Below are 288,358 nucleotides of genomic sequence, written 5' to 3'. Positions count from 1 at the left end.
AAAAATCATAAATTTAGCTTCAAAAATGCTTTCAAAATGAAATATTGTGATAAACTCGTCGTACCCAATTTCACCCGCTACGTACTTGAACTTCCAAAACACTTAAAAACTATTTTTTTTCTGAGAAGTGAAATAATTGTTTCCTTTTGCGTATAGAAATTATGTTCATTAGAAAGTAGTTCAACCTTCAGTTCCCGAACGTCTCGCAAAAACCGATATTTTGTATCCGGTGAACCAACGTTCGAGATCAGAGGCATAATATAAAATACCTGTGAAAATAATATGCTGGCACGCAAATTATGACTGAGTCCTTAGATACGTTTCTGACTAGTAGTAGTAGTAGTAGTAGTAGTAGTAGCTTTATTAATCTGTAGATCTCTTTTTACAAGGATATAGGACATGTCAAAGTATTTACACGTTTAGGTTAATTTAAAATAAGCTAATTCGTATACATACATACGTATTTAAAGACTTCTAGTTAGACATAATCATTGGATTTACTTCTGGTACACAATACTTTTTTTACAAATAAATTATTAAATAATGTAATGGCACACCGTTCACTCACATCTCACTATCAGTCTCTACACACACTATACAGACGTAGTTTCGTAGCACTTCACTCACTACGGCCGAGCGGTTCTAGGCGCTACAGTCTGGAACCGCGCGACCGCTATGATCGCAGGTCCGAATCCTGCCTCGGGCATAGATGTTTGTGATGTCCTTAGGTTAGTTAGGTTTAAGTAGTTCTAAGTTATAGGGGACTGGTGACTTCAGAAGTTAAGTCCCATAGTGCTCAGAGCCATTTGAACCATTTATAACTTCACTCACTACACACACACAAACACCCACCCACACACACACACACACACACACACACACACACACACACACTGGTGATCTCTGGGCATTTTCTGTACCGGAACTTCCCATTTGGTATCCTGAAAAACTGAATCAGTATCTCTCCATAATGAGTGAGATATTGAAAGAGGATGAGGTGCTATGCATAGCTTGGCGGTAAGTATTTCTAGGAAGCAAAAAAAAGCAAGGAATAAACATGAAGTAAAGGTTTTATGTGGAATGTTAGACGTTTTATAATGATTATTATTTATTTGTACAACATTTTTTTTATCAAACCCCTACTGTGTTTTATCTAAGTAATCCTTCAATGTATAAAATGTATTGCATAGCTGCCTTTTTAAATAAGTGTATTTTGGCAATTTCTTTAATCTCCTTTGGTAATTTATTATACAGTTTTATTCCTTGGTGGAAAATGCTGTTGTTGTGGTTGGCAGGAGAGCCGTGTTACTAGAGGGGGCCGAAATGCACGCGTTTTAGCTCACGCAGGCTGGCGTGAGGTCTGGAACAGGACAAGGAAAGTAGAATTTAGAAAAACGGACGTAGCTGGTGGAATACTTAACTTTAATCCATTAATGATGAGCGTCGCTCTTCACGGTACATGATTCACAATATCAGTGGTAACTGAATATGGCGCCTTGCTAGGTCGTAGCAAATGAGGTAGCTGAAGGCTATGCTAAACTATCGTCTCGGCAAATGAGAGCGTATTTTGTCAGTGAACCATCGCTAGCAAAGTCGGTTGTACAACTGGGCGAGTGCTAGGAAGTCTCCCTAGACCTGCCGTGTGGCGGCGCTCGGTCTGCAATCACTGATAGTGGCGAAACGCGGGTCCGACGTATACTAACGGACCGCGGCCGATTTAAAGACTACCACCTAGCAAGTGTGGTGTCTGGCGGTGACACCACAGCTGTTTTGAGTTATAAGAATAATAACCAAAAATACTAGTCGAACTCACTGTAAAGATCTGTTCAAAACACTGGAGATTTTAATTGCTCCATGTGAATACATTTACCAGTCGGTTACACACATCAAAAATAACATTGGTAATTACTGCACAAATAGCTCTGTCCATGACCATGTAACAAGAGTTGGACTCAACTTACATTTACCAAGAAGAAATAAACAATAAACTCAGAACAGCATTTTCCACCAAGGAATAAAGTTGTGTTCATATTTTGTGCGTTTGTTCCCCAAAAAGGAATTCCATTGCTAAGAATTGAGTGTACATATGAATAATATGTAACTAAAAGACACTACATGTTGCACACTGACGATAGGATTCTAAGGGCATAACATGCTGCATAACAAAATTTGCAAATCACCTCGACAATCAAGTTCTGCCGTGTCTCATAACATCAGACCCTGTTAAAACAACACTGACAAAAACAAAAGAGAAGCGTTTAGAAGACATGGTCAGCTATCAGTGCAACTTCAGACACGTACACTCCATTGGCGGGTATTTAAATAATTCAAGTTGCAGTTCGCGGTGACAGGCAGAACACCCACCGGAGTGCATTAGTGTTAATAACAGGTTCGTGTGCGTGGCCATCCTCCGCAGTAAGCATAGGAATGCTTGTTTTGTAAATAAAACCATCTTTTCGTGCTGCCATTTCATCTACTTTTCCCAAACGCGTTTCGCCTCTTTCTTGACCTTTGGCATCATCAGCGGGATCTATAACGATACAGTTTTGTTATTTTTAAATTATCAAACAGTTCACGTCACGATTTTTATGTAAAAAAGCATTTACTTACATCTGCTGTGATCTGCGTCTCCTCTCATCTGGTCTGGAGGTCGCGCTACCACTTTATTACTGACATATAAGCACAGTTTAACACTGTTCACCGTGTTTCTCCTTCTTTTCTGTGGTGTACGTACGTACGTATGTATGTATGTATTAAACCGGGGACCTAGAAACATCGGAGAGGCTTCCTCACGCCGTAGCCCTCAGCGGTTCGCAATCAACAACAGGCCACAGCAGTCCACCCACACCACCGCCGCCCCACACCGAAGCCAGGGTTATTGTGCGGTTCGGCCCCCAGTGGACCCCCCTCGAGAACGTCTCATACCAGACGAGTGTAACCCCAAATGTTTGCGTGGTAGAGTAATTATGGTGTACGAGTACGTGGAAACGGTGTTTGCAACGCAATCGCCGACATAGTGAGGCGGAATACGGGGAACCAGCCCGCATTCGCTGAGGTAGATGGAAAACCGCCTGCAAAACCATCAGCAGGGTGGCCGGCACACCAGACCTCGACACTAACCCGCCGGGAGGATTCGTGCCAGGGACCGGCATTCCTCCCCGCTCGGCTGGCTGCGCAGGTCTTCTATGGTGTGCTATTGTTCTTTTGCCACTCGATATAACTATTCCTTCGGACACTGTGCTTTTAACAACATAAATGTTGCAACTTCATTACGTGTTTCCTCCTCTTTGGTGTGTTTATCTACTTGTTGCCAACCTAACGAAGTATATGTTCAAAACCCATTTCTATTCACGATGTTTATATAGTGCGTGTTTATGAGAGAGAGATTGAGGAGTATACATGTTTGTATATTTGTGTGTGTGTGTGTGTGTGTGTGTGTGTGTGTGTGTTGGGGGAGGGAGGGAGTTGATGCTTTGAAGTTTAAATTGTATGGTGATGAATATGAATGTACTAGCTGTTAGCGAGCGGCTGAAAGCTATGGTGACAGCTGATTTGAGTTTTCGTTTCATTGTTGTGTGGAGGGGTTTATGGGTAAGTGAGTGTAAGGATATTGGGTGGTATTATCATTATATGGGATGGTATTATTATATTAATCCTCTTTGCGAGCATTTTTCTATTATTTTGTCTATTAACAAAAACAACGAACTGTTTGGCATGTGCACTTGGTCATTCAACAGCTTTTCCCTTTCCGCTTTGGATTTTTGTGTGTCGTAATTTTCTTGCAGGGTTAGGAGGTTCTTTTTATTGTTGGGTTGGGTTGTTTTTGGGGAAGGAGACCAGACAGCAAGGTCATCGGTCTCATCGGATTAGGGAAGGACGGGGAGGGAAGTCGGCCGTGCCCTTTGAAAAGAACCATCCCGGCATTTGCCTGGAGCGATGTAGGGAAATCACGGAAAACCTAAATCAGGATAGCCGGACGCGGGATTGAACCGACGTCCTCCCGAATGCGAGTCCAGTTTTTTATTGTTGATTCTAATTATTTTCATCAGGAAATCCTAAGTAATTACTTTTTTACAAAAAAATCGTGATGCTAATTGTTTGATAATCTAAAAATGACAAAACTGTATCGTTATAGATCCCGCTGATGAAGCCTTAGAACAAAAAAAAAAAAAAAAAGGCGAAACGCGTCTGTGGAAAATAAATGACATGGCAGCAGAAAAAGGCGGTTTTATTTACAAAATAAAAACTTACATTAGTGTTGTTCGTTCGTAGGCAGGCCTAGTAGGGTAGATAAGGGGCGCTAACAGCGTCAAGTGCTGAGGATGACCGTGTAGGGCATGGAGTTGCCACGTACTCGTGTGAGACAGCATTGTCAGCCGCTGACAGAGACTGATAGGAGCCTTGTTGTGGATCTCCACTTGTCTTTGGTCGAATCGTGCCAAATCCTGATTGGTGGCTGTGTCAGTGGCAATGTCGGACTGCGTTGGAAAGTGAGGGCAGGTGCACTCCGGTCAGAGTACCGGTCGACCGTGTCTGACCACCACGAAAGAGGATCGCCGTGTGTGCCCTAAGCGCATCGTAGCCTCTCCACATCTGCGCCTGCCATCCAACAACCAGTAATGGCCTCCCGCACCATCGGTAGGACACCAACAACAGCCGGCCTGGTAAATTACCGTCTCACGCATAGCATGCTGTTACCGCAGACGAAACGTCTGCGTTTGGAACGGTTCCATGACTGGGAGACATGGACGACCGAAGGATGGTGCCATAGTTGAGGGTCCACCTTGGACGAACACGTTGGCGAGCGTGAAGGCGACCTAGTTAGGGGCCCTTTTTTCCAATGTTTTGGAGAACAATAGCAGTGTTATTCTTGGTGTCATCGTCTGAGAACCATTGGGTGGACTTCAGGTCACGGCTGATACGGTAATGATCGATCAGGAAAATCGTGCGTCCGCACGTGTTACCTCGCAACGCGACAGCATCGTGGTGTTATTTTTCAACAAGACAATACTTGTCCGCGCTTTGCACTTGTCTCTTCGTGATATCGAGGTGCTACTGTGGCCATCAAGATCCGCAGATCTGTCACCGATAGAATATGTGTGGGACATGCTTTGTCGTCTGCTGTCACAGTGGCAGTAACCAGAATAGCAAGGACGAGTTACAACAGCTGTGGAACGGTTTGCCTCAGGAGAGAATACAGTGGCTTTGTGACAGCTTACCCGATCGAATCAGCGCACGCATCCAGGCCGTAGCGTGCACAACACCATACCGGTAACTGGACTCGTACTGCCCAAGTTCCTCGTAAATTCGACTCGATTTTGTAACCACTTCAGTAGCATCACATAACCTCTAAAGTCGCGAAGTGTAACTTAGTTTCCCGTATCTGCTTCCGGTTGCTTCTTGTTTTCTTTTTTCTTTTTGTAAGACAGTGTAAGAATAAATAGTTCTCACAAGTTCATACAGCAAAAGAAACAGCACACCCTGCAATTAATTGAAAATTCGTAATCACACACTCATTCATACCTCCTCAGTATATAAAAGAAGCGGACGGATTTCTCAGAACGCCCGCATCTCGTGGTCGTGCGGTAGCGTCCTAGCTTCCCACGCTTGGGTTCCCGGGTTCGATTCCCGGCGGGGTCAGGGATTTTCTCTACCTCGTGATGGCTGGGTGTTGTGTGCTGTCCTTAGGCTAGTTAGGTTTAAGTAGTTCTAAGTTCTAGGGGACTGATGACCATAGATGTTTAAGTCCCATAGTGCTCAGAGCCATTTGAACCATTTGTTTTTTCTCAGAACGAATAAATTCTGCATATTTTCTCTAAAGAATAGCATAGCCACTGCGCTCCGTCGGACTCTGTAGTTGCTTTTGAATCAGCCTCAATAGTTGCTGCACATCTGTGTCGATAGGCTCAGAACGGATACCCTATAGTGAACGCCGGAATATATTTTATCAGACGTTATATCTCGCCGAATTGGAATGTCCCACGCATCTAGCTCCAACTACTATTCAGCGTCAGAAATACGTTAATTCACATCGTCCAGTCATAATTACGCCGGAAATTTTTCCATATGGATCACATCAGTACAAATAATGTTCCGACAACGCATTGTCCTTTTATACTTTGTGTACATTATATTACCGCCATCTTTATACGCGCATATTGTTATCCTATGGACTCTGTGGCTTCAGTGCGTAAATACTTACAGGGTGTCCAGAAAAGGACTCCCTGGTTTCAAAATTAAATATCTCGAAAACAAAGATCGATAGAGGAATGCAGTAAACGGTATGTTTATTGTGAAAGTTGTAAGAAGTTTATACAGCAGTTTGAAATAATAGTTACAATAGTTGCTAACAGATGGCGCTGTAATCGCCATACGTAATGCCTAGTATAAATAGTGATCCGAAGCCCAGAGCGATCAGTTCCACTATTGAAACGTGAAAGGAGGTTAGCGTACCGAAGTAAGAGATTAAAACCATGTACTCCATTGAACAACGCGTTTTTCTGGTGCTAGAGTACCACAGGTTAGAAGAGAGTCCTACGGCAACAAGACGAAGTTTTAAATGTTCCAAAAGGACCCGATGCCAAAACCATTCGTACGCTCTTCGCAAAATTTCAACGAACAGGCAGCGTAACTGATGATCTAGTGGGGCATGTTGGCCGCAAGCAAACCGCAGTTACGCCTGAAAATATCGCCACACTTTCTGGAATTATTCAGCGAAATCCACTGTCATCCGTCCGTAGAATTGTATCTGAGACTGGTTTGGAGCGTTCCAGCACGCAGAAAATACTGAGAAAGAGCCTACACATGTTTCCATTCAAAATTCAAACGCACCAGGCCATACCCGTACGAGCTGTGCAACAACGGGTTGCCTTTGCTAATCAGATGCTCACAATGATTGATAGTGAAGGATTTGATGTTGGCTGCATCTGGTTTACAGATGAAGCACACTTCCACCTGATTGGATACGTGAATAAGCAGAACTGGCGATTTTGGGGTTCCGAAAGACCATATTGGTGTGAAGCGAAACCCCAGTATTCTCCTAAAGTTACTGTGTGGGCTGCAGTATGCAGCAGAGGCATTATTGGCCCTTTTTTCATTCCAAAAACGGTCACTGGTGCACGTTACGTTGCAATTTTGGAACAATTTGTCGCCACACAGCAAGCGTTAGAGGATCGACCAGGTACTGAATGGTTTATGCAAGATGGAGCCCGACCACATGGGACCGAACAAGTGTTTCGCGTTCTTGAGGAATACTTCGGGAATCGAGTCATTGCTTTGGAATATCCCAAATTTAATGGTGCAGGCATGGATTGGCCTCCATATTCGCCGGATTTGACTCCCTGTGACTTTTTTTGTGGGGCACAGTGAAAGACATGGTCTACCCGAAGCATCCCGCCACGCTGGACGAGCTTGAATCGGCGATCTCTGTGGCATGTGAATCCATTTCGCTTGAGACACTACGAAATGTGATGGCGAATTTCATTCTTTGTTTTCGCCACCTCTGTAGTGCCAATGGTGAACATTTTGAAAACATGTGATTGTTTGCAAAGATTGTTTTCATACGATTATTTCACTTATGTATGCTGATATGAGCTGTACAGCGTACAGAGCCATCTGTTATCAGCTTTTGTAACTATTATTTCAAACTGATTTATAAACTTTTTACAGCTTTCACAATAAACATACCGTTTACTGCATTCCTCTATCGATCTTTGTTTTCGAGATATTTAATTTTGAAATCAGGGAGCCCTTTTCTGAACACCCTGTATATTCCATTTCTATAGAGTTCGAGTAGGTGTATAAAAACACATGGGTATTCGAACGGAATGTTGTGTCAAAGTTTCAAAGCAATCGGTGAAGAGTTTTCGGAATTTACGATTTTGTAAAAACGAACATCTACATTTTTATTTACAGGGTGACAGTTATTGAACGATATGAAATAAAATCGTCATAACTTCTGAACGGTTTGCATTAAGAAATTCAAATTGCACGGTTGGCCGAGGGGCATGACGGGAAGTAGTATCCACTGTATGGTTTGGTTTAGCGACGAATGGATGGGTTCGTCAATAAGCAAAATTGGCGCACTTGGGGGACTGGGAATTCGCATTTCGCTACCGAGAACCACTTCACCTCAACGGGTGACTGTGTGGTGTCCACTGTCCAGTAACGGAACAATCGGTGCGATATTCTTTGACGGCACTGTACGTGAAGGTTTTGATTTCCTCCCCATTATCCAGAGTGATCTTCATTTCGACAAAATGTGGTTCATGCAAGACGGAGCTCCACCTCATCTAAGCATGAGAGTGTTTGATGTCCTGGAGGAGTACTATGGGGACCGCATTCTGGCCCTGGGGTACACACAGGCCGCTGGTATGGGTCTCGATTGGTCGTCATATTCTCCGGGTCTGAAGAATACGACTGCTTTTTATTATATTAAAGACAAGGTGTACAGCAATAACCCCAAAACCTTTGCTGACCTGAAAACAGCCATTCAGGAAGTCATCGACAGCATCGATGTTCCGACACTTCAGCGGGTCATGCAGAAATTCTCTATTTGTCTGCGAAACATCATCGCCATTGGTTCAAATGGTTCAAATGGCTCTGAGCACTATGGGACTTAACATCTGTGGTCATCAGTCCCCTAGAACTTAGAACTACTTAAACCTAACTAACCTAAGGACATCACACACATCCATGCTCGAGGCAGGATTCGAACCTGCGACCGAAGCAGTCGCGCAGTACCGGACTGAGCGCCTAGAACCGCTAGACCACCGCGGCTGGCATCGCCATTGATGGCAGACATATAGAAAATGTTATAACCTACGTAAGTAGGCTGTTTAGGTTTTTATTTTGGTAACGCCATGTAGCCCTCTATATGAAACGGTAGGCTGTTTAGGTTTTTACGTTGGTAATGCCATGTAGCGCTCTATATGAAAAAGTAGGCTTTTTAGGTTTTTTTATTGGTAACGCCACGTAGTGCTCTGTATGAAAATCACTGGCTGTGCTGTGATCAGTCTGTGGCTGGTTTGCATTGTTGTTTGCTATTGTAGTGTTGGGCAGCTGGATGTGAACAGCGCATAGCGTTGCGCAGTTGGAGGTGAGCCGCCAGCAGTGGTGGATGTGGGAAGAGAGATGGTGGAGCTTGGAGAGCGTATGATCTGGACGTGTGTCCATCAGAGAGAGTAAATTTGTAAGACTGGATGTCATGAACTGCGATATATATATTATGACTTTTGAACACTATTAAGGTAAATACATTGTTTGTTCTCTATCAAAAATCTTTCATTTGCTAACTATACCAATCAGTAGTTAGTGCCTTCAGTAGTTTGAATCTTTTATTTAGCTGGCAGTAGTGGCGCTCGCTGTATTGCAGTAGTTCGAGTAACGAACATTTTTGTGAGGCTTGATTCATTCTTTTGTAGGGATTTTTGAAAGTCAGATTACGTTGCGCTAAAAATATTGTGTGTCAGTTTAGTGTTGATCAGAATAAGTAAAGAGCGAAATGTCTGAATGCGTTCAGTTTTGCTCAGCTGTTTGAAAATCCAATAGCGTAAGAGTTCTATCAGCACAGTAATTCATAAATTTTTCTAAGGGGACGTTTCACCTAAAACCGAATATCTGTAATGACGTTGACATGTTGAATAAAGTGTGTGCACGCCGCAGTTTGTGACTAATTTACGTTTTTCTCATATAGTTCAATAATTGTCACCCTGTATATAGGCAAGATTGAAGCAGGATTGACCCCACGCTAATGAACGTCACAGCAGACGCTGAAAATGGCCACCGTTGATGCCGACGCACTACTGTTCTCGCTTTGTGAGACTCTGAGACACGCGAAGTGGCTTTGCCTGAAAGATAGCAGCTGCGTTTTCACTGTTCTGCGTAGGTCTTCCAAGGTGAGCAGATTATCTAGTACGCCTGACATTTCAGTTTTCCTCGCTAGTAAAACTCACGGGGAGATAAGATCAGGCAATCGAAGTGACCAGAGGACTGCACTGTCTTTACTGATTGTCCTCTCCTAATGGAACACATCATCCAGTAGTTACAACGGTGTCAGAGCGGTGTTTGATCTTTCTCCATCTTGTAGAAATTTATCCAACCAGTGGTTCAGCTTCTGTCAGCTGGTCCACATATCCGATCACCTGTTCGCTAACAACGCTTGAGTCTTATATTTTCTCGGCCCGTCTGCATTTATTATTTACTTTGTCCAGACAGTGTACTTGTGAAAGAGTGTATTCGCAGCTGACTTCATCGTAAAATATGTGTCGGCCTAACAATTTTGCTTCGGAAGTTGCAGTTAAGAAGTGGAGGAATTTTTTTTGAACATGTGGTTTTAATCTTTTCTGGAAGTTCTCATCAATATAAGATTCTATCATGCGGCGTAATGGACGTTTATGTAATGAAGGCTGTGTAAAGTACCCTGCAGTGCGATCGGAAATGCCAGCCAGAAACATACTCTTACGTCTGTACTGCGACCAGTCCGCAGAACGTCGGTGCAATTTACATACTCGTCCGGTAACTCTTCACGTTACGGCCACAGAAATTTTTATTTCTTCAGGTAGACACTCACACAGCGAAATTATACACGGCACCAATAGAAATAGTACATTTACCGTTAGGATAGTCTGCGTGAATACTTACGCGTCTTATAAATAAGTACATACATGAAATAATTGTAGATCCTAGAACCACTCGGTCACAGCGGCCGGTTACTTCACTGGTCATAGGAGCTCAGTTGAAACCTGAGTCTCTTTTCCAACGTAAAGTCCCGAGAGACTGGAAAAAAGCGCAGGTGACGCCTGTATATAAGAATGGTAGAAGGACGGATCCTCAAAATTACAGACCAATATCCTTAACATCGGTTTGCTGCAGGATTCTCGAACATATTCTCAGTTCGAATATAAAGAATTTCCTAGAGACAGAGAAGTTACTGTCCGTGCATCAGCACGGCTTCAGAAAGCATCGCTCCTGCGAAACGCAACTCACCCGCTTTTCACATCATATCTTGCGAACCATGGATGAAGGGTATCAGACGGATGCCATATTCCTAGACTTCCGGAAAGCGTTTGATTCGGTGCCCCACTGCAGACTCCTAACTAAGGTACGAGCATATGGGATTCGTTCCCAAATATGTGAGTGGCTCGAAGACTTCTTAGGTAATAGGACCCGGTACGTTGTACTCGAAGGTGAGTGTTCATCGGAGGTAAGGGCATGATCTGGAGTGCGCCAGGGAAGTGTGGTATGTCCGCTGTTGTTTTCTGTCTACATAAATGATCTTTTGGATAGGGTGGATAGCAATGTTCGGCTGTTTGCTGATGATGCTGTGGTGTACGGGAAGGTGTCGTCGTTGAGTGACTGTAGGAGGATACAAGATGACTTGGACAGGATTTGTGATTGGTGTAAAGAATGGCAGCTGACTATAAATATAGATAAATGTAAATTAGTGCAGGTGAATAGGAAAAAGAATCCCGTAGTGTTTCAATACTCCATTAGTAATGTCGCGCTTGACACAGTCACGTCGATTAAATATTTGGGCGTAACATTGCAGAGCGATATGAAGTGGGACAAGCATGTAATGGTAGTTGTGGGGAAGGCGGATAGTCGTCTTCAGTTCATTGGTAGAATTTTCGGACGATGTGGTTCATCTGTAAAGGAGACCGCTTATAAAACACTAATACGACCTATTCTTGAGTACTGCTCGAGCGTTTGGGATCAGTATCAGGTCGGATTGAGGGAGGACATAGAAGCAATCCAGAGGCGGGCTGCTAGATTTGTTACTAGTAGGTTTGATCATCACGCGAGTGTTACGGAAATGCTTCAGGAAGTCGGGTGGGAGGCTTTTGAGGAAAGGAGGCATTATTTTCATGAATCGCTACTGAGGAAATTTAGGGACTCAGCATTTGAGGCTGACTGCAGTACAGTTTTACTGCCGCCAACTTATATTTCGCGGAAAGACCACCAAGATAAGAGAGATTAGGGCACGTACAGAGGCATAAAGGCAGTCATTTTTCCCTCGTTCTGTTTGGGAGTGGAACAGGGAGAGAAGATGGTAGTTGTGGTACGAGGTACCCTCCTCCACGCACCGTACGGAAGATTGCGGAGTATGTATGTAGATGTAGATGTAGAAAACGGGGCTCATCACTGACGATAATTCTATCCCCGTCAGTGAGACTCCTCGAAGTCCACTGAGTGGTCACAGATGAATCACGTTTCGTGCTCCATCGGACAGATGGCCGTTGGCGTATACGGCCCTGCAACCATAGCTGTAAAGGTCCAGCCTGTAGGATGGAGCGTTATGGTCTGGGGAATTCTAATGGTACTCCCTAGGGGACTTCATCACTGTGGAAGGCACAGTGGATCAACACAAGTATGCATCTGTCCTTTGGAATCATGTCCACCCCAACTTGCAGTTTGCTTTTCAATGGCACGATGGCATCTATCAGCAGGACAGTGCGACGTGTCACACTGCTCGCAGTGGACGTGCGTGGTTCGAAGAGCTCCCCTGACCATTAAGTTCTCCAGATTTAAACCCAATTGAGAATCTGTTGGACCACATGCGCCCTGGAATCTCAGTCGAGAAACCTATCGTAACTATCCATTACCTGAAATAGGCATGGCTCCACATCACCGTCAGTACCTTCTAGAAACTCATTGACGCTCTTCCTCCACGTCCGTGCTGCAAAAGATAGTTATTCAGGATTTTCGCAGGCGGCCACATTAATGTTGCTTGATTGTCTATTTAAATATTAGCATTGACTTTTTCTTTTAAATTTTGACACACCTACTAGAGGTGGAAGCGTGTGTTATGTCTGTGTGCTGTCTGTCGCGAGTTAGTGGTTACCAATATATTATAATGTCATTTTCAAACAATACGTTTCTCACTTTTTTTTTCTAGCAGCTCGTAATCGTGTGGTCAGCGTTGCTGACCCTCGAATCGGGCTGCCGGGTTCGTTTCACGGCCAAGTTTGGCGATTTTCTCCGCTCAGGACTGGATGAGTGTGTTGCTCTCGTCATCATTTCATCATCATCGATGCGCAGGTCGCCGAAACGACGTCAGTTAAAAAGACTATTACCAGGTGGCCGAACATCCCAGTCGGGACCCAGCCGCTTCTTACTGTAATAGTGTAACGCTGGAATTATTCATTTTCCTTTCATTAATTTGTACGCAGCTCTCACCTTCCACATATTTCAGGAGGCCCCAAGTGCCAACTGCTCTACTGATGCTCCCTGGCATGTACCACAGCTCCGCTTACTGTCTACGTGGGACACCAGTGTGGAGACCTTCACAGCTGATTACTTTCATTAAAGGAAGATATAGATCGCTACTTTTCCTAACACTCTTTCAAAAATTATTGACTTTTCTTGTAGTTTGGATCGGTACTGCCTCTTGAAGAAATAGGTATCATTTTTTAGAACACTCTGTGTGAACTGCTGGTTTCCACGTAAATTCCTGGATGACGAGACGTGGCTGTAATTTTTGTGATCTTTACCACGGAGATTCTGTATATGAACTAGAATATAGAGAGTTACCCTTAAGCCGACAAAGTGAAGCCCGCTTCTGCCATACTGATGACTCTCGGTGAAGTGTTCCTACTGCAGTGCTGGTCTTCGAAGTCACTTAAAACAGGAATAAAACTTCGGCTGTTTTGCCGCGGTGTACACCAAGCTCTACGAGTGGGAATTGGATATAAAAGATTAAATTTTCTGTTGTCCGATTACTATCAAGTCAATGCATTAACTGTAAGAGGGTATGTTTAACACAGGGCTTTAACGGAGTAACGGACTTTTAAAACTAATCAAGATGGGGCACAGGCTTCAACTGATGTCTGTGCTCGGCGTGAACAACGCAATCTCCCTTTTAGTCTAACCTCCTTGACATGAGCTCATCGTGTGAGTACATGGGTGGAAGAAATCTCTTTTGCAACCAGTGATTCTGTTGTCACGTGTAGATGACGTCACTTGCTTATTCCCCGAGGCCTACGAGAAGAACAGGCCGCGGAGCTACGTCACGAAGGTTGGCCAAGCCCGCTCAACTCAGCAGACAAACGGCGCTTCTACACCTGCTAAATCGTAGCTTGGTATGTATGTACAAACAAGGGCATGAATAACGTTGCACGAGTATACTGCAATCTTACTGTTATTATTCCCACAATGATAGGAAGTCCATAGGCCTACTAATAATCTGTTACGGCTATACTGAAGTACAACACAATTCATCATACGAAAATGATTATGGTTGCAGAAGACATCACCTCTTTTATGAAATGAGGTCTGTTACTCATAAGAGACTAAATGCCATTTACTTTGAGAATTTATTTTAAATTTTGTTGTATGACCGGTAATTAGTGTAATGCACCTCTTTCTCCGGGGGACAAATATTAATTATTATCAGTAGTAGTATATTAAGCTACAAATTATTGTTTTAAATCTGTGTGGTCTCCCTGGTGTGCCTAGTCTACCACAAGTCCCCGACACGCTGTTCACTCTACCAACAGACTACATACAGGGCTGAAGACATGGGGAAGGACAGGTATCAACACAATTTGAATTTAGAGTAATGTAACTTTCTTACCTTTATTGGTCGTTGTTGCACGCTCGTGGTCCAGTGATGAATCTCGTCATCCGCTGTTTGTTAAATCAATTTGAGGTCCAGGATGTGTATTTTGCTGTGTAAGAACTGAAACATATTTAAACTTCCAACTTTTATTTTATAAATGCTGATCGTGACGGTATTCAATAATTTTCAACGTAACAGCTTTTCCATTACATCATTTCGCTCCCTCTATCCTTGACCTTCTCAAAGCAAGCGTATTACAAGACGCCTCAACACCCATTGTCTCTACACCCGCCAACAAAAAATTGGTTCAAATGGCTCTGAGCACTATGGGACTCAACATCTTAGGTCATAAGTCCCCTAGAACTTAGAACTACTTAAACCTAACTAACCTAAGGACATCACACACACCCATGCCCGAGGCAGGATTCGAACCTGCGATTGTAGCAGTCCCGCGGTTCCGGACTGCAGCGCCAGAACCGCTAGACCACCGCGGCCGGCACACCCGCCAACAACCGACTCCTGTTCACAGAGCTTACAAACTGTGCAGTACTGCCAACCTTGGTTGTGTATCGATATTTTACACATCGCACGTATACATATACACTCCTGGAAATGGAAAAAAGAACACATTGACACCGGTGTGTCAGACCCACCATACTTGCTCCGGACACTGCAAGAGGGCTGTACAAGCAATGATCACACGCACGGCACAGCGGACACACCAGGAACCGCGGTGTTGGCCGTCGAATGGCGCTAGCTGCGCAGCATTTTTGCACCGCCGCCGTCAGTGTCAGCCAGTTTGCCGTGGCATACGGAGCTCCATCGCAGTCTTTAACACTGGTAGCACGCCGCGACAGCGTGGACGTGAACCGTATGTGCAGTTGACGGACTTTGAGCGAGGGCGTATAGTGGGCATGCGGGAGGCCGGGTGGACGTACCGTCGAAATGCTCAACACGTGGGGCGTGAGGTCTCCACAGGACATCGATGTTGTCGCCAGTGGTCGGCGGAAGGTGCACGTGCCCGTCGACCTGGGACCGGACCGCAGCGACGCACGGATGCACGCCAAGACCGTAGGATCCTACGCAGTGCCGTAGGGGACCGCACCGCCACTTCCCAGCAAATTAGGGACACTGTTGCTCCTGGGGTATCGGCGAGGACCATTCGCAACCGTCTCCATGAACTGGGCTACGGTCCCGCACACCGTTAGGCCGTCTTCCGCTCACGCCCCAACATCGTGCAGCCCGCCTCCAGTGGTGTCGCGACAGGCGTGAATGGAGGGACGAATGGAGACGTGTCGTCTTCAGCGATGAGAGTCGCTTCTGCCTTGGTGCCAATGATGGTCGTATGCGTGTTTGGCGCCGTGCAGGTGAGCGCCACAATCAGGACTGCATATGACCGAGGCACACAGAGCCAACACCACTGGTGATCGTCGAGGGGACACTGAATAGTGCACGGTACATCCAAACCGTCATCGAACCCATCGTTCTACCATTCCTAGACCGGCAAGGGAACTTGCTGTTCCAACAGGACAATGCACGTCCGCATGTATCCCGTGCCACCCAACGTGCTCTAGAAGGTGTAAGTCAACTACCCTGGCCAGCAAGATCTCCGGATCTGTCCCCCATTGAGCATGTTTGGGACTGGATGAAGCGTCGTCTCACGCGGTCTGCACGTCCAGCACGAACGCTGGTCCAACTGAGGCGCCAGGTGGAAATGGCATGGCAAGCCGTTCCACAGGACTACATCCAGCATCTCTACGATCGTCTCCATGGGAGAATAGCAGCCTGCATTGCTGCGAAAGGTGGATATACACTGTACTAGTGCCGACATTGTGCATGCTCTGTTGCCTGTGTCTATGTGCCTGTGGTTCTGTCAGTGTGATCATGTGATGTATCTGACCCCAGGAATGTGTCAATAAAGTTTCCCCTTCCTGGGACAATGAATTCACGGTGTTCTTATTTCAATTTCCAGGAGTGTATGAGAAACTTAGTATGAAAAATGAAAAGTGTTTATAATATAGTTTTGTGGCAATATACCCCATGATTGCCCTCATATTAACAGTTTTGTAACAAAATAATAATATGTCTATGTTTACGTAGTTAAACTTCACTTGTTCCTTCATGCTGATTGACGTCACCGCACACCTCGCCTGCCGGTGGTATCGGTAGTTTCAGTAGTCCGTTACATTATATCAGTAAGACTATATAATAGCAGATTCCAGTAGAAATACAATTCTCGTTGGTAGGTACACACCCAGTTGCGAATTAACAGTTTTAGAAACGCATTTGTCTGCTGAGTTCAGAGAGCGAGCGAGTTCACGCCTACGTTCGTGGCACACGCGCCGCGTCCTGTCTTCTCGTGGGCCTCGGAATTCAACGCCTCGATCGTTACACGGCTCCCTGCTGCCGTAAGTCATAGTGTGGAAGTTATTTTCGGGATTCTGTCTACCCAGGACTGTGTATGTGGACTAAGGTAACAAGTGTCACACAGTTTTCATTTGCTGCGATCGCTAACACTTGTGCAAAATGCGTAAGACTTATCGTATATTTTGCGAATTTGTAGATGGGGACTAAATTTATATGTAGCAGATCTACGACCTGGTTACCATCTCACGACGGCCACGTGTATGTCGAGGAATTTATCTGAAGTTAAATGCGCTAAATCAAAGGATTTTTTTTTCTTTTTCTACTTAATGTTATACACTGAAGAGCCAAAGAAAGTGGTACACTTACCTAATATCGTGTACAGCCCCCGCGAGCACGCAGAAGTGTTGGAAAACAACGTGGCACGGACTCTGCTAATGTCTCCCGGATGGAACTGACACCATTAATCCTGAAGAGCTGTCCATTAATCCGTAAGAATACGAGGAGGTGGAAATGTCCTCTGAACAGTACTTCGCAAGGCATCGCAATAATGTTGATGTCTGGGGCGTTTGGTGGCCAGCGGAAGTGTTTACACCCTGAAGCGTGTTCCTAGAGCTACGCCCTAGCAATGATGAACGTTTGGGGTTTCGCATTGCTCTGCTGGAATTGCTCAAGTCGGTCGGAATGCACAAAGGACATGAATGGATACCGGCGATCAGAAAGGGTGCTTACATACGTGTCACCTGGCAGAGTCGTTCCTAGACGTACAGGGGTCTCATATCATGCTAATTGCACACGCCCCAAACCATTGCAGAGCCTCCTCCAGCTTGAACAGTCCCCTGCTGACATACAGAGTCCATGGATTCATTAGGTTGTCTGCATACCCGTACACGTCCATCCACTCGATACAATGTGAAACGAGACTCGTTCGACCTGGCAACATGTTTCCAGTCACCAGCACTCCAATGGTGCTGACGGGCCCATGCACACGCGTATGTCGTGCAGTCATCTAGGATGTACGAGTGGGCCTTTGTCTCCGAAAGCCTATATCGATGGTGTTTAGTCGAATGGTTTGCACGCTGACACTTGTTGAGTTCCCAGCACTGTAATCTGCAACAATTTGAGGATTCTCTTCAGTCGTCGTTGGTCCAATTCTTGGAGTATCTTTTTCTGGCCTTAGCGATGTTGGAGATTTGGTGTTTTAGCGGATTCCTAATATTCACGGTACACTCGTGAAAAGGTCGTGCGGAAAAATCCCGACTTAATCGCTATCTTGGAGATGCTATACGCCGCCTATCTTGTGCCGACTGTAACGCCACGTTCAGCCTCATTTAAATCTAGATAACCTCCCATTGTAGCAGCAGTAACTGATCTGACAACTACGCCAGACACGTGCATAGGCGTTGCTGACCGCAACGTCGTATTCTGCCGGTTTACATATCTCTTTATTTCAATGTGCACGACTATACCAGATTCTTTGGTGCTTCAGTGTACAAGAAGTACATGCATTAGTTTTATTTTCCATGTGTGTATCCAAGTGATTTCAGTCTCAACATTGCTCAGCAGAGTCACGTTCTCACTTTCAAATACTAACCTTTTAATGGACTAAGTAATTAAAGACATTAGCTGTCAGTGAGCACTGATTTATATCAATGGGATAAGTAGAAAATTAGTACAGGACTGGGATTCGAACCCGGGTCTTTTGCTTACTAGCGAGATCCGCTGACCACTATGCCATCCCGACGCAGTGATGACTGTAGCTGCATAGGTAGCCTTCCGTGCAAGTCCTCATCTTATGCCACACAGTAGTAACGTAGAGCTACCTCTCGTTAACCTCTGTCGGAGAGAACATACACCACATGTATCATTAAGACAATGAGAGCCCCCTCACTGCAGATGTACAGCAAGGTCGAACTTTTATGGGAATCGGCGAGATGCCGCGAGTAATGAGGCAACTGAACAAGGACACTACAATAGTAACGTGTGGAATAAGCTTGGAATTTGGGGCTGACGGGAAGCGTACAAACGGAGTCCGTGCAGTCAGCACGGGTGTTGCAATGGTCAGCGCACTGCCTAATAATCGGAAGACCTGGTTTCGAATCTTGGTCTGGCACAAATTTTCATATTGCCCCATCGATATAAAGCAATGCTCTATCGCAGCTAATGTCTAATGGTGTCTGTTCTTTCGGACATCTCTGAAAGAGTAGAGACCACATATATTAGCTTTTCAACCGTCCATGCTTTCTTGGTTAAAACCGCGCGGAATTAGCCGAGCGGTCTAGGCGCTGCGGTCATGGACTGTGCGGCTGGTCCCGGCGGAGGTTCGAGTCCTCCCTCGGGCATGGGTGTTTGTCCTTAGGATACTTTAGGTTAAGTAGTGAGTAAGCTTAGGGACTGATGAATTTAGCAATTAAGTCCCATAAGACTTCACACACATTTTAACATTTTTTTTGCTTAGTAAAATTGTAGGAGCTAACCTGAAGCAGTGTTACATTCTTTTGTTATACTTTATTTCCATAATTCCTCTTAATGATTAAAAGCTGCTGGCCGTTGTGACGGAGCTGTTCTAGGTGCGTTAGTCCGGAACCGCGCTGCTACTATGGTCGCAGGTTCGAATCATACCTCGGGCATGGATATGTGTGATGTCGTTAGTTAAGTTTAAGTAGTTCTAAGTCTAGGGGACTGATAGCCTCAGATGTGAAGTCCCATAGTGCTCAGAGCTATTTGAACCATTTTTTAATAAAACCTTACTTAATATGTCCATTGTCATATGCATCCCAGACATGGTCGGTCAGTTCAAATGGTTCAAATGGCTCTGAGCACTATGGGACTTAACATCTGAGGTCATCAGTCCCCAATAACTTAGAACTACTTAAACATAACTAACCTATGGACATCACACACATCCATGCCCGAGGCAGGATTCGAACCTGCGACCGTGGGAGTCGCGCGGTTCCGGCTTGAGGCGTCGAGAAACGCTCGGCCACCGTGGCCGGCGGTCGGTCAGTTCTTAAACCTTTATGTATCCTTCCCCTGGATTACACTTGTCAGGAAACGTGTACCCCCACATTTGAGTTTTACCTGCCCAGTGTAGGTGGCTTTCATTATGCCTATAGCTCTTTCCGGAAGGACTTTAATCCGATTGACCACTTGCCCAGGCCACAGTGGTGGAGGCTAGGTCCGGTCATTGTCTCCTGTTGCTGTTGTTTTGTGCGGCTAGTCACTCCCCCCCCCCCCCCTTCCCCCGTCAATACGGGGCTGCGGAGAACGCACCATCTTTATGGCTGCCGCAGAAGCGCGATGTGCGAGTAATGACAAACGCCCCGTTAGCGATGCGGTAACAGCCGCGCCGAGGGTCACCGCAGCAGGCACGCATTCATATGCAGACGACGTCGCGGTGAGGAAATCTACTAATCGGCACTAGTGTTTGCAGTCCAAGACCTCACCAACCTACGTAGCCACCACATGCTAGTCAGAGCCGATTACTTTCGCCCCGGAAAGGATCCGTCAAAGTCTTTTGCGATAGGAGAAAGGCAGTGGATCCTGGATTATGAAGAGAATAGATTCTAGCCATGTTAAGTCGGATGAAATGAAATTATTACGAGCAGTCAAATATGACACTAAGACATTAGATAAACACCTAATATTTTTTGCAGTAAATGACAAAACAGGAAGAACATTAAAAGCTCTCTGTTGGATTCATTTCATTTTAATTTCTTAAAACTGTTGTCATTTACGGCATACATTCCACTTCTAAATTTACAGTGGTGTTTCTATCTGGGAGGAGACTGGGCAGTGGAACGTGTTACTTTTACACATAATCAAGAACGATCTGTCACACTACTACACTTTAAAACACAGTTTATACGTAATTCATGTCACACAGTCTCATACGGAACTTACATCCGCTTTCTTTTATATTCTGTATATGATAAGATACTGTCATCCCCCTTCCCTTCTGTGTGAAAGGATGAATGAGGAAATGTATTTCTAGTTGCATGCTTGATGGTAGCAGACAAGTCCGTCTTCTAGAGAACAGTAGGACCAACGTCGGAACAGGTAGCTACGCTTTCTAAAAGCAGAGATTTTTCTATTCTTAGTATGGTCCTGTCCGTCCCTTGTCATGTTGATATTGGAAGCTGCCTCTCTGGTCACTTCCGTTTGTATCTGTGAACCACCCCTTGGAAGGGGCCCAGGTCAGTCTGTCCGCGGCGAGCGTCTGAAGTGGTAAGATCTCCGGCTAAGCGCGTCACTGTGAAGTCCATAGGACAATGGATTTCTTAAGTTCAGCCTAACTGAAAATTTAATCACCTTTATTTCAGGTTTATATCTAAAATATCTTATGTTATCTTAAATTGCAACGCCGTGTAATTCGAGTGTGAAGTTTAGAATATCTTCCAGTAGTTGCTTTTTCACTACTTTGTGAGTAAAGTGGAACCACGTGTTGAGGATCCGTAACTGTAACTAAGATCATCTGTCTTAAATGCGAATGTGTGGGAGATTACCACGTCTCGTCTTTACAATATTTTCCAATACAGCAACTTTTCTTTATGTTCAACCTACGTGGGGTGTACTTTGTGAGACCAGTACTACGTGCTTATACAATTGTTTGACCCATCAGGTTAATAGTAAGACGATAGTAACCAGTTCGAGGTTTTTCTTTTGTAAATTGCTTTTCGATGTAATTTATTTTAATTATCAAAATTACTGTGGAGTTACGCTCTTTATGTAAACCAAGTTGACCACATGTAGCATGTGGTGTAATCATCAAAGCAGCCCGCAGCTATTCTTTTCGGGAGGATTTCACAGAGAGTTAGTATGAATTTAGTATGCCAGTGTGTGGTAATTTCATGACGGACAGGATTGCGCTGGAACGTAACTTCTTTGGGTGAAAATTGAATCGGTTGGTTGTGGTTAATTTCCTCTTGCATATGTTTCAACGTTCTTCGTGTGTTATTTTACGAATACAGTGTTGTATGCAGTCTCCCAATCTTGGCTCCATATTTCATGTGTTCCGTAAGATTTCAAACTCACATTTTCACAATCCTAAATAAGGCACCAGTTTAGTTATGAATCAAGTTTAATATGCTGAAATTTTAACGGAACAATGATCAATGTTAAAATAAATGTCCAAATATAGACTGATTTGTTTCTTTTTATTTAAATTCTCTTTATATAGATATATATCAGCGGTTGTCGTGAGATGACTATTAAAAGATTATAATTAATGTAAGTGTGGTTGGGAATTTGGTAAGCTAGACTGGATACCTAGTGAAACAGTTGCTCAGTAATGCAATGTTAACTAACCCAGATAGCTCACAGCTTTTAACCCGCTTTTATTGCCTTGAATATCAGCACCGATTTCAGAACAAATTAATGTAACAACATTACAACATGATCCACACCCATGAGAATCATTTAATTTTGGGGTCTATGGAACGAAAACTGGATCTAATCTAATATAATAAAAGGCAGAATTGGAAGGAACATATGGAACGAGTGGAAGAAGCAAGAATTCCAAAAATGATCTTGCAATACAAGAGATGGATAGACTAATCTGCGAAACGTGGAAGAAGAGGAAGGACACTCGTTTTTGTTCGGCCGCGTGATAGTGAAAGCATTCCGTGGTGGCGTCCAGCTTGATTTCGTGGCTATCGACACAATTCGGCGATATTTTGTTCAAAAATGTTTTTGAATTCCTAAGGGACGAAACTGCTGAGGTAATCGGACCCCAGGCTTACACAATACTTAAACTAACTTACACTACCTTATGCTAAGAACAACACACACACCCATGCCCGAGAGAGGACTCGAACTTCCGGCGGGAGAGGCGATATTTTGTAGCTGTGATTGGTTTGATTCGGCTCTCCTGTGCCAACCTCCTCATCCCAGCGTAGCAAATGCATCCAACTCCTCGATTATTTGTTGCTTTAATTCCAGTCCCAATAGAGTGTCTACCGTCTACAGCTCCTTCTAGCAGCACGGAAGTTATTCCCTCATGTCTTAAGAAGGGTCCAGTCATCTCCTCCCTTCTATTTGTCAATTTTTTTCACACATTACTTCCCTCATTGATTATGCAGGGTGGTCAGAAACAGTCTAAAATCCTTGTATGGGTGCTGCAGGGTAGGTTGTGCTGAGAAATAACTGTTAAGAAAAAAATTCGCAACGCTGCGAGTTAATTAGAATTGAACTTCGCCAACCAGGCAATTGCGCGAGCAAATTCAAGTGAGCAACCAGAGACGCGGTAGCCAAACGGTTGAATTCCCAGCACTTTTCCCAGGTTTGCTTCGTGGTGAAAATTTGAGCGGTGGTCGATCGTCCTTCCTGGAAGCCTGCCTGGTACTCTCCTACAATGGAAATGGAAATGGAAACTTCTTGACAGAGCGTAGGGGGACGATGCGAGAGACCCGCACCGCCATACTAGGTAAGGTGCTAATGGAGGAAGTTTGTCGTTGCCTTCCTCCAACCGTAATGGGGATGAATGATGGTAATGAAGACGACACAACAACACCCAGTCATCTCGGGGCAGGTGAAAATCCCTGACACCGCCGGGGATCGAACCCGGGACCCTGTTCTCGGGAAGCGAGAATGCTACCGCAATATCTTTTGCAAATTCCTTAAGTTCTTCAAGTATTATTAAAGAGAACTTTATAAGGTACACTTAGGAGGAAAATGCCTCTGTAGTTGTTACAGTTCCTACTACTGCTCTTTTTATGCAGTGGGTTAATGACGGCTGATTTCCAATCTTCTCGGATTTCCTCTTTTTCCCGTATATCTTTTATGAGATTGTATAGCTCTTTCTGAAGTGTTGAACAGCCTTGAACATCTCTGAAGTTATCCTATCTTGGTGCCTTATTATTCTTTAATTTCGTCTGTTGTGTTAGCAGAAGAGCCAACACCGTGTTACTAGTGGAGGCCGAAATGCACGCCTTTTATCTCACGCAGGCTGGCGTGAGGGGGGAAGAACTATACTGACGTGTGGTCTGGAACATGACAAGGAATGAGAATTCAGAAAGCGGACGTAATTAGTTTGATACTTAACTTTAATCCATTAATGATGAACGTCTCTCTTGACGGTACATGATTCACAATATTATCTGTTCAGAATACATTCTTGAAGTAATTATAGTAACTGAATATGGCGCCTTGCTAGGTCGTAGCAAATGACGTAGCTGAAGGCTATGATAAACTGTCGTCTCTGCAAAAGCGTAAGTAGACAGTGAACCGTCGCTAGCAAAGTCGGCTGTAGAACTGGGGCGAGTGCTAGGGGAGTCTCTCTAGACTAGACCTGCCGTGTGGCGGCGCTCGGTCTGCAATCACTGATAGTGGCGACACGCGGGTCCGACCGCGGCCGCGGCCGATTTTAAGGCTATCACCTAGCAAGTGTGGTGTCTGGCGGTGACACCACATCGTCCTTGCTCTTTCTACATCTTGTTGAGTCACTTGAATGTTTGTGGCTTCTCCTTCACTCTCGGCATTAATCTTTACTATTTGAAAATTCATTCACTTGTATAAACATTAACGTACGATGTCGTGAATAGCTGCACCGTTTTTTCCCGTTACCGCTGGGGTTTGCTGAAGACAACAGAGATGTCAGAGAAGACCTACCACGGGATGATGGAGGTCCGCTGATGCTGCAGTAAAATCTGCGACTGTCGTTACAAGAACATAAAATTCACGATCTAGGTAATGGCGTGTGTTTAATATTCGTAAACAGTAATTTAAAATCCAGGAGTTATGGGGTTCTGCACTGTACGTCCACCGTTCGACGGTTTACGACATGCTGAAAGTATCAACAGTCGCGGAAGGACGCTATAATGGGAACTTCAGTTACTGCAAAACACGGCTAATACATTCAGCTGTACACGTCAATACACAGTTATCGTAGCGTGAACTTTTATTTTCTTCTACACGTATGACATGTAAAATGCGTGAACTGCCCGTTTAGTTAGTCAGTTACTTTCTGTTTTAACTCAGTCGATTAAATAAAGTCTTATTCTCTCCATAACACAATCCTGAATAACGTATCACAGTTCGATACACCAGCGTCTAATTAACACAGTTCACAGTTCTAATCACGTTTTCTCACCTATTAAACTTCCACTTCCCACACAATTCAAATTCACCAGCGTAACGTCTTAATAATACTCGGGTTTAAGCCACCAGTACCTCATTTTGCTTAGTAACGCAGCATTCCAAACTGCTATTCTATATCCTCCTCGTCGCCTTCTCTTATCCAAATGCAACGAGGAGTGTCTCTGCGGAACATTTCCGAAAGCACTCAGAGTTCAATCTCACATCCGTAACCAGAATGACTCACATAGAAATTAAATCGTCCACACATCGCATTTGTAACAAATCCTCGCAGCACGACATTCCCGTGTCAACAAAATGTCTTCAGTTTTGACAATCTATGTAGATACAGTGTACCCCTAACTGTGGCATCGCATTGCATTATATTCTGAATAGCATTTTCAGGTCATATTATGATTGCAACTTTACAAAACTTAAAACGTCTGAACAACGTAATACTATTCTAAACTTTATAACAAGGGGTATGTTAACAACAGTACTGATATTTTACAAAACAACGTTTGTAACAACGTTTGTAACAACGTTCCCCAGTTTTACCAACGAAATGTCTTCGATTTTAACAATCTACGTTGATCCAATATACCCCGAACTCTGGCACAACATTACCTTACATTCTGAATAATGTTTTCAGGTCATATTATGATTACAACTTAAAAATACTTAAACGTTTGAACAACATTATACTATTCTAAAATTCATAACGAGTCGTATGTTAATTACGGAAGCGATATTTTAAAAAACAAATAGGAGTCTAAAACTGACATGGCGCGACCGTGGCTGTGTACAATTAATACAGGTTAATTCTTACAAAGAAGAAAACAGCGACCAGCCACTATTAACACTGCTACTTATTTAGGTAAATAGCGCCGTTACCGGTTTCGAACTGGCAAGTTCATCATCAGACGGCTGTTCACATGATTTTCAAGAGTCCGCAGCTCGTGGTCGTGCGGTAGCGTTCTCGCTTCCCACGCCCGGGTTCCCGGGTTCGATTCCCGGCGGGGTCAGGGATTTTCTCTGCCTCGTGATGACTGGGTGTTGTGTGATGTCCTTAGGTTAGTTAGGTTTAAGTAGTTCTAAGTTCTAGGGGACTGATGACCATAGATGTTAAGTCCCATAGTGCTCAGAGCCATTTGAACCATTTTGAACCATTTTCAAGATACACATTACAATATCGTCCGTTTTCGATTATTATTATTCCACTGTGGCGAAGTACTTTTGGTGTGCTGTTGCCGTCGAAAATTCCGCGCGATTTTGTTGCGAAGTTGCAGGATTGTATTTTTCGCATATGCCTAAATACATCCAGCACTTACGTAACTTGTACATCACCATATTGCACAAAGTACCACACACACACACACACACACACACACACACACACACCAAAAAGAATTTGCCACATGTGAAGTTATCACAGAGATTGCAGATTTGTAAATCTGCAATCCAAGTTGCAGGATTGTATTTTTCGCATATTTTTGTTGTCCCTGCAAACCATTAGTTGGGCAATCTGCAAGTGGACCCTCAACTATGTGCTGGGTCACCGCTTTAGTAATATACACTCGTCAACCAAAACATTATGACCACTGCCCACCACGACGTTGGGTGCCATCTGGTGGCGTTGCGGCACGTGACGTAGCAACAAAAGTACACTCCTGGAAATGGAAAAAAGAACACATTGACACCGGTGTGTCAGACCCACCATACTTGCTCCGGGCACTGCGAGAGGGCTGTACAAGCAATGATCACACGCACGGCACAGCGGACACACCAGGAACCGCGGTGTTGGCCGTCGAATGGCGCTAGCTGCGCAGCATTTGTGCACCGCCGCCGTCAGTGTCAGCCAGTTTGCCGTGCCATACGGAGCTCCATCGCAGTCTTTAACACTGGTAGCATGACGCGACAGCGTGGACGTGAACCGTATGTGCAGTTGACGGACTTTGAGCGAGGGCGTATAGTGGGCATGCGGGAGGCAGGGTGGACGTACCGCCGAATTGCTCAACACGTGGGGCGTGAGGTCTCCACAGTACATCGATGTTGTTGCCAGTGGTCGGCGGAAGGTGCACGTGCCCGTCGACCTGGGACCGGACCGCAGCGACGCACGGATGCACGCCAAGACCGTAGGATCCTACGCAGTGCCGTAGGGAACCGCACCACCACTTCCCAGCAAATTAGGGACACTGTTGCTCCTGGGGTATCGGCGAGGACCATTCGCAACCGTCTCCATGAAGCTGGGCTACGGTTCCGCACACCGTTAGGCCGTCTTCCGCTCACGCCCCAACATCGTGCAGCCCGCCTCCAGTGGTGTCGCGACAGGCGTGAATGGAGGGACGAATGGAGACGTGTCGTCTTCAGCGATGAGAGTCGCTTCTGCCTTGGTGCCAATGATGGTCGTATGCGTGTTTGGCGCCGTGCAGGTGAGCGCCACAATCAGGACTGCATACGACCGAGGCACACAGGGCCAACACCCGGCATCATGGTGTGGGGAGCGATCTCCTACACTGGCCGTACGCCACTGGTGATCGTCGAGGGGACACTGAATAGTGCACGGTACATCCAAACCGTCATCGAACCCATCGTTCTACCATTCCTAGACCGGCAAGGGAACTTGCTGTTCCAACAGGACAATGCACGTCCGCATGTATCCCGTGCCACCCAACGTGCTCTAGAAGGTGTAAGTCAACTACCCTGGCCAGCAAGATCTCCGGATCTGTCCCCCATTGAGCATGTTTGGGACTGGATGAAGCGTCGTCTCACGCGGTCTGCACGTCCAGCACGAACGCTGGTCCAACTGAGGCGCCAGGTGGAAATGGCATGGCAAGCCGTTCCACAGGACTACATCCAGCATCTCTACGATCGTCTCCATGGGAGAATAGCAGCCTGCATTGCTGCGAAAGGTGGATATACACTGTACTAGTGCCGTCATTGTGCATGCTCTGTTGCCTGTGTCTATGTGCCTGTGGTTCTGTCAGTGTGATCATGTGATGTATCTGACCCCAGGAATGTGTCAATAAAGTTTCCCCTTCCTGGGACAATGAATTCACGGTGTTCTTATTTCAATTTCCAGGAGTGTATGTAAGCGGAGCAGACACGGACGGGGGATCATCCAAGCGAAGATATGGTCTGCAAATGGGCAAATCAGTTGAGATAAGCGACTTTGTCAAAGCACAGATTATTATTCCACAGAGCCTATGAACGAGTATCTCGAAAACGGTGAACCTGGTCGAATGTTCACTTGCTAATGTCGTGAGCCTCTACGGAGAGAGCTATAATGACACTGAAACTACCACTAGACGCTAAATGTTGGAGGTCCACAACTCTTCACTGAGCCCGAGGTTCGGAGACAGATGGTGATCTTCGCCATGTCAGCCAGAAGAGCACAATGCTGGTGCGCGCATAAGTGTTTCGGAGCGCACCGTACATCGTACACTGTTGAACATCGGGCTCCGCAGCAGTCCATCCCTAAATGGTCGCATGTTGACCCGAGGTCATCGTCAATTAGTATTGCAGGGGGCTCGGTACCATCGGGGTTCGACAGTCGATCAATGGAAACGAGTCGCTACACTAGCTCGATGGTCGATTCGACAAACGCCGTCCTCGAGGTGATCGGCGGCTCGAAACGTGCATTCCAGTGAGAGCAGTATTATGCTACGGGAAACATTCTGCTGCACTTGCATGGGGCCAGTGGTAGTAAACGAAGACATGCTGACAGCTGCGAACCACATGCATCCATTCTACATCTACGTCTACATCTACATTTATACTCCGCAAGCCACCCAACGGTGTATGGCGGAGGCACTTTACGTACCACTGTCATTACCTCCCTTTCCTGTTCCAGTCTCGTATATTTCGCGGGAAGAACGACTGTCTGAAATCCTCCGTACGCGCTCGAATCTAATTTTACATTCGTGATCTCCTCGGGAGGTATAAGTAGGGGGAAGCAATATATTCGATACCAGAAACGCACCATCTCGAAATCTGGCGAGCAAGTTACACCGCGATGCAGAGCGCCTCTCTTGCAGAGTCTGCCACATGAGTTTGCTAAACATCTCCGTAACGCTATCACGGTTACCAAATAACCCTGTGACGAGACGCACCGATCTTCTTTAGATCTTCTCTATCTCCTCCGTCAACCCCATCTGGTACGGATCCCACACTGATGAGCAATACTCAAGTATAGTTCCAACGAGTGTTTTTTAAGCCACCTCCTTTGTTAATGGACTACATTTTCTAAGGACTCTCCCAATGAATCTCAACCTGGTACCCGCCTTACCAACAATTAATTTTATATGATCATTCCACTTCAAATCGTTACGCACGCATACTCCCAGACATTTTACAGAAGTAACTGCTACCAGTGTTTGTTCCACTATCATATAATCATACAATAAAGGATCCTTCTTTCTATGTATTCTCAATACATTACATTTGTCTATGTTAAGGGTCAGTTGCCACTCCCTGCACCAAGTGCCTATCCGCTGCAGATCTTCCTGCATTTCGCTACAATTTTCTGATGCTGCAACTTCTCAGTATACTACAGCATCATCCGCGAAAAGTCGCATGGAACTTCCGACACTATCTACCACGCCATTTATATATATTGTGAAAAGCAATGGTCCCATAACACTCCCCTGTGACACGACAGAGGTTACTTTAACGTCTGTAGACGTCTCTCCATTGATAACAACATGCTGTGTTCTGTTTGCTAAAAACTCTTCAATCCAGCCACACAGCTGGTCTGATATTCCGTAGGCTCTTACTTTGTTTATCAGGCGACAGTGCGGAACTGTATCGAACGCCTTCCAGAAGTCAAGGAAAATAGTATCTACCTGGGAGCCTGTATCTAATATTTTCTGGGTCTCACGAACACATTAAGCGAGTTGAGTCTCATACGATCACTGTTTCCTACAGAGTAGATTCTGGGTTTCCAAAAACGACATGATACGCGAACAAAGAACATGTTCTAAAATTCTACAACAGACCGACGTTAGAGATATAGGTCTATAGTTTTGCGCATCAGCTCGACGACCCTTCTTGAAGACTGGGACTACCTGTGCTCTTCCCCAATCATTTGGAACCTTCCGTTCCTCTAGAGACTTGAGGTACACAGCTGTTAGAAGGGGGGCACGTTCTTTCGCGTACTCTGTGTAGAATCGAATTGGTATCCCGTCAAGTCCAGTGGACTTACCTCTGTTGAGTGATTCCAGTTGCTTTTCTATTCCTTGGACGCTTATTTCGATGTCAGCCATTTTCTCGTTTGTGCGAGGATTTAGAGAAGGAACTGCAGTGCGGTCTTCCTCTGTGAAACAGATTTGGAAAAAGGTGTTTAGTATTGCAGCATTACACGTGTCATCCTGTGTTTCAATGCCATCATCATCCCGGAGTGTCTGGATATGCTGTTTCGAGCCACTTACTAATTTAACGTAAGACCAGAACTTCCTAGGATCTTCTGTCAAGTCGGTACATAAAATTTTACTTTCGAATTCACTGAACGCTTCACGCATAGCCCTCCTTACGCTAACTTTGACATCGTTTAGCTTCTGTTTGTCTGAGAGGTTTTGGTTGCGTTCGCACTTGGAGTGAAGCTCTCTTTGCTTTCGCAGTAGTTTCCTAACTTTGTTGTTGAACCACGGTGGGTTTTTCCCGTCCCTCACAGTTTTAGTCGGCACATACCAGTCTAAAACGCATTCATGCTTGATGTCTTGCCCGACTGCGATGTCATCTTTCGGCAGTATGATTGTCCGTGTTTCGGAGTCAGAACCGTGCTACAGTGGTTTGGGGAGCATCATAGTGAACTCACTTTAACGTCTCGGCGACCAAATTCGTCTGACGTAAATCCCATAGAACTCAGCTGGGTCGATCTCGGGCGTCATCACCGCTTACACAGGTCAGCGGCCCGTTAATTAGGCGAATTGCATGACATGTGCGTACACAACTAATCCCACTTACCTCTGCAAACCAACCAACAATCCATCGGATCTCTGATATGCAGAATGAGTGACGTATTTCGTTGCAAGGACGGACAAACAATCTCTTAAGCAGGTGATCATCTGTGTAGACAAGTCTGTATTCCGCTCTCCCCGTCGCATTTGCTGCGCTTTTATTATTCCTCCCTTCATGATCTAGAGTCAACCGCAAAGACTGGGTGTCGGGAGAGATGGTTAGGAGCGGCTGGGAGTGCAGCCTATGCCACTGCGGGGTCGACGAGCGCGGGAAGAGCAGACGGCCTCGTGGCGTGTTGCGTGGGAACGCCGGGCTGTGAGACCTGCGGTCTGCGGTTCGAACCTCGCCCAGCGCACGCCGTCCGCCGTGATGAACGGCCGCCGGCCTGCCCGGCCCGCCACTGCGTATCGCGGGGATCTGTTCCTCCCTCCCTCCCTCCCTCCCTCCCATGTCCTGTGCCGCGTTCTTCCCATACCTCCTTATCTGTCTGTACTTCTCTCTACTCATTCGCCTTAATTTGCAATTTGTAAAGTAATGTCCGATAGGTCGCGAAATGAAGCACCTACAACCGTCCTGTTTTATTGTACGGCTGCCAGTTTCGATGCCTGAGTGTACCATCTTTAGGATCTAGCTGATGCTGAGGGGGTTAACAACACCCGTATACACGATGTAAAAGTGGCCAACATCTACAGGGTGTTACAGAAAGGTACGGCCAAACATTCAGGAAACATTCCTCACACACAAAAAAAGAAAATACGTTATATGGACATGTGTCCGGAAACGCTTACTTTCCAGGTTAGAGCTCATTTTACTAATTCTCTTCAAATCTCTTAATCATGGAATGGAAACACACAGCAACAGAACGTACCAGCGTGACTTCAAACACTGTGTTACAGGAAATGTTCAAAATGTCCTCCGTTAGCGAGGATACATGCATCCACCCACCATCCACCGAATCCGTTGTTGAGAAGCGTACGAACACTTAGACTGAAATGTGCAGGAGCTCCATCGTACATGAACCACTTGTTGTGTTGTACTTGTAAAGGAACATGTTCTAGCAGCATAGGTAGAGTATCCCGTATGAAATCATGATAACGTGATCCATTGAGCGTAGGTTGAAGAACATGGGGCCCAATCAAGACATCACCAACAATGCCTGCCCAAACGTTCACAGAAAATCTGTGTTGATGACGTGATTGCACAATTGCGTACGGATTCTCGTCAGCCCACACATGTTGATTGTGAAAATTTACTATTTGATTACGTTGGAATGAAGCCTCATCCGTAAAGAGAACATTTGCACTGAAATGAGGATTGACACATTGTCGGATGAACCATTCGCAGAAGTGTACCCGTGGAGGCCAGTCAGTTGCTAATAGTGCCTGCACACGCTGTACATGGTACCGAACAAAATGGTTCTCCCGTAGCACTCTCCATACAGTGACGTGGTCAACGTTACCTTGTACAGCAGCAACTTCTCTGACGCTGACATTAGGGTTATCTTCAACAGCACGAAGATTTGCCTCGTCCATTGCAGGTGTCCTCGTCGTTCTAGGTCTTCCCCAGTCACGAGTCATAGGCTGGAATGTTCCGATCAATTGCTTCGAACGTCTTCCTGTCGTGACATCTCCGTTCTGGAAATCTGTCTCGATACAAACGTACTGCACCACGGCTATTGCCCCGTGTTAATCCATACATCAAATGGGCATCTGCCAACTCCGCATTTGAAAACATTGCTCTGACTGCAAAACCACGTTCGTGATGAACACTAACCTGTTGTTGCTACGCACTGATGTGCTTGATACTAGTACTGTAGAGCAATGAGTCGCATGTCACACAAGCATCGAAGTCAACGTTAGCTTCCTTCAATTGGACCAACTGGCAGTGAATCGAGGAAATACAGTACATACTGACGAAACTAAAATGGGCTCTAACATGGAAATTAAGCGTTTCCGGACACATGTCCACATAACATCGTTTCTTTATTTGTGTGTGAGGAATGTTTCCTGAAAGTTTGGCCGTACTTTTTTGTAACACCCTATATCGCTGGTTTATTATTATTTATTTTATGTCCTTCATTGGACCACTCTAGTCAAAAATACAAAGCTGTAAACAAGTTGTTACTCAGGGATGCAATTTGGCTCAGCAATGACTTCATATGATATTTAGGTACTATAATTATTAGAGTCTATTCTTATATGAAAGGTGGTTTGCTCTTCTGTCTGCCCAATATTTCTTCATTCTTTCAGATATTTTCTTTCTTTCTTCATCTGAGACCACTCTCCCTGTACTCCTTTTATTGATTTTCATTTGTAGTCTGGTTTTCTCTGTCTTGTTTTTTAGGTCATCTACTCTAATTTGGAGTTCTTTTATATGTTCCTTAATTTCTGTGATCCATTTAATGTCGCTCTTGCTATTCCACAATTTTTGTACTACTTTTTTTACTAATTCTGTTTTCTGGAGTTCTCATCAGATGTCCAACGAATGAGATGCGTTTCTTCCTGATCGTGCTCATGACTGGTTCTATTTTCTTATCTACTGTTTCATTTATACATCATATCTTCTTTCTATTTTTAGTATTCTGCCAATTTCTGCTGTATTAGTTGTTTTGAAGATAGTTTCAGCTGCATACGTTATTTCTGGTTGTGTAACTGTTTAATACCGTTTTAATTTTGGATCTATAGATAGGCTTCTTTGTTGTATATAGTTTTGGTAATGTAATTTGCATAGTTCAGTTTTTTTATTCTATTCTGCCATGATGGCTTCTCATTTAGATTGTATGTTATTATTTCGCCTAAATAATTAAATTTATCAACAATTTTGATTTCCTGTTCTCCTATTGTAATTTTGTTTGCAATTGGTGGATCAGTTAGCATAATCTCCGTTTTTTCAAATTATATTCTAAGGCCTACTTCCTCTGCTGTTTCTTGTAGTGATTTCACTTGTTGCCTGGCTTCTTGAACGGTGTTGGCTAGGAGAGCAAGATCATCAGCGAATCCCAAGCAGTTTAAGATAATATCATCTTTTGCCCTTCCAGTTCTTATCATCTTTGTATTGTCCTTGACCCATTCTCTCATTATGTATTCCAGTGCACAGTTGAACAGTTATGGTGATAGGCAGTCACCTTGTCTTAAGCCTGTTTTTATGAGGAATGGTTCCGAAATTTCTCCTGTAAACTTCACTTTTGATTTGGTGTTGGTTAGAGTGAGTTGCATTATTTTAATTAGTTTTGGATGGAGTCCTAGATTTCTTAAAATTTTTAATACCGAAGGTCTGTGGAGACAGTCAGATGCCTTCTTAAAATCTACAAATGTTATTGCCAGGTGTTTGTTCCGTTTCTTGTAGTATGCCACAATCAATTTTAAACTAATTATCTGCTCTGCACAGCTTCTCCACGGTTTACTTAGACTACATGCAACCGTAATGTCGTCTCTCCAAGCATCAACTATCAGCTGGTTTTCCAGTCGCCTATGGCCCAGCAGTTATGGTCACGATCTCAGGAGAGGCGCTGCAGGTGATGTCGTGCTGTTAGCAGATGCAGTCGTGTCGGTAGTGTGTTGCCAGAGCCCGTTAACGACAAATTTCACAACAGTGTTCCAACGGATATGTTCTTCGTAGGTTTGACATTGGTTTCTGTGATGATGTCACGCAGTATTCCTTGTCTATATGCACTGACAGCTCTACGCAAACGCCGCTGCTCTCGGTCGTTGAGTGTAGGGCTTCCGGCGCTGCGTTGCCTAAATCAAAAATAATTCCTAAAATTTCATGTTCTCGACATACTCTTGACACTGTTTTTTTTTTCTTTTTTTGGTCATCAGTCTACTGACTGCGGCCCGCCACGAATTCCTTTCCTGTGCTAACCTCTTCATCTCAGAGTAGCACTTGCAACCTACGTCCTCAATTATTTGCTTGACGTATTCAAATCTCTGTCTTCCTCTACAGTTTTTGCCCTCTACAGCTCCCTCTAGTACCATCGAAGTCATTCCCTCATGTCTTATCAGATGTCCTATCATCCTGTCCCTTCTCCTTCTCAGTTTTTTCTACATATTCCTTTCCTCTCCGATTCTGCGTAGAACCTCCTCATTCCTTACCTTATCAGTACACCTAATTTTCAACATTCGTCTATAGCACGACATCTCAAATGCTTCGATTCTCTTCTGTTCCGGTTTTCCCACAGTCCATGTTTCACTACCATACAATGCTGTACTCCAGACGTACATCCTCAGAAATTTCTTCCTCAAATTAAGGCCGGTATTTGATATTAGTAGACTTCTCTTGGCCAGAAATGCCTTTTTTGCCATAGCGATTCTGCTTTTGATGTCCTCCTTGCTCCGTCCGTCATTGGTTATTTTACTGCCTAGGTAGCAGAATTCCTTAACTTCATTGACTTCGTGACCATCAACCCTGATGTTAAGTTTCTCGCTGTTCTCATTTCTACTACTTCTCGTTACCTTCGTCTTTCTCCGATTTACTCCCAAACCATACTGTGTACGCATTAGACTGTTCATTCCGTTCAGCAGATCATTTAATTCTTCTTCACTTTCACTCAGGATATCAATGTCATCAGCGAATCGTATAAATGATATCCTTTCACCTTGTATTTTAATTCCCTTGACGCTGTAGATCGCGTAATACTGAATTCCTGACCGATATCTAGAACGGAACGACCCATGCGTCTAGCTCCGAGTACCATTCCGCGTTCAAAGTCTGCTAATGCCCATCGTGTGGCCACAATCACGACGGAAACCTTTTCATATGTGTCACCTTAGTACAACTGGCAAAGCCCTGTGTACGCGATGCTAAGGTCATCTGCATATCGCTATCCCGTGACATTCTTCACCAGAGTGTACGTGAGAAAACATAGGAAGAGTGGACGAATGGTTCCCGTGAGAAAAAGGCGCTGGCTATGAGACACAATGGCCAACGGCCTTGCCGCAGTAGTAACGTCGGTTCCCGTCAGATCAGCTAAGTTCTGTCGGGCTTGGCTAGCACTTGGATGGTTCACCGTCCATCTGCCGAGTGCTGTTGGTAAGCGGGAGGGCTGGCAAACTGTGGAGCTACTTGACTGAGTAACAGCGGCACCGGTCACCAAAACTGACAATGGCCTGGAGAGCAGTGTGCTGACCACATGTTCCTCTGTATCCGCTTCCGGTGACGCCAAAGGGCTGATGTTGACACGGCGGCCGGTCGGTACTGGTGGGCTTTCAAGGTCTATTGGGACAGTGCTTGTTTGTATGAGGCACAGTCTTACACAAGTTATTCACCTAGGCTCTGCCGGATCCCGGAGGGAGAAACACAGTTTGAACCATCTTTGCTTTTAACATGATCACAAACGAAGTGTAAACGATGATCCGGGGACTCAAAGATACCTTCCAAGCCGCTCACCTCAAAATCAACCTTTTAATGACCAAAGTCATAAGTCCTGTCAGTATTATGGCCTCCATCGAGAAGCGTGCTCTAGATATAGTAAATACGTACATTGATATGGGGCATAAAATCCAGAAACAAAAACGGTATATGCAGCTGGTCCCAGCGGAGGTTCGAGTCCTCCCTCGGGCATGGGTGTGTGTGTTTGTCCTTAGGATAATTTAGGTTAAGCAGTGTGTAAGCTTAGGGACTGATGACCTTAGTAGTTAAGTCCCATAAGATTTCACACACATCTGACATTTGACAAAACCGGTAATCTGACATCAGAGTTCACCTGGCGAATGGATTCACCTGGATGGAATTGAGGACACTTTGCTACATTCCCCATAAACCAATTATCCCTACAAAAGCTGGAGGCTTAAGACAGATGCATCCTGCCAGTGACACACGGGTTCGAAACAATGTCACTACAAACAGTGCAAATCGACTCCGGGTTTGTCAAAGGGCAATGGAGAGTTGTATGCTCGGAGTGAGTCTGATAAAGAGACCATCAGACCTGTTACGCATGAGCTCTGATGTTGCAGAGGCACCTGTCCTAAGTATATGGTAACGCCTTCTATGGTGCAACCCCTAGTTTCCGAGAAAATCGATGATTAATTATTTTGCGTACCTGCTATATACGTTTTCAGAATGAAATTTTCTCTCTGCAGCAGAGTGTGCGATTATATGAAACTTCCTGGCAGATGAAAACTGTGTGCCGGACCGAGACTCGAACTCGGGACCTTTGTCTTTCGCGGGCAAGCACTTGCTCACGAAAGGCAAAGGTCCCGATTTCGATTCTCGGTCTTGCACAGTTTTAATCTACCAGAAAGTTTCGATGTTCGTTTAGTTGAGATGAAGCGAGGGTAATGCAGCGGCTAAGGTTCCAAGGCTATCACGCTGGCGGTACGGATTAGCCGAACCTGTGCTGTTTGCTTTTACAGCAATGTTAAAATCTTCTACGAAAAAATTAAATATTCTCTCAATTTGCTGAAGACAGATAGGGAAATTACTTCGAGGGAAGATTTCGTAAAAATACACTCCTGGAAATTGAAATAAGATCACCGTGAATTCATTGTCCCAGGAAGGGGAAACTTTATTGACACATTCCTGGGGTCAGATACATCACATGATCACACTGACAGACCCACAGGCACATAGACACAGGCAACAGAGCATGCACAATGTCGGCACTAATACAGTGTATATCCACCTTTCGCAGCAATGCAGGCTGCTATTCTCCCATGGAGACGATCGTAGAGATGCTGGATGTAGTCCTGTGGAACGGCTTGCCATGCCATTTCCACCTGGCGCCTCAGTTGGACCAGCGTTCGTGCTGGACGTGCAGGCCGCGTGAGACGACGCTTCATCCAGTCCCAAACATGCTCAATGGGGGACAGATCCGGAGATCTTGCTGGCCAGGGTAGTTGACTTACACCTTCTAGAGCACGTTGGGTGGCACGGGATACATGCGGACGTGCATTGTCCTGTTGGAACAGCAAGTTCCCTTGCCGGTCTAGGAATGGTAGAACGATGGGTTCGATGACGGTTTGGATGTACCGTGCACTATTCAGTGTAGCCTCGACGATCACCAGTGGTGTACGGCCAGTGTAGGAGATCGCTCCCTACACCATGATGCCGGATGTTGGCCCTGTGTGCCTCGGTCGTATGCAGTCCTGATTGTGGCGCTCACCTGCACGGCGGCAAACACGCATACGACCATCATTGGCACCAAGGCAGAAGCGACTCTCATCGCTGAAGGCGACACGTCTCCATTCGTCCCTCCATTCACGCCTGTCGCGACACCACTGGAGGCGGGCTGCACGATGTTGGGGCGTGAGCGGAAGACGGCCTAACGGTGTGCGGGACCGTAGCCCAGCTTCATGGAGACGGTTGCGAATGGTCCTCGCCGATACCCCAGGAGCAACAGTGTCCCTAATTTGCTGGGAAGTGGCGGTGCGGTCCCCTCCGGCACTGCGTAGGATCCTACGGTCTTGGCGTGCATCCGTGCGTCGCTGCGGTCCGGTCCCAGGTCGACGGGCACGTGCACTTTCCGCCGACCACTGGCGACAACATCGATGTACTGTGGAGACCTCACGCCCCACGTGTTGAGCAATTCGGCGGTACGTCCACCCGGCCTCCCGCATGCCCACTATACGCCCTCGCTCAAAGTCCGTCAACTGCACATACGGTTCACGTCCACGCTGTCGTGGCATGCTACCAGTGTTAAAGACTGCGATGGAGCTCCGTATGCCACGGCAAACTGGCTGACACTGACGGCGGCGGTGCACAAATGCTGCGCAGCTAGCGCCATTCGACGGCCAACACCGCGGTTCCTGGTGTGTCCGCTGTGCCGTGCGTGTGATCATTGCTTGTACAGCCCTCTCGCAGTGTCCGGAGCAAGTATGGTGGGTCTGACACACCGGTGTCAATGTGTTCTTTTTTCAATTTCCAGGAGTGTACATTCTTTACTTCTGTATCAATTTAGTGCACCTGCTTTCACGGGAATGCTAAAGTACGCATGGTATACATAGAAGGTGGGCGGAGATAGAAAATTCTTTTTTAATTTAAACGAATTTTCTTTTTTGGTATCGCTTCTAAAATATCCGCGTGGCTGCAAGACCGTAGCAATCATTAAATGTGGGCAGAGGTCTAGCACCTCGCGTTTCGGTTGCTTCCGAAAGAAATGCTATCCACTATTCTATTGTAGTACAACAAGCGATGCAAGCTATGGGGATTAAGACGATCCTGTAATTTATTCTCTAACTACACATTTTAAGGAAGGTTGCAGTAATGTTCATTAATTACATAACTAAAGTGAAACAGAGTACTTTCGAATAATTTCCTATAGTGTGAAATTAAAAAAAAAAAAGCACACAGACAAGACTTGAACCCGTACCGTGAACCTTAACCACTGCGTTACGTTTTCGTTCTCGAATAATGACGAAAACTGTCGATATAAGCGGTAACTATAAAGTTTCAAGATCTATTTCCTCGGAAAATTGGGGCCGTCACATTGAAAGCCACTTACCAGATACTCAGGACAGGGACCTATACTACATATCGGAGACTCATCAAAGTCCGTGACTAACAGGTCTGATGGCCACCTTGTGGAAGACAGAATGCAGAGCCGGCCACGGGGGCCGAGCGGTTCTAGGCGCTCAGTCCGGAACCGCGCGACTGCTGCGGTCGCAGGTTCGATTCCTGCCTCGGGCATGGATGTGTGTGATGTCCTTAGCTTAGTTAGGTTTAAGTAGTTCTAAGTTCTAGGGGACTGATGACCACAGATGATAAGTCCCATAGTGCTCAGAGCCATTTGAACAGAATGAAGAACGAAAATATACGGAGATGGACGTGGGTCTATGACGTCGTGCGGATAGCGAAAGGCGTTGGACAGGACAAGTGGACAGGAAAAACTAGATATGAACCAAAGCGCTGGTCAGAGGCGTCCAAGGGAATCACAGATGGCTGTCAGACGTTCTCTGGTGAGACTGAGAAACGACATCCGCCGAGAACGGATCGACAGATGTGCAAGAAGAAGAAGGAAGACAGAAACTTGGATTATCTTCATCATCATCTATATGTAACTACATCTCTGCCCAGCAAGCTACCTCGTGGTATGTCGTGGGGAACACTTTGCGCACCACCGACACTGCCCCCCCCCCCCCCCCCACGAATGGACATTGAGAAGAGCTATTGTTGGTAAATATCCGCATCAGTTCGAGTTTCTCTGATTTCACCTTCACGGCCTTTTCGCAAACTAAGCGATATATTGGTTGACTTCCGTAAGTGGCATACACAGTCATTTGTAAATGACATCATGGTCGCCTTTTGAGTATAATTTGTACAGCTCAGTACTGCAGTTTCGGCTGAGTGGCCGTGGTCAAGTGGAATTTCTGCAAAATTCTTAAAACAAATCGTACCCACAGAATGACAGATAATGGCAAGTATGTTGAAGTTGTGTAACAAAATAAAATAGCATGAACAAGAACACATTTGATTGCACTTTACCACGTGTCAGAACCTACAAATCATCTGACAGACATGCATGTCACCGTTACCTCCGTTAAGCTAAGTGTTTAAGTGTAAGGATGCTTCTACAGTAAATAAAAGTGAGACTATGTACATCATGTAAATGGCGTGAATTATGCCTACTGTTACCGTTGTTAACATCTTTCACATAAATCATATTAAACCCCTAATCGTGTACATTGTATACAAGACAACTGAGGTAAACTGCGAAAAAAAAACCTTTACAGTTTGTGTTATTGATGCGTCACATAGTAAATGTGATGGCATATTTCATACCATTTTCGTGATTTTCGGCATGTATATGATTAGAGTTTATACAGCAAAATGATATTGTTTGCAGATTAATTAACACATCTGAGGAAAGAAACAATTTGATGAGACTGATAATTCAAATATTTGCAGCAATCAGATGATCCTGACATCTTACATTATTATAGAGTTAGCGTGCAAGCTCTGTAATCCATAGCTCACTCCATGCAGTCCTGATCAAATATTTTTGTAATTTATGTTTTTTTGTCTACACTAGTCATATGATTTCAGAGATACTACAACTGGAAGGTAATATGATGAAAAGACACGTGTATTTGCATGAATTTTTACTGACTTTCCAGTGTTATTTTGTTGTTTGCTAATTTTTGTTACCACAACAAATATTATAACTATCGACAATTAAACGACTAAACGCATAAAAATTTCCTGAAAATGTATGCCTGCCATGATATCCGAAATTCCTGCAGTCGGGTAACGTACCCAGAACAGCTTGGCACCTGGACGCTTCGATCTACAGACACAGCTCCCTAGGATGTGGGACAGGCTTGGGAAATCCAATCAGACATCCATAAATAAAGATTTAAATAACTTTATCGAATGGTACAGTGAGTTACAATACGCCAGAATATGAAGGTAACATAAGACTAATAGTCGGACGTGCTTTCGACATTACAATTTGCAAACTGATATTTTTCGTACAGACACATGGAAGATAAATTAATATGGCATCCTATTACATCGAATGAATGCAGTTTTTCCGCATGTACAAGGAACCTTCCAGGTTTCAAAAGAAACACAATGTTCGGTGACATTTTGAAAAATTCTCTTTCTTCTGACAATCTGGATGCAAAACATTCGTATCGCAACATTTGAATGAATATCGGTGCCGAAAATTGGCGATGTACGACTGAATGTAATGTAATAGCATCTTCATCAGAAGCAATTTGTCTTTCGTTGCCAATCGAATATGAAGAAGCTTGGTAAAACTTTTAACGTGCCTATAGAAATAAAAGTCCCTTGGTATTTGTTGTAACAATAAAATTTGTTGACAGCCAAATAACACTGGAAATTCAGTAAAAGATCAAGCAAATGCACGTGTATTTTCATCATATTGACTTTCAGGTGTAATATACACGAAATAATGTGATAAACGGCGAGAGAAATATAAATTTAAGAAGATAAGTCGGACTCGTGCTTGTAAGATAACCGCCGGCCCAAGTGGCCGAGCGGTTCTAGGCGCTTCAGTCTGGAACCGCGCGACCGCTACGGTCGCAGGCTCGAATCCTGCCTCGGGCATGGATGTGTGTGATGTCCTTAGGTTAGTTACGTTTAAGTAGTTCTAAGTTCTAGGGGACTGATGACCTCAGAAGTTAAGTCCCATAGTGCTCAGAGCTATTTTGTAAGATAACCACGCGATCGCCAGCATCAAACGCTCAGGGTCGCAATGCAACGGTACATCAGTGACGAGTAAAACTTCTCTCGCGATTTTCTCGAAATCGCCTTAGTAATACGCCTTACTACTTACATATTAGCCGGCTGAAGTGGCCGTGCGGTTATGGCGCTGCAGTCTGGAACCGCGAGACCGCTACGGTCGCAGGTTCGAATCCTGCCTCGGGCATGGATGTGTGTGGTGTCCTTAGGTTAGTTAGGTTTAACTAGTTCTAAGTTCTAGGTGACTAATGACCTCAGCAGTTGATTCCCATAGTGCTCAGAGCCATTTTTGAACTTACATATTATTTTGTCAGACTTGAGCGGTGGCGCTCGTTGCTGGCGCGCCATCTCTTGGATGTCAATTATCGATCTTTGCTTGCCTTGTTGTTTTCCGCATTCGCGGGGCTGGTGGCAGTTGACGTTTTCTCGGGCTACCTGCTGAGACGCCGCGAGGTACGAGGTGGGAAGCAACCACGTATTAGTGGAGTTGGTTGTACGCGGTCTGCCGGTTCAGGATGGAGGATATGTGTTGGCTGCCTGCCTGTCTGCTCTCCTGATTTTACTCGCCGTGCCTTGCGACCGCCTAGCTTGGGTTGCTGCCTGGTGTATCCTACACGAGCCATACCGGACGTCCAACAGAAGCAGCCTTGCGTTTCTTTTAAGGAAAAGGAGCAAATGTATAAGACTTTTTGTACCAATTTTGGTGGCCTCTTAAGTGTGGCCTTCGCGTTTACACTGCCTTTGGGGAGAGCTAATTCGTTTAAATTTAAGTAGTTGGAGTTCCCTGTCCTTTATAATCTTTTGGGGGTTTTATTTGAATTTTCTCTTTGGGGTTCCTTCCTTGTGCTTGGTTAAATGTTTACTTGTATAACGTGAAGTGACTCCTGGTTAAAACTCGGAGAAGGTGTTTGATGTTACTGCCGCCTCCGGCATTCCTCTTTTCAATTAAGTGTTGTCATCCCTTCGAGCGACCTGGTGTCACTTCTCCTTAATTAATGCTGGTTTATGTGTACTTAATTTTGAATTGGCCATTTGAATTAATATTTTGGAGCGCAGTATAGCACTAAGGCAACCTCATTGTATACCACTTTGTGCCCCGGTCTAGTACCCTAATTTTCAGTGGCACGAGTTAGCTCCACTACCGGCTTTACTGATTGCTCCCTTCAAAATCTTGTCTTGTACAAGTTTGCCCTATGTGTGTCTGGGAACACAGGGATGAGCTTTAGTGTGACTTCAGTGCTAGTCAGTTAATGGAATCTTCATTTTGGCTTGGCTTCCACTGAAGAGTTTGAGTGGAGCGTAGTGTGTTTGATTTGTTATTCATTTAATTACTGTAAGTTTATTTATTTAATGCGGAGCAGTACATTTAAAGACCGTTGGTATTAACTCCCCTAGTTGCTGGGTGTTGCTAATTCGTTCCAAATGGCCTACTACTTATTCAATGGCAAGGCTTAGTTGGTTACTGTGAGTAAAATTCACGCTATTTATTTGTTACCGAAATTGTTGAAGTGTCTGTGTCGTGATTCAATCACTAGCTACGTGTTTGAGCTTAACTGATATAAACCTTACATTGCCTCCTTAAAATTTGTTGCCAGCAGAAACCCTGAAGACAACTAAGTTTTGTCACTGCTTATGTGAACCTTTACTGGGAGCTATATTTCATATAGTTAAATTTTGTTTTAAAATGTGTATTACTCTGATGTATTAAACGAGTGATAAAAGAAAAAAAGCGAAGGGGCCTGGTCCTTCCCATTGTGTCCGTTTTCTAACACGTATCAGTCCTAATAGTCTATTAAAAGTGTTCTATGTCTGAAGTAAATTCGTGATCTGAACTTTGTGGCCTACCCTTGTAAGATACAAATTATCTAGTGCTGTACGGTTTACGTCCTCAACACTTACCGGTACAAAACGCAAGCCGCTATCTTCCGCACCTGGCTTCTGGAAAGTCTCCTGTATTCCTACTGCCAACGCACCGGCAGACTGCAGCAGGGGTCGACTGCGGAGCGAGTGATGGCGCCAGAGGCCACGCCCCGGCTCCACTGCCCAGTGTCCACATGGAACGCCGCGCATGCGCGCTGCGCGCCGACGCCGCTGACCACTGTCCGGTAGGGGACGCCCGACCGGCCAGGGGGGACGCCCGGCGTCGGCGTCGGCGTCGGCGCACTGAAGCCTCGCGGGGATCCCCCGGAAAATCCGCGGCAGCCAATGAGCGGACTCAGCGCACAACACAGCGCCCGCCTACAGGATCTGAAAGGGTCAGTTCTTCGACTGGGCATCAAGTGGGACAGAGAACGCGTAGCACCTTCCTACAGGGCGTGGATTCAGGAATAACCAGTAGTGTGAAACATAGCGTGCATGCACGACATGAGCATAGCAATAGAAGTAGGTGATCAGGTACATTTCAGCTTGACAGATTTTCCCCAAAGTACTCGACTCTAAACGGAATCTACTTACAACGGAGCACTCTGCGGCAATAGAGAGGCTTAAATACGCTGACAGTTTAAAATATTCTGTCAGACCAAAGACTAAGGACTCGCATGGGTATGACGGCGCATCTAACAGAATACTGAAGTGCAGTTCTGTGTATGTTAACCCATTACTTAGCCTTCTCTGAACTGCTTTCGGAATGGTGAGTTTTCTGACCGATTAAAGTACTCAGTAATGAAACCACTTCATAAAAAAAGGAGAAAGAGATAATGTAGACAATTTTAGACTTGTTTCAATGACACTGGTGCTTGTTACGTTATTGAAAAGCCTGTATATATACAAGGATAACTGATCATTTCAACTCACATAATTTGCTGTCAAATGTTCAGTTTGCTTTTGCAATAGGTTTAACAAGTGAAAATGCTATATTCTGTTTCCTCTATGAGACTCTGGACGGATTAAATAAAAGGTTGTGCAAAGCGTCTTCGTCGTCCGGAGTGGCCGAGCGGTTCTAGGCGGTTCAGTCTGGAACCACGCAATCACTACGGTCGCAGGTTCGAATCCAGCCTCGGGCATGGATGTTTGTGATGTCCTTAGGTTAGTTAGGTTTAATTAGTTTTACGTTGTAGGGGACTGATGACCTCAGCTGTTATGTCCCATAGTGCTCAGAGCCATTTGAACCATTTTGAACCAAAGCGTCTTCTTTGATTTAACTAAGGCATTTGATGGTTTTGAGCACAAAATATTACTGCAGAAGCTGGACTATTATCGAATAACAAGGGGAATAGCTCACATTTGAATCACCTCTTACTTTAAGAGCAGGCAGCAGAAAGTCGGCTTCCGCAGTACCAGGAATGTTTAAGACTTGGACTTTCTATGGAGCACAGTTAAGTGAGGGGTTACCCCAGTGGTCAGCGCTGGGGTCACTACTGTTTCTTATTTATACAAATGATATGCCTTCTAGTATTACAGGTGGTTCTAAAATATTTATGTATGCTGATGACACCATCGCGGTAGTGAAGGATGTTATGTAGTCTGTGACACAGTATCAAATAATACAGTTCAAGACGTAAGTTCATGGCTGTTAGAAACTGAATTGATGCTAAGTCAGGGTAAAACTCAGTTCTTATCATTTATAACGCATAATTCAACGAAAACTGACATTCTGATTACATAGAGTGGGCGTATGATTGTTGTTGTTGTGGTCTCCAGTCCTGAGACTGGTTTGATGCAGCTCTCCATGCTACTCTATCCTGTGCAAGCTTCTTCATCTCCCAGTACCTACTGCAACCTACATCCTTCTGAATCTGCTTAGTGTATTCATTTCTTGGTCTCCCCCTACGATTTTTACCCTCCACGCTGCCCTCCAACACTAAATTGGTGATCCCTTGATGCCTCAGAACATGTCCTACTAACCGATCCCTTCTTCTGGTCAAGTTGTGCCACAAACTTCTCTTCTCCCCAATCCTATTCAATACTTCCTCATTAGTTATGTGATCTACCCATCTAATCTTCAGCATTCTTCTGTAGCACCACATTTCGAAAGCTTCTATTCTCTTCTTGTCCAAACTATTTACCGTCCATATTTCACTTCCATACATGGCTACACTCCATACAAATACTTTCAGAAATGACTTCCTGACACTTAAATCTATACTCGATGTTAACAAATTTCTCTTCTTCAGAAACGCTTTCCTTGCCATTGCCAGTCTACATTTTATATCCTCTCTATTTCGACCATCATCAGTTATTTTGCTCCCCAAATAGCAAAACTCCTTTACTACTTTAAGTGTCTCATTTCCTAATCTAATTCCCTCAGCATCACCCGACTTAATTCGACGACATTCCATTATCCTCGTTCTGCTTTTGTCGATGTTCATCTTATATCCTCCTTTCAAGACACTGTCCATTCTGTTCAACTGCACTTCCAGGTCCTTTGCTGTCTCTGACAGAATTACAATGTCATCGGCAAACCTCAAGGTTTTTATTTCTTCTCCATGGATTTTAATACCTACTCCGAATTTTTCTTTTGTTTCCTTTACTGCTTGCTCGATATACAGATTGAATAACATCGGGGAGAGGCTACAATCCTGTCTTAGTCCCTTCCCAACCACTGCTTCCCTTTCATGTCCCTCGACTCTTATAACTGCCATCTGGTTTCTGTACAAATTGTAAATACCCTTTCACTCCCTGTATTTTACCCCTGCCACCTTTAGAATTTGAAAGAGAGTATTCCAGTCAACATTGTCAAAAGCTTTCTCTAAGTCTACAAATGCTAGAAATGTAGGTTTGCCTTTCCTTAATCTTTCTTCTAAGATAAGTCGTAAGGTCAGTATTGCCTCACGTGTTCCAGTATTTCTACGGAATCCAAACTGATCTTCCCCGAGGTCGGCTTCTACTAGTTTTTCCATTCGTCTGTAAAGAATTCGCGTTAGTATTTTGCAGCTGTGACTTATTAAACTGATTGTTCGGTAATTTTCACATCTGTCAACACCTGCTTTCTTTGGGATTGGAATTATTATATTCTTCTTGAAGTCTGAGGGTATTTCGCCTGTTTCATACATCTTGCTCACCAGATGGTAGAGTTTTGTCAGGACTGGCTCTCCCAAGGCCGTCAGTAGTTCCAATGGAATGTTGTCTACTCCGGGGGCCTTGTTTCGACTCAGGTCTTTCAGTGCTCTGTCAAACTCTTCACGCAGTATCGTATCTCCCATTTCATCTTCATCTACATCCTCTTCCATTTCCATAATATTGTCCTCAAGTACATCGCCCTTGTATAGACCCTCTATATACTCCTTCCACATTTCTGCTTTCCCTTCTTTGCTTAGAACTGGGTTTCCATCTGAGCTCTTGATGTTCATACAAGTGGTTCTCTTATCTCCAAAGGTCTCTTTAACTTTCCTGTAGGCAGTATCTATCTTACTCCTAGTGAAATAAGCCTCTACATCCTTACATTTGTCCTCTAGCCACCCCTGCTTAGCCATTTTGCACTTCCTGTCGATCTCGTTTTTGAGACGTTTGTATTCCTTTTTGCCTGCTTCATTAACTGCATTTTTATATTTTCTCCTTTCATCAATTAAATTCAATATTTCTTCTGTTACCCAAGGATTTCTAAGAGCCCTGGTCTTTTTACCTACTTGATCCTTTGCTGCCTTCACTACTTCATCCCTCAAAGCTACCCATTCTTCTTCTACTGTACTTCTTTCCCCCACTGCTGTCAATTGTTCCCTTATGCTCTCCCTAAAACTCTGTACAAACTCTGGTTCTTTCAGTTTATCCAGGTCCCATCTCATTAAATTCCCACCTTTTTGCAGTTTCTTCAGTTTTAATCTACAGGTCATAACCAATAGATTGTGGTCAGAGTCCACATCTGCCCCTGGAAGTGTCTTACAATTTAAAACCTGGTTCCTAAATCTCTGTCTTACCATTATATAATCTATCTGATACCTTTTAGTATCTCCAGGGTTCTTCCATGTATACAACCTTCTATCATGATTCTTAAACCAAGTGTTAGCTATAATTAAGTTGTGCTCTGTGCAAAATTCTACCAGGCGGCTTCCTCTTTCATTTCTTAGCCCCAATCCATATTCACCTACTACGTTTCCTTCTCTCCCTTTTCCTACACTCGAATTCCAGCCACCCATGACTATTAAATTTTCGTCTCCCTTCACTATCTGAATAATTTCTTTTATATCATCATTCATTTCTTAAATTCCTTCGTCATCTACAGAGCTAGTTGGCATATAAACTTGTACTGCTCTAGTAGGCGTGGGCTTCGTGTCTATCTTGGCCACAATAATGCGTTCACTATGCTGTTTGTAGTAGCTTACCCGCTTTCCTATTTTCCTATTCATTATTAAACATACTCCTGCATTGCCCCTATTTGACTTTGTGTTTATAACCCTGTAGTCACCTGACCAGAAGTCTTGTTCCTCCTGCCACCAAACTTCACTAATTCCCACTATATCTAACTTTAACCTATCCATTTCCCTTTTTAAATTTTCTAAGCTACCTGCCCGATTAAGGGATCTGACATTCCACGCTCCGATCCGTAGGACGCTAGTTTTCTTTCTCCTGATAACGACATCCTCTTGAGTAGTCCCCGCCCGGAGATCCGAATGGGGGACTATTTTACCTCCGAAATATTTTACCCAAGAGGACGCCATCATCATTTAATCATACAGTAAAGCTGCATGCCCTCGGGAAAAATTACGGCCGTAGTTTCCCCTTGCTTTCAGCCGTTCGCAGTACCAGCACAGCAATGCCGTTTTGGTTATTGTTACAAGGCCAGATCAGTCAATCATCCAGACTGTTGCCCTTGCAACTACTGAAAAGGCTGCTGCCCCTCTTCAGGAACCACACGATTGTCTGGCCTCTCAACAGATACCCCTCCGTTGTGGTTGTACCTACGGTACGGCCATCTGTATCGCTGAGGCACGCAAGCCTCCCCACCAACGGCAAGGTCCATGGTTCATGGGGGGGGGGGTATGATTAATGAGACTGAAAGTTCAAGACCGTGGGCCTTCATATAGATAGTTACCTGTCGTGGAAAGCCCACTTTCAGTATCTTGTTCAAAAACCTATATGCTGCTTTATTTACTAATAGAACAACTTCTGAAATAAGTGATAGTTCAACAAGAAAAGTAGTCTATTTTGCCTTTTTTCATTCGCCTATGACGTGTAGCATTATTTTTTTGGCGTAAATATTCTGGGTCAAAAAGGGTATTTGTGGCTCACGAACGGGCCGTTCGCGCAATATTCCGTGTAAGTTCGCGAGCCTCTTGTCGACCCTTGTTCAGTAGTCTGGCAATCCTGACATCGGCCTCTCAAAACGTATTTTCCTTCGCGCAATTTATTGTTAACAATATCAGCTCATTCCCCAGAGTCAGCAAATTTGACTCGAATAATACCAGGCAGAAATCTAATCTGCGTCCTTGAATCTGGTGCAGAGAGGCCTAAAATATTCTGCTACATCCATTTTCAATAATCTGCCACAAGAGTTCAACAATTTTAGCAGTAATCCACACATTCTCAAGTCTAAATTGGAAAGTTTCCTCATTGCTCACTTCTTCTATTCTGTCGAGGAACTTCTGGAAAAATTGAAAAAATTAAGCTGTTTCCCGTGTTATGTTGTTGATTATTTGAAACTTATGGCTTTTCGTATGCATTTCATTTTATCTATTATTACTCTTCTGTTATAATCTATGTACTGACTCGTCGCATGACCACAGAGTCTTGGTCCTCAGTTTGATACTTTGTAACATTTAATATAAAATAAACACTCGCCATCGGCTTTGCTGGTAATACGGAATCATGCTGTCAATAATAACATCAGTCAAATTACTGGGTGTACGGGACTACAGACAAAACTGCAGAATTACAGCGTCTGCGGGTAAGTGGTGCATGGGGGCTTAATTAAAATAAAGATATAAGAATGCAAATATTTTTTAGTAGCTGTATGTCCGATTACGGAACTGCTTGCCGCTACGTCTCAATAATCACTGCCAGTGGAGGCGGCGGAACAATACTCTCTGGCGCGATTTCTGGCGCTGTGGCTCAGTGTAGCCACCTTTCAGTGGGTACCATGGTATCAGGGACAAAGACCAATTTCCTTAACATCGGCTTGCTGCAAAATTGTTGAACATATTCGAATACAATAAATTTTCTTAAGAACGAAAAGATGACGTTCACTAATCAGTACGGTTTTAGAAAATATCGCTCGTGCGAAACTGAGCTTTCTCTTTTCTCGCATGATGTACTGTGAGCTGTGGTTGAAGGGAAACGGAGTCCATATTTCTAGATCTCCGGAAAGCGTTTGACACGGTGCACCCAGAGATGTGTGTGGCTCAAAGACGTCTTAAGTAGAAGAAACCAGTATGTTGTTCTCGACGGCGAGTGCTTATCAGAGACTAGAGTATCGTCAGGAGTGCTGTAATGGAACAGCCATTACTTTCTGTATATGTAAATGGTTGTCATCCGAGGCACCTTTACAGCACAGTGATAGGTCGACGATATTCTTCGCCCAGTTTTATGGCCCTTCATGACAACCCATCCTGGGCCTACATTTCAGCAAGGTAATGCCCGCCACATCGCTCCTCAGTTGAGAACGTTTCCAGCATTAAGGGCTGGGTCCTACAAGCAGCTCCGGATTATGGCGATATAACTCACCTTTTGGACACAATCTGGCACGATATTCTTGAGGAGGGCATCCAACAATTCTGTCCATGAATTCTAAGCGAATATAATGGCTTAAGGGTCAGAGATGGACCAATGCGTTATTGACTTGCTCAAATAAATCATACAATTTTTCTGAAATTGTAATCATTTCTTTGTCTGCACATGTACATCACATCTGCTGATTTCCGCCCCATTTGGATAATTGTTTCGTTGTGCGTCGTTTCTTGGATCATCAATCTCCTGCCGACCTTTTTCTTGGGTCATTTTGAGTCATCAGTCTACTGCCTGGTTTGATGCGGCTCGCCACAAATTCCTCTACTGTGCCAACTTCTTCATTTCGCAGGAGCATTTCAAACTACATTCTTTGCTGGATGTATTAAATTCTCTATTCCACTAGAGTTTTTACCCTCTAAAGCTCCTTCTAGTACCATGGACATGATCCCCTGACGTCTTAACAGATGTCCTATCATCCTGTCGCTTCTGCTTGGCAGTCGTTTTCATATACTCCTTTCCTCGCCGATTCTGTGGAGAACTGTCTCATTTTCTATCTTACCATACCACCCAATTTTTAATATTATTCTGTAGCACCACTTTTCAGTTGTTTCGAGTCTCATATTTTCCGGTTGTCCCACAAACAACGTTTCACTACCCCACAATGCTGTACGTACATTCTCAGGCATTTGATAAGGACAGTGTTTGATACTAATCGAATTCTCTTGGCCAGGAATTTCTTTTTCGCCAGTGCTAGTCTGCTTTTTATGTCCTCCTTGCTTCGTCCAATCCTGGATTATTTTGCTGCCTAGGTAGCAGAATTCCTTAACGTCACCTACTTCGTGATCCCCAATACTTATGTTAAGTTTCTCGCTTTTCTCATTTCTGTTGCTTCTCATTATTTCCTTCTTTCCTCGATTTACTCTCATGTCATATTCTGTAGTCACTGGACTGTTCATTCCATTCAGTTCATCATATCCCGTAGATCTTCTTCGCTTTCACTAAGGACAGCACTGTTATCACCGAATCTTATCATCGATATCCTTTCACCTAGAACTTTAATACCGATGTTGACCCTTTGTTTTATGTCCGTTATTGTTTCTTCGATATACAGGGTGAGTCACTAACTACTGTCACCAAAAATAACTCCGAAAATACGATAGATCTGAAAAATTTGTGGGACAGAAGTTACATGGGACAACGGGGACCATAATATGTCGTTGGTTTTTTTGTTGCTAGGTGGGGTGGCTTCAGATATATGAAGGTCAACTTTGTTTTTTTCAAAAGGCATGCTATATTTTTTTAACTTATTTTCTGATAGCGGCTACCAAGACGAATCCAACGATGTGTAACAGTAAGGTCTTTGAAGGTCACAAAGGTGGCATGAACGTCCATTCACAGAAGGTGTTCGAAGTGATGACAATTGATACCAATACAGTGCTGCAATCTTTTCAGTATGGATGGAGTGGTTTTTTCAGATCGATACGTATAGAAGCACATGCTCTGACAATTCCCTCACGAATATCTTCGGGTCAAGCTAGAACGTCTCTATACCAAAAAAATCCAGAGGCGTCCAGTCTGGCGAACGAGTCGGCCACGACACATCTTCTCCACGTCCAAACCAACGATTTGGAAATTGTCTCTGCAACTCATTTCTAGCCATCAGCGAAAAATATGCCTGTCACCCATAGTGTTGATACTATATTCTGTTCCTTGTTCCTATAGGTATTTCTTCCAATAACAGACTTAATGTTTCTTCCAGGAATGTGGTGTACTTCCAACCATTCAGATTTCATTCGATGTGGCCTATAATTCTGTCCTCCAGAATACTACATCACACATTCACCGACTTCGGTTTTCGGTGTACAACTTGCAGCAGCCAACATGGATTCTGAGTTTCCCAATAATGCATGTTATGCAAATTAACATTTTCATGGTTCTTGAATATAGACTCGTCAGTAAGTAAAATCAAATTAATAAATGTGTCATCCCTCTGAATCTGAAGTTGAGCCCATCGGCAGAGTTCAACGCGAAGCATACAATCCGTACCAGTTAATTCTTGGTGGAGACTGATATGGTAAGGATGATATTTATGGCGATGCAGAACACGAACAACACTACACTAACTCATGCCAGATTCCTTGCGTTTTGACGCGTACTAACACAAGGATCGCGAACCACAGTGGCAAGAGTACCAATTTCCGTTTCCTCGTTACTAACTTTCCTTTGCCGGATATGCTTCCAACGCGTTAAAGATCCAGTTGTTCTCAATTTATCGCACACATATTTAAATACATGACGTGCAGCTCTCACTGAATTTCTTTGGCATTCTCCGTAAATGAGAAGCACATCGACTTGTTCTTGGAAGGAATACATCATTCACATCCGCTTGATACTACGATACTAGCCTTACCGTTCCTATTAGTGTTGTACTGCATAATCGTCGAATGGTATTAACATGTCAGTGGCACGTTAGATGGATACGCCTTATTCGGCGAATATTTACTATTTGCAGGATATGCGAGAGAGAATTGTCAGAGCATGTGCTTCGATAAGTGCCGTTGTGATAAGGAATACCATTCAATTCCTGATAAGAAGATTGCAGCACTGCATTGACACCAGTGGTCATCACTAAGAACACCTTCTGTAAATGGGCGTTCATGCCACCTTTGTGACCTTCGTTGAACTTAAAAGACATTACTGTTACACATAATTGGATTCGTCTCGATAGCCGCTATCAGAAAATAAGTACCAAACTATAGCATCCCATATGAAGAAACAAAGTAGACCCTCATATCTCTGAAGCGACCTCACCTAGAAACAAAAAACCCCATACAACGTTTGCCCCACAAACTATTCAGGTGCTATCATACTTTCGGAGTTATTCTAGGTGGCAATAGTCAGTGACTCGCCCTGTATAGACTGAACAGCAGGGGCGAAAGACTACATCCCTGTCTTACATCCTTTTTATTCCGAACACTCCGTTCTAGGTCTTTGAGTCTAATTGATTTATCTTGGTTATTGTACAAATTGTATATTACCCGTACCTTTTTACACTGTCTAACGTTTTTTCCAGGTCGAGAAATCCTTTGAACGTGTCTTGATTTTTTTCACTCTTGCTTCCATTCTCAACTGGAACGTCGGAACTGCCTGTCTCGTGGCTTTACCTTACTGATCGTCATCTAACGGATCGTGAAATTTCTTTTCGATTCTTCTGATTGTTGTTATCGTCAGCAACATGTGTGTATGAGTTGTTAAGCCGATTGTGCGATAATTCTCGCACTTGTCGGCTCTTGCTATCTTCGGTATTGCGTGTACAGTGTTTTTCCGAAAGTCTGATCCCATGTCCGCATTGTCTACACACTACACGCTAACGTCAGTAACCGTTTTGTTGTCACCTTCCCCAATGATTTTAGAAATTCCGATGGATTATTATCCCTCCCCTTATGTCTTATTTGACGCTAAGTCATGGAAAGCTCTTTTAAATTATGACTCTAATACTGGACCGTCTATCTCCTCCCTATCGACACCTGTTTCTTCTTCTGTCACGTCGTCAGACAAGGGATCCCCTTCACAGAGCTGTTCGGTGTACTGTTTTTACGTATCCGCTCTCTCCTCGGCATTTAACTGTGGATTTCCCACTGCACTCTTAATGGTACCACCATTGCCGTGGGTATAGTCCATACGATTGTGTAAAAAAGATGCTCCGAGAAGTTCAGTGTGAGTTCTTGGAAGGAATAAGACGCAGTTCCTGCGAAACAGATGGATAAGTTTAGAGAAAGTGGACTTGAAAAGACTGCGCGATCATTACGCTGTCACCGAGGTTTATCTCGCGTAATCATTGTGAGAATAAGGTAAAATATGCGTACGGTGGAATACAAACAGCTATTTTTCAATGGCCCAGTACGCGAATAAGGTCATTTCAGGTGAAGCACAAATTAGATAACGTCATCATCATCACCGTCTTCATCAAACCAGTGTAACCGACTAAAAACCAGTCGAGCTCCATCCCTTTCAAAGGAACATTAAGCCGTTTAAAATCTGAAGGGTAATGGCTAGAATTTCCTTTAACTGGCTTTCGGTTGAATAATGAGTAATGCACCCATAGACAGCACAAGTGACTGAATGGCAAATAAACGAAACTCAGAAAGCCTCGTCAGATGTTTCGCTTTCATGGATTACCTTCATTTTTCTACAAATCCACAAAACACAGAGAATCAGTATAGAATGAGTAAAAGTTTGGATAGCCACGACTGGAATGGGTGTATATATGCAAATAAGCAAGTGTAACACTTTTTTGGTGCATGCAATGGGATTATCACATAGGCTCGGTTGTATCTAAGGTAGGCCGCAACATCGGTGCGTTGTTAGGACACTGGGAAAATGTGAAAGCGAACTCACTATTTCATCCGATGACATTCAAAAAACCGAGCGAGGTGCCGCAGTGGTTAGAAACTGGACTCGCATTCGGGAGGACGACAGTTCAATCCTGCGTCCGGCCATCCTGATTTAGGTTTTCCGTGATTTCCCTAAATCGCTCCAGGCAAATGCCGGGATGGTTCCTTTCAAAGGGCACAGCCGACTTCCTTTCCCGTCCTTCCCTAATCCGATGAGACCGATGACCTCGCTGTCTGGTCTCCTTCCCCAGAGCAGTGAAGTATGTTTCTTGGCGTACGAAAAACGTTTGACGCAGTACAATTCATATGCTTACTATGGAAAGTACTAACGTGTGGCGCATCAAGAGATATTTCTCACTGGAGTTCTTGGTAGGGAGGACACAGCATGCTAACTTGGAAATGCATCAATGGGTGGCGCAACTCCTGTCTCTCAGAGAAGTAGGTTGGGAGCATTGCTGTTCGTATTCTAATTTAATGACCTCGCAGACGACATCTATAGTAACCTCAAACATTCGAAGAGGATGCAGTAGTCCATAAGGCACTGCTATGTGAAAAAATCTGCTGCGATATTCAGTCAACTTTTCGTAAGACTGGCAACGCGCTTTAAATGTTCAGAAATGTGAAATTGTACGTTTCACAAAGTGAAAAAATCTTGTATCTTTTAGCTATGATAGCAAAGAGACATAATTGGAATCGGTCTACTCATACAGGTACCTGAATGAGATTTTCACTCTGCAGCGGAATATGCGCTGATATGAAACTTCCTGGCAGTTTAAAACTGTGTGCCGGACCCAGACTCGAACTCGGGACCTTTGCCTTTCGCGGGCAAATGCTCTACCAACGGACCTACCCAGGCATACAGGTACCTGTGTGTAACTACACTGCCGGAAAAGAAATTAAAACACCCTTTTAGAAGTTTCAAACTCACTAAATGTTTATTGTTGCAACAGTGCATATGGAGTACATATACAGGCCAGTAACATGAGCAGCTCTGAGGTACCAGGTATCGAACAATGCTGAAACAAAGATACTAATACACGGCTTAGCCTCCATCGACGGCAATGCATGCGCTGCCGCTGGCATCCAATCGATCGCACAGATGGCGAATATTGTTCTGGGATTCGTTAAGCCACGCCTACTTGACCTGTGCACGTAGTTGTGTACGAGTTGTTGGTTGACGGGGTGCATGAGCCACTTCTCGCTCCATCATAGCCCGCACGTGCTCACTTCGAGACAAGTACGGAAATCGTGCCCGTGCGGTTCTGGCGCTGCAGTCCGGAACCGCGAGGCTGCTACGGTCGCAGGTTCGAGTCCTGCCTCGGGCATGTGTGCCGCAAGCGGTCGCCGAATACTGGCTGTCCGGACCTGACTGGCGCTGCGTCCCGACTGAACTCCCGACAGCCGGCCGTTGTGGCCGAGCGGTTCTAGGCACTTCAGTTCGGAACCGCGCTGCTGCTACGGTCGCAGGTTAGAATCCTGCCTCGGGCATGGATGTGTGTGCTGTCCTTAGGTTAGTTAGGTTTAAGTAGTTCTAAGTCTAGGGGACTGATGTCCTCAGATGTTGTCCCATAGTGCTCAGAGCCATTCGAACCATTTGACCTCCCGACACGCGACAACCCGGAGATACTAGCGGTCGCTCCAAAGATAGTAGGACAGCGCTCTTATCGATAGCGCTGCTGTTGCCACTCACGGGCAGGCAGGCCAGGAACTTAGTGACGCCAGTAAATCGGATAAGAAAAGGGGCTACAGTTCCGTAAAGACAAGCTGTCAAGCAAGACACGGCACGAACACGAGGCGCGCTCGGCTCAACAACATTCTGCACGTACACAGCACTGGTTGACATTCCCTCCTCAAACACCGAAGGTGAACGAGAGTTGTAGCTCATCGCGCCCCAGAGAGTATGGCCTGAGGTTCGAATCCTGCCTCGGGCATGGATGTGTGTTATGTTCTTAGGTTAGTTAGGTTTAAGTTGTTCTAAGTTATAGGGGACTGATGATCACAGAGCCATTTGAAACATTTTATGGCCTGAGGTAGGGGCCATTGAGTCTTGCACGAATGCATTCTGTGAGACAGCACTCACCAGGTCTGTGACGTATGTTCAAACGACAATGACTTGCGTGCAGGCAGAATCTGCTGTAATTGCTGAAGACTACGGAGCGCCATTCCGTCTTCCAACTGATCTGACGGCACCAGATGAGCCATGCAAGTCGATGCTGTGGCGTGAGTGAAAGACGGACTATAGGTGTGGTTTGGTTGGGTTGTTTTGGAGGAGGAGACCAGACAGCGAAGTCATCGGTCTCATCAGATTAGGGGAGGAAGGGGAAGGAAGTGGGCCGTGCCCTTTCAAAGGAACCATCCCTGGAGCGATTTGGGGAAATCACGTATAGGTATGCTTGTCCGTAGTCCCACTGCTAATAATCGGTTCGCAACAGTTGGCGTTGACACGTCCGGTTCAAATGGCTCTGAGCACCATGGGACTTAACATCTACGGTCATCAGTCCCCCAGAACTCAGAACCACTTAAACCTAACTAACCTAAGGACAGCACACAACACCCAGTCATCACGAGGGAGAGAAAATCCCTGACCCCGCCCGGAATCGAACCCGGGAACCCGGGCATGGGAAGCGAGAACGCTACCGCACGACCACGAGTTGCGGACTGACACGTCCGGGATCACAAGCCATCTTCTCTGTGATGTCGAAGGTGTCCGGCCTGCCACAGCTTCCTCTACAACACGGTGATCCAGGCGGACGTTTATGCTGCGTGGCCGTACAGAACCTCGTCTACGGGTGCGAGAATGTTCACGTGACCACTGATACCAGCGTAGTTGCACAGCTGATGCAGCACGCCCACCCTGAGTAACAGCTCTACGAAAGGACAGTCCTGCCACTCGGAAGGCCACAGTTTGACCCCTTTCAACGACGCTCAGTTGGCTGTAAGAAGTACGAGTACGTCACTGTTGGGTGCTTGCCTGCTTGCTTCACACGTTTGCACCACACTGAGCCCTCTCGCTGTAAGAATTCGCTATTAAAGGGTAAACACAGATCGCGCCCTGGTAGCTATGCCACTGCGTTATCTGTTGGCGGACGACGTTGAAACCAGCTGAAAGCAGCATCAGGTGATTTATCCTATCGTCGGATGAGGATCGATGTCGCCTTCCCAGGTGTACTAATTTTTCTTTCCGGAAGTGTATTTGCGGGGATGTGAACTGGAACGATCACATACGAGGGTTGGAACGTAAATAGTGAAAACTATTTATTCACTAACGATACAAGAATTTGATATTTTTGGTTAGGTCTTACGGGACCAAACTGCTGAGGTCATCGGTCCCTAAGCCTACACACTATTTTTAATCTAACTAACTTACGCTAAGGACGACACACACCCACACACCCATGCCCGAAGGACGACTCGGACCTCCGACGGGGGAAGCCGCGCGACCGATCCTACGTGTTTTCACCTGTCACTGTGTAAGTAGGCTGTTTATGTTTTCTTTATGTAAGTAGGCTGTTTATGTTTTCTTATTGGCAACGTTACGTAGCGCTCTGTATGAAAATCACTGGCTGTGCTGTGTGTTGTCTGTGGCCAGTTTGCCTTGTTGTCAGCCATTGTAGTGTTGGGCAGCTGGATGTGAACAGCGCGTAGCGTTGCGCAGTTGGAGGTGAGCCGCCAGCAATGGTGGATGTGGGGAGAGAGATGGCGGAGTTTTGAAATTTGTTATACTGGATATTAGGAACTGCTATATATATTATGACTATTAAGGTAAATACATTGTTTGTTCTCTATTAAAATCTTTCATTTGCTAACTATCCCTATCAGTAGTTAGTGACTTCCGTAGTTTGAATCTTTTATTTAGCTGGCAGTAGTGGCGCTCGCTGTATTGCAGTAGTTCGAGTAACGAAGATTTTTGGTGAGGTAAGTGATTTGTGAAAGGTACAGGTTAATGTTAGTCAGGGCCATTCCTTTGTAGGGATTTCTGAAAGTCAGATTGCGTTGCGCTAAAAAATATTGTGTGTCAGTTTAAGCACAGTAATGTATAATTGTTCAAAGGGGACGTTTCAACTGTATTTCAAAGTAGTCACCAGCGTTGTGTAGAACCCGTTGTCAGCGATGTGGAAGGCGTATTATACTGCTAGCAGAGCCTGTTCTGTTGATGGTACGAATGGAGCGGTCTACTGCCTGTCGAATCTCTGGAACAGTTCTGAAGCGAATGCCACGAAGTGGTTCCTTCATCTTCGGAATCAAATCAAAGTCACAAGGACATAAGTCCGGGGAGTATGGTGGATGGTACAGTACTTCCCAGTCCCATCGACCGAACAGAGCAGCCACAGCTTGCACTGTATGCGCCCGCGCATTGTCGTGCAAAATGATGGGTGGGTTGCGCAGAAAGTGTCGCCGCTTCTTTCGCAAATCTGGTGGCAAGTGATGCTGAAGAAACGAACAGTAATACTGCGCACTGACAGTCTGCCGTGGAGGAACGGATTGCGTTAGGATAACATGTCATCACAGTCGTACACGAGAATCACCATAACTTTAGAGCGCTCCATTCGCACCATCAACAGAACAGGCTCTGCTATCGGTATAATACGCCTTCCACATCGCTAACAACGGGTTCTACACAACGCTGGTGACTTCTTTGAAGGACAGTAAAAGGTGCAAGCATGTAACGCTTTTGTATAGGTTGTGAATAAATAGTTGCCACTATTTAAGTTCCAACTCTCGTAGATTCAGCCGCAGATCATGCAGGTGGCAAGCTTAGGTTCATAGGTGGAATACTAGTCTACAAAAGAGACTGCTCGCTTATGTGACCCATTGCTCAAGTGTGTGGACCCACACCGAGTAGGAGTAACAGGGGATATTGAACGGATACAAAGAAGGGCTGCACCTACAGTCACAGGTTTGTTTGAATAAATGGACAGCATCACGAAAATTTTGGTACACCTAAACTGGCAAACGCAATACAGATGCAATCTATCCCACGAAAGCATATTTAAAAAATTTTAAAAACTAGTATTACATGAACACCGTATATTCTTCACCCCCACGTATCTCTCCCAAATGGATCGCGAAGGCAAAATTGGACTAAGTACTACACCCACATGGACATTCAAGCAGTCATTCTTAAAGCACCATATACGGAACTGGTATAGAAAGTAATCTCAACATCTCGTACCCTGTACATTCTGTCATGCATTTCGCAGTAGTTTGCATGGTATGGATATAGATATGTAGACGTAGATCTGACGGGGTTCGGTAACTCCTTGTAAGCAGTACCTATATAACACGATATTGGAATCCTAATCGAATACTATTTACCATTACGGAGTTATCAATACGTTCTGGACATTACAGTGCAACATCACTCATATCAAAATACTACGCTTTTATTCCACAAACACAGCTGTATAACGGATTAAAAAGCACTCGAGCTCTAGTTTTCCGTGGATTCATACCTGGGTTGGAAATCATAGGGGGGAAAAAAACTGACCGAACGCCTAAGGAAATAAAACTCCCTGCACAAACTGTCTTGTTGGTGAGATGCTGAAGGAGTAGGGAACGGATGAGCAGATAGAATTCCTTTTCGAACAAACCAGATCCGTCAATATTGGTGATGATGACGATGATGATGATGACGTGATGATGATGAGGATGATGATGGTGGTGTTGGTGGCGATGATGATGATTGTGATAGATTTTCTACATTATTCATTTCTATAACATAAGAATTCTTTCCAAATGGATGCATTACATATTTGGAAATTATAGAGAAATATGATTTACGGACCATGGAAAAGGCTTTGAAGGAGACAACTGAGTAGCACTACTACCACTAATGCTAGGAGTACTGCAACTATGAAGAAGGTCTCTTTCTCTCATTTACAACGCTAGAAGAATCAAAATACAATACTATTAATCAGTAATGAGTCATTGTGCTCAACACAAATACGATTCCATAATTTCCACGAGAAATATCTGAGTCTGGCATAGTTTCAAGGGGAATAAAATGAAACAAGAGCGTACTTACAGGCAAAGCATTAGAGCCTTGATCATTACATAGTTTCTCTGGTACATTGTTATTTTTCTCTTTGCTGTTGTCTGGCATATAATTATGATGGCTTTTTTTCCTGCAGTCTCAACTGCATAACATACTAAATACCCTGAAGTTGCAGCTCAAACCCTGTTTCGGCATTGATATATACACAAATAGGAATAAAGAAATCCATCAAACACTGTTCGGTTACCTTACCAGGACCTCATTAGCAGTATTTATTCCCATATGACAGCCACAAAAATTGTATAACAAGAGGAGAGGCGGTTTGTTGTTGGCACACTAGGTGCCGCCCTCGACACACTGTGTGGTGGCTTGGACAGTGCTAGATTCAGGGCAAGGGAGGATGACACGATTAGATTCGAACTGCTATTTGAAAAGGACGGATCAGGCAGTCCACTATGATGATTGTGATCTTCTGATGGTATGATGTGATGTGGTGATATGACACTGTGGTGATGGTGATAATCTAAGTGATTATAAACTCTTTCTGTAATATGGGAATTCTTTCTAAGTGAATATAGTGTACAAGAAGGGATCACAAAGAGATAAAATTTGGCAACCATGACAGGATCTTGAGTGCAGCAAATCGCAATCCCACACTGACGATTAGCCCCATCTCTGTACTAGTTACTGTGAAATAGATTTGTTCCCTCACGTTTAACGCACTTCTGTATTCCAAACTGGGTAGTAAACTTTGATATAAATGTGATCTAGATATTACAGTCTGAGGTCAGAGGTATTACAGTACGAAATTTCTTTCCAACAGTGGCCACTGCAGAACAGATTGAATGTTGTTGAGCTATAATTTAAACCCTCCTTTGCATCAGAAACATAGATATACGTTTCATGCAAACACCTTTCGGTTACATTCCAGCCGTCAATAGATCAGGAAGGCGTGCATGTACAGTCCTGGAAATTGAAATAAGAACACCGTGAATTCATTGTCCCAGGAAGGGGAAACTTTATTGACCCATTCCTGGGGTCAGATACATCACATGATCACACTGACAGAACCACAGGCACATAGACACAGGCAACAGAGCATGCACAATGTCGGCACTAGTACAGTGTATATCCACCTTTCGCAGCAATGCAGGCTGCTATTCTCCCATGGAGACGATCGTAGAGATGCTGGATGTAGTCCTGTGGAACGGCTTGCCATGCCATTTCCACCTGGCGCCTCAGTTGGACCAGCGTTCGTGCTGGACGTGCAGACCGCGTGAGACGACGCTTCATCCAGTCCCAAACATGCTCAATGGGGGACAGATCCGGAGATCTTGCTGGCCAGGGTAGTTGACTTACACCTTCTAGAGCACGTTGGGTGGCACGGGATACATGCGGACGTGCATTGTCCTGTTGGAGCAGCAAGTTCCCTTGCCGGTCTAGGAATGGTAGAACGATGGGTTCGATGACGGTTTGGACGTACCGTGCACTATTCAGTGTCCCCTCGACGATCACCAGTGGTGTACGGCCAGTGTAGGAGATCGCTCCCCACACCATGATGCCGGGTGTTGGCCCTGTGTGCCTCGGTCGTATGCAGTCCTGATTGTGGCGCTCACCTGCACGGCGCCAAACACGCATACGACCATCATTGGCACCAAGGCAGAAGCGACTCTCATCGCTGAAGACGACACGTCTCCATTCGTCCCTCCATTCACGCCTGTCGCGACACCACTGGAGGCGGGCTGCACGATGTTGGGGCGTGAGCGGAAGACGGCCTAACGGTGTGCGGGACCGTAGCCCAGCTTCATGGAGACGGCTGCGAATGGTCCTCGGCGATACCCCAGGAGCAACAGTGTCCCTAATTTGCTGGGAAGTGGCGGTGCGGTCCCCTACGGCACTGCGTAGGATCCTACGGTCCTGGCGTGCATCCGTGCGTCGCTGCGGTCCGGTCCCAGGTCGACGGGCACGTGCACCTTCCGCCGACCACTGGCGACAACATCGATGTACTGTGGAGACCTCACGCCCCACGTGTTGAGCAATTCGGCGGTACGTCCACCCGGCCTCCCGCATGCCCACTATACGCCCTCGCTCAAAGTCCGTCAACTGCACATACGGTTCACGTCCACGCTGTCGCGGTATGCTACCAGTGTTAAAGACTGCGATGGAGCTCCGTATGCCACGGCAAACTGGCTGACACTGACGGCGGCGGTGCACAAATGCTGCGCAGCTAGCGCCATTCGACGGCCAACACCGCGATTTCTGGTGTGTCCGCTGTGCCGTGCGTGTGATTATTGCTTGTACAGCCCTCTCGCAGTGTCCGGAGCAAGTATGGTGGGTCTGACACACCGGTGTCAATGTGTTCTTTTTTCCATTTCCAGGAGTGTATTATTGTTGTACTGTATACTCTCTGCGTCACGCCATGTAGCGGCTTCCTCAGTGGAGATGACGCTGCAGGGACTGGAGAAAGCAGTAAGGGAACAAGCAGAAGTGTATCACACTCGCGAGAGGCAGTTTCCATTCCAGCAGCGTCGCCCACTGAGACCGTCTCCAGATATTGGTTTGGTGTGGGAGCCCCGGCAGGCACTCTGTGAGGTGTCACCTGGAGCGGCCACGCCCCCGCGCCGCCGGGCGGCAGCCAATCCGCCGATGCGGTGCACTGCAGCAGCGGCAGCAGCCAGCCACCGCGTAAGAAGCGGCGAGGCGGCGAGGCGGCCCACCGCCTCATTTCCCCCGGCGCCCGGCTAAGCCCGCGGGAGCCCGCGGCGCGTAATCCCGCGCCCGCTGACTGACAGGCGGCGCCGGCTGTCGAAGGCCTGACAGCTGGATGATCGCCTCAGAGCGCGCCGAGCCGCCTGCCGGCTCTGTCTGCGTGCGCCGCCTTGCCTGTCTGCCTGCCACACCTCCAGAGCGCCTTCTGGGCCGGAGCGGTTCTTGTCCGTCTGCTGTTGTTAACCAGAGTACAAGTTCCTCAGGGTCCCTTACTAGGGCCAATACTGTTCTCGATGTAAGACTGCGCAGACGTGTCTGTCAGCTCCGTCTGTGTGGGCTGCCTATCACTCTGCCTTCCTTTCCTCCAAAATCCTCTTGTTTCCTGTCTGTTTCTTGTTGTTAACCTGAATAAATAAGGTTCCTCAGGGTTGCATACTAGATCCAATACTGTTCCAGATCTACAACTAAGCAGACGTGTCTCAATGGTCTGCCCGCATAGACTACCTGTCTGTCTGCCTTCCTTTCCTCCAAGATCCACTTGTTTCCCATCCGTCTCTTGTTTTGACCCCAAATACCTTAAGATAGAAATTCCTCAGGGTGGCATACTACAGCCAATACTCTTCCTAACTACAACTATGATGAAACGTCTGCCAGCTCTGTCTGCGTGCACTGAATTTCTGTCTGCCTTCTTTCCCTCCCCAAATACTGTTGGTTCGTGTCCATCTCTTGTTGTTAACGAAGATATATTAATGTAAAAGTTCCTCGGGCCAAGACTACCACTATGCACTCCTCCAAAACGCCTTCTGGGCCGCAGCGGCTCTTGTCCGTCTCATGTTGTTAACCAGAGTACAAGTTCCTCAGGGTCCCATACTAGGCCCAATACTTTTCTCGATGTACGACTGCACAGACGTGACTGTCAGGTCCGTCTGCGTGGCTGCCTATTACCCTGTCTTCCCTTCCTCCAAAATCCTCTTGCTCCCGTTTGTTTCTTGTTGTTGTGAGATAAAGTGCCTCAGGGTTGCATACTAGAGTCAGTACTGTTTCTGATATACAACTAAGCAGACGTGTCTCAATGGTCTGCCCGCATGTACTACCTGTCTGTCTGCCTTCCTTTCCTCCAAGATCCACTTGTTTCACATCCGTCTCTTGTTTTCACCCAAAATACCTTAAGGGGGGGGGAGGGGTAGGACGTCAAACGGGATGACTTGGAGCAGGAGAGACACCACTGGACATTTTAATTTGCACTGTCTATACTTTTAAAAATAAATTCATAAAACTTTGTCAGAATGAGCAGAAAGGATTGAGGATTTACACTTACAGTGGTGGAAGTCAAAAAATATGAGAAAATAATTTATTTTTCTACATTTTTATTTCACTTTTTTTCACTTACCATTGGCTGCATTTGTTGCTATAGGTACACTTTTCTTCATAAGTAAGGGAGATTCTTCGATGAAATTTGCACAGCATACAAACCATACTTACAGGTGTATGAAACTCTAGAATTTTCCAAATCTATTAAAAACTGTAGTAAAAATTGAGATAATTTACTATAAAATTTGAGTTTTTTCTAAACATGAAGTTTAAAATATAACAGCACATTCATTTTTTCATAAATTAAATAATTTCTAGAGTTTCATAGACCTCTAAGTATGTTTTGTATGCTGTGCAAAGTTCATCGAAGAATCTCTCTTACTTATGACGAAAAGTGTACCTATAGCAACAAACGCAACCAACAGAAGTGAAAAAATGATGAACTTTCACATGTCAAAAATATTATTTTGTTATGTTTTTGAACTTCCACTGCTATGATTGTGAAACCTGAATCCTTCCTGGTCATGCTGACAAAGTTTTATGAATTTATTCGTAAAATTATAGACAGTGGAAATTAAAATGTCCTGTGGTGTCTCTCCTGCTCTAAGACGGCCAGTTTCACGTCCTACCCCCCTTAAGATAGAAATTCCTCAGGGTAGCATACTAGGGCTTCCCGACCACAACTATGATGAAACGGCTGCCTGCTCTGTCTGCGTGCACTGAATTTCTGTCTGCCTTCTTTCTCTCCCCAAATCCTCTTGGTTCGTGTCCATCTATTGCTGTTAACGAAAATATATTAATGTAAAAGTTCCTCAGGCCAATACTGTTCCTGATTTACCACTATGCCGACGAGTCTTCCGGCTCTTATTGCATAGATTGCCTGCCTGTCTGCCTACCTTCATCACAAACCCTTTTGGTTCCAATCGGTCTGTTGTTGTCACTAATAATACATTAACATAACTTTCTCAGGGAAGATTACTAGGGCTAACACTGTTCCTGATACACAACTATGCAGACATGTCTGCGAGCTCTGTCTGATTGGCCGCCCGTCTGTCTGGCTTCCATTCCTTCACATGGTTCAAATGGCTCTGAGCACTATGGGACTTAACTGCTGTGGTCATCAGTCCCCTAGAACTAAGAACTACTTAAACCTAACTAACCTAAGGAAATCACACACATCCATGCCCGAGGCAGGATTTGAACCTGCGACAGTAGCGGTCGCGCGGTTCCAGACTGTAGCGCCTAGAACCGCTCGGCCACTCCGGCCGGCTTCCATTCCTTCCACAACACTCTCTCTCCTATCTGTCTCCTGATGCATTCGTAAAGGATTTCCTCAGGATGGGTCTTATTTCTGATATACACTCAAGGGGAATAAAGGCGCTCCACGAAGGATTTATCTGAATGGCACTGAAATTAATAGATGCGATGTGATGTTCAGACAAGCAAAGGCATACAGTTTCAGAAAAATGGATGATTCGTTCAAGCGAAATAGCTTCACAACTCGAGCTAGTCATCATTCTTGTCATTGATTGCAGTCTTCAGTGATGAGCTCCACTTCGCATTTAGCCCTGATAACAAACGAAGAAGTGTCTGGATATGCTCCGGACAGCACCGGGATATCAGCCGGTCACCTGCCACGCGGCTGGACAACCAGGACTGACAGTCTGCAGTGCCATTTTTTTCATAGCAGCATCCTTTTGGTTGTCATCCTTAAGCAGAGGGGTACGTCGACTATACGCCGCCTTTTGTTGCCGTACATGGCAAGCCAACCTGGGCATACATCTCAACACAATAATCCCCGCTCGCACACGGCGCGAGTTTCTACTACCTGTCTTCGTGCTTGCTAAATCCTACTTTGGCCAGAAAGATCGCCAGACCTCTCCCCAGTTGAGGACGTTTGGAGCATTACGTTGCGAGGTCCTACAACCAACTCGAGATTTTGACAATCTAACGCGCCAATTGGACAGAGAGGCCCTCGATGCTGGTGTGATTCCTTCTATGACACGAAATACACTACTACAGTACTTCCACAGAGCAGCGTTTTAGGAGCAAATGAGTTTTCCAATAGAGAAGAAAATGTCCTTGGTGACGACCTCAGCACAGGGTGTTTAAAGAAGTGTTACGTTTACTTACAGGAGACAGTACTCATCAAACCTAGGAGAAAAATTCCTATATGTTTGGAAAACAGTACGAGGTGCATTCAAGTTCTAAGGCCTCCGATTTCCTTTCTAATTAGCTACTCACCCGAAATCGATGAAACTGGCGTTACTTCTCGACGTAATCGCCCTGTAGACGTACACTTTTTTCACAACCCTGACGCCATTGTTCCATGGCTGCGGCGAAGGCTTCTTTAGGAGTCTGTTTTGACCGCTGGAAAATCGCTGAGGCAAAAGCAGCACGGCTGGTGAATGTGCGGCCACGGAGAGTGTCTTTCATTGTTGGAAAAAGCCAAAAGTCACTAGGAACCAGGTCAGGTGAGTAGAGAGCATGAGGAATCACTTCAAAGTTGTTATCACGAAGAAACTGTTGCGTAACGTTAGTTCGATGTGCGGGTGCGTTGTCTTGGTGAAACAGCACACGCGCAGCCCTTCCCGGACGTTTTTGTTGCAGTGCAGGAAGGAATTTGTTCTTCAAAACATTTTCGTAGGATGCACCTGTTACCGTAGTGCCCTTCGGAACGCAATGGGTAAGGATTACGCCCTCGCTGTCCCAGAACATGGACACCATCATTTTTTCAGCTCTGGCGGTTAACCGAAATTTTTTTGGTGGCGGTGAATCTGTGTGCTTCCATTGAGCTGTCTGCCGCTTTGTTTCTGGATTGAAAAATGGCGTCCACGTCTCATCCATAGTCGGAACCGACGAAAAGAAAGTCCCATTCCTGCTGTCGTGGCGCGTCAACATTGCTTGGCAACATGCCACACGAGCAGCCATGCGGTCTTTCGTCAGCATTCGTGGCACCCACCTGGATGACACTTTTCGCATTTTCAGGTCGTCATGCAGGATTGTGTGCACAGAACCCACAGAAATGCCAACTCTGCAGGCGATCTGTTCAACAGTCATTCGGCGATCCCCCAAAACAATTCTCTCCACTTTCTCGATCATGTCGTCAGACCGGCTTGTGCGAGCCCGAGGTTGTTTTGGTTTGTTGTCACACGATGTTCTGCCTTCATTAAACTGTCACACCCACGAACGCACTTTCGACACATCCATAACTCCGTCACCACGTGTCTCCTTCAACTGTCGATGAATTTCAATTGGTTTCACACCACGCAAATTCAGAAAACGAATGACTGCATGCTGTTCAAGTAAGGAAAACGTCGCCATTTTAAGTATTTAAAACAGTTCTCATTCTCACCGCTGCCGGTAAAATTCCATCTGTCGTATGGTGCTGCCATTTCTGGGACGTATTGACAATGAACTCGGCCTCATTTTAAAATATTGCGCATGTTTCTATCTCTTTCCAGTCCGGAGAAAAAAAATCGGAGGCCTTAGAACTTGAATGCACCTCGTACTTGTCGTGATAAACAATGTGTGTTTGTTATGAGTAATGTTAATATTCGGCAGTGTAGAATTCTTTAGAGGCAGCTTAGCACATTATCACAAGAGGCACGTGTGAGCAGATGTAAATCCGGGAGTAACTGCTGGGGTGAAGCGTCAGGATAGCTTCGGTATCAGTGTATAGGCAGGAAGTGTCGGCGAAAGACTCCTAAGACCCTGCACTTCAGCATTCAGGTTAACACTTGCTTTCCCTCACCGATTTCTGCGCGTCGAATTACAACTCTGCTACCTTTCAGAAACACCACGACTGTTCAATGCACGTCACAGCGCGACCCCATTCCCTACGAATCGTAAAACAGCTCCCAGCCGCAACCTTTCACGGATGATGGATTAGTCGAGGAAGTCTGGTCGCATTTCCTATTCACAGGACCTGAATCCGTTGGATTGCTGTATGCCTAATCCACCGGATATGTGCAGTCGTAGGATCGTATGATCACATCAGACGCAGTCCAAATAGTACCAGGTGTGCTTGAAATAGTGCGTGATTCACTGTGAAGAAGGCCTGAAGGATCTGACAGGTTGCATGGTAACTGCAGGCAACGTTGCCTGAACTGTCTACTTCTATGTAACAGAGAGATGCTGATGAGATGACAGGTTAGACCTTGCTTCAGCATGTAGCCGGTACGCTAACATATTATACGAACTTTCCTTTTAGTTTTCACCAATACTACTTCTTATAATAATATATGATACATTTTTAAACATCCTGTATTATAGTGAGTGAAGCGAACTCCTTGCAGAGAAAGCAATTGAAACCCAGTTGGAAATCTACTGTAGGTCAACATGCTATTAAGTTACATTGAACATACAGAAAATCTATGATCTCTCAAGTTTTATCGGCACAACTGATTAATAGCGTCCATAAAATGGAAACAATGGTTCATATGGTTAAACTGGCTCTGAGCACTATGGGACTTAACTTCTGAGGTCATCAGTCCCCTAGAACGTAGAACTACTTAAACCTAACTAACCTAAGAACAGCACACACATCCATGCCCGAGGCAGGATTCGAACCTGCGACCGTAGCGGTCGCGCGGTTCCTGACTGTAGCGCATAGAACCGCTCGGCCACTCCGGCCGGCAATGGAAACAATAACTCAGCAGAACACCCGGAAGTAAACTATTAAGAAAATGAATGAGATGCATTTCACTTTGAATAGGAAAATCACAATGTTAAATCGGTAATTAGTACCTATGTAGACTGCTTAACAAACACCAAATTTATAAATTTATAAATTATAGAGCGCAGGAATCAGTCGTTCTCTTTCTTGTAGGTTTTATTTGGCAAATCCAGATTTCGGCTAGTGCGTAGCCATTAGCAATGCACTTTTTCCTGGTCTCGATGCATGTTAGTTCCACGTTGTTCAGGCGTCAGTCACAATTCTTTGAATACTGTGACTGACGCCAGAGCAACAGGGAACAGACATGCATCGTGACCAGAAAAAAGTGCATTGATAATGGCTACGCACTAGCCGAAATATGAATTTGCCAAATAAAACATAATTTATAAATCATATCACAGTCGCTGAGTGCGCACTCTTTACTAATGGAAGGTAACCTGAGAAACACAAAATTTCTAGGAAGGGAAATTGTCTTTCAGTTGAACTGGTTGTCAACAGACATACGTGCAAAGAGAATGCCATCGGACTTAGTCTCGTCATTAACGTATAACAGCCAGTTCTGTTAGGAAAACACTGCTCACGTTTACACTTCGTAGCTGTGGATCTTTCCCGGGGTTTTCAAACTGCAGAAAATAAGGATAATAACCAAATAAGAATATTAATAAAAATGGTAAACGAGCTACTGCTAAAAATCTATCCACAGAAATTATTATTTTAACTAGATTGTATTACACTTAACAGTCATTATGCACATAAAAGGTGACCCTAACAATTACTGCACAAACGGTTTTTTCCATCGTGGAAGAACATATGGGCTGAACTTCGATTTAATAAGACAAAAAATAACTCAAAACAGCACTTTCTACCAAGGAATAAAATTTTAAAATACATTGTGAAGGTGGATTAAACAGATTACTAAAACCAAGTTATCTTAAAAGGCAGTTAAGAAGACTGAAGTATTACCACGATAAAAAAGTAGGTGTCCTATAAACAATCAAATAGAAAGATATATAACAACAACAACAGCACAACAATAATCCGAGAGACGAAGTTTTTTTTGTTTTCTGGAAGACCCTACTCCCAAAACGCGGCAGTGCTCAACATTTCACTCATTACGCAGTGATGCTGACTTAGTTTTTCAGGCAATCAAATGAGAAGTAGTGCTACACAACATGGAAACCATACATTTTCACTGTGATCCTGATGGCAGCTGATAGCTTGTTCCACTACGGGATAATGTGTTACGGTGTGTGCAATAACTGGTAGCGAGAAACCGACGAAAAATATAGTGTTAGGTTTTCACCTTATTAAATAACGAATTTGCCAAACACTAGGCATAGACCCAAGGAGGTGTCCCACGTTCGATCACACTGGTCTTCTATTGGGGAAGATGAGACATCAATCTCATCCCGACACACTAATTTGGATTTTGCGTGCTTTCTATAAATGACTTCCAGAAAATGTTGCGATCTTTCCTACCATAATGCGACAACCTCTTCGATTCGTACCAGATTCAAACTGTCCACATCGAAATCCCTTTATATACACTCCTGGAAATTGAAATAAGAACACCGTGAATTCATTGTCCCAGGAAGGGGAAACTTTATTGACACATTCCTGGGGTCAGATACATCACATGATCACACTGACAGAACCACAGGCACATAGACACAGGCAACAGAGCATGCACAATGTCGGCACTAGTACAGTGTATATCCACCTTTCGCAGCAATGCAGGCTGCTATTCTCCCGTGGAGACGATCGTAGAGATGCTGGATGTAGTCCTGTGGAACGGCTTGCCATGCCATTTCCACCTGACGCCTCAGTTGGACCAGCGTTCGTGCTGGACGTGCAGACCGCGTGAGACGACGCTTCATCCAGTCCCAAACATGCTCAATGGGGGACAGATCCGGAGATCTTGCTGGCCAGGGTAGTTGACTTACACCTTCTAGAGCACGTTGGGTGGCACGGGATACATGCGGACGTGCATTGTCCTGTTGGAACAGCAAGTTCCCTTGCCGGTCTAGGAATGGTAGAACGATGGGTTCGATGACGGTTTGGATGTACCGTGCACTATTCAGTGTCCCCTCGACGATCACCAGTGGTGTACGGCCAGTGTAGGAGATCGCTCTCCACACCATGATGCCGGGTGTTGGCCCTGTGTGCCTCGGTCGTATGCAATCCTGATTGTGGCGCTCACCTGCACGGCGCCAAACACGCATACGACCATCATTGGCACCAAGGCAGAAGCGACTCTCATCGCTGAAGACGACACGTCTCCATTCGTCCCTCCATTCACGCCTGTCGCGACACCACTGGAGGCGGGCTGCACGATGTTGGGGCGTGAGTGGAAGACGGCCTAACGGTGTGCGGGACTGTAGCCCAGCTTCATGGAGACGGTTGCGAATGGTCCTCGCCGATACCCCAGGAGCAACAGTGTCCCTAATTTGCTGGGAAGTGGCGGTGCGGTCCCCTACGGCACTGCGTAGGATCCTACGGTCCTGGCGTGCATCCGTGCGTCGCTGCGGTCCGGTCCCAGGTCGACGGGCACGTGCACCTTCCGCCGACCACTGGCGACAACATCGATGTACTGTGGAGACCTCACGCCCCACGTGTTGAGCAATTCGGCGGTACGTCCACCCGGCCTCCCGCATGCCCACTATACGCCCTCGCTCAAAGTCCGTCAACTGCACATACGGTTCACGTCCACGCTGTCGCGGCATGCTACCAGTGTTAAAGACTGCGATGGAGCTCCGTATGCCACGGCAAACTGGCTGACACTGACGGCGGCGGTGCACAAATGCTGCGCAGCTAGCGCCATTCGACGGCCAACACCGCGGTTCCTGGTGTGTCCGCTGTGCCGTGCGTGTGATCATTGCTTGTACAGCCCTCTCGCAGAGTCCGGAGCAAGTATGGTGGGTCTGACACACCGGTGTCAATGTGTTCTTTTTTCCATTTCCAGGAGTGTATGTACTAACGAACTCGGCAATGCTTCCCAAATGCTGAATGTGTATGCAGATTGGATATACATCTTAATCTCTTTCTACCCCCTCTCTCTATCTCATACACCTTCACCCTCTGTCTCTGTGCCTCTCCTTAACCCTCCTTCTCTGACTTTCACCGTCGCTTATTGCTGCTACAAGTCCGTATACTACAACACTTCTGTTCGCTTAGAACCAGTTTCGAGATATAAGACCACGTGAATTTACATTTTAAACATATATAAAAAGAGAAAGAAAATACAAATTGGAGAAACGAAATTTCTGAGTGTGAGAAAGAAAAAACCACACATTTTCACGGCAGAGCACAGCACAGCATTTTTTCCCCCGGAGTATGGGTTGGTTCAAATGGCTCTGAGCACTATGGGACTTACTTGCTGAGGTCATCAGTCCCCTAGAACTTAGAACTACTCAAATCTAACCAACCTAAGGACATCACACACATATCCATACCCGAGGCAAGATTCGAACCTGCAACCGTAGCAACTGTAGCGCCTAGAACCGCTCGGCCACACCGACCGGCCGGAGTATGGGTTTACCAGAAAACCTGTACATTTGTGTTTAAAAAATATATAGTTCATGTCCGTCTGAATGTCTGTTACAGGACTGTGTGAAAGTTTAACGTAAAACAATAAAGCACTTTTCAAGAATTTTGACAGCGATGTTCCCCCTTAATGTACTACGTATTTATTCATATACTAGCTCAGCGGCAGCTGCTTCGCTCGCGGTGACTGTATGGCCTGCAGCGATTTTTTTTTATTTAATCTAATTTTTATGTTGTTCACAAACTGCAATACGTTCTAAGCTTTCCACGCTAGTTAAGTTCATGGTCTTTTCCGAATGCACTTCTCACCAAACAGCGACTTTGGTAGCTGAGTCCAAAGGTTTTGTTAATCATGCCTTTTTCTTTCTTGTGGAGATAATCCATAGCAGCTTTCATGCCTTAAAAATATCTCTTTATACATAACCGAGAAGTAAAATACCAGTTTTTATAAATTTCTTCAATTTGTTTTAATGTAACGAAATATTATCCTTAAAAAATTTCATACCCAATTGCTATCCCTTACGGGTTGAAACCTTAAAAATACATAAGTAGTCGTTTAGCAATTATTAATTTCCAAAAAAAGTTTCACCCACTATTTTACCCAATTTGTCACTGAATTTCCAAAAATGCTGAAACAAAAATAATTTGTTTTGTGACTGAGAAACCGAATACCAGTTTTCGTAGGTGTAGCTTGAAAATTCATTTAGTAGTGACGTACTTTCAAAAAGCCTTTCATCACCTAGTTCACCTCCTTAGCAGTGAAATTTCAGACAATCCCTTCTTAAACTATGCGCACAGTATGAGATCCATATCTCCAGATTAGTAGTTCCTATCCAAAGCGACCGGCCGGTGTGGCCGTGCGGTTAAAGGCGCTACAGTCTGGAACCGCGTGACCGCTACGGTCGCAGGTTCGAATCCTGTCTCGGGCATGGATGGGTGTGATGTCCTTAGGTTAGTTAGGTTTAATTATTTCTATGATCTAGGCGACTGATGACCTCAGAAGTTAAGTCGCATAGTGCTCAGAGCCATATCCCAAGCGGTTTGTCAGTCAGTCAGTCAGAACGTGGTCTTTTACACACACAGGTTTAAAAATATACAGCCTATGTCCATAGCTGGGCAACGTTAATCAATAAGTTAGCTCCGCTAATCGTTAAACTGTTACCAAAAAAGTGAAATTCGTTAAAAAAATGGTTCAAATGGCTCTGAGCACTATTGGACTTAACTTCTGAGGTCATCAGTCCCCTAGAACTTAGAACTACTTAAACCAAACAAACCTAAGGACATCATACACATCCATGCCCGAGGCAGGATTCGAACCTGCGACCGTAGCGGTCGCGCGGTTCCAGACTGTAGCCCCTAGAACCGCTCGGCCACTTCGGCCGGCGAAATTCGTTAAACTTAGCTCTGCTTTACGGGAGATCTGTAGTAAGTGTAAGTTAATCGTTATTGGTCAACTCGTAATTGAAAACTTTGTGTAGTGGTGTAGTGAACTGAGCAAGTAAATCAAGCGTATTACATTTGCTAAAATAAAACTGTTTTGGTTGTGGAAATTCAGGTACGGCACGAAAGATGAATTACAAATTACCTTAATCATTTCCTTTTATAATTGTTTAGTTATCAGTGCTGAATCAAGGAAGAAACAGAAACAGGTGAATCAAATAGTACCTGATATACGGTGCATATTTCCCTTCATTGAAATCATCATCTTTAAGTTTTCATGCTGGAGCGAGGTTCGTTTAGGAGAAAAAATGGCTTTGCCTACAGAAAAAAATCTTTTGCTTGCATCACCCGAGGGTACAGGGGTATTATTTTTAATCAATAAATTTACTAAAACCTTTTCCCCCAAGAAATATAGCATCGTTGAATCAGTCTTTTGAATTCATTTCCAAATACATATTGACTAGACTCTGAGCTTTCCTTTCCACAGATGTAGTGCTACTATATTTCTCTTTAGATTTGAACGATGGCTGTAAATAAACCTTCCTATTCATCTTCGTTGTTACTAATTCCTCCACGCCCGCTTAAAGTATCTGTGTCCTTTGAACTTCCGGGGTCTTCGTGCCTTAAAGCCTCATACGCAACTTTTTCTGTTCGTTTTCTTATTACTTCCGCACGACTGTTGTCATACATTTCCAGCCATATCAGCAGGAAAGTTGGCATAAACCATCGTCTACTTGAGGCCCAAACCTTTCATCCACGCCACTTAATAAAGCATTGTCTAAAACTGTGCAATTCGCAGGATCCCTAGCCTTTATATTCTTCAATTTAAACACGTTTTCCGCAATTGTGGGCAGGAGTGACTCGATATATGCTTGAGCATTTTGTCAAAGGTGTCAGCGATCGCCGCCGTAACCTGCAAACCAGTTTATTAATGATCCCTACTCGTTGACTTTTTAGGCCTTTACTGGATTCAAAATTAACGTAATCACTTAAATGCGGCCATGGATTTCTTCAGATGTAGAGCTAGAATCCGATTCCATGATTTAATTTCCGCAGTCAGTCCACTAACAAAAAGTATTACTTAACGCAAACCTACTAAACAAACAAGTATTGTAAGTAGGCTGTTTAGATTTTTATATTGGTAATGCCACGTAGCGCTCTGTACGAAAATCACTGGCTGTGCTGTGTGCAGTCTGTGGCTAGTTTACATTGTTGTCTGCCATTGTAGAGGGGCAGCTGGATTGTTAACAGCGCGTAGCGTTGCGCAGTTGGAGGTGAGCCGCCAGCAGTGGTGGATGTGGGGAGAGAGATGGCGGAGTTTTGTAATTTGTCATGAACTGCTATATATATTATGACTATTAAGGTAAATACATTGTTTGTTCTCTATTAATATCTTTCATTTGCTAACTATCCCTATCAGTAGTTAGTGCCTTCAGTAGTTTGAATCTTTTATTTAGCTGGCAGTAGTGGCGCTCGCTGTATTGCAGTAGTTCCAGTAACGAAGATTGTTGTGAGGTAAGTGATTTGTGAAAGGTATAGGTTAAAGTTAGTCAGGGCCATTGTTTTGTAGGAATTATTGAAAGTCAGATTGCGTTGCGCAAAATAATATTGTGTGTCAGGTTAAGCACAGTCGTGTAGAGTTGTTCTAAGGGAACGTTGCATATGGCGACCCTGCCAGGATTATGCAACGTCCCCTTAGAACAACTGTACACGACTGTGCTTAACCTGACACACAATATTATTTTGCGCAACGCAATCTGACTTTCAATAATCCCTACAAAACAATGGCCCTGACTAACTTTAACCTATACCTTTCACAAATCACTTACCTCACAACAATCTTCGTTACTGGAACTACTGCAATACAGTGAGCGCCACTACTGCCAGCTAAATAAAAGATTCAAACTACTGAAGGCACTAACTACTGATAGGGATAGTTAGCAAATGAAAGATATTAATAGAGAACAAACAATGTATTTACCTTAATAGTCATAATATATATAGCAGTTCATGACAAATTACAAAACTCCGCCATCTCTCTCCCCACATCCACCACTGCTGGCGGCTCACCTCCAACTGCGCAACGCTACGCGCTGTTAACAATCCAGCTGCCCCTCTACAATGGCAGACAACAATGCAAACTAGCCACAGACTGCACACAGCACAGCCAGTGATTTTCGTACAGAGCGCTACGTGGCATTACCAATATAAAAATCTAAACAGTCTACTTACAGTATAAACAGCCAACGCTGAGCCACTCTCGCTCGCACTCGTGAGCACCCCGGCGTGGCACCACACACCTGCATGACCTGAACTTGTCATAACGTGATTTCGTGTAAAAGTTTGAATTAAATCGATAAAGAGCATTTCGATTTCTTTGATAACGTTTCCTCTTTATATATCAAACATATAGCTATATATTAAAATATATATCCTATGACCATCCGAAAGTTCAATAGAGTAAAATGTAAAAATGTGAAGTAAATAAGCGAAGAACTTTTCGAAGTTTTTGATAACAACATTTTCCCGTTATATATTAGTTTTATATTTACATACTGAACACTGTACAGGTTATGTCCGTCTCACTCTTCGTTAGGGTATCGTGGAATAACATGAAGTAAATCGGTGAAGGAGTTTTCGAAATTTCTGCCAACAACGTTGCCACTTTGTGTAGTTTACATACACTCACACAACATGAATATTACGGAATATGTAGCATTTGTCCTTTTGACTGTATATTAGAGAATTGAGTAAACATTTAAAGAAAATTGGTGAAGAAAGTTTCGAGATGCTTTCTAACAACCTTTCCCATATGTATAGTACATATATACTTACGTAACCTATTTATTGAAGAAATGTGTAGCTTGTTTTCTTAAGTCCGCACGTTTATTAGAGTATCATATAAAATTTGAAGTAATAAGTTTTCTGCAAGGTAGCTAGTAGTTTCTGAAGAAAAACGCAGTAAAAGATTTTGTAACATTTAGAAATAAGGTGACCTTTTGTCTGGAAATTACTTTATGGCTATTTTCGGTTTAGTTTAATTTTCTGTGTGGTTCTCGATTGAGCTTTAAAATCCTCGATCAAACAGAATATGATTTTATGCACGGACGGGCAAACTTCTGCTATTGTACACGCATTATTTTCCACGTCCAAAGAGTTATCGATGGTTTTAAGCCACTAGCGAACAAAATTTTTAACGTGTAAACAAGGAAACGATTATAATTATAACCAAATGCACCGCTAAAAATGGAAATCATTTCTACGAAACAGAATTTCATGTGCAAACGCGTGATGTTTCCCGCGTAAAACTGGAGCGATGGAAGTCCTTTGGATACGCTTCTTATAATTACCACAATAATATATTTTTTACTATCATCTGTACCACGTTAAACAGAGTCAGCACGTGCGATTCACGTAAAACTGGACATTACGCGCATTTATGTGCAGCTGTAGACCGCTCTATTGTGGCAACGGTCAAAGCTTCTAGAAACCAACAGGACGAACATTAGTTACATGTATTATTTTGAATAAACCAACGTATGATGATGTTAGAGGGTTCAAATCTACCTGGTTTGTTCGGAAAATTCATTTCACCTCACTCAAGAGCAATCGTAGATAATACATTAGACCATTTGAACGTCAAGATGGACGCACAGAATCCGAAATGAATCTCGTAATTTAATAAAACACGGAGCAGTTGTGACCGTAGGCTGTTATCGAAACGTTCTGTGTATTGAATTCAGTCACGTTCACAGCTGCAAAATATGGGTAAAAAAGTGTTTACTGGGAAAAAGTTTACTTGACGCAAAGGACAAGAATCAGCTGAGGAAATTCCAGAATGAAATTTTCACTCTGCAGCGGAGTGTGCGCTGATTTTGAAACTTCCTGGCAGATTAAAATTGCGTGCCGGACCGAGACTCGAACTCGGGAACCTCCCTTTCGCGGGCAGGTGCTCTACCAACTGTGCTACCCAAGCACGACTCCAGACCCGTCCTCACACTGACGTGCTTGGGTAGCTCAGTTGGTAGAGCACCTGCCCGCGAAAGGGAAAGTTCCCGAGTTCGAGTCTCGGTCCGCACACGGTTTCAATCTACCAGGAAGTTTCAAAATCAGCGTACACTCCGCTGCAGAGTGAAAATTTCATTCTGGAAACATTCCCCACGCTGTGGCTAAGCCATGTCTCCGCAATATCCTTTCTTCCAGTAGTGCTAGTCCTGCCAGTTTCGCTGAAGAACTTCTGTGAAGTTTGGTAGGTAGGAGACGAGGTACTGGCAGAAGTACAATTGTGAGGACAGGTCGTGATTCGTGCTTGGGTAGCTCAGTTTGTAGAGCACCTGCCCGCGAAAGGCAAAGTTCCCGAGTTCGAGTCTCGGTCCGGCGCACATTTTTAATCTGCCAGTAAGTTTCAGCTGAAGAAATTGTTAATAATGTCTTTCAGAAAATTATTAAGTGGTTCTCTGCAAATGGACTCTCACCAAACTTTGAGAAAACACAGATATACAATTCTGTACAGTAATTGGCACTACACCACAGATAAATATAGGCTATGAATAGAAGCCTGTTGCTAAGGCAGAATATCCAAAATTTCTGGGTGTGTGCGTTGATGAGAAATTGAGTTGGAAGAAAGACATTGATGATCTGCTGAAGCGCTTAGGTTCAGATACTTATGCTATTAGGGTTATTGCAAATTTTGATGATAAACATATCAGAAAATTTTTTGTTTCACCGCCTGCATATGGCATCATTATTTCGGATAATTCCTCATTGCACCAAAGCGTGTAATCAAAATAATAGCTGTAGCCCACCCACGGTCACCTTCCACACATTTATTTAAGGAACTCAGGGTGCTAACAGTACATTCACAATACATGTAATCATTTAGGAAATTTGTTATTCGCAGTTCAAAAATGACAGCGAAGTACACAGAAGAAAGGATGATCTTCACTATTCTGGTAAATTATGCTGCCACATAAATCTCTGGTCGTCTGCCAAACAGCACTGAAAGTCTGACAGACAGCCTACCAACGTTTAAAAAGAAATTAAAAGAATTTCTGAGTGACAACTCCTTCTACTCAATAGATGATTTTTCAGATATGAAGTACTTATATATACGAGGGTTGGAACTTAAATAGTGTCAACTATTTATTCACAACCGATACAAAAGAGTTACAAGTTTACACCTGTTACTGTCCTTCAAATTAGAAACCAGCGTCGTGTAGGACCCGTTGCCAGCGATGTGGATGGCGAAGTATACCGTTAGCAGAGCCTGTTCTGTTGATGGTACGAATGGAGCGGTCTACTGCCTGTCGAATCTCTGGAACAGTTCTGAAGCGAATGCCACGAAGTGGTTCCTTCATCTTCGGAATCAAATCAAAGTCACAAGGACACACGTCCGGGGAGTATGTTGGACGGCACAGTACTTCCCAGTCCCATCGACCGAACAGAGCAGCCACAGCTTGCGCTGTATGCGCCCGCGCATTGTCGTGCAAAATGATGGGTAGGTTGCGCAGAAAGTGTCGCCGCTTTTTTTGCAAAGATGGTCGCAAGTGATGCTCAAAAAACGAACATTAATACTGTGCACTGACAGTCTGCCACGGAGGAACGTAATGCGCTAGAATAACATATCATCACAGTCGTACACGAGAATCACCATAACTTGAAAACCGCTTCATTCGCACCAACAACAGAACAGGCTCTGCTAACGGTATACTACACCTTCCACATCGCTGGCAACGGGTTCTACACAACGCTGGTGACTACTTTGAAGGACAGTAACGGGTGCAAAGATGTAACATTTTTGTATTTGTTGTGAATAAATAGTTGCCACTATTTAAGTTCCAACCCTCATATATAATATTTTTCCAGTTACTACTCATATCTAAGTAGTGATTTGAATTCCAGCAGGAAAGAGGACCAGCAAGAAAAATTAGAAAGATATGGAGCGGGGATGGGGCTGACAACTAACCAGTCAAAGACAATGTACATGTTAACATCTAGGAAAAGGTATAGTGAAGGAGAAAGAAGCATGACTTTGAAGAGGAAAGAATTTGAATGCTGTGGGAGCCTTAGATATCTTGGGTCGCCGGTAACTGAGAATGGTATGAATGAAGAAATACATGCAAGGACTACAGCTGGCTACACGAGCTACTTCGCACTGATTAAAGTATTTAAAGCAAGATGCCTTAGTAGGAATCAGAAGCTGACAGTGTATCGTGCAGTAGTGAGACCTGTGGTTATTTATGGTTCGGAGATTTAGACAATGACCCAAAAAGATGAGGAGTTGTTGCAGAGATGGGAAAGGAAGATATTTTGGAAAAATCTTCGGGCCAGTGAATTATACGGGAATTTTGGGGAAACAGAAATAGTAAGGACATCAGAGAGTTGTACAACAAACCAGATATCGTGACAGAAATAAAGAGTAATAGAAGACATCTAGAAGACATGTAGAAGACATGTAGAAATAATGGTGGAGTGCACCACAGTCAATAAAGTCAAAGGAAAACAAGGTGGACGCTGTATAAGGGGCAGACGAAGCACCAGATCGCTAGAAAACGTGGAGGAGGACTTTAGAAGAATTGGAGTTCGAAGATGGAGAGCCAAGGGAGCCAGCAGAGAAGAGTGGGCGCAGATTGTCCGGGACGCCAAGGTCCTACATGGGCAGTAGTGGCAAGGAGTAAGTACTTCATATCTAAAAATTCATCTGTTGAGTAGAACGAGTTTTCACTCAGAAATTCTTTTAATTTGTTTGTTAAGGTTGGTTAACTGTCTGTCATATATATATATATATATATATATATATATATATATATATATATATATATGGGGTGAGAAAAAATCTTGCCCTGATTATAACAATTTATTACAGAATAACCGTTTGGCATAATAAGCTACATTTGATGCCGTTATGTAGGATAGTGTTACTGGTTTTTTTAAGACCACTTACGTTAGTAAACCTCAACGTGTGCTCCCTTGGCAGCTCAGAGAATGTTGAGGCGGTATTCCAGTTCCCGCCAGATGTTTCGTAACATGTGTTCTGTCACAGTACCCGCAGCAGCTTGTATCCTAGCCCTCAGTTCGTCAAATATGGTGTGACGATGACTCTGTCCTTCATATAGCCCCAGAAAAAACAGTCAAGGGGCGTAATGTCTGGAGAGCGGCGTGGTCACGGTGTTGGACCGCTCCTTCTAACACACAGATCCGGAAATGTTTCATCCCGCAAATCACGCACTATCATCAAAGCCCAGTGTGTGTGTGTGTGTGGGGGGGGGGGGGGGGGGGGGGAGTGCTCCGTCTCGATGGAAAATTATCCATGGTTGATATTCTTCTAACTGTGGGGCAATGAACTGTTGCAAAACGACTAAGTAAAACTTAGCGGTAATGGATTTTTCCGCGACGAAAAATGGTCCAGAAACCTTGTTATACATGAGGCCGCACCAAAAATTCTCTTTTTCGCTGTCTCGCTGTAACTGTACAGCAGGATGTCGAGACTATGAACTTCATATACGGACATTGTGCCTATTTACCATTCCACTGACATGAAAGGTGGATTCATCGGTAAAGCATATGCGATTTAAGTAATCGTTAGCGCCATCAATCCTGTTGAGAATCTCAGTTGCAAATTCAGCACCTGTCAACAAATCATTCAGTTGCAAGCCGTGCACTTTGTAAGAATGCAATCTAAGCCTTCCATGAAGAATCTTCACCATACTTGTTTGCGGTATTTGAAGTTCACTTGATGCCTGACGAGTTGATTTAGACGGACTCCGGTGAAACGATTGCCGAACACGATCAACAGTTGCATTACTCACACGAGGCCTGCCACAACGAGGACGATCTTCAACGCTGCCTGTTTCGTTAAACTTTGCATACCATCGTTTTATCGATTTAGCGTCAGGAGGGCTGCGTCCACGAGAAGCCCGAAATTTACGCTGAACACTGATGTGCAGGTTCGTTTCGTGAAACCAAAGCACACATTTTGCCTTCTCCTGCTTCGACGCCATTTCGCCAGCAACTAACATGTCCTAACAGACCGTGTTGTGGAGCACTAGCTCCATCTATTGGTCACAACAAGTAGTAACACTAACCTATGTAACGGCATCAAATGTAGCTTATTATGTCAAACGGCTATTCTGTTATAAATTTTTATAATCAGGACAAGACTTTGTGCTCACCCTGTATATATAGTATAAAGAAAACTTATGTTTAAGTGACACTATCCGCATCACTACGAAATGTAGAGCTCATCATCTACGGAACAAGTATTAATGTAATGTAATTGTTTACTTTATTTTGAACAGAACATGTCTTGACAAGTAAATGGTAACCGAGATTAGGAGTGGTCCTCTACTGTAAAAATACAAAAAATAAGGAGAAAACGTCATCAGTCAGACTATACTTTGCAAAGACAGTATGTTGTTTTTCGAAACAATCATATGATTTTTTGTATCATGGATGGCATGTTTGACCAGCTGTGTGGCAGAATGGAAGAGTTTTTAGCAAACAGAACACAGCATGTTGTTCTCAATGGAGAGACGTCTACAGACGTTAAAGTAACCTCTGGCGTGCCACAGGGGAGTGTTATGGGACCATTGCTTTTCACAATATATATAAATGACCTAGTAGATAGTGTCGGAAGTTCCATGCGGCTTTTCGCGGATGATGCTGTAGTATACAGAGAAATTGCAGCATTAGAAAATTGCAGCGAAATACAGGAAGATCTGTAGGGGATGGGGACTTGGTGCAGGGAGTGGCAACTGACCCTTAACATAGACAAATGTAATGTATTGCGAATACATAGAAATAAAGATCCTTTATTGTATGATTATATGATAGCGGAACAAACACTGGTAGCAGTTACTTCTGTAAAATATCTGCGAGTATGCGTGCGGAAGATTTGAAGTGGAATGATCATGTAAAATTAATTGTTGGTAAGGCGGGTACCAGGTTGAGATTCATTGGGAGAGTCCTTAGAAAATGTAGTCCATCAACAAAGGATGTGGCTTACAAAACACTTGTTCGACCTATACTTGAGTATTGCTCATCAGTTTGGGATCCGTACCAGGTCGGGTTGACGGAGAAGATAGAGAAGATCCAAAGAAGAGCGACGCGTTTCGTCACAAGGTTATTTGGTAAGCGTGATAGCGTTACGGAAATGTTTAGCAAACTCAAGTGTCAGACTCTGCAAGATAGGCGCTCAGCATCGCGGTGTAGCTTGCTGCCCAGGTTTCAAGAAGGTGCGTTTCTGGATGTATCGAATATATTGCTTCCCCCTGCTTATACTGTTGTGTCGGCAGATTAGCCAACACAACGCACACTAATTGAGAGAGGAGGCCGAAATGCACGCGTCAACTCACGCAGGCTGGCGTTAGGTCTGAAACAGGATACGTAATGAATGCTATAAAGAAAAGTACGTAGCTGCTGGAATACTTAACTTTAATCCATCATTTGTATACAGCGTTCTTGATGATACAAGTGACTCTCTCTAGAAATGGTTAATGGCGCCTTGCTAGGTCGTAGCCATGGACTTAGCTGAAGGCTATTCTAACTATCTCTCGACATATGAGAGAAAGGCTTCGTCAGTGTAGTCGCTAGCAAAGTCGTCCGTACAACTGGGGCGAGTGCTAGTAAGTCTCTCAAGACCTGCCGTGTGGTGGCACTCGGTCTGCGATCACTGACAGTGGCGACACGCGGGTCCGACATGTACTAATGGACCGCGGCCGATTTAAAGCTACCACCTAGCAAGTGTGGTGTCTGGCGGTGACACCACATATACCTCCCGACGGGATCACGAATGTAAAATTAGAGATTCGAGCGCGCGCGGAGGCTTTCCGGAAGTCGTTCTTCCCGCGAACCATACGCGACTGGAACAGGACAGGGAGGTAATGACAGTGGCACGTAAAGTGCCCTCCGCCACACAACGTTGGGTGGCTGCGTAGAGTGAACAGAAAGCGATACGACAGTGGCATTGCCCCCTGTCCCGTTCCGTTGCGTTCGCTGTCGCCCAGTGTGAGTCGGCCCCCACTGCCGCTGCTGCCCGTGTGGCGGCGCCCCGACGCCCCCGCCGCCTGCTGCCGGTTGTTTACGAGCGGCGGTGCCCGGCCGGGTCCGCCAGCGTGTCCCCCCCTTCCTGTGGGTCAGACCCCTGCGCTGCCACCGGCGTGTGGCCGGCGTTTCCTCATCATTGACACCAGCGTCCACTTCCCTCCCCACTGGGCGCCGACATCCAGCATCCTGTTGCACCCGCGGCGCGAGCGCGCGCGTGCACACGCACACACACATACAGCAAAGCAGGCGACGACACCTCGGCGGCCAGTCATCACCGCTGTGGGTGTGGTACGCTCCTATGTAACGTCACTGCCGTTTGTATGTTTTGCCAGCCTCCTCGGCATTCCTTACTTGATCCTGTTACGATGTGAAGTTCATCCGGTATCCGAAATGCGCTGACTGCCGACTGTTACTAGGGAACCAATATATACACACATCAACTCCTGAAGACAGATATTGACTGTGGAAATTATATCACAGACACAGTCCCTTTGACTGTTCAGAGATGTCACTAAACCCGCCCAAAGACGCAAACAAGCATGCATGAGCAGCACCTATTAGACGGAGGGGGTCCGAACGCCGATCAGTTCCAGTCATTCTACCAGGAAGGAGGTACACAGCTCGTGCTGTCTGTAGTTCAACCATGTCTACACTATCATTACCGCGGTTCGATCGCGTCCGCATTGTTACTTTGTGCCAGGAAGCTCTCTCAACAAGGGAAATGTCCAGGCGTCTCGGAACCAAAGCGATGTTGCTCGGACATGGAGGAGATACATGAAATGCCTCGCTCTGGCCGCCCAAGGGCTACTACTGCAATGGATGACCGCTACATGCGGATTATGGCTCGGAGGATCCCTGACAGCAACGCCCCCATGTTGGATAATACTTTTCGTGCAGCCATAGGACGTCGTGTTACGACTCAAACTGCGCGCAATAAGATGCATGATGCGCAACTTCACTCCCGACGTTCATGCCGAGTTCCATCTTTGCAACCACGACACCATGCAGCCCTGTACAGATGGGCCCAACAACATGCCGAATGGACTGCTCAAAACTGACATCACGTTCTCTTCACCGATGTCGCATATCCGACAATCGTCGGAGACGTGTTTCGAGGCAACGCGGTCAGGCTGAACGCCTTAGACACACTGTCCAGCGAGTGCAACAAGATGGAGGTTCCCTGATGTTTTGGGGTGGCATTATGTGGGGCTAACATACGCCACTAGTGGTCACGGAAGGTCCGTGACACGTGAATGCCATCCTCCGACCGATAGTGCAACCATATGGGCAGCATACTGGAGAGGCATTCGTCTTAGCGGACGAGAATTAGCGCCCCCATCGTGTAAATCTTCTGAAAGACCTCCTTCAGGATGACGACATCGCTCGACTAGAGTGGCCAGCATGTACTCCAGACATGAACCCTATCGAACATGCCTGGGATAGACTGAAAAGGACTGTTTATAGGAGACGTGACTCACCACCCACTGTGAGGCATCTAGGCCGAATCACCGTTGAGGAGTGGGACTATCGGGACCAAAAATGCCTTGATCAACTTGTGGATAGTATGCCACGACGAATTCAGGCATACCTCAATGCAAGAGGACGTGCTGCTGGGTATTAGAGGTACCAGTGTGTACAGCATTCCGAACCACCACCTCTGAAGCTCTCGCTGTATGGTGGTACAACTTGTAATGTGTGCTCAGGAATGCTCATCTTCTTCCAGTGTGGCCCAAGTAAGCTAAAAGGTTACTATAAACCGACACAGTTTTCCAAAAAACTTCAAAACAATGATCTAAATCCATAAAGTACAGGAAACATACGAATCGAGTGAGACCCTTGGCAATAAATAAATAAATAAATAAATAAATAAAACAAAATAAAATGAAAATTACGTCGCAGGTGGTCTGCCAGTCAAGTGCGATTTTACCAGTGGCCACTCTCTCTCTCTCTCACCCTCTCTCGTTCTCTATCTTTCGACTCGTATGTTTGCTGTGCTTTATGGATTTAGATCATTGTTTGGAAGTTTTTATGGAAAACTGTGTCGGTTTACAGTAACCTTTTAATTTACCTAGGTCACACTGGAAGAAGATGAGCATGTTTGAGCGCACATAATATGGTTAACAATAACATTAACCACTGAGAAAAAAGAAAGGGGGGGAAGGCAAGTCGAAGATACATATCTAACACATTAATGTATTATAGAATTTTTTAATCGATTAATTTTTGATTCTTTTTCATAAAAAAGCATGATGGAATTGGCATTTTATATATGAGATTTCGTCAGTAAATTTATCTATAAGTAATTACAAATCATAGAATTGATGTGAGATTTGACTGTTAGTTTGGGAAACTAACGTTTTGTATTAGTATCGGGTTAGACCGAAGGGACTGCAATTCTCGGGGTCTTCTCAGAATGTCCGTCTGAGATTTCAGTCGTGTTATCACTCTTTGTGTGCTTTACTCTTAGAAAAAGGGCTAATCAACACGTATGTGCTTCCAAACAAAAATGACTTTATGACCCATGACTGTGCAGCCAGGGATCCATGTATCTGGGCACGTATGAATTGTAGAAGTCTGACAAAGATACACGGTCAAAGTCTTCTGTTACTTGGATGTGAGACTGCAACTCTATGCATTTCTCCTCAAACTCTTCTGGCAACGTTTCTAGTTTTTTTGTAAAAGGTGTCGCCTGGATAGAAAAATTTTGATTATTCTTCCGAAAATCCTGAAATCGATTTTAAAATTCATTATTCTTTCCAAAATCCGGAAATCGATATTGTAATTCTTCCTTCACATAGAATAGTATGGCTGCTTGTTTCATTCTTGCTTCAGGATTGTGTCTCTAAATCCCTTATTTTGCAGTTGCAACTAAAGTAGCCTAAGATAACAGACCAATGTGTCTGACGGATTCTCCAGTTATAAGAACTATACTCTGGGGGCGCAAGTATAGCACGGGCGGTAATGTTAGGACCAGGATAGACCAATGAGAGAATAGCATCATGTGGCGGGAGTTTCAAAGCGAAAATATTAAGTTTTCGGAATTCTGCACAAACGAAGTTTTTATATCTTTCTTCTTTTTTAATTGATCATGTGATAGATGCTCGCTTCTTGGACCGCACTGATACTTCTTTTGGACCGCATAGGGACCGCGGGCCAAGGATTGGGCAGCCATGGTCTGTAGCATACAACGTCTACAGACTTCCTGCGCTAAGGAGGAAAAAAAACTGACTTCGAAAATTTCTGGACACTTATCTATAGAACATTTCACTTCTTTGTCATAATGTCTGGTGTAGCTCAGTATGCAGCATTCGATATTAAAAGTCGTGCTGTCAGCGGTTCGATTCTCGCTTCCATCAAATTATTTGTTTGCTTTTATTTGAACTGCGTTTATCAAATTAAGATATCAATTAACAAGTCATGGATCACAATCTCTTTGTGTTTAGTTACTAATCGCATGAAAACGCAATTCTTTTTTAACAAAAGTTTCATTTTCGAAAATCAGCTACTGTGGAATTGAAAACACTTTCATTACTTAGAGTTTCTAAACATCCTTACAGAAAGTCTTTTGGATTTTTACTGTATAAGACAGTTTCTACAGCCACAATGATCTCCTCTAACACTTAATAGCTGGGAAGGAAAAAGGTATATAAAGCTCAGAGACTATTGACTTCAACAATGAGCAGCCAAGCCTAAAACTCTGAAATCGTATCAGAGCGCCTAATATAATACAAATGAAAGTTTTTTACACTGATCGATTCCCGTTTTCTTCTAGAACTTTGTAATAAGTGACTAATACACTACATCACGTCACACTTTAAGTTACTCCACACTAAATTTATAGTAGTCATACACTAAGCAACAAGCGAGAATATCTACTATAATATGACTTTCTAATCCATGTCTTGTGATAGTCAACACGCGATAGTATCTCCCGAACGAATTCTGGCAAAAAAATAGTTGCCGCCTGAGCATATTATCTATGGTCTCTCTGTATATAGGTTTTCTGGCTGTTATGAGCTGCTAGTGGGTGGAGACGTGTGGTATTAAATACGCAGCATCTTTCCATTCATCGGTTTAGAGTTCAAAAATTTCGGCTTTTCGTAAGCTTCTGTAGCAAAGGAAACTATATGCTTCAGCAAAACTGGTAAGAAACATTTGCAAACAAGAGCACTAAGAACAGTTGGACGGTTTTCCGTACTGTTACAACAAAAACATGCCGTTTTTTCCACTTCCGGTACTATACACACTTCCACCTTTTTTCTTTCACCATTAAGTTTAAAAGGACGGGAAAGCACTTGCCACAAAATCTGACACTGCACTCACGAAGGGCCCTGACGGATGACACATACTATTTCATACGATGTTAAGGGAATATATCGAATCAATTAAAGGAGATTTATGCCAGTTGTTGAGATCACACGTTTGCGGGTTGACAGGATATTTTCTTTAGTACTTTTACAACGAGATAGCCACCGACAAAGGCCAGTGATGAAAGTTTAACAGTATTAAGCTGCCTCTCTGGAAAAATATACAAACCTCTTTAAGAGCACTCTTGGTTTACAATTTTAAAATTTAGAATTTATTGGTTCTTAAGTATTATTTAAAGTGATTTATTTAGAGGAAATGTAAATTTTACTTTTCCGAGGAGGTGATATATGATTATAGTAGTACTGGTAGGAGCATCGGACAGTAACTGTTATACACACAAAGACACACACAAAGACTTACTTACTACGCACATTTCGCACGTAGCAGTTAGTAAATTGTGTTAAAAATATGAGCAGGCATTTGTACTTTCTCATTGTTTTCTGCCTCACAGTGAGGAGGCCAGGGTTTTGTATGCGAAACTGCTTTTTCGTCCGTGTCTGTGTTGGTACATGAAGATACCGATTATAAACTAATTTTCAAAATTCTGTTCATTTGTGCGCCACTTCGTTCAGGACACATCGGATTATTGGAAGGCTGCTTTTCAGTTTGTCGCCTACATATCGCTGCTTCTGGAATTTTCTACATAGGATAGCTTGAAAATGTGCTGGAAATGCTACCTGTTTTCAGAATCTTTCTTTTGGGACCACATTCATAACCCGCAAACTAATGATGAATTTCATGCCCTGTTTACCGTAAAGTTTGCTCGAGAAATCACTCTTAACTACGTTTTTTTCGATCCTTATCAACTCGCAATCCGTGGCAACTTATGCCACTAGTTTTTTCGTTTTTCATTCTTACAGAACGGCACACAGCAGTAAGGCATCTGTAATGAACAATGAGTGTATTTCAAACTGTAATACATCGCGTAATATCAACGTATCTTTAACGCAAATATTCAAAGCTATCAGCTACTCACACAACTGCTCTACACACTACAAAATAAAATTTTCAACATTATATGCTTTCTGTATTGCTTACCGTCGTTAGAGCATGACTGCAGTTAGAGAATTATCGCCAAACACAATAAATCCAGCAAATCATGTATTACGTATTCATAATTTACAGCCGGCAGAAGCACGTGTGATTTTGACACTTACAATTCCACAGTCTAGAAATGTCTGGGAAAGGAGAGACCGAGCGGTTCTAGGCGCTACAGTCCGGAACCGCGTGAGTGCTACGGTCGCAGGTTCGAATCCTGCCTCGGACATGGATGTGTGTGACGTCCTTAGGTTAGGTGGGTTTAAGTAGCTAAGTTCTAGGGGACTGATGACCTCAGAAGTGCTCAGAGCCATTCAAACCAATGTCTGGAAAACCATCGGATTGTAGCGCCATGTGCGGGAATAATTTCGAATCCCACCGACACCGTCCACTTCTATAGCTGCGTGGTCAGTGCGGCGAATTGCTGGGCGAAGGGGCCTGGGTTCGTTTCCTGGCCAGGTCGGAGGCTTTCTCCACTCGGGGACCAGTATCGTGTTGTCCTTACGTTGGTGTCGTCATAAATGACATTCCAGTCTTGGGATGACGGTGTGCGCACGTCCCGAAGCAATAAATGAAAAAAAAAATCTCCACCAACCCTCTCTCCGCCATATGATCCCGGGAAAACGCTGAAAACGCCATACAGGACGACTAAGAACCAGCTTCCCGTGCAACAGTGCCTCGCAGCGTACCATGATTTACGTAGACACTGTTCGTGTGCGCTTCATGCGTCAGTTTTACTGCATACAGATTTCTGTGTTCCGTATACTGTAGTAATCAGAGCACGAACGGAGCTAGCGAAGGAACCTTGTAAAGGAACTGTTTTGTAATTTTGCCGACAAACCTCGTTCGTTTCGGGGTGTGGAGTTCATATTATGAATATCAGTTAGGTTTTATGAAAGTTAAAAAGTGTTGTGACGTTCGACTTGATAATGGAAGCAGAGCTTAAGAAAAAATCAACACATCTTCGTAGGACAGACCGACGACCCAGAAAAAGCGTTTGATAGTGCAAAATTCTGATCAATGATTAGTTACAGCGAAAGCTGGACACCATACAATATGTACAAGAACCAAAAAGAAACAATGTAAATGGAAGGCCAAAATGGAAGTGCTCGGATTAAAAAGTTTGTGAGATAAAGATGCAGTACCTTGCCACTACTTTTCAATCTGCACATAGAAGAGGCAGACCCGGAAATAAGATGGGTCAAGGTGTGGGATTAAAATTCGGGGCGAAAGGATAGGCCCTAACAGTGATAAGATTCGCTGATGACATTGCCATCCTCAGTGAAAGTGAAGAAGGATTATAGGATCTGTTGGATGGAATGAACAGCCTAACGTGTACAGAATGTGGACTGAAGTAGACCTATGACAGACGGAAGTAATGAAAGCTGCGTAACTGGCAACAGCGAGAAGCTCAACACCAAGATCGTTGACCTGAAGTATACGATGTGAGGGAATTCTCCTCGCACTGAAAGGAAGATAAAACATGGCGGACGATGCTAGGAGGTCACGACTAGCACAGGCAAAAATGGTAGTCCTGTTCAAAACCAGTCTATTACTATCGAACATCGTCTTAATTCGTCGAAGGAATTTCTAAGAACGCACAGCATTATGTGGCAGTGAATCACGGACTGTGGCAAAACCGGAGAAGACGACAATCGAAGCGTATGAAATGTGGTGCTGAACAATGGTGTTCTAAATTTTGTGGACAGAATGAATGGTCAGATTCTCCACAGAAACGGCGAAGAAAGGAACGCACTAAAAAATGGTTCAAATGGCTCTGAGCACTATGGGACTTCACTTCTGAGGTCATCGGTCCCCAAAACTTAGAACTACTTAAACCTAACTAACCTAAGGACATCACACACATCCATGCCCGAGGCAGGATTCGAACCTGCGACCGTAGCGGTCGCGCGGTTCTAAACTGTAGCGCCTAGAACCGCTCGGCCACTCTGGCCGGCCGCACTAAAAAGTTTGACATGAATATAGGATATGAGTTAAGACATCAGGGAATAACAACAAGATAGTAGAAGAAACCATAGAGCGTAGAAACTACAAAGGAAGGGAGAAACTGGAATGCATCGGACAAACAATCTTGGACGTTAGCTGCAAATACTACTCTGAAACAATGAGGCTGGCACAGGACAGGAATTCGTGGCGGGCCGCAACAAACGAGTCAGACTGATGTCCTTTTAAAGAAGATTATTAATGCATATAGTGAAACACCCCATGTCTGCGCTCTGCACTTTCAAAAGGCGCGTTGCGGAAAGAGCAATGTAAGCTTGTGGAAGAGCTTGACTTGCTCCTTGTGACGTAGCTGCTTAGGCGTAGAGGGGAATGTCCTGCAGGTAATCTATCTATATAACCGCCGCCTTCTGTCACATATTTTCGCAGAACTAACCTACTATATACTAAAATATTCTGACCTACTTTCCAAAAAAACACGTTTCTCCCTGGAAAATCTAAAGCTCTTTCATGTGTACAAGCTTTGAACTCCTTCTGCAATGGTGTTTTTTTTTTTTTCCAAAAAGCCACTTTCATTCGCGCTGAGGTCTCTTCATTGGCACATTTCCCATTAGTTCGACGGTTTGGGACTTGTCCTATCACACCATATCTTCTTTCTCTGGTGTCATGTAGCTCTTTTATGCACAAATTGATACAGTAACTCTCTATTAAAATTCTTTCAATTAAACAGATTAAATAGCATGAAAGTTGTAAATATTTCACTGACGACCGGTTTCGGACTCTTGTAAGACCACCATCAGCTCATCCTTGTTTTTCCTGTGTAAACAAGAGTATTACAGAATGATATTTTCACTCTGCAGCGGAGTGTGCGCTGATATGAAACTTCCTGGCAGATTAAAACTGTGTGCCCGACCGAGACTCGAACTCGGGACCTTTGCCTTTCGCGGGCAAGTGCTCTACCAACTGAGCTACCGAAGCACGACACACGCCCGGTCTCACAGGTCCCGAGTCGAGTCACGGTCGGGCACACAGTTTTAATCTGCCAGGAACTTTCAAGAGTATTACATATTGTAAGCTGTCCAGGAATGAATGGAAGCGTAGAAGTAAAGTAACGTAAAGTAAATGGCTGGTAACGCTATGTGACGTGGAGCAGGCCACTCGGAAGACACATGTGGAACACGTGGATTTGCAGCGAAAGCTCCACCCACCGACTCGGCAATAACTTCAATAATAGTCAAAAATGGAGATCCGTTACTGTAATCTGCTAGAACTGTTTGTAACCGTGAATTATTGTAAGTTAACCTCACAGAAAAATCGCGGAAACAGAACAACAGACTTGCATGGTAAATCGTTCCTAAATGGAGAAGAACGTCTCACCCAAAAACACTGACTCATTTGACTGAAAAAAGGCTATTGCACATTTACACTGAAGTACAAAAGTCATGAGGTACCGATATACGTATATGGAGATGGTGCTAGTATCGCGTATACTAGGTACGAAAGGGACGTGCATTGGCGAAGCAGTCACTTGTACTCAGAAGATTCATGTCAAAAGGTGTGCAACGTGCTTATGGCCACGTGAAGGGAATTAAGAGACTTTGAACACGGAATGACACTTGGAGCTATACGCATGAGGCATTCAATTTCGGAAATCGCAAGAGAATTCAGTACTGCGTCATCCACAGTGCCAAGAGTGTGCCGGAAATATAGAATTTCGTGCATTACCTCTCTCCACAGCCAATGCAGTGTCCGACTGCCATCACATTACGACCGAGAGGAGCGGAGTTTGCGTAGAGTTGTGAGTGGTAACAGACAAGCAACAATGCGTGAAATGACCGCAGAAATCAACGCGGGACGTACGACTAACGTATCCGTTAGGATAGTGCGGCTTTAATGGGCTGTGGTAGCAGACGACCGACGCGGGTGCCTTTGCCAACAGCCAGACCTCACCCGCAGGGCGTGTCTTTGGCTCACGAACATATCGGTTGGACCCTAGACGGCTGCAAAACGGCTCTGAGTACTATCGGACTTAACATCTGAGGTCGTCAGTCCCCTAGAACTTAGAACTACTTAAACCTAAACCGGACAGAAGCGCCTAGAACCGCTCGGTCACACCGGCCGGCAGACGGCTGCAAATCCGAGGCCTGGTCAGATGGGTCCCGATTCCTCTAGGTAAGAGCTGATGGTATACTTCAAGTGTGGTACAGACCCTAAGAAGCCATGGATGTAAGCTGTCAACAACGCACAGTGCAACCTGGTAATGGCTTCATAATAGTGTGGGTTGTAGTTACGTGGTCCAACTTAACCGATCATTGACTGGAAATGTTTATACTCGACTACTCTGAGACTATTTTCAGCCAATCGTATACTTCATGTTCCCAAACAGCGTTGGAATTTTTATGGATGAAAATACGCCACCTCATTAGGCCACAATTGTTCGCAATTCTTCTGAAGAACATTCTGGACAATCTGAGCGAATGATTTCACCATCCAGGCTGCCCGACGTGGGACATAATTGAGAGATCAGTCGGGAACAAAATGGTGCACAGGCTGCGCTTTCGCAGTAATGGACGGGTATGACGGCTATGACTCCTCAGTATTTCTGCAGAGGACTTCCAACGACTTGTTGAGTCCATGCAGTGCCGAACTGGTGCACTACGACGGGCAAAAGGATGTCCGTGACGGTAATGCATCACGTGACTTCTGACTCCTCAGAGTATCTACACTTGAAAGAAAGCAGGTAACTCATCATCATCTGTAACGGAAGACAGTTCTCATCGACTTCCATATCGCTCCCGAATGGATGCTGCAAGATCTTCGGCGAACAGCGGAGCATATCGATTCGGATTCGTCACCGTGGAACTAGTTGGCGTCCTGTCAACCATCATTGCCACACTCACGTTGACACAAGCACCCTTTGAGAGCCGGCCGGAGTGGCCGTGCGGTTCTAGGCGCTACAGTCTGGAGCCGAGCGACCGCTACGGTCGCAGGTTCGAATCCTGCCTCGGAAATGGATGTGTGTGATGTCCTTAGGTTAGTTAGGTTTAATTAGTTCTAAGTTCTAGGCGACTGATGACCTTAGAAGTTAAGTCGCATTGTGCTCAGAGCCATTTGAACCAACCCTTTGAGAGCAGCATGTACTGAAATGAGCCTGCTTACATGGAAATATTGTTGTTGAGAAAGGTGGAATGACAATTCCCCGTTTCTTTTTCAGAGTTTTTTAATGAAGAACGTAGTCGCCTTTCTTTGTGCTCCGACATGTTGTATGCATACATGTTCTACATAACATAAACCATAAAGAAGTGAAACTTGTAATATGAAGGGAATAATACTTTAAGTTAATACTTATGTCCTTATATGTTTTATCTCCAGCGACCCTGTCATTAACACAAATGAGAGGTCATCCGTCCACTGATTATTGGAGAAACTCATACTGGAGGAAGACCAGTTTGATGTCCGTGACATTTTGCCAAACACAGTTCCAGACCCAGCATCACTGCAGCTGCAGGCAATGCTTGTCCTCCAGGACAGGTAGTAATGGCCCCTGAATGTGGTGAGTGTCTGTTTAGTTTTCATGTGTCAGCATATACTTTTGTTGCTGCAGTTGCTACTTTTGTCTAATGAGCATAAGCTTCAGTGTCAGTTATAATGTAAGACTACACATGGCAATAAGTCACAGTTAACAGCTGAAGAAATTAAAATCTACTCATGGCCAATTGTTTACTGTCTGAAACTGATGTATACGTCAGATGCTGATAGAGACAATGCACTTTCTGAATGTTAGAGGTCCAATGTCTTCTGGGTGGGCTGGATTTCATTTAATTATGGTGCGTTGTTAAGTTTGTAGATGCAGCTTTAGGGGTGGCGGCAATATTGTTCTTGAGAAAGGTGGAATGACAGTTATTTCCCCGCTTCTTTTTCAGAGGTTTTTAAGGAAGAACGTAGACGCCTTTCTTTGTGCTCCGACATGTTGTATGTATACATGTTATATATACAGGGTGTTTCAAAAATGACAGGTATATTTGAAACGGCAATACAAACTAAACGAGCAGCGATAGAAATACACCGTTTGTTGCAATATGCTTGGGACAACAGTACATTTTCAGGCAGACAAACTTTCGAAATTACAGTAGTTACAATTGTCAACAACAGATGGCGCTGCGGTCTGGGAACCTCTATAGTACGATATTTTCCACATATCCACCATGCGTAGCAATAATATGGCGTAGTCTCTGAATGAAATTACCCGAAACCTTTGACAACGTGTCTGGCGGAATGGCTTCACATGCAGATGAGATGTACTGCTTCAGCTGTTCAATTGCTTCTGGATTCTGGCGGTACACCTGGTCTTTCAAGTGTCCCCACAGAAAGAAGTCACAGGGGTTCATGTCTGGCGAATAGGAAGGCCAATCCACGCCGCCTCCTGTATGTTTCGGATAGCCCAAAGCAATCACGCGATCATCGAAATATTCATTCAGGAAATTAAAGACGTCGGCCGTGCGATGTGGCCGGGCACCATCTTGCATAAACCACGAGGTGTTCGCAGTGTCGTCTAAGGCAGTTTGTACCGCCACAAATTCACGAAGAATGTCCAGATAGCGTGATGCAGTAATCGTTTCGGATCTGAAAAATGGGCCAATGATTCCTTTGGAAGAAATGGCGCCCCAGACCAGTACTTTTTGAGGATGCAGGGACGATGGGACTGCAACAAGGGGCTTTTCGGTTCCCCATATGCGCCAGTTCTGTTTATTGACGAAGCCGTCCAGGTAAAAATAAGCTTCGTCAGTAAACCAAATGCTGCCCACATGCATATCGCCGTCATCAATCCTGTGCACTATATCGTTAGCGAATGTCTCTCGTGCAGCAATGGTAGCGGCGCTGAGGGGTTGTCGCGTTTGAATTTTGTATGGATAGAGGTGTAAACTCTGGCGCATGAGACGATACGTGGACGTTGGCGTCATTTGGACCGCAGCTGCAACACGGCGAACGGAAACCCGAGACCGCTGTCGGATCACCTGCTGCACTAGCTGCGCCTTGCCCTCTGTGGTTGCCGTACGCGGTCGCCCTACCTTTCCAGCACGTTCATCCGTCACGTTCCCAGTCCGTTGAAATTTTTCAAACAGATCCTTTATTGTATCGCTTTTCGGTCCTTTGGTTACATTAAACCTCCGTTGAAAACTTCGTCTTGTTGCAACAACACTGTGTTCTAGGCGGTGGAATTCCAACACCAGAAAAAATCCTCTGTTCTAAGGAATAAACCATGTTGTCCACAGCACACTTGCACGTTGTGAACAGCACACGCTTACAGCAGAAAGACGACGTACAGAATGGCGCATCCACAGACTGCGTTGTCTTCTATATCTTTCACATCACTTGCAGCGCCATCTGTTGTTGAAAATTGTAACTACTGTAATTTCGAAAGTTTGTCCGCCTGAAAATGTACTGTTGTCTCAAGCATATTGCAGCAATCGGTGTGTTTCTATCGCTGCTCGTTTAGTTTTTATTGCCGTTTCAAATATACCGGTCATTTTTGAAACACCCTGTAGGAGCTAGATAATGAGAAATTAGCACAAGAGATAAAAAGCTGGAAGGAAACTGTAAAACAGTAGATTTATTGATGATGTGAAAATATTTGTCCACTTGAAAGAGGGTGGCAAATGCTGAAGACAGCGTGCAGAAGAGGCGAGACTATCCGCGCCGTGACGTCAGCAGCGGGAGCTGACCACACACGCTGGCTCCCAACAAAGGCGGACGGCGCGTGCGTGCAGCGCCCGTCTGTCTGTAATTACAGAACCTGGGTTCGAGCCCCGTGACCGCCACGCCGCGGCCATCGCGGCGCATATAGGCTGCAGCGCACGTCATGTCTCCAGCCGCACCAGACGCGGCTCCATTAGTGGCTGGACCATACCGCTGCGCTCCGCAGCTGACCCAATGAGTCTAATCGTCTGAGAATGTACCTTCAACGCTACATACAAGGACTACAGCTCCGGAGTTGAAACTAGCTCTTTAACCTACGGAATATTCCCTGACAAACACAACTCAAACTTAACCTGTTCATTTATTACCCACAATATACAAGTCCAATGCAATCTGACTGCTGTTCGTTGACAACATGACATCCAATAATTAACACAAAAGAATGACCCGGAATTACAAGAAATCCTAACTATAATACAAATCCAAAAAAAAGAATGAAATTAAAGAAATATGAAACTACCTCCATCTCTGTTAATTACCTAAATTCATTTCAATGGAGAATCCCGATGGTAGAAACCCCATTTTTTTTTTTTTTTATAAATCACTTACCTCACAGAAAATCGAAACACGAACTACAGCAGTTACAGCAAGTAGCAATAACGGCCAGGTAAATAAAAAGATTCTAACTACTATAGACCCTAACTGCTAGGAGGCATTTGGCTATCAAAATGAAAGATCTTGTTGAATATCAAACAATGTATTTAGAAAATTTTACCTTATTCATGTAACATCCAGTTCCAAAAATTATATAGTTGTGAATGATTCCACTACCCAAACATTATCAACAATATTCATCGTGATACATTTCCTCGTATATTTTCTTAAAATCGTTTCATCTCAGTTTACATTGCGTGTCCTACCAACACAGAGTCACAACTTGAGAGGCACCCACATGCCTTGCTCATACTGTGGCATCAAGCAGTCAGGTCTGCAAGATGAGTGGTCTGCCAAGTGAGTAGATTTATTCTTATTTCTCGAGTAACATCAATGACTGATTATGAGCGCTAGTACACACAGTTAAGCTACAAATTATTCTCCTGTTTGAAAATGAATAACGTACATCTGACTATTAGGAATTTACACAACTCTGATTGTCCACTATGCTCTGGCAATACCACATTTTCTTTCTCACCCAATGGCATTGATCAATGTGGTGTCACCGCCAGACACCACACTTGCTAGGTGGTAGCCTTTAAATCGGCCGCGGTCCATTAGTATACGTCGGACCCGCGTGTCGCCACTATCAGTGACTGCAGACCGAGCGCCGCCACACGGCAGGTCTAGAGAGACTTCCTAGCAACCGTCCCAGTTGTACAGCTGACTTTGCTAGCGATGGTTCACTGACAAATTACGCTCTCATTTGCCGAGACGATAGTTAGCATAGCCTTCAGCTACGTCATTTGCTACGATCTAGCAAGGCGCCATTACCAGTTACTATTGACGCTGTAAAACATGTACCGTCAAGAGCGATGTTCACCAATAATGGATTAAAGTTAAGTATTCCAGAAGATACGACCGTTTTTTGCTAGTATAAATTCCTTGTCCTGTTCCAGACCTCACGCCAGCCTGCGTGAGTTTAAACGCGTGCCTTTCGGCTTCCTCATAGTGGGTTGGCTGTCTTCCCAATCCACAACAATCAACACGTGGCCATCGCACTGAATATGAATGGCGCACACATTATAAATTCTGGATATCATGACTACACACTATTCGAAGAACAAGGCCACCAATCTTTTTCTTTACACTATCTTTTTTATTCTGGTAAATTCTATTATGATTCAAAGATAACCTAAACACACCATTACATTTTATACAACAATTTTACACATGAGAAACTCCGTCCAGTGGGCATGGCTTTACATTGGTGATTCTCTATCTCATGGTCCCGTAACTATCTAACGCTACAGTGCTCTTTCTGGATAGGATGGTGGATCTTTTGCTATATCTCACACTTCGACTCTCACACCCATCATCACGAAAATTTACTCCAGACCGAGCGGTACAAAAAGGAACATGCATAACCCACTGCCTCTGAACCTATCTCTCCCATTAAACCACACATAGTTAAATTACATGACATACACCACACTGCAACATGGAATACAACATAAGGAATAGTCACAACATTATAATCACATCACTTTCAGCTTTCCCACTTCAATTAGTATTCATCCCAGTTCCTCACGACACTGCCCCACTTCGTAACTTTTCTTTACTACTACGAACTCTGGAGGATATATGCACGTCTTCCTGTGCAATGAAAGCCAAGTGGCGTTTCTGGATAGACAGATGACTCACCTTGCTTCTCTCTCAGAGTATTGGAGTTTGAATCTAGCGTCACACGGAAACATAACACGCAAAGTAATATTAAGATCATGTTAGTCACACATACGAGTCCTCGACTGATACCTTGGATGAGTACTTCTCTTTATCCTTTGTCTCATGGACAGATTGAGACTCACACACTACTCTCCACGTGGAAGTGCTCGTCTCTAATTACAAGTCTTGCACACGCCATTTGTTAAATATTTCCAACTTATAGTACACACGCCAGTAATTCAGCTTAACTTTAGCACTCAGAAATATTTCAACTTAGTACTAGCACTTGCAAGTATTTCAACTTAGTACTAGCACTCGCAAGTATTTCAGCTTATTGCTACACATGGTTTCATTTTGACCGTTGGTCACTTCGGAAGATTACTACGATCCCCTTAATATTACCTGCCTGTCATTTAATTCTGCCACCAAAAGTTCCTGAAATAGAAAAATAATTATTCCAAACTACTCTTAAGTATTTCACATGCATACCATGTCTCCACTCTTTTGTCCTTACGGAGCACGCCTAAGACAGGTCTTACCAACACTAGATCCAGCGGCAGAGTGCTGGAACATGGCCGTTCTTCATCTCATCTCGCACCTCCGCCGAGGTGGGGGAGCACCATGCTACCGTATTGGTCAGCCACATTTCAGGCGCTCAAAGCTCAGGTAAATTTCGTCTCTTTGCTTCGACCAAAGGTGACCAAAGGACCGTCTCAAAGATGATCATATATTGCACATTCACTATCTGCGGTTAGCAGACGACCATACATTCATTCATTTAACTGATCTCACCAAATTGTATGTAGGGATTTATTTTGTGGGAGTGCACATATGATCAATTAAATGCCGGCCGTTGTGGCCGTGCGGTTCTAGACGCTGCAGTCTGGAGCCGAGCGACCGCTACGGTCGCAGGTTCGAATCCTGCCTCGGGCATGGATGTGTGTGATGTCCTTAGGTTAGTTAGGTTTAATTAGTTCTAAGTTCTAGGCGATTGATGACGTCAGAAGTTAAGTCGCATAGTGCTCAGAGCCATTTGATCAATTAAATAAATGAATTGTCCTTCTTTCCTACACTGGTATCTGGCTTCGGTGTATTAAGTGAAATTGAGTTAGTATTGAAAAAAATATTTTGCTCTGACAGGAATAGCGAAGAATGTTGTACCTATTTTCAATGTCGGGCTGTACTGTACCCTTTCAGTCTATGCACTCGCTAACCGCTAGTCCGCCCAAGCGCAGAATGCTACCTGCATGGCGACGTCAGCGATATTAACACAGTCTATGGCGCTGCCAACATACGAACAGGGTACTTACACACTCATGATATAGGCACAGTTCTGTGAGAATTAGAAGTGATCGACAGCGAGTGACGTCTGGGTGCGGGACACTCCAGCGACAAGCAGCAGCACAGGGAGGAAAGGTCGGGTGTCCTGTGTCCGAGCGACCGTCTACCGGTACAAGGTGGCTGTTAACAGCCGACGAGCTGTTTCTGCAAAACTGTAGAATGCTGTAGCTACAAAATTAGCTTTACTTAGGAAAATAAAGCGGAAAGGAAGGCTGTGCACGAAATTTACAAACGGTGGAATCTTCATGGAGAACTTCATAATTTATATCATCAGAATGAAGAGGAGCATTCGACTATCTCATCAGTAAATTAAAGACGAATGTTTATACATAATCAATAACTTTTAACAGTCGTTAACTGAGGAAGAATGACTGCCAACGCTCAATACAAAAGAATGGGTCAGGCACCCCAGAACTAGCGGTGGTGTAACGGTAGCGTTACAGGTTGGTGATGGGAGTCAATAGAAGGGTGCGATACCGGATGCTACTTGCATTTAAACTAGCTCAGCTACAACGCTGTATACTAAGTTTTATGTACACTGTTCGCAATGCATCGCTATGTACATTTTAAGGTCTTTCCAAAGTACTTGATCTGTAAGCGTATACTCACCTATCCAGTGTATCACACACATTAAATGTAAAAGTAAAGCATACAAAATTTTTGAAACGAAAGTCAAAAGTTTTGTGAAACGATTTGTCTAAAAGTATGAAATAAAAATGTTAGAAAACCGTTTGAGGCACTTCATTTTCCGTTCATGATTTCGAGCATCATTCAAATGTACGTACAATGTTTCTGTGGTCTGTTTATTTCTTTTACACAAATGATTTTACAAAATATTATACCGATTTCTTTCATTCTTTATTTTCAAGTTTTATTCAGAAAGCATGATCTTACTGACACCTTATTTGCTTTCCTAACGTCTTCTGTTCCCGAAAATCCTAACTTTGGCACTTGATTGGAAATAGGCCTTTTTCATTTTTAAATAATGCACAAATGTATCTTTTTACGTGCAACATTTTAACACTTCATTTACATAGCTTAGCAGCAGCTTTTCGTGAAACATTTCAATTTTTCCTCAACTCAGTAATTATGTTTGCCTTTATTACCGTGATTACTTTCAAGCAGTTAAATATTTTAGTGCAAAAGTAGAACTCACCCTGGTCACTTTGATACCTTGTTTGGCTGTTTCTCTCTCTTTATTTGCCTATAAAAATGCGGAGAAAACCTTATGGTGTAATTTATAGGGAATCTTGTTTTCGCTCTGCTCACACGTTTGACAAAACCGTATCGAGTATTAATTATACGATAAATTAGGCCTTTATGTGTGCTGTCAATTCGACATCTTGAACCGTTCATGAGATACGACGATTTTTACGACCACTTGATTCCCGAACAGCAGGAAAGGATTCGAACGCGCCGCGGATATAACAACCAATATCTCAAGAATGAATAGAGATATCATTCCGCTCTCAACTTTAAATACGATTTATGTAACATCCCTTAGAAAAATTTATGAATCACTGTGCTGATAAACCTCTTACTTTATTTGATTTTCAAACAACTGAACAGAACTGAACGTACTCAGACATTTCTCTCTTCACTTTTTCTGATTAACACTAAACTGACACACAATATTTTTAGCGCAATGCAATCTGACTATCAATAATCCCTACAAAAGAATGGCCCTGGCTAACAATAACCTATACCTTTCATGAATCACTTACCTCACAAGAATCTTTGTTACTCGAACTACTGCAATACAGCGAGCGCCAATATTGCCAGCTAAATAAAAGATTCTAACTACTAAAGGCACTAACTACTGATAGGCATAGTTAGCAAATGAAAGATTTTGATAGAGAACAAACAATGTATTTACCTTTACAATACTGAGAAGTCATCATATATATATATATATATATATATATATATATATATATATCAGTTCATGATATACAGTATTACAAATTTACTGTTTCTGATGGACTCACGTCCAGATCGTCCGCTCTCAAAATTCTGCCATCTCTCTCCCCACATCCACCACTGCTGGCGGCTCACATCCAACTGCGCAACGCTACGCGCTGTTCACATCCAACTGCCCAACACCACAATAGCAAATATTCCAACAATGCAAACCAGCCACTGACTTCACTTAGCACAGTCAGTGATTTTCATATAGAGCGGTACGTGGCGTTACCAACATAAAAACCTAAACAGCCTGTTTACAGATTTACATGTATTAGTTACATTTCATACGCAATACTGTATGTTCTAAAATGAACTACACGGAAAGTCTACGCAGTGTGATTTTACCCCTGCAAACTCTTAAAAATTTAATTACTTTTGAATGCATTACGGGAACAGCAGTGATCAATGTCTTGTAAATAATTACTATTAAAAACGGTCTTGATCAGGATTTATTTAACAAGGTGACCGGTTTCGACCACTACTGTGGTCATCTTGAGACCATTGAGTAGGAACCTCTTTATGTTGAGGAATCACTACAACTTCAACAGAAAGAGGTTCCTACTCAATGGTCTGAAGATGACCACAGTAGTGGTCGAAACCCGTCACCTTGTTAAATAAATCGTGATAAAGACTGTTTTTAATAGTAATTCTTAAAAATTTCATGCAGCCATGTACTCAGTTCTTTGAAGCTCAGTAACTATGGCGAATAACGAAAATAAATTCAGACCTTTATCGAGCAAAGATATCAAGATGCGGAAGAATCAAATTGTTTCAGCGAATAGTTTTCTTAAAATCGTTTGATAAGTATGTCATAGCCGACGGCGCGTCCGCTCCACTGCTTTGCCGAGAAGACACGTGGCTGTCGCTCAGTGTCGCGCGTGCTCCAGCGACAAGAATCAGGCACGTATGAATTCAAACGTCGCCAGTTGCAGCGGGAGTTACGCAGCGACACATCCGTAGCCCTACCTGCGGTGGTGTTTCGTCGTCTGCAGCTGTCGCTCGCCGTCGGTCGCTTCTGTCGCTTACATAGGACACGGCCTCAGTTTAGATGACAATTGGAAGTGTTTCCTGGTGATATACACTGACCAGAACCTGTCTGTGCTAAATTTTTATTAATATTAATAAGGGGAAGAGAAGCTGTAAGAGAAGGAGGATGGGCTGTCTCCATCATCCAGCTGCATGTTTCACAGAGTGATACAAGAATGGCGCGAACAGAAACTATTCTTCAAAACTGGCCAACGAATTACGAATTTATCTATAAATCTGTCTAGAATTTGCAGATGATGTAGCAGTCTCAGCTCGTGACATCTGATCGACCCAGTATCACACTGCTCTCTTGAAAGAAACTGCAGAGAAAGTTGGTCTCCAGACATCTTTTGAAAAGACAGAATTCATTATATCTCCAAGCACGAAAACTAAGACGCTATAATGCCTGTAACAGAATCAGAATGCTTCTGCTGGTCAGAAACACTGATTTTGAACAAGGAAACAGAAATTGCTAAATACGAGGGTAAGTCAAACGAAAATCTTAAATTTGTAATAAAAAATCGAAATTTCGTGCCGTTAGCCTGTAAGTTGACAAGCGTGCTACAAACAGCGTGCAGAATGGCCTGTAGGTGGCAGCATAGTGCAGATGCACAGATACCGTCGCAGTATCAGTATAAAGATGGCCGAACCACTTGCGACTTGCACCAGGGAAGAGCAGCTTTCTGTTGGGTTTTTGCGTAGTGAACGTGTGAAACCTACTGAAATTCATCGACAAATGAAGGTACAGTCCGGTGATGCATGTTTGTCACAGCAGCAAGTCTACGAATGTAGTAGGAAGTTCGCAAATGGTGTGACTTCAGTGGAAGATGCTCCTCGTCCAGGTCAGGCACAACGAGTTGTGACTCCACAGAACATTGCAGCAGTTGAAGCCATAGTGAAGGGAAACCACCGAGTGACACTGAATGACACTGCAGCATGTTTACAGATTAGTTGTGGGTCAGCACACCACATTGTGCATGACGTGCTGCAGTTTCACAAAGTGTCTGCAAGATGGGTGCCACGGCACTGGCTCCTGAAATGTGAGAACGACGTGTTGATGCTGTGAAGAACTTCTTCGGCGCTTTGAACGAGAAGGTGATGGCTTCCTTGTAAGAATCGTTACTGGGGACGAAACCTGTGTTCACTTCCACCAACCGGAAACGAAGAAAGCGAGCAAGGAATGGCGCCATTCCTCGTCACCAAAACCAAAGAAGTTTCGAACAGAACCATCAGCAGGGAAGGTTGTGCTGACTCTCTTTTGGGACGAAAAAGGCGTCAGTTTGGAGCATTACATGCCTAGAGGGACCACTGTCACCAGTGCATCACACGCAGATCTCCTAAAAAATCATCTGCGGCCTGCAATCAAATCAAAGCGACGTGGATTGCTGTCAGCAGGTGTTCTTTCACAACATGACAATGCAAGGCCCCACACTGCCCGTAGAACAGTTACAACAATCACAGACCTGCATCTTGAGTGTCTTCCTCATCCACCATACTCACCAGACTTTGTCCCAAGTGATTTCTATATGTTTGGATCACTCAAAGACGCAATTGGAGGAAAGAAGTTTCGTTCTGATGAAGAGGTACGCCACGCGGTGCATGAATGGTTGCGCGGACTACCAAAAGAATTTTTTTTTCTAAAGGAATTTATGCACTTTGTAAGCGCTGGAGGACTTGCATTGAGCGTGGGGGAGATTATGTTGAAAAGTGATACAGCTTTGTACCACTTCTCCACAATAAATAATATTTTTAAAAAATATTTAAGGTTTTCATTTGACTCACCCTCGTATCAAGAAAAAGGAATGCAGAATTGTGAGGAAAATTCTGGGCCCTGCACTTGTAGACGAACAGTACCGACACGCAGACTAACAAAAATCAAACAATACACAAATATCCATAGTGGCACTAGAAAACGTTGGTCAAGATTCTATGAATACATTAAAATAATAAATCCAGAAAGACAACACAAGTAGTCGAATTCTTGGCAACAGGGGTAAAGTGAAAACGGAAACGTTCCAATGGATTGACGAGATTAAAATTGGTCTTCGGTTCGTTGTCGTTATCTGCACTAAAGGCCAAGAGTAATATGTCAACAACAAAACGGAGGTGACTCACGCAAACTATGCCTTCAACACGTGTCGCCTTCTAGTTTTTTTCCAGGTGAATAATATCAAAAGTTTCTCTACGACTGCTGCGAATAGTTTTGATGATGCGGAATGTCCTTCACTATCTTCACCTTCACTTCTTAAATTGTCCCTATCTTCAAAATTTAGTTAGAACTAAGTCAAAGACTATTCTAAAATTAGGAGTTTGTGACTATTTACTTGACGGGATATCTATATCCAGGTAAACATACCCCTTCACAGAAAAAGAATCAGATACTATGCCATGATAAAACTGGCGGTGAATATCAGGAACACCTCAGATCGTTTAACCCCTTCAGTCTTGAAGGAAAAAACATCCTTGCACTTTTTAACGTCTATATGGACCTATTTAATGTATATTTGAACAAAATGAAGATCTGTCATACTTGGTTTAAAAAAATAAAAAATGTCCAATAAATTGGACATCGGTTCTACAAGGTAGTAGAGGATGCGAAATGAGAAGTCAACAGTTAAACATTTTACAGTCTTATCTGTTGTGGAAAATCTATCACAAAGTGGAATTTTTACAAAATGCAAAGATCAATGTACAATATTAGTAATTTCAACTTTTGATATTATAATGTACAGGACAATAAGTAAGTTCAACATGTACAGAAAATATAGCTTTTTACATTCATTTCCTATGAAAAGCCTAAAATCAATTTGTATCCTCTTTTAGGCATATGCGAACATCGCATTTATTTTTGACTCACCTCGGCAAAGTCTGTTTTTACATCTACCTCCATCTTGTTCATATACCATTGGGATGTGGTTTATACCATCGTACTGTATATTTGATGGAGGTCGTCCCTCTGCTCTGCATTTTCTGTGTTCAACGATTCTTTCAACTTCTTCACCTCTTTCTCTCTACCTTTCCTCTGAAGATGTCTCCTACAGTCGGAGAGGAAACGTTAGGAGAAAGATTTATAGATCTACTAATAACTTATAGCCCGGAAGTTTTAAGAGACTTAAGTACTAGCCGTGAAAGCTTGCATTGTATGATTGTTATGCTCATACCAATTTTTCTCTCTGCATTTGCCGCTACGCGCACAAGATTTTCGACTGCACTCATTCGAAAATGCAGTAAGTCGAGTACTTTATTATCTTTAATTTTGTTCAGTGAAGAGTATTTTCGATATTCCAGCCAGCTGTTAACTAAAGCAAAATCAGTAGCATGCATCAACATTCTTAGACTCCATTTTCTGGATCTAATAAAGATTATATAGAGTCCAATAAGCTCACCAAACAAATCTACTATTCCCATTCCTTGGTTGTACAGCTCAACAACTTCTGGGCGCCTGATTGTTATATACGACATTAATGATTTATCCCATCGCTGAACGGTTTATGGTTACCTACCCCCAACAAAATTTGAGCCCAGTACCACAGTTCTGTTATCTGGCCACTTTGTCAGTACTATTGACAAACTGATCAGAAAATCTTCTATCCTTCTTTCCTATATCAGTGTATTATTAGAGTAGGAGAAAAAAAAACCGTTTGCATGAACTGTTCACATGGTTCAAATGTCTCTGAGCTCTATGGGACTATCAGTCCCCTAGACTTAGAACTACTTAAACCTAACTAACCTAAGGACATCACACACATCCATGCCCGAGGCAGTATTCTAACCTGCGACAGCAGCGGTCGCGATGTTCCAGACTGAAGCACCTAGAACCGCTCGGCCACAGCGGCCGGCTGCATGAACTGTGACAGCAGGAAGAATTTTTCTGTGCTTTAGTACTTGAAGAACATGCTAAGAGAAGAAATATTGTCATAATATATTTTATGTCCTTCACTTTTTACTGTGACGCTCAATTGGAGAACAACAGAAGCACATAAACCAAATATTTTCTTGTTCTGTTCATCAAGCTCAGTCGTACTACCCTAGTAAGTTAAGAAATCACAGACAAGCCAGAAAAAAATCTTTTTTATTTCCCAAGTGTGGTACCGATGTCTTCGATGCCTCAGTGTAGTTACAAGTTCTTAGGTTGGCACTACGACACCGACACCGACGACAGCGCCCTCTAGCCGGCGCTGTGCAGCTCTACCAGCGCCGCTCCAGATTCTGCTCATTTGATCAAGAGCAGACGACCAAGAAACTTAGCTTCTACTTCATACGGGGCTAGCCATTACAGACTTAGCCTTTGTTACTTCATTTACTTCAGTGATGGTTGGTCCAACTGCTTGTAGCTGTTAGCGTTGATACCTGTACGGCTTCGCACCTACGTTCTCATCTCAAGCAAAGTTTAGTAACCAGTATGTAATCATAATTTTTACTATAGTAAATCCAGGCGATCATTGTAGGCAAAACCACCCCTTCCTTCCGCCTCCTTGATTTCTATCTCACCGTCTATGGCCGTCCTATCGCCCTCACTCCCACCCTTAAGTACCTTGGCGTCACCCGCGACCGTCGCCTCTCCTGGACTCCTCATCTCTGGACAATCCAAGCTAAGGCACGCTCCCGACCCGGTCTCCTCAAGCTCCTCTCCGGCCGTACGTGGGGTCTGGACCCCTCCACCATCCTCCACCCCTATAAATCCGTCATCCACCCTATCCTTTCTTACGCCCATCCGGCCTGGATCTCCGCCCCCCCTATACTTTTATAAATCCCTACAAATCCTTGAACGCCATGCTCTCCACCTCGCTTATCGCATCCGTCTCCGCTCCCCCACGCGGATCCTGTACGATCTCATCCCCTTTCCCCCCCTCCTTATCCTTGAAAGGATACGGATCCTGTACACCTCCCGCAAACTCGATCCTCCTCATCCGCTTGTTTCACCCATCCTCTCCCACCCCCGCCCGCTGCCGCGCCTGTATTCCCATGTCCCACCCGGTCTCCATCTCTCCACCCTCCTTACCCTCTCCCAAGGTGGCTTCCGCCAGATCCCCCTCCATGATGATGCCCCCCTCCCCTCCATCTACCCCTCCTATCAACTTAGATTCTCCCCCCCCACTTCCTGTGTCATTTCCTTTAGGCACCCTCCCTCCCTTCTCTCTCCTTTTCCCGCCATCCCCCTTCCTCCATCCCTCTTCCCCTGGGCTTCCCCTCCCCCTTCCTGCCTTCCCCCTATCTCGTCTGCCCCTGACATCTCTGCTCTCCCCTCTCCCTCTCCCACTCCCCTTCCTCCTCCTCCACCTTTGGCAGGTCCCCGGACTCGCACACGCTCAGTGTACATTCGCGCGCCGGAGATCATCGCCATCAGTGTCTCGTGTGTGCCGTCGTGTTTAGTGTTCAGTGTTCACCGTCGCACTGCATCGTTCACCTGTGCCATCGCCATCTTCAGTGTTAGTGCGTCGTGACAACAGTTTGTAGTGTGGATTATCGTCGAGTATGAACGGCTCCGTGTTTGTCTTTATGTGTCTACTGTTTTATTGCCCACCGTTCTGTAACTGATGTGTCTTCTCACTGTTTTTTCTCATTGTGTATTCTATGGCTGAAGAGCAGCGTAGAGTGCTGCTGACAGCCTGCCTGTCGTACAGGTTTTAAAATAACAATAAAGAAAAAAAAAGTTTAGTAAACTTGTAAGATATACAATCAGTAACGAAGTACTTCACCTTTTCCTGCTCCTACTCGCTTCCTACATTCGCCCTACCTTTCAGTTTACAGGAGCAGACACACGCGCCGCCTATCCAGGACTCTTTGATTGAAAATTGATGTTTTAATGGATCCCCCTGTTCGTCAGTACAAAACGATTCCTCAAGAGAGAGTTCTAAACATCTACTTATAATAGCATTTGTATAATTTGTCACCTGATCCTACTGTGTGTTCTAAATTGCTGACTATATGCAAAGTATTGTGCAGCTGGAAAGAACCATCTCTAGTCATTGTATCTGACAACATACCTATTCCAACGAACTTCTTCCGGTACAGTCTAACTCGAGGAAATTTAAAGGTGCCTGTCACTATATGCAGGCCAATGAGTGCTCTTACTTCATCAGGATAGGTTAATTTGAAATCTGCACTACCAGACTGCAGTTCATATATATTTGGGTATCTGCTCCATGCCAACCGACCGACTGCCCAGATCTGGAAGCGGTGACGTCGGACGACGAGACAACCAACCAAACGACCAACCAACGGTCGTCCCACTCCAATGTGCCTCCGTCGGACAGTTCATGTGTGTCGCCAGCAGTCGGCGAGCACTGGTTGTCATCGCCTCACCGGCGCTCCGTCCGCGACTTCACTGCTGCTGCGTCCCGACTGCACTGCTGGTCCGCCTCCAACTGACTGCCAGACACACGCCGACCCGGAAGTACTATTGGTCGCTCCAGCGATAGTACGACAGTGCACTTATCGATACGCGCTGCTGCTGCCACTCACGGGCAAGTAAGGCAGAAAGTTAGTGACGCCAGTAAATGGGATAAGAAAACGAGGCAGCAGTACCGTAATAGAAGATGACAAACAACAAATGGCATGAACACGAGCCGTGCACGGGTTCGGACGTCTTTTCTGCAGCTTCTTGCACACGAAGTGTTCCTTTAACTTTATATTGTTCAACAATTTGTCGCTAGCCTCAGGTGTTGCTACTTCTTCTATAAAGTCATTTCGGGTGCTTCGTCCTGTGTTAATTTTAATTTTGTCTACTTTTGGATTTACGCTTTTTTTCTAAATTTTCTTTCACCTTCCGTATGTCCTCACCCTTCTTGGGTTTGACAAAGACGGTCGCTAACGACTTCTGAATACTTTGTTTTATAGTTTCTTGTACTGTCTTAGACGGTATAGCAGCCGTGACTGCGGCGTATATTTTACCTGATTTTTGTATCTCTTTTCTGAGACGCTCATTCTCTGCCTTAACCTCTACCTACAGCCCTTCAAAGCAGGCATGTGCTAAAGCCCAGATCGCAATGGTCTCCTGTAAGACCTTGATTTGTTCAGTATTTAACTTTTCATGTCTCACGCTTCCATCCAACATGCGGAGGAAGCGCGAATGCCGGCCATGGTGACCGTTCGGTTCTAGGCGCTGCAGTCTGGAACCGCGAGACCGCTACGGTCGCAGATTTGAATCCTGCCTTGGGCATGGATGTGTGTGATGTCCTTAGATTAGTTAGGTTTAAGTAGTTGTAAGTTCTAGGGGACTAATGACCTCAGAAGTTGACCCATAGTGCTCAGAGCCATTTGAAACTTTTTTTTTTTTTTTTTTTTAAGCACGAATGTCTCTCCATCAAATCCGTTTTGTAACTTTCTTCTTGCATCAAAACAGGAGCGACAGCGCCGATTCACTCTCCATATTCTGAGTCATAGTTAACTTTTGAAAAGTGAAAAAATATGGTCCATCTGATACCCTCGACCGGCACATCTGGCATGGGGGGGGGGGGGCTTATGGCAGCTCACTCACCGTTCCTGCCTCTGCTGGACCAAGGGCACATACGAGATGAGAGGTTGAGTGTGCCGTTTCCAGCACCCTCGACCTCTTCGACGGCCTCACCATCGAAGATTTCATCCATCCTTTCCTCAGCAAGTGTCCCCCACACTCCCGGAAGACAGATTCACCCTCCGTTCTTCGCCCCCTACTAGGCCGAGGACCTGGCCCTACACAGTAATTCGTGATTACAAACTACAGAATGAAACTTCCTGGCAGATTAAAACTGTGTGCTCGACCGAGACTCGAACTCGGGACCTTTGACTTTCGCGGGCAAGTGCTCTACAATCTGAGCTACCGAAGCACGACTCACGCCTGGTACTCACAGCTTTACTTCTGCCAGTATCTCGTCTCCTACCTTCCAAACTTTACAGAAGCTCTCCTGCGAACTTTGCAGAACTAGCACTCCTGAAAGAAAGGATACTGCGGAGACATGGCTTAGCCACAGCCTGGGGAATGTTTCCAGAATGAGATTTTCACTCTGCAGCGGAGTGTGCGCTGATATGAAACTTCCTGGCACCCCGCTGCAGAGTGAAAATCTCATTCTGGAAACATTCCCCAGGCTGTGGCTAAGCCATGTCTCCGCAGTATCCTTTCTTTCAGGAGTGCTAGTTCTGCAAAGTTCGCAGGAGAGCTTCTGTAAAGTTTGGAAGGTAGGAGACGAGATACTGGCAGAAGTAAAGCTGTGAGTACCGGGCGTGAGTCGTGCTTCGGTAGCTCAGATTGTAGAGCACTTGCCCGCGAAAGTCAAAGGTCCCGAGTTCGAGTCTCGGTCGAGCACACAGTTTTAATCTGCCAGGAAGTTTCATATCAGCGCACACTCCGCTGCAGAGTGAAAATCTCATTCTGGAAACTACAGAATGTCTGGCGAAGTCTTTCCAAGACACTAATGCTCCTCTCATGATTTGCATCTCCATCAGATGGGGGCTGTGTTATTGCATATGAGGACATTGTCGGAGACATTTCGCTATTGTATACCTATGATACTGGAGTTGGCATTGAGCTAAAGACACCGCATGGAACCCCTCCTGGATGTCCAGTAGATTATATTCTTCCGCTAGTTTTTCCAACCCTCTCCCCTCGTATAGACAATGGGACACAGAATTCGCTTCGCCATTGCTGGAGTGTATCAAAAACGTTAATGCTCCCCTTAGGCACTGCATCGCCGTTAGTCCAATGCTGCGCTATTGCATATGGGTTGAGGACATATGGGCTGAGGACACCGACGGTGCAACACACAAGCTGCTTCGCCATCAGACTGCGACAGACATTCTGCAGGTCCTCACCATGACACTATGGCTGCCCCTCTGGAATCGGCTCTCCATCTCATTTGTTGGGCTACAGCCAAGTGTCGCTATGACACTGCTGAAGTCATTCTGCAAGTGCGCTTTCCTGAAACTCCTGCTGGCATCCTGCTAGGTTCATACCATGGAATGTCTTCTGGGTGTCCAGCAGACTTTCCGCAAGAGAAAACAGGAAGCCTTCTGTAACTCTCACCCCATCGCCTTTGTTCTGGTACCAAGTAACTGCTTCTCCAATGCAATATTATACTCATTATGCAGACCGTTATTTATTCCCCTCTGCCCCCCTCCCAACCCCTCGTATGGCATGTCTGCTGTCATGCTACAAGAGTCTCCATGACGCTGTGGGGACGCAGAAATTGGCATGTTATTTCACACAGTAGGCTATCTGCCGAAGCCTCTCCGTGACAATATTGCTGCTCACAGGAATTACGTCTCCAACACACGGGTGCTGGGTTAGTACAGGTGTTTCGTCGACATTGTTGGAGTATTTCTGCGAGTGACATTCCGTGTGTATGCTGCTATTCCGGGTGTTCAGTAATCTGTCTCTCAGGCACAGTTACTAACTTACTGTAACTGTCGTGCCATCTTATTCTTCCTGGGAAATTACTTCCCTCTTGCACTACTAAAATAAATCTACAGATGGATGGCTCTCAATGACACTCTTAAGGCCGTTCTAATAATGCTTCTCCATCTCACCGTTTCTCGGAAACTGCAAATGTCAGTCCATCACACTACAGTGCAACGTTCTCTCCATCAAACCACATTTTGGTGGCCAGTAGTTTGCAACCGATGCACAGCTGAAGACCCTGTAACCCTCGTTCCCTCATAGTGAAGCTGGGACACTCAATTTGCTTCGCCATTAGGCTGCGACAGGCATTCTGCCGACTTCTCACCATGACACTATAGCTGCCCTACTGGAGCCTGTCCATCTCACGTGTGCTGGCCTACAGCAAGTGTCTCTGTGACATTCTTGGAGTCATTCTGCAAGTGCGTTTCTCGGAGACTCCTGCTTGAAATCTGCTAGGCTCTCACCGTGGAACGTGTTCTGGGTGTCCAGCAGTCTTTCCACTAGAGAAAACCGATGGCTTGCAGTAACTCTCTCTTCATCACCATTTTCTGCGACCCAGTAACTGCTTCGCCATTGCAGTATGATACTCATTCTGTAGACGACTGAATATGACACACCCAGTACCGTTACGTTATTCCCCCTCCCCCATGACATGGCTGCTGGCCTGCTACAAGAGTCTTCACGACACAGTTGGAGTATTTGTGGAAGTGCTCTTCTATCCCAATGCTGCTAGCATTATCAGAGGGTATCACCATGGAACCTCTTCTGGGTCTCCAATAATCTGTCTCCCGAGACAAAGCATCTAGCATACTGTAACGTTCTCCCAACCACATTGCTGCCAACACAAACAAATTGCCTCGCCATAGCACTTCTGTAGGCATTCAGGAGTCGCCTCACCATGACGCTAGTGCTGTCCCTTAGGATTAGCCTTCCATCAGACGGGTGATGCACAACAGGATATGTCTCGAAGAGATTGTTGGAGTCACTCTGCTAATGTGTATCTATGATACTGGCGCTGTAATTTGGCTATGGTCACCACATGGAACCTCCCCTGGGTGTTTTATTTATTTATTTATTTATTGCCAAATTATAGACCTGTTACCTGACGTTTAAAACAGGTCGTACATCTTACAGTTTTCGTTTTTCATCTTTTTACAGTTTTCTTTTCTTTTGTTTTATCTAAAACATTTACAAAGAATGATACTTTTCAAAATAACAATAATTTAAGGTTGAAATATAAATAAGATTTTGTTGTTTTTTAAGAAGAATATAAAAAGAAGATAGGATAGATGAGAGATTTGTTAGTACCATTACCGAATGTGACTGACGGTGAATACCTCGGAATGGTTTCTTCGAGCCGTTGACCGGCAGTCGCACACACACACACACACACACACACACACACACACACAAATGGTTGTTAGAAGAGAAATAATGTTGCTTATCCTATTTATTACTAATGCTATGTATTAACTACTTTAGGTGCCCATCCACGTGTAGCATTTTGTGTTTTCTTGGATAGATTGCCAGCACATTTGCTTATTTACTATCACATCTCTGCTTCCTCCTCGTGTTCCTCCTCATTGTCACTATTTTCGTTGTCATTGTGAGTATCACTGTCCATCCTCTGGAGATTGCTGTTACGCTGCACATAGACATGTCTGTGATGTCGTGTCCGCATATACTATTCATGTGTTGTTTTTGAAATACTGTTTGTCACTGCGTTTAATTGTGCCCATTGTTCTTCGTCTCTTATTGCTGTGTATATATCTATGTCTGTATCTGTGTAATCTAAGTGTATTGTATGTCTATTGTTTGCGTATTGCCCGCAGAAAAAGACAATGTGTTCTGTGGAACCTTCTTCCCCGCATGTGCATGTAGGTGTCTGACTCAAGATTCACGCGGTTTAAGTGCGTGGGATAAGGTCCGTGCCCGGTTAAGAAATGTACCATACCACGGCTGGGATCGATATGTCTCATTCTCAACCGCTCCCTTATGTCAGGGAGGAAGTCGTGCAGTCTACGTCCCTTATCACTTACATCCCACTCACCTTGCCATGTATCCAAACGCCAACTTTTAAGGTGACGTATCGTCTCTATGGGCACACCGGTTATTGCGTGTACCTTATCTAGTCTCCCCACCTTTAACCAGTACCTTGCAGCTCTGTATTTCATCGTGATATCTAGGGGGCATATTCCGAGCACCACCGGTTATTGTGTGTACCTTATCTAGTACCGAGCGAGGTGGCGCAGTGGTTAGCACACTGGACTCGCATTCGGGAGGACGACGGTTCAATCCCGAATCCGGCCATCCTGATTTAGGTTTTCCGTGATTTCCCTAGATCACTCCAGGTGAATGCCGGGACGGTTCCTTTGAAAGGACACGGCCGCCTTCCTTCCCCATCCTTCCCTAATCCGAGCTTGTGCTCCAATGACCTCGTTGTCGACGGGACGTTAAACACCAATATCCTCCTCCTCCTTATCTAGTCTCTCCACCTTTAACCAGTACCTTGCAGCTCTGTATTTCATCGTGATACCTAGGGGGCATATTCCGAGCACCACTACAACTAATAGGTCATCTGCGTAGGCGACAATTCCGTCTGACCTGTCATCCCCATCCAGAAGTTGTAGGAGGGGTTCGATTGTTATGTCCCAGAAGATGGGCCCGCAGATCGACCCTTGAGGACAGCCTTTGGTAATTCTTTTAATTACTTTCCGGCTGTCCATCTGCCATTCGACTACTCGGTCTTTACTGTAGTCTAGAAAACTGTTGAACAGTGACTGCGGTACCTCCAGATGTCGTAGCCTCTGAAACAGTGCGGGCCACCAGAGATTATCAAATGCTCCGGCAATGTCAGTCATTATTGCCATGGCGTATTTCTGTTTTGTAGTGTTAACTATGTGCAGGGCCTGGTTGATGGCACCATCTATTGATCTGATCAGATCTGAAGCCGAACTGGTGTTGGCTCATACCCCTGAGAGCTCTGTGTGTTTGCAGGCGCTTACACAGTAGCTTCTCCTGAATCTTTGGTGCGTCCAGTAGCTTGTAGTCGATGCACCACTGACGGGTTCATTTAACCCTCGCCGCTTCACAATGCTGCTGGGACATAGAAATTGCTTTGCCATTGCATACTACAGGCTCTCTGTCGCCGCCTCTCGAAGATACTAATGTTGCCCTCAGGAATTGTGTCTCCTTCGCAGGTGTGCTGGACTCTTGCAAGTGTATTGTCGACTTTGTTGGAGTATTTCCTCGAGTGTCTTTCTGTGAGAATGCTTCTGTGATTTAGCACTATACTCACCATGGAATCTCTTCTGGGTGTACAATAATCTGTGTCCAAGGCACAGTTGCTAACTTACTGTAACTCTCGTGCCATCTTATTCTTGCTGCGACACTAAAATTTGCTTTGCCTTTGCACTACTAGAGACATTCGTCAGATGGCTATCTATCAATGACACTCCTGAGGCCATTCTAGAAAATTTTCTCTATCTCACCGTTTCTGGACAACTACAAATATCCATTCATCATACTCCTGAAGTCTGTTGCGGCTCTTGGCATTATGCAACGTTCTCACCATCAAAGCACATTTTAGTGTCCAGTAGATTGTAACCGAGGCACAACTGCCAGCTTACTGTAACCATCGCCCCCTCACATTGACACTGGGACACACAAGTTGCTTCGTCATCAGACTACGACAGACATTCTGCAGTCTCCTCATCTTAACACTACGGCTGCCATTCAGGAATCGCCTCTCCATCTCACGTGTGCTTGCCTATAGCAAGTGTCTCTATGACACTGTTGGAGCCATTATGCAAGTGTGCTTCTCCGAGACTCCTTCTGGCATCCTGTTAGGGCCTCACCATGGAACGTCTTATGGATGTCCAGCACTCTTTCCACATGAGAAAACGGATGGCTTGTTGTAACTCCCTCCCTTAGTTCTGGGATACAAGAATTGCTTCTGAAACTTGGTAATTAAGGATGGCAGGAGTGGGTTACGATTCTGCACGGGGCACGAATCAATTACTATTGGTTTCCTCTGCAATTTCACTCATTTATTTTAGTAAATAACTTTTGAAAACAAGCCAATGAGGTGGCAATCAGACTTTAAAGGCACGTAACCACAATCACGGGTGAAGGCCTTTTAACACCAAAACGACAGTTATAAAAAATTTAAGAAATATACTATCAAACGACGAATGGCATAGCAAAAGTGATTTAAAAAAAAAACAGATCACCAAAGAGGTGAGACAGTGAGACACATAATGGTAACTTAATGATACAATAATAAAACAAGACACAAGGGCCACTGACAGACGGTGCTCCAGGAATCGACCTCTGAGTAGGTCATATCAAAAACGAGCGAACAGAAAGGCCGCCAAGTCTTGCATTCAGATCACAAGATGGTGACTCGGGCTACATATCGATAAGCGCCACTGCTGCCACTAGCGGACAGGCAACGCTTACGAAACCTAGTGGCACGACTGAACACGAGAAGAAGACAAACAACGCAACCATGCCAACTAAACGATACGGTCCATCAGAAACCTACACACGGCACAGAGCCTCGAAGGGTACCCACTGACATGTAACATATGCTTGAATGTGCTCCTCGCTAAGGTCCTATTGCAAAAGAAATCTCGTAAGATCGTGATATAGATGTCTGGTATGGTCGTCTGTGCCAGCACCACTGTCTCATGTGATCATGTGACGAATACCAACGCCCACCAAAGGCCCTGTGCAGCCTCCTCATGCCCACCTATTGAAGTGCCCCAACCCTCTGTTGTTACACCTTCTCCACCTGTTGCCGGCCGGAGTGGCCGTGCGGTTGTAGGCGCTACAGTCTGGAGCCGAGCGACCGTTACGGTCGCAGGTTCGAATCCTGCCTCGGGCATGGATGTTAGTTAGGTTTAATTAGTTCTAAGTTCTAGGCGGCTGATGACCTCAGAAGTTGTCTCCCATGCTCTTTAACTTTTGTGTTAATTATATGCTGTTCATACCAAATTGCTACCTGGTGCAATAGGCCGATGATACAGTGCGCTGTACGACTGGCTGCAACACTGACCAACTCACTACTTATCATCAGCGGCAGGTGGACGCAATACAAACCTGGTGTCGTTCAAACAAAACTGCCCTCAATGTTGCCAAAACTACGATGGACAACTTCACCAAAAGGCGCCCTGTCTCCCACCACAACATTATTACGGGTGCCTGAGTCACAAGATCCCCAAATACCTGATATCTAGGAAACTGGATGGATAACTAACGGATTTTCCTCCGCCACACAGCATATGCCACCCAAAAGGGGCAACAGCTGATAAAAGCATTGCACCCACTCTTCAACAGCAGAGAACTGAAATTAGACCTAAGCTCCGACTGTACCACACAGTTGTCCATTATTCCCTCACCTATGGCTCCACTTTGTGGGCCACGATTAATGCCTCCCAGATGCGGATCCTTCAGTGCCTACAGAAAAAGGTGATTCGGTGGAGCCTGCCTTGCATGAGGATTGTTACTCTGCACATAGGGATGGGGAAGGAGGATGCTGTGGCCAGACAAAACTCAAGGAGAGGGCTCACCAAATTAGAACAAATGCAACATTAGTTCACTTTATTACATAAATTAATAAAATATTTATTTACCTATGACACAATTCTTTGCCAAAGGGTTGTTGTGTGATTTGCAACTGTCATTGCATCTTGATGAAGTTATTAACAAAGTATTCTCTTGCACCACAAATTGAAACATTAACGAAAGTACATTTCATTAGAAACTTTAACAACTCTCACTACCCTGCTCCGTGATGTTGACTGCTGTAGCTGAGGTGTCGAACTGAGGGAGAGCTCTTGCATGCTCTACACTACGTTGAGAGGGATGGTATGTCTTTTGGAGTGCCTCCCGTTGGCTGTCGAACTGGGGGAGAGCTCTTGCATGCTCTACACTACGTTGAGAGGGATGGTATGTCTTTTGGAGTGCCTCCCATTGGCTGTCGAACTGGGGGAGAGCTCTTGCATGCTCTACACTACGTTGAGAGGGATGGTATGTCTTTTGGAGTGCCTCCCGTTGGCTGTCGAACTGGGGGAGAGCTCTTGCATGCTCTACACTACGTTGAGAGGGATGGTATGTCTTTTGGAGTGCCTCCCATTGGCTGTCGAACTGGGGGAGAGCTCTTGCATGCTCTACACTACGTTGAGAGGGATGGTATGTCTTTTGGAGTGCCTCCCGTTGGCTGTCGAACTGGGGGAGAGATCTTGCATGCTCTACACTACGTTGAGAGGGATGGTATGTCTTTTGGAGTGCCTCCCGTTGGCTGTCGAACTGGGGGAGAGATCTTGCATGCTCTACACTACGTTGAGAGGGGTGGTATGTCTTTTGGAGTGCCTCCCGTTGGCTGTCGAACTGGGGGAGAGCTCTTGCATGCTCTACACTACGTTGAGAGGGATGGTATGTCTTTTGGAGTACCTCCCGTTGGCTGTCGAACTGGGGGAGAGCTCTTGCATGCTCTACACTACGTTCAGAGGGATGGTATGTCTTTTGGAGTGCCTCCCGTTGGCTGTCGAACTGGGGGAGAGCTCTTGCATGCTCTACACTACGTTGAGAGGGATGGTATGTCTTTTGGAGTGCCTCCCATTGGCTGTCGAACTGGGGGAGAGCTCTTGCATGCTCTACACTACGTTGAGAGGGATGGTATGTCTTTTGGAGTGCCTCCCGTTGGCTGTCGAACTGGGGGAGAGCTCTTGCATGCTCTACACTACGTTGAGAGGGATGGTATGTCTTTTGGAGTGCCTCCCATTGGCTGTCGAACTGGGGGAGAGCTCTTGCATGCTCTACACTACGTTGAGAGGGATGGTATGTCTTTTGGAGTGCCTCCCGTTGGCTGTCGAACTGGGGGAGAGATCTTGCATGCTCTACACTACGTTGAGAGGGATGGTATGTCTTTTGGAGTGCCTCCCGTTGGCTGTCGAACTGGGGGAGAGATCTTGCATGCTCTACACTACGTTGAGAGGGGTGGTATTTTTGGAGTGCCTCCCGTTGGCTGTCGAACTGGGGGAGAGCTCTTGCATGCTCTACACTACGTTGAGAGGGATGGTATGTCTTTTGGAGTACCTCCCGTTGGCTGTCGAACTGGGGGAGAGCTCTTGCATGCTCTACACTACGTTGAGAGGGATGGTATGTCTTTTGGAGTACCTCCCGTTGGCTGTCGAACTGGGGGAGAGCTCTTGCATGCTCTACACTACGTTCAGAGGGATGGTATGTCTTTTGGAGTGCCTCCCGTTGGCTTTCGAACTGGGGGAGAGTTCTTGCATGCTTTACACTACGTTGAGAGGGATGGTATGTCTTTTAGAGTGCCTCCCGTTGGCTGTTGTGGATTGCAGCGAGCCCTGCTAATGTCTGTGGTATCGATTCGCATTGGCGACTTTGGTGTGGCACCGTCATCTCTGGACGATACCACAGAGGATGTGGACATTGAGAGTAGGTAAGAGGAGGCGGAGAGAAATAGGAAGAGGTGGAGATGGACAGAGGATGATGGTTGTAGAGAGGGAGGTGGAGAAGGAGATGGACAGAGGATAGAGAAAGAGATGGATTGAGACAAGAGGGAGGAAGAGATTATTACATATAGCCAATTCCCGTACAAATTAAGCAACTGTGAAGCATTGTCGGGTTCGCTACTAATCGTATATGAACGCAGTTTATAAAGGAGTAGCAAGATTTCAGCCTCTACAGACAATTAAGTTAAATTTACAGGAGAGGCATCCGTGTGTGGAGAGGAGGAACATGATACGGCGAATAGCGTTCTCAGTCTTGAAGTTGGCAACCTCCGGCGCGCAACCACTGAAGCCAGCGTTAAGTTCGGTTCGGCGCGGCTGCGGACCTTTTGGCAGCGCCGGAAACGTCTGCGGCAGAACAAAAGAGGGCCGGCCAGGGCAGAGCAGAGCGCCTGCGCCGCTCTTCCGGCAGCGGTCAGACTTCCTGCTCAGGCGCGGCCTTCCAGAATGGACGCAGACACCGGACCGACCCGAGCGCCGCCGCCACGGTTCGAGGTGTCGCGCTGGCTGGCGTAACTCAACGCGAGCGAGGCCTCTTCTCTCTGGCTGCCGTGCGTGGCGAGGCCTCGCATACGGTCCAGCCGGCCCCCACTGAGGTTCGCAAGTCGCTTATTGCTATGCTGCAAAGTTCACTACGAGGGAATGGTGCAGCGTATAGCGACCTGTTGTTTTAACTGCGGTTCATTACGTCATGCTGCGTCTTAATACTGAGTTAAGGTTGGGCAACAGTGCCTGAAGGGTGGTGCTTCAGCGAAGTTTTCGGAGAAGTGCTTGATTTTTACGTGAATTAAGTAGAGAGAGTTCAGTGCTGAAATGACATCTACAGACCAAGGTTATCACGCTTTAATTCAAGTAAGGAACCAGCGGAAAAATGCTCCTGCCGGTGCACGAAGAGGGCTAATATGCTGGCTGGAAAGTAGGGCGCCAATTGCGTCACTCTACCTTCCTCTGCACCTTTGAAAATTATAGTATCATATTATTATTCTCTTATTAATCTGCAACTCGCGTCTCACTCCCACAAGCTCCCCAAATTGTAGCTCGGTCACACCCGCCAGTCCACTGCTGTAAGTCCTTCGTACCAGTCCACTACCACTTGTCCATTCCCACTCATTCAGCCCATCTCACTGCCATTACCTCTTTGTGTCCCTCTGGGACTGTCCTCTGTCTCATAGCCACATTCCCGTTCGCTCTGTCCTACCACAACTGTCTCCACTCACAGTCACTGCTGCCATACCTATCGATCTTTCCCACTGCTGCTGCCTCTTCTCACTCTCTCTCTCTTTCTCATTGTCATTGTTGCAGACTTCCCTCTCATTATCACTGGCTGTCTCCCACTTTCTCCTTATTCCCACCCCCCCCCCTTTCCTGCTGGCACTGGCAACCTCACTCTGTTCCTAGCACTTTTCCGTCACTGTTCACCTGACTGACGGAAAAAATTCGCAACACCGAAGATATGTAATGTAGAGTAATGAAATTTGATGAATACATTTGTCTGCATAATATATACAGGGTGGTCCATTGATCGTGACCGGGCCAAATATGTCACGAAATAAGCGTCAAACGAAGAAACTGCAAAGAACGAAACTTGTCTAGCTTGAAGGGGGAAACCAGATGGCGCTATGGTTGGCCCGCTAGGTGACGCTACCATAGATCATACGGATATCAACTGCGTTTTTTTTAAAATTGGAACCCCCATTTTTATCACAATTTCGTGTAGTATGTAAAGAAATATGAATGTTTTCATTGGACCACTTTTTTTCGCTTTGTGATAGATGGCGCCGTAATAGTCACAAACATATGGCTCACAATTTTAGACGAACAGTTGTTAACAGGTAGGTTTTTTAAATTAAAATACAGAACGTAGGTACGTTCAAACATTTTATTTAGGTTGTTCCAATGTGGTACATGTACCTTTGTAATCTTATCATTTCTGAGAACGCATTCTGTTACAGCGTGATTACCTGTAAATACCACATTAATGCAATAAATGCTCAAAATGTTGTCCGTCAACCTCAATGTATTTGGCAATACGTGTAACGACATTCCTCTCAACAGCGAGTAGTTCGCCTTCCGTAGTGTTCGCACACGCATTGACAATGCAGAGACGCATGTTGTCAGGCGTTGTCGGTGGATCACGATAGCAGATATCCTTCAACTTTCCCCACAGAAGGAAATCCGGGGACGTCAGATCCGGTGAACGTACGGGCCACAGTATGGTGCTTTGACGACCAATCCACTTCTCAGCAAATACGCTATTCAATACAGCCTCAACTGCACGCGAGCTATGCGTACGATATCCATCATGTTGGAAACACATCGCCATTCTGTCATGCTGTGAAACATCTTGTAGTAACATCGCTAGAACATTACGTAGGAAATCACCATACATTGCACCATTTAGATAGCCATCGATAAAATGGGGGCCAATTATCCTTCCTCCCATAATGCCGCACCATGCATTAACCCGCCAAGGTCGCTGATGTTCCACTTGTCGCAGTCATAGTGGATTTTCCGTTGCCCAATAGTGCATATTATGCCGGTTTACGTTACCGCTGTTGCTGAATGACGCTTCGTCGCTAAATAGAACGCGTGCAAAAAATCTGTCATCGTCCCGTAATTTCTCTTGTGCCCAGTGGCAGAACTGTACACGACGTTCAAAGTCGTCGCCATGCAATTCCTGGTGCATAGAAATATGGTACGGGTGCAATCCATGTTGGTGTAGCATTCTCAACACCGACGTTTTTGAGATTCCCGATTCTCGCGCAATTTGTCTGTTACTGATGTGCGGATTAGCCGCGACAGCAGATAAAACACCTACTTGGGCATCATCATTTGTCGCAGGTCGTGGTTGACGTTTCACATGTGGCTGAACACTTCCTATTTCCTTAAATAACGTAACTATCCGGCGAACGGTCCGGACACTTGGATGATGTCGTCCAGGATACCGAGCACCATACATAGCACACGCCCGTTGGGCATTTTGATCACAATAGTCATATATCAACACGATAACGATCTTTTCCGCAATTGGTAAACGGTCCATTTTAACACGAGTAATGTATCACGAAGGCAACGGCCTTGCAGCAGTGGATACACTGGTTCCCGTGAGATAACCGAAGCGGTGTGGGACGTGGTCGGCACTTGGTTGGGTGACCATCCAGGCCGCCATGCGCTGTTGCCATTTTTCGGGGTGCACTCAGCCTCGTGATGCCAATTGAGGAGCTACTCGACCGAACAGTAGCGGCTTCGGTCAAGAAGACCATCATAACGACCGGGAGAGTGGTGTGCTGACCCCACGTCCCTCATATCCGCATTCTCCACTGAGGATGACACGGCGGTCGGATGGTACCGGCGGGGCACTTGTGGGCTGAAGACGGAGTTCTTCATGTATCATGAAGCAAATACCGCCAGCACTGGCGGAATGTTACTTTTTTTTTCTTTATTGGAATTTTTATCACCTTACACAAGGCGGGCTGTCAGCAGCTGAGTACGCCGCTCTTCAGCCTTGAGATTTACAATAAGTAAGAAATAGAGGGGACACAGAGAATACAATCAAAACTGGTGGGCGTAACAATGTAGACACCAAAAAACAAAAAAACACGGAGCCGTTCACGCCTGACGAAAAAACATCACTGACACTAGTTGACACGGCGCACAAAACACGGACGACTGCGACGGAACACGTGAGCAGTGGAGGCGTGACGACGAAAGAACACTAAACACAGACGAAGGCACACACACGAGACACTGATGGTGATGATCTCCGGCGCGCGAATGTTCACAGAGCGTGTGCGAGTCCGGGGACCTGCCAAGAGAGGAGGAGGAGGAAGGGGAGAGGGAGAGGGAGAGGGGAGAGCAGTGATGCCATGGGCGGGGGAGAGTGGGGGAGGGGGGAGGGGAAGCCCGGGGGAAGAGGGGCAGAGGATGGGGGACGGGGGAAAAAGGTAAGAGAAGGGAGGGAGGGAGCCTAAATGAAAGGAAACAGGGAATGGGGGGGGAGGATCAAAGTTGATAGGAGGGGTAAATGGAAGGGAGGAGGACATCATCAGGGAGGGGGAGCTGGCGGAAGCCACCTCAGGAGAGGGTAAGGAGGGTGGAGAGATGGAGACCGGGTGGGACGTGGGAATACAGGCGCGGCAGCGGGCGGGGGTGGGAGAGGATGGGTGAGACAAGCGGGTGAGGAGGATCGAGTTTACGGGAGGTGTACAGGAGCCGTATCCTTTCAAGGAAAAGGAGAAGGTGGGGGAAGGGGATGAGATCGTAGAGGATCCGCGTGGGGGAGGGAAGACGGATGCTATAGGCGAGGCGGAGAGCATGGCGTTCAAGGATTTGGAGGGATTTGTAAATGGTAGGGGGGCGGAGATCCAAGCCAGATGGGCATAACAAAGGATAGGGCGGATGAGGGATTTATAGGTGTGGAGGATGGTGGAGGGGTCCAGACCCCACATACGGCTGGAAGCGGAATGTTACGTGATACCACGTACTTATACGTTTGTGAGTATTACAGCGCCTTCTATTACAAAGCGAAAAAAGTGGTCCAACTAAAACATTCATATTTCTTTACGTACTACACGAATATAGTATAATAAAAAAGGGGGTTCCTATCTAAAAAAAACGCAGTTGATCTCCGTATGACCTATGGCAGCGCCATCTAGCTGGCCAACCATAGAGCCATCTGGTTTCCCCCTTCAAGCTAGACGAGTCTCGTTCTTTGTAGTTTTTTCGTTTGATGCTTATTTCGTGATATATTTGGCCTGGTCACTATCAATGGACCGTCCTCTATACGTGGTAAACATGGCAGGTTCACATGTTAAGACAAGGTTAGCATTTGCAACTGCGAAATGCTGGTGTATTAATAACAGATGTCACCGCCAGAAGGTCGAATGCAAGAATGCAAACTTGCATTTATTGTGTTGTACAGGACCAGGGTGTCAGTTTGTGGGATGGAGTTGCACGCCTGATGCACTTGGACGGTCAGTACACGGATGATTAGTGCTATTTGTGGGTGATGCTGGAGCTGTCACCTGATGATGTCCAATATGTGCTCTATTGGAGACACATCTTGTGAATGAGCTGGCCAATGCAACATGTCGACACCCTGTAGAGCATATTGGGTTACATAGAGCTCTGTGCCGTGCCGGATTAGTCGAGCGGTCTAAGTCGCTGCAGTCATGGACTGTGCGGCTGGTCCCGGTGGAGGTTCGAGTCCTCCCTCGGCATGGGTGTGTGTGTTTGTCCTTAGGATAATTTAGGTTAAGTAGTGTGTAAGGGACTGATGACCTTGCCCGTTAAGTCCCGTAAGATTTCACACACACATTTAGAGCTCTGTGGGCGTTTGTTATCCTGTTGCAAAACACCCTCAGGAATGCTGTTCACAAATGGCAACGCAACAGATCGAATCACCAGACTGACGCACAAATTTGCAGTCAGTGCTCCTGTTGTCATACAGATCCACACGCCACATCGTAACTCCAGGTATAGGTCCAGTGCGTCTATCACACAGGCAGCTTGGTTGCAGGCCTTCGAGTGGCCTACTTCTGACCAACATACGGCCGTCACTGACACCGAGGCAGATCCCTCCCTGGAACCAGTTCTAGCTTGACACCACTGAAGTCGCAAATGACGGTGGTTTGGTTTCAGTGAACTGCACGCTGCAGGGCTGAGTGGCCAGGTGGTTTGAGGCGCCATGCCACGGATCGCGCGACCGCTCCGCTGGAACTTCGAGTCCTCCCTCGGGCACGTGTGTGTGTGTTGTTCGTAGTTTAAGTGGTGTGTAAGTCCAGGGACCGATGACCTCAGCAGTTTGGTGCCTTAGGAATTCCCACACACATTTGAGAGGTTTCCTTGAATTAACCGATTTTTAACAGTTCGTTGTGTCACTGTGGTGCCTGCTGCTGGTATGTGCAAAACACGATGGTCTTGCCTCTCGGTAGTGGCACATGGCCGTCCCGAGCCCGGTCTCCTTGGTTCCGAACACTCTCGTGACCACCGCTGCCAGCAGCAATATACCGGGTGATCAAAAAGTCAGTATAAATTTGAAAATTAATAAACTACGGAACAATGTAGATAGAGAGGTAAAAATTGACACACATGCTTGGAATAACATGATGTTTCATTAGAACCGAAAATTAAAAAAAAACATCCCATATTGCTAGACGCTTGAAAGACCACTTGTGCACGTCGTTTGGTGATGATCGTGTGCTCAGCCGCCACTTTCGTCATGCTTGGACTCCCAGGTCCCCAGACCTCAGTCCGTGCGATTATTGGCTTTGGCGTTACCTGAAGTAGCAAGCGTATCGTGATTGACCGACATCTCTAGGGATGCTGAAAGACAACAACCGACGCCATTGCCTCACCATAACTCCGGACATACTTTAAAGTGCTGTTCACAACATTATTCCTCGACTACAGCTATTGTTGAGGAATGATGGTGGACATATTGAGCATTTCCATTAAAATACATCATCTTTGCTTTGTCTTACTTTGTTATGCTAATTATTGCTATTCTGATCAGATGAAGTGCCATCTGTCGGACATTTTTTGAACGTTCATTTTTTTGGATCTAATAAAACCCCATGTCATTCCAAGCATGAGTGTCAATTTGTACCTCTCTATCTACATTATTCCGTGATTTATTCAGTTTTTAAATTTATACTGACTTTTTGATCACCCAGATGACTGCGTTCGTGCCAAGTGTTTCTGCAATATGGCAGAAGGAACTTCTAGCTTCTCGTAGCCCTGTTACACGGTGCCATTCAAACTCAGTGAGGTGGTGATAATGGAGTCTTTGTCGCCTTTAAGGCATTTTTTACTAACACCAACTCGCCATGTCGAATCTCAAAACTAACTGACGCTCACTATCGTTACAGCCTGTGTTGAACGCAAACTGAAGTTGTAGCCTCATTGGACTCTAGTAGGGGCAGAGACCATCTTTCAGATGTAGAAACGTGGGGCGGCCGGAGTGGTCGAGCTTCAATCTACGCTCGCAGGTTCGAATTCTGCCTCGGGCATGGATGTGTGTGATGTCCATAGGTTAGTCAGGTTTAAGTAGTTCTAAGTTGTAGCGGACTGATGAGCTCAGAAGTTAAGTCCCATAGTGCTCAGACCCATTTGAACAATTTTTTTTTTTATTTTTATTTTTTTTTTGGTTTATGCCGCACAATTCCTTCTTGGCGTTGCGATTTTTTTCCATCAGTGTATGTTCTGCTGTGACTATGACTGTCGCCTTCCTTCACGCTGAATTGCGTTTTTCATCCTTTCCGTACTAGAATAACAATCTACTGTCTTCCAGTATTTATTACTTTTCAGTCTTTTCCCACTCCCACTGTCTCCTTCTCTCTCAGCATAAAAGAGGCGCAAATATGTTTGTATGCCGGAAGTTTTGCGAAAACTTTTAAACATGCTGAGGAGGGTACAATGAGTCAGCTCATTCCCCACTTTTCAGTCGGAGTCGTTTAGCAAACAGGAGGATGTTCGCCTTCTTTGTACCCTGACGGGAGCATGTGTCAGCTGGTTCCATTCTTTTCCCTGCTACAGGAGGACATGACACTCATATACTAAGAAGAACATGCATAAGTAAAATTTTGGTAGTTTACTTATGTGGAATTCAAATAAGGCAAAACTAAATTTACACGTCAGACCAACATTTTTCGTGCACAAAAGTTTTGCATTTATTTCAGTACTGCAACATGTGCGTCCCAGACCTCTTCTGATGATAACGGAGACAGTTTACAGCACATTTCTCTGTGGTACGTCACCTACCGAGTGTTATTCCGAGGTACTTCGGTGTGCTGCAGTACTTCAAGATTTGTCCTCGGAGTTTCACTTCTGGTTTATAGTCAGAGTGTCTGTACCGTAGGTGGAATGCTGAAGTGACAGTTTTCTGGGGATTTAGGCGGAGGCACCATTTCCTGAAGTATGTGTGCAGGATTTCCATGTCAGCAGTTAGTGTGCTTTCAGCAGTGGTGAAACTGGAGCTCTGGGTTACCAAACAGATGTCATCAGCATATATGAATTTCATTGAGGTTGTGGCTGGCAGGTGATAAATGTATAAGTTGAAAAGGAGAGGGGCCAATACAGATCCTTGAGCTAGTCCGTCACTTACTTTAAAGGCTTTGCTTCTGTCGTTATCAAATCTGGAAAAATCTGTTGCTTAGCATGTTATTGAGTAGGTTTGTGAGTTTCCGACACTGAATGATGCTCACAAATTTTAAGAGTAGGCCTTCTCGCCATACGATGTCGTGGGCGGCGGATGGATCCAAGAAAGCAGCTATGCTTACGCATTTCTTCTCATATCCATTTTCAATATGGGTTGTTAATGCAAACACTTGGTCATTACAGCTTATACCAGGCCTGAATCCAGCTTGTTCTATGGGTATTTGTTTATTAATCGTTTAATAGATCCTGTTGTAGATGAGTCGTTCAAGTAGTTTGTAAGTAACGCTTAACAGGGCTATTGGGCGGTAACTTTCTTCACTTGCTGGGTTGTTGTTCGGTTTAAAGGCTGCTATTAGCTTGGTTTTCTTGAATAATGGTGGGAGATTTCCAGTGGAGAGAATGTCTGAGAGGAAGATAGAAAGCCATTTGATAATTGCTGGTCCACAGTGTGTGACAAATTCAGGGTACATCCCATCAAATCCAGCTGCCTTCCCAACTTTCGTGTTTCTAATGGCATCTCTTACTTCCTGTTTATTGAATGGACTGGAAAATTTAGAAGAATTTGGGGCTGCTCTTTTCTTGGCGTTGAGCTGGGTTTTGATTTCCCTTCTTGTCTGCTTATCCTTTTGTCTCTTGGAATCTGAGATTAGATATCTGGCAAAATCATTCAGCTTGATGGCAGTTTTACGTCTCACCGGTGCTGAGTTTGTTGCATCCAGTTTTCTGATAACAAGCTAAGCTTTGTGACTTGAATGTGTGTGGTCGAATGATTCTACGGTTTCATCAAGTGACTGCAGAAGGTCTGTAGCTAAGTTAACAGTTGAATTTTCTTCATACTCTTCCAGCCAGGTGTATATTCTTTACGATAGCCTCTAGGGATAAATTGTCTGGCTGCTCCTTTAATTAGGCCTATAAACCGACTGCAGCTACTGTGTATTGGCTTGATCCATCAGATATTGTTATCTGTTTGTTTTCTGAATTCAGTCCAGTAAGCTTTCTTGAAATTCCATCTTGGTTTCGGATGCGAATGCACAAGGGGTACACATATTCCAGTCTCTAGAATAATAGGCCTGTGCTGATGTGGGGGAAATCTTTAAGTATTGAGCGGCGTATCTGGGTATGGGTGGTGTGAAGCTGAGTTTTGAAGCACAGATCAGGTGTGTATCCTCTGTTCCAACGTCCTGAGTGAAAGGTAGGTGGATCCTTGGCATCAAAAACTACTTCCAAGTTTTCGGCTTCCATCCATTCACAAAGAGCTTCACCGTTACTGTCGTTTTCACAATATTCCCATAGATTATGATGGCTGTCGTCCAGGAACAGAGACGGATGCTGCTGAGATGGCAGAGGAGGAGTAGGCCAGCTTACTCAGGGAGGCTTGTAGACATTGACTATTGTTACACTATCAAGTTTTGCTGTAATTGTGAAAATATCGTTTTCGCTGCTCACTGAAACTACCTGATAATTTTTCATATTATGCTTCATGTAAATTGCACGACCATATTTGGATGGTTATTTGAGGCTATTAGCTTATATCCTGGTATTTTCCCTCTGCCCCTTATCTGTTGATCACCTGCTGTGTGTGTTTCTTGGAGTGCAATAGCATCGACTGCATGGTTTTTCGATAGTGTGTACAGATAGTCACATTTTGACCTGCTTATTCCTTGGCATATGCGAGTAGATGGTCCAGTTCCACGAACTTGTGCGTCCTGAGAAGGACTTTCTGGTTGTTTGCTCTACATTCTATGATGATTACAATAAGATACTTTTGCACTAAATAAAGATTCGTGGTAACTGTATTTAAGTGAACTGTAGTTGAATACAGAGCACCAACAGTTGTATTTTAACACTTGCTACACTGTGAAATGTGTATCATATACTATGGAATGGTTTCTTACCGATTACTTCATATAAGGGTCCTCATAGTATGGTAGTCCTATCATAAACTATCATAAGTCACCTCTGTCCGTATTTCCATCGGACCCTTTTTTGCTCCTCATCCACTCAGTTAATGTTTCCTACACTCTGTCCCCATTTAGCAAAATCATCCTGCTATCTGTTACTTCTTCAAAGGAACCGCAATCTTCTTTCGATAGATTATAATTCTCGACTTTTAAAAGCAATCAAACACAATTACTGAAGCGTTTCCTATATAGACAGGTAGCAAATTTCCTTCGCTTTTGTCTTAAGCCACCAAGCGAGGTGGCGCAGTGGTTAGCACAGTAGACCCGCAAACGGGAGGACGACGGTTCAAACCCGAGTCTGACCATCCTGATATAGGTTTTCCGAGATTTCTCTAAATCGCTTCAGACAAATGGCGGGATGGTTCCTTGGAAAGGGCACGGACGATTTCCTTCTCCATCCTCCTCTAACCCGATACGACCGATGACGAAGCTGTTTGGTCCCCTCCCCCACATAAACCAACAAACCAGTCTTAAGTCAAACTTTAGTTGTACATTTTGTGAGACCTCGTCCCTCTTCCCTTTCTCCATATCCTCCTAATCCTTTGATTTTAACCATACTGGATGAGAGGTCGTGGTTGTGAATGTCAACGTTAAAAAGAGGTTAAGCCAATATATTTTTTAACTCCTACTCCTTTCTCCATCTATCTCCTCCTCTTTCTTTTCTCAGTCCATCTCCTTCTCTACCCTCTGTCCACCACCTCCTCTTCTCTTTTCCCGCCCATCTGCTCCTCCCCTCTGTGTCCATATCCTCCTCGTCCCTCTCTCTGTCCATCTCCTCCTCTCTCCTTTCTATCTGCTCTTTCCTCCTCTGTCCATGTGTTTCATTCTCCTCTGTCCAACTCCTCCTCCCTTCACTAAGCCCTTCACCTCCCCTCCTTTTATTTCCTCCTCACCCACTGTCTCCTCCTTTCCCTTTATCCTCCTCCCTTATCCTCCTCCTCCCTCTGTCCATCTCCTCCTTTCCTTCTCTAAGCATCTTGCCCATCTGTAACTCACCAGTTTACCTTTCTCTGTCCATTGCCTCCCCCCCCCCTCTATCTCTGCCCATCTCTTCCTACCCCGTCCCTTAGTCCATCTCATTCTCCCTTCTCTCTTTGTTCATTTCTTCCTCTCCCTTCTCTCTGACTATCTCCTTCTGTTCCCCTTCTGACATTTTCCCTCTGCTCTCTTTCTGTCCACCTCCTCTTCCACACTACCTGTTTCCTCCCCTCCTACCCCTCTGTGGCAGCCACCTCCTCCTACCCTCAGCGTATTTCTCCCTGCAGTTTCGTTTTACGCAATTTAATGTTTATGTTATCATTTCTCCTGAACTGTTTGTGTACAATGAGAGAACTCCAATTTTGCAGGTACGTTCACGCATATCAGTTTTCACGGCGTCATATCTCCTGACCTATGTGTCGGACAGTGATGTGACTTCGCAAGTACATTTTGAAGTATAAGCGAATACTGTCTGAAAAATCTATCGGAAATATATTTGGATAGTACAGACGTCATAAATTTAAATGTTATCCCTGGCGCGAGAGTTTTACCACATGAAGGCGAAAATGTAGTAAGTGATAAATCTTTTTCCTTTAATCATTTTGTAAGAGTTGTCAGGGCGAAAGGATTTCGAGAATGTTTGAAACTATGTCTAAAATTCGTTGCAAGTCACTAACTGCTCTCATTATCAAAAATTGGATGAAGAAGTTCTGAGTATTCGCCCTGTCGTGGCCTGCTTCTCTATTTCGCCCACTCCCACACCCCCTTTGATAGGCAGGTGGTTCTTACACTCACAATGACCTTTCCACGAATTTTAAGTGATACACTGTGTGATCAAAAGTATCCGGATACCCCCAGAAACATACGTTTTTCATATTAGGTGCATTAGGTGCTGCCACCTACTGCCATGTACTACGTATCAGCGACCTCATTAGTCGTTAGACATCGTGAGAGACCAGAATGGGGCGGAACTCACGGACTTCGAACGTGGTCAGGTGATTGGGTATCACTTGCGTCATAAGTCTGCACGCGAGATTTCCACACTCCTAAACATCCCTAGATCCACTATTTCCGATGTGATAGTGAAGAGAAAACGTGAAGGCACACGTACAGCACAAAAGTATACAGGCCGACCTTGTCTGTTGACTGACAGAGACCGCCGACAGTTGAAGATGGTCGTAATGTGTAATAGGCAGACATCTATCCGGACCATCAGACAGGAATTCCAAACTGCGTCAGGATCCACTGCAAGTACAATGACAGTTAGGCGCGAGGTGAGAAAACGCGGATTTCATCGTATAACGGCTGCTCATAAGCCATACATTGCGCCGGTAAATGACAAACGACGCCTCGCTTTTGTAAGTAGCGTAGACACTGGACGACTGAACAGTGGATAAACGTTGTGTGACAAATCACGCTACACAATGTGGAGATCCATTTTCAGAATTGGGTATGACGAATACCCGATGAATGTCATCTGCCAGCGTGTGTAGTGCCAACAGAAAAATTCGATGTTGGTGTTATGGTGTGGTGGGGTTTTTCATGGAGTGGCTCGCACTCCTTGTTGTTTTGCGTGGCAGCACAGGCCTACATTGATGTTTTAAGCACCTTCTTGCTTCCCACTGTTGAAGAGCAATTCAGGGATGGCGACTGCGTGTTACAACACGATCGAGCACCTGTTCATAATGCACGGCCTGTGGCGGAGTGGTTACACGACAATAACATCCCTGTAGAGGAGTGGCCTGCACAGAGTCCTGACGTGAATCCTATAGAACACCTCTGGGATGTTTTGGAACGCCGACTTCGCACCAGGCCTCAACGACCGACATCGATACCTCTCCTCAGTGCAGCACTCCGTGAAGAATGGCCTGTCATTCCCCAAGAAAACTTCCAGCAGCTGATTGAACGTAGCCTGAGAGAGTGGAAGCTGTCATCAAGGCTAAGGGCGGGCGAACACCATATTGAATTGCAGTATTACCGATGGAGGGCGCCACGAGCTTGCAAGTCATTTTGAGCCTGGTGTCCGGATACTTTTGACCACATAGTTTTTGTGTGCCAGTGACTTAGAAGGAGATGTGGAGAATACACAATACGTGCATACGTACATACATTTTATAATAAGTATGGATTCGAGAATTTTGAAGAATGTCTGTTAAGAGCGGGAAGAGGATTTTTCAGTCAAAGACTCATTCCTCAGTTGCAGCACTATTCACTTGGTGGGTAAGATGAAACTGGAGTCAGTAAGAAAACAAGAAGCATTTGGACTGCCAATGGAAAGTGAATTTTGTCTCCAGACAAGGGCGTGCTAATCGGCCGGAATTGGCCGGAACTGGCTGCCCCAAGAGGGAAATTTTCCTGACGCTCGTGGCATACAGTACCACACTCAATAGTGACGTAATTAGCTGAAGATACTCCCACCACAGAATCTAGACCGAATCCCGAAAGAAGAAGCACACGTCACTCAGCAATACTGGATGCAAACATCACAGAATGCACACGAATCGCTCTATAAGACAAGCGATTCGTACACAAGCGACAGTTTTCAGTGGCCTAAGAGAAATCCTTCGTGTATCAGTGTCGCCACCGGAGGAAGACGACGAGAATGGAGGTGATACTAAATTCGGGATACGAAATGAGCTTGAGCCACAGAAAGGCGATGTGTAGAAATGTTTCCAAATCGCTGTTTGAAATTTGAATGCCTTTCAGCAACAGTTAGTGTTGTATAGTAGATTAAAGTTATTGACATTCTCCTGATCACTGAGAATTTCTGTTTTCCATACAGAATGGGTTGGGAACAAGCCTTTGTTCCTGAAAGTATGCTTTGTACCAGACGAAAATACTCTCGTCCGTACAATAGTGGGTTCCGTCCTTTGCTCTTCGAGTAGACCGTATACTGTAATACATGAAATGAAAGTTCATTTTATTACAACGTAGATAAGAAGAATTACTGAAATCTGTACTATCGAATTCCACAGGAATGTCATGAGTATTTACAGGTGTCTCTGAACACTAGCGCATGCAGAAAAATTTCTGATCTCTCATTCAGAGTACATTTGACAATAAATTTGACGGAGAGGTCGACGTGATATAGTGATCGCACGGCTGGCCTAGCAGAACACGATGATGTCGCCTCATTCGCTGACTGCGGACTCGACTGCCCGCCCGTCACTAGAACAGTGCCTGCGGCCGCGGAGCAAAACGTTTCTGGGAGTGGCTACACTGCTGCGCTCATTCATCGATGAGGCTTGCATCTACGACCTTCTCTTGTTGTCGCATTGCGAGGTATCAACATTACTTTCGCAGTCGGTCTCCATTTAGCAAAATCACCCTGCATATCTGTTACTTCAACAAAGGAGCCGCAATCTCCTTTCGCTAGATTATATTTATCGACTTTTAAAGGCAATCAGACATAATTACTGAAGCTTTTCTGTAGAGACAGATAGCAGATTTCCTTCTCTTTTTTCCTACGTCAACGAGCGACAAAGCGAGAGAGAGGGAGATATACAGGTGGCGTCTGACGTAGAGAATGGGGAGGGGGAGGGAAGGATAGAGAGGGGAGGAGAAGATGGACACTGGGGGGGAGCAAACAGACAGAGAGAGATGGGAGAGGTGCAGCTGGATAGAAAGAAAGTGGTCAGAAAGAGTGAGAAGGAAGGAAGGAAAACCTGGGCAGTGCCGGGTACTCAGAGAGTGGAATATTGAGTCATGTTTTGCGTCAGGAAATGCGCATTACTGCTATTAAAATTGAAAGTAGGCCAAAAACATCAGTGCAGAAAATAGAAATGTCTGGAAGATTTCATGCAGACGATACTTCTATAAGCAGGCAGAAATCATGGAGCTGTTTTAATTTAATCAGACGAAAAGATTGTGGTAACATAATTACGTACTTCTAAATGTTGCAAAGACACATTTCAAGTGTGCACTACAGCATAATCGAGCGTTTCTTGCTAACTCTTACCTAGAGAATAATTAGCCTCAAGTTAGAAACGATAGAGCTGAAGTAAGAACATACTTTGGAAATTTCCTGGTCTACCAGCCAGTAAACGAGTGTCAGAAACAGGCTCACTGTTTTCTAATAGGTTGTGTTGGTAATCTTGAGAATTTTGAAGGTACAAAATTCTGAAGAAAAAAATAGCGTTTTTTAATTATTTAGAATTTTTGTGTTAGGTGGGTGTGCACTTGCTGTGTGAGAACGCAAGTGGACTGGGCGCACTGTGGTGTGCGTACTGTAAGACCTTCGGTACACACACCATCAGATTATTTGACTTGTCACTCTAACGCAGTAGGCGAGTGTCAGCAATATGTCTCGTGGTCTTATCGTGGCGGGTTTATCTTGTGCCATTAGGTCAGACGATAGAAATGCCACTTGCACGCTTAGAGTAGCAGATTGACGGTGACCAACTTTAAACAGAACTTGATACATTTTCACATACATTTCAAATAGTTCAAATGGCTCTGAGCACTTTAGGACTCAACTGCTGTGGTCATCAGTCCCCTAGAACTTAGAACAACTTAAACCTAACTAACCTAAGGACATCACACACACCCATGCCCGAGGCAGGATTCGAACCTGTGACCGTAGCAGCAGTGCGGCTCTGGACTGGAGCGCCTAGAACCGCATGGCCACCGCGGCCGGCTCCACATACATTTATTAAAATAATAACAAGCATAAAAATTACTTAACTTGGTTCTGGATGTTACTTACAATTGACAATCTGAAGTTCCTTTGGTATTGGTATGTTAATCTCATTCTCACATATATCTCTGATACTTGACAAAAGTGTCTTCATGGCTATGTACAGGAATATGGTAATCTTGTTAGGCGCAGACTAAAACTTGGCTATAGACTGGTACAGACAAATGTAGAACTCGTACAGACTAATGCAGACTGGTACAGACTGATGCAGGCTAATGCAGACTGACTAATCGGAGGTCTGTACACTTGTTATAATACCTCGTGCATTCATGTATCACTGCGCGAGTGTGATCCACGAGGAGAAAAGGTTCTACGTTATCAGCAATCTCATTGGCTTCGTTATATATTAATACGTGGATCGGGGGAAGCAGAATTTGGTCCGTCTCTATGGCAGCGCCACCTCGTAGTGCGGAGACGGACGAGCGCTGCGCCTGCGCTGTTGTGCGTAGCGGGGCACGTTCTAGTGGGAATGTTGTGTATGCGCTGACTACGCAGAACTATGTACACAACACCATCATTTACGTAAACTGGGTTTAGGTACTGCAATTAGCAAAACTAAAAGATGTTATGAAAGCAACAATAAGTTTCTGTTCTGAGGCGATCAATTTTTCTAAATGAGACAGTAAACAGTCGTGAACAGTAATCATCAACTCAGTTTACGATGAAATAAGAAAACATGAATAATGGAATATATGGAAGAGTACATCGAAAAGAAAATAAAAAACTTGTATGTCTTGACCCAACTTCGTCTTTCCATCGTGTAGGTTCAAGGTATAGTTAATTAAACGCACCGGGCGTTTCAGTGAGTCCCGCCCCATACCTCAGTGGCTGTTCCTCATTGGCCTACCGCTAGTGTCTGACGCTTCCAAATGGGAAAGTCAATTTCGCGAGCCGCCGCGTAACGCCAGGACTCCCACGTGCTACGCGTGTCTCAACAACTTACTGCTAGGCCACACCTGCCTCCTCGGAGGACTGTCTGTGAGAGAGCGAGCTCACCAGAGACCTCTTAGACGCCGCCTGTGGACGCTCTCTAGCCAGAGATAAGCGCTCACAGAAGCCTGGCGCTAAAGGTCCATCCGCGACACGGCTCACAGCCTACAGCCGAGCAGATACTTGCACAATAAGAAGGATTTGCAAAAGCTTGCCTGTACATATCTCCGGACTTGGGTTATTGATTTCAGTTGTACATTTGTTTACATTTACATATGCCTGTATGTCACTTTCAAAAAATGGTTCAAATGGCTCTGAGCACTATGGGACTCAACTGCTGTGGTCATCAGTCCCCTAGAACTTAGAACTACTTAAACCTACCTAACCTAAGGACATCACACACATCCATGCCCGAGGCAGGATTCGAACCTGCGACCGTAGCAGCAGCGCGGCTCCGGACTGGAGCGCCTAGAACCACACGGCCACCGCGGCCGGCTATGTCACTTTCATCAAGACGACTAATAGCACCTAAAGCTGAGATCAGAGCAAAAGATTTTGTCACTTCTGTGCATCGACAACGATAGTTCAGTATGTATGCCGACGTCGCAAGCTGAAGATGAAGAGATAGCGAAAATATATGAGGATATTGGAAGGGTAATACTGTTCGTAAAGGAAGATGAAAGTCTAATAGTCATGGGGGACTGGAATGCAGTTGTAGGAGAAATTGTAGAAGAAAAGATAACAGGTGAATAAGGACTTGGGGCAAAAAATGAGACAGGAGAAAGAGTAATAGTGTTCTGTAATAAACTTCAGCTAGTAATAGCGAATATTCTGTTCAAGAATCACAAGAGGAGGCGGTATACTTGGAAAAGACCGGGTGATACAGGAAAATTTCAATTAGGTTGCATCACGGTCAGGTAGAGATTCCGAAATCGGGTACCACAATGTAAGGCATACCCAGGAGGCTGAGTAACTAACTATTGCCACCTAGAATAACTCCGAAAGTATGACAGCAGCCGAAAGGTTTGTGGGACAAATGTCACATGGCACAACGGGGGCCATAATATGACGTCGGTTTTTTGTTTCTAGGTGGGGTTGCGTCAGGGATATGAAGGTCAACTTTGATTTTTAAATGGGGTGCTATAGCTTGGTACTTGTTTCCTGATAGCGGCTATCGAGATGAATCCAGTGACGTGTAACAGTAGCATTTTTGAAGGTCAATGAAGGCCAAAAAGATGGCATGAACGTCCATTTACAGAAGGTGTTCGAAATGATGAACGTTGGTATCAATGTAGTGCTGCAATCTTCTTATCATGTATTGAGTGGTATTCCTTATCACTTCGGCACTTGACCTTCAATTACCTTACTGTTACACATCACTGGATTTGTCTCAATAGCCGCTATCAGAAAATAAGTACCAATGTATAGCATCCCATTTAAAAAAAACAAAGTTGGCCTTCATATGTCTTAAACGACCCTACCTAGCAACAAAACACCAACGTCATATTATGGCTCCTGTTGTCCCATGGAACTACTGCTCACATTCCCTTCAGTTCCTATCATACTTTCTGGTTTATTCTTGGCGGCATGTTTCACCCTGTAGATTCAGATCACAATGTATTAGTGACGAAGAGTAAGCTGAAGTTCAAGACATTACTCAGGAAGAATAAATACGCTAAGAAGTGAGACAGGGAAGTTCTAAGGAATGACGAGATACGTCTAAAGTTCTCTAAGGCTATAGACACAGCAACAATGCATAGCTCAGCAAGCAGTACAGTTGAAGAGGAATGGACATCTCTAAAATGGGCAATCACAGCAGTTGGAACGAAAAACATAGGTACAAACAAGGCAACCATGGGTAACAGAAGAAATACTTCAATTGATCGAGGAAAGAATGAAGCACAAAAATGTTCACGGAAATTCAGGAATACAGAAATACAAGTTCAAACGGTTCAAATGGCTCTGAGCATAATGGGACTTAACATTTGAGGTCATCAGTCCCCAAAAACTTAGAACGACTTAAACCTAACTAACCTAAGGACATCCACACATCCGTGCCCGAGGCAGGATTCGAACCTGCGACCGTAGCGGTCGCGCGGTACCAGACTGAAGCGCGGTAAACCGCTCGACCACCGCGGCCTGTGAAATACAAGTCTCCGAGTAATGAAATGCACTACGGGCCATTGAAATTGCAACACCAAGAAGAAATGCAGATGATAAACGGCTATTCATTGGACAAATATATTATACTAGAATTGACATGTGATTACATTTTCACGGAATTTCGGAGCGTTGATCCTGAGAAATCAGTACCCAGAACAATCACCTCTGGCCGTAATAACGGCCTTGATACACCTGGGCATTCAGTCAAACAGAGCTTGGATGGCGTGTACAGGTACAGCTGCCCATGCAGCTTCAACACGATACCACAGTTCATCAAGAGTAGTAACTGGCGTATTATGACGAGCCAGTTGCTCGGCCGCCATTGACCAGACGTTTTCAGTTGGTGAGAGATCTGGAGAATGTGCTGGCCAAGGCAGCAGTCGAGCATTTTCTGTATTCAGAAAGACCCGCTCAGGACCTGCAACATGCGGTCGTCCATTATCCTGCTGAAATGCAGGGTTTCGCAGGGATCGAATGAAGGGTAGGTGACCGAGACGAGTAACCAATGGCACCCCATACCGTCACGCCGGGTGATACCCCAGTATGGCGATGACGAATACAGGCATCCAATGTGCGTTCACCGCGATGTCGCCAAACACGGATGCGACCATCATGATGCTGTGAACAGAACCTGGATTAATCCGAAAAAATGACGTTTTGCCATTCGTGCACCCAGGTTCGTTGTTGAGTACACCATCGCAGGCGCTCCTGTTTGTGATGGAGCGTCAAGGGTAACCGCAGCCACGGTCTCATAGCTGATTGGCCATGCTCCTGCAAACGTCGTCGAACTGTTCGTGCAGATGGTTGTTGTCTAGCAAACGTCCCCATCTGTTGACTGATGGATCGAGATGTGGTTGCTCGATCCGTTACATCCACGCGGATAAGATGCCTGTCATCTCGAGTGCTAGTGATATGAGGTCGTTGGGATCCAACACGGCATTCCGCATTACCCTCCTGAACCCACCGATTCCATATTCTGCTAACAGTCATTGGATCTTGACCAACGCGAGCAGCAATGTCGCGATACGATAAACCGCAATCGCGATTGGCTACAATCCGACCTTTATCAAAGTCGGAAACGTGATGGCATGCATTTCTCCTCCTTACACGAGACATCACAATAACGTTACACCAGGCAACGCCGGTGAACTGCTATTTGTGTATGAGAAATCGGTTGGGAACTTTCCCCATGTCAGCACTTTGTAGGTGTCGCCACCGGCGCCAACTTTGTGTGAATGCTCTGAAAAGCTAATCATTTGCATATCACAGCATCTTCTTCCTGTTGCATAAATTTCGCGTCTGTAGCACATCTTCGTGGCGTAGCAATTTTAATGGCCAGTAGTGTAAAGGAAATGTGGGGTAGCTAAGACGAAACGGCTGCATGAAAAATGTGAAGAAATCGAAAAGAAATGATTGTCGGAAAGACAGATTCAGCATACAGGAAAGTCAATACAACCTCCGCTAACATTAAAAGCGAGGATTGTAACATTAAGAGTGAAACGGGAATTTCCCTCTTAAATGCAGAGGTGAGAGCGGATAGGTGGAAACGCCTCTAAAAGGTGGAATATTTGTCTCGTGTGACAGAGGAAGAAACAGGGGTCGATTTAGAAGAGATAGGGGACCCATTATTAGAATCTTGAATTTAAGACAACACTGGAGGACTTAAGATCAAATATTGTAGAAGGGATAGATAACATTCCATGAGAATTTCTGAAATCGTTGGGGGGAGTCGTAAAAAAACCACGGCGGGTCGCATAAACCACTCAGAAGACTGACGACTAAAAGAAAATAATAATAAAATAAAATAAAACTAAAAAATAAAACCAGTAACGTACAGACCACAATCCATTTCTTTTCTTTTTACGACTAATCAGCATACTGACTGGTTTGATGCGGCCCGCGACGAATTCCTCTCTTGTGCTAACCTCTTCATCTCAGAGTAGCACTTTCAACCTACGTTCTCAGTTACTGGCTGGATGTATTAAAATCTCTTTCATCCTCTACAGTTGCTGCCCTCTACAGCTTCCTCCAGTACCACGGAAGTCATTCCCCGATTTCTTAACAGATGTCTTATCATCCCATCACTTCTCCTTGTCAGTATATATATTTCATATGGCTAACAGAATACAGCAGTAAGTAAGTAATAACACAAACAACGTATAAAAACAATGAATGGTCAATATGTTACAGGCAACAAACAATTATTAGATCTAAAAAAGGAAGTAAAACACAAAATACACAAAAATAAATAAAAATTATAGTAATAGTATCTAGTAATAGGTTTTTCAGAAGGAAAAGAGTATACCAGACTCATGGTTGTATGTCCAAGTCCCTCAGCCAGTTTGTGGATTCCCACAGTCGCAGTTGGGTGAGTCAGTCTGTCCCCATTTGTGCTTCCAGTAATTACATCTACCATAGCCTGTTCGGATACGATTTAAAGTTGTCCAAGATTTTCTGGGAAGACCGAAGCCCTCGGGCCGTACGGTTGGGCCCGAGACTAAGTTAAGGTGATCAGGGTTAGACATATCCCATTCCCGACGCCAGGCTTCGTCGATATCATAATTGTCCTCGATCAGCTGTTGCCCTAATCTCCATGATGGCTTACGGGACTTGAGCCTGTGGCTGGGATTCTTGCAGTCTTCGTGTAAGGGTAGGTCACGGTTGTTAGCGCACTTTTGCCATTCCCTTTTCAGTGCAGATCTTCGCCTTAGATGAGGTGGGGCTATGTTAGCCAGTACCGGGAGCCATTGGTGGGGCGTCGGCTTAATAGTGCCTGAGATGAGCCTCAAGGTGTCGTTTAGCTGGGTGTCCACCGTTGCTGTGTGAGTGCTGTTTAGCCAGATCGGAGCGCTGTATTCAGCCACCGAATATACTAGTGCAAGAGCAGATGTTCTGAGAACTGTGGCACTTGCTCCCCAGCTACTTCCAGTGAGTTTGTGTAGGACATTACTTCCGGTTTTGATTTTTGCTGCGCATTTGTATAAGTGCTCCTTGTACGTCAGAGATCGGTCCAATGTAATTCCCAGATACTTAGGGAGGAGGGGGGGGGGATTGTAGTTAAGCAGCTGGCCTCTGATCTCTACGTGGGGTGCATAGTTTGCCTGTCTGTTGTTGAGGTGGAAACAGGAGACTTGGGTTTTAGAAGTGTTAGGTCTGAGCCTCCATGTTTCGAAATATGCATCCATTTCGATAAGGTCTTTCTCAATGATTCTTTCGGAATTGTGGAAGTCTTGATGTTGATATGTGAGAGCAATATCGTCTGCATAGATAAACTTCTTAGAAGATGTCTCTGGTAGGTCTGATGCATATACACTCCTGGAAATTGAAATAAGAACACCGTGAATTCATTGTCCCAGGAAGGGGAAACTTTATTGACACATTCCTGGCGTCAGATACATCACATGATCACACTGACAGAACCACAGGCACATAGACACAGGCAACAGAGCATGCACAATGTCGGCACTAGTACAGTGTATATCCACCTTTCGCAGCAATGCAGGCTGCTATTCTCCCATGGAGACGATCGTAGAGATGCTGGATGTAGTCCTGTGGAACGGCTTGCCATGCCATTTCCACCTGGCGCCTCAGTTGGACCAGCGTTCGTGCTGGACGTGCAGACCGCATGAGACGACGCTTCATCCAGTCCCAAACATGCTCAATGGGGGACAGATCCGGAGATCTTGCTGGCCAGGGTAGTTGACTTACACCTTCTAGAGCACGTTGGGTGGCACGGGATACATGCGGACGTGCATTGTCCTGTTGGAACAGCAAGTTCCCTTGCCGGTCTAGGAATGGTAGAACGATGGGTTCGATGACGGTTTGGATGTACCGTGCACTATTCAGTGTCCCCTCGACGATCACCAGTGGTGTACGGCCAGTGTAGGAGATCGCTCCCCACACCATGATGCCGGGTGTTGGCCCTGTGTGCCTCGGTCGTATGCAGTCCTGATTGTGGCGCTCACCTGCACGGCGCCAAACACGCATACGACCATCATTGGCACCAAGGCAGAAGCGACTCTCATCGCTGAAGACGACACGTCTCCATTCGTCCCTCCATTCACGCCTGTCGCGACACCACTGGAGGCGGGCTGCACGATGTTGGGGCGTGAGCGGAAGACGGCCTAACGGTGTGCGGGACCGTAGCCCAGCTTCATGGAGACGGTTGCGAATGGTCCTCGCCGATACCCCAGGACCAACAGTGTCCCTAATTTGCTGGGAAATGGCGGTGCGGTCCCCTACGGCACTGCGTAGGATCCTACGGTCTTGGCGTGCATCCGTGCGTCGCTGCGGTCCGGTCCCAGGTCGACGGGCACGTGCACCTTCCGCCGACCACTGGCGACAACATCGATGTACTGTGGAGACCTCACGCCCCACGTGTTGAGCAATTCGGCTGTACGTCCACCCGGCCTCCCGCATGCCCACTATACGCCCTCGCTCAAAGTCCGTCAACTGCACATACGGTTCACGTCCACGCTGTCGCGGCATGCTACCAGTGTTAAAGACTGCGATGAAGCTCCGTATGCCACGGCAAACTGGCTGACACTGACGGCGGCGGTGCACAAATGCTGCGCAGCTAGCGCCATTCGACGGCCAACACCGCGGTTCCTGGTGTGTCCGCTGTGCCGTGCGTGTGATCATTGCTTGTACAGCCCTCTCGCAGTGTCCGGAGCAGGTATGGTGGGTCTGACACACCGGTGTCAATGTGTTCTTTTTTCCATTTCCAGGAGTGTATATTAAAAAGTAATGGAGCTAGCACGGATCCTTGGGGCAGGCCATCATTTAACCTATATTTCTTGCTTATCTCTCCATCTAGGTGTACTTCAAAAAAATCTATTTGAAAGCATATTGTTGATTAGGGTAGCCGTTTTCTTGCAAGGAATAATGCGTTGGAGTTTAAGAATCATTGCCTCCCTCCACACTGTGCCATATGCTGACGATAGATCTATGAACACGGCGACTGTCTTTTTCTTCCTTTGAAATCCACTCTCAGTATGTGTGGTAAGAGATAACACTTGATCACAGCAGCTCCGACCGGGTCTAAATCCGGCTTGTTCAATAGGAATGAAATTCTCAGCAATGGGTTTTATTCTGTTGAGAATAAGTCTCTCCAATAGTTTGTAGCATACACTTAGAAGAGCTATAGGTCTATAGTCCTCTGGGAGCTTTCCATCTTTGCCAGGCTTAAGAATGGCGACGATCTTGGTTTGTTTAAATAGTGGTGGTAGTGTTTCCGATCGTTGGATGTCATTGTAAAACTGAGATAGCCACAGTAGAGCTCGAGGTCCTAGGTGCCGTAAGAACTCGGGGTAGACCTCATCTAAGCCAGCCACTTTACCCATTTTCATTTCTTTCAGTGCTTCTGTGATCTCTAGGATGGTAAAGGTTTTTGAGAAATTGTTGTTGGGTGTGGATTGTCGGAGCTTGGTTCTCAGTTCTTTCTTTACTTTCATAGTCTTATTCTTGTTGCTGCGTGGTGTTTTTCTCGTAAGGTTAACTATTCTGTTTGCTGCCTCTTTGGGGTGTATGTTGCCACCCATACAGTTTTTAATGGAGCTTTCACCTAGGTTTTTAAGAAGGCACCAGGCTTTCTTGCTGGAGTGCTTGAAGTCCATATTTTTCATGAGTGTGTGCCACTTTTCTCGTCTTGCTGAGTCCAGGTATTGGAGAAGCTCGTCCGCAATTTCAGGATCGTTGTTTTGCGAATATGCATTATATAGGTCTATGCATTCTTGGCTCCGGCCGGGAATATAGGTTTTCCTGTAGCCTCTGGGAATGTGTTTTTTGGCAATGGCTAGGAGTAATCCCACAAAGCGGTTGTAGTTCTTCGATGCGGGTAGGATCCATTGGATGTTGTGGTCCATTTCAGCGGTAAAGGCTTCCCAGTTGGCTTTGCCAAAATTCCATCGAGGTTTAGGTGTAGATCTCACTATTGGAATCTGTATACCGACATGTAGCAGCACGGGCCTGTGCTGGCTACGAGGAAAATCAGGCGAGATCTGTTTATTGCAGCGTAATGGTAGCTTTTTGGCGTCTCTGGAAACAAAGCACAGATCGGGGTTGTAGTCTCTTTTCTATCTAGCCGAGTGGAAAGTCCCTTTATCCTTTAGATCATGGATCAAGAAGACGTCTTCTATGTCCGCCCATTGCATTACTCCCTCCCCATCCTCATTGGTGTTGTTATATCCCCACTGGGAACTGTGGCTGTTGAAATCGCCCATTTTCACTGTAGGATGTTGTATGTTGGAAATAGCAGAGTCATTCCATGACTGAGTTGGGGGTTTGTAGAGGTTGATGACTTCAATATCAGCAATTTTTTGTTCTTATAACGTAGGCGCTTGGGTCAGTGTGTGTTTTTATATCGTGGACCTGGTCAGTGTTGTTTTTAAAGTAGGTGGCAGTGCCATAGTTAGCGTGGTAAGTTGCTGCAGCAAGGAAATAGCGTGGAAGTTTGCATCTATTTTTCAACTGCTTTTCGTCGGCGCAATGTGTTTCCTGGAGCAAGACAGCATCCACTGAATGGTTGTCCAGGACTTTAATTAGGTAGTCAGATTTAGCTCTACTCATTCCTTCTACGTTGAGTTGTAAGATTTTAAGGACATCTCCAATGTCCTTGGTCAACGGGTTCTGAGAGGAACCGTTGTTTTGGGTATTCACGTTCATGTCTGTGTTGATTCTGTAAAGCTGGGAAATCCTCACAGGTCCTGCAGCCAGATTTGTAGACTATTTAGCCGTGATAAAGAATCACGTTGCCCAGGGTGCACCACGGGGAGGCTAGTCTACATTGCACCCCTCCTTGTCAGTCATCATCCTTGTCAGTGATTTCCACATATTCCTTTCCTTACCTTATCAGTCCACCTAATTTTCAACATTCGTCTGTAGCACATCTCTTCTGTTCCGGTTTTCCCACAGTTCGTGTTTCACTACCACACAATGCCGTTGTCCAAACTTACATTTTCAGAAATTTCTTCCTCAAATTAATACCTATGTTAGATACTAGTAGACTTCTCTTGGCCAGGAATGCCCTTTTTGCCATTGCTAGTCTGCTTTTGATATCCTCCTTGCTCCGTCCGTCCTTGGTTATTTTGCTGCATAGGTAGCAGAATTCCTTAACCTCATCTACGTTGTGTCCATCAATCCTGATGTTAAGTTTCTCGCTGTTCTCATTTCTGCTAATTCTCATTACTCTCGTCTATATTCGATTTACTCTCAATCCATATTCTGTACTCATTAGACTATTCATTCCATACAGTAGATCATGTAATTCTTCTTCACTTTCACTCAGGATAGCAATGTCATCAGCGAATCGTATCATTGATATCCTTTCCCCTTGAATTTTAATTCCACTCCTAAATCTTTCTTTTATTGCATCATTGCTCCTTAGATGCACAGATTGAACAGTAGGGGCGAAATACTAGATCGCTGTCTTACACCCTTCTTAATCGAAGCACTTCATTTGTGGTCGTCTACTCTTATTATTCCCTCTTGGTTCTTGCTCAAGTTGTATACAAGCCGTCTCTCCCCGTAGCCAACCCTATATTTTTCAGCATTTCGAGCATCTTGCAGCATGTAACACTGCCGAACACTTTTTCAGGTAGACATATGCTGTGAAGGTGCCTCCATTTTTCTTTAGTCTTGCTTCCGTTACCAACCGTAACATCAGAACTGCCTCTCTGTTGCCTTTACCTTTCCTAAAGCCAAACTGATCGTCACCTAACACATCCTCAATTTTGTTTTTCATTCCTCTGCACATTATTGTTGTCATCAACTTGAATGCATGAGCTGTTAGCTGATTTTGCTATAATTCTTGCACTGACAGCTCTTGCATTCTTTGGACTTTGTGGGGGATATCTTCCCAAAGTCAGATGGTATATCGCCAGACTCATACATTCTACACACCAATGGTAATAGTCGTATTGGATGTGTACACCTGAATCTTAACGATGTTGTACGACGGGTGGCCATTTGGTAATTTGTTGAAGCCTTAACTGTTTTTCACACCTACTGAATTTATAAAACGGTGTCTGTATTTTTCTTAATGTTCATTGCACCCATGTGAAGAAGCAATAAAAAGCAAACCAGCAAGGAAACTCACAGTTTTATTTCGCTGTCATTCTGTACCGTCTCAAACCACAGAGAGCTGAAAAATTTCATTTTGACTCAGTTGCCGTGTCGCTCCTGTACGCGGCCGCTCGTGTACCAATGGACGGAGAATCTTACGTCGGGCTTTAAGCCGGATTTGAGCGTGAGCTTCTAAGTGAGTATGTGGTGACGTACGCCGGGTTACGACGACGTACATAAGAAGATCGAGAGACCAAACAGCAGACTCAAAATTATTGAGCATTTCTGAGTCCGAGTACAATAATATTTCTTAAGACAGGAAAGCAACACGGATGTTGCAAGCAAGCATTGCTCGTCCGAAACTCGGCTTGTCTTTTCCTCGCTCGATATCGTGTGAACCATGGATGAGGAGCAAGAGGCATATTTCATATTCCAATATATCTGGAAAGAATTTGACAGAGTGCCGCACTGCAGTTAACAAACGTCAGAGATCAAGAACAGATTCTCAGATACGTGAGTGTTTCAAAGTCTTCTTAAGTAATACACTCCATTACTTTGTCTTGGACGGTAGTGTTGAGCAGAAAGAGGAGTATCTATGGGAATGCCAAAGGGGAATGTGGCAGGATCGCCCTTGCCTACGCGATCTGATGGAAAGGGTTAGCAGGAACGTGCAACTGTTTACTGATGACGTTGTAGTGTATGGGAAAGTGTGACCTGGAGCGTATATTTTGTGTGATGAACGGCAGCTTACTCGAAATGTGGAAAAATGTAAATTAAAAGAGATGAATAGGAAAATCAACAGTATAATCTTCGAATATACTATTATTCGTCTTGACGGTGAAACTTTTCTGTCCGTGTTTGCTTACAAAAAGATTTGGTTTTGGAGGGGATCCGCGCAAAACACAATTTTATCTCTTTCTTCTGTTTCCCAGACATGTTTCACTGAAGTTCAATTGTAAGTAGGTTGTTTATATTTTCTTATTGGCAACGTTACGTAGCGCTCTGTATGAAAATCACTGGCTGTGCTGTGTGCAGCCTGTGGCTAGTTTGCATTGTTGTCTGCCATTGTAGTGTTAGGCAGCGGCAGCTGGATGTGAACAGCGCGTAGCGTTGCGCAGTTGGAGGTGAGCCGCCAGCAGTGGTGGATGTGGGGAGAGAGATGGCGGAGTTTTGTAATTTGTCATGAGCTGCTATATATATGATGATATTAAGGTAAATACAGTGTTTGTTCTCTATTAATATCTTTCATTTGCTAACTATCCCTATCAGTAGTTAGTGCCTTCCGTAGTTTGAATCTTTTATTTAGCTGGCAGTAGTGGCGCTCGCTGTATTGCAGTAGTTCCAGTACCGAAGATTTTTGTGAGGTAAGTGATTTGTGAAAGGTATAGGTTAAAGTTAGTCAGGGCCATTGTTTTGTAGGGATTATTGAAAGTCAGATTGCGTTGCGCTAAAAATATTGTGTGTCACTTTAGTGAATGTTTGAGTACGTTCAGTTTTGCTCAGCTGTTTGAAAAGCAAATAGTGTAAGAGGTTTATCAGCACAGTCGTGTATAATTGTTCTAAGGGGACGTTTCACAATTACCGCCAGTGGGCTTTATTTTCTTTCTGTTAAACAGAAAAAAAATACTCTTTCCCACTTGTGCCCACATAAATTAAAGTTTTTAAGACAGTATTTATAAATCTGAAGAACAAACAAAGTTTTGTATAGATACATACTTTGTTACCACATGCTGTGATTTTCCTGTTTTTTACTGCACGTGTTTGCTTTTACAATTTGTCATCTGGAACCATATACAACTTAATGTAGAAAAGTTATTTACTCCGAAATTTTACGACTAGTTAAGCCCAACGTTAACTGACTCTATTGAATCTATGTCGGAGATTTTGTGTGTGTGTATACGTGTTTTCAATATGTTTCACTTACATTTCTGGTTTCATCATTTTTCCCTCTGCGTCCCCCCCCCCCCCCGCCACCCTCAAAGACACACAAAAACTAAATAAATTAAACAAAACCAACAACCCTCAGCTACTTACACACACACACACACACACACACACACACACACACACACACACACAAACAAAACCACAAACAGACTCACTCACTCACTCACTCATTCACCCACACAAAGAGGCAGCTAAACATCACAAACAAAGAATCAAAACACCCACTCAGAAGACATTAGACAGTTTAAGCGACTCCTTTCGTAATTTGTAAACAGTGACAGTGAAAGTTACAAAGGCACACACACACACACACACACACACACACACACACACACACACACGAACACAGAAACACACAATCTTCCACACAAAATTAATTAATGTTAGGCGTAACCACGACATTCTCAGTCTTAAGATTTCGAAGTAAATAACTTTTCTACGTTAAGTTCCATATGGTTCCAGATGACAAACTGTGAAAGAAAACAAGTGTAATAAAAACATAAACAAACAAATTTGGAAATATTGTGTTAAAACCTAAAATTTATATGCGTACAAGGAGTAAAGAGCACTATTACTGTTTAGTAGCAAGTAAATAAAAGCCAAATGACAATGCTGAAACGTCAGTGAATCATGTACAGAAAATAGAAGTAAAGATAAAATTGTGTTTTGCTCAAGGCGGATCCCCTTCAGAAACAGATCTATAGTTCAGCATGACACTGTGACGCCGCTTAAATATCTAGGTGTAAGAAGCCACTGCTCGAGTGTCATGGATATGTCCACACGAACGGCTTGACGGAAAACAGCAAAGCAACTCAAAGGAGTGCTGATAGATTTGTTAGCGGCCGTTCCGATGTATGTGCGAATATTACGCGAATGTACCGTGAATTGAAATGGGAATTCCTGGAAGGAAGAACGTATCCTTCTCGCGACACACTATTGACAGAGAACAGAGAACCGCCTTTTGCGACACACTGCAGAATGATCCTACTGCCACCAACATACACCCCTGGAAATTGAAATAAGAACACCGTGAATTCATTGTCCCAGGAAGGGGAAACTTTATTGACACATTCCTGGGGTCAGATACATCACATGATCACACTGACAGAACCACAGGCACATAGACACAGGCAACAGAGCATGCACAATGTCGGCACTAGTACAGTGTATATCCACCTTTCGCAGCAATGCAGGCTGCTATTCTCCCATGGAGACGATCGTAGAGATGCTGGATGTAGTCCTGTGGAACGGCTTGCCATGCCATTTCCACCTGGCGCCTCAGTTGGACCAGCGTTCGTGCTGGACGTGCAGACCGCGTGAGACGACGCTTCATCCAGTCCCAAACATGCTCAATGGGGGACAGATCCGGAGATCTTGCTGGCCAGGGTAGTTGACTTACACCTTCTAGAGCACGTTGGGTGGCACGGGATACATGCGGACGTGCATTGTCCTGTTGGAACAGCAAGTTCCCTTGCCGGTCTAGGAATGGTAGAACGATGGGTTCGATGACGGTTTGGATGTACCGTGCACTATTCAGTGTCCCCTCGACGATCACCAGTGGTGTACGGCCAGTGTACCAGATCGCTCCCCACACCATGATGCCGGGTGTTGGCCTCGGTCGTATGCAGTCCTGATTGTGGCGCTCACCTGCACGGCGCCAAACACGCATACGACCATCATTGGCACCAAGGCAGAAGCGACTCTCATCGCTGAAGACGACACGTCTCCATTCGTCCCTCCATTCACGCCTGTCGCGACACCACTGGAGGCGGGCTGCACGACGTTGGGGCGTGAGCGGAAGACAGCCTAACGGTGTGCGGGACCGTAGCCCAGCTTCATGGAGACAGTTGCGAATGGTCCTCGCCGATACCCCAGGAGCAACAGTGTCCCTAATTTGCTGGGAAGTGGCGGTGCGGTCCCCTACGGCACTGCGTAGGATCCTACGGTCTTGGCGTGCATCCGTGCGTCGCTGCGGTCCGGTCCCAGGTCGACGGGCACGTGCACCTTCCGCCGACCACTGGCGACAACATCGATGTACTGTGGAGACCTCACGCCCCACGTGTTGAGCAATTCGGCGGTACGTCCACCCGGCCTCCCGCATGCCCACTATACGCCCTCGCTCAAAGTCCGTCAACTGCACATACGGTTCACGTCCACGCTGTCGCGGCATGCTACCAGTGTTAAGGACTGCGATGGAGCTCCGTATGCCACGGCAAACTGGCTGACACTGACGGCGGCGGTGCACAAATGCTGCGCAGCTAGCGCCATTCGACGGCCAACACCGCGGTTCCTGGTGTGTCCGCTGTGCCGTGCGTGTGATCATTGCTTGTACAGCCCTCTCGCAGTGTCCGGAGCAAGTATGGTGGGTCTGACACACCGGTGTCAATGTGTTCTTTTTTCCATTTCCAGGAGTGTATATCTCGCGCAAAGACCGTGAAAATATGAGAAATCATGGCTCGTAACGAAGTCTATAGACAGAGGTTTCTCACACTCTCAATCTGCGAGTGGTAATGTAATGACTAACATTGGTACAATCTACCACGCACCGTATGGTGGCTTGCAGAGTCAGTAAGGTAATTTAGATGTAGAAAGCAAAGCAGCAGATGAAAATAAATAGAATAAAGACGGAAGAATTGTCAGTCTAAAATTTCCTGGCAGATTAAAACTGTGTGCCCGACCGAGACTCGAACTCGGGACCTTTGCCTTTCGCGGGCAAGTGCTCTACCAACTGAGCTACCGAAGCACGACTCACGGCCGGTACTCACAGCTCCACTTCTGCCAGTACCTCGTCTCCTACCTTCCAAACTTAGTTCTGCAAGTTTCGCAGGAGAGCTTCTGTAAAGTTTGGAAGGTAGGAGACGAGGTACTGGCAGAAGTGGAGCTGTGAGTACCGGACGTGAGTCGTGCTTCGGTAGCTCAGTTGGTAGAGCACTTGCCCGCGAAAGGCAAAGGTCCCTAGTTCGAGTCTCGGTCGGGCACACAGTTTTAATCTGCCAGGAAGTTTCATATCAGCGCACACTCCGCTGCAGAGTGAAAATCTCATTCTGGAATTGTCAGTCTAAATTCTGAGGTCAAGATGCCGAATGGGGGAGGAGAAGAGGATGAAAGATGAGTTGGTGGAGGGCAGGATGGAAGAGAAGAAGAAAGAGGAGGTGTAGGGTAGGAAGGAAGATGGTGGTGGTTAGTGTTTAACGTCCCGTCGACAACGAGGTCATTAGAGGTGGAGCGCAAGCTCGGGTTAGGGAAGGATTGGGAAGGAAATCGGCCGTGCCCTTTCAAAGGAACCATCCCGGCATTTGCCTGAAACGATTTAGGGAAATCACGGAAAACCTAAATCAGGAAGGAAGAGAAAAGGATGGAGAAGATTGTGGAGGAAGAAGAAACAGGAGGTGTGTGGTAGGAAGGAAGACAAGAGTATGGAGAAGATTACAGAGAAAAAGTGAATTGGTATCAAAAACGGATGTACAGCTTTCAGTACGTAAGTTTCCCAGTTGAAAGGACAGGTGGGTTCCATTGTTGTCGGAGAGAAACTGAGAACGAACCATCTGGAACAACCCAAGTTGGTACGATTAGAGTCTGTGCTAATTCGTTGATAAACGTTAACCATGTTACGGCTCGATTTGGTTCTGGTGACCATCAGTTGATATCACTGCTGCTCGTACGTTTTCTCTGGTGGCCGCGTGGACGCCGGGGAAGCGGCAGTAGGAGTGTATTTAGAGCCTGTGGCGCCTTCACGAGTAGAGTTGACCGCTTCCCGTTCAGGATGGTTGGTGGATGGAAACACGGCTGGGCAGCAACACGGGACTGGGCTAGCAGCGCCATTTCCTCGGTGTGGGAATAACTATTGCCTGGACCATTGAATGGATGTTGTCGGACCAAGTCCTTCCTGAGTGCGCTGCACGATACATGAGAGCTCATCCGGGGTGGCTGACACGAGGGTGCTTTGGACTATTAGGTGTTGGATTTGTGCCGCCGTAATTGAAACTGCTGAGCATCTGACTCTGGGAAGAATTTTGTGACTATGATCAGACCCGCGTGTTCTTGCATTGTTCCTGGTCGCGCTCGAACATTCATTTCCTTCTCACTAGTCTGCTCAGCTAGTGAAACAGTGCGCACATTTTATGGCCGGCAAGCAATTATTGTCACATCTACTTGACGTTCTATGGCAACAGCTTCAGCAGTCAGTTTCTGAATCGTGTTCTGCGTCAGCAGCCTTTCAATGTCAACTGTACAGAATATTAGGAAAAAGTTGTCTGTTTTGCTTCCACAGTTCCGCAGTATCTGTTATGAGCTGTGGTTGCCGTTCTTGTTTCTCCTTTTTTTTTCCTGTGTTGTAGTTAGCCGACTGCTGCGTGATTCCTTGTGTGTATTAAGCTGATTCCTTCTAACGTTTGGACGAGGGTGTAAGATGCAGGCAGCAGCGCCATTTCGCTCCTTCGTACAGAAGCCAATTAATTCATCAATTTGGTTCATGCCTTTTCATCGGAGGTTCGAGTCCTCCCTCGGGCATGGGTGTGTGTGTTTGTCCTTAGGATAATTTAGGATAAGTAGTGTGTAAGCTTACGGACTAATGGCCTTAGCAGTTAAATCACATAAGATTTCACACACATTTGAACATTTTTTTTCTTTTCGTCGTTAAATTTACTTACTGTGTAAGAAATGCATATCCTGCGTTAAAACACGATAGGTTTTCTTAATTCTGTTTTTCTTTTTACTTCAAACCTTTTATTTCATATTAAGATACATGCAGTAACAATTGAGCGTACTACTTTCATTTAGTGTTTTAATTATTGTTAATGAAGAGTTTATTTCGTGTAAAGGTTACTATTACACCGAATTTTCTTCAAAACAAGGAAAGGAAGATATATATATATATATATATATATATATATATATATATGGTGATCAAAAAGTCAGTATAAACTTGAAAACTTAATAAACCACGGAATAATGTAGATAGAGAGGTACAAATTGACACTCATGCTTGGAATGACATGGAGTTTTATTAGAACCAGACGCGTGAAAGATCTCCTGCGCGCGACGTTTGATGATGATCGTGTGCTCAGCGGCCACTTTCGTCATGCTTGGCTCCCCTGGTCCCCAGACCTCAGTCCGTGCCATTATTGGCTTTGGCTACCTGAAGTCGCAAGTGTATCGTGATCGACCGACATATCTAGGGATGCCGAAAGACAACATCCGACGCCAATGCCTCACCATAACTCCGGACATGCTTTACTGTGCTGTTCACAACAATATTCCTCGACTACGGCTATTGTTGAGGAATGATGGTGGACATATTGAGCATTTCCTGTAAAGAACATCATCTTTGCTGTGTCTAACTTTGTTATGCTAAGTATTGCTATTCTGATATGAAACGCCATCTGTCGGACGTTTTTGAACTTTTGTATTCTTTTGGTTCATGTCATTCATGTCATTCCAAGCATGTGTGTCAATTTGTACCTTTTTATCTACATTATTCCGTGATTTATTCAGTTTCCAAATTTATACTGATTTTTTTATCACCCAGTATATATACTTATATATATATACTTATATATATCTCCCTCTCTCTCTCTCTCTCTCTCTCTCTCTCTCTCTCTCTATATATATATATATATATATATATATATATATATATATATATATATATATGCTAAGTATTGCTATATATATATATATATATATATATATAGAGAGAGAGAGAGAGAGAGAGAGAGAGAGAGACGACTCTGGGAAATAAATATGTTACAGCTTTACAAAAATATTTCTTTTCTGCGTAACCAGCCCCTGTAACTTCCGTTTTCATGTCCTTGCTAACCAGGACTGTTTCACACGTGGACGCAGTTTCCGATCGACACGGCTTGAGATGGGCCCTCGTTTGAAAGTAATCAGTAAAACAGAACTCTTGATCTGCTAGAGCCTTGAAAATGACTTTAATTTTCAAAGCGGCACCATAGCCGCAACAGAAACAATTGTGGGGATTAACTTGTTCTTTTTCTATTTTACTATTATTAATTGTTATACGTATAAGGGAAGGAAATAATTGTAGCGCTTAAGGTATATGACTTGTTTGTTGAACGTTGTGTTTGCAAATCCCATCGGGCAGCGCGCCGCTGGCCGACGTCCCAGGCGCCCTATGCGACGCGAGCCACACCGTCCCCAGGTGGTGCGCCGCGGCTCCTTCAGACGGTACAGCGCAGCACAGCACGGGACAGTATAGTACAGCACAACACGGCACGGCAGGCTTTGTCGGGTTGCGGTAGCCGCTGAGGTCAGCGCCGCCATCCGTCACCGCTCGTTACTCGCGGATTGTCTTTATTGAAATGAGGACCCGCTGCCGATGACGTCACCGGCCGCACGTACCGTGGGACAGCGGAGCTCCGACTGCCCGCGAGTTTCCGCGGCCAGCAGGTGGCGTCCGGAATAATACTTTCTTTTTCTGTCACTGATCACGCTACTCATAGGGCTGAGTCACATCGTCATGAGGTTCTACAGCACGATTAATCATTATGTGCTAACCAGTACGACGTACCGTCTACTAATCAACTATGAATGTTTATGATTTAATACCAGCCAGCGACGTACTTCCAAACAAGAGTTTGTCATTACGACTAACTTAAGTAGATTGGAATACTCATTTCATATTTGCTAACTCTCTACGTCGAATCCAGGGTGTGAATCTGTCTTCGCAGCTTGAGTAATCATAACCAATAGGATCCGGGTTTTCTAAAAGTGAACACCACTTTGGAAGGTAGGAGACGAGATACTGACAGAAGTAAGGCTGTGAGGACCGGGCGTGAGTCGTGCTCCGGTAGCTCAGATGGTAAGCACTAGCCCCTGAAAAGAAAAGGTCCCGAGTTCGAGTCACGGTCGGGCATACAGTTTTAATCTGCCAGGAAGTTTCTTACCACTTTACATCTTCTTGGTATTTATTGAGAATTTCCTCAACGCCACCATAAACAGTACAAAACTCGCAACAACAAGTAAAACCTCTCCTCTGCAGGTCTCGTTGTATATCTTTTTATCATTAAAGTAAACAAGAACCAAATACATAACTTACAATTTAAAAAATTAATTGCAAAGGTTTTTGCTGCAGTAGTTTTAGATGAGATAAATTACCGAATTGATGCATAGTGGCTGTAATTGTGAATTTCGTAATTCATTGTGAAAAATATCTTTTATACCTGACCCAGCAACGCAAAATAAAAATTTCGGATTTTCTCCTTAATTAAAAATTTGCTTTTGTGGATAACAGTCCGCAGCTCGTGGTCGTGCGGTAGCGTTCTCGCTTCCCGCGCCCGGGTTCCCGCGTTCGATTCCCGGTGGGGACAAGGATTTTCTCTGCCTCGTGATGCCTGGGTGTTGTGTGATGTCCTTAGATTAGTTTGGTTTCAGTAGTTCTAAGTTCTAGGGGACTGATGACCATAGTGCTCAGAGCCATTTGAACCATTTTTTGTGGATAACATTTCATGAATTCCAGATCGTCATTACGCTGGTTTTTTATGACGTGAACAGATTTTGGCGGAATACGGAGTTGTGATTACTGTTTATATTTCGTAAGGTTGTAATTAAAGGGCAATTAAAATACACAAGTTCCTATAATCATGCTTTTACATGAAATCAATTACCGAATTAGCACATATTAATGATTATCTCAGATTTCGTGATTTTCTGTACAAAAAAAATGTTTTTATATCGGATCCAATAATGCAAAACATAAATGTGGCCGAGCGACTCTAGGCGCTTCAGTCTGGAACCGCACGACCGCTGCGGTCGCAGGTTAGAATCCTGCCTCGAGCGTGGATGTGTGTGATTCCTTAGGTTAGTTAGGTTTAAGTAGTTCTAAGTTCTAGGGGACTGATGACCTCAGATGTTAAGACCCCTAGTGCTTAGAGCCATTTGAACCAGTTTGCAATATGCGTATGTGAAATGTACAGAAATGTAAGACGTTTGGTATTGGGTCGTATACAAACAAAAAATGGTTCAAATGGCTATGAGCACTATGGGACTTAACTTCTGAAGTCATCAATCCCCTAGAACTTAGAACTACTTAAACCTAACTAACCTAAGGACATGACACACATCCATGCCCGAGGCAGGATTTGAACCTGCGACCTAGCGGTCGGGCGGTTCCAGACTGAAGCGTCTAGAACCGCTCGGCCACACCGGCCGGCCGTATACTAACAGGTGGTGCTGTAATAATCGGTTGAATTACACGGTTTGTCCCTTTACAACCATGAGCGGGTACCTGCGGAAAACAATAAAAATGCTGAAACACAGACAGACTGAAGCAGCTAAGACACGCCACTCAAAATACATCCGTAAAGAGCAAACACGCAGAGTTGTTGTTTATACCAAGCAAAGCGTACATCGAGTTTTCTCACATATGTAAACAATTTTAACGTTTCCAGCTGCTAAACTACTACACCGTGTATTATTTTGATGAAAGGATGGAATCTTCCACTTTGGTCGCATACACGCGGTCCTTCACGAATTCCCACATGAAGAAATCAAGCGGCGTAATGTCGGGTGAACGTGGTGGCCAGACAATGGGTCCTCCGCGTCCGATCCAACGATTGGGAAATTTCCTACCCAGGAATTTGCGAACAGCCGTTGACGAGTGCAGCGGAGCTCCATCTTGTTGGCAAAAAAAGTGAAGCACATATAAGACATAGTAGCTTCGTGGGTTGCCACTATGTAAATGATTATACCTAACCGTAATTCTGTGTGACAGGCAGGAAGTGTGAACATTGTCACAACTTACAGGATCACCTTGAGAACACAGAAATGCCGCGTACGCGTGTGAGACAGCGTTATCAGCACCTGAGACTGCCGCCTCATTATGGTCTGCGTTTGACACGATGGGCGATCCGTGCCGTATCCAGATTTGTGGGGCATTCGGATATGAGGGTCACCCTATGTTTAGACTGTGTGGGAGTGGAGGGCTAGCAGAGTCGCGATCGACCACGTCTGACCACCAAAGGGGATAATCCCCATACTGCGTAAAAAGCACATCGTAACCCCTTCACATCTGTGGCTGTCATCGAGATGTTGTAGTATATTATCCGAAACACTGTGTGTTATGCCGCACCGGTGGTCTACAGAGACCAGCAGCAGGCGGACGAGGAAATTACCGTCCCAAGCCTAGGTTGCCGCTGACACCGTAACACAAACGGCTGCGTTTGGAGTGGTGCGGATACCGGGAGCCGGAAGGAAATCATGGACTACTTAAAGGCACCGCACTGTGTTCAGCAATGGAAAGCGGCTCTGCACAACACCATATGACCACCGTCGGCGAGTACGGCCATGGCCGGGGAAGAGCTCCTATTCTTCCATTGTTTTGGAGAGGCACAGCGGTGTTTCTGCTGGCGTCGTACTGTGGGAAGCCGTCGGATATGACTCCTGGTGGTGACAGAGGGAACTCTGACGGCACAACGGTTCGTCACGGACATCCTGCACTGTAGTGAGTTACCTCTCATGCGACAGTATCGCGGTGCCAGTTTTCAACACGATAATACTCGTCCACACGTCACGTGTCTGTATAACCTGTATGCGTACTCCCGTCGCCAGCAACACTTTCAGCTCTGTCTCCGACAGAACATGTGTAAGACCAACTTTGATTCCATCAGGAACCGTTGTTCACAACGACCATAGGCTGCGAGGAAAGAGAGGCACACAAAAGTTAATCGCAATCCCATTAGCTTTTATCATTGAAACTTCCTGGCAGATTAAAACTGTGTGCCGGACCGAGACTCGTACTCGGGACATTTGCCTTTCGCGGGCAAGTGCTCTACCAACTTTTTTTTTTTTGGGGGGGGGGGGGGAACAGGAAGGCAGGGGAAACAAACAATCTTTATTCGTGCAATTGTGCTGTCCTAGGGATAAGAAAAGTATCGAGACAGCAAAAACAATTTGGAAACCATAAAATGAACGCAAAGGCAGCCCTCTTTTTTTTTTTTTTTTTTTTTTTTTTTGTAACAAAATAAAGTAAATGACAATACTAGTCACGGGCGGGAGTGAAAATGAAGTTATCAGCTGCATCACAATCCCTGCAGCACGCGGTGTCGCATCATAAACCCGGCAGAAAGCCATATAATCTTGACCATTTCTGCCAGTGTGGGCGGTATTTATTTCTCCTGCGTCGACCATTCGAAGGATTATCTGAGGCGGTTTCGGTGTTTACCATCGTTGCGTGTGGTTTTTTTTTTTCGCGTTAACATAATGCAGTCATAACTGGCGCCAACAGGTAGGGGCCAGTTTTCTTCTCAGTGTGCTATATGCCAATATAATTGAACCGCGCAGTACTGTCTCTAGTCGTTCTGCTGCAGGAGTCTTCCCAGTGCTGGGACACCCCAGCTGATGGGTGGATTGTGAAAAACACTTCCTAAAAAATTGGAAAAGTAAGTCCTGTATTTCGTATGAAGCCGTATGAGCTCGTGTTGTTCTTGTAAATACATCCAATAATCCATCACGGACTTAATATCGTACGAATACAAATATTTCGTCGCATGTCCAGCGATCCAATTGACCGCATACGTCTTTTGTTTGGGAAAAAAGGTCTTGTCCGGTAGAAAAAGTACATCCGATGTGATTTCTGTGTAGTTAGTGCGCCGAAGGAAGGCCAGTATTCGACGCGTCAGCATCCAGACGTCCCTCGCTGCGCCACACACTAAACCATGTTCTTCTGTTGCTAACAGTCCACAGTTTTGCAAAGAGGAGAATCGACCATATGAATTGTATGTAATCGACTCCTGGTCACAAGTTTACGGTTTATAAGAATATACCACATCGATCTCGCTGCTGTTGACAGTAATGGAGTATGCACTGCACACCAAATGTGGTTCCACGTTCTCGACGGGTATTTGAATTCCATTATGTTGCGGCCATGGTGATCCATCAAGCATCTATAGATCTCCCGAGTCGTGGGTAGTCTCGTCGAAGGTACTTTCAGACGAATATAACTGTAATCAACAAGAAATGAGGCAATGTGTGCAAGAGAAGGCGAAATATTGCCCACCGCAATAGGGGGTTCGTACGAAGGCGGAACAAGTACTTCTATTAGAGCTGACGTTATGGTATGCTTTCTTTGTTGCCAATTGCGTATCATCGCTCGCATGTAAAGCGCCAGAGCTTTGTTTCGCACGTTTGTGAGGTTGAGGCCACCGTTCCGGAACTGTAGCGTTAACGTATCATATTTGATCTTAAATAACATCCCAGTACTAACATAGTAACCAAAGGCAGCCATGAGGCGGTCTGCGATACCCTTCGGTATTGGTAGGATCTGCGCTAAATGGGGCAGTCGTGACGCTATGTGAACGTTGGTGTATGCCACACGTTGGATCATGTCAAAGGCTCTCAGTGAGTTGTTCCGTATCGTCAGACGAACATTCTGCAGAAGCCGCCGAGAACTCGCCGCCGCTGACCGCCGTAGTGAACGGGTAAATGTAATCCCCAGACATCTCAGCGATTCCACCGTCTGAAAAGGTCCCGGTACGTCTTCCAGACCCCGTCCAATGTGCATAATTTTGGATTTCGTCATGTTAACGACACTGCCTGCCGCCGTCCCGTAAGAGTCTAGATGTTCAACAGCCTGACGCACTTCATGTCCTGATCTGACAAGAAGGATCAGGTCGTCCGCATATGCGCGACAAACAAAAGAGTTCTCATTAAGCGCTATCCCAGTAAGTGAGCGCCTCATAACACACATCAGCGGCTCAAGCGCTATCGCAAACAGCATCATGGAGAGTGGTCACCCTTGTCGGACTGAGCTGTTAATAGGAATCGAGCCCGCTTCCCGACCGTTTACAATCACCTTCGATGTAGCCCCTCGTATTAGCCTCATAACGATGGAGATGAAAACAGGTGGAATCGCCATTCGGCTCATGACTGACGCCAAGAAGTCATGGTTTATCCTGTCGAACGCACGATCGAAGTCCACAGATATCATCGCTGCTCGCATTTTACACGTTTCCGCTAGGGCGATAACGTCACGGTATTCACTTAACGCCGAGGAGATGTTGCTTCGCACCCCTAGGCAAGCCTGATCAGGGGATATTGTCCTGGATATCGCCAGCTTGAGACGAGACGCTAGTAGTCGTGCAAAGATTTTATAGTCGGTGTTTAGCATAGTGAGAGGCCGATGTTGACTAACACTGAGACTCCCCGCCATCTTCGGGATGGGAAGAAGAAAGCCCGTCACAAAATCCGACGGTAGGCGCATGTCCGGACGCATCGCCTCATTGTACATCGACACCAACTGTGGCATCATCATGTCCACGAATTCTCGATAAAACTCTAGCGTAATCCCATCTGGCCCTGGTGATTTATGGGCCGCTCCCTTTGTGAGTGCCACTTTTATATCGTCTTCTGTGAGTGGCTCCATAAGCGCTGCCTTATCCGTCTCTGTCAGTGTCGTTTGCAGATGTTGCAGTATCTCTTCCCCCACCAGACGGTCCGTCGGTGTACCGGCATAGAGGCGGCGGAAGTGCTCTAAAAATTCATTTGCAATGTCCTGTTGTGTTGTCAGTTGACGGCCATCTAAACCGTGGAGCACTGTTACCAATGTCCGGCGGTAACGTTTATGTTCCCGCGACACATGGTGCATCGAGGTACGTTCCCCAGTGATGGTGTCGAGACATCTTGCCCGTATTGGGATGCCATCCAGTCGTCGTCGCGTGATCGATAGGATTTGTGCCTTGACACGATGAACTGCCGCATGATGTTCTGCCGACGGCAACTGGAAGGACAGCTCACGAAGCATTGTGTAATAATAATCAAGAGTGTCTCTTTGCCATCTCGTCTTATCGCGACCATACTGTATGAGAGCTCTTCTTATTGCCGGTTTAGTACACTCGAGCCACCATTGAAGCACGGAGGTATATGTTGGTAGACGGCGTTGACATGTGGCCCATACCTCCTCGACTCTCTGACGACATTTGGGGTCAGCCAAAAGTGATGAATTGAGCTTCCATGTCCCGCGGCTTCTCCACACACTTTGCCTAGGGAGTGATATGGTACAAATGTAAGCCAGATGATCAGTAAATGCCGCAGGCCATCGTTCCGCGTCGACCACCTTATCCTGTAGGCCAACCGAAACATATATGCGATCGAGTCTGCTCGCCGAGTGACTGGTATAAAAAGTATATCCCTCACGGTTCCTATGAATCATGTCCCAGGTGTCACGTAACTCCAGGTCCCGGTAGAGCACATGCAATTCACGACAGGTATTGTAATGTGGAGTCTGGTCTTTTTGGGCTAAAACACAATTGAAGTCACCACCTATAATGAAATGATCGAATCTGCCGGTAAATAAGGGCACAATCTCTTCCGAATAATATCTCGCACGCGCCCGTCTGTTGTCTGTGCCGGAAGGGGCATAAACATTGAGAATGCGAATTCCATTAACAGTTATCGCCAGTCCTCGTGCCGAAGGTAGATAAGCCAGGTCTCGAACCGGAATCCCGTCCCGGACCAATATTGCCGTTCCACTGTCGTTGTTCGAGTGCGGCGAGGTGTAGGAGATGTATCCATGGACTTCCTGGAACTCAGGAATGTAAATTTCCTGCACCATCAGTATATCCACATGCGACGCGTATATCATGTCCCTGAACAACTGCTGTTTCACGGGCGATCTAATGGTATTTACATTCACTGTCCCTATTCTGTATGCCTGGGGTCGAGTAGCCGTCATCTCCACATGATGTTAAAATGACAAAGTTTCACCGTATCGATAGTCCCTTTGCACATCCGCAGATGGTCGCCCGACGGACGTGTCCCTGTGACATTAGGTTTCTCGAGATGCTGACGGATGCGAGTCCCCACCAGTAGAATGGTCCGCATCGGTGATTTCGTCGTCCTGCTCATACCAGCTGATATTATTGGGCTGCTCCAAATTTTCCTGTGCGGCAGTGATGTGTGACATCTGCTGTTCTTTCGCAGCTTGAGACTCCACCGCAGAAGGGGTAGCAGGCCCCTGAGCGGATGCGTCTTCGGAGCGACATGACATCTTTTCACTGTCCGAATTCATATGATCTGCGACATCCGAAGCTTGTGGTTCCAAGTCAGACAGGTCCATAGTGTTAGACTCATCTGGGCTCCCAAGAAGAGAAGGGAGCGTCTCCGCAGAGTTTAGTCGGCGCTTCTTGCGGCGCTTTGGCGAGCGTTGTTTGCGGGCCCTAACCTCGGCTTCTGGTGTTGGCGAATCTTGCATCACCTGCCCTCTCGCCGCCGCCACAACGCCCTGGGGCCGTTCCACTTCAGCTTCCATGACTGTTGTGATGCTGTCATCCTCTTTCTGCACCACCTGTAATGTCTGGGATTGGAGGTTGGTCTGAGCCATTCCTTCTTCAGTGGGGTCCGAAGGCGCCTCGATCAACTGCGGCGTCGGTTCGATAGTACGCTCCGATTTCGGCGTCACCTCCCCGCGAAGCGCCGCCACGTAAGTCATCGGCAGTGACGTTGGTGTAGTCGGATTCTGGAGGTCTCCGCTGGGGAGTTGCACGAGTCTCCTCTGCATACACGCAGATCGAAGATGTCCTTCACCACCACACCCGGAGCATGTCCGGGGCTGTCCATCATAGATGACAATTGCTCGACAGCCGCCAATGTTGATGTACGATGGCACATGTTTCGTGAGCGCAATTCGCACCTGTCGGACACCATTGAGCACTGGATACGTGCTAAAACTTGCCCAACGTTCGGCCGTATGACTGATAGCTCTGCCATATGGCTGGAGCGCTTCAGTGACCAAGGATTCTGGTACCTCGAAAGGCAGCTCGAAGACTCGAATCGTACGCACGCCCAGGCCAGAATGAGCGACTAAAACTTCGCCAATATGACCATCGGAGTGTCGGAACTGAAATCCTCGTTTGGCGGCTTCAATGATCCTATCGCATGCTGCGTCGTCAATCATCTTTACATAAAGAGTGCTGCTCACGATTGATAAATGAATTCCAATAATTTCCGTGTAATTAAGTTGCACTTCGTCCCTCAAGAAACGTTCGATTTCGAAAGCCTTCGGTCGTGCGTACTCGTTACAGAACGTGAACTGTATCGTGGTTTTTCGGAAATTGTGTGCCATTGCGTTCGATTCAAACAATAACACACGCGAGTGACGACGGTGTAAACACCGCTTCTTCCGCGAACGTTCGCAGCCGGGACGTAAACAAGTCCGAGCTGCTCCGCGGCTAAAGGCGGACTGTTCTCCAACTGAGCTACTCAAGCACGACTCACGCCCCGTCCTCACAGCTTTACTTCTGCCAGTCCCTCGTCTTCTACCTTCCAAACTTTACAGAAGCTCTCCTGTGAACCTTGCAGAACTAGCACTCCTGCAAGGAAGGATATTGCGGAGACATGGCTTAGCCACAGCCTGGGGTTTGTTTCCAGAACGATATTTTCACTCTGCAGCGGGGTGTGCGCTGATATGGAACTGGCAGAAGAAAAGCTGTGAGGACGGGGCGTGAGTCGTGCTTGGCTAGCTCAGTTGGTAGAGCACTTTCCCGCGAAAGGCGAAGGTCCCGAGTTCGAGTTCTGGTCAGGCACACAGTCTTAATCTGCCAGGAAGTTTCCTATCAGCGCACACTCCGCTGCAGAGTGTAAATCTCATTCTGGCAACATCTCCCAGGCTGTGGCTAAGCCATGTCTCCGCAGTATCCTTTCTTTCAAGAGTGCTAGTTCTGCAAGTTTCGCAGGAGAGCTTCTGTAAAGTTTGGAAGGTAGGAGACGAGATACTGGCAGAAGTAGAGCTGTGAGGACCGGGCGTGAGTCGTGCTTCGGTAGCTCAGATGGTAAAGGACTTGCCCGCGAAAGGCAAAGGTCCCGAGTTCGAGTCTCGGTCCAGCACACACTTTTAATCTGCCAGGAAATTTCATATCAGCGCACACTCTGCTGCAGAGTGAAAATCTCATTCTGCCAGCTTTTATCATTGTTGCAAGTCAAAGTTTCGGCTCTCAATAGCCATCTTCAGTGCTAAAATAGAAGGAAAAATTACAGAATTAAAATTAATTTACTTACCCAGAACAATAAATGAACACCACGTTATAAAATCAAATCCCCTTTGAGCAACAAACCATTTTTGTTACATTTCATCGATCTCGCGGCAGTTCATGTCACCGTATGTTGTTACAGGTGTGCAGGCAGAAGGATATAGAGGTGCTTGTTTACAGCAACATAGAACAGTCTTAGTTTACGTCATGTAATACAAGCAACGGCCTCTATCTTGCGAAGTTAATAGTTTTGTTTCACTACAGTAGTTTAAAAAGCCTTTGCCGGCCGCGGTGGTCTAGCGGTTCTGGCGTTGCAGTCCGGAACCGCGGGACTGCTACGGCCGCAGGTTCGAATCCTGCCTCGCGCATGGGTGTGTGTGATGTCCTGAGGTTAGTTAGGTTTAAGTAGTTCTAAGTTCTAGGGGACTTATGACCTAAGATGTTGAGTCCCATAGTGCTCAGAGCCATTTAAAAAGCCTTTGTTTGTGTAATATCTAGAATCCAAAGGCCTATTTGCATACCATTTTGAAATATTCAAGAACAATCAAATTACAACGTACTTTCTTATATTTTAGTGGCGAAGCGATCCTTCAGAACCTAGGTGAAGGATCATTAATAGGTTCCCGTAAGTGTCTTATACAAAATTATTACATCGCTACATAATTTTAGAAATAAAAATTAACAAATTAAATAGATTTTGCTGAAGATCGTCTTGATATGTAACTGTATCATGACGATCTTCAACAAAAGCTACTGACTACTGCGTGCCTCTCTTACCTCCTGCGTGAGACCAGCACAGCTTTGCGGAAAGCAACCCTCCAGATGTTTACTTGTCCTCGATGTATTTGGGACTGCCGCTCTTAACTGCCTCATCTCATGTCCTAAGCACTTCCAGTTGTTATTTGCCGTCTTTACGGTCGTCCTCGTTCCACTAAAATTCAATATTACGTTCCGTATGCACATTTTAAAAACTTTTACCTTATTGCTATATCACTAATAATAGTGCCTCCTTTACTGAAGGCAGTTTCCACATGTGCAAACAGGTGTACTATTTCTCTCCCTTTCAGCAAATCGTGTAACCTTTTCGCTGCATAGAAGATTTCTTTCATTTACTCCACCACCAAGTAGTTACTAATTTTGATGTTAAAAGAAGATTTAATTCTACTTTCCAGTATTACTCAACGCTAGTCACACAGATATCAGCAAGTCAATTTACGGTGTGTGGGAGAGAGTACTTTGCACACCAAAGCCACTTTCCACCGTTTTCTATTCCGGTCGCGATAGGCGCGGGTAAAGAACGATCGCAGGTAAACCTCCGTCTGCTCGCCAATCTCTCTGATTTTACCGCTATGAATTCTGTAATATATATACAGCAATATAATAGTGCAACACATCGACACCTGCTGTGCTTGAAAATGGCCTGCAAGATCGAAACTGGTGACTCGTGAAAGAGATAACAAACTTTATGCTTGTCGAAAACAGTCGAAGAGCAAAACCTCAAAATGTCCGTCAGCCATCAAAGTGGTTGATTCTTCTAAGGACGTACGCACTCTGTAGATTAAAAGTGAACCATCGCGGGCCGGCCGCGGTGGTCTAGCGGTTCTGGCGCTGCAGTCCGGAACCGCGGGACTGCTACGGTCGCAGGTTCGAATCCTGCCTCGGGCATGGGTGTGTGTGATGTCCTTAGGTTAGTTAGGTTTAAGTAGTTCTAAGTTCTAGGAGACTTATGACCTCAGATGTTGAGTCCCATAGTGCTCAGAGCCATTTGAACCATTTTTGAACCATCGCGATGACGATCGTCTCTCTCTCAGCTTCTGCCACTGGACTTACTGGGCAGGTCCGTGACGCATTTGTGCTAATGAACCTCTGACAAAAGACACTGCTCTTCTTTGGGTACTGTCTACTTCCTCTGTCAACCATGTCTGTACGAATCCCAAGCTGACCAGCAATATTCAAGTCTTGGTCGAACGAGCGCCTGTCTCCTTTGTGGGTGGACTACACAAGAAGAATCATCCAGTGAATGGCTGGCATCCGACCTACCTACGATTAGTTTTATATTATCGTCCCAGTTTAAATCGCTGTGTACGCATAGTCCTAGATGTTCAATAGATGCGACTGCTTCCAGCGATGGTTCTGATATGAAATAATCATATAATAATGAGTCTTTCCGCTGACTAATCTGTAGTACGTTACATTTGTTTGTACTGAGGATCAACTAGGCCGGCCGCGGTGGCCGTGCGGTTCAAGGCGCTGCAGTCCGGAACCGCGGGACTGCTACGGTCGCAGGTTCGAAGCCTGCCTCGGGCATGGATGTGTGTGATGTCCTTAGGTTAGTTAGGTTTAAGTAGTTCTAAGTTCTAAGGGACTTATGACCTAAGATGTTAAGTCCCATAGTGCTCAGAGCCAGGATCAACTAGCAATTCTTGCACCAAGCTTCGACCTCTGCAAGTCTTCCCAATACACCTGAGTTCCTCTGTCAAAGACATGTGCACCAATCATAATGCCACCCCACAAATGGTTCAAATGGCTCTGAGCACTATGGGACTTAACTTCTGAGGTCATCAGTCCCCTAGAACTTAGAACTACTTAAGCCTAACTAACCTAAGGACATCACACACATCCATGCCCGAGGCAGGATTCGAACCTGCGACCATAGCGGTCGCGCGGTTCCAGACAGTAGCGCCTAGAACCGCGCGGCCACTCCGGCCAGCCCCACCCCACACCATCAAACCACGATCTCCATACAGGTCCATTTCAAGGACGTTAAGGGTTTGGTATCTGGTTCCTGGTTCACGTCAGATGAAAACCCGGCGAGAATCACTGTTCAGACTATACCTGGGCTCGTCCATGAACATAATCTAGGACCACTGTTCCAATGACCATGTACTGCGTTCCTGACACCAGGCTTTACGTGCTCTCCAGTCACCAGGGGTCAGTGGAATGCACCTTGCAGGTCTCCGGGCGAATAAACCATGTCTGTTCTGTCGTCTGTGTGTCTGGAGACAACTGTTCCAGTGGCTGCGGTTAGGTCCCGAGCAAGGCTACCTGCAGTACTCCGTGGCTGTCTGCGGGCACAGATGGTGAGATATCGGTCTTCTTGTGGTGTCGTACACTGTGGACGTCCCATAATGTAGCGCCTGGACACGTTTCCTGTCTGCTGTAGTCGTTGCCATAATCTTGAGATCACACTTTGTGGCACACGGAGGGCCTGTGCTACGACCTGCTGTTTTTGTCCAGCCTCCAGTCGCCCTAGTATTCTACCCCTCATAACATCTTTTTTTTTTAATTTTACGTAAGATCTGTCTTGATGGATTTTTTTTTTATTATTATTCATATGACCGGTTTCGGTTCATTCAGAACCATCTTCAGATCTGTAAAAACAATTATACTAATTTACTATTTCACGGAAGCAAATCTTTTTTATCGTATCTAATCAACGTCAAATGTACCAAAACGTACCTGATATTTCAGTTACAGGAGTAACCCGTCCAAATCCACATGCTACGGCACATAAAATTGGTTGGCAGAGGGCACGTCATTTATATTAATTAAAACACTATTACCGACAGGTGGCGTCTGTCGGTAATAGTGTTTTAATTAATATAAATGACGTGCCCTCTGCCAACCAATTTTATGTGACGTAGCATGTGAAAGTTGCTGGATTTGGACGGGTTATTCCTGTAACTGAAATATCAGGTACGTTCTGGTACATTTGATGTTGATTAGATAGGATAAAAAAGATTTGCTTCCGTGAAATAGTAAATTAGTATAATTGTTTTTACAGATCTGAAGATGGTTCTCAATGAACCGAAACCGGTCATATGAATAATAAAAAAAAAAAAAATTGCAACCAAGACGGATCTTACGTAAAATTATAAAATCACTGATTGCTGTTATCCCATAAGACATTATGTCTATTTTTGCCTCATAACATCATCAATATGTGTTCTTTGAGCCATTTTCAAGACACAGTCACCATTAGCACGTCTGAAAACGTCTGCACACTTACTCGCTGCACCGTACTCTGACATGCACCAACACACCTCTGCGTATGTGGACTGCCGCCAGCGCCACCGTGCGGCGACCGCAGGTCAAATGCACCGCATGGTCATACCCCGAGGTGATTTAAACCCGCAAACAGCCCACCAGAGCGTTGTTACACTATGTATCAGCATGATCCTTAGTTTATGAGCATGAGTGTAATATCATCCGTCCACATTTCATTAAGTGATCACCTGCTTCTTTTCTTATCTTTTCTAATCCCGCTCTGAAGAAGCATGTGCCTAGTACGTGGATTTAGATCCGAAAAGATCCATCGTGGTTTAACAAAAACGTTGGGAAACCTCCTGAGGAATCAAAAATATGGCACTTTCGGGTAAAAAGAGAACGCGCAATTGACGACAGACTAACTTAGTGGGTCTTTAAAAAGTTTGATGCACGAAGCATACAACAACTACCACCGTCACACCTTAAAAAAAGACCTTACTGAGAAATCGAGGAAATTCTAGTGGTACGTAAAATCACTAAGCGGGTAGAAGACTTCTGCCGAGTCTGGTGTGGCGGTAGAAGATTGCAGAAAGAAAGCCGAAGTTTCAAACTTCGCTTTTCAGATATCGTTCACGCAGTAAAATCGTACAACCATACCGTCGTTCAACCTCCGCACAGACTCCCGTGTGGAGGACGTAGTGACAGGCATCCCTGGCTTAGAGAAACAACTGAAAAGACTCCCAGTTCGGTTTTAAAAAGACTATGGCACTGGCCACCTACGTGGCTTACATTCATTTCGAATCCCTTGCCCAGGCCCAGCGGAAAGATCCAAGGCACCTGCATATGAGAAAGGCAGGAGAACGGACCCCAAGAATTACAGACCAATATTCTTCACATCTATTTGCTACAAAATTCTCTAACATATTCCCAGTAAATTAACGTGAGATGAAAAATCTGAGTCAGCACGATTTTGGAAAGCACCACTCGTGTGAAACTCAGTTCTCTCCGTGCATGATATCTTGAGAACTGTGGATGAATACAACAAGTAGATTCGACATTGCTGAATTTCCGAAAAGTGTTTGACACGGTGCAACGCTGCATATTGATATCCAAGGTACGGGAATACGCAATAGGTTCCCATATATGTAAGTGTCTCGAAGATATCCTAGGTTGTAGAACTTAGTACGCTGCCGTCGACGGTGAGTGTTCGTCAGGACAAGGGTATCGTCAGGAATGCGCCAGGGAAGTGAGACAGTACTGCTGTTGTTCTCTGTATACATGAACAAGGTGAACAGCAATCAGAGAGTGTTTGCTGAGGCTTGCGGCACGGTGTCGTCGTTGAGTGACTCTAGGAGGATGCAAGTATGAGAAAAAATAAGGAAAATAAAGGGCCTAAAAATTTGGGACGAGAATGTAAGAAAAGCTGTTAAAGAAAAACAGGATGCATATGAAACCAGTCGTATAAGGAAAGAAGAAATATTCCTAAATGTTTAACGACAAAGGCACACCAAGGACAGTATGATAGATTTATTTCTAATATCGAAAAGGATGTTCACGGAAGATAGAACTGGCCAATAAGGTCTTAAGAACTTTAAACACAACAGTAAAGAGAAGACACAAATAATATTGAAGAAAAACGATGGGTAGATTATTATAAATGATTACAGTATGATGATACAGCACAAGAAAATGAAAGTGAAACAATATACGACAAGGGAATAGATTAAATACAGTCTGATGACATAAATATGCCTTAACATCGCTTAAGAAGAGATAAGCAGCTAGAAGCTACGGTATTATTGCTGAATTGCTAACATATGGAGGGAAGATGCAACATCTACAACCGCTACATCTCTTAAACGAATGTTGGAAGAGTAAGAATTTCCGTATAGACTGGAGTGATATTAATTTTTAAAAAAGGAGACAAAAGGCTGTGCGGTGACTGTAGAGGAACAAGTTCACTGGACTCAGCATAGAAGATATATCCTAAATTTTAAACACAAGACAAAAAGATAACGGAATTAGTACTGCTTGAGGAACAAATCGATTTAGGAATGGACGCTCTACCTAGATGCAGTTTTTATTTCACAGCAGGTGATACAAAAACGCAGAGAATATAATAAACAAAAGCACATTACTTTTATAAATTTTAAAAGAGCTTTTGACGTGTCAATAGACAGAAACTTTGAAAGAAATCGACGAATTGCGGACATCCGAAACATTTAATGAATGCGGTACAAAGTTTATATCAAGACACGACTGTCACTCTAGATCTCAATGAAAAAATTACTAATGAGATAACAATTAACGAAGGAGTACGACGAGGCTGTTGTATGTTCCTAACTTTGTTTAACATTTACATACATGAAATAATTCATATATGAGGGACTCTTTTAAATAACTTACAACATGCTGACGTGCAGTGATTCTAGCAGATGAGGAAGAGGACCTTCAGAAAGGAATTTACTCACTGAAACAAGTAAGTGCGAAACTGACATGGAGATCTCAACAGAAAGAACGAGACACTGGCCTTCATGGGGAAAGAACACACTACAGTCAAGGCAGAGGTTCAAAGAAGATCAGAAAATTTGGGAGCAGGTAAACCACTTCAATTATCTATGATGTGAGGTGACATATGTCTGTAGCAAAGGTATAGAATTTAAGTTTAGTAAATGCAGCCGGGTATGTGGTATAATTAACAGGAACGTTAAAAACAAAACTAGGAAATATACTCAAATTAAATTCTACAAGAAGATGCAGCCCCCACATTGCTCTATGAAAGCGAGACCAGGGTTATTAGCAAAAAGCACGGAAATCGTATTCAGGCATAAGAAATGAAATAGATGAATTATAGGTCGTACAATAGAATACAGACTAAGGAATCAAGATATTAGAGAAAAACTAAAAACGAATTGTTCAAAATTATAAAATTCTTGATTACAGGAGGAAATGTAACAAAAACCTAGAAAGAATGGAGAGTAACAGACTGCCCTTAAAGACTAGAAATTGTAAGTGCAAAGAAAGAAGAGACAGAGGGGGATCCCGGTAACGATGTGTACTGTAACACGCAATTTCGCCTGATACCTGAAGAGAAGAAGAAGAAGAAGACGGAAACAGGAAAGGAAATGACCATTAGTGGTACAAAGTACCCTCCGTCACGCACCACACGGTGACTTGCAGAGTATGTGTGTAGATGTAGATGTAGATGTAGATGTAGATGTAGAAAGAAACATCCTCTCTCTTGCTGCATGTCCCTCACAACTCTACAATCATTTCTGCTCCAATCTCTCTCCTACAATACTTGTTTACCTGCCTCTTTCCATAATTCCCAATATGCGTCTTTTCATTATTTGATGACCAACCCAGATCATCCATGTCTCAGTGCCGTAAAACTACATTTCCTAACTAATCAATGTGAAAATTCATTTTTGAATACATCGGAAACGTAGTTGTAAAAATCCTGTTTACTTTAGCAAACCCACATCAGGACAGTGTTACATACTTACTGTGTTGTATCGTTTCCCAGTACAAGCTCTCATTGTCTTCAACTGTCAAACTAATTAACTGCATTTCTTAATTTGTACGGTTTTGTCTACAGTGTGGGGCTTATACACTACTCTGATTATAATTGACTCTGGAAGAGCGTATAAGGAAAAACAATGACGATTCAGTTATATTCTGTGGTCACAGATTTATTCTTAATTTTTTCAATACAATCATCAGAAAATTTCGTCTACCACTGCTGAGGATACTTTTGTCGCAAAATCTTTTGCGATAATACATTAAACATATTCGCAATTGCGAATATGGACAACCATCAGCTGTAGAATGGAGGAGGTATACCTGAAAATGGTTGGAAGGTAAGGGAAAATCCAAGTTAGATTACATCATCATCAGGCAGAGTTTCCAAAATCAGATATTGGATTGTAAGGCACATCCAGGAGCAGATATAAACTCAGATCACAATTTAGTAATGATAAAGTCCAGGCGCTCTTACAGAACTGTAAATACCTGAGTGTTGTCTTTTCTGCAGCAGATGTGGTGAGAGAACTGTGACCACTCAGGTATACACAGTTCCATTCATTGTAAAAATTACGATGTATGGTTTTTCTTTTAGTGAGGATAGACACTGTCTCGTTCTATAATGTTATTGGCGATTTTCTCTGTATCTCAGGTTCATTAATACACGAAGAGTAGTTTCGATGAGGGATTTATTTATTTTTGGCGCTTCGAAGTTAGAGCAAGACTTACAGAACTGGAAAGGATTTTATTACGTAGGCTTTCAGGAAAATTTTACGTATACACATTCTTTTGTCTATGAGGTATATATTTGAGTTAAGTGAGTGCAGAATATGCTGAAGACGCTAATTGCTGTTATCATCCCAGTTACTTCCTGTATTAGATATTTTCACTTGTTGAAGAGCGAACGTACAACCAAATGTTCTAGACCACAACGGATAGACTACACAGAATGAAATTATCGATCTCCTGTGCCGAAGAAAATACGTCGGTTTATTCGGTTTACGGAACTCGCAGTCAGATAAATAACCAAAACATTAGTAACACCGCACTGGTTGCTTGTAAACTTCCTGAACTTGTCCTATTCTGATGAAGGTCAATGCAACTTACACGATAGGCGCATACGTACATCAGTATACTAACACATGTTGAATTAGACCCTTCTGGCTTAAGACTGCAGTTCGTATTTGTTTCCAGTTTGCCGCTCATTACCATCTCTCGTTCTCCTTCCTTCAGTCTTTATCCTTAGAGATCTTGAATTATTATTTACAAATCTCCTGTGTAATTGGAGATAAGTAGCCTGTTTTCAAAATGAGGTTTCATTAAATTTACATACAGTTCGTTGACAAATCGGTATCTGGAGACACTTTTACTGTTTTTAAATCAAAAGCGGAGAATGTTAAGAAGCACCCCGCGGTCGGACGGTCCGTTGTGTTCTGTAGCGGGTCGCGAGTCGCGTTTCGTGGTCGTTTTCGTTTGTTCTTGGTTTTTCCAGCGTTGATATTTTTGCGGTGAATATGTCGAACCGGTCGAACAGTATTCAATGCGTATTCGACAGAGCAGCGAGACGGCCAACGGCCTTTGAAATACAGGAATGGATATTTGGTGATCTGAAAGTACCGGAAAATGGATTTTGTACTATTCTCGTTATTCGTGAAATTTCTCGACCAAGAGAAATACGAAAAGTATGGCCTGGCACTCGAGGGCGAACATACGTTCCGCGACTTCGATGGAACAGTCGGAACAGTGCATATAGTGCCATCTGGCTTTGGGATACGGACTGTGCGGGTATTTAACGTACCCCCTGAGTGTCCCAATGAAGTAATCGGCCGTGTCCTGTCGCGGTATGGCAAGGTGCTTAGCATTACGAATGAAAAATGGGGCAGTGCCTACCGCTTCCAGGGCAACAGCGGAGTCCGTAGTGTTCGTATGGACCTCCGCCAGCACATACTGTCATACTTCGATATTGCCAGTACAAGGGCACAGGTTACCTATATAGGGCAACCACAGACATGCTCCCTCTGTCAATCTACGGAGCATCTACGCGTGGAATGTCCGCGCAGGCGCCCTGTGCAACTGCCGCGGGAACGCACTGAAGGTAAGAACCTTGTGCCTCTTCTCAGCTGAGAAAACTGACGAATCGACCCCGGGTCCGTCAGGAGAGGTGGAAACGGTACCTAGTGCATCTGTTGACAGCCCCATTGAGATTGTCTCGGACCAGACGCCCGTAGTGGCAGTACCGCCGGCGGCGCCTAGTGCGCCTGCTGTGGCCAGTGATGTTGTCACTGTAGAACAGATAGAGGTAGTTCTTCCTACCCCACCCCCACCGGCAGATGACCATGTGGGCGCTAAGTCCCCCCGGCGTCGTCACAGGCGCAAGAAGGCGAGCCAAGAACAGCAGGCGGAGGAGGAGAGCGTAATACGTCCCCTTCCTGAGAGCAGCAGTGAGGCTGAATCTCAGCCCCCATCAGTTACACGCTCAGATTCCGCTGACCGCTCGGACGGTGTGCGGAAAGCTGCTCGCCAATTAGAGGCGCTCATTGGTTCATCACGAGATCGGGGAGCAGTCCCCGCAAAGCGTGAAAATGAACAGGGTAGCGAACAGCCGCTGCAGCGCACTCGCACCCTCTCACATACCGTTGCGACTGGGCCGTCTGCGCTGCCTGGTTCGGACTATCCCGCCGATGTGGGAGGACTGAACTGGGCTGGCGACGAAATGCGTGATTGAGTGGGCTCGTTCCCACATGGGCTGTCTGGTATTTGTCTTTAACATCCGGGGTGATGTAGCAGGGTTACAGTTTCGATATTTACACACCTGCTTACATCCGACCATGACCTCATCTGACGTTACTTTCTCTGTGTTGCTTTCTTATGCCTGCAATTGACCGCCAGCCGGGAGCCCTCTCCCTTTTAACAGTAAATATCAACTCCATCTCCAACCCAGTAAAATTACGCTCTCTGAAGGACTTTCTGCGCCTTGGTGCATTTGATATGGTTTTTCTCCAGGAGGTTTGTGCCCCCTTTCTCTCTGACCTGGTTGGTTATGAGGCACTATATAACATCGACCCTGACGCCAGGCGGGGCACTGCTTTGCTATACAGATCAGAGTTAACTCCATCCGATGTTACAAAACTACCCAATGGTCGCGTTCTTTCATGTATCATTCGGGATGTACTTTTTATTAACGTCTATGCTCCTTCAGGAGCTAATCACAGGCATGACAGAACAACACTTTTTACGTCAGATATCACCCCTTTCTTGACAGCTCGTCGTCTTATCGTGTTGGATGGAGATTGCAACTGTGTGGTAGCCGATGCTGATCAGGTCCCAACGCCTATGGGGTGTGAAGCACTCGCTTCACTCCTCCAGGTGGCTGACCTTAATGATACGTGGCGCCACTTTCATCCCGCCTACACACAATTTACTCACATATACCCCACTGGGCAAGCCGTATTGACCGTGTTTATGTCTCTGCTGCTTTGATTCCTACCCTTTGTGCCGTCCAAGTTATTCCCGTGGCCTTTAGTGACCACTGTGCATACTCTTGCTCCTTGCATATCACGGGTCCAACCCCGGTTCCTCGGGGCACCTTTTGGAGGATGAATACACTTCATCTCCCTACGCCCGAACTTCGCACTCTTGTCACGAAAACATGGCGGGATTGCATCGCTACTGCATCGAAGTACCCTACCACTGTGGTTTGGTGGCTCCGCTGTGCGAATCCGCGGCTGCAACGTGTTATCCAGCAACATAGTCGCGAAGTCGCACACTGGAAGCGTAGCACACTATACTTCTATCAACAATGTCTAAATGATGCACTAACCCTTCCTGCTGACATGTATGACAAGCTACGCATGCGCCTCAACAAAATTAAAGCGACAATCCTTCGCTTCTCTCGGGAGAAGGCAGAGGGGATGGTGGTGAGGTGCCGTTCCGCATCCCTGATTGAAGGCAAGAGGCCATCCATCTATCACCTAGCCTCTGAAAGGAATCATGCAAAGAAGAACACCATACTACACCTTAAAACAGACGATGGTACGCGCCTCACAGACCATCGTGAAGTCCTCAAACACCTAACAGACCATTATACGCACCTCTTCCAGGATGTTGAGGTAGACGTCGCCGCCCAACGAGCACTTATCGGTGGGGTACCGACTTCATTGGATAATCGCGACCGCGACTGTTTGACCGAGCCACTCACACTCGCTGACCTCATGTCTGTCCTCCGTACCTGTCCGGGACAAAAATCACCTGGCCCCGACGGTCTCCCTTATGAATTTTACCAACAATTTTGGGAACTGTTAGGAGACCGCTTCTGCAAAATGTGCGAGGAAATTTTGCTGGTTGCGAGCTACCCGCCTATTTTCTAGCTGGTCGTATTGCCCTTATTCCAAAAGTCACATGTCACTGTCGGGCTAAAGACCTACGTCCCATCACCGTTCTTAACACTGATTGTAAGTTGGTGGCACGAAGCGTGGCTTCACGTCTTAAACAGGTAATGAATAAGGTACTTTGTCCCACTTAATCATGTGGCGTTTCGAATCGAACCATCTTCTCCGGCGCTTCTATATACCGTGATGCTGTCTTACTCACCGCTGACGCTCGATCCCCGGCTGCAATTCTTTCCCTAGATTTCGCCGGTGCCTTCGATAGGGTCTCCCATCCATACCTGCTGGCTGTTATGTCGCGGATTGGTTTCGGGGAGCGCTTCATAAGAGTCATCCGGCAATTCTAGGATGGAGCAAATTCCACAATCGTTGTGAACGGCTGCAGATCGCGACCAATTCCCATCAGACGATCAGTTCGACAAGGGTGTCCCTTGTCAATGTATTTGTTCGCCTTGGCGCTGGACCCCATGCTGCGTGACATCGGACGGATGGTCGATGGTGTCGCGTTCCCAGGCGTCACCTTCCGCAGTGCGGCATACGCGGATGATGTCGGTGTGTTTGTAGCAAGCGCCAGGGACATCGATTCAGTTCGCCGAGTCCTCAACGTTTATGAACGAGCATCCGGTGCCACGTTAAATTCCAAAAAACGGTGCTAATCCCGCTAGGACCACGATCATTGACCATCGAACGCCCATGGTACCGGATTGTGGGGCAACAACGTATCTTGGGCCTTGAGGTGACTGCCTGTCCGCAGCGCATGTTAACACTCACATGGAGGCGAATTCTCACGCGCATCAGAGGACTTTGCGTGAGTCACGCTTATCGACAACTAGACCTCCATCAACGAATACAACTGATTAATACTTACATCCTATCACGGGCATGGTATGGAGCAAAACTCCGAAACAAACCGGCAGAGCCATCTCACAAACAGTATATTGGCTATTGTGGCGGCATGCACTATTCAAAGATGATGCGCAGACTTGTACACTGCCAAAGGTCGATGGTGGCCTTGGACTCATTGACTTTCCCCGCAAATGTGCGGCCCTCCTGATTCACCGTATCGCCACTTTGCGTGAGATTGACCCAGGTGGGACAACAGCGGTGCTTTTCGACCGTTATCGCCCACCAACGGCGCGTGCACCAGTGTGTTTGACACATATTCCGTTCCGTATGACGACAGTCAAGGACTATTACCTCAATCAAAGTTACGTCCTAACAGTGGCCACTGACAAGGCACGCACGTCAAAGCGCCTTTACCAGGCACTTCGAGGTCAGCCCACACCACATAAATTGGAGGACAGACGATCGTCGGTCATCTGGCACCAAGCTTGGGCCAATATCAACCACCCAGCCCTCTCCACAGAAGTTTCAGAGCTATGGTATCGCGTCGTAAACAATTTAATACCCACTAATCATCGCCTGGCGGCCATCCGCCTACGGCCCTCGGCTGCTTGCGGCAGATGTGGTGACGTAGACACCAGAGAGCATCGTTTCTTATGCCCTCACGTCACAGAAGTGTGGTACCTTGCACGTGTGCTATTAGCGCTGATCGGTGGGACTACACCGGACAATCTGTCAATCGACTGGTTCCTTACCCCTGATATTCAGACCAATCCCCGAACACGACGTAACGCAATGGTGTGGCTCTTGGGCCACACCATTTTCACGATCTATGGCCTTTCCCTCACTAATGCTGTCTCTTTCATGGACTACCTTTGGAGCCAGCATCGCCTGGCGAAATCTGACCGGAAATATACCACTACTTTTGCAAGATTTCTTAAAGTTGCAATGGTTCATGGTTATGAAAAGGTGTTCCGGGCTGACTAAGGCCCCTGGTACAAGAATTGCCTGAGTGTACCCCTGGATCTTTGTCACTCGGACTTTCAAACTACCCTTGACTTGCCTAGGCCCCAGATTTGACATTGGCCTTCTGGGCATCACTAGAGTAGACTGTTCTATGATACTTGGAAACTGTGTGAACCTTGTATGAAAAATTATTGGAAAATTGGAAAACACGTAATCTATCTTAGAGGATTATTACTTCATTAATTCTATGGGCGATGGGAGTATCTCGCCAGTTTCGTTTTCATTTGAGTGTGCTGCCGTCCCTGTTTTTATTTGTCTTCATTTCTGTCTTCATTTCTTTCTTTCTTTTTAGTTTCTAAAATCATCACTTGCTTCACACCTGCAGAGGAAGGTGTGTTTCTGAGTAGTGTGTCGTCGCCCCTTGAGGCATAGCAGAGTATGCCTCCACTTTTATTTTAGGTTTATGGTAATAAGTCTTGCTACTAACAGCACCCTGCTTACGTGCTTACGTGCTCCAAAAAAAAAAAAAAAAAAAAAAAAAAAAAAAAAAAAAAAAATAAAAAAAATAAAAATAAAAAAATAAAAAAGGTCAATTCAACCCGCATGATAGGCGCATACGTACTTCAGTATACTAACACATGTTGAATTAGACCCTTCTAGCTTAAGACTGCAGTTCGTATTTGTTTCCAGTTTGTCGCTCTTTACCATCTCTCGTTTTTCTTCCTTCAGTCTTTTCCTTCGAGATCTTGAATTATTATTTATAAATCTCCTCTGAAATTGGAGATAAGTAGCCTGTTTTCAAAATAAGGTTCGTTGACAAATCTGTATCTGGAGAAACTTTTACTGTTTTTAAATCAGAAGCTGAGAATGCAGCCGTTCACGCTACAGATGTTCATTAATGGAAAGAAACACTGGTAGAGGCCAGCGTCTACATTTTCTGTTAGATGAGTAGTTGGCATATTTTTCGTCCAGTCTGTCTTCTCCACTCTGGGTACCGTTCTTGAAGGACACAACTTAAGGTTACTTTTTCAGGAGAAAGTGAAAGATCACAGTTGGGATCTTCAGAAAGTAAGTCCTCTACATATGTTTCTTCTCTGTCCACTAGTTCTCACATCCTAGCAAATTTCTATTCAAAATTTGAATATTCCCCCTCACTATTTCGGTTCGTCTTCCTTTTAGTGACGTAGATGGAACCTATTCCATTTTTCCCACATGTACAGTATACTGTAAAAGCGCTAAGCCTTGTAACATAAAAGAATTTCTACAATAAATAGCTCAGAAAGCGGATGTAATTAGTTTGATACTTAACTTTAATCCATTAATGATGAACGTCGCTCTTGACTGTACATGATTCACAATATTATCTGTTCAGAATACATTCTTGAAGATAGTAGTTACAGTAACTGAATATGGCGCCTTGCTAGGTCGTAGCAAAGGCTATGCTAAACTGTCGTCTCTGCAAATGAGAGCGTATGTATACAGTGAACCATCGCTAGCAAAGTCGGCTATACGACTGGGGCGAGTGCTAGGGAGTCTCTCTAGACTAGACCGGCCGTGTGGCGGCGCTCGGTCTGTAATCACTGATAGTGGCGACACGCGGGTCGGACGTATACTAACGGACCGCGGCCGATTTAAAGGCTACCACCTAGCAAGTGTGGTGTCTGGCGGTGACACCACAAGCTGCATCTGGTTCTATTCACCAGTAGTAAAAGTATCATATTTTGAAATACAGGTTAACAGACACACAACAGAACGTGCATTACTGGAAATACGTATTTCACAGATACCATGACGTATGAGAAAACTACTACTTCGCATATAACTGTCGCCATCAACAAAGACTCACATCACTGGGCTGACAAAGAACTTTTATGAAGCTGCAGAGCTATTCACGCCAATGCAAACACTATTGCCAATCGAACAAAATGAAAGTGCTTGTGAGTCCTGTAGACTTACTTCCTTTTAAGCGTTAATGTTTGCTGTGACTTAATGGACGATAGAGTGATACGTCCATTTTTCGTCTCAGAGAAAACCATATCGGTAAATGTTTACCTGGACGTGCTTGAACCGTTCCTGCCACCACAGGCCAAAGAGTTGCCGTTCACCATCTTCCAGCACATTGGCACACCATCACACAGGAGTTTGCAGGATGTGCTGAATGACACTTTTCTGAAAGGTGGTGGGTGGTGATGGTCCTGCCGTAAGGGCACCGCTCTCTACCGATACCACGTCATTAGACTTCTTCCTGTTGGTTAACGTTAAGAATCACGTGTACTGTACATCAATGACCTTGCTAACCATGGTGCACGAATATGTGAAGGAATCAGAATAACGGATTTTGAAGTTAGTCGTACTACAGCATTATCTTGATGTTCTGCGACCGAGGAGTGGGTCGTACAACGAAACTTCTGGTACATACAATAAAAAGCGATGCTCTTGTTGTTTCCAAAGTATGATATTTTTAAAATTATAATCGGACTGTGTTATGGCTACCCTGTATATTTGACCGAAGGTTTCCAGTTGTTATCGATCTCTCTCCATTGAGAGCTGGAGCGAGACGTGACAGTCGAGAAACGAACAAAGAATTTGCGGAGGGTATGTCCCCTCCAGCCACTAGTTTTTCTGTCACCAAGTTATGGCTAGGACAATCTGCTGTGTAAATGAAATATAATTAGAGAATTAGATTTCTCAAACTGATCAATAATATTATGGGAGACGTTAGTCGTTGTGCCTACAGACAGCTATAATCTGTTCATGTAAACTGAACGCTCGTGTAAACAAACGTATGCTATGCAGTTTGTCTGCTGTTGCATCGCTAAAGCATCTGGTGTGGTATGACCACTGGAGGTAGGCCTTACATATGCAGTACATGTGAGTGCACTATTGATGAAAAGATCCCGGTTTAGAGCCGGGTGGAAATGTTGGGATGTTGCGACGTGTCGAGCAATGGAACACTCACCGGCTTATCGACAAGATGATGAGAATGATACTCGACGAAACCTGCAGTATCTCAACGCTGCCATCTGGCTGAAAACTTAAGTGCTTTTATAGCTTATGTATTGCGTATTTGGTTGTAACTTCAGTGAAATAATCAGTATGATAGCAGTACTCAAATGAAGGAAGTACAAAGTAAAATTTCTGGAAAGCGGTATATGAATTGTAGTCTTCTTTCTTTCATTTCTAATGAATAATTAACACTTTATGAGGAGCAAATAAAATTCCCTCTCTACTGTATATCGTAATTAAACCGATATACGGAAGCAGCTATAAACAATGGGATATACAGTTTGTAAGCTGTTTACTGTAATGTCATTTTCAATGTGCTAGCTACAATAGTTTTCAACAACATAGTTAATTTAACATTTGCCAATAATGCTAGTTAAAAGTGCGAGACTACAAATCCAAAGTCCTCTGGTTCGATCCCTGGTCGAGCCGAGGATTTTTATCTGTAACTTATCACTTCCTTCACATCTGTAAATGTTTGTTGGTGCCAAAATGCCGAGTTGCACCATAGTTCAGAAGCCGCATGGAATCGTGGGTCCCCCTGTAACGTCTAGATAGGCCGTCTAAGGGTCAGAGGAAGGCAACAGCGTATCACTTCCCCCATACCTTCGGATTGATATCTGATTTGTTTACTTCACCAATTTATAACATTTACTTCATCTGCGTAGAAAAGTTGCTGAAAGGGAGAGGGAGGGGGCACTTTGGCAATAAATGCAGTGTCGTCTCGGTACGGTGTTGCGTGGTAGCCTACCTCACTTCTTCTACTTTTCTGTTAACACGGTTCTGCAGGTCTAAGCTGTTATTTTCCTGGTTGTTCTTGTCATTTAGAGAGTCTGTATTTGAGGCAGATACGGAATCTGCACAAGAATTTGGTTGTTACCAATGGAAAGGTAAATAACGTAGCACTTGCCAATAAGTAACGTGAAGTGCTAGGAAGGTACAGCCCAGCAGATGCTCAGGACGCAACGACTACCTGTTAACAGAAAGAAATTTTGGAGCAGGACATAGTGAGGAAACTGAGAGGTTTAAGCACTTACCAAACGGCGACTGTGAGAGCATTCTGCAAGCACGAATACCATCTAACAGGACCACAAGGTATGGCCTCTTGACTGAAGCAAAGCCTGTTAATGTCGTGGAAACTTGTTTTCCAAATCAACAGACATCATGAATGAGGGTTTCTTCCTCTTTAGTGTACCATTGTATAGTCATTTCCGTGGAATCAAATCCTGTCTTCTGCCAGCTCAGTTTCTATAAGTCGTTCCATGTGTGTGTTGTCCTTAGGTTAGTTAGGTTTAAGTAGTTCTAAGTTCTAGAGGACTGATGACCTCAGATGTTAAGTCCCACAGTGCTCAGAGCCATTCTTCACTGAACAACTGTTGTTAGTATTTTGCAACTGTGAGTTACTAAACTGATGAGTCGGTAATGGGGCTACTTTTGTGAGCATCTACCTTGTTTGGGATTGGGTCATTAACCCTCACAGTACCAAGGGCAGGAGGGTATTTTATGCCCACCTTTTGAAAATATTGCTGTCTAGCCATGCACTTAATACATTTTGAAATTTTGAAACTTAATTATTCATTGTTTTTAGTGATTCCTTACATGAGTTTCCGTAATTATTTTGTATTTTACGGTTACAAGTAACCCAAAAAATTGAGTCTTAGTAATAAATGTGTCTTTCTGCAACAAAGCCAGCGGCCTAGCTGCAGTGGTAACATCGGTTCCCGTCAGATCACCGAAGTTAAGCGCTGTCAGGCTGGGCTAGCACTTGGATGGGTGACCATCCGGTCTGCCGAGCGCCGTTGATAAGCGGGGTGCAGTCAGCTCTTGTGAGGCAAGCTGAGGAGCTACTTGATTGCGAAGTAGCGACTCCGGTCTCGGAAACTGGCATACAGCTAGGATAGCGGTGTGCTGACCACCTGCCCCTGCATATCCGCACCCAGTGATGCCTGTGGGCCGAGGATGACACGATGGCCGGTCGGTACCATCAGGCCTACCAAGACCTGTTCGGACGGAGTTTAGTTTGGTTTTATTTGCAACAAATGTCGTATTCATATTTTCATGGCCCTTCTTACACATATATGTTTCTTTAAAAAGTTTGTTGTGAATAAATCTTTACGATAATTAACGAAATCTCTATTTTTTTTTTAAATTTTGTTGGTCATAAAAGACCCCTCCTCTCTGGTTACATATTGTGGACAATGTGTTCGTACTGCTCAGATTGTGCCGGCCGGGGTGGCCGAGCGGTTCTAGGCGCTACAGTCTGGAACCCCGCGACCGCTACGGTCGCAGTTTCGAATCCTGCCTCGGGCATGGATGTGTGTGATGTCCTTAGGTTAGTTAGGTTTAAGTAGTTCTAAGTTCTAGGGGACTGATGACCTTAGAAGTTAAGTCCCACAGTGCTCAGAGCCGTTTGAACCATTTTGCTCAGATTGTGCTAAAAGATATCATCAGGTTCTGGACGTTTCTAATAATTCAGGACGTATTTCAAAAGGATATTGTTAGTGAAGGTTAACAACAATTAACGAAATTTATTTTTTTTATTTTTTGTAACGGGCATAAAATACATCTCTTCATGGTATGTTGGTATTGCTAGGGTTAAGGTCTCAGGATATTTCAACTGTATCGTACATTCTGCATTCCAGAAGGAATATTTTTGTCGTGACTGCTTATCACCAGAAATAAATATTTCTTGCTGAATGTGATCCACTCTAGATGTATTTTTCAACTTACAGATGTCGGAATAGCGAATTCCCTCACTGTAATCAGTCAAATTCTGCTTGCGGTGTCGCTTCACACATGTTGTCTTCTCCCTGTTGCGCTAAAATTACCTCATAGCTATAAATTTCATATTTCTGATGCCCTTTAACACAGCGGATATGTCGTTTACAGGGTCTTTGCTGGACATAACACTTGCACAGAAATTTTGTCGTTAACTGTGTAAAGATAAACGATGCAATACTCGGCCATAAGCGATGTGAAACGTTGAGCAGGCTACAACGAAGGATAGCAGATGGTCATGACAGAACGACTGCCTGTTAACACAAAGCAATTTCGGAGGAGGGAGACAGCGGTGAAATTGAGGCCTTTAAGCGTTCGCCAAATGGCGACCGTGACAGGACTCTAAAAAATTTACGCAACCGCGAACGCCGCCTAACGGACCGGCGAGGAGTGGCCGCGTGAATGAACCGCAGCGCGGTTGTTTACACACAGAGCGGCGCTGATGACGCAGCAGTCGGCATTCCAGCGGTAATGCTCGCTGCTCGCTTCCCCCTGCCGTGACCCGTACGCCACTTCCCGCGTCCCCGCGGTGAGTTTGCACTATGCGAAGCGCGGGGCTGGCGCGCCGAATTAAGTAGCTGGCGGGTGAGTAGCCCGCCAGAACAAAGGCTGTTGCGACATAACGCGCGAGCGAGAGGCCATCGGAATGGCTTCCTCGAAGGAGAAGGCGGCCAATTTGTGCCTGTGGGAGCGGCGCTGGACACACGTGAAAATTCCGCTGCCCTTTCCGGCCGTCGCTTCTACACAGGAGGTAAATAACCACACGAAAGCGGGCGACGCCGTGGCCACAGCCGACTACTCTGCTGTCTCTACACTCAGGTGACAAAAGTCATGGGACAGCGCTATGCACATATGCTGTAAGAGGTCCATAATTAACGAATTTGTTTGCTAGCGCACTCGAGCAGATGTAATTTCGATGGATTGCCCACGCGCTGCCTGCGATATGTAAGCTATAAGAAAATCTCAGACCAGACAGCGGTGTTGTATGCAGTAAGAGCAGTGTCAGTAGCAGTAGCAGTAAGTAGCAGCTAGCAGTCTGGCGTATCGTGTTGGCTGGGCCGGTCGTGTGGAGCGATGGCGGTGCCTGAGCGTTGTAGTGTAAGGTAAAAGCAGCTTCGCGCATTTGTATTGTTATATCAAGTCCCATGTAAATGTTTAAAAAAATCTCTTAATAATAATCTTTTTTATAAAAATTAACTTTTGACAATCATTCGTCTCAATTTAAAGAATTTACTAATTTCTCCAATCCATGGTCATGCCGATTATTGTAAAGAAAAATGAGTATTTCCTTTTATATATGACAAATCTATCGGCCAGCATTGCACTGGGCTCTGCCAGAAAAATCTATTATAAGAGCAGATATATATATGCGTAATCCGGCGACTTCATTGAGGTAAGAATTTTCAATTTATTCAGTATGATCTTTCAGGACCATGACGCAGCACTGCTGACGTCCAAAATTTACCAGTTTACATTCACAGTCAATTATTCAAAGGTTATAAGTGAGCCTCAATTTTTTTTGAGAGATTAGTCACGTTATTATTGTGCGGTTACGGACTTTATCTGTTGGTAGGCTACGCAGAATGTGAATGCCATACATACATAATTATTTTTATGTTTTGGGAGGTTATACTGCAGATCGGGTAGAATCGGGTACACAAGGCATTAAAGGGCAGTGTATTGGCGGAGTTGTCATTTATTTCAGGTGATTCAAGTGAAAAGGTTCCCGACGTCATTATGGTCGCACGACGGCTTTGATGGCGGAATGGAAAATGCTTCAAATGGCTCTAAGATGGGACTAAACATCTGACGTTATCAGTCCCCTAAACTTAGAACTACTTAAACCTAACTAACCTAAGGACGTCACACATATCCATGCCCGAGGCAGGATTCGAACCTGCGACCGTAGCAGCAGCGCGGTTCCGGAGTGAGGCGCCTAGAACCGCTCGGCCACAGCGGCCGGCGAACGTGGAATGGAAGCTGGAGCTAGACGCAAAGCACATTCCATTTCGGAAATCGTTAGGGAACTCAATATTCTGAAATCCACAGAGCGTGCCGAGAATAGCAGATTTCAGAGATTACCTTTCCGCACGGATAACGCAGCTGGCGATGGCCTTCACTTAACGACCGAGAGCAGCGGCGTTCGATTAGAGTTATCGGTGCTAACAGGCAATCAGTACTGCGTCAAATAGTCGCCGAAGTCAATGGGGGACGTATGCCAAACGTTTAGTACAAAGCGGTTAGATGAGGCGTTGATGTGCTATAGCAGCAGAGACTCGAGTGCCTTAGCTAACAGCGGCTGCAGCTCCTCCCGTGGGCTGATGACCATGTTGGTTGGACTCTAAACGACTGGAAAATCGTGGCCTGGTCAGACGATCCCCAATATCAGTTGGTAAGAGCTGATGGTATGGTTCTAGTGTCGCGGACACAGCACGAAGCCATAGAGCCAAGCTGTCAACAAGGCACTGTGCAAACTGGTGGTGCCGACCTCTGTGGCCGAGTGGCTCTAGGCGCTTCAGTCCAGAACCGCGCTGCTGCTCGGGCATGGATGTGTGTGATGTCCTTAGATTAGTTAGGTTTATGTAGTTTGAAGTTCTAGGGGACTGATGATCTCAGATGTTAAGTCCCAAAGTGCCAAAACCATTTGAACCATTTTGGAACTGGTGGTGGCTCTGTAATGGTGTGCGCTGTGTTTGGATTTAATGGACTGGGTCGTCCAACTGAACCGATCATTGACTGTAAACGGTTAAGTTCGGCTACTTGGAGACCATTTGCAGTCATTCATGGACTTCATGTTAGCAAACAACGATGGAAGTGTCAGTGGGCCACAAGTGTTCGTGATTGGTTTGAAGAACGTTCTGGACATTTCGAGCGCATAACTTGGCCATCCAGATTGCCTAACATGTATCCCAACTAACATGTATGGGACATAATTGAGATGTCAGTTCATGCACAAAATCCTGCATCGACTTCACTTTGCTAGTACGGTCGACTGCGGAGGCAACATGGCTCGATATTTCTGCAGGAGAATTCCGACGACTTGCTGAGTCCATGCCACGTGGAGCTGGTGCACGACGCTGGGGGAAAGGGAGGCCCGATACGATATTAGGAGCTATTCCACGACTTTCATCACCTCAGTTTATAATGTGAAGTGCGTGGCAGAGGGTAATTCCCTTCGTGCTGTTCAAAACTGAGTTAGCAGCGGAAATGTTGCATATGTACGAGGTGCATTCAAGTACTAAGGCCTCCTATTTTTTTTCTCCAGACTGTAAAGAGATAGAAACATGCGCATTGTTTTAAAATGAGGCCGCGTTCATTGTCAATACGTCCCAGAGACGGCAGCACCATACCGCAGATGGAATTTTACCGCCAGCGGCGAGAATGAGAACTGTTTTAAATACTTAAAATGGCGACGTTTTCCTTACTTGAACAGCGTGCAATCATTCGTTTTCTGAATTTTCGTGGTGTGAAACCAATTGAAATTCCTCGGTAGTTGAAGGAGACATGTGGTGATGGAGTTATGGATGTGTCGAAAGTGCGTTCGTGGGTGCGACAGTTTAATGAAGGCAGAACATCGTGTGACAACAAACCGAAACAACCTCGGGCTCGCACAAGCCGGTCTGACGACATGATCGAGAAAGTGGAGAGAATTGTTTTGGGGGATCGCCGAATGACTGTTGAACATTGTTGTTGTTGGTTGTTTTTGGGGAAGGAGACCAGACAGCGAGGTCATCGGTCTCATCGTATTAGGGAAGGACGGGGAAGGAGGTCGGCCGTGCCCTTTGAAAGGAACCATCCCGGCATTTGCCTGGAGCGATTTAGGGAAATCACGGAAAACCTAAATCAGGATGGCCGGACGCGGGATTGAACCGTCGTCCTCCCGAATGCGAGTCCAGTGTCGAACCACTGCGCCACCTCGCTCGGTGACTGACTGTTGAACAGATCGCCTCCAGAGTTGGCATTTCTGTGGGTCCTGTGCACACAATCCTGCATGACGACCTGATAATGCGAAAAGTGTCATCCAGGTGGGTGCCACGAATGATGATGGACGACCACATGGCTGCCAGTGTGGCATGTTGCCAAGCAATGTTGACGCACAACGACAGCATGAATGGGACTTTCTTTTCGTCGGTTGTGACAATGGATGAGACGTGGATGCCATTTTTCAATCCAGAAACAAAGCGCCAGTCAGCTCAATGGAAGCACACAGATTCACCGCCACCAAAAAAATTTCGGGTAACTGCCATTGCTGAAAAAATGATGGTGTCCATGCTCTGGGACAGCGTTCCAAAGGGCACTACGGTACCAGGTGCATGCTACGAAAATATTTTTGAAGAACAAATTCCTTAGTGCACTGCAACGAAAACGTCCGCGCGTGTGCTGTTTCACCAAGACAACGCACCCGCACATTGAGCTAACGTTACGCAACAGTTTCTTCGTGATAACAACTTTGAAGTGATTCCTCATGCTCCCTACTCCCCTGACCTGGCTCCTAGTGACTTTTGGCTTTTTCCAACAATGAAAGACACTCTCCGTGGCCGCACATTCACCAGCCATGCTGCTATTGCCTCAGCGATTTTCCAGTGGTCAAAACAGATTCCTAAAGAAGCCTTCGCCGCTGCCATGGAATCATGGCGTCAGCGTTGTGAAAAATGTGTACGTCTGCAGGGCGATTACGTCGAGAAGTAACGCCAGTTTCATCGATTTCGGGTGAGTAGTTAATTAGAAAAAAAAAATCGGAGGCCTTAGAACTTGAATGCACCTCGTTTCTGGACAACCCTGATGATTCCTTTGTACACGCAATACCCGTAGACGATTGTTACTTCTACCACTAGCAGCGAGAAACAAATGAGAAAAGCAAGAAATGGAGACATCTGGATTCACCCCCATATAAAAAAGCGAAGCCCCAGTCTTCTAGAGAGAAGATACGTCTGCGAGTTTGTTGGGATTACGAAGCTCAGTACTAACAGACTTTTCTCGTAACAGGCAGATCGTCAGAGGACCATACTAACGAAATGTCCTGAGAAGGGTACAGGAGGCTGTTATAACGTAGCATCCTGAAAAGCTATCGACTGGGTTGCTTTGGCTCCCAGTCTCACTGCAGAGTAAGTATGCAGACAGGGTCTGACACAAGCATCAGTTACATACTAGCAGGTTAAATTTTTCGACGAGATAATTACATGTTTGTATCGAACCCTCGTCAGTTTTAAAGTTCTTATGTTCAACCCCTCACTATGTAAGTGATTGCGCAACAGTCACTGACCTAACGTGGGACAATAGGAGAAGGAATGTTACGTTTCACGAGGGACGTCGTAATTTCTGCAGTTCGTTAGTGAAACCTGTCCTGGGCGTTGCATCTGTCGCAGTCGAGTCGTCTGTAGCACGTCTCTCATAAATTATTGCTTGTTTCTTGTTAAAACCGTAAATCTACCAGCACTGTATGGTACCTCTAATGCCTGTGTGCACCTTCATTAGAGAAGTATTCAGATAGCGTCTGTGATTAACAAAACTCCACCTTCCCACGTCACCCGAGTTGAAGCTAGAAGCAGTATTCGTTAACACGAGCTGTAAAACGCACAATTAACAGTATAAACTTAGAGCCAGTTTCCTATTACCCGCACCGTTAACAGTCTTCGTAATTCTCGGAAACTACTGACAACGAAGTAATTGACGTTTTCCGCTACCGCTTTTGCAGTACGTCCGTTACTCCTGAAGTGTCCTGTGTACACCTGAGGAGAGCGCTATATGGCAACTGTTACGATCCGCGTTGTAAAAGGAAGAACGAAGCGTTACTCCCCGCAAAAGACTAAGTTGCAGGTTCACGCAGAAGTACTTTTGAACGTGGTGGGGAGTACATGGGACAAATGTGTGGAATGTGTAAGGCAACTACACGGACAAAGACTAAACTCCTCCCTAACACGGCATTAAAGCCCAACGGTATCGACCGGCCGCCGTGTCATCCTCAGTCCATAGGCGTCACTGAATGCGGAGACGGAGGGTCACGTGGACAGCACACCGTTCTCCCGGCGGTTCGTCAGTTCACGAGACCGGAGCCGCTACTTCTCAGTCAGGTAGCTCCTCAGTTTGCCTCACAAGGGCTGAGTGCACCCCGTTTGCCAATAGCGCTCAGCAGACCGAATGGTCACCCATCCAAGTGCTAGCCCAGCCCGACAGCGCTTAACTTCGATGATCTGACGGGAACCCGTGTTACCACTGCGATAAGGCACCACACGGACAAGTAGATTTAAGAAATCGGATTTGGAGGAGTATTACACAGTGGCGGTTGCTAACATCTTCGTCACATCTGAAAATTACTTCCTGAATTTTCTGTTGTGCGCTAAACTATCTATATGTAATCGGGATAATTAACGTCATGGTAGATCTTACAGATTTCGAACTTGGCCACATTGTCCGTGAAGCTATATAACAGCACTCACAATCATGCATCTACATCCAAGCGTTGCAAATAACTTTAAAGCAGAAGGCAGAGCTACATTTTATTGTACCGAATGTTATAATTTCTACCCGTTAGATTCAGGAATATGCCAGCCGGAGTGGCCGTGCGGTTCTAGGCGCTGCAGTCTGGAGCCGAGCGACCGCTACGGCCGCAGGTTCGAATCCTGCCTCGGGCATGGATGTGTGTGATGCCCTTAGGTTAATTAGGTTTAACTAGTTCTAAGTTCTAGGCGACTGATGACCTCTGAAGTTAAGTCGCATAGTGCTCAGAGCCATTTGAACCATTCAGGAATAGATATATTATTGCATGTAAATAAGTTATACAAAACTGCAACCAGCCGCTTTTTGATTAATTATGTATTATTCCATGAACCGGTTTTCGAACCTTTTCAGGTTCATCTTCAGATGGTTTCAGGAAGTTACGTCATTATTGCTAGCATAATGCTGGGTGCTGGCTTGTGACAGTATAGGCGGCTTTTTTCGGTTAGTGTCCATTTGTCTGCCTCCATTTTGATGTCCAGTTGTTATATCACAACACACACTTCCACACAAACTATATTAATTTACACTCTGACAGCGATACTTTTCCGGCATCCAGCATGTTCCGGCCTTTTATGCCATTTTAAAGTGATTGAGTTTATGTCATTGACATATTTTGAAGAACATATGTTAATGCAATAAACTCGATCACTTGAAAATGGCATAAAAGACCGAAACATGGGTCACAAATAAACAACAATACAGTCAAATAGCACGGACTTCTTTTAAAAATTATTGTATGACTGTTGCTGAAGAACATCAAAAGCTGTTTTCCACACTGTTTCGAGCGTGAGAGGGACAATTCTCGTGACACTGCACGGGGCATGCGGCACATGGTCAGATACGGGAACACCAACCCCGTCAATAAATTCCTGCTGGACAGGACGGCTTCCTCTTCCAGGTGCCAGACAAAGCTCACCTGTGTTTTCTAACTTCATTATCGTCGTCTTTGAACACCTCAATGACATCGGGCTTTTCCTCAGACCTTTCAGTGGGCGGTACTGTCTCAATGCAGCTCTGCAACTGCTGCCGTTCAGTTTCACAATCAGTGCACGGTCTCTCTTTTAGACAGCCACACTTTTCACTCAAGGTATGGCGAGTCAAGCGACAGCGTGGGCGTCATACCACGTCATACCGTCACACACAGAGTAGACAGCGCCCAATTTGCTCCTGGTGGCCAAAATTCGAAGTAATGTTTTCGACCGTAAATCGGTTCTACATTAATGCATTGTCACGTGTGCCAAGTTTCGCTGCCACACGATGATTAAAGCTCACACTGGAAGCCCGTGAGTAGCTCCTCGCCGGCCGCGGTGGTCTAGCGGTTCTAGGCGCTCAGTCCGGAACCGCGGGACTGCTACTGTCGCAGGTTCGAATCCTGCCTCGGGCATGGATGTGTGTGATGTCCTTAGGTTAGTTAGGTTTAAGTAGTTCTAAGTTCTAGGGGACTGATGACCACAGATGTTACGTCCCATAGTGCTCAGAGCCATTTGAACCATTTTTTGAGTAGCTCCTCTTTAAATTATAACCACCCAGTACTTGAAAATCTATTAAACTTAATCTGCGTATCTTCTACGTATTCGGATGACATTTTACATCCAAAACACACTATTTTACCCACTCCAATGGTTTTTTTTCAGTAACTCTTAATTCACGAGGTTTGGGCTCTCAGACCGCGCGATAATTTTCGAACCGGCTCTCCAAGGCCAGTTGTGGTTAAATACTTCTATACCCCCCCCCCCCTCCCCCTGCCAAGTCTGCTATGTTTTGTTGTCGGTTGCGTTAGCGCCTGCTGCGTTTATTGATGACACGGTAGGCGTTGGAGTCAGTGTTGCCAATTTAGCGACTTTGTCGCTAGAAATGGCGACTTTTGCCTTCGTCTTAGCGACAAAAAATAACTTTTTAGCGACAAAAATTATTTAGCGACCTATCTGGCGACTTTTGGAGTACTGACGACTTTTGGAGTACAAATCAAAACTATTTTGGGCCAGTATTTTCATCAACAAAACTAAGATCTAAACTATAGAATGAGTACTACACTGACTTTGTTCTAGATTTACTATGTTAAATTAAGTTCTTAGCAGATCATGTAGCATTGTTCAGCATTTAGTAAACCTGAATGTGGGAACTGCCTACAGAGTAAGAAAACCTTGACTATAGAACAATACATTACTCACTAGCCTGTTATCGTCGATAGCGTATCGATCTATAATTCATTAACTTTTGAACTCCCTTTATTTTTCGAATTGACAAAAAACATACGTAATATTAAGTATAATAAAATACATTTCTGTCCACCAACCTCTAATTTTTCGAAATGTTAACTCGCAGTCAAATTATTACCACATGCACAGTGGCAACGCAAGACAATTCGGTGGGGGTATCTCAGACATTATTACGTTTTAAACAATGAACAATAGGACTGATATCGAGTTACCGAGTGAGTAGTTGTTTCATGACCTCTAGTTCGCCTGAGTTTTAGTGTATTTTCAGTGATTATAAATTGGTGAAACTTATGTCATGGTGGCTTACATAATGGATTTACCGCAGAAGAAGAAGAGGTACATTCAAAAATATCGGGATTCGTGGGAAGCAGAACCTGAATTCAATGGGTGGCTGAAACCAGTCGTTGGAGACTTATCCAAGGCAAGATATCAATTATGTGCAACAGAGTTTTATGCTAAAATGTGTGATATTAGAAAGTATTCGAAAACTATCAAGCATAAACAAAAAATTGATTTTAAGAAAACAAAAACCACCTTACCTGTGAAAACTGTTCCGAAAACTTCAGCTAGAATAGCAAGCAGAGCGGAAGGCGCCCCCTCTTTATTTATTGCTGAACATTGTTCTATTTTAGCTGTAGATCATTTAGGAATATTGTGCAGGAAGGTGTTTTCCGCTGATGAGGGCGCTAAAAACATGCAATTACATCGTACAGAGTGCACTAACATTATAACTGAAGTTTTGGCTCCATATTTTACTCAATCATTGGTTGAAGAAACAGGTAACCAAAAATACAGTGTACTAATAGATGAATCCACATATGTATGAATATCTAAAATGCTAGGTATCGTTATACGGTACTATAGTGTAAACAAGCAAACCATTAGATCAGCACTTCTCAAACTCGCTGTAGTAGAAACGGCAAATGCAAGAAATCTGGCTGCTGTTCTTGTGAATTCTTTGAAAGATCTCAAACTTCCAGTCGCTAATATGGTAGGAATTGGCACAGATAATGCTTCTGCAATGGTTAGAATAAACAATGGGCTTTTCGAACAACTCAAGACAGAATATGGTTTGAAGCATTTTGTATTGATGCTTTGCATTTGTCACTCTCTTCAGCTTGCAGTTTCGCACGCCTCAGTGAATACCATACCTAGAAACATATTCTTGTACGGGAAACCTATAATTGGTTCTCCATTTCACCCAAAAGACAAGAGGAATGTAAAAAGGTTTATGGGACAATAAATTGTGGAAAATAGGCACAAAAAATTCTGAAGGTCTGTGCAACACGTTGGCTTTCAATTGAACCAGCAATACGAAGAATTCTAGAGCAGTGGGAAGAATTAAAGCTACATTTCTCACTTGCCGTGGTTTGAGACAATTGTTACACTGCCGATCTTTTGTACAAGATGTATTGTGACGACTCAAATTATCTTTCCATGTTTTATCTTAAACATGCTTTAAAAGACGTACAAATAGTAATAAAAGCTTCTGAAGGAGAAGACAATGACCCCACTAAATTACTAGATACACTTGTATTTATTATGCATCACTCGGACAAAACATAGTTTTTCCAACTGTTGATTCATTGACAACACCAGCTCCAAGCGAATGTATGTACGCAAATCCGAACCATGGCATTATGTTTGAACAGAAATTGTCTGAGTCGAGTTTGTCTGAAGAAAATAAAGTTTATTTGAAGAAGAGATGCATTCAGTTTAGTCTGAAACACATAAAAGAATTTCAACAAAGACTGCCAAGTAACTTTACGATCCTGAAAAAAATTTCAGTGCTGAATGTTGAAGAAACACTAAAAGTGAATAAAAATAATGCTGTAGCGGATGCAGCCAAAGAATTGGGTTTTAATGGCGATTTCATAGACAGTATGCTGCAAGAATGGTATAATATCAACTTCATTAGGTGGACTAACACTACTAAAACTGTTCGATTTTGGAGTGAGGTTTTGCAGTATAAAAATGTCGCAGGGGGGAATCCTTTTTCTTTGATTTCACAGCTAGCAATGACTGTTCTATGCCTACCGCATTCAAATGCAAAAGTGGAAAGAATATTCAGTTCTATGAACATTATAAAAACTAAACAACGTAACAGATTATCGTTAAAGACAATTAATGCTTTGATCATATTAAGAGACCAGCTGAAGAAACTAAATAAAGATTGTGCATCTTTTGACATACCGTCAGACGTATTGGAGCTTATTGGAACGAACAAAAGTTACTCTTTTGCGACAAAACCAGTCGAACTGCAACATCATCTTTTGAGCGACGTTCAACCCTCTACATCAACTACAGTTCTGTCAGAGTATGAAACAGAAGACTTATTCGATCTTCTGAGTGACGACGATGAATAGCTCACATACCGGTTTGTATGTATTTTGTAACTTAATTTGAGTTTTTGCTTTCTTTTGTTACAAATATGGTTGTATATTTCTAGTATATTTGACTACTGTGATTGAAACAACAATTTATGTGTTGCGTCAATTATGATAACATGTTTAATTAATCGTTAGTGTATTATATATGTATGTTGTTGCAAGCGATATTAATATTTTATTACCTCCCCCACCCCCCCCGCCCCAACTTGCTTATTGCACCATTCACAGCATGAAATATTCAGTACACCCCTAGTAAAATCAATTTTAGAGAATTTCTAGCGACTCGGGTTTTTTAGAGTTGGCAACACTGGTTGGAGTCTCCGAACCCGCACCTCGTGTACGACGTACCTGTTTCCTTCAGTACGGTGCGGTATACCTCAAAATGTGTTGGCACGCATGTGTGATTTTTAACTTTCCCCAGGTTGATGACATTATTAGTCGGTCTATGGAGGAAGGTGTCAGTGATATAGATCAAGAAATAAACGAAAAAGACGACGATTTTACATTAGCCAGTGATCACATTTTAAATTTGTGGTGAGGTCATCGGTCCCTAAGCTTACACACTAGTTAATGTAACTTACGCTAAACACATCAAACACACACACCACACACACACACACACACACACACACACACACATATGTCCGAGAGAAGACTCGAACCTCCGACGGGAGCAGCGGCGCCAACCGTGACAAGGCGCCCTAGACCACACGACTACCCCGCGCGGTCCTAGTGAATTCCCTTCTGGTATCGAACAAGAGTACCATTCAGAGGAAGAACTTCAGGAAAGCTGTGATGGATATCTGTCTGTTCCTTCAATCAAATACTTAAAGCGTCTTTTAAAATCGAATGTGTTCTCACTGATAATAAAAATGTAGTTCCCTGCAATTAATGTCAATTTGGTAGATTTTCTTTTTGCACCTATCCGGTGGAATTATTATGCGTATATTAAAACACGGGAATTTAATTTTATTTGGAAATTTATTTGCTACAGAGATTATGTAAGTTTTCAGTACTGTAACAGTCTATTTATGTGTACTGTTTCTGCGTGACGAACACTAAAATGCTGCAGGCTTTGTTTATGGCAATAAAATAAACTAAAACTACCGGGTGATCAAAAAGTCAGTATAAATTTGAAAACTTAATAAACCACGGCAAAATGTAGATAGAGAGGTAAAAATTGACACACATGCTTGAAATGACATGGGGTTTTATTACAACAAAAAAAAAAGTTCACAAAATGTCCGACAGATGGCGCTGGACAGCAAAACGTCAGTGACTGCACATGACAGTTGTGTATAAAAGGAACTGTAATAAGAGAGAGAATCCATCTCCGGCGGTACTTCGTTTGGATACCGCCCTTCGATTGTGCTTTTACGGTACAAATCGAAGTGATAGGTGTTACAGGTGCCAGTCAGCCAGCCAGCCCGTCAACGTGCAGCAGTCCAGCCAGCGTCGGTCCTCGCCAGCAGTGGTCCCCACCGGCAGCCAGCAGCGGTTCCTGCCAGCATCCAGCAGCGGTTGCAGCCAGCAGCGGTTTCTGCCAGCAGCCTGCAGCCAGCGTCAAGCAGCGGTCCCAGCCAGCGTCCAGCCGCCAGCAGCGGTTCCTGCCAGCAGCCAGCGTCCAGTGGCCAGCCGCAGTTCCTGCCAGCGTCCAGCAGTGGTTCCTGCCAGCGTCCAGCAGCGGTTCCTGCCAGCAGCCAGCGTCCAGCAACCGTCCCAGCCAGCAGCGGTTCCTCCCAGCGGCCAGCGTCCAGCTGCGGTCCCAGCCAGCGTCCAGCGTCCAGCAGCAGCAGCAGCAGCAGCAATAGCGTCCCCACCGGCCTGCCAGCCGGCCAGGTCGCCTCCCTCGCCACCAGCAGCAGATTGGGGCTTCGGCCCCAGTCTCCTTCATAGTTTCTCCGTCCCTTCTACTCTGTGTTTCTCGTCGCCTTCTTTGTCCTGTCCTGTCCTGTGCTTTTCCCCTTCTCGTAATGTCGACCCCTACCACCCCCACCACCGCCACTACTGCCACCTCCACTGCCATCATATACACCTCCCCCTCTGCCGCCGCCACCACTATCACATGGTGTGCCACATCACTCCCCTCTCAGTCCATCCCCCCACTCCTCACTCTCCCATCTCCCTCCCTATTTGTCGCCCCATCACCGGTTCCTCCCTCCCGCGCCTCCTCTGATCCCTTCCCTCCACTCCCTCCCTTTGCTCCTTTCATTTCTGCGGCCCCGGCTAGGGTGGTCGCCCGGAGGGCTACGGCCCACGCTCCACTCTCTCCTTCGCCTTCATCATCATCATCATCATCGTCTTCACCGTCGCCTTCGCCATCGCCCTCACCATCTCCGGCGCTGCCTTCAGCACCGGGACCTGCCACTCCCCGCCACATTCCAGTCACTCCCATCCCCCACACCTCCTCCACTGCCGTCAAGCACCCCAGTGGCACCCCTGCCTCCTCTACTCCCAAAAAGGCTCCGCCTCGTCCCCTTTCCCCCACCCATGAAGCCAAGGATGTCTCCCCGCCCGTCCCTGCCCCCTCCTCCTACTGCTACCTCCTCTCCCGTCCTGATCCCTCCCTTCTTGAAGCCCGGAACCTCACCCTTTTTCCTGGTGCCCCCATTTCCCTCCTCACACGTCGCCGTGATTCGGTGCTCATCTCCTCCCCCAGCCCTACCCACCACACAGACCTCCTTTCCCGTATCCCTGTCACCCGCTTTGGCCCTCATGCCTCCCTCACCCCTGCTCCTTCCCCACCTCCCTCCCGCCAACCCCAACCCCAGCGCCGCCCACCGACCCTCACCGCCGTGATCACTTGGCTTAGTTCGACGATCACGGAGGAGGAGGTGTTGGCGGAGCTTCAGGCCCATCCGCATCTCGAGGTGCGTGCGGTTCATCGCATCCACAACGCTGCCGGCCCCACCCGCCTTATGCGGTTTTTTTTCCGAGCACGCCCCCTCCATAGACCGTCTCCTGCAGGAGGGTGCCCTCCTTTTTACCCAATGTTATAAAGTTGACCCCTCCCATTCCCCTCCTCAATCCCTCCGCTGCCAAAGATGCTTGCGGTATAATGCGCACCCAACATCTGAGTGCCGCGAGGCCCTCACCTACCCGCACTGTAGGCAAGCCCACTTTTTACGGCAGTGCCCCAATCTCCAGTCCCCCCCCCTCCGGCAATACCTGTAACCTCCCTCATCCTACCTACTCCCAGTAGTGTAAGGCCCAACCCCTTCCTACCACTCCTGAACTCACTGTTCCTGTTGGCCCTCAGGACGCCCCCACCCCTCCTGGCAACTCCCTTCGCCCACCCCCTACCGCTGAGGACATCATCAGATTCCTCACCATTGTCCTTCAGTATGTTCATCCTTTTCTGCGCCCGCACACCCTCCAACAGATCTCCCTTGCCGCCCGTTCTGTTTTCCAACTCAAAATGTATGCCACCTACTCCAACAACCAGGCCCATTTCACCTCCTCCCGTCTTGACACCCTCGCTTAAATACCTGTCATGGCGCGACAGCACCATATCCTTTTCAACAACATCCGCTCCCTTCTCACCAACAAGAACCTCTTCCTGCACACCCTTGCTACCCACCGCGCGGATGCCTTCCTCCTCAATGATACCTTCCTCCAACCCCACCTCACCGTCCACACTTCGCCCTACCTCCTCCACCGCTCCGATAATCCCCTCCCGATTGCACGTGGCGGAGTTGCCATTGGACACCACCGCCATCTCCCCGTTCAGCTCCAACCTCTCCTTCCTGACCCCACCGAAAACCTGATCCTTAGTCTCTTCTTCCTCGGCCTTACCGTTACCCGCACCACCATCTATGTCCGCCCTAACGCCCCTATTACCTTCGACTTCCTCTCCCACATTGACCGTATCTTCTCCTCCTACGTGATCGCCGCCGACCTCAACATCCATAGTCGTTCCGCCGCCCAGTTATGGCGGTGGCATCGATTCCTCTCCTCCCTTCAAGGCGACCTCATCCCCATCCCCGAGCACACCCATCTCGAATCCAACTCCACTCCTGAAGTTATCCTTTCCTCCCCCAACCTCCTTGGCTGCATAACGGTTGATGTCCTAGAGCCAATTGGTAGCGACCATCTCCCTGTCCTCCTTACCATTTCAGACGGTCGTCGCCGCCGCCCTGACCCTCGTCATGACCCTACACCTAGGTACATCCATGACTATTTCCGTGTCAACTGGAATGCCTACCGGGATACCCTTTCCACCCAGGTCGACAGCCACCCCTTCACCTACCACCACCCTGACGATGTAACCCATGCCACCTCCTTTCTCCAGCAGACCTTGTCTGTGGAGGCCCACGTCCCTACTGTCGCCGCCCACCCCCACCGTCCTACCTTACCCTCACAGGCCGTCCTCCTCCTCCGTGAATCCCGTCGTCTCTACCATGCCTTCCTCTGCACGTGTGACGCGGACACACTATGACGCCACCGGCAACTCCAGCGTCACATTGGTAATTTGCTCACGGCTAAGAAACGCCGGGACTGGCGACAGACATGCACCCGTTTAAATGCTACCCTACCTATCAACTCGTCCAAGTTCTGGTCAGCCTTCCGTCGCCTTACCGGAACTAAACCCTCCCCCTACTATCCTCTTCTCCATGATGATCACCCCTTCCCTGACTCCCTTAGTAAGGCCAATCACTTTGCCTCTTACCTCTTCGATGTCTTTTCCATCCCCGGTGATCCCCAGTTCGATTACTCCCTCTTCCCAGATGTCCGCGACCGAACTGACGCCTCTGTCCCTCCCCTCGCTCCTGGTTTCCAGTACATGGACAACATTGCACACACGGAACTCAATGCCCCTATCACTCCACAAGATCTCATTGCTACACTCCGCACAAAATGCACCACCGCTCCTGGTCACGATCGTGTCACCTACCGACACCTTCGTGAAGCTCCTGTCTCTTTCCTCTCCACCCTGACCAGGTTCTACAATGTAGTCCTGTCCACCGGTTACTACCCTGACCTGTGGAAAACCTCCCATATCCTGATGTTCCTTAAACCTGGCAAACCGCCATCCGCCGTCTCCTCCTACCGTTCCATCAGCCTTAGTCTTCAGCAAGGTCCTGGAATCTATCCTCACCCGCCGCATCCATCAGCATCTCCGCCAACACCGCCTCCTTCCCGTTACCCAGTGTGGCTTTCAGCCGTCCTTCTCTTCCGACGATCTTCTCCTTCACCTCACTCATCTCCTTTCCGACCAGCATAATTCCCGTCGCTCCACAATCTTCCTCTCCCTGGACCTCGAACGCACTTATGACCGCGTATGGCATGCTGGTCTCCTCTTCAAGCTCTAAACCTTCGCCCTTCCCATTAACTACTTCCGTGTGATCGGCTCCTTTCTCTCCCGCCGTCCTTCCTATGTCACCATCCATAACACAGATTCCTACACCTTTTTCCCTCCGCCGGTGTGCCCCAAGGCTCCGTCGTCTCTCCCCTTCTCTTTTGTACACGGCGAACATGCCGCCGCCGTCACCCGCCGCCCACCTTCACCAGTTTGCCGATGACACCGCCTTCCTTGTCCTTGCCCCCACCCTGCAGTGCTCCCTTTTCCAATCGCATCTTGACCGGTTCACCGCTTGGTGCAACCAGTGGTTGCTCAAGGTCAGTCCCTCCAAAACCCAGGTGATCATTGTAGCCAAACCACCCCTTCCTTCCGCCTCCTTGATTTCTATCTCACCATCTATGGCCATCCTATCGCCCTCACTCCCACCCTTAAGTACCTTGGCGTCACCCTCGACCGTCGCCTCTCCTGGACTCCCCATCTCCGGACAATCCAAGACAAGGCACGCTCCCCACTCCGTCTCCTCAAGCTCCTTTCCGGCCGTACGTGGGGTCTGGACCCCTCCACAATCCTCCACACCTATAAATCCCTCATCCGCCTTATCCTTTGTTACGCCCATCTGGCCTGGATCTCCGCCCCCCCCCCCTACCTTTTATAAATCCCTCCAAATCCTTGAACGCCATGCTCTCCGCCTCGCCTATCGCATCCGTCTCCCCTCCCCCACGCGGATCCTGTATGATCTCATCCCCTTCCCCCACCTCCTCCTTTTCCTTGAAAGGATACGGATCTTGTACACCTCCCGCAAACTCGATCCTCCTCATCCGCTTGTCTCACCCTTCCTCTCCCACCCCCGCCCGCTGCCGCGCCTGTATTCCCACATCCCACCTGGTCTCCATCTCTCCACCCTCCTCAACCTCTCCCAAGGTGGCTTCCGCCAGCTCCCCCTCCCTGATGATGTCCTCCTCCCCTCCATCTACCCCTCATATGAACTTTGATCCTCCCCCCCACATCCTGTGTCCTTTCCATTAGGCACCCTGCCTCCCTTCTCTTTCCTTTTTCCCCATCCCCTCCCTCCTTCCCTCTTCCCCCGGGCTTCCCCTCCCCCTTTCCTCCCTCCCCCCTATCACCCCTGCTCATGGCATCTGCTCTCCCCTCTCCCTCTCCCCCCCCCTCCTCCTCTCTTGGCAGGTCCCCGGACTCGTACACGGATAGTGAACATTCGCGCGCCGGAGATCAATGCCTCGTGTTCTGTGTGTGCCATCGTTTTGTGCTTAAGTGATTCAGTGTTACTCGTTTTGTGCACCTACGTTCACGTGTGACAATTTTCGTCTCTGTCTGTGTCGAAGTGTCTGCACAATTTTATCTAGGACTCTACGCTAGTGAACGGCACCTTGTATTTTAAACAGTGTTTGTCTCCGTTTATATGTCCACCATTTTTTTTTCTTTAAATGTCTTCATTTGTATATTTGTGTTCTCTGCGGCTAAAGAGCGGTGTCGTCTGCTGCAGCATGGCCTGCCTGTAATACAGGTTTCAAAATAACAATAAGGAAAAAAAAAAGAGGGAACCACATGCGCCAGCAGTCGCAGCATGTTGACGTTACCTGAAAAGGCAGTTTTAGTGAAGCTGTATTATCAGAATGGGGAATGTGCTAGTTCAGCGTTACGATCCTATCGCCATAGGAAGGGGATTCGAACGGGTAAAGGTCCGTTGACAAATGCAGCTGTGGCGAGAATGATTTCGAAGTTCGAAGCCACAGGTTGTTTAGACGATAGACCCCGTAGTGGCCGACCGAGTACAAGGCGTAATGCTGCTGAGACAGTTCAGGAAGAAATGGAGACTGTAGCGGGTTCGTCTATGCACGGAGAAGTCAGCGCTCGTGCAGTCGCATGTCGCACCGGCATTCCATACACTACAGTTTGGTTGCCACTGAGGCCTACCCTCCGATCCTATCCGTACAAAATCCATCGGCATCATGAACTGTTACCTGGCGATTTAGTGAAGCGGAGGGCATATCCGGTGTGGACGTTTCAAAAGATGGCGGAAGATGACGGTTGGTTGAGTAACGTGTTGTAGACCGACGAAGCTCATTTCACGCTCCGATGGTCTGTCAACGCTCACAACTGCAGAATTTGGGCTACCGAAAATCCTAGAACTGTCGTGGAAACTCCATTGCACGACGAGAAAGTCATGGTATGGGTTGGATTTACCACATCTACCGTTATTGGGCCTTTTTTCTTCGAGGAAATGCGTGATTCTGGTTTTTAACTGCTACCGTGACGGGAGAGAGGTACGCCGATATGTTACAGAATCGCATCATCCGCACCGTGGCTGGTAAACACCTGCTGGAACGTACGATATTTATGCAGGATGGCGCTCCACCCCGTTTTGCTAGATGCGTGAAATATCTCTTGCGCGCGTCGTTTGGTGATGATCGTCTGCTCAGCCGTCACTTTCGTCATGCTTGGCCTCCCAGGTCCCCAGTCATCAGTCCGTGCGATTATTGGCTTTGGGGTTACCTGAAGTCGCAAGTGTATCGTGATGGACCGACATCTCTAGGGATGCTGAAAGTCCAACATCCGACGCCAATGCCTCACCGTAACACCGGACATGCTTTGTAGTGCTGTTCACAACTATTGCTGAAGAATGATGGTGGACATACTGAGCATTTCCTGTAAAGAACATCATCATCTTTGCTTTGTCTTACTTTGTTATGCTGATTATTGCTATTCCGATCAGATGAAGCGCCATCTGTCGGACTTTTTTGGAACTTTTGAATATTTTTTTTTTTTTGGTTCTAATAAAACCCCATGTGATTCCAAGTATGTGTGTCAATTTGTACCTCTCTATCTACATTATTCCGTGATTTATTCAGTTTTCAAATTTATATTGACTTTTTGATCACCCGGTATTTAGACAACAGTTAAATAATTATAGAAATAAATGTTATATAGCATAAATTAAAAATTTCAAATGATTTTTGCCTAAAATCTCGGATGAATTTTAGGGGTCGCAGAGACCCCACGTTGTGGTATACGTTACAGAAAAGTCACCGCGCGAGTTAAGGGTTAATTTCCTTAAAATGCTGTACCGTCAGTTTGTAATCGGCGGAACGCCTCGATCCTGCGCAGGGCCAGCCGGCCGCGTCAGCGCTGCACAGGCGCCAGGGCCTGGAAAGGGGGGCGCCATAGGCGGCGTTCGTGGCGGTGTCGGCCGTGTTCCGGTCCGAGGCGTGGCACCGCGTGAGGCAGCACGGAGTCTCGGACTGACCAGCACTCGAGTCCAAGCCTCGGACTGGCCCACTTACGAGGCGGAAAGAGCAATCGGACCTCGAAGTGTGTGCGGTAGACTTCGACATCTACGTCTACATACATACTCCACAAAACACCGTACGTTGTGCGGCGGAGGGTACCCTGTACCACACTAATCATTTCCCCTGCTGCTCCACTGGCAAACAGAGCGAGGAAAACACGCGTCTGCCGCGCGGGATTAGCCGAGCGGTCTTTGGCGCTGCAGTCATGGGCTGTGCGGTTGGTCCAGGCGGAGGTTCGAGTCCTCCCTCGGGCATGGGTGTGTGTGTTTGTCCTTAGGATAATTTAGGTTAAGTAGTGTGTAAGCTTATGGACTGATGGCGTTAGCAGTTAAGTCCCATAAGACAAAAAAAAAAAAAATGTGGTGTCACCGCCAGACACCACACTTGCTGGGTGGTAGCCTTTAAATCGGCCGCGGTCCGTTAGCATAATTCGGACCCGCGTGTCGCCCCTATCAGTGATTGCAGACGGAGCGCCGGCACACGGCAGGTCTAGAGAGACGTCCTAGCACTCGCCCCAGTTGTACAGCCGACTTTTCTAGCGATGGTTCACTGACAAATTACGCTCTCATTTGCCGAGACGATAGTTAGCATAGCCTTCAGCTACGTCATTTGCTACGACCTAGCAAGGCGCCATTATCATTTGCTATTTATCTTGTGATGTCTGAACCGTCAGACCGATGTTCACCAGTTATGGATTAAAGTTAAGTATTCCAGAAACTACGTACCTTTTTTGCTAGTATAATTACTTTACCTGTTCCAGACCTCACGCCAGCCTGTGTGAGCTTAAACGCGTGTCTTTCGGCTTCGTCCTAGTGGCTTGGCTGTCTTTCCAAGTAAAAAAAAAAAAAAAAAAAAAAAAAAAACGCGTTGGCACGAGCCCTAATTTCTTTTATCTTATCCTCGTTCTCCTTACGTGAAATGTGCGTTGGTGGCAGTAGGATTGCTGTGCAGTCAGATTCAAATGCTGGTTCTCAGTAGTGTTCATATAAGAGAATAGCGCCCTCCCTCCGGGAATTCCCATTCGAGTACCCGAAGCATCTGGATAATACTTGCGTGTCGTTCGAAGCTACCGGTAGCAAATCTAGTAGCACACCTATCTTGCTTCGACGTTTTATTTCAGTTTGATCTGCTGGGGATCCTCGAGCAGTGCTCGAGAATGGGTCATAGTTTAGGTCGTCTGCTTTACAGGTAAACCAGACTTACCTAAAAGTATCCATATAGAACGAAGTCTTCTATGCTCCTTCGCTACCACAACGACCAAACACCTGTTCCATTTCATATCCCTTTGCAACATGACATCTTGATAGTCAATCGACGTGAGTGCGTCAAGCACCACACTACAAATGCTGTATTCTACCATTACAGGTTTGTTTTTCCTCTCGTCTCCATAAACTTACATTTTTCTACATTTAGAGCTAGCTGCCACTGACCACATCAAATGGTTCAAATGGCTCTGAGCACTATGGGACTCAACATCTTAGGTCATAAGTCCCCTAGAACTTAGAACTACTTAAACCTAACTAACCTAAGGACATCACACACACCCATGCCCGAGGCAGGATTCGAACCTGCGACCGTAGCAGTCCCGCGGTTCCGGACTGCAGCGCCAGAACCGCTAGACCACCGCGGCCGGCTGACCACATCAATTAGAAATTTTGTCTAAGTCATCTTGTATCCCCTTACAGTCACTCAACGACTACACCTTCCCATGCACCACAGTATCAACAGCACACAGCCGCAGATTGCTGCTCTCCCGCTGTCCGCCTGATCATTTATGTATACAAAAAGCAACAGCGATGCTATCACACTCCCTGGGACTCTATTCTATCGCTTGCGCCTTGTCCCGCGGGTACCCAGGGTCGGTCACGGTTAATTGTATTTGACATGTTAATTTTAAGGGGTTGCCGGATGCTCTTCCTGCCGCCACCCTGTACCCCCCAGGATTGAATTAGTTTATCCCAACTGTCTGCATCTAATGGAATCCATGAAAGAGTGTGAATGTGTTCAGATGTCAGCGAGCTGTGGAACTGAGGCGGAACGTGGGGATCAGCCCAGTATTCAAGTAGCGGGATGTGGAAAACCGCCTAAAAACCACATCCAGGCTGGCCAGCACACTGGCCCTCGTCATCAATCCGCCGGGCGGATTCGATCCGGGGCCGGCGCGTCTACACGAGTCCAGGGAGCCGTGCGTTAGCGCTCCTTTTTTTTTTTTTTTTTTTTTTAATTTAAGTGACGTAGTCATAAGCTTCGGTCTCTTTCACTATGTGACGACATGACGTATACGTGACTAATTTTATAGAATTTTCATGATATACGAGAATGTAGTCTTTCTGGGTGAACTTCATTGATAAAATCTTCTCCAGTTATCAGCCGAATTGTGGCGTCTTTTTGTCGTAACTGTTGCGCAAGTTTCCTATTCCACATCTTCAGGTAAAGTGAAAATGGGCGTTTGGCGTCATTGGCCTGGAGACCCCTTACGGGGCAGATCCGGCCGCCTTGGTTCAGGTCTTATTACATTCGACGCCACATTGGGCGACCTGCGCCCTGTATGGGGGTGAAAATGATGACGAGGACAACACAATACCCAGTTCCTGAGTGGAGAAAATCCCCGACCTAGCCGGTAATCGAACCCGAGCCCGTAGGACGGCAATCCGTCACGCTGACCACTTTTTTCTTTTTTTTGTCCAACGCCTTAACCACTTTTTTTCTGAAAATAGAAAATTAAACTTTTCACCTGTTTTTTAGAACCACTTTTTTTTCATTTAATTTTAATGTCCCAAAAGAAAAATCATACATAAAAAAGAAGGGAAAGAAATATAGGACTGAAGTGACATCCTCGTCACTTCACTAGTAGTACATCTTATCCCTCGAAACAACGTAAACCTGGGACTCCCCACCGCTTCGGGGGGTTATGAAACATGCTGCCTAGAAAGTTCGCAAAATGCGTTTTATATTTAGGGTGGCGTCGGATGATTTCGTGTTGTTCTAGTAGATAGTGCCAATAGTCCATGCCCGATATCAAGGTCCGCGAGAGCACGTAGTGCGATGCGTGTCCTCCTATCAATCGGATTGCCGAAGTTTTTTGTGAGGGGAAAAATACAGCGTCAGGGAAAAATAAAGCGTCCGTCGTAATCGTTGATTCGTCGGTGCGTCGGAGGAGGGCCATGATGCGTTGCGTCAGCCGCCAAACATCCTTTGCCTCACCGCACTGCAGAGAATGTTCATCGGTGTCCTGCATGCCACATATAAGGCAGAGCGGAGAATCTACCATGCGAATGTCGTACAATCGTTGGCGGTTGACTGTCTTGCGGTTGATTAGTGTATACCATGACGATCGCGCTGCTGTGGTGAGGAGAGGTGTATGGACAGCTCGCCAAATCTGTCGCCAGTTTCGTGTTGGGTATTTAAGTTCGATAACATTGCTGCCATGATGACGCCGCAAGTATCGATATATCTCACGGGTAGTGGAGATTCTTGTAGAAGGTATCTGTAACGGAACATAACTAAAATCAACAAAAAATCACGCGACGTGAGAAAAAGAGGGCGAGATTGTGCCTACTGCCACCGGTGGTTCAAAGGACGTGGGAAGAAGCACATCCAGGATGGCCGACGTGATGGCGTGTTGCCGTTGGTTCCAAGTGCGTAGCGTCGCTCGCAGGTATAGAGCTAGAGCCTTGTTCCGCACATCCGTGAGGTTAAGTCCTCCAGAATGGTGTGGGAGAGTTTAAGTCTCGTATTTGATCTTAAGCAACATTCCTTGGCTGACATAGTATCCAAAGGCCGCCATTAATCTGTCAGCAATACCATGTGGCACTGGCAGTACCTGTGCCAGGTGCGGCAGTCGCGAGGCCAGGTGAACATTAGTGTAGTCCACCCTTTGGAGCAGGTCGTGCGTTCGGAGTGAATTGTTGCGTATGTGCAGTCGGACGTTCTGGAGGAGATGTCGATAGCTCTCCGCCGCTGATTGCCGTAGCGATCGTGTGAACAATACACCTAAGCATCGCAAGATGCCCACCGTCGTTAACGGACTGTGCAGAGCGTCCAGCCCTCGACCGATGTGCATGATCTTGGTTTTATTCATGTTGACCCTGCTTCCCGCAGCTACTCCGTTCGTAGTAAGAAGGGTAACCACCTGAGCGGACGAGTATCATCAAGTCGTCGGCATATGCAAGACACGCGAAGGAGCTCGCACGGAGTCGGACGCCTGTTAGAGTCCGTCTAAGAATCTGCATCAATGGTTCGAGCGCTATTGTAAACAGTAACATCGACAAGGGACATCCTTGCCTAACTGAGCTGCAAACAGGAATCGTTCCTACCTCCCTACCATTGACTCTCACCGTCGAAGAAGCGCCGCGAAGGAGGCGCATGAGGACGGTAATAAAATCCTGTGATATTGCCATGCGTCGCATGGTCGAGTCAAGGAAATCATGGTTGATCCTGTCAAAGGCACGATCAAAATCCACCGATACGAACGCCGCTCGCATGCGACAAGCTTCCGTCAGGGAAATTACGTCACGGTATTCGCCGAGGATAGAATGTATGTTGCTCCGAACCCCTAGACAAGCCTGGTCTGGTGGTATTGTCTTGGATATTACAGTCTTGAGCCTTGCCGCCAACATTCGAGCAAAGATCTCATAATCAGTATTGAGCATCGTGAGCGGTCTAAATTGATGGGCGCTGACACTCGCTGTCGATTTCGGTATTGGTATAAGTAGTCCCGCCATGAACTGCGACGGAACGTCCGTGTCAGGGCTCAATAACTCATTATACATCAATACCAACTGGGACGTCATTAAATCCGCAAATGCGCGGTAAAATTCGAGTGTCAACCCATCTGGCCCAGGGGATTTATGCACCGCACCCTTCGCGAGTGCGCCCCGGATGTCATCCTCCGTTAGGGGTTCCAAAGCGCCTGTGCATCCGGACCATCCACCTCCGTTTGCATCTGTCGCAAAATTTCTTTTCCTGTCCGATTGTCCGTCGGCGTCCCAGTGAAAAGGAGGCGGTAATGCTCCAGAAACTCAGCAGCCATGTCCTGTTGTGACGTCAAGGGCCGACCATCGTCATCATGGAGGACTGTGATTAGGGATCGGCGATTACGCGCATGTCCCTTGGACACATGATGCATGCCAATACGTTCTCCATCGACGTTGTCCAAGCACCGAGCACGGATCTAAAGTCCCTCCAGTCGACGTCTCGTGATCGATAAAATGCAGGCCTGAATGCGATGGACTTCCGCTTGACGCTCGAGCGATGGGGCCATGGAGGACAGGTCGCGGAGCACCATGTAGTAATAATCAAGTGTATCTCGGAGCCATTTCGCTTTTTCCTTGCCAAACGTGATGAGAGCTCTTCGTATCGCCGGTTTTGCACACTGCAGCCACCACGAAAGAACCGTACGGTGCAGCGGCAGACGGCGAGTGCAAGTCTGCCATGTTTCTTCGATCCGCTGGCGACCTTCGCGATCCACCAATAAGGACGAATTAAGTTTCCAGGAACTACGACTCCGCCAGACCCTCTGCCGTGGGAGGGTTAACGTGCATAAATATGCAAGGTGATCCGTAAAAGCTGTGGGCCAACGTTCAGCAGCCAACACGTGATCTCTTAATCCGTCAGAAACATAAATCCGATCCAGCCTGCTCGCCGAGTGGCTAGTAAAATACGTGTAGCCCTCCCGCTGCCCATGGATCTTCTCCCACGTGTCCATAAGGGCCATGTCCCGGCAGATCGTGTTCAATGCGTGGCAGGAGCTAAAATTAGGAGTTTGATCCTGTGAGTACACAGTTAAAATCCCCCCTCCCCCCCCTACCAAGATGTGGTCATACCTCCCATGGAATAGGGGGGCAATCTCCTCCGAGTAGAAGCGTGCACGCGCCTGTCGATTGTCAGATCCGGAGGGTGCATAGATGTTGACGATACGAATGCCGTTCACGGTCATAGCCAAACCCCGAGCCGAAGGAAGGTAATCGAGGTCACACATCGGAATCCCTTCCCGGACTAGTATCGCTGTGCCACGTCCTCCATGTCCTCCATCTGGAGTCGGCGCTAGGTAAGTGTTGTATCCATGCACGTCGGGAAAAGCAGCATTGCAGGTTTCCTGCATCAGCAGAATATCAACGTCTGTGGCGTAAATCATGTCCCGGAGAAGTTGCATCTTTGCAAGCGAACGTGCGGTGTTAATGTTCACTGTGCCCACCTTATATGCTTGGTTCGTTGTCGTTGTCATGCTCGTGTCATGTCAGTGAGAACTCCAAGGGCTTTAGTCCACTATTCGTGCTCAGAGGGGTGCCCGCCAACGGACTGCCCTCCTTTGTTGTCGTTCCGTGGTGTGCATCCTGTAGGTGAGTGGTCATCATTGGGGGTTGGCAATTCCTGTATGTCTTCGACTGGTTCCGCCCAGTCGCAGTGGTCATCCATCCGAGAAACGTCCTCTGATGTATTTCGACGTGGCGGCTGGGACATTGGTATCGGCAGCGCTGGGTCAGTCGGTGTCAATGAAGAGGGACCATCTGAAAGGCAGGACATCCGGTCACCATCTGACGGAACCCTGTCAGCGTCCTCTAAAGGCACGTGTTCTGTGTCAGACAGTTCTTCGGCTAGGATACTTTCCGTGTCCCCTAGGCTAGAGGGGGACGTGTCAACCGAACTATGGCGACGCTTTTTGCGACGCTTCGGCGATCGCTGTTTGCGTGCCCTGCCCTCTGCTGCCTCACTGTGTTCGTCGATCGTTCGTTGGTCCGTTGCCGGCGCCACTGTCTCGACCTCTACTTCCACGTCGCGTACTTCATGTGAGTTTTCGGAAGGTTCCTCCCTCAACTGACGTGACGTGGGTGTAGGGACATTCTCCGAGTCACCTCCATGCACCCGTAACTCGGTCTGCTCGTGCATAAACACGTCCTTGTCACGCTCCGAACCGGGCAACACCTCCCGGCGAGCCACCGACACGTACGTCATCGGCAGTTGCGTGGGAACTTCTCGCTGTGACGCTTCTCCATGTGGCAGTTGCACGACGCGGCGTTGTATGCACTCCGAGCGGATATGTCCTTCTCCACCACAGCCAGAACAGGTGCGTTGCTGGCCATCGTAGATCACAATAGCTCGGCATCCGCCAATGTATAAATAAGACGGGATATGTTTAGTAAGGACGATCCGCACCTGTCGCACGCCGTTTAGCACAGGATAGGTACTAAAACTTGCCCAGCGTTCAGGCGTATGACTAAGTACCGTTCCATATGGTCGCAGCGATTCAGTAACCATCGATTCTGAAACCTCAAACGGCAATTCAAAGATCCGAATGACCCTCACACCCAATCCTGAAGGAGCTACTGTTACATCGCTGACATGGCCATCAGAGTGTCGAAATTTAAATCCTCTTTGAGCAGCGGAGAGAGTCCTTTCACACGCAGCTTCATCCGTCATCATACGTACATGGTACTGCTTACAATGGACAGGTGTATTCCAATTATGTCTGCAGCAGGTAAACGAACTTCTTCCCTCAAAAAACGCTCTATTTCGAAAGCTTTGGGTCTGGAAAATTCGTTGTCGAACCTAAATTGGAGCGTAGTCTTTCGAAAAGTGTGTGCCATGGCGATCGAGTCAGACAACAAGACGCGCGAGTACCGGCGATGTAAACACTTCCTCGTCCACGCGCGCCCGCGGCCGGGACAGCAGGTCCGTGCCGCGCCACCGCCTAAAGCAGACTGGCACTCTCGGCTACCCCGGCGGGTTGTCACACTCCATGGCGATATCTGAGAACTCTCGCCGTCGACGACGGCACTCCCACATCTGAGAACCCACTCCGTACGCTCTACTTTCGTTACTTGCCTGCAGAGTGGCACCCTGAGAGACGCTTTTCTGTAAACCTGGAAATATGGAATCTGCGGCAAACTGAAGTCAAGGATATTGGTCTCTAATTCTGCTGGTCGATTCTTTTATCCTTGTTATACACATGTGGCAACAAGGGATTGGCATCCCAAATGCAGGGGCTGCCCCTTCGCGATATTGTGCACATCGCAAGCATAGCCGTCCGTGCTGCCCACTGGTGTCTTTTGAGCAGTTTGAGGGAGTCATTTGGTGCAGACCCACGACCAGGAAGCTTTCTCCTGTCTGGTTCGCCAAGGAGCTGTCTATGGTCAGCGCAGAGCGTCGATGCTGTGTTGTCACGGAGACTCCAATGGGACGGTTGGTGTTTTTTACCGAGCGAGAGTACAGCCATTCCGGATTACAATGACTTTCATATTACAATGACTTCCAGATTACAAGAGGAGCACTAACTGAGTGCTTTAGTGACCGACAGTAGAGTGATGCAGTGTAGTATATAGTTAGTGCACAGTCTGTGCAGTGAATTTGTCAGAAGATAAAAACGCATGGAAAGTACATGGGTACAGTGCAGTGTGCCATGGTTGGTGCGTGCCGGCACACCGGGACTGCGATTATTCTTTTTTTCTTCGTAAAAGCGAGTCAACACTGATTTTGTATGTGCCGTTGTACAGAAGTTGATCTGGTTTTTATTTCACTAACATTGTGACTTATTTTGCTTATGCCATTTTATCGAGAATCGTACTGATTTGTATTTACTAGGGTGGCGTTGTCAGCATGCGAGGCAGACTGTGCCAGTGCTTAAAACACTTGTGCACAGAGCTTACACAATCTACTGAGGGAGGTGGCGCAGTGGTCAGCACACTGGACTCGCATTCGGAAGGACGACGGTTCAAATCCGCGTCCGGACATCATGATTTAGGTTTTCCGTGAGTTTCCTAAATGGCTTCAGGCAAATGCCGGGATGATTCCTTTGAAAGGGCACCGCCGACTTAATTCTCCATCCTTCCCTAATGGGATGGGACCGATAACCTCGCTATTTGGTCCCCTCCCCAAAATGAACCAACCAACAAACCTCACACAGTCACGGGTCTAGACTGTGTGCCTAAAGAGCCCGCTCGCCAGTGTTAAGGGAACGTGGATATCCTACCCGGCCGATTAGCAGGAATTAGTAAAAACAGGAACCAGGAAGCGGGTAAAGAAAACAACAAGGCAGACATATCATCAGCTTTTCATCGATTTGTGGGCAACATTTCATTTAAGATAGCAAGAATGCTCCGTAATTTCAGGTGAAAGTGATTTTCCATCCTCCTCTAAAACTGAAGACCTTCTGGTATCAGTGAAGGACGATATGTCATTGCAAAAGGCCGGGATTTGCAGATTAAACTTGTTAGTGTGGTATGGCTTACATAGGGCAGACCACACGTGCCGTGCAAGAAAACTGAGCTGAACATCATCGCTACGTCGTGTCTCTGCAACCAAGCAATTTAGCTATTGCCGAACACTGTATTTCCACTGGGCATACAATGGAAACAGCGACGCTATCAGACTCCCTGGGATTCTACTCTACCGCTTGCGCCTTGTCCCACCATTACAACTACTGACAGCCTTGGGAGAGCCAGTCCTGACAAAACTCTACCATCTGGTGAGCAAGATGTATGAGACAGGCGAAATACCCTCAGACTTCAAGAAGAATATAATAATTCCAGTCCCAAAGAAAGCAGGTGTTGGCAGATGTGAAAATTACCGAACTATCAGTTTAATAAGCCACTGCTGCAAAATACTAAAACGAATTCTTTACAGACGAATGGAAAAACTGGTAGAAGCCGACCTCGGGGAAGATCAGTTTGGATTCCGTAGAAATGTTGGAACATGTGAGACAATACTGACTCTACGACTTATCTTAGAAAATAGATTAAGGAAAGGCAAACCTACGTTTCTAGCATTTGTAGATTTAGAGAAACCTTTGGACAATGTTAACTGGAATACTCTGTTTTAAATTCTGAAGGTGGCACGAGTAAAATACAGGGAGCGAAAGGCTATTTACAATTTGTACAGAAACCAGATGGCAGTTATAAGAGTGGAGGGGCATGAAAGGGAAGCAGCGGTTGGGAAGGGAGTGAGGCAGGGCTGTAGCCTCTCCCCGATGTCATTCAATCTGTATATTGAGCAAGCAGTAAAGGAAACAAAAGAAAAATTTGGACTAACAATTACAATCCACGGAGAAGAAATAAAAACTTTGACGTTCGCCGATGACATGGTAATTCTGCCAGAGACAACAAAGGTCTTGGAAGAGCAGTTGAACGGAATAGACAGTGTCTTCAAAGGAGGGTATAAGATGAACATCAACAAAAGCAAAACGAGGATAATGGAATGTAGTCAAATTAAGTCGAGTGATGCTGAGGGAATTAGATTAGGAAGTGAGACACTTAAAGTAGTAAAGGAGCAAAATAACTGATAATAGTCGAAGTAGAGAGGATATAAAATGTAGACTGGCAATGGCAAAAAAAGCGTTTCTGAAGAAGAGAAATTTGTTAACATCGAGTATAGATTTAAGTGTCAGGAAGTCGTTTCTGAGAGTATTTGTGTGAAGTGTATCCATGTATGGAAGTGAAACATGGACGATAAATAGTTTGGACAAGAAGAGAATAGAAGCTTCGAAATGTGGTGGTTCACAAGAATGCTGAAGATTAGATGGGTAGATCACTTAACTCATGAGGAGGTATTGAATACAATTGGGTAGAAGAGAAATTTGTGGCACAACTTGATTAGAAGAAGGGATCGGTTGGTAGGACATATTCTGAGGCATCAAGGGATCACCAATTTAGTATTTTAGGGCAGCGTTGAGGGTAAAAATCGCAGAGGGAGACCATGAGATGAATACACTAAACAGATTCAGAAGGATGTAGGTTGCAGTAGGTACTGGGAGATGAAGAAGCTTTCACAGGATAGAGTAGCATGGAGGGCTGCATCAAAACTGTCTCTGGGCTGAAGACCACAACAACAACAACATACAATGGAGTATGACACAACAATGATTCCGACTACGACTACACCTTATTGGGATCCCGTTATTAAAGAATCCTTGGAGGCACGCCTGGCGGAAAATCTGATGAACCGTGACAGGAGGTACGATTTGTATAACGCGTGGAACCACATAATCTCCACGATCTGGTTCAACCGAAGACAACAGAGTGCGCCAACGGCCGCGGCGAGCGGTACCACAGAGGATAGCTGAGTTCCTCGGCTCACCAGCGAAGGTGCTGTCGCCGGCAAGTGTGGCCCGTTGTTGATTCTGACGCGTGCGCATGCGTTATATGTTGCGGAACGGAGGTCGTCTTCGTCAGTGTTCCACGGTTAACCTGAGGAAGACTGGCAGGTGCCTGACTGAAATATCGTCGGATGCAGTGAGCGACGACCGACTGCAAGCCCGAAATGTGGGCACTGAAAGAGAGATTTACTGGAAAAATACTAACATGAGGAAGTCCATAAGAATATATCTTTCACTCGACAAGCTGTGCAGTTTCTGAAGTGCTCGTGCCAAGCGTCCGGGCCATCAAAACTTGTCCTCAGTCAAAGTAATAAATATTGGAAGATAAAAATGGCTCTGAGCACTATGAGACTCAACTGCTGTGGTCATAAGTCCCCTAGAACTTAGAACTACTTAAACCTAACTAACCTAAGGACAGCACACAAAACCCAGCCATCACGAGGCAGAGAAAATCCCTGTCCCCGCCGGGAATCGAACCCGGGAACCCGGGCGTGGGAAGCGAGAACGCTACCGCACGACCACGAGATGCGGGCTATTGGAAGATAGTAGACAGTGGTTGTGGTATAGAAAGATCGAAGGGGACAATGAGTGTGAGAGAGAAAAAGGGACAAATGGCAATGGAACACAGTTGACAGTGACAGAACAGTGCTAGGAAAGTAATGAAGGAGACAGTGCCACTGGGAGAGGAATAAATAGGAGTAGGAGTGGGTGAAAGACACTAATAACTAGGGACAGAGTCTGTGACAATGACAACGATGAAGAAAGGGTAAGTTACAGGGAGAAGGGACAGCAGCAGGAATGAATGAGACAGCAGAAGTAAGGGAGAGCACGAGGGAGACACTGACAGTCAGAGGAGACAGTAGTTGTAGGACAGAACGAAAGAGACTGTGGATGTGTTACAGGGGACAGTGACAGAGAGACACAAAAATGGTGCTGGGTAGGGTTAAATGAGTGAGAGAGTGGGAGTCGATGATTGTGAGCAACTTGGAGCGACAGACTCGTCGGTGTGAGCGAGTTACAGTTAGGGGAGGTTGTGTGAGTGAGATGTGATTTGCATATTAAAAAGAGCTCCAGAATGTTCGAAGGCAAAAGTTTTCGGGACATTTCTAAATGGTCTGAGGAAGGTAGAATGACGCAGCTGGTACCCCACTTTTTAGTCAGAGTCTTAAAACAGTAGCATATTATCTTTTGTGGTCCGAAAGGAGCAGATTTCCGCTGGTATGAAAACTATCAAATATGAGCTTACGATGCGACCTTTGTAATCCAGTACTGCGTCCCCAAACCGGTGTTCCTCACGTAGTACAGCGAAGTAACGTCACACTGGCGACGTTTCTGCTCACGCTGTGAAAACCTCCTCTGCCTGAATCTTTCACGCCTGAGAATGCTCCGTCACGTGAAATTCCATATTGTGACGTTGCAAAACTGGGCCAGCTGGACGTTCATGTCAGCTTTCACGGCTCGTGTGAGGTGGACGGCTGTTCAGGTACAGGGAAGACACGGAACGATAGCCGAGGGGCGCGGGCGGGCGATTTGCGTCACGGCGCCTGAAGGCCGCCCCCTCCCTGCAGCAGAATTACACTGGGGTTATTAAGCCGCTCACTTGTTCCGCGGTTCGTTTCATCCACCAACAAATTGAGCGGGTGACAGGAGCCGTTAATGACTACTCCGATGCAGCGAGATTATACGAGAAAAAAATCTAAATAAATAGTTGCACTCTTTTGTTTTCGTGTACAGCACCTGATTTTATCCGTGACCCTCTGCCTGCGAATACTCGCGTGAAGGTACCGTACAGCCAGAAAGTTCACTTGTGATAAATGATTGTACTCAGTAATGAACGTCATAGGAGCATTACTGGGATACCGCACTTGGATGAGGTAGGAAGTCCCATGCGGCCTTTCGACAATGACTTTTTTTTTAAGAAGGTTGTGACTCTAATGAATTGTAGGACAATGCAGAAACACTTGCACTGTGTCGAGGCTTGGTGCATTGATTAACGATTACGTTCAGCAGAAACAAATATGTGAGTTATTGCGCATAAAATGCAGGTTATCGTGTGATCGAAAGATTGATGAACAGTTTCTGGATCTATTAAACACCTGAGAATATACGCACGGAACGACTTACAGTTTAACAAAAGTATTGCAGGGAAGCCAGATGGCAGACATTCATCAGAAGAATTCTCGGAAAATGTTGCACAGCAATGAAGGGGTAGCTTAAACCTCGTTCAGCCGATACTAGAGTATTGCTTGTCAGTCTGGGAATCCTATCAGGCAGAGATGATAGTGGAAATAGTGAAGATCGGAAGTAAATCAGTGCGTTTCGTCACACGCTAATTTAGCAACCGAGAGAGCGTGACAGAGGTGCTTCTACGCTTTACCCTCCCCTTACATTTAATACAGGCATCTGAGCGCCTCGGTCGTTAAAGGGAACTACTACCTGCTTGTCTGGTCAAATGTACGACGTTCATGCTGGCACGTTGTCCGCCGTAGCGCTAGCGTAACGTCACACTTAACGCCCTGCAGCTAAGCTAGCTGAAAGTAAAGGCTATATGAACTTGGCGAACGTGCTGTTTCAGACCCGTCTGCAGTTGCCGCACGTTCAGTGGGACTTCCGATCAACCAGTTTCGCACCTGGCCGCCAGTCGTTGACCAGCAGTGGCTGTGTTGTCACTGTCAGTCACGCAACGGCCACGCCGCAAACCTTAGTTTCTGTACAGTTTGGTAGCCCAAACATGGGTAATGGAAATAATTACAACGACAAAAGGGAAGCCGTGTCTTCTCAAGGATGGTCATCGCTACCCAGTGAATGGGAAATGTGATAGTTTCAATGGCTCTGAGCACTATGGGACTTAACTGCTAAGGTCATCAGCCCCCTAGAACTACTTAAACCTAACTAACCTAAGGACATCACACACATCCATGCCCGAGGCAGGATTCGAACCTGCGACCGTAGCGGTCTCGCGGTTCCAGACTGTAGCGCCTAGAACCGCTCGTCCATCCTGGACGGCTGGAAATGTGATGTGTATACGAAATGGATGTGCGTTAATTTCGGACGGAGTAAGTCACAGGATCGTTTAAAACTTGCAAATGGCAGAATCGTGGCTCAACATAATCATTATCTTGGTAGAGCACTTTGCCCGCGAAAGGCAAAGGTCCCGAGTTCGAGTCTCGGTCGGGCACACAGTTTTAATCTGCCAGGAATTTTCATAATCATTATTGCCCCGCTGACGAACCAGACGTACGAATGAATGCATGGTCACGAAAGGAATCCATTGCTTCTTTTCCAGAGTTTTAAACAGGAAATTAATGATGATAAAGTTATGGATTTTCTGTTGGGACGACCAGAACTCAGTCAATAATTCTGAGATTCAACTGAGCGAAGACATTTGGAAATTAGCTGGAGATAATGCTGGAATGGTTTTAACCAGCGCCACAGGACCACGAATGCTGTATAATGATGGCATAGGAAACTATACTCCTGCTTGTGCGCTTTACCCTCCGGTGACATTTAATACAGGCATCTGAGCACCGTGATCGCCCATACATTTCTTAACGAACAAGCTCAAGGAGGAAATAATAAAGGCTGTGTACGAATGTATGCTTTCGCCCTGATATCCGTCAGTAAAACATTCTCGGGTTTCTAGCCGTGTCAAGTGGTTTACCGCTCACGAGCTTTCGGCAGAACTCTGCCATTGTCAAATGGATGACTGCCGTGTGGTTGTCATTGCCGTGATTATATAGCCGCGCCTTCGCTAGTGACGTCACTGGTGTTCAGTACCGCACCATACATGGTAACGTTTCGGCCGCGTGACCGCCGCAACTGCGTCAACTCCCTCAATTCGTGGGCAGTAAACCACTTTACGCCGCTTGAAACCCGAGAATGTTTTATTAATAAAGGCTGTGTTTGCCCGTCCACTTTAAAAAGAAGCAAAATGTGCATAGTTCTTGACGAAAGGTTAATAGACATTCAAAAAATGGTTCAAATGGTTCTGAGCACTATGGGACTCAACTGCTGAGGTCATTAGTCCCCTAGAACTTAGAACTAGTTAAACCTAACTAACCTAAGGACATCACAAATATCCATGCCCGAGGCAGGATTCGAACCTGCGACCGTAGCGGTCTTGCGGTTCCAGGCTGCAGCGCCCTTTAATAGACATTATTAGAGAATATTATAACGACTTGGAGGATAAAAGATATTTCGAAACTCTGTTTTTCTTACAAAAGTTTAATTATGGAACTACAATTGATAAAATAATATAGGATGTTTAATCATTTTCAGCAGTCATGTTATAGAACGGAAAAGGATAGAAAGTAAAACATTAATAACAAAGCAAAAAAAGGTACAAAAGTAAAGTAACAGAAAAGCATTTAAACATGCTTGTGTACAAGGCCTACATGCGAAGCCAATCCTAAGCCTGGGTAAAATGTGTAACAGGGATGCTATTCTTACAAAACGGTCGGCAGAGCCTGCTCCACTGTTGCGGCTTCCTTTGACGGACGGAAAACCCACGGCTAAAATATCTGTGTTCAGAATTACCAAGTCGACGGCACGTTGCGCTAAGCCACTCTCGGAAAACCCACGACACCGAAAACGAATACAGGGATATCGAAAAGTTTCGAGAATCGCTCTATACACAGATAAGCTCTTTCCTGATGTTCCTATGTTTACATACTATCACCTTCAAAATAGCACTCCCAGGGACTGTGCGACTTCTGAAATGTGCTCTGAAAGTCTTCTTTTCGAAGCCTGTCCAGCACCTTCTGCGATTTGCATGGGATCTCCGCAGTGGTGGCCAAACGGCAAGATGATTGGCTGTCTTCAGTGTAGACTTTGCCTTCGCGTCGTCCCCGTACAGCCACATCTTGCCACCCTTGACGATCCTCCAGATGGAGAACTGGTCATCCAAGGTCCTTGACAGACTTGCTAGCAGTGGTGTCGCTTTTCTGGCCGTGGCTCAGCAGTCAGCGGACGAACTTGGCAGCAACACGTCGCATGTTGAAATCGCGTGTGGGAATTGCTTACACTGCTCTTCTGTCATCTACTTGCGGATTATAGAGTTAGTCACGAATGTCTTTGATGCCCCCTTCTACTTTTCACCAGTAATCCTGCAGTAGGCGGTCTGAATTCGGAAAGTTTGCGAACTACATCGAGGTAGGGATAGGATCCAGGACTTGGTGCACGAACAGACCTCTCGATTATGTCCCATAAGTGTGCTATGGGATTCATGTCAGGCGATCCGGGTGGCCAAATCATTCGCTCGAATTGTCTGCAATGTTCTTCAAACCAGTCGCGAACGATTGTTCAAAAAATTGGTTCATGTGGCTCTGAGCACTATGGGATTTAACATCTGAGGTCAACATTCCCCTAGAACGTAGAACTACTTAAACCTAACTTTTTTTTTGTCATCAATCTACTGACTGGTTTGATGCGGCCCGCCACGAATCCCTTTCCTGTGCTAACCTCTTCATCTCAGAGTAGCACTTGCAATCTACGTCCTCAATTATTTGCTTGACGAATTCCAATCTCTGTCTTCGTCTACAGTTTTTGCCCTCTACAGCTCCCTCTAGTACCATGGAAGTCACTCCTCCATGTCTTAGCAGATGTCCTATCATCCTGTCCCTTCTCCTTATTAGTGTTTTCCACATATTCCTTTCCTCTCCGATTCTGCGTAGAACCTCCTCATTCCTTACCTTATCAGTCCACCTAATTTTCAACATTCGTCTGTAGCACCACATCTCAAATGCTTCGATTCTCTTCTGTTCCGGTTTTCCCACAGTCCATGTTTCACTACCATACAATGCTGTACTCCAGACGTACATCCTCCGAAATTTCTTCCTCAAGTTAAGGCCGGTATTTGATATTAGTAGACTTCTCTTGGCCAGAAATGCCTTTTTTTTGCCATAGCGAGTCTGCTTTTGATGTCCTCGAACCTGCGACCGTAGCAGCAGCGCGGTACCGGACTGAAGCGCCTAGAACCGGTCGGCCACAACGGCCGGCTCGGGTGGTGTGCTGCAAAGGCTCTCGCGTCGGTCGTCTGCTGCCACAGTCCATTAACGCCAGATTTCGCCGCGCTGTCCTAAAGGATAAGTTCGTCGTACGTTGATTTCTACGGTTATTTGATGCATAGTTGCTTGCCTGTTAGCACTAACAACTCTACGTAAACGCCGCTGCTCTTGGTCGCTAAGTAAAGGCCATCGGGCACTGCGTTGTCCGTGGTGAGAGGTAATGCCTGAAATTTGATTTTCTCGACGCAATCTTGGTGCTGTGGATCTCTTGGGAAGAATGGGTTGTCATTCATACATCCCACTGGAAGTTTCTGCAGTAGAGTTCAAGAAAAGGTGAGGGATGGACACAGCCCATGTTAATGTCTAGTAGCAGGTGTGCAGGTAGGTACCTTGAATCAGATAGTGAATACACAATATAAAAAGTATATCGTACTTTTACGTAAAATATTACTGCTCGAAACAAGAAAGAAACCGATCACGCAATAGGAATGGATTTGTGTCTTTTTCCCACGTCTCACCTAAACCAATGAACCGGTTTCAACAAAACCTTGTACACATATCCGTTACTATTAGACAACAATCGGTATAGAGGTAAGAACCACCTATCATAGTTCTGGAGACGTGACATCATAAACAATGAAATACGTCAGAAACTGCCACAACATGCATGACATTTATATTTGTTACTTCTGTGATACTAATTGCATTCGCAATAAATTTCACAGACAGTATCGACATATGCCGCAAAATGCATCTACAGAATAATATCATGGTACCACTCATAGTTTAGTAGACATAACGTAATAAACATAGAAACGCGTAAAAAACTGTCTCATTGTAGATTACGTTTACGTTTGTTACTTATTTGTTACTAACTCTGTTTGCAACACATTTTGCAAACAGCATCCACAGATGCCACTGAATTTACCCACACAAATATTTCAGTATACGACAGGTATTTCAAAAGATACGGTGTCGTAAACTAAGATGCGTAAAAAAATATTGCATCATGCATGAACTTTTAACACATTTCTCCTTTACCACTTAGACACTCCTACAGTGGAGTCAACTTAAGAAAATCCCTGACACCTGACAGCCTTTTCGACAGTTTTCAACTGCGAAGTACAAATGGCTGTGGGCGGAAACGATACTCGTCTATTAAGTTACGAAGAACCATTACAATACGGACGTTTACAAAACTCGTTGTAAACACGCGAAGCAGATGCGCCCAGCGAACAGAAATTTCCCGCGATATTACGCTACAAACACTGTTAATGTTTTGCTTTCGCTTCTATTAGAAAACCGGCAAAACATATACCCGGGAAATTTCAGGTTTGTCAACTAGTGTTCTATAAACACACGGACTTTGCTTGGAAATACATACAGGCTGAAATATGGTTCAGTCCATACAATGATAGCCATTTGCCTGTAGACAGTTTTGGAGGTGTGCAATGTGGTCGTCAATAATTCTGAGACAGTCTTCAGCCTTACATCGCAGAGAATCTTAGAAATCTCGCGAACAGTCCTCTCTGCCCATGCATTTGGATCACTTTGATTGTTTTCATTTTTCTGTATGCTGAATCCGTCCTTTCGATAAACGTTTCTTTTTAGATTTCTCTCGATTTTTCCTGTAGCCATTTTGCCTTACCTCCCGTGCGTTTCCCGTTTATTGCGTCCGTAAGTGACTTGTGCTGTTGTATTCCTGAATTTCCCGGACCATTTTTGTGCTTCCTTCTTCTATGATCGATGCTTTCTTCGCAGATACCTTCCTTGCAGCTACTGTTTTCTTTCTGTGATTGCCCATTTTTTAGAGATTTCCATTGCTCTTCACCTGAACTGCCTACTGAGCTATTCGTTATCGCAGTATTTAAAGTCTCACAGAACTTCAAGCTTGTCTTTCCGTTCCTTAGTACTATCGTATCCCACTTAATCGCGCACTGATTCTAACTGTCTAATCTCCTGAACTTCAGCCTGCTCTTTATCACTACCAAATTGTGATCTGAGTCCAGATCTGCTACTGGGTAAGTCATAATCTACATTTTGATATCTCTGTCTGACCATTATATAATCTAACTTAAATCTGCCCTTATCTGCCGGCCTTTTCCATGTCCACCTCCTACTCTTGCGATTCTTGAACAGAGCATTCGCTATTACGAGCAGAAATTTATTGCAGAACTCAGTTTTTCTCCTCTGTCATTCCTAGTACCAAACAGATATCCTCCCGTAACCCTCTCTTCCACTCCCTCCCCTACAACCGTATTCCAATCCCGCATGACTATCAGAATTTTATCTCCCTTTATTTACTGAATTACCCGTTCAGTATCCTCATTTACTTCCTTTACCTCTTCATCTTCGGCCTGCGACGTTGGCAAAAATACAGGACGAATTCGAGGCACAAAAGTATACGATACTGCACCAAATCAATAACGAGTGCAAAACGTAGCCCCAGCAGCAATGCTAGGAAATCAGTAAAAGCCGTCTGAAGATGGATTTGCAATAAATTAGAAAATGGTTGCTTTTTAAATTATAAACTTATAATTTTTTCAGCCACAGTTCTCGAAATTTAGCCGCGCGGGATAGCCGCGCGATCTTAGGCGTCTTGTCACGGTCCGCGCGGCTACCCCCGTCGGAGGTTCGAGTCCTCCCTCGGGCATGGGTGTGTGTGTCGTCCTTAGCGTAAGTCAGTTTAAGTTAGATTAACTAGGGTGTAAGCTGAGGGACCGATAACCTCAAATTTCCAGTTTCTCGAAATGTCATCTTTCGACAAGACAGCTGCTTACGACATACTCGTTCATTCGATTCATAACTATTACTCGTTAGTCTGACCCGTATTATGCTGTTAACAGATAGAGGAGATCTAAAGAACAATGGCACGTTACTCCACGGAATCGTTCAGGTAGCTAGAGAGCGCTACGGAGATGATCCACAAACTCCAGTGGCATAGGAAAAGTTGTCTGTAAAAACTGCTATTTAATATGTTCCTAAAACGTCAGGCAGTCTATTACCACCCCATACCTGTGTCTCGCTAAATGGTCAGGAATAGAAAATCGGGGAAATTATGGCTTACCTCAATCGTCCTTCTCACGACCCACTGGTCAGCACACGACGATTTTTCAGGCGGCCGTACCTCGACTTCTGTTGATCACAGAGACAAGGCGTCCAGTGTTTTGTATAGCCGCTGGCCTAGTGACCATTTGAGGACCATGCGGAAGAATGGGCATGCTGTAGCCATCCTACAGAACAGTGCCAAAATTTATGCACTACATTCTCCAGCCCAGGCAATTCCAGCAGTCAGATTGGTTCTCTTGCAGCACGTGTGTCGAGGGTGGGCCCTAGGAGGGTGGGTACTATTTGTTCATTAGTGGTTCCTGAGCAAACTCCGAAAAAGCTTGATTTTTTGGTACGAAAAATACCACTTATGGTTACGGCCATTTCTATTAACTCTATTCAGAGTAGATCGTCCAAATTTTTACCATACGTTCTTACGATGATGTTCTCGGGGATCCTGGAAATTTCTTACGATATCGTCATCCTTTACCGGGATACAGGCGGTTGGAAGTATCGTTCTTTAGCAGAAACCCACAAATAAATCAGTTTGTAGCCGTTTTTGCAACGGGGGCCCCAGTTATCTAAATAACTAACAATAGCAAATGACTCAAATTTTAACTCTTCGTTCTGTAGAAGTTCATCGCTTTTTCGAAAACCTGTATCCGTTATTAAGATACATGCACAAACCCATGATTTTTGAGTTCAAATGGTTCAAATGGCTCTGAGCACTATGGGACTCAACTGCTGAGGTCATTAGTCCCCAAGAACTTAGAACTAGTTAAACCTAACTAACCTAAGGACATCACAAACATCCATGCCCGAGGCAGGATTCGAACCTGCGACCGTAGCGGACTTGCGGTTCCAGACTGCAGCGCCTTTAACAGCACGGCCACTTCGACCGGCATGATTTTTGAGTACCAAAACTACAAGTTGTCGGGATGGCCACTGCTATAATTTTCGTTCACGACAGATCGTCAAAATTTTTACCATATGCTTTTACAGTGATGTTAACGGGGAAAAGTTGAAAATTTTTTCGTTATTATTAGCCGTTACGGAGATACCCAGGTTCAAATATACAGTACATAGTCGTACCCACGTGAAATATGCACCTAATATCCCATCTGAAGCGTAAATGTAGTTTCAACTGACTTAGTGAACACGTGGCAAGGGTTGTAGGATCTTTTTAGTCAGCATTTTTACACCATTCAAACTCTACGACGTTCTGTCTCCGAATATAGGGCACTTTATGCCCATAGCCATGTGGGCAAACTGGCACTACAATGACAAAAAGGAGCTAAAAAGGGTCCTAACATGCCTGAAAAGAAATTGGAATGTCTGCGAAAACTGCTACACTGTAAATACTCAAAATTCAATCAAATATTTCTAACAATTTTATTCTTTTAAAATAGGAATCATAAGCCTGGCGTTTTGATGAATTGCGATCAATGAGCAAAGTATTCAGAAAAAAATGTATTTGTTCTTTATATGTGCCAAAGTATATAAATGTTTTGAAGTACATAAATAAACCGTCAAAATTTTACTCACCTATAGAATTAGTTTCACATAAGCAGCACGCCCTGAGCTAACGAGAGAAAGAAGGGACTAAACGGAATAATGGTGGTGTCGAAACAAAAAAAGAGAGGCAAAAATATTAGTGTTTAAATTACTCTGGCGGAAAAGTGGGGAACCAGTTGCTTCAATCCTAGCATATTAAACCTATTTCCGGATGCTGACTGGGTAAGTGAAGGTGACTTCCAAAACACAAAAAGAAAATGTGCGTTTTCAGGTTGACACATTACAACACTTCGGTCGTCCAAGGTGAAGCATGGGTTCACGCATGCGGTCCTGCATTGACGAACACTAGGTGCCCTGTCAACATCGAGTGGCTCACAAAATCAGCAGTCCGTAATCCACAGAAAATGTCTGCGATTATGCGGAACTGCAGCTGAAATGTATCAGTGATCTTCTCTGTAATTTTGTAACTACAGAATCTGATCATAAATGAATGACATTAGCTGAATGTGTAACACACCTGAAGAACTTACGGAGTCTATTCTTCACCGAATTGAGGCCATTATGAAGTTCACTGGCGGTTTGTGCCCGGTATCAGCATAATGTCTCCTGGGCATGACAAATTTTTTGTCCGGAGTGTTTGTAACCGTAGTGAAGTCTGTGACGTCACTGCCGCAGCGTCCTTTGCCGAATAAGGCTATGTTTTTGTCTCGCTTCTGACGCAGACGCATTAACTTATCATCGTCCCCCGCAGGACTCAGCTGCAAGCTTGCGTTTTTTATTGGGCGTCTTATTAGGTATTTAGACCTCTTCTTCTTTTATTACGCTATTCCACAAACCGTTAGCCGTCGCTGTGATAAAGGCGTCGTCGGCTGCAGTTTTATGTGTGATTTCCGATGCATGACGGTTGGTTGCTGCCGATTTCTGTGGGTAGCGTAGTCTCTGACACCTCTCATGTTCTATCCGTATCTCCCCATTCAGAGGGAGTTTGGTAAACGCCGAGAATCCTGGGGCCGGCATAGTCGCAGGAGTAAAGTCTGACCTTGACACTATGTCCGGTCACGATGCTGATTATTTGCTCTGTCAATGAACCAGAGACACGCTTGGATTGAAGGCTCCGCTTTGGTGGTAGAACGGGGTGTGGGGAGAGGGCGAGATGGGGGAAAGATCGTTGTAAATTTATAATATTTCCCGTTGGCCATCAGTTTTGTTGTGCCACAGCTATGAATGATTTTAGAAATAGTTAAGCACGTATCTCAATGCAATAACAAAAATAATAATAATTTGTTTACGCCAGTGAATAACAAACAGCTTTAGCATAACGTCCAAGAAAAAGCATTTCTGAAAAAAATATAGAACTTGTATCGTGTAATTTATTGCAAGAAAGTCTGTTAACTCTGTCAACGCTATAATTTACAGAACTTGAAATCGAAATTGTAAGCCTGCCACTCGTTTTCAAACTGTATCCTAGTGTTCATATAACAGTATGAACTGGTTTCTGCCCTGAAATATACGCGTACCTCAAACACGGAATATGACACATTAATAATGCAATCTTACTTCATATTGTGACGTGGAGAAACTTGACGCAAAGCGCCACGACACGGGTGGGGCGTTACTCGAAAGCAACAAAAATGGTTCAAACGGCTCTGAGCACAGTGGGACTTAACATCTGAGGTCATTAGTCGCCTAGAACTTAGAACTACTGAAACCTAACTGACCTAAGGACATCACACACATCCATGCCCGAGGCAGGATTCGAACCTGCCACCGTAGCGATCGCGCGGTTCCAGGCTGAAGCGGCTAGAACCGCTCGGCCACTCGGACCGGCGAAAGCAACACGACTAAGATTTTGAATAGAGCTCTGACGACTAACACAATACAGTACTCTTTCAGAGTGTCCTAAAACTGGGCCTTATGCGTTCAATTTGAGCAGGACAAACGTGTTTCACATCTGCGCAATACACTCCTTAATAACCAGGAAACTAAAGTAGAAACAAATTTGCGTACTTCTGAAAAAAGACTTTGTGAGTGTTAAGTCACCTGAATTTACGGGTGGTTAACTCAGAACAGGGTATCGATCACCACGTGGTCTGATGGGAAAAAAAGCAGGAACAAACGCATTACACACTGCACGGCTAGTTCTAATGCAAAATACGCGAATTTTGAAAGCTCAAACACTCTCATAATTTCCAGTTAGGTGAGTAAAACCCTCGGAGCTTTCTACAAGCATTGTGCTGAAAGCTGTTGGTCGAATGGGCCGGTTCAAAATACACAGGACAAATGTCTGAATCACTTCTGTTTGTGGTGCCAAAGAAGAGATCGTGCTTTGCGCTAAAAACCGAATGAGGCGTCCAACTGAAAAACATGTGCCCAGCACTCTGGCCGGAAGAGGTCAAAGTTCTGTCGTTTCCACAAGAGATACCTGCCCTCTTCTGTTTCCAAGGATATCCCCCTCCAGCACATAGAATCGGCTAGTGCTTGGTCGTCTGCGGACAGCACCACGAGGGGGGACGATTCTGTCAGCACTGCCAACAGAGAGGTCCAATTGAGTAGCGATGTGTTTCATTGTGATCCCTCCATCACCTCGACTGAGAGTGTCCACACGTTCAGGCACTGCAGCAGTCACAGCTGACTGCATGCGGCCGGCATGCAGGAGATCGGTCACGTTTGCGCGACCTGGTTGCGGTGATGACAGACGCCTCCCCCAACGACTCACCGTGCTCTGATTCTCTGCCAAGTCTCCGTAGACAATCGGCAAGCACCCATGAATATCTGCCATGCTTTGGTTTCCCGCCAAAAGAAAGTCAATGACAGCTCTCTGCTTGGAAGGCACCTCCATTACGGACGCCATTTGGAAGGCTGCGTATAACACCACCACATATCAAAACTTTATGAAACTACATGGGCTGAAGCGGGAATATTCTGCGGTGTGTCATAACTATTTCTACATTTTTTTCAACCTAAACTGACCAACAAAAAAAACTGTTGCATTTGTTGTATTTTGTTTCTGGAGGGTTTTCCCCTTCTGTCTTACCCTGCTCAGCTTCCTGACGTTTATCGGTTCTATCTGTGCATTCTCGAATCAAGTCAGTTCTGTTGTTCTGTTGTTGACTGGACCTGATGGGATACCAGTTCGATTTTACACAGAGTACACGAAGGAATTTCCCCTTCATCTTGCAGCGGCGTACCCAAATAACGTAAGGACATCACACACATCCATGCCCGAGGCAGGATTCGAACCTACGACCGTAGCGGTCGCGCGGTTCCACATTGTAGCGCCTAGAACCGCTCGGCCACTCCGGCCTGCGGAACACGTATTATGTTCGAGTATAATGACTTTTCTGGAGACTAGGAATCAGTATGGGTTTCGAAATCGTGTGAAACGCAGCTCGCGCTATTCGCCCACGAGACTCAGAGGGCCATACACACGGGTTCCCTGGTAGATGCCGTGTTTCTTGAGTTCCGCAAGGCCTTTGATACAGTTCCCCATAGTCGTTTAATGAACAAAGTAAGAGCATATGGACTATCAGACCAATTGTGTGATTGGATTGAAGAGTTCCTAATGACAGAACGCAGCATGTCAGTCTCAATGGAGAGAAGTCTTCATAAGTAAGAGTGATTTCGGGTGTGTCGCATGGGAGTGTCGTGGGACCATTGTTGTTCACAATATATGTAAATGACCTTGTGGATAACATCGGAAGTTCACTGAGAGAGGGCTGTACAAGCAATGATCACACGCACGGCACAGCGGACACACCAGGAACCGCGGTGTTGGCCGTCGAATGGCGCTAGCTGCGCAGCATTTGTGCACCGCCGCCGTCAGTGTCAGCCAGTTTGCCGTGGCATACGGAGCTCCACCGCAGTCTTTAACACTGGTAGCATGCCGCGACAGCGTGGACGTGAACCGTATGTGCAGTTGACGGACTTTGAGCGAGGGCGTATAGTGGGCATGCGGGAGGCCGGGTGGACGTACCGCCGAATTGCTCAACACGTGGGGCGTGAGGTCTCCACAGTACATCGATGTTGTCGCCAGTGGTCGGCGGAAGGTGCACGTGCCCGTCGACCTGGGACCGGACCGCAGCGACGCACGGATGCACGCCAAGACCGTAGGATCCTACGCAGTGCCGTAGGGGACCGCACCGCCACTTCCCAGCAAATTAGGGACACTGTTGCTCCTGGGGTATCGGCGAGGACCATTCGCAACCGTCTCCATGAAGCTGGGCTACGGTCCCGCACACCATTAGGCCGTCTTCCGCTCACGCCCCAACATCGTGCAGCCCGCCTCCAGTGGTGTCGCGACAGGCGTGAATGGAGGGACGAATGGAGACGTGTCGTCTTCAGCGATGAGAGTCGCTTCTGCCTTGGTGCCAATGATGGTCGTATGCGTGTTTGGCGCCGTGCAGGTGAGCGCCACAATCAGGACTGCATACGACCGAGGCACACAGGGCCAACACCCGGCATCATGGTGTGGGGAGCGATCTCCTACACTGGCCGTACACCACTGGTGATCGTCGAGGGGACACTGAATAGTGCACGGTACATCCAAACCGTCATCGAACCCATCGTTCTACCATTCCTAGACCGGCAAGGGAACTTGCTGTTCCAACAGGACAATGCACGTCCGCATGTGTCCCGTGCCACCCAACGTGCTCTAGAAGGTGTAAGTCAACTACCCTGGCCAGCAAGATCTCCGGATCTGTCCCCCATTGAGCATGTTTGGGACTGGATGAAGCGTCGTCTCACGCGGTCTGCACGTCCAGCACGAACGCTGGTCCAACTGAGGCGCCAGGTGGAAATGGCATGGCAAGCATCTCTACGATCGTCTCTATGGGAGAATAGCAGCCTGCATTGCTGCGAAAGGTGGATATACACTGTACTAGTGCCGACATTGTGCATGCTCTGTTGCCTGTGTCTATGTGCCTGTGGTTCTGTCAGTGTGATCATGTGATGTATCTGACCCCAGGAATGTGTCAATAAAGTTTCCCCTTCCTGGGACAATGAATTCACGGTGTTCTTATTTCAATTTCCAGGAGTGTATTTTATACCTTTGTAATTGTATTCTCATGTTATAATATTGTAATTGATACCAGTTAATCAAATTAAGTAACTTGTAAGTTCCATTTCACTGCACACGTTTCTGTTGGTCATAGTATATGGACCATATGTGAGAAGTAGGGACTGTTAGTGTTTGCACGTGTGTTAATAATTCAGCAAGGGACTGGATACCAGCATTGCTGGTTCGAAGGACATTTCAAAAAAAACTTTGTGAGTGCACAAGTGGTGGTTATGGACTTGCTATATTAACTGCAAGACTCTTCACTGGTGATTGTGCACCCGCCCAGTCACAACAGATGGCTGCTGGTCATCTGTGGGCCTGTCCACACTTTCTACGAGGACTGCCGTGGGTCTGCACCTCTGGTGGCCCGCCAATACCACAATCTCTACCAGGACTACAGTGGGCCTGTCCACAATTTCTATAAGGACTGCAGTGGGTCTGCACCTCTGGTGGCCCACCAATACTCTCTACCTGGACTGCAATGGGTCTGCTCTGTGATGACCTACCTACCAATCTTCTTCAAACCGTCGAATGACTCTGCTGTGGGTTTGCTCTGTTGTGGCCCATTACCTGCCTGCATGTCGAGAGTCAGCACTGTCTTTCTGTTGGAAGGACAACACTTCTTCAAGACTGCATGGAAATCCACTACTTCCGTGTGCATTGTCTTTTACTGCTCAGACTTTGAAAAAAAAAAAAAACACTGAAATTTTACTGTGATGAACAATCTGGACTGTCTTTATGGACTGTGAGAAAATTTTAGCTTTTGACCAACATTGTATGAATAAGTGTGTGCATTTGATATCTTCGTTATTGTAATTATGAAAAAAATTTTCAAATCATTATTGGCCACTGCCCAAAAATATTTTGTAAAATTTTTTTTGTGGGGACCATGGGGGCTATGTAAGTAGGCTGTTTAGATTTTTATATTGGTAATGCCACGTAGCGCTCTGTATGAAAATCACTGGCTGTGCTGTGGGCAGTCTGTGGCTAGTTTGCATTGTTGTCTGCCATTGTAGTGTTGGGCAGCGGCAGCTGGATGTGAACAGCGCGTAGCATTTTCCTTCCTTTCTTGGCATTTCTTATTACACTTGTAGTCATTGATGCAACCACTGACTTATGATCACTGATACCCTCTTCTACATTCACGGAGTCGAAAAGTTCCGGTCTATTTGTTGCTATGAGGTCTAAAACGTTAGCTTCACGAGTTGGTTCTCTAACTATCTGCTCGAAGTAATTCTCGGACAAGGCAGTCAGGATAATGTCACAAGAGTCTCTGTCCCTGGCTCCAGTTCTGATTGTGTGACTATCCCATTCTATACCTGGTAGATTGAAGTCTCCCCCTATTACAATAGTATGATCACGAAACTTCTTCACGACGTTCTGCAGGTTCTCTCTGAGGCGCTCAACTACTACGGTTGCTGATGCAGGTGGTCTATAGAAGCATCCGACTATCATATCTGACCCACCTTTGATACTTAGCTTAACCCAGATTATTTCACATTCGCATTCGCTAATAACTTCACTGGATATTATTGAATTCTTTACTGCTATAAATACTCCTCCACCATTGGCGTTTATCCTATCCTTGCGGTATATATTCCATTCTGTGTCTAGGATTTCGTTACTGTTCACTTCCGGTTTTAACCAACTTTCCGTTCCTAATACTATATGCGCACTATTTCCTTCAATAAGAGATACTAATTCAGGAACCTTGCCCTGGATACTCCTGCAGTTTACCAATATTACGTTAACTTTTCCTGTTTTTGGTCTCTGAGGACGGACGTTCTTTATCAACGATGATAATGTCCTCTCTGGTAAGCCGTCAGGTATTTTATCGTTTCGCCCAAGGGGGGGTCCCTCTAACCTAAAAAACCCCCGTGTGCACGCCACACGTACTCTGCTACCCTAGTAGCTGCTTCCGGTGTGTAGTGCACGCCTGACCTGTCTAGGGGGGCCCTACAGTTCTCCACCCAATAACGTAAAGCCGATTAATTTCCTCATCATGGTTTGTGAGCCAGTCTTCAAATTTCAAAGCTATTGACTTACCTTCTTTCTCTAAACTTATTTCAGCATCGTGAAAGCTTAAGATTGCTTTGTATTCAATCAAAAAGTCTACTCCCAGTATAATATCCGTCGACAATAATGGAACAATAATTTCCGTCGTTTATAATGGAACAATAAGAAAGTTCATAGAGAAGCTGTGGCTTTGGCAAAAGAATTCTAAATTGGTTTGTTGGCGTACATCTACACTTTTTCCAAAGATTGCACCTTGTAATTTAATCTTACATAACGGAAGTGTGGGGCAATCGTTCGATTTGTTGCATTTGCTAAAAGCTGTTTCACTAATTACTGAAATGGGTCTGCCAGAGTCAAGTACTGCCGTAAATTTTACGTCATTTACTGTAATGTGAATCACAGGATATGCAATGTTGTTATGTTTTACATCGCGTTCCTGGAGTAAGATGTCTCTAACGTCTTCCATTCTTACGTAATTACTAGCTACGGCAGCTGTATCGCCAGATTCATAAGTTCGTCTTGTGGCTGCCAGCAGTGTGAGTCATTGCCTATTGTCTCTTTGTTGGCGCGCGTCGTTATTGGGAACTGGAGACCTAACTTCTACAAATTCACCGTGACGAGAATCCCGCCAGTTCTGATGCAGTTCAGGTCTGTCGTTACGATCATATCGTCTGTCGTCATGTCGGTAGATTCCATAGTTTCTTTCTTGTTGGTCACGTGGTGGAGAATTTCTCCCTGAGTTGTAACTGCGCGCTGGACCATTGCATCTAAAGTTATTCTGTCTCCCTTGATAATAATTGTTTTGGTTCCCATATTGTCTGTTTCTCTGATTGTCTCTGTGATCAATTGTTTTGGTTCCCATATTGTCTGTTTCTCTGATTGTCTCTGTGATCTTTCCCTGTAACTATTACTCTGCCAGTGGTTGTCATATGGGTGGTGTCTGTTTTGGTCACGATTTACGTTGTAAGAATAGGTTTGTCGTGGCCATTTATTGTTTCTGTCATCACGAAATTGTGACGGATGTGACCTGTAGTGATTGTTTTCCTGTTTTCGAATCCCGCGACTGTCTGTGTCAATTTCTAATTCTTGTAAGAGTCCCTGAAAAGCTTCAATGTCGTCTTTGCAACGTCCTGCCAAAATAATATGCCGTAAATGATGTTCAGGCAGTTTGATTAAGCAAATGCGGATGAGTTCTGAGGGGCTGTATGGGTTTGACAGGTACTGATTCTTGTGCAACATGTCTTCAAAATATTTGACAAGACTGGAAAATTCAGATTGTTCAAAGTGTTTCATCATCATGATGCTATGTTTTACTCGGTCTTGTGTAGCTTGTGACCAATATGCTGAGAGGAACACATGGTAAAATTCTCCTTCACTGTGACAATCGTGAATGATCGATCGCATTCTTACAGCTGGTTCATTCTCCAAGTAGCCACACATAAATTCTAATCTGTGTTCTAATGACCAGTTGGGAGGAAAACAATGAGAGAATTGATGGAGCCACACTTGTGGATGAATGTTGTTGGCAGAATTCTTAAATGTTTTGAATTTACGTGTAGTAATGAACAGCTTATAATCAAAGTCATCGTGTCGGCGAGTAGCATATCGGTCATTGTTACGTCGTGTCGGCGGTTCCATCTCAAAATTCGGTCCACCTTGCCAATTCTTTTCATAATTACCGAAATGCCCTGTGTTATTATTTTGTGGCTTTTCCGTATTTCTAAGTTCCTCTTCCCGTGTTGGAGCGCGAGTGTCCTCTGAAATATGTAATTCTTGTATCACCTGTGTCAACTGATCTTGTACTTCCCGGATTTCTCTTTTGTACTGTGTATTGATTTGATTTTGATTTTGTTTGAATTTTCTTATTTGTTCATACTCTTCTGTGTCAGTGAAGGCTACGGGTCTTGTGTCATTCAGATCATCATCTACCTTTGTAGATAAGTTAGTGACCTGATCCGAAAGTTCGGCTACTTTCTCCGATAGTGAACACATTTCCTCAGTGTGTTTTTCAGAACCAAGTTTCAGAGTATCCATTTGTGTTGAAATCGAATCTACTGTGTCCTTTAAGTTTTCCTGAGTTTTTGCAAGTTGCGTAACCGAATCGCTAGATGCAACTGAGTCAATTTTAGCCCACAAGGTCTCATGATTTTCATGAACAATGGTTTGCAGTTCTTTTATGGCTGCTTCGTGATTCTGTAATGCATTTTCATGCCGCGAAAAAATAGGTTGAAAATGCTCACAAATTTCTGTTTTTACGTCATTACAGACTTTTTGACATTTCGATTCAATGTTATGTAACTCAGCAGTTAAATCTTCACGTGTTTGTTCGAGAGTTTGTTCCAGTGAGTCTAACTTTTGAAGCTTTTGCTGTGTTTGTCTCTGATATTTTTCCATTGTGTGTAACTGTTGCTGTGTTTGTCTCTGGTGTTGTTTCATTGTGTCTAACTTTTGAAGATTTTGTTCCATTGTGTCTAACTTTTGAAGATTTTGTTCCATTGTGTCTAACTTTTGAAGCTTTTGTCCCATTTGTTGCATTAATTGTAATAACAATGCACTGGTGACTGAAACATGTTCCTCAGTGCTATTCGGCAATGCATTTGAACCGGCAATATTCGCACTTTGAAAAGCAGAAAATGTGTCTTGACTTATTTGAGAAAAGGGTGAGGACGCAAAACCTGAATCTACAGTATTTGCAAGATTGTGTCCTGTCATTTCGGATTCCTGAGGCAAGCTGTTGCCGACCGATCGATCGATAATGCTTCTCTGTTCACTAATTGTTTCAGTGTCTACACCACTGTTGGCAGCCCGCTCCATTTCCCTATGTACAATTACCAAATTACTACTTTGAACATTAGTTAATTCATTACTCGGTGGCGCTAACACTCTGCTTTCGTCTTCACTGTCATTTCTCAGTTTACTTTGGAGCCTAGTATTACGTTTTTCACACGCCATTATTGTCACAATATTTCACACGACAACACAGAAAAGCACAATTTGAAGAGCAAAAATAAGAGAACACATTAACATAGCACTGAAAATAATATCTAGTTAATTACAAGCGCAGCTGCGAAATACTTGGTGCAAATCTACATGCATGCCACAACTGTTTTACTGTGCAACAATGAAAAACCACAACTATCAAGGAAATTCTCTCTATAATTACGCGCTAGCAATAAACAAAAGCTACACTAAATACACAAACTACAAGAAAAAATCAGAAGATTCCAGTGAGGTATCCTAGGCTAAGGGTCGACATATGAAACGTCCCCTTAGAACAATTTATACAAGACTGTGCTTAAACTGACACACAATGTTTTTAGCGCAACGCAATCTGACTATCAAAGATCCCTGCAAAAGAATGGCCCTGAGTAACATTAAACTATACCTTTCACAAATAACTTACCTCACAAAAATCTCCGTTACTCGAACTACTGCAACACGGCGAGCGCCACTACTGCCAGCTAAATAAAAGATTCAAACTACTGAAGGCACTAACTACTGATAGGGATAGTTAGCAAATGAAAGATTTTAATAGAAAACAAACACTGTATTTACCTTAATACCATCACAAGTCATAATATATGTAATTTCAAAACTCCGCCATCTCTCTCCTCACATCCACCACTGCTGGCGGCTCACCTCTAACTGCGCAACGCTACGCGCTGTTCACATCCAGCTGCCACTGCCCAACACTACAATGGCAGACAACAATGTAAACTAGCCACAGACTGCACACAGCACAGCCAGTGATTTTCATACAGAGCGCTACGTGGCATTACCAATATAAAAATCTAAACAGCCTACTTACAATTGGTAGTGGGACAGAGTTGGCGTCCTAGCTGTTCCCGCAAGTGTTCCATCAGGGACAAATCTGTAGATTCTTCTTGCTACGGGAGTATCTGAAAATCACGCAGACAGTTCTTAGAGATAAGTCTATATCTTCCTCAGGCACGACAGATGCAACAGACGAGGGGGCGAAGTAGGGGCGTACATACGCTCTGATTTGTCACCTACTGTACTACACACATCCGACAACAATGTAGATCAACAAGAGGAATATATGTTCATAGAGATCAAATCCCTTAACAGAAAGTGCTTAATATGTGTCCTCTACAAACCTCCTAAAGTAGGCGGGTTCGCCTCCTTCGAAACTGCCCTCTCTAGTCTCGAATCGTCATATGAACATGTAATTATAGCAGGTGACACTAACATTAATTTTCTGTGCAATAGTCCTTCCACTGGGAAATTTAAGAGGATGCTTTCTTCCTCAAATATGACGCTACTTCAGCTGGCACCTACTCATCACACGACTACCAGTCACACTTTCATAGATATATTCGCAACGAAATCTCCAAACAGAATAATCCGCACCTCTCAAATATCTGCACCTGGCATGTCGGCCCATGACATCATTTTCATGACCTATTCATTAGAATGTCCTAGAAAAAAACAAAAACTGTCTACATACCGAGACTTCAAACGCATAAATTTGCCTGAACTCGAAACTGAGGCACAAGGAATAGTTTGGGGGATGACCTCTACTCCCCTCATGGACATAAACGACAAACTCCAAGATTTCACTACCAAAATTACTAAACTATATGACAAATACGCTCCAATAAAGGCCAGAAAAGTAAAAAGGAAACCTGCACCTTGGCTGACTGATGAACTAAAACAGCTCATGAATCTCAAGACGCTGCTCATCGAGCATACAAGATACACCCTATACCTGAAAATCACATTGAATACAAGCAGAAACGAAACAAAGTCAGTCAAGCGGTGAGAAACGCTAAGCTCAGGCATGCCCGTACATTAGCTGACAATAGATGTAGACCAGCTATCCTGTGGAAAAATCTCCGTAGTCTTGGTTTAGGCAAAATAAAAGTTGCAGAAAATCCCATGGTCCCAGCTGAAGAACTAAACCGAATCTTCACATTACCTGCAACCACAATTGAACCGCAAAAAAACCAGAGAATCATTGATTACTTCATGGGGATGAACGACTGTAGCAAAGAAAAATTCTATCTACGGCACGTCACTTGCAATACCGTCAAGAAAGCCATAATGCGGATTAGATCAGCATCTACTGGACATGATGGCATCACTATCCAGATCGTAAAACTTATTATTGATCAACTACTGCCCTCTATAACAGACATTTTCAACGACTCATTAATCACAAGTGTTTTCCCTGAGGCCTGGAAACTGGGACAAATTAAGCCACTGCCTAAAAAGGACATCGCCACAGCACCCTCTGACTACCGCCCCATTTGCCTTCTTCCTGCACTATCAAAGGCCTTAGAATATATAGTCCATGACCAGCTCACCAACTACCTAACTACTAACAACCTACTAGACGAATACCAATCAGGTTTCCGTAAACATCGAAGCACAACATTTGCACTAATAAAGGTGACAGATGACCTGAAACTTGCCATGGACAGACAAGAAGCGACTATCATTTGCTTCTTAGATTTCAGCAAAGCATTTGATACTGTCGACTTCGACATCTTACTAGCCAAACTTAGCGGTCTAAATTTCGCACCAAGTGCAGTGCAATGGTTTCGCTCATACATGACATCTCGTCAGCAACGCGTCCTGTCCGGGAATATAAAATCACAATGGCGGCAGGTAGTGTCAGGCGTTCCCCAAGGCTCAGTACTAGGTCCCATACTCTTCTCTCTGTATGTCAATGATGTGTCATCGGTTCTGACTTATTGCAAATATCATATGTATGCTGATGACCTTCAGTTGTATCTAAGTGTGGAACCAAACAATCTGAAGAAAGCTATTGAAAACTTCAATACTGATCTCGATGCACTATCAAAATGGGCACAGGACATAGGACTAAAACTAAACCCATCTAAAACCCAAGCGGTACTTGTTGGTCACTCTAAGCTCATTAGCCCAAAACATCGGGAATCCGTACCATCTCTTATCCTAAATGGAACAAATATTAACATCTCTCCCTCACCAAAGAGTTTGGGAGTAATAATAGATGAAAATCTAAATTGGACAGAGCACGTAACTGCAGTGTGCAAAAAAGCATCAGCATCCCTCCATGTCCTACAAAAATATAAAAAACTCTTCCCTTTCGATCTGAAAAAGAAATTAGTACAAACGCTTGTATTCCCAATCATTGATTACAGCGATATTATCCTACAAGGCCTCTCTCAGGAAAACTCGCGACGTCTGGAACTGGTCATGAACGCCTGTGTCCGATATATCTGTGACATTCGACTTTTTGATCACATTTCACCAGCATATGCAAAATTGTCCTGGCTGCGTGCAGACAAACGCAGAGATTTCCATACACTCTTTCTCATCTACTGCCTTATAAATGTACACTGTCCCTCATATCTCTCCTCGTCCTTAACGCTTATGTCTGAACAACATGATAGAAACACACGTTCCCATCATAATAAAATCCTCTCTGTTCCACTGCATCGCTCAGTCGCCTTCTCCAAGTCCTTTACAGTAGCGGGAACCCGACTCTGGAATAACCTCCCTCGGTATGTTAGAGAACTTAAAAACATATCCAGCTTCAAAAAACAGTTAATGACGTATCTACTTAAGCAACAGTAATGATTTCCTTTGTACACGAATGCACTTCACCTCATTACTTCCCTCTTTCCCCCCCCCCTTAAGTCTCCCTCCCCCAAAACTCGCTATACTAGTAAACATCTACTTTACACACGAAGATATTAGTGTATATCTGCACAAATCTTCATTACTATTGCCAATTTTTCTCATGTTTATCATTATTATTTAATTTTTTTTATTGTAACTATTATTACTTTTATCATAATTTGTATGTATAGTACCTGTCGTAAAAATACTGCAAGTACTTACTTTATTAGGTCTTAGTCATTATTCTTTATTCATATTGTGACTAGAGTAATCTAATTTTCTTATTTAAAGTGTTGTCATGATGTAACTCTGATGTGTGAAATGCTGCATGTGTGAAACAGTGGTCCGATGTAAGAGAGGGCCTGATGGCCCTAATCTGATCAGGTTAAATAAATAAATAAATAAATAAAATAAATAAGTAGCATGCGTGGACGAGCATTTACCTGTTGGTAAATGGCACAACGATTTTGCCAAATAGGAGGTAATGCATGAGGACGACAGAATTCCCTCAGTGACTAGCAGATTTGACCTATAGTCTTACCCTAAGGCTCCCACACCATGACGCCGGAGTAACACCGCTGTGTCTCTCCAAACGATGCGAACAATGGGACCTCTTCCCAGACCGCCACTGAACTCACCGACTATGGACATCCAGAATAGCAAACAACAGCTTTCCAGTCTCGTTACCCGCCCCAAACTCATTTGTTTGTGATGAGGTGTTTGGTGGTCGTGCCCCTTATACTCTGGTCAACCAGTGAAGGCGTGAAACCTATTGAAAGTCATCGACGAATGAAGGTTCAGTATGGTGATGCATGTTTGTCACAGCAGCAAGTCTACAAATGGAGTAGGAAGTTCGCAAATAGGGTGACTTCAGTGGAAGATGCTCCTCGTCCAGGTAAGGCACAACGAGTTGTGACTCCACAGAACATTGCAGCAGTTGAAGCCATAGTGAAGGAAAACCGCCGAGTGACACTGAATGACACTGCAGCTTGTTTACAGATTAGTCATGGGTCAGCACACCACATTGTGCATGATGTGCTCCAGTTTCATAAAGTGTCTGCAAGATGGGTGCCACGGAAGCTGACTCCTGAAATGAGAGAACGACGTGTTGATCTGTGAAGAACTTTTCGGCGCTTTGATCAAGAAGGTGATGGCTTCCGTGCAAGAATCGTTACTGGGGACGAAACCTGGGTTGACTTCCACCAACCGAAAACGAAGAGAACGAGCAAGGAATGGCGCCATTCCTCGTCACAAAAACCAAAGAAGTTTTGAACAGAACCATCAGCAGGGAATGTTATGCTGACTCTCCTTTGGGACGAAAAAGGCGTCATTTTGGAGCATTGCATGCCTAGAGGGGCCACTGTCACCAGTGCATCATACACAGATCTCCTAAAAAATCATCAGCTTCCTGCAATCAAATCAAAGTGACGTGGATTGCTGTCAGCAGGTGTCCTTTTGCAACATGACAATGCAAGGCCCCAGACTGCCCGTACAACAGTTGCAACAATCACAGACCTGCATTTTGAGTGTTTTCCTGATCTGCCATACTCACCAGACCTCGCCCCAAGTGATTTCCATATGTTTGGACCACTCAAAGACGCAATGGGAGGAAAGAAGTTCCGTTCTGATGAAGAGGTACGCCACGCGGTGCATGACTGGTTGCACGGATTACCAAAAGAATTTTTTTCTAAAGGAATTTATGCACTTTGTAAGCTCTTGAGGACTTGCATTGAGCGTGGGGGAGATTATGTTAAAAAGTGATATTCCTTTGTATCACTTCTGCACAATAAATAATATTTTAGAAAATATTTAAGCTTTTCATTTGACTCACCTTCTTAGAAGCCGGTAGGTCAACCTTTGGCATGAATAACAGTGACGACGTGTTGTGGCAAAGAAGCAATAAGGCCTTGTAGCTTGCTGGAGGGAGCTGGCGCCACATCTCCACACACTAGTCACTTAATTCCAGTAAATTCCGTGGAGAAGGCGATAAGCTATTAACGCCACGTTCAGTCACATTCCTGATGTATTCGATCGGGTTTAGATCTAGCGAGTTGGGGGGGGGGGGGGGGGCAGCACATAAACTGGAACTCGCCACTGTGTTCCTCGAATCACTCCATCACATTCGTAGACTTATGATGTGGTGTAGTAACTTGTTGGAAAATGCGACTGCCATCCAAACAGATCTGGTCTGCAGCAAGTGCGCGATACTCCTTGACCGTCGTGGTGCCTTGCACGATTTCCATTGAACCCATGGATGCCCCAGGTGAGTGTTCCCCAGAGCATAATGGAGCCGCCACCAGCTTGTCTTCATCCTGCAGTACAGGTGTCAAGGAGATGTTCTCCTGAAAAACGACAAATTCGCTCCCTTCCATCGGTATGATGAAGAAGATGCCGGTATTCATCAGATCTTGCAACGCTCTGCCATTGCGCCAAGGTCCAGTGCCGATGGTTACGTGCACCATTCCAGTCATAGTTGCCGATGTCGTGGTGTTAACATTGGCTCAGGCACGGGTCGTCGGCTGAGGAGTCCCATCGTTAGGACTGTCTTGCACTCTGTGTTCTGACACACCTGGGTTTAAGCCAGCATTAAAGTCTTACGTTAGGTCCTCCACAGTTCGCCTCCCATTCTGTTTTACCTGTCTGCCCAGCCTACATCGTCTGGCATCTGTAGTGAGGCGTGGCGTATGGACGTGGTTTCACCTTCGTTTCGCCACGTGTTGAAGACACTCACCACAGCACTCCTCGAACATCCAAAAAGTCGAGCAGTTTCCAAAACGCTCGTGCTGAGCCTCCGGGCCATTACAATCTGCACTCGGTCAAACTAAGACATATCGCGCGCATTCCATGCACCATGCTTGTGTCTGACTAGCAGCCATTTCTTGCCACGTGATACTGCCATCTCCTGGAGTGGTTTATATCGATCGTAGATCGGTGGTCATAATGTTCTGGCTGATCAGTGTATAACCCTGTCAGGTCTGGTAACAATACTAAACACAAACTACATTAATGCACTATGATGGCGGTTCTACCTAAACCTTTACATGTTGGGACAGCGGTTAGTCTCGACATCTCTATATCTCGAGGTACCGGTTTCGATTCCAGACCTGCTCGGGATTTTCTTCGCTCGGGGACAGGATGTTTGGGTTGTCCTAACCATTACATCTCATTCTATCAACGCGCAACTCAAGTGGCGTCAAATGGTTCCTAAGCGGCGCAAAAACCCCTTAGGTGGTCTCCCAACCAATGTCATACGATCATTTACATGCCCGACTATGGTGTTTACATATACGAAGTTAAGTACATTGGCCTCCGACAATATATTCTTGACACTTCCCTTCTTTTGTCTGGTAGTTCTCAACATCAGGGATGAATCTCGCTGAATGAACTAAGACCTTTGCGTCAGTCCGCTTTCGGGCCGGCTGTTGATAGCTGAAATCGAACAGAAACGGTTCCTTAAGCGTTCGCTTCCTGTAAACCTTGTGGCTGAGACAGCAGATGGATTTCCAATGAATGCGGGCGACAATGAAATGTAAGGCGCTGTCTTTTTCTACCTCATCCACTCGATGTTGACATGAACGGTGCTGTGGTGTTCCAAGAAGTATAGAAGCTTTTCACGCATCCGTTACCAGACGACTACGCTGTCTAACGGTGGAGATGACTCGGTATCATGGGGTCTCGTGTCTCAGGCGATATCCTGGAAGTTCTCGATGAACAGGGTAGCCATGCTTGCAGCTAAAAGTCTCCCCAACGCAACACCCTCTATCTGTTTGAAATACTCTCCGCCACAAACGAATAACTTAGCGCCACGTTGTGCCTGAATTGCCCTACCACCATTCGACTAGAAAAGTGGAAAAGGAGATCTGTCTTCGATGGGAACACGCATAAACAACGTGGGAAGGATATACAAAACCAAAAAGGACTAGGAAAAATCAAGATCACCTCCATAAATTTTCGTTGCCACTTTGAAGAACATCTTCCCCGGCAATCACTCACCTCTCACACCCCCTCCCCCCAACAACATTCCCCACTCCCCCCCCACCCCCCTCTTAGATCCCCTTCATGAAATTCATGAGTGAAGTTCTGTGAGCAAAAAGTCTCTTTGAGTGTGTAGAAAGGACATATACGGCAGAGCTATTACAACATAGTCCTTGATTTATAATTGCGTCAAATACGCAGATTCCCACACCCTGTCAATATTCCCAAGGAAACTGTGTGACTAAATCCTCGTTTTAATTATTTTTTGTAACTGATGACACTACAAACAAAGTTTCTGCCTTATGTATATTACTATACATGTGCTTACTAATAGACGATTTTTCTATCAACAGCGACAATAAAGTCACATTCATGATGTTACCAAAAATTTCTGTATGTGACCGTCTTTCCCTCAGTCAAGAATCAAAGCAACCGCTGCCAACAGTTCCAAGTCACTCTTCTTTCTTTCTTCATTTTTCAGTCAGGGACATTACTTCTTTATACCCCTAACTTCTTTAATTGTGCTTTATCGCGTTCTCCTTTCTCCCCCTCCGTCCTCCGTCCGTCTCGCACCCATCGATGCCAGGTCTTGCAGTTTAAATCACCCTTAATGCAGTTCATTATAACTGTTGTACTTCTCATGAACCAATGTGTTTTCTACTGCACTATACTAATTTCTAAATGCTGCATTCTGTATTAGATGTAACTTATTACACGATTTTCGTAATACACTGCTGTCCATTAAAACTGCTACACCACGAAGATGACATGCTACAGACGCGAAATTGAACCGACAGGAAGAAGATGCTGTGATATGCAAATGATTAGCTTTTCAGAGCATTCACACAAGGTTGGCGCCGGTGGCGACACCTACAACGTGCTGACATGAGGAAAGTTTCAAACCCATTTCTGATTTCTCATACACAAGCAGCAGTTGCCGGCGTTGCCTGGTGAAACGTTGTTGTGATGCCTCTTGTAAGGAGGAGAAATGCGTACCATAACGTTTCTGACTTTGATAAAGGTCGGATTGTAGCCTATCGCGATTGCGGTTTATCGTGTCGCGACATTGCTGCTCGCGGTGGCCGAGATCCAATGACTGTTAGCAGAATATGGAATCGATGGGTTCAGGAGGGTAATACGGAACGCCGTGTTGGATCCCAACGGCCTCGTATCACTAGCAGTCGAGATGACAGGCATCTTCTCCGCATGGCTCGATCCCTGAGTCAACAGATGGGGACGTTTGAAAGACAACCATCTGCACGAACACTTCCACGACGTTTGCAGCAGCATGGACTATCAGCTCGGGGACCATGGCTGCGGTTATTCTTGACACTGCATCACAGACAGGAGCGCCTGCGATGGTGTACTCAACGACGAACCTGGGTGCACGAATGGCAAAACGTCATTTTTTCGGATGAATCCAGGTTCTGTTTACAGCATCCTGATGGTCGCATCCGTCTTTGGCGACATCGCGGTGAACGCACATTGGAAGCGTGTATTCGTCACCGTCATACTGGCGTATCAACCGGCGTGATGGTATGGGGTGCCATTAGTTACACGTCTCGGTCACCTCTTGTTCGCACTGACGGCACTTTGAACAGTGGACGTTACATTTCAGATGTGTTACGACCCGTGGCTCTACCCTTCATTCGATCCCTGCGAAACCCTACATTTCAGCAGGATAATGCACGACCCCATGTTGGAGGTCCTGTACGGGCCTTTCTGGATACAGAAAATGTTCGACAGCTGCTCTGGCCAGCACGTTCTCCAGATCTCTCACAAATTGAAAACGTCTGGTCAATGGTGGCCGAGCAACTAGCTCGTCACAATACACCAGTCACTACTCTTGATGAACTGTGGTATCATGTTGAAGCTGCGTGGGCAGCTGTACCTGTACACGCCATCCGAGTTCCGTTTGATTCAATGCCCAAGCGTATCAAGGCCGTTACTACGGCCAGAGGTGGTTGTTCTGGTTACTGATTTCTCAGGATCTATGCACCCAAATTGCGTGAAAATAGTATAATACATTTGTCCAATGAATACCCGTTTTTCATCTGCATTTCTTCTTAGTGTAGCAATTTTAATGGGCAATAGTGTATATTAAATATAAAATATATACGCGTTTAGTCATATTAGTGCGATCACCGACTATGTTCGACATCAACAAGCAATAGCCTCTCACAGGTCGCTAGTGGCAGCACTGTCAGTGGAGGGTACAGAAAGCGTGTTGGGGGATGCAGAAAACAGTGCAAGCCTTGTTGCAATGCGGGAACGGAGCCATTTATCTGACGGTCCAAACGCCCTAATGATTGGATTTGGGGACAAGGGTGGAAGAATTTCCGAAATAGCTAAGTTTATAAAACGTTGGCGTTCTCTGTGGTAAAGCGTGCACGGCACAAGGGCGCTTTCCACAACCGGCTCCAAGTTAATCTACATCTACATCTACATCCATACTCCGCAAGCCACCTGACGGTGTGTGGCGGATGGTACCTTGAGCACCTCTATCGGCTCTGCCTTCTATCCCAGCCTCGTAATGTTCGTGGAAAGAAGGATTGTCGGTATGCTTCTGTGTGTGCTCTAATCTCTCTGATTTTATCCTCATGGTCTCTTCGTGAGATATACGTAGGAGGGAGCAATATACTGCTTGACTCTTCGGTGAAGGTATGTTCTCGAAACTTTAACAAAAGCCCTTACCGAGCTACTGAGCGTCTCTCCTGCAGAGTCTTCCACTGGAGTTTATCTATCATCACCGTAACCCTTTCGCGATTACCAAATGTTCCTGTAACGAAGCGCACTGCTCTCCGTTGGATCTTCTCTATCTCTTCTATCAACCCTATCTGGTACGGATCCCACACTTCTGAACAGTATTCAAGCAGTGGGCGAACAAGCGTACTGTAACCTACTTCCTTTGTTTTCGGATTGCATTTCCTTAGGATCCTTCCAATGAATCTCAGTCTGGCATCTGCTTTACCGACGACCAACTTTATATGATCGTTCCATTTTAAATTACTCCTACTGCCTACTCCCAGATAATTTATGGAGTTAACTGCTTCCAGTTGCTGACCTGCTATTTTGTAGCTAAATGATAAAAGGGATCTATCTTTCTATGTATTCGCAGCACATTACACTTGTCTACATTGAGATTCAATTGCCATTCCCTGCACCATGCGTCGATTCGCTGCATATCCTCCTGCATTTCAGTAAAATTTTCCATCGTTACAACCTCTCGATACACCAGAGAATCATCTGCAAAAAGCCTCAATGAACTTCCGATGTCATCCACAAAGTCATTTATGTATATTGTGAATAGCAACGGTCCTATGACACTCCCCTGCGGCACACCCGAAATCTCTCTTACTTCGGAAGATTTCTCTCCATTGAGAATGACATGCTGCGTTCTGTTATCTAGAAACTCTTCAATCCAATCATACAATTGGTCTGATATTCCATATGCTCTTACTTTATTCATTAAACGACTGTGGGAAACTGTATCGAATGCCTTGCGGAAGTCAAGAAACACGGCATCTACCTGTGAACCCGTGTCTATGGCCCTCTGAGTCTCGTGGACGAATAGCACGAGCTGGGTTCCACACGACCGTCTTTTTCGAAACCCATGCTGATTCCTACAGAGTAGATTTCTAGTCTCCAGAGAAGTCATTACACTCGAACATAATACGTGTTCCAAAATTCTACAGTCTATAGTTCTACACATCCTTTCGACGTCCCTTCTTGAAAACGGGGATGACCGATGCTCCACGGGCCATAGATGACAGGGGTGAATGACGGCTGCGGAGACGTGTACGAGCGAATTGTTGGGCAGTTGTTGAGGAGCTGGTCTCCCAGGTGAACCAAGTGTCTCGTCAGCGACCGTTCAGCGAACGTAATTCTTACGGATCTCTGCATGAGGCCCCTCGTTCATATACCCATGCTGACTGCTGCTCATCGGCGACGAAGGTCGGTGCCGCAACGGGAAGTTCAACGAGCGGCGACAGGTGGTCTTTCCCGATGAATCACGTTTTATGCTCCGACAGATGGCGGCTGGCGCAGACGGCGTGAAGGACCTGAAAGAAAACTAGGAAGGAGCTTTACGGCTAGAGAATGCATTCGTGGGATTTCCTGGTTGACTTCGCCATTCTGGAAGGCATAATTGGTCATCACAAGTATACGTGCACGTCTACATGCAGTCTCTTCTTCCCCAGCACGGTGGCATCCAGCGGCAATACAGTGCAACGTGTCACACAGCAAACGGTGTACGCCTTGATTCGAAGTGGACTAGGACGAGTTTACTGTACTGCCAGATTGAAAAGCTATTAAGAATCTGGGGGGCCACCATGAATTCTGTATCGAGGAATCCGGCCGCGGTATTGGAGTCAGTATGGCTGGGTGGTCAGATTTGAGTGTTTAGGCAGCGTATAATTCCTAATTATATGTCAGAGGCTGCCTGACGGCCGTAGTATTGCAGAGTTAAATAAATATATAGTGAAAATTCGTCAGCGGTAACCAATATTCGTCAATCGTCTTTCTGATGGAATGACCCCTTGTGTAGTTTTTCGATTTTGACTTTGATCCAGACAGACTATTTTAGATATATCTTCTATAGCTAAAATATGTGAATGTTACTTTATGTCATATTACTAATCAACGTTTTCGCTGTTGTAGGATGAAGGAAGATGCTTAGTACATACATTTAGTAAACACTCAGTTATGTGCAGGCGGATTATGTCCTCTGCGGATTATCCTCGGTCTGTTTCTTCCACTTTTTCTACTCCTGAAAATTTCCCATTAATTTGGGAGTGGTCACCGTTGGGTGATAATGTTACGTTAGAACACGAGTTTAGAAACCAATGTGCCGCTCGAAAACGGCATGACTTGGACTGTGTTTTGTTTCAAAGTAGTGTAAGATCGAATGAAATTTGATTGTAATACATTCGTTGTAAGTATCGAATTTTCACATATACCATGATGATTAAGAAAGAAATTATAGTAAAAGCAAGTCAATTATTATCTACTCTCTTCTGCAAGAAGGAAGTTAGTACCAAGACTAAGTCATCTGTGCACCGTTCAATCTTTCGACCAACTTTTGTTGTATGGGAGCGAAAGCTGGGTGGATTCAGGTTACCTTATCAACAAGGTTGAGGTTACGGATATGAAAGTAGTTAGGATGATTGCAGGTACTAGTAGATGGGAACAATAGCAGGAGGGTGTCCACAATGAGGAAATTAAAGAAAAACTGGGAATGAACTCTATAGATGTAGCAGTCAGGGTGAACAGTCTTAGATGGTGGGGTTATGTTACACGCATGGGAGAAGCAAGGTTACCCAAGAGACTCATGGGTTCAGCAGAAGAGGGTAGGAGGAGTCGGGGTAGACCAAGGAGAAGGTACCTGGATTCGGTTAAGAATGATTTTGAAGAAATAGGCTTAACATCAGAAGAGGCACCAATGTTAGCACTGAATAGGGGATCATGGAGGAATTTTATAAGCGGGACTATGCTCCAGACTGAACGCTGAAAGGCATAATCAGTCTTAAATGATGATGATGATGATGATGATGATGATGATGATGATATTTTAGTTACTTTTTGGTTTCGAGCAACCTTAATACATTAATGTATTCTTTAATTGCAAATTATCCACGGAATTGGATTATCCACGGATTTCAAGTGGGCAATTACAGCGTATAATCGAGAATTTACTATACTACACTGAGATAAGTGGAAGCAATAACTTACACTGAGGTGGCGAAAGTAATGGGCTAGCAATATGCACATATACACTCCTGGAAATTGAAATAAGAACACCGTGAATTCATTGTCCCAGGAAGGGGAAACTTTATTGACACATTCCTGGGGTCAGATACGTCACATGATCACACTGACAGAACCACAGGCACATAGACACAGGCAACAGAGCATGCACAATGTCGGCACTAGTACAGTGTATATCCACCTTTCGCAGCAATGCAGGCTGCTATTGTCCCATGGAGACGATCGTAGAGATGCTGGATGTAGTCCTGTGGAACGGCTTGCCATGCCATTTCCACCTGGCGCCTCAGTTGGACCAGCGTTCGTGCTGGACGTGCAGACCGCGTGAGACGACGCTTCATCCAGTCCCAAACATGCTCAATGGGGGACAGATCCGGAGATCTTGCTGGCCAGGGTAGTTGACTTACACCTTCTAGAGCACGTAGGGTGGCACGGGATACATGCGGACGTGCATTGTCCTGTTGGAACAGCAAGTTCCCTTGCCGGTCTAGGAATGGTAGAACGATGGGTTCGATGACGGTTTGGATGTACCGTGCACTATTCAGTGTCCCCTCGACGATCACCAGTGGTGTACGGCAAGTGTAAGAGATCGCTCCCCACACCATGATGCCGGGTGTTGGCCCTGTGTGCCTCGGTCGTATGCAGTCCTGATTGTGGCGCTCACCTGCACGGCGCCAAACACGCATACGACCATCATTGGCACCAAGGGAGAAGCGACTCTCATCGCTGAAGACGACACGTCTCCATTCGTCCCTTCATTCACGCCTGTCGCGACACCACTGGAGGTGGGCTGCACGATGTTGGGGCGTGAGCGGAAGACGGCCTAACGGTGTGCGGGACCGTAGCCCAGCTTCATGGAAACGGTTGCGAATGGTCCTCGCCGATACCCCAGGAGCAGCAGTGTCCCTAATTTGCTGGGAAGTGGCGGTGCGGTCCCCTACGGCACTGCGTAGGATCCTACGGTCTTGGCGTGCATCCGTGCGTCGCTGCGGTCCGGTCCCAGGTCGACGGGCACGTGCACCTTCCGCCGACCACTGGCGACAACATCGATGTACTGTGGAGACCTCACGCCCCACGTGTTGAGCAATTCGGCGGTACGTCCACCCGGCCTCCCGCATGCCCACTATACGCCCTCGCTCAAAGTCCGTCAACTGCACATACGGTTCACGTCCACGCTGTCGCGGCATGCTACCAGTGTTAAAGACTGCGATGGAGCTTCGTATGCCACGGCAAACTGGCTGACACTGACGGCGGCGGTGCACAAATGCTGCGCAGCTAGCGCCATTCGACGGCCAACACCGCGGTTCCTGGTGTGTCCGCTGTGCCGTGCGTGTGATCATTGCTTGTACAGCCCTCTCGCAGTGTCCGGAGCAAGTATGGTGGGTCTGACACACCGGTGTCAATGTGTTCGTTTTTCCATTTCCAGGAGTGTATTTAGGCCTGCGCCGCTGACGGGAGGTCCTCACTGACTCACTCATTTACTTTGGCATCTGTCAGTATATTCGTAGAGCGTATCACAGGCTTCAACAGTATATAGCGACCAGATTAGTGCGTATAGCGCGATCAGCAGTGAAACTAAATTTTGAAATAGCAAGATTACCGATATTGTCTGCAAGAGAGCTATTACTGATGAGCTTTTACCACAAGACATGGGCTCTATTTAAGATAAGTAATTGTAGCCAGTTCGTGTTAATAAAGAACCATATTAATCCACGCATGCATTTGTGTTGCAGAAATAGGATACTGGCGAGTCATAACAACATCCTCTCCCTTGCCTCCTTGCAGTGTAAATAATACCGCACTGTATAGAGTGTTTCTTTAATGAGTAGGGGAGAGTGCTGTGCGCTAGAATGCTTTGCAGACTTTTACATCCAGCCCTGAAATAGAAGTTTAACATATTTTCTTATTCCGTTTTGAAACGACAGCATTCAGTTTATCTGTACTGTAGTATTTTTCTGAAATTACGAACATCATCTCGCAAACTACGGTTTTACAAAATGTGAAAAACAGTTCCAAGGTACAACGTGGTGGTGTACCTAGGGACAAACTTTCTATTAAAATTTAAAAATGGTGCAATCGGGAAAGCCAACGGCCTTTTCGCTGTGGTAACACCAATTCGCGTCAGATCACCGAAGTTCAGCAGTGTTGGGCTTGTGTGTGTGTGACTGTCCGGGTCTGCCGAGTGCTACTGGCAAGTGGGGTGCCCTCAGCCCTTGAGAGGCAAACTATTCACAATAATCAATTGTGAAACCATCCAACAAAATACAAGCTAACACTAGCAATAGAAGCACTGCAGGAATACCTACTGACACAAAACATATCTTCACAAGCGTTCCCTGTTCAGGCACATCATCACAAAAAAATTGCTGACTCATTTAGAAACACCAGTATTAACATATTCTTCTCCACAAACGACACACTTGGACACCATTTACCTCGCCCAGTAAACACAAACACCTGAATAATAGAACGCAGTGGAACATATGCATTGTAATATCACTGTTGCCATGTATTTTACGTAGATAAGACAGGAAGAACTTCCCATATATGTTACAACGAAAACACTGACGCTTTTAGACTTAACCACTTTGACAAATCCACAACAGGTAACAACATATGTCAATGATCACAAACTAAATGACATCCACGGCAGCCTGACTATTCGCACAAAAACTGTGGTAAAAACTTGATGTAGTAGGACAATTATAAATAATGTTACACTAAGAAATACCTTCCATAAACGTTGTGAATGAACAGAGTTTAGAAGCCACTATTTTCTCAGTAATTTTAAAAGTTTTTTTTTCCTAAATAAACAAATATCTAACAGTGCAATACTTTGATAATATATATAGCCACATTTGACATATTCACAAGCATTTGTTTTAAAAATGAAATCTATGTCTGATTATTAATGTAACAGCTCTCTATCTTCTTTGAAATAATAACCCCTATGCATTTTTAGAAATGCAGCATCTGTGCTGTATAACGAAAAGTGTACACGTATACGTAAAGATGTCTACTCATACAATATTTCAAATCCTTGTATGAACTACTGAAAACAGTAAGCTGCTTTTCGATTTGTCTTAGTTCTGTAAAATTTTATTCACAATGTGCCACATTGCAATATACCTGTGTAACCTTACCAGGACTAGAACTAAGCTAAATCTGGAAAGTTAATTGATTTGGCCTTAAAAGTACCTGTAGATGAGTTCCCAGGGCTGGAAATGCATTCTGCGTTCAAATAAAAACACGATTGTGACTGAAAGTGGTCGTTCTTTATATTAAGAAAGAAATTTATGACAGAACTTGACTGAAAGCAGGGGGGAAGGGGCGGTTGATAGTGCAGTTTCTGGTATCAAGGTATGGTCATTTTGGTAATGGAGTCAACTATGGAGCGTAAAACTTGAAAAGGGAGATCAATGGCGTAATTGAAATGGATGTAGGTTGCAGTAACTGTGCACACGGCGAACTGCAGATCTGCAACACGCAGTCATCCGATTGAAGTCAACAAGACAATAAGAAGTTAAAGTTCTGTTCGACACAGCTCTCGTTCATGTCTGGAAAGTCATGAGAGCTTCAGAGCCAGTTAATTTGAGACGTACGCTAGCATCAACTATACCCTTGTGTAACTGACGTGCACAGTGAATTCGAAAAGTATCGGCAGCTACAAACCTGTGTATAGTCACGTATCTGAAAGAAGCGAAATCTGTCAAGTGTGCTGAGAGGCAATTTAGCTCCCTGCAGTCAGGGCAAAACCTGTTCCTGCAAATCGGAATGCGCTAACGAGATTGCCTGACACCGTATTCAATATTGCAGGTATGATGTACGGCGTAAGCCGTGTGTGACTGCGCACTCTGCATCGGCAATTGCAGTTCCAGGAAGTTCGCTGCATCTCAGAACGAACGAAAAGAGCTGTACGTATATCATTGTCCTCTGCATTGGACTCCAACTGCAATGTTGCCATGAGTCAATGTTTTCTTTTGAGGGTAAGTGCCTTGCCTCTATTTGATTTCGCCGTCGACAATAATCACAGTCACGAATTAATTTTCCAAACCGGTATAAACAGGTAAGCGGCCCCAAGTCAGTAATATCTGTTAGAAGATGACTTAACCAGCATCACAAAAATAAGACTCTCTGAAACTTCCTGGCAGATTAAAACTGTGTGCCCGACCGAGACTCGAACTCGGGACCTTTGCCTTTCGCGGGCAAGTGCTCTACCAACTGAGCTACCGAAGCACGACTCACGCCCGGTCTCACAGCTCTACTTCTGCCAGTATCTCGTCTCCTACCTTCCAAACTTTGTTTGTGGGACTTCATTGTGGACATGGTAATCAATGCATCTTTTCTCGTTCATATTGACAGTATTACAGTGAGAATTTTTAAAGAAAGTTGTTACGGAAATGTGGTCAGCTTCGATCTGATTACTTAACTGATTTTCAAAATGAAAATTTCTTTCTGGCATATTAAATTGCACACAAAATATATATCAAAATATTTCATGGTAGTAGCATAACATACACTACTGGCCATTAAAATTGCTACACCAAGAAGAAATGCAGATGATAAACAGGTATTCATTGGTCAAATATATTATACTAGAACTGACATGTCATTGCATTTTCACGCAATTTGGGTGCATAGATCCTGAGAAATCAGTACCCAGAACAACCAACTCTGGCCGTAATAACGGCCTTGATACGCCTGGGCATTGAGTCAGAGCATGGATGGCGTATACAGGTGCAGCTGCCCATGCAGCTTCAACATGATACCACAGTTCATCAAGAGTAGTGACTGGCGTATTGTGACGAGCCAGTTGTTCGGTCACCATTGACCAGACGTTTTCAGTTGGTGAGAAATCTGGAGAATGTGCTAGCCAGTGCAGCAGTCGAACATTTTCTGTATCCAGAAAGGCTGGTACAGGACCTGCAACATGCGGTCGTGCATTATCCTGCTGAAATGTAGGGTTTCGCAGGGATCGAATGAAGGGTAGAGACACGGGTCGTAACACGTCTGAAATATAACGTCCACTGCTCAAAGTGCCGTCAGTGCGAACAAGAGGTGACCGAGACATGTAACCAATGGCACCCCATACCATCACGCCGGGTGATACGCCAGTATGGCGATGACGAAGACACGCTTCCAATGTGCGTCCACCACGATGTCGCCAAACAAGGATGCGACCATCACGATGCTGTAAACAGCACCTGGATTCATCCGAAAAAATGACGTTTTGCCATTCGTCGTTGAGTACACCATCGCAGGCGCTACTGTCTGTGATGCAGCGTCAAGGGTAACCCGAGCTGCGGCTAGCGTCGTCGAAATGTCCGTGCAGATGGTTGTCGTCTTGCAAACGTCCCCATCTGTTGACACAGGGATCGAGACGTGGCTGCACGATCCGTTACAGCCATGCGGATAAGATGCCTATCATCTCGACTGCTAGTGATACGAGGCCGTTGGGATCCAGCACGGCGTTCCGTATTACCCTCCTGAACCCACAGATTCCATATTATGCTAACAGTCATTGGATCTCGACCAATGCGAGTAACAATGTCGCGATACGATAAACAGCACTCGCGATAGGCTACAATCCGACCTTTATCAAAGTCGGAAACGTGATGGTATGCATTTCTTCTCCTTACACGAGGCATCACAACAACGTTTCACCAGGCAACGCCGGTCAACTGCTGTTTGTGTATGAGAAATCGGTAGGAAACTTTCCTTATGTCAGCACGTTGTAGATGTCGCCACCGGCGCCAACCTCGTGTGAATGCTCTGAAAAGCTAATCATTTGCATATCACAGCATCTTCTTCCTGTCGGTTAAATTTCGCGTCTGTAGCACGTCATCTTCGTGGTGTAACAATTTTAATGGCCAATAGTGTAATTAGCTAAACCGCTCGCTTTGCGTAACTAATACAACACATGTTTTTCTGAAAGCAAGTTGGTTTTATTCAGGATTCCAACACACCATACTGTCCCCTACATTAAGCTACAAAACCCTGTTTTTCAACATAATCTATGTTCAATGCACCACCTTACTTGGAGGGCCCGTATTCCGGGATCAGCGTCTCGCTGCATCAATAACCTCGCCATCAATCACGAATTGCTTCCCATGGAGTGCATCTTTTATTGGGCCAAACAGATGGAAGTCGGAATGCGCGATATCCGCGTAATAGGCTGGCTGAGGAAGAACAGTCGATTTAGTCTTGTGAGCGCCTCTCGAGTACGCAGATTTGTGTGCGACCTTTCGTTGTCATGGATAAAGAGAAGTCCGTTGGCGTTGTAGTAGCGTCGCACACGTGCCTCAGGATAGCACAGCTGTATCCAGCCGGCTGACACACGTGAGATCGGACAGGTTTACGCGACCTTGTTGTGATTATGACAGATGCCTCGACCTACGACTCACCGCGCTTTTGATCATTGTCAGTTCTCCGTAGACATTCTGAAAGCTCCTATGAATATCTGCGATGATATCAAAAGAAACTCAATGACAACTCTCTGCTAGGAACGCACCTCTTTTACAGACGCCATTTTGAAAGCTGCTCATAGCGTGGCCAACTACTGAAACTTCATGAAACTACAGGGCATGTGCGGAAATATTCCACGATGTCCTACAAAAAATTCCATAGGTTTTTAACTGAAATTGACCGAGAAAAGAATTCGTAGCATTATTTACTGAACACCTCTCGTTTATTACTATTGTTTTCCGTAATTGTTTTTAGCTTGAACTTTTTCATCGTAGTTTATATCGACGTTTTTGGGTTTGAACATTGAGGCAAATGATCTTGAACAGGTATTTAAGTGTATAACACTAACTTGTATAATCGAACATACTATCTATCGAGATAAGAATTTTCTGTTGCTACGATGACCGAACTTAAAACCATAAGATGGGACTTCAAAAAATAAGTTACACGCTGCTATGACAGGCCAAGTAACTGAAAGATGCACTTCACTTCAAAGTAACACAGATACGTGACATTATTTTTCAGGATAATTAGCAACTTTTTGTAAACAACGGTGGAAACGTGCTACCAATCGTTCATTCCTCGACGGCAGAAATGCGCTGTTTGCTCACGGAGCTGTCCCAGAACCGCCGTGTCAACTTCCCCATTATCGGAAAATCTGCGACTGCTGCGAATTCTGTCGTCTGTGCTCGATGTCGATGGCCTTCCTTTCCGAGCAACATGACCGACGTCTATGCGGCTACCATCAAACTGATGACGCCATTTCACTACGGCTGGTGGGACTTTGCATTTGTTCCATATACGCCGAGAATTTCCTTGTGAATCTTTGTTCAATTTAGACGTTCCACCAACAAGAGTTGTACCGTCCACCTTACTTCAATTTCGGTCTACGTTACCAGTGGTAGCCCCATTTCGCACAGTGGGATACCTTTACGCGAAGAAGAACTGCATCTCCAGAAAACATTGGCGATGTACTCCCTTCTGACAAAAAGCCACTATTGCCGCACAGTGGTCATAGCGTGGGGCGACGCGTGTAACTTACATTCTAAAGTCTCCACGTATTTACACCGAAGTGATAAAAGTCGTGGGCTACCTTCCAGTGTTGTGTCGGATCTCTCTTTTGCTCGGCAAAGTGCAGCAACTCGACGCTGCATTGACTCAACGAGTCGTTGCAAGTCTCCTGAAGAAATATACACTCCTGGAAATGGAAAAAAGAACACATTGACACCGGTGTGTCAGACCCACCATACTTGCTCCGGACACTGAATTCACGGTGTTCTTATTTCAATTTCCAGGAGTGTATCTTACTTTCTATGGTGGGATTTTGACTCATCTTTTTTGGGGAAGCGAACAGGGAATTGCGGTACACAAAACGGAAGCCAAACATCGCCTCCGTGGCCCTGATGTCAGCGGAGAATGCGCATAGTCTTGGTTTATGATATAATTTGTGTACTGGACAGGACATGTTGTCAGGAACAACCTCATAGGGACCAGGACAGTGGCGGTGAGTCCGAGGAAGCCAGAGAGAAGCGTCAGATGTCGTCTGACGAGTCAGAGAGACGACATTCAATGAACTGTCCAAGGAAAATGTTGTGGACTGGCAAGACAGCCAATCCACTAGGACGGGAGGCCGAAGGGCACGCGTTTAAGCTCACGCAGGCTGGCGTGAGGTCTGGACAGTCACAGGGATTGAGACTAGCAAATAAAGTTCGTAGCTGATTGAGTACTTAACTTTAATCCATAATTGGTGAACATCGGTCTGACGGTACATGCATCACAAGATAAATAGCAAAGGATAATGGCGCCTTGCTAGGTCGTAGCAAATGACGTAGCTGAAGGCTATGCTAACTATCGTCTCGGCAAATGAGAGCGTAATTTGTCAGTGAACCTTCGCTAGCAAAGTCGGCTGTACAACTGGGGCGAGTGCTAGGAAGTGTCTCTAGACCTGCCGTGTGGCGGCGCTCGGTCTGCAATCACTGACAGTGGCGACACGCGGGTCCGTCGTATACTAGCGGACCGTGGCCGATTTAAAGGCTACCACCTAGCAAGTGTGGTGTCTGGCGGTGACACCACAGAAAACTGGATCCAGACAGTCCAGCAAAGATCGGCATGGCAATCTTTGGCAGAAACCTATGTCTGGGAGTGGATATCTATAAGCTGAAGATGGAGAAGAAGAAAAAGAAGAAGAAGAAGAAGAAGGAGAGCGTGTGTAGCATACTCGCTAATCTGTACTGAGAAGTCGATACCAGTATAGCACAAGCCTGTTTATCAAAAGCACTCCACATCCTTTTTAATTTCATATAGGTTTATACTCATGTGCACACGGTCAATGCCTTCGTCTGCCCTATACACAGAAACTTATCAATAGGCCTTAAGACTCCATTGTTAATTTCACTGTTTTCTTTGCAGGTTATTGATTGACGACTTTTAAGGCAGTAGTATAATGAACGATACCAGTAACAATAAAAGGTGATTTCGTGTAACATTCGGCCGGTTTCGAGCTTGTGCCCATCTTCAGGTGGCTTACGTCCATTTACAAGTTTCCATACTAAATGCTGTAGATCACTGTTTAAATAAAAATGAGAACAGTGTGATGATGACTAAACAGACACAACATAAACAACTGGAAGTGGCTAAGCGACATGTGCTGGAGTAACCATATTGCTTCCACGTTACATGTATCACATTTTTTACAAAAACATTTCGATTTCTTACACGTTAACTGTATATTAGTCACCATGGTAATCACTGGTACTTCAATATTATGCCTTTGATACAGTTGTGGACGTTAATAACTACAGAAGCACATCCAATCACAACACCCTACTTGTTTACGTGGGGAAACAGAAGTTATGGTCAAATACCATAGTTCTAAGAATTACAGAGAAGTTCCAAAAACATAAACATAACAGATATTAACGAAGCCTGCTACTTTGAGTGCATAGGCTGTATGGTCTGCACAGATATTTTTGGTTCTCTTTAATCAATTTTTTATGTTACTCACTAATTGCAACGTCTAAACTTTTCACACTAATTATGGCCGTAGTAGGATGACCTTTTCCGAATACAGTTCTGACTAACAGGCGATTCTGGTAGCTGGAGTCCAAGGTCTTTGTTAATCATGCCATTTGAGTTCTTGTGGTGATATTTCCATAAAACCTTGCATCCCTTAACACATCTTTCTTTGTATGCAACCGTCAAGCCAATTTTCATAGATTTAGCTTAAAATATTTAGTATAATGAAATATTTTCCTAAAAATTTTTGTTCCCTATTCACTGCCTCAGCGGTTGAAGTTCACAAACAGTGAAACACGATTTTTTTTATCTCTAACACAGAAGCCAAATACAAAGTTCCATAGATTTATCTTTGGAGATACTGTGACAACTTTTTATACTCTATTTCATTTCCTCATTGAGTATTCGTAGGCGTATCTTTGAAACTGCTTTAGTTGTTTTTCCATAATGATTTATTTTCAAAAAAATTCATCCACTATTTTACCCCATTAGTGGCTGAGTTTCCAGAAATGGTGAAACAAGTGTTTTTCTCACCTCTGACTGAGAAAGCAAACACCGATTTTCGTAGTTGTAGCTTAAAAATTGTCTTAACGGAGACGTGTTTTCAAAAAGCCTTTCATCTCCCATTTCGCCCCCTGACGAGTGGAATTTTGAACTTTGCCTACAGTAGAAGACCAACACCTTTTCCATATTTCAAATTTCTGTCCTTGTCAGTTTGGTGAGGGCAATGAAGATTCAGAGAATAAATCTGGCCCTATTTCTGAGGCATCAAGGGATCACCAATTTAGTACTGGAGGGCAGCGTGGAGGGTAAAAATCGTAGAGGGAGACCAAGAGATGAATACACTAATCAGATTCAGAAGGATGTAGGCTGCAGTAGGTAGTGGGAGATGAAGAATCTTGCACAGGATGGAGTAGCATGGAAAGGTGCATCAAACCAGTCTCAGGACTGAAAACCACAACAACACACAACAACATGAAATATTTTCAAAAGTCGTTTCAACCCTTATTTCAACCCCTTAGTGGTCGATTTTGCAAGATCACCGAAACACGCATTTTTTCTTGTAACCAAGAAGTCAGATACTAAGTTTCAAAGATACAGCTTTAAAAATACTTTAGCAGTTCTTTAATCATGATTTACGTTCAGAAAAGACTTTCACCTATTATTCCACATGATATTGCCTAAATTTTTGAGAATGGTGTTACACGTACCTCCGTATTTCCGCCCGAGAAACCAAATACCAATTTTCGTAGTTCTGGCTTAAAAATTGTCTTAGCAGCGACATATTTTTTAAAAAGCCTTCTATCCCCTATTTCACCCTCTTAAGCACGGAATATCAAAAAATCCCTTCTTAGATTAATCCTATTGTATAAGGTCCACACCCTGTCCAAATTTGAAGTTTCTATGCTCAGTGGTTCGGGCTGGGCTAGGACGAGTCAGTTTTGTGACGCAGACAGTTCGCACATTAACTCATTATGAAAATAAAATTCTTACGTAATTGTGGAACCACGCTATTTATTATACATGGAATGGTTTTGGGAAAATCATATAATGTTCAGATAGTCATTGTATTTCTCTTTTGCTGTTTTCATTTTTAAATTTTTTTTTTTTTTCAGATGTGTCGAAACGACTCGTCTGCAAGATCCATTTGTTCATTCATAATGAGGTGTCGTGATTTGGAGCTGTGAATGTAATTATCAAATTCTTCAAAAAGATTCATTTTCTTTCTCCTGCTGCAGGTTATCTTTAATCGCCGTGGTTGAGTGGTCATGTTTCAGCTGTGTTGCTAAAGTGGATTTGTCATAGTTATTTAGCCCCGGAAGACATCTACGTGTACCCTGTATCTTCTAGTGAAATTCCTTTCTGTCTAGCCTATGTAGAACTGTGGGCATTTCCCAGACAAAAATTAGAAAATACCTGATTTACTATGACGCTTGCTATTTATCTAGCTCCAGTAAAAGATGTGCTGTTTTAGCCTATTGTTAGTGCTGAAAGATATTTAAATACCCGTTTACATCTACATCTACGTGATTATAGTACTCTGCAATTCACAATTAAGTGCGTCGCAGTGGACCTTAGAGTTACCGTCCTACTCTCGAAAAGCGCGGGAGAAAAACGAACAATATCTTCTCGTGGGAGCTCTGATTTGTCATACATTTTTATGCTGATAATTTCCCCAACGCCAACAAACACACTCTGATCAGAAAGCAGGAGATAGAAATTTCATAAAAAGATGCTGTACTAACGAAAAACGTCTTTGGGGTATCAGATGCGTCGCACTGTCTGCCCTATTTCGTGACAACAGAAAACGAGCTGCCCTTCTCTGAAATAGCTGGATGTCCTCCGTCAGTCCTGTCTGATGTGGAGCCCAGCCACACTTGTACTTGCTCCGTCCGTAATTGGTTACCTTGCTGCCTAGGTAGCAGAATTCCTTAACTTCATGTACTTCGTCACCATTAATCCTCGTATTAAGTTCCTCGGTGTCCTCTTTTCTGCCACTTCTCATTACTTTCGTCTTTCTTCGATGTACTCTCAATCCATATTATGTACTCATTAGACTGTTCATTCCGTTTAGCACATCATGTAATTCTTCTTCACTTTCACTCGGGATAGCAACGTCATCACCCAATCTTGTCATTGAGGTCCTTCCATCTAGAATTTTAACTCTGCTCCGATACCTTTATTTTATTTCCGTCATTGCTCCTTCCACGTACAGATTGGACAGTAGGGGCGAAAGACTACAACCCTGGCTCACACTGTTTTAATCCGAGAACTTCGTTATTGGTCGTCCCCTCTTATTATTCCCTCCTGGCTCTTGTACATATTTTGTATTACCCATCTCTCTCTATAGCTTACTCCTATATTCGTCAGAATTTCGAACATCATTCACCATTTTACACTGTCGAACGCTTTTTCCAGGTCGGCAAATCCTATGAGAATGTCTTGATTTTTCTTTAGTCTTGCTTCCATTATCAGTCGCATCGTCAGAATTGCCTCTTTTTATCTTTCCTAAAGCCAAACTCATCATCATCTAACACATCGTCACTTTTCTTTTTCATTCACCTGTATATTATTCTTGCCAGGAACTTGGATTCATGAGATGTTAAGCTGATTGTGCGATAATTCCTGCACTTGTTAGCTATTACAGCCTTCTGAAACATGCCCATGATATTTTCCGAAAGTCAGATGGTATGTCGCCAGATTCACACATTCCACCCACCAACGTGAATAGTCGTTTTGTTGCCATTTCCGTCGTGATTTTAGAAATTCTGAGGGGATGTTGCCCATTCTTTCTGCCTTATTTGACGTGAAGTCCTCCAAAGCTCTTTTAAATTCTGATTCTAATACTGGGTCCCCCATCTCTCCTAAATCGACTCCTGCTTCTTCGTTTTTCACATCAGACATATCTTCTCCGTTATAGAGGCCTTCAATGTACTCTATCACCCTATAGGCTCTCTCATCTCCATTTAACTGCGGAATTCCCGTTTCACTCTTAATGTTACCCCCCTTCGATTTTAATTTCACCGAATGTTGTTTTCTCTTTCCTATATGCTGAGTCTTTTTCGATTTCTTCACATTTTTCATGCAGCCCTTTAGTCTTTGCTTACGCGCGCTTCCTGTTAATTTCATTTCTCAGCGACTTGTAGCTATGTATTCCTGAATTTTACGGAACGGCATAATTTTGCCGCACGGGGTAGCCGAGCGGTCTGGGGCGCCTAGTCACGGTCCGCGCGGCTCCGCCGTCGGAGGTTCGAGTCCTCCCTCGGGCGTGGGTATGTGTGTTGTCCTTAGCGTATGTTAGCTTAAGTTAGATTAAGTAGTGTGCAAGCTTAGGGACCGACGACCTCAGCAGTTTGGTCCCATAAGACCTTGCCAAAAATTTCCAATTTTTTCCCCGTAACGTTTATGTTCTTTCATCGATCAGCTGAAGTATTTCTTCTGTTACCCACGGTTTCTTTGCAGTTACCATATTTGTACCTATATTTTTCTTTCCAGCTTCTGTGACTGCACTTTTTAGAGATGTCCATTCCTCTTCAACTGTACAGCCTATTGAGCTATTCCTTATTGCTGTATCTACAGCCTTAGTGAACGTCAAGCGTATCTCGTCATATCTTAGTTATTCCGTATCCGAATTCTTTGAGTATTGATTCCTCCTGATTAATGTCTTAAACTTCAGCCTCTTCACCTCTACTACATTATGATCTGAGGCTATATCTGCTCCTGGGTACGCCTTACAACACAGTATCTGATTTCGGAATCTCTGCCTGGCCATGATATAATCCAACTGAAATCTTCCCGTATCTCCCGGCCTTTTCCAAGTATACTTCTTCCTCTTGTGATTCTTGAACATTCACTATTATTGGCCGAAATTTATTACATAACTCGAATAGTCTTTCTCCTCTCTCATTCCTTGTCCCAAGCCTATACTCGCTTGTAACCTTTTCCTCTACTCGTTCCCTTAGAACTGAATTCTAGTCCCCCATGACTATTAGATTTTCATCTCCCTTTGCGTACTGTATGATTCTTCCAATATCCTCACATGGTTTCTCCATATCTTCAGCTTGCAACCTCGGCATGTATACCTGAACTATCGTTGTCAATGTTTGTTTGCTGTCGGCTCTGATGAGAACAACCCTATTACTGAACTGCTCACAGTAACAACACTCTCTGCCTTAGATTCTTATTCATAACGAATCCTACGCCCGCTATACCATTTTCTGCTGCTGTTGATGCTACCCTACACTCATCTGACCAGATCCTTGTCTTCTTCCCATTTCACTCCACTATATCTAGAGTGAGCCTTGCATTTCCCTTTTCACGTTTTGTAGCTTCCCCACCACGCCGACGCTTCTGGCATTCTACGCCCCCACTCGCACAACGTTATCCTTGCGTTGGTTATTCAATATTATTCTCATAGTCACCTCCCCCTTGGCAGTCCCTTCTCGGAGATCCAAATGTGGAACTATTCCTGAATCTTTTGCCAATAGAGAAATCATCATGACACTTTTTCAGCTACAGGCAACATGTCCTATGTATATACGTTATGTGTCTTTAATTCTGTGGTTTCGATTGCCTTCAGCATCCTCATGCCGTTTATCACTGCTGATTGTTCCACCTCTGGGGCAGTTTCCCACCCCTGAACCTCTGCCCGCTCCTCCGGCCTCTTTGACAAGGCCGTTGGCCAAATGAGGGTGACTTCTTGTGTCGGATGTCTTCGACTGCCAATGCTGAATATTAATCAAAATTTAAGCGGTGGTGTGATTCAAATCCGGGACCGAGGAAGTTTTGATTATCAATCAAAGACGCTACCACTACATCACGGGGTCTTTCCCATGACAGTCCACAGGCATGCGGTTGATTGCAGGTGACTTGTGGAAACTGTGTCAAAAGAATTTTAGAAATCTAAAAATATGAAATCAGTTTGACGTCCCCTGTCGATAACGCTCATTACTTCGTGAGAATAAAGAGCTAGTTGTGTCTCATAAGAATGAGATTTTATGACTCCATGTTGGCTATTTGTCAATATATCGTTTTTATCGAGGTAATTTATAACGTTCAAACACAGCATATATTCTAAAATCCTACCGCAGATCAACGTTAGTGACATGCGTCTGTAATTCAGGGTGTTACTTCTGTTTCCGTTCTTGGATAGTGACGTGACCTGTGCTACTGTCCAGTCGACAGATACGGGTTTTTCGACAAGCAAGCGGTTTTATATGATTGCTAAGTATGGAGATATTTTATCAGCATACTCTAAAAGAAACCTGACTGGTATACACCTGGAACGGAGGCCTTGCTTTAGTAAGTGATTTAAGCTGCTTCACTATAACAATGGTACCTACTTGTAATTTACCCATGTTGCCAGTAGATTTTGATTGAAAGTGACGAATATTTACTTAGTCTTCTCTGGTAAAGGAATTCCGGAAACCGTGTTTGGTGACTGTGCTTCGGTGGGACTGTCATCAATAACATCACCACTGTTATTGCGCAGTGGAGCTGTTCCCGTCTTGCCGTTGGTCTTTACATACGACCATAATCTCTTTGAGCGTTTGTATGTCCATCCTTTTGACTGAAGGTCTTGGGGATAACGGCCGTTTCCTGCTGTAAAACATGAAAGACCTGCAGTCGTCCTTACTACCTTGTTTATTTTGTAGCTGCCGGTTTCGGCGATTCGGTGCTTCATGCTATAGTTAATGCTGAAGGGATTGTGGTGTCAACACTTACAGCATCAACTACGGCATTAAGATGACGCATTGGTAGCTACAAAATAACTAAGATCATAAGGACATCTGTAGGCGTTTCATTTCCTTTCAATAATCTCTTTGCGTTTGCTGATAGATTTCGAGACAGAGTCTCATTGTGGAAACTGTTAAAAGCATGTCGCATTGAAGATAGCTCTAAATTCCAAGCTTTTGTATAATTTTGCCAACCTTAGGGATTTTTACTTCCTTTATATTTGGTATGCTTTTCCGTTGCTTCTGCAACCTGCCGTTTTTAGTCTAGCATGGGGGCTCAGTAGAACACCATATTAATTTATTTGGTATCTGTCTCACAACTCTCGTTGATACTACTTCTCTGAACCGAAACATCTGACCGACGCTATAGTATAGTCGCTATAGTATAGTATAGTATAGAGTGTCTCTTAGGAAGGCGTCAAGCAAATTTTTATCTGCTTTCTTAAACCAATGTGTTTCGCGTTTATTTTTCGTGGGTTTGGATGTCACGGTATTCAGTCTAGCTACAACAGCCTCGTGGTCAATTAATTCCTATATTCGCCATGATGTTCCCAATTTGCTTATGATTATTTGTTGCTAAGAGATCAAATGTGTTTTAGTAACATTTTTTATTTAGAGTCTGCTCCTGCCAAATTGTTGAAAATAATTTTTTGAGAAAGTATTCAATACGAAACATTTTGGCTATTTGGTTTGAATTTTTACCTACTGAGGACATGAGAGTAAATGTGTGAATTTGTTCTTGTGAATCTGATTTAGAAGATATGCTTTGTTTCTTTTTGATTTTTTGTGAAGTTTATAAATTATAAGGGGTGTTCAAAAAGTCTCTCCGAATTTCCGTATGACTGTTAGCCGCGCATGCCGTACGCCGCAGTGAATATACCGAAATGAAACTCAGTGAAATACAAGTTATTAATTTATTGCATATTCATTTTTACTTAAAAATTTTCACATTAAATGTTGAAAGTGTCCCACGTTTTGTTGAATACACAATTCAGTTCGTCTAATCATGTTTCCAAACACAAGCTGTAACATTTCTTCTGTAACAGAAGCAGTGAAAGTGGATATTGCAGTTTTCAATTCATCGATAGATTTTGGACCGTTTTTATAGACAGTTGCTTTCGCTGCACCCCAGTAGAAAACGTTAGGTAGTGTTAGGTCAGGCTATCATGTAGGCCAAAGTCCCTGTGAAATTATGCGATCACCAAAAACATCAGCAAGCAGTGACGTTGAAACGCGAGCTGTATGCGTGGTTGCACCATCTTGTTGAAAATAACCGTTCAGTATTTCACTTAACACAAGTTCTATGAATGGGTACAGAATATCACTGCAGTATCATTGTGCGTTTATTGATTCGTTGACAAAAATGGGACCCACAATTTGACGTCTAGAAATTGCTATCCAAACTCCTATTTTCACAGAATGAAGTGGTTCCTCATGGATACACAATGGGTTTGCAGTACACCACATACGAAAATTTTGCGAGTTCATGTACCCGGATAAATGAAACCACGCCTCATCAGTGGAAAATGTTCCATTAAGAGTATCCTTTCCATTTTGTTGAATGAAATATTTGAACCATTGACAATAATGCAGTCTCTTTCCATGATCACTGTTTTTCAGTTCTTGCACGACTGTCACTTTGTATAGGAAAAGTTCAAATTTTTTCCTTACAGCGGAGTGGGCAGTTCCGACACTAACATCGATATCATAGGCGAGTTTTCTTACTGATTTGTTCGGACTCATGGACATTTTATCGGAAATATCGAGTAGTTTATCCTCAGACAAAACTATAGAACGACCACTTCTCGGTGCATATTTCACTGAAACAATACTTCGAAATTTGTTAATAAAATCTCGCACAGTATCGCGATGTGGGAATGTTGTCTCCGGGAAAACTGAATTAAATCTTTGACGAACTGAAACTGTGTATGTACCTGCAGTTTTGAACACTTGTTCGACTAAAAACACATTTTATCAGTGACAAATGCTAAACAAAAGAACAAAGGAACTAAACTTAAACGTTCACGTCAACACGTAACAACACACACCAATGATACTACTGACGATGGGTGAGAGAAACGGAACAGTAGAATGTTGGGAGAGTCCACTTGAAGGGAAGTAACCCAGCCAGGCGAACAATCATACGGCACCCGCGGCTAACAATCATATGGCACTGCTGAGAGACTTTTTGAACACCCCGTATCTGAGTTGTATCCATTCCTGTCTGCTATTCCTTTGATCACGTTATTTTCTTTTTATTCATAAAGGGAATTAATCCGACTTTCTCTATACGATTAAAGCCCAGATCTTAAGGATTTCATCTTCTGTTGTACTGGGTGACAGGAGAAGTTGTTCGTTATCAGTAAATTTGAAAGGCATCTTTGTTATTTACGTTAGAGAGAGCAAGATTAAGAAAATTAATTTGTTTAAATACGCGATGTTCTGCAGTGAAGTTAACGTTATTATGCATGATAGTGAGAGTATTTAGAAGTTATTTTAATCTCCTCAGTTTTAACACTGTTGTTGTTGTGGTCTTCAGTCCTGAAACTGGTTGGATGCAGCTCTCTATGCTACTCTATCCTGTACAAGCTTCTTCATCTCCCAGTACCTACTGCAGCCGACATCCTTCTGAATCTGCTTGGTATATTCGTCTCTTGGTCTCCCCCTACGATTTTTACCCTGCACGCTGCCCTCCAATACTAAATTGGTGATCCCTTGATGCCTCAGAACATGTCCTACCAACCGAACCCTTCCTCTAGTCAAGTTGTGCCACAAACTTCTCTTCTCCCCAATCCTATTCAACACTTCCTCATTAGTTATGTGATCTACCCATCTAATCTTCAGCCTTCTTCTGTAGCGCCACATTTCGAAAGATTCTATTCTCTTCTTGTCCGAAATATTTATCGTCCATGTTTCACTTCCATACATGGCTACACTCCATAGAAATACTTTCAGAAACGACTTCCTGACACTTAAATCTATATTCGATGTTAACAAATTTGTCTTCTTCAGAAATGCTTTCCCTGCCATTGCCAGTCTACATTTTATATCCTCTCTACTTCGACCATCATCAGTTATTTTGCTCCCCAAATAGCAAAACTCCTTTACTACTTTAAGTGTCTCATTTCCTAATCTAATTCCCTCAGCATCACTCGACTTAATTCGACTACATTCCATTATCCTCGTTTTGCTTTTGTTGATGTTCATCTTATATCCTCCTTTCAAGACAATATCCATTCCGTTCAACTGCTCTTACAAGTCCTTTGCTGTCTCTGACAGAATTACAATGTCATCGGCGAACCTCAAAGTTTTTTATTTCTTCTCCGTGGATTTTAATGCCTACCCCGAATTTTTCTTTTGTTTCCTTCACTGCTTGCTCAATATAGAGATTGAATAACATCGGGGAGAGGCTGCAACCCTGTCTCACTCCCTTCCCAACCACTGCTTCCCTTTGATGTCCCTCGACTCTTATAACTGCCATCTGGTTTCTGTACAAATTGTAAATAGCTTTTCGCTCCCTGTATTTTACCCCTGCCACCTTCAGAATTTGAAAGAGAGTATTCCAGTCAACATCGTCAAAAGCTTTCTCTAAGTCTGACACTACACAGTTTAAGTAAGTCTAACACTACACAGGATAATGGTATCATCAAAGTACCTTTTGTAATAAATTATTTCATCTTTAAATAATTATTTTTCCATGTGATTAATGCATTCGTCAATCATAAAATTCTCTTAATTTTTTTACTGGTTTCCAGCTTATACTCACATATGCTCTACTGAATTCCACCCTTTGTTGCTGCAATTTATCTGTGTGTGTTACAAGAATAAAATTGGGCTCAGTATTGATCCCTGTGGTAAGCAAGACCGTTCGCCGGGAGCTGCAGAGGGCAATGCGGCATCCCTGACCTGACCATGCTTTTACAAGAAGCAGGCGGGGTTTGCTGCTGAGCTGCGGGCCACGTGTGTGTGTGTGCTTGTGTGTGTGTGTGTGTGTGTGTGTGTGTGTGTCCAGGCACCCCCGCCCTGAGACGGGGACCGGAAACCAGCTTATTGCATCCGGCGGTCAGGCAGTGACCTACTTAAGGGAGCGCGCCGGAGGCGAGGGTAGGGTAGCTGCCGACCGGGCTTCTGCGGTGGGAACCGCTCGGAGGGGAATGGAGGTGTGGGGCTGGTGGGTGCTCACACACACTCCACCACCTGTGTCGTCCGTCTGATCGACGAAATGGCTAAACTTAGCATGCACAGTGGCCTCGGGCTGAAGTGGTTGTGGAGCAGCTGCTGCCTGAATGTGTCGTTTCTTTCTGTTACGATAGGTAATGGACAAGTTGTGGTAAGGTTGTGGGCAGAAATTAAATGAATCGTTTTGATAAAGATATTATTACACACGGTTTCAAAACACAATAGAGAATTGTAAAAACTAATACGATGATACCTTTAAGCATTTCCATAAAATTATCAAAAACTTTATTCAAAACTTTTGACCCAAATGTTCAAGTTATTTTATTTAAAAAGGAAAATTTTAACACTCTATTTTGAAGTAAGTCAAGATTTAAGACAGTAAATTAAAAAATTAATAATGCCACAGAGTGGAACTCAAGGCCACACCACAGGAAGCTAATGAAGCATCAATATAACAATGAAATACACGTAAAACTTAAATATACTTCTATATAGCCAATCTTAGTTAACTGTAACTGTAGGTGCATGAAATTAACAAAAGTCTGACTAGTAATAATACAAGAACTCGCTGTTTAACTGTACCATACCTAAAATCCCACACTTGCCTTAAAATCAGTAACATATTCTGAGAGTAGCTCATAGAAACGTATAGAAACTGTATATGACTGCTTCTCGAAGAATAATAAGGTAATATCAAGACTGAAGTAGAATTACGTAACAATTCGCAAGAGAGTAAATGAAGTTAGCAAAAAATTACTTATGCAGACGGTGTCGTATTCAGCCAGTGAGAGGGTCATCCGCTGTCAAAGTGTCCACCGTCATGCGAGTCTGCCACTTCCTATATATCAGGCTGAATCTGCAAGATTTTGAACAGTGGGGAACAAGTACACAATAAGGAAAAGGTAGGAAGGAAAAATTATAGGCGAATATGGACTGGGGAAAGGAATGAAAGTGGAAACCGCCTGATAGAATTTTGCACATAGTATACCAAGTGTAGGAGTGGGATACCGGAATTTGGTTGCAATACTTACATGTCTGTTGTTTGAAACTGATAAACAATATTTTATTCAAAATAATCTCTATTGCTATTTATACATTTGTCCCACCGGAGAGGTAGCTGGCTATGAATGCCACGTTCAGAAAAGAGTTCTTCTTTTGAAGCGAACCAGTCAGCGAGCCATTTTCGTACATTTTCATATCAACTGAAGCGTTGCTCAGCGAGAGCGTGTCCCAGTGATGCAAAATCGATGATAATCGGACGCAGCTAAGTCTGGAAAATAAGCCGCATGCCCTAGCATTGCCGGCCGGAGTGGCCGATCGGTTCTAGGCGCTACAGTCTGGCACCGCGCGACCGCTACGGTCGCTGGTTCGAATCCTGCCTCTGGCATGGATGTGTGTGATGTCCTTAGGTTAGGTTTAAGTAGTTCTAGGGGACTGATGACTTCAGATGTTAAGTCCCATAGTGCTCAGAAAACTAAACGTCTCGATCGTTTCCCTCACCCTTTCTGTTGTGTGTGATGGGGCGTTATCGTGGAGGAATCTGACTTTGCGTTGCCTTTTTCCACATTCCGGTCGTTTTTCACGTAATGCTCGATTTAAATCGATAATTTGCTGCCGGTAGCAAAAAGTCTTAACAGTTTCACCAGGTTTTCGCGGCTCCCTAATAGATGGCATCCTTCTGATTCCGCCAAACGCAGAGCATTCTCTTCTTTCCAAAGCAATTTGGTCTTGACAGTGGATGTCGATGGTTTCGCTGAATTCACCCATGACCTACGACGCTTAGGATTCTCAAAATATATATATTTTTCATCACCTGTCACTATTCGATGGAGAAACGTCTTTCTTTTGATATGGCGAGCAGTATTTCACAAGTGGTCTTTTGATTTGCTTACTGTCCTTCATTCAGTTCATGCAGAACCCATTTGCCCACTTTCTGCATCTTTCCCACAACTTCCAGCCGAAAAGAAACGGCTTTCTGCGTCACATTCAATTGTTCCGGGAGTTCCTGCTCAGTTTGAGTATCATCTTCATCCAATAAGTTCTGCAATGCCCTGTCTTTGAACTTTTTCGGTCGTCTCCCGCGCTCGTCGTTTCTCACTTCAGAATCACCACATTTGAATTCTTTGAACAACTAGAAACACTAAGTTTTCCCGAGACCATATTCGCCGAAAGCTTCGACAAGCAATCGATTCAATTCTGCAGCAATTTTTTCTCTCAAATCTATAATATAAAAATGAATCGCAAAATGTGTTGGTAAGCGCATAACTCAACAACGCCTCGACCAATTTGGCCAAATCTTTTTTTAAAATGTTCGTTGAAGTTCAAGGATGGTTTTTACGGCGAGAAAAATTAGAATTATTGCTGGAAAAACCCTAAAAATAGCCCTTTTCTTTTTCCTATACAAATGATTTGTAACTAAAACGTAGTCAATTTGAGCTTTATTGCTATGGTATAAAGTTCATATTAAATTACAAGCACTCACTGTTGTCTAAGCAATGTAGGTGTGTTCCTAACGTCAAAGATCATATCTATCAAAACAATGTGCGTGTGTGCGTTGGAGCACAGAATACATAGTTGGAGAAGTTTAATGTCGCGTTCCGAAACTCGCGTTTCTTTTTCGGCACGCGAGATAAAATGCATCAGTTTCCACGTCATTACATCAGTCAAACAAAAATCGCGTTACCAACAGTGTTTTATTATTTTTATAATATCTAAATTACAATTCGTACGGCTTAAAAGGATTTGACTTCAAGTCATATAAAATTTAAAAAAAAAAAAGTTGTCTGTGACCTAATCTACTAAGTTTGCTTTTGTCAACTGATACACGAAACAAATTCGTGTTTTGTGCAGAGTGTTTACTTAGTTAGTGTTTGTTTAGTTCGTGATTAGTGAAAAACTAATTTATATTTGATATGCCTCCTATAAGACGAAGCAATTTAGGTAGAAGAACCAGAAATGCTACAAACCAAGCTAATTACCGATCTAATCGTACGGCACAAGAACGTGACGACGGAAATGAACGTGAAAGAATTCGGATATCACAAACGCGTGAAGCGCGAGCGCGACATTCAACTAATAATCGCGCAAGTTTGAATCGAGCTGCTTTCAGTTACGATGTGTCAATTGACTACAGTAACTACCAATGTGTTGTTATTGGTTCTATGAACTCGGTTTGCTCACACTGTAAGGCATTAAAATACAAAAACGAAGCCAATGGATTGTGTTGCGCAAATGGTAAAGTGAAATTGATACCATTGGACCCACCACCAGAACCATTGTACTCATTGGTTTCAGGAATAGGAACAGATTCTATACACTTTTTGACACATATCCAACAATATAACAATTGCTTTCAAATGACTTCATTTGGGGCAACAAATGTAGTTCGGGAAAATTTTATGCCAACTTTCAAGGTATGTATTATAGCAGTTACTCATAATTATTTTAGCGAACAAAATTTTCTGTCACAAAAGTTAAGATGTGTCACTAATCTTCAATTTCTTAATCACTTATATATCACTTAGTCATCATATTATATGGTGATTCAGTTTCAGTGACACTTTTATTATATTTTATATTTGATAGATATTAGTTCAAACTAAATATATACTTTTTAAGATCAAATATTATTTAAGTTTGATCACTGACAATCCATTAATTTATACCACACCATAATATTTTATTTTATTTACAGATACAAGGGCAAATATATCACAGAGCAGGTTCACTGTTACCAGTGTCAGATAGCGACAACAAATTCCTGCAAATTTATTTTATGGGCAATTCACCACAAGAAATTGATCTGCGTTGTGCACATAACAATTTAGTAAAGAGGTCTATTGTAGAACAATTACAAACTTTATTTCATCAACACAATCAATTGATTATATTGTTTAAAACTGCCCTGGATCTGATGCCATCCGATAATCACAAAATAGTAATCAGAGCTGATAAAACACCTGCAGGTCAACATACAAGACGTTTTAATGCACCAACTATTGATGAAGTTGCTATCGTTGTAGTTGGAGAAAACTTGGAATCCCGTGATATTGTTTCACATCGTCGGAATGATCAATTACAACGTATAAAGGAAACACACCGCTCATATGATGCACTGCAATATCCCATTATATTTTGGCAAGGTGAAGATGGCTACGATTTCTCAATAAAAATGATAAATCCCATTACAGGTAACTAAAATATTAATTTAGCTATGGCGATAATATCTCAGTCATTATATTATGTATTTTAATTTTATATTTGAATGTTATTAAAAGAAAATCTATTTACAGGTTCTGAAACCAACAAAAAAGTCAGTTCAATGAACTATTATTCATACCGCCTAATGATTCGGGAAAATGAAGAAAATCACATATTGAAATGTCGGCGATTATATCACAAATATGTTGTTGACATGTATGTAAAAATTGAAACGGAGAGATTAACATTCATCAGGTTGAATCAAACCAAACTCCGATCTGAAGAGTATATTCACCTTCGAGATGCGATTAATACTGATGGAAATGCACAGAATGTCGGTCGGATGACTATTCTTCCAGCAACATACATCGGAAGCCCTCGGCATATGCACGAATATGCTCAAGATGCCATCTCGTATGTTCGTCATTATGGTACAGCAGATTTGTTCATCACATTTACATGCAATCCGCAATGGATAGAAATCAAGCAGGAGTTATTCCCTGGGCAATCACCCATTGATCGTCATGATATTACAGCCAGAGTCTTTAGACAAAAGTTGAAATCTTTAATGGATTTCATCGTAAAACATAATGTGTTTGGTGAGACACGCTGCTGGATGTATTCTGTGGAGTGGCAGAAACGAGGATTGCCACATGCACACATTTTGATTTGGTTGGTTGAAAAGATAAGGCCAAATGAAGTTGATGCAGTGATATCAGCTGAAATCCCTAATGTACAAGTAGATCCTGGATTGCATGAGGTAGTTATCAAAAACATGATACATGGTCCCTGTGGAACTCTTAATCAAAATTCACCGTGTATGATGGATGGTAAATGTTCAAAACGATATCCACGGACATTAATATCGGAAACAATTACTGGTAATGACGGTTATCCATTGTATCGTCGCAGATCGACAGCAGACAATGGAAAATCAACAATTGTCAAATTAAATCAACAAGATATTGAAATAGATAATCGTTGGATTGTTCCATATTCACCCATTTTATCAAAGACATTCAAAGCACACATCAACGTTGAATCTTGCCATTCAGTGAAATCTATTAAATACATTTGCAAATATGTAACCAAAGGGAGTGATATGGCTGTGATTGGAATTGGTGCAGAGAATTCCAATGATGAAGTTACCCAATACCAAATGGGCCGCTATGTCAGTAGTAATGAAGCAGTTTGGCGAATATTTTCTTTTCCTATTCATGAGAGACACCCTTCTGTTGTTCACTTAGCTGTGCATTTAGAAAATGGACAAAGAGTGTATTTTACAGCACAGAACGCAGTACAAAGAGCTGCTCAGCCACCATCTACTACATTAACCAGTTTTTTTGAGACATGCCAAAACGATCATTTTGCACAAACATTGCTATATTCTGAAATGCCAAAATATTATACCTGGAATCAATCCTCAAGGAGATTTATACGACGGAAACAAGGAAAACCAGTTCCAGGATATACAGATGTATATTCCACCGATGCGATTGGCCGGATTTATTCAGTACATCCAAGCAATGATGAATGTTTTTATTTACGACTGCTATTAGTCAATGTACGTGGCCCAACATCATTCCAACAGTTACGAACTGTTCATGGTGAATTGTGTGGATCCTACAGAGAAGCCTGTCAACGTTTGCAATTGCTTGAAAATGACGCTCATTGGGAGCAAACTCTCAATGATGCTGTAATATCATCACACGCTCATCAAATACGAACATTGTTTTCTATAATCATATCTACATGCTTCCCATCAAACCCAATTGATTTGTGGATCAAGTACAAAGATTATATGTGTGATGATATTTTGTATCAAATACGGAATAGAATGGGAAATCCAAATATACAAATCAGTGAAGAAATTTACAATGAAGCATTGATTTCAATTGAGGACATGTGCTTGATAATGTCAAACAAACTATTAATTCAATTAGGCCTGACCGCGCCCAATCGTCCAATGCATGACGCTTTTAACCAAGAGTTGCATCGAGAAAAACTGTATGATCTCAACGCTTTGAAAGAATTAATTCAAACAAATCTTCCACTGTTAAATGAACAACAGAAGTATGTATTTGAAACTCTTATGAAAGTAACAAATGATGAAACTGGAGGGATTTACTTCTTAGATGCACCTGGTGGTACAGGAAAAACTTTTTTGATTTCATTAATATTAGCAACAATTCGCTCACAAAATAAAATTGCACTTGCACTCGCTTCGTCGGGAATCGCAGCAACTTTGCTTGAAGGTGGTCGAACAGCCCATTCAGCACTAAAATTGCCATTAAATATGCAAAGCAATGAAACTCCAACCTGCAACGTTTCGAAGAACTCTGCAATGGCAAAGGTTTTGCAGCAATGTAAATTGATTGTTTGGGATGAATGCACGATGGCACATAAAAAATCTTTGGAGGCTTTAGACAGAACCTTAAAAGATCTACGGAGCAATAATAACCGATTTGGTGGTGCAATGATTTTATTAGCAGGAGATTTTCGTCAAACATTGCCAGTGATTCCACGATCAACGCCAGCTGATGAACTCAATGCATGTCTAAAGTCCTCCAATTTGTGGAAACATGTCAAAGTACTTCATTTAAGCAAGAATATGCGTGTCGAGTTGCAAAATGACCAATCTGGAAACATATTCTCTAAACAACTCATTGACATTGGTAATGGAAAATTTCCTATAGACATGTTGACTGGCTGCATTAACTTTCCTCAAAGTTTTTGTCAGTTAACTCGATCAAAAGATGAACTTATTCAGAAGGTGTTTCCAGATGTTTCTCAAAATTACAGAAACCATGATTGGTTGAGCGAACGAGCTATACTGGCTGCAAAAAACATAGATGTAAATGAATTAAATTTCAAAATTCAAGAACAAATTACAGGCGAATTGAGGATATATAAATCAGTTGATTCGGCTACTAATCAAGATGATGTAGTCAACTATCCACCGGAATTTTTAAACTCGCTGGATTTGCCAGGATTGCCACCTCACAATCTTCAATTAAAGGTTGGATCGGTGGTTATAATGTTGCGAAATATCAACCAACCGCGTCTTTGCAACGGTACACGGTTAGCGATAAAAAAATTACTAAACAATGTGATAGAAGCAACTATACTCAAAGGAAAGTATAAAGGAGAAGATGTTCTCATACCGCGCATCCCAATGATTCCGACTGATGTGCCATTTGAGTTTAAACGACTACAGTTTCCAGTGCGGCTTGCTTTTGCTATGACTATAAACAAGTCCCAGGGGCAATCATTAAGTGTTTGTGATATTAATCTAGAAAACCCATGTTTCTCACATGGTCAATTGTATGTTGCCTGTTCCCGTGTTGGAAAACCATCAGATTTGTTTATCTATGCGCCAGGTAATCAAACAAAAAACATCGTATACCACAAAGCACTACAATGATAATAATAATAATTATGATTCACATGATTAACAATAAAGCGATTACTTACTTTTAAATCCTTATATATGTTTTATTTAATTATTTTTTATTCACAACGCCCTATCACCAGGGTGACGGTTCTGTTCAGGAGAATTTTTTTAAATACGTAGGCAAAAAAACTGCCATATTACAAATCTTTTTGACAGGACGAAGTCTGTCGGGTCAGCTAGTGTTAACATAAAACCAATGCTGTCCGCAAATCTTAGTTCGTAGGCACAAAAGGGGTTTGAAACAGACACCGATCTATGGAACTTGGGTTACTTCGTGTTGATATTTGTCATCAGCCGTCACTTGGGTTACTTCGCGTTGACATTTGTCATCAGCCGTCACAGAAAGCAAATGACGCTGCAGACACGGTCTCACGGGCTCTACACTGACAGCTAGCACTATCTATAGTGAAATTCCGGTTTCATGCTTCTACACCTGGTAATTTTGTCATCGCTGACATCATCGCTAACACTTGGTTTAAGAATCATGAAAGGAGGTTGTGAATGTGGAAAATATGTAGAGGCAACCGAAGGTTTTAGATAGCATATTATATTGTAATGGTAAGACAGAGTCTTCGGAACCAGATTTTAAATTGCAAGACGTTTTCAGGGGTGGATGTGGGCTCTAGCCACAATTTACTGCTTATGAACTGTAGGTTAAAACTAAATAAATTACAAGAACGCAGGAAATTAATGAGGTGGGACCTAGGTAGTTTGAAAGAACGAGAGATTGCTGAGAGTTTCAGAGCGAGCACTGGGCAACGAATGACTAGAAAAGGGGAGAGGAATACAGGAGAAGATAGATGGGTATGTTTGCGAAATAAAATAGTGAAGATAGCAGAGGATGAAATAGGTAAAAGACGAGGCATAGTAGAAATACTTGGATAATAAAGGAGGTATGGTATTTAATTGATGAAAGTAGAAAATATAAAAATGTGGCAAATGAAAGATTAACAAAAAACTAAAAATGGCTAAGCAATAATGGTTAAACGACAAACGGAAAGTTTAGAAGCATGTTTCACTAGTAGAAAGACAAATACCGCCTTCAGGAAAATTGTAGAGGCCTATGTAGAAAAGAAAAGCAGCTGTATGAATATCAGGAGGTCAGAGGGAAAACCTGTCCTAGACAAGAAATGGTAAGGAGAAGGTGTGTGTGTGTGTGTGTGTGTGTGTGTGTGTGTATTTTAACGTCCCGTCGACAACGAGGTCATTAGAGACGGAGCACAAGCTCGTGTTAGAGAAGGATGGGGAAGGAAATCGGCCGTGCCATTTCAAAGGAACCATCCCCTCATTTGCCTGAAGCGATTTAAGGAAATCAGGAAAACCTAAGTCAGGATGGCTGGAGACGGGATTGAACCGTCGTCCTCTCGAATGCGAGTCCAGGGTAAGGAGAAGGGTGGAAGGAATATATAGAGGGTCTATGCAAGGGAGATGAAGACAATATTACACAAATCGAAGAGGAAGTAGATGAAGATAGGATGGGAGACGTGATACGGCGAGAAAAATTAGATAGAGCACTGAAAGATCTAAGCCGAAAGAATTCCCCAGGAGTGGACGGCATTCCGTCAGAACTACTGACTACCAAGGGAGAGTCAGCCATGACAAAACTCTTCCATCTGGTGTGCAAGGTGTATGAGACAGGCGAAAAAAACTCAGACTATAAAAAATCTGTAATAATTCCAATTTCAAAGAAAGCATATACTGACAGGTGTGAATATCACCGAACTATCAGTGTCATAAGTCATGGTAACAAAATCTAACATAAATTTTGAGCACAAGAGTGGAAAAATTGGTAGAAGCCGACCTCAGAGAAGATCAGTTTGGACTCTGGAGAAATGTAAGAACACGGGAGGCAATACTGACCCTACGACATCTCTCAGAATATAGGTGAAGAAGGAAAGGCAAACCAATGTTTATAGCACCTGTAGATTTGGAGAAAGCTCTTGATTGGAATAGTCTGTTTCAAATTCTGGCCTTAGCTGGCGTAGAATACAGGGAGCGGAAGGTTATTTACATCTTGTACCGAAATCAGACTGCATTTATGAGAAGCGAGGGGATGAAAGGGAAGCAGGGGTTGAGAAGGGAGTGCGACAGGTTTCTAGTCTATCGCCGATGTCATTCAATCTGTATATCGAGCAAGCAGTACAGGAAACCAAAGAAATATCTGGAGTGGGAAAGAAATGTTCAAATGTATGTGAATTCCTAAGGGACCAAACTTCTGAGGTCATCGGTCCCTACACTTACACACTGCTTAAAATAACTTATGTCAAAAACAACACACACACCCATGCCCGAGGGACCACTGGAACCTCCGGCTGGACGGACCGCGCAATCCGTGACATGGCGCCTCATACCGCGCGGCCACTCCGCGCGGCCTCTGCAGTAGGAATTAAACCTCAGGAAGAAATAAAATCTATGAGTTTTGCCGATGGCATTGTTATTCTGTGAGAGACACCAAAAGACTTGGAAAAGCAGTTGAACGGAATGGACAGAGTCTTGGAAGAAGGATGTTGTTGTTGTTGTTGTTGTTGTGGTCTTCAGTCCTGAGACTGGTTTGATGCAGCTCTCCATGCTACTCTATCCTGTGCAAGCTTCTTCATCTCCCAATACCTACTGCAACCTACATCCTTCTGAATCTGCTTAGTGTATACATCTCTTGGTCTCCCCCTACGATTTTTACCCTCCACGCTGCCCTCCAATACTAAAATGGTGATCCCTTGATGCCTCAGAACATGTACTACCAACCGATCCCTTCTTCTGGTCAAGTTGTGCCACAAACTTCTCCCCAATCCTATTCAATACTTCCTCATTAGTTATGTGATCTACCCATCTAATCTTCAGCATTCTTCTGTAGCACCACATTTCGAAAGATTCTATTCTCTTCTTGTCCAAACTATTTACCGTCCATGTTTCACTTCCATACATGGCTACACTCCATACAAATACTTTCATAAATGACTTTCTGACACTTAAATCTATACTCGGTGTTAACAAATTTCTCTTCTTCAGAAACGCTTTCCTTGCCATTGCCAGTCTACATTTTATATCCTCTCTACTTCGACCATCATCAGTTATTTTGCTCCCCAAATAGCAAAACTCCTTTACTACTGTAAGTGTCTCATTTCCTAATCTAATACCCTCAACATCACCCGACTTAATTCGACTACATTCCATTATCCTCGTTTTGCTTTTGTTGATGTTCATCTTATATCCTCCCTTCAAGACACCATCCATTCCGTTCAACTGCTCTTCCAAGTCCTTTGCTGTCTCTGACAGAATTACAATGTCATCGGCGAACCTCAACGTTTTTATTTCTTCTCCATGGATTTTAATACCTACTCCAAACTTTTCTTTTGTTTCCTTTGCTGCTTGCTCAATATACAGATTGAATAGCATCGGGGAGAGGCTACAACCCTGTCTTACTCCCTTCCCAACCACTGATTCCCTTTCATGTCCCTCGACTCTTATAACTGCCATCTGGTTTCTGTACAAATTGTAAATAGCCTTTCGCTCCCTGTATTTTACCCTGCCACCTTTAGAATTTGAAAGAGAGTATTCCAGTCAACATTGTCAAAAGCTTTCTCTAAGTCGACAAATGCTAGAAACGTAGGTTTGCCTTTCCTTGATCTTTCTTCTAAGATAAGTCGTAGAGTCAGTATTGCCTCACGTGTTCCAGTATTTCTACGGAATCCAAACTGATCTTCCCCGAGGTCGGCTTCTACTAGTTTTTCCATTCGTCTGTAAAGAATTCGTGTTAGTATTTTGCAGCTGTGGCTTATTAAACTGATTGTTCGGTGATTTTCACATCTGTCAACACCTGCTTTCTTTGGGATTGGAATTATTATATTCTTCTTGAAGTCTGTGGGTATTTCGCCTGTTTCATACATCTTGCTCACTAGATGATAGAGTTTTGTCAGGATTAGCTCTCCCAAGGCCGTCAGTAGTTATAATGGAATGTTGTCTACTCCGGGGCCCTTGTTTCGACTCAGGTCTTTCAGTGCTCTGTCAAACTCTTCACGCAGTATCGTATCTCCCATTTCATCTTCATCTACATCCTCTTCCATTTCCATAATATTGTCCTCAAGTGCATCGCCCTTGTATAGACCCTCTATATACTCCTTCCACCTTTCTGCTTTCCCTTCTTGGCTTAGAACTGGGTTTCCATCTGAGCTCTTGATGTTCATACAAGTGGTTCTCTTATCTCCAAAGATCTCTTTAATTTTCCTGTAGGCGGTATCTATCTTACCCCTAGTGAGATGAGCCTCTACATCCTTATATTTGTCCTCTAGCCATCCCTGCTTAGCCATTTTGCACTTCCTGTCGATCTCATTTTTGAGACGTTTGTATTCCTTTTTGCCTGCTTCATTTACTGCATTTTTATATTTTCTCCTTTCATCAATTAAAATCAGTATTTCTTCTGTTACCCAAGGATTTCTACTAGCCCTCGCCTTTTTACCTACTTGATCCTCTGCTGTGCTCACTACTTCATCCCTCAAACCTATCCATTCTTCTTCTACTGTATTTCTTTCCCCCATTCCTGTCAATTGTTCCCTTATGCTCTCCCAGAAACTCTGTGCAACCTCTGGTTCTTTCAGTTTATCCAGGTCCCATCTCCTTAAATTCCCACCTTTTTGCAGTTTCTTCAGTTTTAATCTACAGGTCATAACCAATAGATTGTGGTCAGAGTCCACATCCGCCCCTGGAAATGTCTTCTAATTTAAAACCTGGTTCCTAAATCTCTGTCTTACCATTATATAATCTATCTGATTGTTGTTGTTGTGGTCTTCAGTCCTGAGACTGGTTTGATGCAGTTCTCCATGCTACTCTATCCTGAGCAAGCTTCTTCATCTCCCAGTACCTACTGCAACCTACATCCTTCTGAATCTGCTTAGTGTATTCATCTCTTGGTCTCCCCCTACGATTTTTACCCTCCACGCTGCCCTCCAATACTAAATTGGTGATCCCTTGATGCCTTAGAACATGTCCTACCAACCGATCCCTTCTTCTGGTCAAGTTGTGCAACAAACTTCTCTTCTCCCCAATCCTATTCAATACTTCCTCATTAGTTATGTGATCTACCCATCTATCTGATACCTTTTAGTATCTCCAGGGTTCTTCCATGTATACAGCCTTCTATCATGATTCTTAAACCACGTGTTAGCTATGACTAAGTTGTGCTCTGTGCAAAATTCTACCAGGCGGCTTCCTCTTTCATTTCTTACCACCAATCCATATTCACCTACTACGTTTCCTTCTCTCCCTTTTCATACACTCGAATTCCAGTCACCCATGACTATTAAATTTTCGTCTCCCTTCACTATCTGAATAATTTCTTTTATTTCATCATACATTTCTTCAATTTCCTCGTCATCTGCAGAGCTAGTTGGCATATAAACTTGTACTACTGTAGTAGGTGTGGGTTTCGTATCTATCTTGGCCACAATAATGCGTTCACTATGCTGTTTGTAGTAGCTTACCCGCATTCCTATTTTCCTATTCATTATTAAACCTACTCCTGCATTACCCCTATTTGACTTTGTGTTTATAACCCTGTAGTCACCTGACCAGAAGTCTTGTTCCTCCTGCCACCGAACTTCACTAATTCCCACTATATCTAACTTTAACCTATCCATTTCCCTTTTTAAATTTTCTAACCTACCTTCCCGATTAAGGGATCTGACATTCCACGCTCCGATCCGTAGAACGCCAGTTTTCTTTCTCCTGATAACGATGTCCTCTTGAGTAGTCCCCGCCCGGAGATCCGAATGGGGGACTATTTTACCTCCGGAATATTTTACCCAAGAGGACGCCATCATCATTTAATCATACAGTAAAGCTGCATGCCCTCGGGAAAAATTACGGCCGTAGTTTCCCCTTGCTTTCAGCCGTTCGCAGTACCAGCACAGCAAGGCTGGTTTGGTTATTGTTACAAGGCCAGATCAGTCAATCATCCAGACTGTTGCCCTTGCAACTACTGAAAAGGCTGCTGCCCCTCTTCAGGAACCACACGTTTGTCTGGCCTCTCAACAGACACCCCTCCGTTGTGGTTGTACCTACGGTACGGCTATCTGTATCGTTGAGGCACGCAAGCCTCCCCACCAACGGCAAGGTCCATGGTTCATGGGGGAGGGAAGAAGGATATAAGACGAAAATCAAAACAGAACAGTATAAGGGAATGTAATCGAATGAAATCAGCCGATGCTGAGGGAACTGTATTAGGGAATGAGACATAGATGAGCCTTGCTACTTGAACAGCGAATTAATTGATGATGGCAGAAGTAGGGAGGATATAAAAATGTAGACGGCCATGGCAAGAAATACGTTTCTGAAGAAGAGGAATTTGTTAACATCGAACATATATCAAAGTGTAGGAAGTATTCTCTGAAAGTATCTATATGGATTACAGACACGTATGAAAGTGAAACATCGACGATAAATTGTGTAGACAACAGTATAATAAAAGCTTTTCAAATGTGGCGCTGTAGATGTACGCTGAAGATCAGGTGGGTATATTGTGTTACTAATGAGTAGGTACTGAGTAGTACTGGCGAGAAAAGAAATTTGTGCCACAACCTGACTAGAAGAAGGAATCGGTTGATAGGACACATTTTCAGAAATCAATCGATCATCAATTTAATACTAGAGGGAAGCATGTGGGAGGAGGGCATAAAAAGCGTAGAGGGAGAGCAAAGGATGAGTACACAAAGCAGATTCAGAGGGCTGTAGATTGCAGTTGTTAATCGGAGATGATGAGGCTTGCATGGGGTACAATAGCATGGAGAGCTCCATCAAACCCGTCCACAGACTGAATACAACAACAACAACAACAACAACAACAACAACAACATTTTAAAGTCTAAAAAGGAACCTTTAATTACGACAAGTTTCATAATAAAAGCAGTTCTAGTTGTACTAGAGCATCAAATAACGTGACTGGCAGCCACATCACTGTAAGGTTAACATTTCAGGTACTTACTGCTCCTTTCTAAGGTTTGACAGAAATAAACACTCCTTTACCAGAGTGGTGCCAGGCAGAGTGGCCGAGCGATTCTAGGCGCTACAGTTTGGAACCACGCGACTGCTGCGGTCGCAGGTTCGAATCCTGCCTCGGGAATGGACGTGTGTGATGTCCTTAGGTTAGTTAGGTTTAAGTAGTTCTAAGTTCTAGGGGACTGATGTCCTGAGCAGTTGTCCCATAGTGCTCAGAGCCATAGCAGAGTGGTCTATTAATATAGAAAAACTTATTGCAGCTTTCTGGTGGAACCGAATATTGCGGAACACGGTTTGATATCTCAGTTTTTTCTGACTGTAACTATAACAACATCGTAGCGACTAGCTACCGGAACCAGGAAGTACGGCCACGACTCCCGTGCTTAGCTGGTCAGAATCCTGAGAAACGTGCCACAGTACTGGTGGGAATTCAGATCTGGTGTAGTGTCACTCACTGACTCACTAACTCACTATAATGACGGGCCTGCCTTAGCCCAAGGTAGCGAAGTTTAAGCTGTTTTGAGCTGTTCCTCCTGAAGTCCTCTCGGTTTGGAATGGTTTTTCTTCGCGTGTTGGTCTGTCCTCTGGTTTCTGTGGATGCAGCAGCTTATCTGCCGGCCGATTCCGGCGGCTTCTTGTTCTTCTTCTTCTTACTGCTTCCTGGCTGCCCGAATTCTATTTTCTTCAGGCGGGACCAGTCCACTGGCGGCGTCTGTGTCCGGATATACTTGACTGCTTCCTCAGTCATGTATTTCCAGTCCTCGTCCGTGAAGATCGGGTGCTTGTTTATGAGCTCCAGATCTCCACGCCTGACGGTTTCCCTTCCGCGCAGCTTCTGGTTTAAGGGTTCGCACCCCCAGTGGAAATCGTAAGGTTTGTGAGGAAGGGGAGGGATGTTATCTACCGTGATAGGGTAAGGACGGTCATGATGGGGATAGCTACCATCTCGCAGGGAGTCGGCGATCTTCGTGAGCACCTCCCTCACACAGTTCTTGTTGGGGAGGGGGAGGCACTCGAACGGCTCGTCTTCTTCTTCTGCCTCGGTCTCCATCAAAAAAATGGTTCAAATGGCTCTGAGCACTATGGGACTTAACTTCTGAGGTCATCAGTCCCATAGAACGTAGAACTACTTAAACCTAACTAACCTAAGGACATCACACGCACCCATGCCCGAGGCAGGATTCGAACCTGCAACCGTAGCGGTCCCGCGGTTCCGGACTGCAGCGCCAGAACCGCACGGCCACCGCGGCCGGCCGGTCTCCATCGGCACTTCCTGTGCGTTTCCGCAGAGACAGGAGTGACGACTGCTTCCGAGGGGACCGTCTCGTTGTTGTCGGTGGTCTTCCCCGACTGTATGACCACCTCCCTAGCAACTTGCGTTGCCGCGTCGGCCAGGGAGGCGGTCGTTTGTGTTGCCGCGTTTACCACCGTACAGGTGGGGGTCGGTGCCATGCCCGTCTTCATGCAGGCCGTGAGGTACACGTGGTACCTTAGTTGACTCAGCTCCTCGCGAATCTCTTCGAGTTCCGCTCTCAGGGCCGCTCTCTCCTCCTCTTTGAGCGCGGTGTTTGCGTCCTCGTTGGCTTCCCGCAGTGCTTGGCGGAAGGCGTCCACGTCGTCTTGGTGGCGCAGCCCGCTTCCCCTACTAAGGCAGGGGGGCGGGGTGACCACCATTTCTTCTCGATGGGCCACCTCTCCGTGCGTGGTGGCCGACTTCCGCTGCTTCCACATCTTCAGGTAACTGCAACTCCGCGCGTTTGCGGCGTGCGAGCCACCGCAGTTTACGCACAGCGCTGCAGTACCTCTTGGTTTTGTGCAGTTGCGTGTGTCGTGCGGTTTCCCGCACTTAACACACGCAACCACGCCGTCGCATTCTTTGGCTATGTGTCCAAGCTTTTGACATAGCACTGTAATTGTGCCACAGGCTTCCGCTTCTTCTTCTTGTTGCCGCAACCGTTACTCCCGACTGCGTTTAGGCCGGTATTACACTATCAAATTTCTTTGTCAAAGATTTGATCAAAGATGTGATCCAATATTCCGTCCAATATATTTGACAAGGATCTTTGACGTAGCGCTAGAAGGGGTATTACACTGTCATCAAATTTTTCGTCAAAGTTCAAGATGGATGACAACAACTTGTTATTAACCGCAGCAGTTGTACGTATCCGAATTGCATTGTGTGCACATGCGGAAAAGAAGTGGGGGAAAAATGGAACCATACATACGAGGTTGACAGTCTTAAAGTCCTGGGATTACAACTTGATAATAAATTTAGTTGGGAGGAGCACACCACAGAACTGCAGAAAGGCCTTAACAAATCTGTATTTGCAATTCGAGTGCAGACATAGGCAACATAAAAATGAAAAAGCTTGCATACTTTGCCTACTTCCATTCCATAATGTCATATGGGATATTAGTTTGGGGTAAATCTTGAAGTCAAACAAAAGTTTTCAGAGTCCAAAAGCGTGTGATACGTATTATTTGTGGAGTAAATTCACGGACGTCCTACAGAAACCTCTTCAAAGAACTGGATATACTAACTACTGCCTCTCAGTATATTTACTTCTTAATGAAATTTGTCGTAAATAATATATCTCTTTTTCCAACAAACAACTCAGTTCAAACATGATCTGCACAAGGACTTAAAAGCACTTACTATAGTTCAAAAAGGGGTCCACTACTCAGGAACACTCATCTTCAATAATTTGGCAGGAAACATAAAAATTTAGTTAGAAATAAAGATCAGTTTAAAAGGAGCCTGAAAAACTTACTACTAGCCAACTCCTTCTACTCCATTGGCGAAATTTTTAATAGAAACAAATGGTGTATTGTATTTATTCATACTATTAGTATTGTTATTTCAGCTTAAAAAAAATCGACATGTTCCACATCCACGAGGATCTCCTCAGCACGGATCTATGCAACAAAAAACTAATCTAATCTGGGTGAAGCCGTGGGTTTTACGACGACACGATAAAAGCATTCAACAAAACTTGTTACGTGAGCTTACAGTGGAAGACGTCAATTCGTACATCAATTACCTAAGAATGGATGAGCATACATTTCTGTATGTGCTCAATGAAGTGTATCCTCATATCACAAAGCACAATATTCACTTAAGAACTGCTACATCTTCAGAAGACAGGCTCGCT

The sequence above is a fragment of the Schistocerca cancellata genome, chromosome 10 (assembly GCF_023864275.1).
Source record: "Schistocerca cancellata isolate TAMUIC-IGC-003103 chromosome 10, iqSchCanc2.1, whole genome shotgun sequence".
NCBI lineage: Eukaryota > Metazoa > Arthropoda > Insecta > Orthoptera > Acrididae > Schistocerca > Schistocerca cancellata.
This window is presented reverse-complemented; position numbering follows the sequence as displayed.